At 40.0% G+C, this 279,505-nt stretch overlaps 24 protein-coding genes and 1 non-coding gene across 43 annotated transcripts; 14 read left to right on the top strand and 11 right to left on the bottom strand.

Annotated features, from left to right (window-relative positions):
• Positions 1-11,156: 11,156 nt before the first annotated feature.
• On the bottom strand, positions 11,157-25,806 carry LOC119722500 (dynein intermediate chain 3, axonemal-like). 2 transcript variants are annotated; one of them, XM_038192655.1, is made up of 22 exons: positions 25,511-25,806; positions 24,902-24,967; positions 24,594-24,769; positions 24,056-24,160; positions 23,692-23,868; positions 23,289-23,488; positions 23,000-23,116; positions 22,230-22,341; positions 21,752-21,955; positions 20,383-20,562; positions 19,233-19,256; positions 17,751-17,873; positions 16,765-16,838; positions 16,339-16,474; positions 15,208-15,292; positions 14,411-14,547; positions 14,134-14,197; positions 13,903-14,033; positions 13,492-13,696; positions 12,443-12,534; positions 11,994-12,113; positions 11,157-11,444 (listed from the first exon to the last, which is right to left on the bottom strand). In XM_038192655.1, the coding sequence occupies exons 1-22, from the start codon at positions 25,743-25,745 to the stop codon at positions 11,301-11,303; spliced, it is 2,907 nt and encodes a 968-aa protein (XP_038048583.1). In that variant the 5' UTR covers positions 25,746-25,806; the 3' UTR covers positions 11,157-11,300. The 2 variants fall into 2 exon arrangements, with proteins under 2 accessions (XP_038048583.1, XP_038048584.1); XM_038192656.1 differs by lacking the exon at positions 19,233-19,256 and having other exon boundaries at positions 25,511-25,805.
• A 1,454-nt stretch (positions 25,807-27,260) lies between these two features.
• Positions 27,261-27,332, top strand: Trnac-gca. Its single transcript has one exon. It is a non-coding gene; the product is annotated as a tRNA-Cys (tRNA).
• Positions 27,333-28,242: 910 nt separating this feature from the next.
• On the bottom strand, positions 28,243-31,858 carry LOC119722497 (histone chaperone asf1b-B-like). The gene is made up of 4 exons (XM_038192651.1): positions 31,623-31,858; positions 30,704-30,819; positions 29,817-29,993; positions 28,243-29,475 (listed from the first exon to the last, which is right to left on the bottom strand). Exons 1-4 carry the CDS (start codon positions 31,729-31,731, stop codon positions 29,236-29,238), a joined length of 642 nt encoding a protein of 213 aa, XP_038048579.1. The 5' UTR covers positions 31,732-31,858; the 3' UTR covers positions 28,243-29,235.
• A 248-nt stretch (positions 31,859-32,106) lies between these two features.
• Positions 32,107-39,025, top strand: LOC119722495 (phospholipase A-2-activating protein-like). Its single transcript, XM_038192648.1, has 11 exons — positions 32,107-32,277; positions 33,021-33,208; positions 33,451-33,672; positions 34,139-34,442; positions 35,153-35,322; positions 35,453-35,613; positions 36,104-36,326; positions 36,576-36,674; positions 36,803-36,949; positions 37,442-37,600; positions 37,752-39,025. Exons 1-11 carry the CDS (start codon positions 32,123-32,125, stop codon positions 38,318-38,320), a joined length of 2,397 nt encoding a protein of 798 aa, XP_038048576.1. The 5' UTR covers positions 32,107-32,122; the 3' UTR covers positions 38,321-39,025.
• Positions 39,026-40,335: 1,310 nt separating this feature from the next.
• On the top strand, positions 40,336-44,744 carry LOC119722499 (transcription elongation factor 1 homolog). Its single transcript, XM_038192654.1, has 4 exons — positions 40,336-40,438; positions 41,260-41,417; positions 42,013-42,083; positions 42,570-44,744. The coding sequence occupies exons 2-4, from the start codon at positions 41,302-41,304 to the stop codon at positions 42,632-42,634; spliced, it is 252 nt and encodes an 83-aa protein (XP_038048582.1). The 5' UTR covers positions 40,336-40,438; positions 41,260-41,301; the 3' UTR covers positions 42,635-44,744.
• Positions 44,745-45,874: 1,130 nt separating this feature from the next.
• On the bottom strand, positions 45,875-51,711 carry LOC119722496 (AP-1 complex subunit mu-1). Its single transcript, XM_038192650.1, has 10 exons — positions 51,517-51,711; positions 50,709-50,865; positions 49,561-49,628; positions 48,599-48,729; positions 48,229-48,373; positions 47,966-48,092; positions 47,642-47,787; positions 46,820-47,050; positions 46,602-46,727; positions 45,875-46,375 (listed from the first exon to the last, which is right to left on the bottom strand). Exons 1-10 carry the CDS (start codon positions 51,556-51,558, stop codon positions 46,280-46,282), a joined length of 1,269 nt encoding a protein of 422 aa, XP_038048578.1. The 5' UTR covers positions 51,559-51,711; the 3' UTR covers positions 45,875-46,279.
• Positions 51,712-51,749: 38 nt separating this feature from the next.
• Positions 51,750-56,530, top strand: LOC119722498. 2 transcript variants are annotated; one of them, XM_038192653.1, is made up of 4 exons: positions 51,750-51,875; positions 52,355-52,710; positions 55,368-55,562; positions 56,095-56,530. In XM_038192653.1, exons 2-4 carry the CDS (start codon positions 52,500-52,502, stop codon positions 56,214-56,216), a joined length of 528 nt encoding a protein of 175 aa, XP_038048581.1. In that variant the 5' UTR covers positions 51,750-51,875; positions 52,355-52,499; the 3' UTR covers positions 56,217-56,530. The 2 variants fall into 2 exon arrangements, with proteins under 2 accessions (XP_038048581.1, XP_038048580.1); XM_038192652.1 differs by having other exon boundaries at positions 51,763-51,875; positions 52,454-52,710; positions 56,095-56,228.
• Positions 56,531-58,509: 1,979 nt separating this feature from the next.
• LOC119722494 (protein FAM32A-like) lies at positions 58,510-62,073 on the bottom strand. The gene is made up of 4 exons (XM_038192647.1): positions 61,925-62,073; positions 60,345-60,495; positions 59,791-59,844; positions 58,510-59,627 (listed from the first exon to the last, which is right to left on the bottom strand). Exons 1-4 carry the CDS (start codon positions 61,993-61,995, stop codon positions 59,559-59,561), a joined length of 345 nt encoding a protein of 114 aa, XP_038048575.1. The 5' UTR covers positions 61,996-62,073; the 3' UTR covers positions 58,510-59,558.
• Positions 62,074-65,753: 3,680 nt separating this feature from the next.
• LOC119722493 (afadin- and alpha-actinin-binding protein B-like) lies at positions 65,754-80,889 on the bottom strand. 2 transcript variants are annotated; one of them, XM_038192645.1, is made up of 12 exons: positions 80,739-80,889; positions 75,163-75,599; positions 72,336-72,487; positions 71,511-71,679; positions 70,772-70,910; positions 70,075-70,150; positions 69,289-69,439; positions 68,258-68,638; positions 67,442-67,615; positions 66,807-66,927; positions 66,341-66,491; positions 65,754-66,145 (listed from the first exon to the last, which is right to left on the bottom strand). In XM_038192645.1, the coding sequence occupies exons 2-12, from the start codon at positions 75,589-75,591 to the stop codon at positions 65,884-65,886; spliced, it is 2,205 nt and encodes a 734-aa protein (XP_038048573.1). In that variant the 5' UTR covers positions 75,592-75,599; positions 80,739-80,889; the 3' UTR covers positions 65,754-65,883. The 2 variants fall into 2 exon arrangements, with proteins under 2 accessions (XP_038048573.1, XP_038048574.1); XM_038192646.1 differs by having other exon boundaries at positions 65,755-66,145; positions 68,267-68,638.
• Positions 80,890-81,670: 781 nt separating this feature from the next.
• Positions 81,671-87,721, top strand: LOC119722491 (dnaJ homolog subfamily B member 4-like). Of its 2 annotated transcripts, none has more exons than XM_038192643.1 (3): positions 81,671-81,772; positions 83,153-84,052; positions 84,473-87,721. In XM_038192643.1, the coding sequence occupies exons 2-3, from the start codon at positions 83,237-83,239 to the stop codon at positions 84,698-84,700; spliced, it is 1,044 nt and encodes a 347-aa protein (XP_038048571.1). In that variant the 5' UTR covers positions 81,671-81,772; positions 83,153-83,236; the 3' UTR covers positions 84,701-87,721. The 2 variants fall into 2 exon arrangements, with proteins under 2 accessions (XP_038048571.1, XP_038048570.1); XM_038192642.1 differs by having other exon boundaries at positions 81,691-82,062.
• Positions 87,722-87,865: 144 nt separating this feature from the next.
• Positions 87,866-95,104, bottom strand: LOC119722492 (probable very-long-chain enoyl-CoA reductase art-1). The gene is made up of 11 exons (XM_038192644.1): positions 94,984-95,104; positions 94,124-94,174; positions 93,938-93,989; positions 93,690-93,734; positions 93,384-93,487; positions 92,586-92,698; positions 91,902-92,007; positions 91,293-91,365; positions 91,009-91,052; positions 90,228-90,420; positions 87,866-89,238 (listed from the first exon to the last, which is right to left on the bottom strand). Exons 1-11 carry the CDS (start codon positions 94,987-94,989, stop codon positions 89,111-89,113), a joined length of 915 nt encoding a protein of 304 aa, XP_038048572.1. The 5' UTR covers positions 94,990-95,104; the 3' UTR covers positions 87,866-89,110.
• Positions 95,105-100,796: 5,692 nt separating this feature from the next.
• LOC119722490 (serine/threonine-protein kinase PLK1-like) lies at positions 100,797-121,828 on the bottom strand. Of its 2 annotated transcripts, XM_038192639.1 has the most exons (14): positions 121,405-121,828; positions 120,665-120,933; positions 111,725-111,832; positions 108,266-108,382; positions 107,088-107,305; positions 106,103-106,198; positions 105,192-105,621; positions 104,901-105,021; positions 104,112-104,195; positions 103,514-103,682; positions 103,041-103,170; positions 102,112-102,162; positions 101,678-101,845; positions 100,797-101,060 (listed from the first exon to the last, which is right to left on the bottom strand). In XM_038192639.1, exons 2-14 carry the CDS (start codon positions 120,908-120,910, stop codon positions 100,812-100,814), a joined length of 2,187 nt encoding a protein of 728 aa, XP_038048567.1. In that variant the 5' UTR covers positions 120,911-120,933; positions 121,405-121,828; the 3' UTR covers positions 100,797-100,811. The 2 variants fall into 2 exon arrangements, with proteins under 2 accessions (XP_038048567.1, XP_038048568.1); XM_038192640.1 differs by lacking the exon at positions 102,112-102,162.
• Positions 121,829-124,653: 2,825 nt separating this feature from the next.
• LOC119722488 (tctex1 domain-containing protein 1-B-like) lies at positions 124,654-134,317 on the bottom strand. 3 transcript variants are annotated; one of them, XM_038192638.1, is made up of 2 exons: positions 134,156-134,317; positions 124,654-125,672 (listed from the first exon to the last, which is right to left on the bottom strand). In XM_038192638.1, exon 2 carries the CDS (start codon positions 125,580-125,582, stop codon positions 124,971-124,973), a length of 612 nt encoding a protein of 203 aa, XP_038048566.1. In that variant the 5' UTR covers positions 125,583-125,672; positions 134,156-134,317; the 3' UTR covers positions 124,654-124,970. The 3 variants fall into 3 exon arrangements, with proteins under 3 accessions (XP_038048566.1, XP_038048564.1, XP_038048565.1); XM_038192636.1 differs by having other exon boundaries at positions 124,654-125,669; XM_038192637.1 differs by lacking the exon at positions 134,156-134,317 and adding an exon at positions 131,565-131,919 and having other exon boundaries at positions 124,654-125,669.
• LOC119722274 (somatostatin receptor type 1-like) lies at positions 129,767-131,004 on the top strand. Its single transcript, XM_038192317.1, has one exon. The coding sequence runs from the start codon at positions 129,767-129,769 to the stop codon at positions 130,796-130,798; it is 1,032 nt and encodes a 343-aa protein (XP_038048245.1). The 3' UTR covers positions 130,799-131,004.
• A 2,870-nt stretch (positions 134,318-137,187) lies between the features above and the next one.
• Positions 137,188-141,649, bottom strand: LOC119722487 (BTB/POZ domain-containing protein 19-like). The gene is made up of 6 exons (XM_038192635.1): positions 141,447-141,649; positions 140,564-140,774; positions 139,518-139,700; positions 138,714-138,845; positions 137,949-138,074; positions 137,188-137,476 (listed from the first exon to the last, which is right to left on the bottom strand). The coding sequence occupies exons 1-6, from the start codon at positions 141,527-141,529 to the stop codon at positions 137,345-137,347; spliced, it is 867 nt and encodes a 288-aa protein (XP_038048563.1). The 5' UTR covers positions 141,530-141,649; the 3' UTR covers positions 137,188-137,344.
• A 3,928-nt stretch (positions 141,650-145,577) lies between these two features.
• On the top strand, positions 145,578-171,884 carry LOC119722486 (histone-lysine N-methyltransferase, H3 lysine-79 specific-like). 3 transcript variants are annotated; one of them, XM_038192634.1, is made up of 25 exons: positions 145,578-145,824; positions 147,034-147,074; positions 148,936-149,010; positions 150,398-150,461; positions 153,688-153,828; positions 157,287-157,377; positions 157,851-157,945; positions 158,509-158,627; positions 160,336-160,384; positions 160,628-160,727; positions 160,833-160,939; positions 161,676-161,717; positions 161,857-162,054; positions 162,334-162,402; positions 162,550-162,700; positions 162,855-162,989; positions 163,607-163,698; positions 164,061-164,162; positions 164,590-164,727; positions 165,183-165,308; positions 165,504-165,600; positions 165,721-167,035; positions 167,317-167,414; positions 167,857-170,354; positions 170,738-171,884. In XM_038192634.1, exons 1-24 carry the CDS (start codon positions 145,723-145,725, stop codon positions 170,343-170,345), a joined length of 6,036 nt encoding a protein of 2,011 aa, XP_038048562.1. In that variant the 5' UTR covers positions 145,578-145,722; the 3' UTR covers positions 170,346-170,354; positions 170,738-171,884. The 3 variants fall into 3 exon arrangements, with proteins under 3 accessions (XP_038048562.1, XP_038048561.1, XP_038048560.1); XM_038192633.1 differs by having other exon boundaries at positions 163,607-163,707; positions 167,863-170,354; XM_038192632.1 differs by having other exon boundaries at positions 163,607-163,707.
• Positions 171,885-177,493: 5,609 nt separating this feature from the next.
• Positions 177,494-183,191, top strand: LOC119722485 (calcyphosin-like protein). Of its 4 annotated transcripts, none has more exons than XM_038192628.1 (5): positions 177,494-177,631; positions 178,386-178,777; positions 179,374-179,551; positions 179,649-179,861; positions 180,271-180,372. In XM_038192628.1, exons 2-5 carry the CDS (start codon positions 178,641-178,643, stop codon positions 180,370-180,372), a joined length of 630 nt encoding a protein of 209 aa, XP_038048556.1. In that variant the 5' UTR covers positions 177,494-177,631; positions 178,386-178,640. The 4 variants fall into 4 exon arrangements, with proteins under 4 accessions (XP_038048556.1, XP_038048559.1, XP_038048558.1 ...); XM_038192631.1 differs by having other exon boundaries at positions 177,529-177,631; positions 178,389-178,777; XM_038192630.1 differs by having other exon boundaries at positions 177,531-177,677.
• A 1,361-nt stretch (positions 183,192-184,552) lies between these two features.
• On the top strand, positions 184,553-188,569 carry LOC119722484 (calcyphosin-like protein). 2 transcript variants are annotated; one of them, XM_038192626.1, is made up of 5 exons: positions 184,553-184,760; positions 186,634-186,727; positions 187,238-187,415; positions 187,534-187,746; positions 188,001-188,569. In XM_038192626.1, exons 2-5 carry the CDS (start codon positions 186,666-186,668, stop codon positions 188,100-188,102), a joined length of 555 nt encoding a protein of 184 aa, XP_038048554.1. In that variant the 5' UTR covers positions 184,553-184,760; positions 186,634-186,665; the 3' UTR covers positions 188,103-188,569. The 2 variants fall into 2 exon arrangements, with proteins under 2 accessions (XP_038048554.1, XP_038048553.1); XM_038192625.1 differs by having other exon boundaries at positions 184,555-184,766.
• A 2,643-nt stretch (positions 188,570-191,212) lies between these two features.
• LOC119722483 (calcyphosin-like) lies at positions 191,213-194,742 on the top strand. Of its 2 annotated transcripts, none has more exons than XM_038192623.1 (5): positions 191,213-191,317; positions 192,996-193,096; positions 193,452-193,629; positions 193,886-194,098; positions 194,564-194,742. In XM_038192623.1, the coding sequence occupies exons 2-5, from the start codon at positions 193,035-193,037 to the stop codon at positions 194,663-194,665; spliced, it is 555 nt and encodes a 184-aa protein (XP_038048551.1). In that variant the 5' UTR covers positions 191,213-191,317; positions 192,996-193,034; the 3' UTR covers positions 194,666-194,742. The 2 variants fall into 2 exon arrangements, with proteins under 2 accessions (XP_038048551.1, XP_038048552.1); XM_038192624.1 differs by lacking the exon at positions 191,213-191,317 and adding an exon at positions 191,393-191,418.
• Positions 194,743-196,829: 2,087 nt separating this feature from the next.
• LOC119722481 (calcyphosin-like) lies at positions 196,830-202,083 on the top strand. Its single transcript, XM_038192621.1, has 5 exons — positions 196,830-196,992; positions 198,716-198,803; positions 199,567-199,738; positions 200,606-200,815; positions 201,221-202,083. Exons 2-5 carry the CDS (start codon positions 198,742-198,744, stop codon positions 201,320-201,322), a joined length of 546 nt encoding a protein of 181 aa, XP_038048549.1. The 5' UTR covers positions 196,830-196,992; positions 198,716-198,741; the 3' UTR covers positions 201,323-202,083.
• An 859-nt stretch (positions 202,084-202,942) lies between these two features.
• On the top strand, positions 202,943-205,683 carry LOC119722480 (calcyphosin-like). Of its 2 annotated transcripts, none has more exons than XM_038192619.1 (5): positions 202,943-203,164; positions 203,528-203,628; positions 203,986-204,172; positions 204,870-205,082; positions 205,371-205,683. In XM_038192619.1, the coding sequence occupies exons 2-5, from the start codon at positions 203,567-203,569 to the stop codon at positions 205,473-205,475; spliced, it is 567 nt and encodes a 188-aa protein (XP_038048547.1). In that variant the 5' UTR covers positions 202,943-203,164; positions 203,528-203,566; the 3' UTR covers positions 205,476-205,683. The 2 variants fall into 2 exon arrangements, with proteins under 2 accessions (XP_038048547.1, XP_038048548.1); XM_038192620.1 differs by lacking the exon at positions 202,943-203,164 and adding an exon at positions 203,198-203,215.
• Positions 205,684-205,826: 143 nt separating this feature from the next.
• On the top strand, positions 205,827-211,494 carry LOC119722482 (calcyphosin-like protein). Its single transcript, XM_038192622.1, has 5 exons — positions 205,827-205,992; positions 208,045-208,156; positions 208,982-209,159; positions 209,395-209,589; positions 210,022-211,494. The coding sequence occupies exons 2-5, from the start codon at positions 208,095-208,097 to the stop codon at positions 210,115-210,117; spliced, it is 531 nt and encodes a 176-aa protein (XP_038048550.1). The 5' UTR covers positions 205,827-205,992; positions 208,045-208,094; the 3' UTR covers positions 210,118-211,494.
• A 1,717-nt stretch (positions 211,495-213,211) lies between these two features.
• LOC119722478 (FAS-associated factor 1-like) lies at positions 213,212-226,573 on the bottom strand. Its single transcript, XM_038192613.1, has 16 exons — positions 226,473-226,573; positions 223,864-224,018; positions 223,591-223,760; positions 222,346-222,443; positions 221,805-221,902; positions 221,074-221,266; positions 220,576-220,659; positions 219,448-219,568; positions 218,739-218,884; positions 218,145-218,299; positions 217,340-217,476; positions 216,987-217,075; positions 216,372-216,452; positions 215,892-215,981; positions 215,194-215,409; positions 213,212-214,381 (listed from the first exon to the last, which is right to left on the bottom strand). Exons 1-16 carry the CDS (start codon positions 226,509-226,511, stop codon positions 214,301-214,303), a joined length of 1,953 nt encoding a protein of 650 aa, XP_038048541.1. The 5' UTR covers positions 226,512-226,573; the 3' UTR covers positions 213,212-214,300.
• A 19-nt stretch (positions 226,574-226,592) lies between these two features.
• LOC119722479 (cyclin-dependent kinase 4 inhibitor D-like) lies at positions 226,593-245,877 on the top strand. 4 transcript variants are annotated; one of them, XM_038192616.1, is made up of 6 exons: positions 226,593-227,157; positions 236,841-236,914; positions 241,328-241,500; positions 242,056-242,286; positions 243,780-243,903; positions 245,025-245,877. In XM_038192616.1, the coding sequence occupies exons 1-6, from the start codon at positions 227,153-227,155 to the stop codon at positions 245,168-245,170; spliced, it is 753 nt and encodes a 250-aa protein (XP_038048544.1). In that variant the 5' UTR covers positions 226,593-227,152; the 3' UTR covers positions 245,171-245,877. The 4 variants fall into 4 exon arrangements, with proteins under 4 accessions (XP_038048544.1, XP_038048545.1, XP_038048543.1 ...); XM_038192617.1 differs by lacking the exon at positions 236,841-236,914; XM_038192615.1 differs by lacking the exon at positions 226,593-227,157 and having other exon boundaries at positions 236,640-236,914.
• A 4,177-nt stretch (positions 245,878-250,054) lies between these two features.
• LOC119722273 (receptor-type tyrosine-protein phosphatase mu-like) lies at positions 250,055-277,369 on the bottom strand. Its single transcript, XM_038192316.1, has 32 exons — positions 277,297-277,369; positions 276,434-276,559; positions 266,093-266,221; positions 265,386-265,616; positions 264,674-264,994; positions 264,057-264,317; positions 263,699-263,839; positions 263,254-263,406; positions 262,791-262,925; positions 261,575-261,880; positions 261,189-261,406; positions 260,687-260,753; positions 260,399-260,505; positions 259,914-260,115; positions 257,865-257,964; positions 257,645-257,727; positions 257,026-257,255; positions 256,624-256,711; positions 256,433-256,509; positions 256,230-256,266; positions 255,840-255,937; positions 255,468-255,587; positions 255,218-255,369; positions 254,756-254,891; positions 254,197-254,346; positions 253,843-253,942; positions 253,132-253,208; positions 252,748-252,882; positions 252,513-252,641; positions 252,010-252,158; positions 251,661-251,796; positions 250,055-250,308 (listed from the first exon to the last, which is right to left on the bottom strand). The coding sequence occupies exons 1-32, from the start codon at positions 277,367-277,369 to the stop codon at positions 250,237-250,239; spliced, it is 4,539 nt and encodes a 1,512-aa protein (XP_038048244.1). The 3' UTR covers positions 250,055-250,236.
• Positions 277,370-279,505: the final 2,136 nt, after the last annotated feature.

Below are 279,505 nucleotides of genomic sequence, written 5' to 3'. Positions count from 1 at the left end.
ATATTATGTCAAACCACCACATATGTTATTTCAGTTCGATATATCGTGAATTTCTAGAGTACCTCTAGGGGCGACCGCGAATGATCGCCCGTAGAGGTAACCGTACCTCTAGGGGCGACTATTAATGGTTGCCCCTAGAGGTACATACCCTAGAGGTAAAAATTCGGTTTTATTTACATGTAGTTCCTCCACCAAAAATGCATGATATTTGCCTAGATCTGCCAAAATGTGGGTCTTTGAATATTGATTCATGCTCCACTCGTCTCCAGAGGAATTTCTGCGTTGTTTTGAGAAAAGTAAATTTTTGGCCAAATTTGGTTCAAAATGTAAGGCTCACCCCTTGGTTTTTTTTTCAATTTTGGCCAAAAAATGAAATTCCTTGAAACTTGCAGGAAAGATGCCTAAGATAACCCTGAACACATTCCAATTCGATTTGGGAACAGATGTGCCAATACAAAGAAAATTTGGCCGAAAATTTGGGGCAAAAACAGTCAAAATTCGGTTTTATTTACATGTATTTCCTCCCCCCAAAATGGATGATATTTGCCCAGATCTGCCAAAATGTGGGTGTTTGAATATTGATTCATGCTCCACTCGTCTCCAGAGGTTTTTCTGCGTTGTTTGGAGAAAATTCAATTTTTGGCCAAATTTGGTTTAAAATGTAAGGCTAACCCCTTGTTTTTTTTGTCAATTTTGGCCAAAAAATGACATTCCTTGAAACTTGCAGGAAAGATGCCTAATGTAGCCCTGAACACATTCCAATCCGATTTGGGAACAGATGTGCCTTTGAAAAGAAAATTTGGCCGAAAATTTAGGGTAAAAACAGTCAAAATTCGGTTTTATTTACATGTATTTCCTCCCTTCAAAATGGATGATATTTGCTTAGATCTGCCGAAATGTGGGTGTCTGAATATTGATTCATGCTCCACTCCTCTCCAGAGGAATTTCTGCGTTGTTTTGAGAAAAGTCATTTTTTGGCCAATTTTGATGAAAAATGTAAGGCTAACCCCTTGTTTTTTTTTCAATTTTGGCCAAAAAATGAAATTCCTTGAAACTTGCAGGAAAGATGCCTAAGATAACCCTGAACTCATTCCAATTCGATTTGGGAACAGATGTGCCTTTGAAAAGAAAATTTGGCCGAAAATTTGGGGCAAAAACAGTCAAAATTCGGTTTTTTTTACATGTATTTCCTCCCTCCAAAATGGATGATATTTGCCCAGATCTGCCAAAATGTGGGTGTTTGAATATTGATTCATGCTCCACTCGTCTCCAGAGGTTTTTCTGCGTTGTTTGGAGAAAATTCAATTTTTGGCCAAATTTGGTTAAAAATGTAAGGCTAACCCCTTGTTTTTTTTGTCAATTTTGGCCAAAAAATGACATTCCTTGAAACTTGCAGGAAAGATGCCTAATGTAGCCCTGAACACATTCCAATCCGATTTGGGAACAGATGTGCCTTTGAAAAGAAAATTTGGCCGAAAATTTGGGGTAAAAACAGTCAAAATTCGGTTTTATTTACATGTATTTCCTCCCTTCAAAATGGATGATATTTGCTTAGATCTGCCGAAATGTGGGTGTCTAAATATTGATTCATGCTCCACTCGTCTCCAGAGGAATTTCTGCGTTGTTTTGAGAAAAGTCATTTTTTGGCCAATTTTGATGAAAAATGTAAGGCTAACCCCTTGTTTTTTTTTCAATTTTGGCCAAAAAATGAAATTCCTTGAAACTTGCAGGAAAGATGCCTAAGATAACCCTGAACACATTCCAATTCGATTTGGGAACAGATGTGCCAATACAAAGAAAATTTGGCCGAAAATTTGGGGCAAAAACAGTCAAAATTCGGTTTTATTTCATGTATTTCCTCCCCCAAAAATGGATGATATTTGCCCAGATCTGCCAAAATGTGGGTGTTTGAATATTGATTCATGCATGCTCCACTCGTCTCCAGAGGTTTTTCTGCGTTGTTTGGAGAAAATTCAATTTTTGGCCAAATTTGGTTAAAAATGTAAGGCTAACCCCTTGTTTTTTTTTCAATTTTGGCCAAAAAATGACATTCCTTGAAACTTTCAGGAAAGATGCCTAATGTAGCCCTGAACACATTCCAATCCGATTTGGGAACAGATGTGCCTTTGAAAAGAAAATTTGGCTGAAAATTTGGGGTAAAAACAGTCAAAATTCGGTTTTATTTACATGTATTTCCTCCCTTCAAAATGGATGATATTTGCTTAGATCTGCCGAAATGTGGGTGTCTGAATATTGATTCATGCTCCACTCGTCTCCAGAGGTTTTTCTGCGTTGTTTGGAGAAAATTCAATTTTTGGCCAAATTTGGTTAAAAATGTAAGGCTAACCCCTTGTTTTTTTTTGTCAATTTTGGCCAAAAAATGACATTCCTTGAAACTTGCAGGAAAGATGCCTAATGTAGCCCTGAACACATTCCAATCCGATTTGGGAACAGATGTGCCTTGGAAAAGAAAATTTGGCCGAAAATTTGGGGTAAAAACAGTCAAAATTCGGTTTTATTTACATGTATTTCCTCCCTTCAAAATGGATGATATTTGCTTAGATCTGCCGAAATGTGGGTGTCTGAATATTGATTCATGCTCCACTCGTCTCCAGAGGAATTTCTGCGTTGTTTTGAGAAAAGTAAATTTTTGGCCAAATTTGGTTCAAAATGTAAGGCTCACCCCTTGTTTTTTTTTCAATTTTGGCCAAAAAATGAAATTCCTTGAAACTTGCAGGAAAGATGCCTAAGATAACCCTGAACACATTCCAATTCGATTTGGGAACAGATGTGCCAATACAAAGAAAATTTGGCCGAAAATTTGGGGCAAAAACAGTCAAAATTCGGTTTTATTTACATGTATTTCCTCCCCCAAAATGGATGATATTTGCCCAGATCTGCCAAAATGTGGGTGTTTGAATATTGATTCATGCTCCACTCGTCTCCAGAGGTTTTTCTGCGTTGTTTGGAGAAAATTCAATTTTTGGCCAAATTTGGTTTAAAATGTAAGGCTAACCCCTTGTTTTTTTTGTCAATTTTGGCCAAAAAATGACATTCCTTGAAACTTGCAGGAAAGATGCCTAATGTAGCCCTGAACACATTCCAATCCGATTTGGGAACAGATGTGCCTTTGAAAAGAAAATTTGGCCGAAAATTTAGGGTAAAAACAGTCAAAATTCGGTTTTATTTACATGTATTTCCTCCCTTCAAAATGGATGATATTTGCTTAGATCTGCCGAAATGTGGGTGTCTGAATATTGATTCATGCTCCACTCCTCTCCAGAGGAATTTCTGCGTTGTTTTGAGAAAAGTCATTTTTTGGCCAATTTTGATGAAAAATGTAAGGCTAACCCCTTGTTTTTTTTTCAATTTTGGCCAAAAAATGAAATTCCTTGAAACTTGCAGGAAAGATGCCTAAGATAACCCTGAACACATTCCAATTCGATTTGGGAACAGATGTGCCTTTGAAAAGAAAATTTGGCCGAAAATTTGGGGCAAAAACAGTCAAAATTCGGTTTTTTTTACATGTATTTCCTCCCTCCAAAATGGATGATATTTGCCCAGATCTGCCAAAATGTGGGTGTTTGAATATTGATTCATGCTCCACTCGTCTCCAGAGGTTTTTCTGCGTTGTTTGGAGAAAATTCAATTTTTGGCCAAATTTGGTTAAAAATGTAAGGCTAACCCCTTGTTTTTTTTGTCAATTTTGGCCAAAAAATGACATTCCTTGAAACTTGCAGGAAAGATGCCTAATGTAGCCCTGAACACATTCCAATCCGATTTGGGAACAGATGTGCCTTTGAAAAGAAAATTTGGCCGAAAATTTGGGGTAAAAACAGTCAAAATTCGGTTTTATTTACATGTATTTCCTCCCTTCAAAATGGATGATATTTGCTTAGATCTGCCGAAATGTGGGTGTCTAAATATTGATTCATGCTCCACTCGTCTCCAGAGGAATTTCTGCGTTGTTTTGAGAAAAGTCATTTTTTGGCCAATTTTGATGAAAAATGTAAGGCTAACCCCTTGTTTTTTTTTCAATTTTGGCCAAAAAATGAAATTCCTTGAAACTTGCAGGAAAGATGCCTAAGATAACCCTGAACACATTCCAATTCGATTTGGGAACAGATGTGCCAATACAAAGAAAATTTGGCCGAAAATTTGGGGCAAAAACAGTCAAAATTCGGTTTTATTTCATGTATTTCCTCCCCCAAAAATGGATGATATTTGCCCAGATCTGCCAAAATGTGGGTGTTTGAATATTGATTCATGCATGCTCCACTCGTCTCCAGAGGTTTTTCTGCGTTGTTTGGAGAAAATTCAATTTTTGGCCAAATTTGGTTAAAAATGTAAGGCTAACCCCTTGTTTTTTTTTCAATTTTGGCCAAAAAATGACATTCCTTGAAACTTTCAGGAAAGATGCCTAATGTAGCCCTGAACACATTCCAATCCGATTTGGGAACAGATGTGCCTTTGAAAAGAAAATTTGGCTGAAAATTTGGGGTAAAAACAGTCAAAATTCGGTTTTATTTACATGTATTTCCTCCCTTCAAAATGGATGATATTTGCTTAGATCTGCCGAAATGTGGGTGTCTGAATATTGATTCATGCTCCACTCGTCTCCAGAGGTTTTTCTGCGTTGTTTGGAGAAAATTCAATTTTTGGCCAAATTTGGTTAAAAATGTAAGGCTAACCCTTGTTTTTTTTGTCAATTTTGGCCAAAAAATGACATTCCTTGAAACTTGCAGGAAAGATGCCTAATGTAGCCCTGAACACATTCCAATCCGATTTGGGAACAGATGTGCCTTGGAAAAGAAAATTTGGCCGAAAATTTGGGGTAAAAACAGTCAAAATTCGGTTTTATTTACATGTATTTCCTCCCTTCAAAATGGATGATATTTGCTTAGATCTGCCGAAATGTGGGTGTCTGAATATTGATTCATGCTCCACTCGTCTCCAGAGGAATTTCTGCGTTGTTTTGAGAAAAGTCATTTTTTGGCCAATTTTGATGAAAAATGTAAGGCTAACCCCTTTTTTTTTTTCAATTTTGGCCAAAAAATGAAATTCCTTGAAACTTGCAGGAAAGATGCCTAAGATAACCCTGAACACATTCCAATTCGATTTGGGAACAGATGTGCCAATACAACGAAAATTTGGCCGAAAATTTGGGGTAAAAACAGTCAAAATTCGGTTTTATTTACATGTATTTCCTCCCCCAAAATGGATGATATTTGCCCAGATCTGCCAAAATGTGGGTGTTTGAATATTGATTCATGCTCCACTCGTCTCCAGAGGTTTTTCTGCGTTGTTTGGAGAAAATTCAATTTTTGGCCAAATTTGGTTAAAAATGTAAGGCTAACCCCTTGTTTTTTTTTGTCAATTTTGGCCAAAAAATGACATTCCTTGAAACTTGCAGGAAAGATGCCTAATGTAGCCCTGAACACATTCCAATCCGATTTGGGAACAGATGTGCCTTTGAAAAGAAAATTTGGCCGAAAATTTAGGGTAAAAACAGTCAAAATTCGGTTTTATTTACATGTATTTCCTCCCTTCAAAATGGATGATATTTGCTTAGATCTGCCGAAATGTGGGTGTCTGAATATTGATTCATGCTCCACTCCTCTCCAGAGGAATTTCTGCGTTGTTTTGAGAAAAGTCATTTTTTGGCCAATTTTGATGAAAAATGTAAGGCTAACCCCTTGTTTTTTTTTCAATTTTGGCCAAAAAATGAAATTCCTTGAAACTTGCAGGAAAGATGCCTAAGATAACCCTGAACTCATTCCAATTTCGATTTGGGAACAGATGTGCCTTTGAAAAGAAAATTTGGCCGAAAATTTGGGGTAAAACAGTCAAAATTTTGTTTTATTTACATGTATTTCCTCCCCCAAAAATGGATGATATTTGCCCAGATCTGCCAAAATGTGGGTGTTTGAATATTGATTCATGCTCCACTCTTCTCCAGAGGTTTTTCTGCGTTGTTTGGAGAAAATTCAATTTTTGGCCAAATTTGGTTTAAAATGTAAGGCTAACCCCTTGTTTTTTTTGTCAATTTTGGCCAAAAAATGACATTCCTTGAAACTTGCAGGAAAGATGCCTAATGTAGCCCTGAACACATTCCAATCCGATTTGGGAACAGATGTGCCTTTGAAAAGAAAATTTGGCCGAAAATTTAGGGTAAAAACAGTCAAAATTCGGTTTTATTTACATGTATTTCCTCCCTTCAAAATGGATGATATTTGCTTAGATCTGCCGAAATGTGGGTGTCTGAATATTGATTCATGCTCCACTCGTCTCCAGAGGAATTTCTGGTTGTTTTGAGAAAAGTCATTTTTTGGCCAAATTTGGTTAAAAATGTAAGGCTAACCCCTTGTTTTTTTTGTCAATTTTGGCCAAAAAATGACATTCCTTGAAACTTCAGGAAAGATGCCTAATGTAGCCCTGAACACATTCCAATTCGATTTGGGAACAGATGTGCCAATACAAAGAAAATTTGGCCGAAAATTTGGGGCAAAAACAGTCAAAATTCGGTTTTATTTACATGTATTTCCTCCCCCAAAAATGGATGATATTTGCCCAGATCTGCCAAAATGTGGGTGTTTGAATATTGATTCATGCTCCACTCGTCTCCAGAGGTTTTTCTGCGTTGTTTGGAGAAAATTCAATTTTTGGCCAAATTTGATAAAAAATGTAAGGCTAACCCCTTGTTTTTTTTGTCAATTTTGGCCAAAAAATGACATTCCTTGAAACTTGGAGGAAAGATGCCTAATGTAGCCCTGAACACATTCCAATCCGATTTGGGAACAGATGTGCCTTTGAAAAGAAAATTTGGCCGAAAATTTAGGGTAAAAACAGTCAAAATTCGGTTTTATTTACATGTATTTCCTCCCTTCAAAATGGATGATATTTGCTTAGATCTGCCGAAATGTGGGTGTCTGAATATTGATTCATGCTCCACTCGTCTCCAGAGGAATTTCTGCGTTGTTTTGAGAAAAGTCATTTTTTGGCAAATTTTGATGAAAAATGTAAGGCTAACCCCCTGTTTTTTTTTTCAATTTTGGCCAAAAAATGAAATTCCTTGAAACTTGCAGGAAAGATGCCTAAGATAACCCTGAACACATTCCAATTCGATTTGGGAACAGATGTGCCAATACAAAGAAAATTTGGCCGAAAATTTGGGGCAAAAACAGTCAAAATTCGGTTTTATTTACATGTATTTCCTCCCCCAAAAATGGATGATATTTGCCCAGATCTGCCAAAATGTGGGTGTTTGAATATTGATTCATGCTCCACTCGTCTCCAGAGGTTTTTCTGCGTTGTTTGGAGAAAATTCAATTTTTGGCCAAATTTGGTTAAAAATGTAAGGCTAACCCCTTGTTTTTTTTGTCAATTTTGGCCAAAAAATGACATTCCTTGAAACTTGCAGGAAAGATGCCTAATGTAGCCCTGAACACATTCCAATCCGATTTGGGAACAGATGTGCCTTTGAAAAGAAAATTTGGCCGAAAATTTAGGGTAAAAACAGTCAAAATTCGGTTTTATTTACATGTATTTCCTCCCTTCAAAATGGATGATATTTGCTTAGATCTGCCGAAATGTGGGTGTCTGAATATTGATTCATGCTCCACTCGTCTCCAGAGGAATTTCTGCGTTGTTTTGAGAAAAGTCATTTTTTGGCCAATTTTGATGAAAAATGTAAGGCTAACCCCCTGTTTTTTTTTCAATTTTGGCCAAAAAATGAAATTCCTTGAAACTTGCAGGAAAGATGCCTAAGATAATCCTGAACACATTCCAATTCGATTTGGGAACAGATGTGCCAATACAAAGAAAATTTGGCCGAAAATTTGGGGCAAAAACAGTCAAAATTCGGTTTTATTTACATGTATTTCCTCCCCCAAAAATGGATGATATTTGCCCAGATCTGCCAAAATGTGGGTGTTTGAATATTGATTCATGCTCCACTCGTCTCCAGAGGTTTTTCTGCGTTGTTTGGAGAAAATTCAATTTTTGGCCATATTTGGTTAAAAATGTAAGGCTAACCCCTTGTTTTTTTTGTCAATTTTGGCCAAAAAATGACATTCCTTGAAACTTGCAGGAAAGATGCCTAATGTAGCCCTGAACACATTCCAATCCGATTTGGGAACAGATGTGCCTTTGAAAAGAAAATTTGGCCGAAAATTTAGGGTAAAAACAGTCAAAATTCGGTTTTATTTACATGTATTTCCTCCCTTCAAAATGGATGATATTTGCTTAGATCTGCCGAAATGTGGGTGTCTGAATATTGATTCATGCTCCACTCGTCTGCAGAGGAATTTCTGCGTTGTTTTGAGAAAAGTCATTTTTTGGCCAATTTTGATGAAAAATGTAAGGCTAACCCCTTGTTTTTTTTTCAATTTTGGCCAAAAAATGAAATTCCTTGAAACTTGCAGGAAAGATGCCTAAGATAACTCTGAACACATTCCAATTCGATTTGGGAACAGATGTGCCAATACAAAGAAAATTTGGCCGAAAATTTGGGGTAAAAACAGTCAAAATTCGGTTTTATTTACATGTATTTCCTCCCCCAAAAATGGATGATATTTGCCCAGATCTGCCAAAATGTGGGTGTTTGAATATTGATTCATGCTCCACTCGTCTCCAGAGGTTTTTCTGCGTTGTTTGGAGAAAATTCAATTTTTGGCCAAATTTGGTTAAAAATGTAAGGCTAACCCCTTGTTTTTTTTGTCAATTTTGGCCAAAAAATGACATTCCTTGAAACTTGCAGGAAAGATGCCTAATGTAGCCCTGAACACATTCCAATCCGATTTGGGAACAGATGTGCCTTTGAAAAGAAAATTTGGCCGAAAATTTAGGGTAAAAACAGTCAAAATTCGGTTTTATTTACATGTATTTCCTCCCTTCAAAATGGATGATATTTGCCAGATCTGCCGAAATGTGGGTGTCTGAATATTGATTCATGCTCCACTCGTCTCCAGAGGTTTTTCTGCGTTGTTTTGAGAAAAGTCATTTTTTGGCCAATTTTGATGAAAAATGTAAGGCTAACCCCTTGTTTTTTTTTCAATTTTGGCCAAAAAATGAAATCCTTGAAACTTGCAGGAAAGATGCCTAAGATAACCCTGAACACATTCCAATTCGATTTGGGAACAGATGTGCCAATACAACGAAAATTTGGCCGAAAATTTGGGGTAAAAACAGTCAAAATTCGGTTTTATTTACATGTATTTCCTCCCCAAAAATGGATGATATTTGCCCAGATCTGCCAAAATGTGGGTGTTTGAATATTGATTCATGCTCCACTCGTCTCCAGAGGTTTTTCTGCGTTGTTTGGAGAAAATTCAAGTTTTGGCCAAATTTGGTTAAAAATGTAAGGCTAACCCCTTGTTTTTTTTGTCAATTTTGGCCAAAAAATGACAATCCTTGAAACTTGCAGTAAAGATGCCTAAGATAACCCTGAACATATTCTAATTCGATTCGGGGACAGATGTGCCTTTGAAAAGAAAATGTGGCCGAAAATTTGGGGTAAAAACAGTCAAAATTCTGTTTTATTTTGATGTATTTCCTCCCCAAAAATGTAAGATTTTTGCTTAGATCTGCCAAAATGTGGGTGTTTGAATATTGATTCATGCTCCACCCGTCACCTTAGGTATTTCTGCGTGTTTGGAGAAAATTCAATTTTTGGCCAAATTTGGTTAAAAATGCAAGGCTAACCCCTTGGTTTTTTTTTTCAATTTTGTTTTTCTTTACATGTATTTCCTCCCCCTAAAATAGATGATTTTTGCCAGATCTGCGAAAAATGTTGTTTGGAGAATAGTCAATTTTTGGCCAAATTTGGTTAAAGGCTTTGAATTATCAAATTTAAATTAAACAAGTAGGGTTAACGCCTTTTCGTTTCATCAATTTTGATGAAATTTAGACATTTTAAATTATCACATGTTAATTTTTGATCAAAAATCAGGAAATAAGATTTTTCTTCAAAAACAGGAAACGATTAATTTAAGTTCCTAGGCCCACTAAAGAAAAATATATCACAAAATAATAGTGACAAAAAAACGGGGATTTCTGGAGAAAGGCAAACACTCTCATATTTAACTTCATATGCAAGGTTAATCCCTTACAATTTTATTGATTTTTTTTAAATGATCAAACTTAATGGAAATATGGTGCTATTATTTAACAGCTCATTTGACATTTATAACAAAAATTTGAGGTTTCAAATCACAGGAGCATCTTCAGGGTGAGTAAAAAAAAAAAAAAACCAAATGTCAGGGCTATAGCTTTAGTGAATCTGCATGTAGCACTTTCAAAATCTAGGATATGAAAGCCCAATTCATAAGCTTTCTTTTAGTACAAGAATCATTCAAATCACTCATACTTTTCAAGTTACGGAATTTTAAACACAAACACCGTTTTAAGTTCCGTCCACAGATCACAACAAAAAGGTGTGCGTTCTTTCAGCAAAACGAAAACAATTCACACACACTATGTGATTTGTTTTCGTTTTGCTGAGAGAACACTTACCTTTTTGTGATCCGTGGACAGAACTTTAATAAAGTGGTGTGTTTAAAATTCCCTAACTTGAAAATTTACTTTTTTGCTCACCCTTTAGTTGGACGGAACTTCTTTTTGTCCTGTTATCAAACACTTTATGTGTCCAAACACAAAATATATTTACATTTATGGTATAAAACTGAAATAAACGTAAGGACTTCTATTTATAAATGGACGGAAACTCCAGAAATTTTTAAAATCTAGATAATACAACTTACAAAAATGAATACATACACCCAGAGTTTTTCAAAATTATTTTCAATATTCAATTAACTCTAGAAGTTTCTTTGAGGTTATGAGAAACATTTTGTAGGCACAATTTAAGTAAGTAAGTAAGTAAAGTCTGTCACAAGCCAATGTGGACAATCAGGCCGGCGTTTATTGCCAGTTTCAGTGGCATGTTACGACTGAGAATATTTCTATTCCCCCTGGACGGGATGCTAGTCCATCGCAGGTTACTCCCAGCTAATGCCGGTACCCATTTATACTCCTGGGTGGAGAGAGGCAAGTGGGGGTGAAGTGGCTGACCCAAGGGCACAACATATGACCAGCAGCTGGCTTCGAACCCCCGACCGTCTGATCAGGAGTCACGAATCCTAACCACTAGGCCACACTCCCCCCCCCCCCCCCCCCCCCCAGTGTAACGCATGTGTAACAGTATCTTAAAATCAGGCACACTTTGGAAATACATCAAAAATTGAGTTCTGGAAGAAAAAAAATTGTGGTGAATTTTTAGTGGATTAAAGTTTTGTTTTTGACTACACCTCCGGCAGTGGTTCCTCTGGCTCCACCGACAATCCTAACGCCGCCAAGAACTTCTTCTCTTCTTCGACGTAGTCAAGGTAACCGACTCGCATCTTGCTCTCGACTTCCTCCGTGCTCGGTTCGGGAGGCTGAACCATCTGTGGAGAGGAGACGGAGGAGAGGTGAACTTTGACACAAGGTCAAAAGGTCAAGTTAATTTAAATATTTACACAACTCGGCACTGCGGTCTGCTTGCTTTCTTGAGATGAATTTGGCAGATAATAATAATGTGTCTTTATACAGTGCAGGTATGATCTGTCTCTCTGTTGGTTAGTAACAAACTTCAGCATATGCCTTGCTTGGCAATCAATCACCTTGTCCCTTAGGCCCTCGCAACAACACATGCCTCAGATCTCCACTGACCAGCTACTAATTTATTTCAGACATGGACAATTGGGTCACGAGGTCACTTTCGCATTGGGGCTAGCACAGCACTGCACACAAATTGGTGTTCCACATGCTATAAAACGCTCCATGCACCAACTGACGTTCAACAAACTAATGGGAATCCTTTTCAATTGACAGTCACGACCACGTGAGTAGTTGTGCATTATAAGAACAGACTTTCACATCATGTACATGACTTATAGGCTACAGCTGGTCTACAGTTTGACCGCATCTTCCAAGATCATTTTGAGCTTGGTTACCTTCTTTTCCGCCTCTTCGGCCTCCATCTTGCGTTTGTTCTGGACGTGGAAGTCCTGCCGTTTGTCGATGTACTCCAAGCGCTTGACCTCGCGCTCGATGTAACTGGTCATGCTGGACAACTGATGATGGAAACAGAAAGCCATTAGATGCAATCGAAATCCTATCAAATTCAAATAACTGCAATCAAATGCAACCAAATTCAATTGGATCCCATCAAAAGCTATCAAATGCAATCAATGCCAACATACTCCAAAAGAAAAGTTGTATTCACTCAGATTTCATCCTCCCAACTTTTGGTTTCAACTTTTTTTTCCTCAAAAATATTTTTACACCATTTCAGATTAGATGGTAAAAATGAACATGGGTGGAGAAAATACAAGATTTTGCGTTATTTATGACAACTAGCTGCTATGAAAAAGATTAGAAATGAATAATGACAAGAGCTAACCTCTCCAACGGTAGCATGACGCAGTGACCAGGGCACTTCTAAGATGTGTAAAGTCCCAACACTGTCAGAGACCGCCAAAAGCTGCTGCTTGCCTGCAGATAACAAAAATAATCATTCGGATACATCCTCTCAGCTAGAGTGTTCCTCATCCAACCTGGTGGTTGCCCCAAGATGAGAGAAATCACATTGTCCAGCGTTGTAGTCGAGTCCATCACAACTCCAAAACAAGTCCAATCAAATGTAAATCACAAGTCCATTCACAAGTAACAGGGTGAACAATGACAAAGGAATGCCTTTGTAGTTCATTTGAATAGCTAGAGACTTGACTTGAGACTGAAGGACTTGTGATGACTTGTGATGGACTTGTGATGGACTTGTGATGGACTTGTGATGGACTTGTGATGGACTTGCAGGGACTTGTGATGGACTTGTGATGGACTTGTGATGGACTTGCGATGGACTTGTGATGGACTTGCGATGGACTTGCGATGGACTTGCGATGGACTTGTGATGGACTTGTGATGGACTTGTGATGGACTTGTGATGCACTTGTGATGCACTTGTGATGGACTTGTGATGGACTTGTGATGGACTTGTGATGGACTTGTGATGGACTTGTGATGGACTTGTGATGGACTTGTGATGGACTTGTGATGGACTTGTGATGGACTTGTGATGGACTTGTGATGGACTTGTAATGGACTTGTGATGGACTTGTGATGGACTTGTGATGACTTGTGATTGACTTGTGGGGACTTTTGAGGACTTAGGACTTTTGAGGACTTTTTCGGACTTGTGATAGACTTGTGAGGATTTGTGAGGACTTGTGATGGACTTGTGGGGAACTGTGATGACATCTGAGGACTGTTTAGAGCTTGTGATGGACTTGTAAGGATTTGTGAGGATTTGTGGGGACTTGTGAAAACTTGTGACAGACTTGATCACAGAAATGCATCACAGTCATCCGAATATTCAGGCTTCCTGTTATATACTGTCACCAGATTGGTGCATATATGAAACACCTGGAAGTCTGTATGGTGCTGACTTACTGTTAACAACCCATGGATAGATCTGGGTGATGGTCGAAGCGGACACGTTCTGTGACAGGGACGGCTCATGGGTCTTATCCAGAAGGTCCCAGATATCGATGTTGCCATCGCTACGTCCAATGAAGAAGACAGCCGGTCGGCTGGGCGACCAGTAGCCTGCCGTCAGTTTCTTGGGAGCTGTGGCTGAGTGGATGATAGGGCCACCCTAAGAGAAGGCAAAAGTGAAATCAAAGCCAGGATTTCATGAAAGGCGTTTTTGAAACTATTGCTTCACTACAGTTTCGGTTTCATCACCGGCTCCAGAATCATATTCGCCTTTAATATCCTCAAAAAAGGAAATGGAACCCACTAGAAGGTCACAGGTGCGAGTACCGCCCTCTTTCCCAGATTGGCCACGCCCCTTTTCCTCACCTCAATGCCTTCTTTCCACAGAGTGAAGTTCCAGCCACCCACGGCCAGAATGAGATCCTTGTAGAACGGCGATCGCTGGAGTGTGTTGATGCCCCAGTCATGGTAGGACTTGGCAAACTGGGGCCGCGGAGCTATATATCAAGAGAAGAAATGTAACCAAATATCAATTTGTTTTGGGGGTTACTCCATTTTTGAAAAGGTGATTGAAGAGAAAACTGAAGTAAGACTCACGTTGGATCTTGCCGGAGTCGGTGTCCTTCTCAAGTTTCCAGTCAGCGTACACAAACTCACCAGCCTGTGAAACAATAAGTAAGAAGTAAGTACGTAGTGCCCAATATCCTCAACTTTAAATTTGCCGTTAAAAAGGATTCTACTACAATCAAAGCGACAGGCCCTCTAGTTAAAAAAGTTGGGTTTCTTTAGCATAAACTTATCAGTTACAAGCAGCTGTTTGATGTTATGATATCACTGCTGGGGTTTGGGAAAATGGATGTAAACTATGACGTACCTCCGTCCCAACAAAGAATTTGGAGGTGACGCCCTCCAAAGGTTTCTTGTCTTTGGCCGAGCCGGTCCTCAAGGAACCACCCATGCCCATGCTGCCACTCATACTGATGTCTGAGGCTTTACTCCCTTGCTTCTCAGCTGGAAGAAGAAGAACAGAGTTACGGACTTGTGATTGACTTGTGATTGACTTGTGACTGACCTGTGATGGACTTGTGACTGACTTGTGATGACTTGTAATGGACTTGTGATTGGCTTGTGATGGACTTGAGATTTACTTGTGACTGACTTGTGACTGACTTGTGATTGACTGGTGATGGACTTGTGATGGACTTGTGACTGGCTTGCGATTGACTTGTGAATGGCTTGTAATTGACTTGTGATTGAATTGTGATTGGCTTTTGATTGGCTTGTGATTTACTTGTAATTGACGTGTGATTGGCTTGCCATTGACTTGTGACTGACTTGTGATTGACTGGTGATGGACTTGTGATGGACTTATGATTGGCTTGTGATTGACTTGTGATTGGCTTGTGATTGACTTGTGATTACCTTGTGATTGACTTGTCATGCTGGTGATTGACTTGTGATTGTCTTGTGGTTGACTTGTGATTGACCTATGATTGGCCTGCGATTGACTTATGATTGACTTGTGATTGCATCATTAGGACGTCACTACAAGTCTGATTACAGCTGCTTGTGTCTCCCAGTTCACTTGATGACAATCAACCAACCACCACCCTCCCCTTTCTGCAATTGCCCCGCCCATATTTCAGGTTACTCCTCCTTCCCTCTACTTACCGACACTTCTGTCTCCCTGTCGTTCCTGTATACTGATCCTTGTCACTCCGTATTCCCCGTTGCCTTCAATCTTGCTCACTGGAAACTGCCGAGCCAAACAAATTCAAAGACCACTTTGGTAGTTTAACATTAAATTTAAAGGTATAGTCCATCATTTGCAGCCATCCGAAAAGTAACTGGCATAATTATTGTTGAAAAACAAACTTGGTTGGAAGATAGTAAGGGGACTAAACTCCCTGTGAAATTATTCTTTCTGGCAAGCTGTCATTTTGAAGTAATCAACGAAAGAAGGCATTTCCAACGGTGATTCTTAAGAAGCACCGTAGGAAAATTTAAAGTAAATTTAAAGAAAATTTTAGTAGTTCGTTTTGTTATTCAGCGCAGCGCGCACAAGTATTGGAACGACGCACACGCGCGCGCGGTTGTTATAATTCGTCGGATCAGTGCGCGACGTCGCGTATAGCTGCAATTCAAAACAATTCAAAACATGATTCAGTAACTTTGGATTTGAAATTGAGATCTTAGAATGCTGTTTTTCTCGGAATGTACAGCTGAAGCTTAGCTGAAACTTCATCAGGTTAGTTGCTCAGTATCCTTCATTAGATTTTGAACTCTTTTGTTGCTTCAAACGAACAAAATGCACAAATTACAAATGATGGACTGTAGCTTTAAGGCCATGTCCAAAACTAAACTGGTTCCCAGAGCTTTGGTTACATCTATCGTCAGCTTGTTCATCTATCGTCAGTTGTAATGGCAAAGACCTAGACAACAGCCCTAGACTAGAGACGCGACTTAATATACAATTGTCAGTGCTCCATGGAGAAAGTATCAAGCAAGAGCCAAATTTAAGCCTGCAACCTTAGAACAATCACCACTACACAGGAACAATTTTTTGTACGCAGGCACGTAGCCAGGATATCGTTTGCCCGTTACAAAATAGAATTTTTCGTCCTGTTCATCCATTTGCACATTCCCGATTTTACTTATATCAGCGTCCCGATTTTGCTTTTAAAATCTCCGTCCCGTTTGAATCTGCCACTCTGCTACCCCTAATGCAGTTGTTTAAGCAGCATTCTACTCTTGCCCCTACTTCTGTTTTAAATATGGAATATTCTGCGTAGTAGTACAAACCTTGAGCGTTGGTTTCCAGGTCAGGTCTAGATGCTTGAAGGTGGTAGCGATGGCTAGTGGGTTATCTCTCTGTTTAGCGTCGTCTACGGACGGCGTGTGGCCCTTGGGTGGTTTGGTATCCCAGATAGCTATATAGCTGATAGGGGAAAAACAAATCAAAGAATGAATAACTAAAGTTGGCCGACCAATATTCAGAGGATGAACGAATATTCGGATGTTCAATATAATCGGCACGGCCCTAGCGGACTTGTCAAGAGCAATGCTAAATATTCTGATTTTTTTAAAGTTGGTTCATTCTGTAATCATTCTATAATCATTCTATACACTTCAAATGTTTATGGCTATGACTATTCACTGTAGCGTGTCAATGTCTAAAAGTGAAGACACAGCCGGTAAACAGCCATTTTTGGATGTGGCTATACTCACCCATCCGTTGATGCAGTAAGAATCTGGTTGCAGGTTCCTGTCTTGTTCTCAACAACAATTCCCATGCGGGTGATCTAGATAATAGAGAACCATACAAGAAAATGGTATTAGGATGAACTTAAACACCGATTTCCCCCACCCGAGTGATTTTTTTCTGACTATCACTCAGAACAACACTGAGGATACAGTGTTTATAAAAATCCGTCGCTGCAGGGCAAAACCTAATATTAAATTACATCACCCCGACGTAAATTTCATCTTATGAATAGCTTGGTTGCGGTACCCACTGCTATATCAGATTAGAACCAGCCGGCCAACCACGGGTAGCTCGGTGGTCGAGTGGTAAGAGGTCTTTACTAGTGAGCACTGTTTGTGTTGTGTTGTTGCTTTGTTTGTTTGCTCTTTACTTTGTTGTTGTTTAACTCTATATGATCTGGCACCCATTACAGCTCGAAAATATCCGTTTTGTGATTATGTTCAATCCCGGAGACAGCACAGTAGTATGCGTTTGTTGTTGTTTTGTGTGTGCTTATTATTGTTTGTTGTTGTTATTTGTTGTTTACCTCCATATGAGCTGGCACCCACTGCAGCTCAGAGATAGCCGTTTTGTGACAATGTTCAATCCCGGAGACAGCACACTGTGTTTGTTGTTGTTTTGTGTGTGTTTTGTTGTTGTTTGTTGTTCATTTGTTGTTGTTTACTTCCATGTGATCTGGCACCCACTGCAGCTCAGAGATAGCCGTTTTGTGACTATGTTCAATCCCGGAGACAGCACAGTAGTTTGCGTTTGTTGTTGTTTTGTGTGTGATTATTATTGTTTGTTGTTGTTGTTATTTGTTGTTGTTTACCTCCATATGAGCTGGCACCCACTGCATCTCAGAGATAGCCGTTTTGTGACAATGTTCAATCCCGAGACAGCACATTGTGTTTGTTGTTGTTTTGTGTGATTTTTTGTTGTTGTTTGTTGTTTATTTGTTGTTGTTTACCTCCATATGATCCGGCACCCACTGCAACTCAGAGATAGCCGTTTTGTGGCTGTGTTCGATCCCGGAGACAGCACAGTAGCGTATGATAGGCATCTGATCTGTGTTCTCATCCTCAAAGCCAGGCTGCCGGGGAAAAATCAATAAAAGATCATCAACATCTTCAAACTCAAGTGTGAGATTAAAAACATGGCTCAAAACTAAATTGAACTTTGGCTCAACAAAGAGAATACAATATAAAACAACAAAACGAAGACTAAGCATATAGACAAATCCAGTCATGTAATCACTGTACCTTCACATGGCCCCCCTCAATGGCCAAATCATTGTGCTAGCTATTGTGCAAAGCTTGATGGGTTATCTGAACAATAGCTAACATAATGCTTTCGCCATTGAAGGGGGCCTTCGTGATAGAATTGACAGCGTGACTCAATTGGCTGATGGAGACAGAAAATGAACATAAAACCCCAAATGAAGATATAATACAAACCTGAATGCACTTCCAAATCAGAACAATTTAAAAAACTATACTTTAACAACAATATTTTAACAACAACACTTATGGTATATAATTATTTAACGCTTGAAAAACAATACAATGCATTCAAATATGAGGTCATAGGAACAAGAGACATAACTTAAGCACTGATTAAAATGTTAGATTTTGTGAATTCAATAAATGTCAATATTAGAAGTTAGCGTGATTAAACTCATGTAAACAAAGCACATTAGCAAAAGTGGATGAACACAAAAATGCAAAGTGAACAAACACGTCAATATCTCTATGAACAAATGTTGACTGGAGCTGGGTTTGAACCTGCAACCACCGGATTGCCGTTCCGGTGCTCTACCAACTGAGCTATCCAGCCCTATGTTGGCAGTTCCCCAATACGTCAATCTCTTTGTTCAAGGGGCACAAGTCCGAAGCCCAAAAAACCGTATATGTAGCCAGGGATCACGTCCAAAGTCATGATGCTATCAACATTAGCAATGCGGCAGAACTTAGAAAAGCCAGCTGTTTAAAGCTGATGATGTTCAAATGATGCTTACTAAAGACAAGTACATCTTGCACAATTTAAACAAATCAATGTACCTCTCCAAGTGATATTTAAAAAAGTTTTAAAACATCTTGTTTAGTACAAAAAGGTGTGGCAAATGAACTGGACTTTCAATTCCGCTAGTGGTGAGTATATTTGCAACGACGAATGAAAATGAGCAAACAAAATAGAGGGTTCACATTTTTGACTTGAGATAATGTAAGTATGTGACTGACTTGTGATGACTGGTGATGACTTATGATCGACTCATAACTAACTTGTGATGTCTTACGACTGATTTGTGATTGCCTTGTGATGACATGTGAGAACCTTGTTACATCTCTGCAATCCCATTGAATTTGAATGCAAACCCTCTGTTAGAACTTGTGAAAAAAAGTTTAATTTGTTACAACTTTCGTGATTATTGTGAATGATTTGTCGCTATTACCTGGTCCCTGCCTCTACCATAGTGCTGCATGGGAAAGCAAGAAAAGAGCATTGCATGGCAAGGCAGCGTGAGAAGAAGAAAAATCGAAATAAGATGAGAAAGAAAGAGAAGAAAGCATCGGTTAAGCAACCTTTTACACCACAAAAGGGACAAATAAAATATTCCAAATCACCTCAAATACACCACAGGAGAAATGAAAGTTTCCCATTAAATTCAATCCTCTCCAACCGAAACAGGAATGTTGTGTTCAGCACAGCCAATGACAAAGTATTGTTGATGTACCCTAACGTTGCGAGGCCCCTAATGTGGCACACTTTGATTCTTCATCTCTAGCGCCTAGCTAGACCAAAAGTTTTACCTGAAATTTCACAAATTTCATCAAGCTTGAAATATTCCAGCTCATAACTCGTGAATTTATCTACCTGTTACAAAGTTGGCAGAGAAATTTACTTCGGCGTGATTTTCCGATTTTATTTCGAAGTGCACAGTGAACCCTTTGAAAATGCACCCAAAAATAAGAGAATAATTTTCTGACAAACTTCTAGTTGGGGTATGTAAGTAGAGATAATAATGGTTTATCAGAACTTATCAACTTCAGAAATACTTAAATGTTAACTTTGGATTTTCCGAAATTTGTTCAAGTGCACCATGTTAAGGAACACTCGGCTGATTTTGTTCCCAATTTCTGGACGCCACCGTTTTTTTTAATTGCGGACTTAATTTCATGACACTAAAATTGTTCACAAAGGTTCAACAGCAAGCATTATTTACGTAAAAGTACCAGTATTTAACTGAATGAATTTGAAGTTTGTCAACAAAGAAGTTTAGAAACATGCATGAGGAAAGTCAGGGTAAATGTCGAAGTGCGCCTCGTTAGGAAACACCACTGTTGGTTGTAGAAATAGTGGACAAAATCTGTCGCTGAGCATGGTTGAGGAAATGCTGAAGAACGGTTTCTCAAACAAAATAGTGCTCAATGTTTGTAAAAACGAGGACAGTTATGAAGCCACTTTTTTTAAATAGACCCACTACCTAATTAAAAAATCAAAAAATCTGTGCGCTAAAGAAAAACAAAATGAGTGCATATTTTAATGCGATTTTTGTTTTAAAAAAGAAGAAGACATTTTTCAATTTGTTTCCAACAACTTACGAGTTTCATCATGGAGTTCTTCTTGGTCTGTTTGCCGCGCTGGTTGCTACGGAGACGGTCGGCATGCTTACTGATGTCCCACATGACCACCTGGCCGTTGATGCAGCCCCCAGCGATGATGTTGGGATCGGACGGGCAGAACTTGAAGCTGAAGATGTCGTCCGGGGCTTCTAACAAGATCTTCAAAAAATAAAATAATAATAACAAAACTTGTAAATAATAAAAAATAGAATAAATGTTCATTCAAACTTCACAGTGTTTTATTGCAAATACTGTTACACTGACCTGTTTAAAGTTTTGAGTTCAAAGATGCTACAAAAAAAACAAGAAAATAATGCTGTTCTTGCAATCTGGTTCCCTGACCCTACTTCTGACAAAACGGACCAATTTATAGCCGTCGTGGATTGTCAGGACTGGGAACCAGACTAGCTGGCCTGCACCCGTTTACGGATGTAAAACTAAATTTTGGTAAGTTGGGGGCAGTATTTGAAAGAAGTCAGTTTTTTCCAACGATGGTCGGCCAACCATCATTGGAAATTGATACAAAAATTCCACTTTTCTTAGAAATGACAGCACATCAGGTGCCATGACTTCACAGGATGCTTGAGACTATCATTTACCTACAGTCAAGTAAGGTATCTCATAATAATTTGGTAGTTTTATTTTTCGATGTTTGCAACTGTTGTATATTTTACCTTTAAAGGGAATATACAACATTTGCAAACATCGAAAAAAAAAACTACCAAGTTTTTGCGAAATACCTTAATAGGATGTTGGTAAATGACAGCCTGAAGCATCCTGTAAAATTATGGCACCTGGTATACTGTCATTTTCAAGAAAAGTGGTATTTTTGTATCAATTTCCAACGCTGATCGGCCGATCAGCGTTGGAAACAACTGGCTTTTTTTCAAATACTGGCCCCAATTGACCATTGCACTTGTTTGCAATCGATTACAAACCTATGAACGGGTACGAGCCAGCTAGACTGGTTCCCTGACCTTACAATTCCCCAATGTATGTAAACTGCTCTGTTTCTTCTTATATGGAGTCAGGGAACCAGACTACAGGATAATGATCGTTTTTCTTGGTTTTTATAGCATTTTCGAACCCAAAACCTCCAAAAAGTCAGTGCAACTATATTTGCTTTATATTTCCAACCCCCCAATTCCATCCATTTCTGAAAATTACAGCAAAAGCAAATGATGTATATTCCCTTTAAAACAAAACACACAAATTATAAATTCATGATAACAAAAACAAAAAGTTATTGAAGAGGACAGGGTAAGAATTTTAAAATGAACAGAACTCCGGCATAAAAAATTCCAAAAAGATAATTTGTCACAAATTTGAAACAGCTACTCTTATTCACCTGTGGGTGGATGGGATCCGTGAAGCTCCAGAGTAGAATGAGGGAAGGGTTCATGATGATCTTAGAACCGTGATCCACCCGATCATCGAAGGACATTCGCTCGGCGCAGGACACGGCAATAATGCCTTTGACGGTTGGGTGCCATTCTATGCAGGTGATGGCCTTGTCTTTGCTGAACTGGAGGTCCGTGAAGGACTGGTACTCCTAGGAAACCAGGACGGGGGAGAAGAGAAGCAATTACAGCAAAGTATCTTGCTTAGGGACACAAGAACCGAGGAAATAGGGCAAGCTAGTAAGCTTGTCCCAGGGCACACAAAATTCTATTCAATTGATTCAGAATGTCTATTCCTGCATCTGGTTTATACAATGGGACGGATAAAGCCCATTACTGGGTATTCCTATACAAGAGCACTGCCCGGTTCTCTTTACCAGCCAACAACCAGGCGAATTCACAAGAGAATGTATGTTTTTATCGTACCTTGAGGTGACTGTCCGACTTGCTTCCAAACGTGCTGTCTTGCTCAGCCAGGGCGAACCAGTCGTCAAAGAACACGTTCATGATCTCGTTCTGCTGTAAGGCCAACTCAAATCTGAATCACAAATAGAGAGAAAAAAAAGAAAACAGTGAGAACAAATGAACAAGTCAGATGCCATCTTGTCATTCGTTAGTAAATCACAAGTCAATCACAAAGTAATCACAAACTTTTCACAAGCTAATCACATGTCAAATTCCCAGTCAATCATAAATAAATCATAAGCTAATCATAAGTAAATCACAAGCTAATCATAAGTAATCACAAACTTTTCACAAGCTAATCACAAGTCAAATTCCCAGTCAATCATAAATAAATCACAAGCTAATCATAAGTAAATCACAAGTCAATCACAAAGTAATCACAAACTTTTCTCAAACTAATCACAAGTCAAATTCCCAGTCAATCATAAATAAATCACAAGCTAATCATAAGTAAATCACAAGCTTATCATAAGTAATCACAAACTTTTCACAAGCTAATCACAGTCAAATTCCCAGTCAATCATAAATAAATCACAAACTAATCATAAGTAAATCACAAGCTAATCATAAGTAAATCACAAGCTAATCATAAGTAATCACAAGCTAATCAGAAGTCAAATCACAAGAAAGATCACACAACTGGGGATGAACAATGACTTGAATCACACAGTTCACTTGAAAAATAATGACTTATAATATAAATCTAATTTTCACACGGACACCACACTGACCTGGGTGTGACATGGTTGAGAAAGTTTAGAATGTCTTCCGACTCCATCAGTTTATTTTTCTCCTCTTTATCGAATTCCCGTGGGAAGTACTGAGTAGTCTGGTTCCGAGGATGCTTCCTGCAAACAACAAACCAAAAAAATATTTTTTTTATTTCAGTTTTAGGATCACTAGTGATAGCTCTTGTTATGAATGAGGCAACCCAGTTGATGTAAATGCGATGACATCAACATAAATATCTTTAAAGATAAGAATTTTGGGGAAACAAAATGAAATTTGGAATGGTTCTACCAGTCAGTCTGTGTTCCGTTTTCAGTGTACGTAGGCACGGCCTGCACGCCATAATCCATCTCCACTTTCTTCACGTTGAAGCTCTTGTCCTCGTACGACGCGCATTCGATGTAGCCATCCTTGACGTCGTCTGCGTTGCGGTCCGTGAATGTGATGGGTGTGCCAAACTCGCGCCGCACTCTCTGAATCGTCATTTTGATCTGCCAGCCGATAACAAAACAGGAAGAAATGCTGAACAAAGCGTCCCGGTATTGAATATTTCGTTTTGGAGACTCAATCATTTCAGTGAAACAATTTTTTTCAATTTTCCGTTGCAGGTTTCAAGTATAAAAATATATTTTAAAAACAACATCCAAAGACAATTTTGGTTAAAATGTTTTCGTTTCCAAAATTGCTTATTCACCTTCGGTCTGCTTTCGGAGACAATTTCATCTTCAATGTCCATCTCGCTGCCTAGCGACACCCATTCCTTGGGTTCCGGAGGAATGTAACGATACACCACGACTTCTTCTTCTTGTCCTTCCCCGCCCCCTTCACCATCAGCTTGCTCCGCCCCTTCCTCTCCCTCCTCAGACGGTGGCTGCACATGAAAGAAAGAAAAAATGACAATGTGATAAAGGGAGTGTTTGGGATGTGTATCTGAGTTGACTACAAGACAATCATAAGTTTAATGTCACATGTCAATCACAAGTCAATTGTGAACTACATAGCACCCTCTACTGTTTATGCACAGACCCGATACAACTGCATAAACTTGATCAACTCACATTGAGGATGCGCTGTTTGGTCTCCTCAGTTAGAGCGATGTAGAAATTCTGTCCCATCTTGAAATCTGGATCAAACACGACCAATACTTCATCAGCTGGGTAGTCCTGCGCCAAAGACAGAGTAGGGAAAATAATTAACAGGCCATGTTGCGATTTACTACAAGTGTCTGATGATTTTTTTTTCTCATGATGCAAACAGGATTTGCACCATCAGTGACAATTACTCTGTAAACGAAACATGCATTGTCCTTGGACAATGTTTGTAACCCTTCTTCAGTTTGTCAAGTAACAGGCGTGCAACTGGGAATTTAGAAAAAACGAGGAAACTCCAAATGACACAAGACTTTGTACAGTATTTTTCAATTTGTAATGGCATTCATGAGAGGTACAAAACGAGGAAATCAGCGGATCTGAGGAAAAGTTGCATGTCTGCAAGTAAACACTTAGTTTTTGAAACAGGCAATACAAATTTTCAAAACTGATGAGAACTCAATTTGTCTTGTTCGATCAAATAAATTATAAGGTTGAGAAATTTTACCAGCATTTTCTGCTTGACTGGAAAGAAGTCGCACACAGCCGCCCTGGTCCTCAGGTCTTGCAAGATGCCCTCCTTAGGGATGAGTTTGCAAGGGTTCTCCTCGGTCACGTCAACATCGGCAACGCACCCAAACAGCTCCTGGGTCTTGGAGGCCAGAAAAAGGGGCATGATGCCATCTGCAGAGGGTGTTCAAGTCAACAAAACTTTCCATACATTACAATTTTAAGGTGCTTTTAAGAAATCCTTCGTCACATTACCAAAAATACATAATCAATATTATAATAACACAAGTTTTTACCATACTTTACCTTTGTCATTGCCAGACGGTTTTTCCTCGACTTCGTCTTTCTTTGGCTTGGAGGCTTTTCCACCTGCTAATGAAGAACAAAGAAGAAATAAAGATACAAAAAAAGTTAACTTCTAAAACTTTTTGACAGTGCCATGAAATCTGGTTGGAAGGGCATTGTTTATTGGTCCAGTTCAGAAAGAATGTAGTATCCTGATGCCACTTTGGTGGGTAGTTGTGTAAGGAGAGTTATTAAAATGATTCTTAATTATCTAATACCAAGTTTAGGTTTCTATTAATATTTTCAATCATTTTTATGTCGGTGAAGGGCAAAACCTAATTTGATTTACATCACCCCGACGCAAAATTCCATCTTGTGAATAGTTAATGCAGTACCCGCTGCTATATGTACATCAGATTCGAAACAGCCAACCGATCCCGTTAGCTCGGTGGTCGAGTGGTAAGACATCTGTACTAAAAAGCAGGAGTCCCAGCCGAGTGATTTTTCCAACTTTCACTCGGGAGGTAACACACTGAGTATACAGTATTTATACGTCGGTGAAGGGCAAAACCTAATTTGATTTTTAATCATGTTGAAGAGAAAAAAAAGTTGTGTGAGATTCATCTATACCTGGTTTGCCAGCTTTTCCGCCTTTTGCCCCGCCTTTCTCAGCGGGCTTAGCCTTAGCTGCCGGGGTCTTTGCTGGTGAAGCACTCCTCCTGCTGGATGCCGATGGGGAACGAGACTTGGACGTCCCCCCACTGCCCGGCTTAAGCCCCTCCCCCTCCTTGGCCGTGTCCTCCTCCTTCTCGTCCAGCTTGGCCGTCTCCACCTCTTTCTCAGAAATGGGGCTTTCGTCCGCCATGTCTAATTTTTCCTTCTTATTTGTGCTACGACTTAAAAAGTCCGGTTATCTGCAAGAAGAGAATACACAAAATTCTTAATTTTTTCCTAATTTTGGTTTTACCAATACAATTACCAGTGAAGCATGCTTAGCACTAGCACTATAGCAGTCACCTTAGTTGGAGGGCATCTTATGCTATTTTCAATTTAGTAACAATGAGTGCACACAAGGTATCTAGCAGAAAAAAAAACAAAGGCATTGCACTAAGAATAGTACGCATAACTCCATAATAACTTGGTAATCCTTACCTTTAGGACCCCATTCTATAAGGTTAAAAGACTCACCAAAACAGCTGACTAAATGACACTCAAAAGTGACATTCTGATATAATGACACATTTGAACAGTTGGCAATGACACCTTCTTGAATATCAGCAGGGTTAATTTTGTAGAAAGAGGGCAGGGCTTTGATTTATGACCGGTTAAAGATGACGATGAAAAACAGGAAAAAAAAGCAAGATGGCGAACTGCAAAAAAGGTAGGAAAGTCACATTTTCTTTTTTCTTTCAAAATTACAACTAACAATTAACATGAGTTTATCTAAAGAAAAAAGACTACGTTAGCCTGCAAAGTCACTTTGGTACTGGACAGTCATCTGCAAAAGTCAGTTTTGAACAGAACTCGTTAAAATAGAGGTGTCCTAAAGATAAGGATTAGGCCTACCAATAACTTAAATAAGGTGTTTCACGGCATTAATATGCACCATCTTGTTCATGCTACGGGGCAAAAAGAACACCCGTTGCTAGCATTTTGGAATGTACGCAAGCCATGATGACTTGGTTGGAACAATCAATGGAAGCGCAAAAGTTTTCTATTGACGATTCGTACACAGCAACGCGTGTAAATTTGCCACGTCTGCAAGATGGCGCATATTAGTTCCGTGAAACACCTTATTATTAGTACACACGGCACGGACGGCCTGCCAGACGGCGTCAACATGATGGTCAAGCCGCGGGCGCGGCGGGGCCCGGGCGGGACCGGCCGCGCCGGCCGGTCTTGCGAAAAAAAAAAGACGTGCTGAGTATTTCGTGGTGTACTCGTTTTTCCTAATATGGGAGGCTAAATTACATGACTTTACACAATATCGAATGTTATTTAAAATGTGGTAATCAAATAAAAGCGAAAAACCTTTGAAAAATCTTACTTTTTTCACATTTTGTTTTTCTTTTCCAGCGGTGAAGTTTCACATTGTCAGATCGTTGACATCGTTACCAACTGAATGACCTTTGACCGGCACTGTTGATTGATTGATAATAATTTATTTACTCCACAAAGCAAACTGGGCAAACTCCATTATTTCACGAGTTACTTAAATGAAATGATAATTAAAGACAATTATCGTATGTTCGTGTATATGGGAATTATTTTTACCTTAAAAATAAGCAACAATATATTTTTTTTTTAAATAAAATTTTATATTGGCTGTTGAATTTGTCCACACTATATGTAGGTGTAAATTCCACTTTCCATTCATGAAGGGGGTATAGCTCAGTGGTAGAGCATTCGACTGCAGATCGAGAGGTCCCCGGTTCAAATCCGGGTGCCCCCTAGATATACTTTTTATTCTTTCTTTGCGTCTTTTATGGCTTCAACAAATGCAAAGTATTTGTTTTTTTTATACCAGCCATGGCACTTCGTGTTTTCTTTACACGTAAAATTATCTTAAAAACCCAACCCTGAAACAAAATAATGTTGCACACTGCTTTATTTTTTTCATTTGGGGGGGGGGGGGGGGGTACAGCATGTACTGGAATATGAAAGTATAAAATTTGATATATTTTGATGACATAAAAGAAAAGATCATCCGATTATAAATTCACATGAAAAAGTCAAGCAACAAATAAACAACTAAATACAGGTTTCTTGTGTTTTTTTAAATATTTTTATTTCATTATTTTAGCTAGATTAAAACATAACATTTAAAATTTATTTCACATCGTCATCGCATTTTGGCAAATGAAAATGCAAACCAATTTCTGCCAGCGTTTCCAGGGTTCATCTTTCCTCAATGTTTATTTTGTCCAGAAAGTGATGGGTCAAATACTGACTGGTACATAAAAGAACTCTAAACCTTGATTCGATACATGTACAATGTAGTTGGAATTTTGACACTTACAATGTAACTGGCCAAACAATTTGAATGCACGACATTAAATTTGATTAACTGGCAGGCCTGATATTTTTTTTGGGGGGGGGGGGGTTGGTTGGGGGACAAGATTGAAGACACAAACAACCAACCCCGACACAAGTAAATGCCAAGCACAACCCCCCCCCCCCCCCCAAAAAAAATAATAATAAAGTGTATGATACAACATGTGTAAGTTCCAAAAATGGGGTCTTTGAGACCATTGTTTTACACTGGAAAAATTCTTTTCACACAATTTAGAAAAAACATGTTTTTCCTGGGGGAGGAGACATCTTTTACTTCCATAGCACAATTTGAAGATAACTGAGATAAAACATCAAGTTCCAACTTAATTGTTTAAGTTTCAACTGTACATGTGAGTTTAGTATTTCTTTGAAAAAGAGGAACTTGACATCAATAATGAAAACATGATTTTTTCTAATGTATCTTGCCGGATACGTCAAACAATATGTTACATCACCCTAACAGCATCATACGATAACTAAATACAGGTTTTATATGTTCACAACATGCACAAAAATCCACTTAATGAGAGAAACAAGAATTCACAAATTTTATTTCTTTATCCATTTGATGCAAATGTTTGCCATTTTCCATCCATGGCAACTGTAAAACCAGGGATATAAAAAAAGGCACACATGCATCAGATGAAGATCTTAGGGCAATTTTCATCACAAATAAAACAAATTTGGCACTTCCATCGACGTCCTTGCTTGTGTTTACTTATAAGTCTAGGGTGTGAGTGACCACTGATAAAAAAATAGCTGAAAACAGCTGAAAAAGGTGTCAAAAAGCTGAACTTTGGAAATCTCCTTTACTTTTGTACACAGCAAGTGAGGGAAAAAAGCTGAAATCCAAACCAAAAAAAGCTGAAATCAGCTTTAAAGCCGAGATTTCACACCCCTGAGAAGTATACTTTATGGTAACAAAGGATCATGTTCACTTCGAAAGTTTGTAGGAAAATACCAATTCGTCCATTTGGAATTTTTGCAAGCTTTATTTCCATTTAAAGGTTGAAATTTTCCATGCAAATTTCATTGTATTGCTCTCACTTGTGAATTCTGCAGCTAGTCGTCCACATCTAGTAAACCAAACAAGGTTCACAACACCATCAATGACAATAAATGAAAACTTTGAAATCGGGAATAAAAATATCCCCCCCCCCCTCAGAAAAATAACAACCTAACATACATGCACATGGATTTTGATGTAATTTCTATCTTATTTTATCTTTATTTAGAAAAACTATTACATGTATTTACAGCACATAGAAAAAAATGTACATTAAAAAAAAACCAATAAATATCTAGTGCTCCATCACCGATACATATTCGGGCAAACTGCTGTTACTGTCTGTGTTGAGTGGCGCGGCGAGGTCGTTTGATGTGAGTTTGTCCAAAGGGGAGGGGCAGGGCATAGCGCCGGGGACGGAGGGCGGGGCGATGACGTTTTGTTGGGGCGGGATGTTCTCATTGTTCATGCTGTCCTCCCAATCGATCTTGAAGCGTGTGATGCGAGGATCCGTGTGAAGAATGTTACGCACAACCTGTGGAAAACGAGCAATAATTTTAATAGTTTTATTTAATTAAAAATGTCTGTGATCCTGTCAGTCAGTTGAATGTCCGCCTGTCTGTACAGCTGCCTACAGCCCTTCTTAATCTTTATACCTTATCTCTGTTGTTGACGTTCTGTGTTTATGTACTGTTTGAATTCATGAATGTTAATGAGTTTTTTTTTCAGAAAACTCATTGACTGGGCTTTCATATGCCAAATTTTGAAAGTGCTACAGGCAAAACTTCATTCCAAAATTGGTCCTGCCATTTGGGATTCATTTTTTTTTTACCCACCCTGTACATTGGCAAGTGCTACAAATCTTTCGTTCCTTACCTTGTCAAAGTGAGGTTTGGAGGGAGGGTTTTCCCTCATCTCTGGATCTGAATATTCATTGTTAACGTAGTAGCCGACGCGTACAAACTCCTGGCTTCGGAAGGAACACGTGATGAGTGCCACCGTTACCCCTAAGGCGTCAGATTCCGGGATGAGTGATGTGTCTGGACAGTTTGCCTGATGGAAAAAAGAAAAAACAATCAAGCAATGAAAAGCAACATGATTTCTAGAAAACAAGTTAGACTTTAGGCCCAAAACAGTTCTACTTCCGATTACATGGCATTTATAAATAGGGTAGGTAGGTAGGGAAATTTTGTTTTTTGGGGGTTAATTTTTTTGTGTACGATCATATGGAGGCGTCTGCGTGCAGTCAAGGGTAAAAGGTGTTAATTGATGGTTTTGGGTATTTTTTCTCATTCCCCCCCCCACAAAAAAATTAGGGTAGGGGCTGTCAGAATAGTTTAGGTAGGGAAACCGGAAGCAGAACTATTTTTTTTTGCCTTAATGTGAGCAGAGTCTTGACCAAAGTTAACAAGTAAGATTTCCAAGAGCAATATTTGCAAATCCAATCAGGGGCCTTTTTCATACACCGTTCGTATTTTATGTGGTAATCTTTGGGGTATTTCACTGAAGAAATAAAACACGTTAATACGCATTTTCAATGAAATGCCCCCAAAGATTACCAAGTGATCAGAAGATGGGGGTATCCATCAAACAAAGCACTGAAATTTGCTAATTTGGAAATAATTGCTTAGCAACATAAAGTTACCAGCCAAAATCTGATGCAATACACACTGCTTGTGACTGGGTTCCGGTTCTCGTCTGATTTGTGCTTACCACCTAAATTTGCTGAGAAACATTTTCTACTTAAAGATTTAGAGACTCACCTGGAAAACGAACCGGTGGTGTCCAGCGGGGACTGGACCCACGAGGACAGAGTCTAACGTCTGGTCATGTTCCTCTGATTCAGCTGACCCTACGTAAATGATCTTCCATTCCAAATCTGGAGAATAGGATGACAACAAGTATTATTTCTGTAATATGACCATTGATTATAACTAGTTTAACTTTTTAAAATAGCAATGAATTTGGAACAAAAGTCTATGACTGAACCATTAATAATTTGACATCTGTTGCTGATATTATGAGACTTCATTTATTATTCATCAGCAGTGACAGCACTTCATAAGACCATTGACATTGTCTAATTTTTTTTTAAATTATTGATAACAAAATAATGTAAATTCAGTGAAAATGCAGCGAATCATTCACGAAGCAAAGGATCAACTTGAAACAGAACAAATCCAAGTAAAATATGAATAAAAATGATGACTTCGGCGGCTGTGAGCCTGTGTTGAGGCAAAATTTCACGGCCTCCGCCATTTTCGATCTGCTTATTCTGTGCTATGTATTATTTTTAGTTTTGTTTCCCGCGTTAAATCAAAATGTTGAATTCCCAATGAGCATTGGCATGATTGGAGCTGGAGTTTTTGAAGCTGCTCGCGTGCATTTTCGTCATGTTCGTTAGGAAAAAATGAAATAAAATTTTTAAAAACATGTTGAAAATAAAAAGGAATCCAAAATTATCATTTTGTCTGTTAATAATTGTACAACAATAACGTTTCTATAGTTTACAACTCTTCAGGCAATGCATGTAAAGCAGTGTCTGCCTCCTGTGCCCCCACCCCCCAAATTCGTTAGCTCCACCCACCAGCCAAATACCCGCTAATTCGCCCCATGGCAGAACAAGCTAGTGTGGGGCGAAAAATGTGCAGGTTTTTTTTCGCGCAACACGACAACACTCACCTTCAGACAAATCCTCTGCACACTCGAATGTTATCTCGAACTGGAAAGGGTTCAAGTAGGAAGTCGGATTATCCAAGACTTCGACATTCTCGATCTGTACCTTTGCCATTTTTCTGTACTCGTATTGTCGTAAGGGAACGTGCAGCGTGTTTAATTTGAAAGAATGTCAGACGAAGATTTCGCGGCGTTTGCAAGTGGCGCAAAAATGACGAACAAGAGATTTTCTAATGAGCTCTCTGAATGGTCAGATGGTATAAATATTCATAAGTGTTCATACGCGCACGCTGGTTGGTCAATGTTTTGTGACCTTCTTCGAGATTAAATAAAGTGTGACAATTGTTATCATAATAATTTGTACAATATTCGTAATTATAATTTTTACTAGGGCATACAATTATCTTAAACTTTTTTTGACTTTATTGTGATTGTTTTACGATATATGAATATTTCAAGGTTCGATTTATATTTTAGTGATTGTAAACGAGGCTGATTAAAACAAAATGGCAGCCACCATGACCAACGAAATTTTCAAGTTTTCGTGTACTTTACAGGGCCATGAAATGGATGTTCGGGCCGTTACCGCGGCATACTATCCAGATAGCTCCATTATAACGGCATCTAGGGATCGTACTGCTCGAATCTGGATTCCTACAGGGTACGGATCTAATTTTTTTTCCCTGGTTTTGGTCATCTCTTGTTTTGTGCAGTAAGCGAAGGGCAGTGCAATTGCTTGAACCAGTAGAGGGCGCTATTCAACTACTAATTAGTACTCATTGACACTATTACACTTTGTAGTAGTGTAGTGTGCTGATTTGCTAGCCAACATGCATGACATGAGTCTTGACATGCACATGGCCATCATGCAACCTTGAACATGTTGAAAGATATTTCATGGCATTGGATTTTCCTTAAGTTAAGTTATTTAAAGTTTAAGTTTAATTTTTTTCCATTTTTAATTGGGCAGTGGATATTTATTTGGCCGGCGTCGGTTTTCCTTAGTTTTAGTGTACAATATTAAGCCGGAACGGCACTGAACATGCGCGAAGTGACTGCGTTTTGGGACTTGGACATTTTAACTGTGATCTTAGTCTGGAGAGAAGTAAGGCACTGTACCATCTGCATCTGCTGGCCTAATATCATTTAGTAAAAGAAAGCTTGCGCCAGCAAAATATCCACTATCTTTTAGTAACGAAAAATAAAACTGCCAATATTGGCTCTGTGGACTTTCTGAGAAAACTTTGCAAAAAGAAATTTGTGATGCAAAATTTTGATGTGATGTCGTTGAATCCTTCAAGTGCAAACTTGAAAGTGTTCTGATGTGTGATGGTTGGAGTTTACTCCAACTTGCTTGAGTTGCCATTCTCATCCTATAATTTATAAATGTTTTTTTGATTGCAGAAGTGGCTACGAAGAACAGCATTGCATGCGAGGGCATGAGAACTTCATCGCAGCGGTCTGTGTCCTGCCTCCCAGTGACAAATACCCAAAGGGCCTGATAGCCACCGGAGGAAATGACCATAAGATCAATGTGTACCAGCCAGATAGTCCGGTACCGGAGTACACCTTGACTGGCCATGCTAATACAGGCGAGTGGGCTGGACTGAAAGTTCAGGAATTTCAATAGGGTTTGACGTCAAATCCAAACTGAGCTTCATTGTCGACAATCGAGGGCCTTTTATGTCCCACGCTAGTGTGCATCAATTTCAGAATGCAAGAAATCCAACCAGAAATCGTTTTTGTTTCACTTTGAAAAATTTGATCTTGTAACTCTTTCTTTTCCCTTTTAGCCAATTTTTCCACTCACATTCTATGTTTATTCTTGTTTCAGTCTGCGCCCTGGCTGCAGGAAAGTTTGGCACCCTACTCAGTGGCTCTTGGGATACAACAGCCAAGGTGTGGCTCAACCAACGCAATGTGATGACCCTGAAAGGTCACGACGCCGCGGTCTGGGCCGTGGCCCTCATGCCCGGCCAGGGGTTAATGCTGACCGGCTCGGCCGATAAGACCATCAAGATGTGGCGGGCTGGAAAGTCTGAACGCACTTTTGTTGGTGAGTTTGTTTCCCAGGAAGGTCACCCTAACTCCCTGGACCTTTATTTGCAATGCATCTTCCTGAATCTTCCAAAAGCCAACAGATACTTGCCTTGCAAAAATTCACAAATTTTCATATTTTGGTTAAGTGAAACAGAGCAGAGCAGTGGGAAAAATCTTCTCTTTAATGTCTTAGGAAGACAAAATGAAAACGTAATAAGAAATCACATATTTGTGAATCAAAGTTCAGAGGAGGCAAAGTAGACTACTCAATATAACCAATTGTGGTTGAGGATTGGAGTGAGCCAAGAGTTCTCTGCAAAGGTGCATTTCTCAACCAAATTCCCAAATTGGGCTCAAATTCTATAACTTACTGAAGCACCTCCAACATTCTTAGATTATGGCTGAGGATTGGAGCTACATGTAGAGCAGCAACCTCTGCTAGGGTATCCCTAACTTAATGCCGGTATCTGGTTTGTCTACAGGTCACAGCGACTGCGTGCGAGCCCTGGCTATCCTGTCGGAGTTAGAGTTCCTCTCCGCGGCCAACGACAACACCATCCGGCGCTGGACGACCAGCGGGGACTGCACGCAGCAGCTGCAGGCCCACACCAGCTTTGTCTACAGCATCGCCCTGCTGCCCAACGGCTCGGACTTTGTCACGTCCGGGGAGGATCGGACAGTCCGAGTCTGGCGCCAGGGAGATTGTAGCCAGACCATCACCCTCCCGGCCCAGTCGGTCTGGTGTGTGGCCGCGCTGCCGAACGGCGACATTGTCGCAGGCTCCAGGTACAGTGTAAAGAAAACACAGTCATATAGCAAGGAGGTGCACACTTTGTGTACAAAGTCTCTTTTAAAGGGAATATACAACATTTGCAAACATCCAAAAATAAAACTACCATGTTTTTGCGAAATACCTTAATAGGATGTTGGTAAATGACAGTCTAAAGCATCCTGTAAAATTATGGCACCTGGTATACTGTCATTTTCAAGAAAAGTGGTATTTTTGTATCAATTTCCAACGCTGATCGGCCGATCAGCGTTGGAAACAACTGGCTTTTTTCAAATACTGGCCCCAATTGACCATTGCACTTGTTTGCAATCGATTACAAACCTATGAACGGGTACGAGCCAGCTAGACTGGTTCCCTGACCTTACAATTCCCCAATGTATGTAAACTGCTCTGTTTCTTCTTATATGGAGTCGGGGAACCAGACTACAGGAAAATGATCGTTTTTCTTGGTTTTTATAGCATTTTCGAACCCAAAACCTCCAAAAAGTCAGTGTAACTATATTTGCTTTATATTTCCAACCCCCCAATTCCATCCATTTCTGAAAATTACAGCAAAAGCAAATGATGTATATTCCCTTTAACCCTAACCATCCTAAATCAGCTAACATTATGAAGTTTAACTTTTTATTAATGAAGTCCGAGTCCAGGGTCCTAAGTCAAGTCCACATTTTCTTGGCTGAATGACACTCGTACTTTTTACCAACAGTGACGGCGTGGCTCGAGTGTTCAGCACAAACCCTGAAAGAATCGCCAGTGCGGAGGCCCAGGACCTGTACAATCAGCAGGTGGCGGCGTTCAGCATGCCCGCCAAAGCCCAGGCCTTCGGCGGGATCAAGATGGAGGACTTACCAGGGAAAGAAGATCTGTCCAAACCAGGTAAAGAGATATAGTCCATATTTTGCTGTAAATTTTAGGGTAAAAACACTAGCAAATTCTGTTAATTGCGGCAGTTTAGTATTTTTTTACTAATTTTACTACTTTTTTTTTAACTCTATTTTCCGAGTAGGCAAGAAGGAAGGGCAGACGAAACTGGTACGCGTCGGTGACACAGTGGAAGCGTACTCGTGGAGCGTCGCGGACAGCAACTGGAACAAGATTGGTGATGTCGTAGGTACGGAAGGGGACGACACGCAACCTAGCAGCAGTAAGGTCATGTATGAAGGCACGGTAAGGACAAACTTTGCATACGAGTGGGGAAAAAAGTATGAACTGTTTACAGTAATACTATGGAGTAATACTTCTTTTAACTTAACATTTCACTCAGTATTCTCAGTATTCCTGAAGATGATCAAAGCACAGTGATTCAAACGTCAACTGGAATTATAAATGATAAATGATAAATGGGAAACAGAAAAAATGGCCCTACAATTTAGAGTATTGAAAGTTATCTGTTGACAGGCATGCAACTTTTCCTCAGATCCGCTTATTTCCTCGTTTTTTTTTAACTTCTCATGAATGCCATTACAAATTGAAAAATACTCTACAAGGTCTCGAGTGGTTTGGAGTTTCCTCGTTTTTCTAATTTCCCAGTTCAGTGCCTGTGTTGGACAGTATAGAAATTTTACAGTATCCTTAATCTAAGCCAAGAAATAGTCATCATCAAAAACTCAAAGATAAGTTGTCTTGTTTTCTTGTACCTTGTTCCTCATCCCTCAAGGAATACGACTACGTCTTCAACGTGGATCTGGAGGAAGGCAAGCCGGCGTTGAAGCTGCCGTACAACATCTCAGAAGATCCCTGGCTGACGGCCCAACGCTTCATCCACTCCAACGACCTGAGCCAACAGTTCCTGGAAGAGATTGCCAACTTCATCATTAAAAACACCAAGGGTGTGACCCTGGGCGGGGCAGCCCCGCCCTCAGGGGGCGATCCCTTTACGGGTAGGTTGGAGTAGCGTTGACCCTGAGTCACTGGTTTAAACAAACTTGTCCAACTAGAATTCAAGAAATTAGGGTTTACTGTCAATCTTGGATGTGGTAAGATTTTCTTAATACTGTTAACTTCCTTTGTAATATTTTGTGAAAAAGCACTCTTTGATATCTCTCTTAGGTAGCAAGATGGGCACCGGTAGAGCGGTTTTTCTGTTATTGCATTATATGAACATTATTCTCTGTTACCTCTCTCATAAGGCGGTTCCCGCTACATCCCCGGTTCCGAGCCCCCTCCTGGCGTTCCTAGAGCAGGCGGAGACCCCACTACTCCGAGATCAGGAACAGATCCCTTCACAGGTAATTCAACCACCACTGATATTCCACTGGAACAGTTTGGGAACTAGACTTTAATTTATAACACAACTTGTTTACTGTCATCTTGCAAAACTTAATAAAAAATCAAATATGATATGTTTTGTTTTCAGGGGCCGGTCGTTATGTTCCTACCTATGGTGCGTCAAGTCAACCAAACCAGATTCCATCTGCCGCACCTCAGACCAAACAGCCCAACCCCTACTTTCCAAAGCTGACGTTTGTGACCTTTGACACAGCTAATGCCCAGGCCATATTAGGTAAATTTCAAATGTTTTCCACGACTATTTCACCCATATCTGTGACCTGTAGTCCATAAATACAGTTTCCTTAAAAAAAAATAGAAAGTTCAAGTGTCATAACCAATACAGTAATTTTCTTACAAATTTAAACGTTTCTGAAGTTCAATATCGGGTTTTGCCCTTCACCGACGTATTTTTATAAACACTGTATACTCAGTGTTGTCCCAAGTGATTGTGAGAAAAAATTCACAACCTACTTGGGTGGGACTCAAACCAGGACCTGCTTACTAGTGCAGACATCTGCAGGAGGTTCAGGGTTCGAGTCCAACCCGAGTAGTGAATTTTTTTCTAACAATCACTCGCCACAACACTGGTTCAGTGTTTATGAAAATACATCGGTGAAGGACAAAACCCAATATTGAATGTACATGCACTTATCAATAATTTCTGAAGGTACCGTTTAGCAAAGACATTTTGATTTGAAACTCACATTTTTTTACTCAATCGTAGCAAAACTGAAAGATTTTAACTCGGCGTTGGATGAGTCCGGTCAGTTGGATGAGGTCGCCTTCGGTCAGCTGGAGCAACTTCTGCTAAACGCGGGTAATTCCGCCAGCCCTACAGCTGAGCAACTCGGTACCTTATGGAGAGCCCTGCAGTGGCCCATGGGTAAGAAAAGTTCAGAAAAATGATTTAGAAACCAAACGTAAACCATGGAAGAAAGTTTTGAACCTGCTGAACGGAACGTCAACTTGAAGATTGACTGGCAGTATAACTTCTACCTGTAGTAATTTTGTGCACTGTTTTTTTCTTTTCATAGACAAGGTATTCCCAGCCATTGACATCCTTCGGCTGGTAATCCGCCACCCAGCCATCAACCAGCACTTCTGCAATCAGACCGACGGGAACCAGTTCCTGTCCCGCCTCCTTCTCCTAGCCTCGGAGAGCTCCACCCCTGCCAGTCGCATGCTTGCCATGAGGACGCTCTCCAACGCTTTCAGCCAACCCCACGGCGCTGAGCTGTTGGCGGCCAATCGCGACACGGTCATCACCTCGGCACTGCAGTGCCAGGGGGTCGCCAACAAAAACCTCCACGTTGCCATGACGACGGTGCTTTTGAATTTCGCAGTCGTCTTGCAGAGCGGGAGTGACATTGAAGCCCGCTCGCATTGCCTGTCGGCCGCGTCGACGATCCTGGACAACGAAAGTGATCCAGAGGCACTCTTCCGACTCCTTGTTGCTATAGGAACGCTCATGAGCGTGGACGACAATGCGCTGGCGATCGGAAAATCACTTGACATTCTCCCAGTGGTCAGGAAACATTGCGCTGTGAAGGAACCCGCCAAAGTCGGAGAATGCGCACAGAAAGTGGCCGCTTTGTTACTATGAGGACGAGTCCTTGTCAAGTTGAACTAAACTGTTGTCTCCTTCAGAGATGCTAGATTTTATAATTTATGCCTTCAATTTAAAAAAAAAATGAAACATTTCCTTAATGAAACACAGCAAACAATGTGTCATTATTTCCAATGCAATGTGAATTGTGGACTATAACTTTGCACTATACTTGGACGAGCAACTTTTGTTAAAAGAAGACCGTGCTGTTCCAATTCCGGGGGGAAATCAAGTTAACTGTGATTACTTCTTGTATTGAGAGTTTATTGATCCGATATCTCTGGGTATTTCGACATATCCTATTATGTCACACTTTTCAAATAACTTTACACGTCTCATTTACCCTTATTCAGATAGTTTCCACTGTAAAACCGGCATATTTTGAAAGTTCGTGACATAAACGTAACTCCAAACTAACAGCCTGCTTCGAAGCTGATTTCACTAAATCTCCGCGCACACTGAGCACACCGTGATAAAATAATGAGTTTGACAATGAAAATTATGTATGTATCCATCGAGAAAAGCACCCAAAATGTTGTTAGCAAGTAGAAAACAACAAATATAACAGCACATTACATGTAAGTGTAGGAAAAGAATGACTAAGAGCAAAACGATTATGCAAAATTAAAAAAAAAAAAAAGTGATGGGGGCTTCAAACTCAAAAAGCTGAGAAACATTAGTTATGAAATAAAGTACTTGCGCCAAAAAAAATCCAATAACTTTTTTGAATTGAATTCGATAGCGACATTACAGCTACACAACGCACACAACGCTAGCACATTACATCAGGTCATGTGACCTGGGAATGAGTTACCTGCCTGGCCAGGGTCAGGCTATTTATAGAAAAAATACAAGTTGGGGGAGGGGACGAATGTTTGAGTCTATTTAAAAAAAAAAAAGGACAAGTTGTCGAGTTAAAACTCAGGCTGTTCCGCACAAAGTCGCAATCAATATGTAGTGCGTGTTATTTACTAAAAAAGGCACACTAGTTACTACTTCTTTATCCTTGAAACTTAATTTAGGTTCATAAAAGTTGACACAAGACAGGGTACCATACTTGTTAGCATAATGTCCAAATTTGTTAGATTTCAAAATTGTAAAATTTGTTAAAGGGACATTTAAGGGAAATAGTGTTTGTTAAAAAAAATAATGATTAAGCCCCAAAACGATGTTGGGAAAGTTCTTTGAGAAACATAATAAAGTAATATAGTTGCCATAAACTTCATAGATTCCATATGTTTATACATTATTTGTATTACAGACAATTAGACAATGTGACTTTATTAAACCATTGTTGTCGCACAATATCTATGCATAAAATTGTGTCAGTTATAAATGGGGGTGGTTATGCCTTAAATGTTGTGGTTATGTTGCAACCAGACACTGCTTTTTTCTTCATATATCATCTCAATGAAGGTCAGTCATTGCAAATATGATGAGATATGAATCTGGGACTGAGAAACATGTCCAAATTTGTTAGGAAATGCTAAGTCTTTTTCTTGACTCTCAAAACCGCTGAAGTGGCGTCAGGTTGCAACATTATTTCCACATTAAATATGGTAATCCTTACTTTTAGGACCCCGTTCCTATATAGGAAGGGAAAGACTCACCAAAACAGTTGACTAAATGACACTCGAAATTGACATTCTGATACTTCTTGGCACATCTGAACAATTGGCAATGACGCCTTCTTGACTTCTAAAGACTGCTTTAGCCTGCAAAAGTCACTTTGGTACTCACAGACATCTGCAAAAGTCGGTTTTGAACAGAACTCGTAAAAAATAGAGGTGTCCTAAAAGTAAGGATTACCTTAAATATAGTAGAATGTCATTTGTTACAAAAGGGGAAAATACAGCACAAATGTTAAGAAAGGTTTTGCACAACGGTACATACCTGCAGCTTAGTTTTTGTTTTACGCCTGATGCCCCCACCGAAGAAATTCTAAGCTCCACCCATCCGTTGGAGCATGAAACGACCTTGCCCCCAAACATCAAGGCGACTTGTACGCACTCGACTCTAACATACACACTGTTGTGGTTGTCCTGAGAACAAGGTTGATCGCAGCACATGTTGATGTGTTGAATACGTGAGCAAAACGAGAGATTTCATCATACGGTAAGAGAAAATGTCCAAAAATTTACGGAAGGTTGTATTATATTGATTCAAAGTTAAATAATTAACAGAAGCACAATAATTATCACATAACGTAGTTGCAATCACAGGCGAGAACTCGGCGAAAATGCACCGACGACGAGGCGAGTGCCGCAGTGCATTATGATCCACACGCGTAGGCCGTAGCACTTGCCCCATTACAAGTATTGTACAATCATGACAATTGGGGGCGATGTGGTACCGCTAAACAGTATGACTGAGCTGAGTCATCAGAACGAAAATCCACGGGTTTTTTTTGCATGTGATCAAAATAGCTTGTGATGATATTCTGTTAGGTAAATTGAATTTTGTGTCAGCATGGCAGGATTGGTTTGTTTTTCTATTTGAATTTTGTTTGTTTGTTTGTTTATTTCTTTGATTTTAAGGGTTCTTTTTGGTTCTTCAAGTTCAAGTTCAACAAGTCAACTTTTTTTTGTTTTGTTGGGGGTGTTTTTTTTGGGAGGGGGAATTAAATGAATTTTTGCGTTTTTGTTTTAATAATGTTTTGTGTTTTTTGGTCATTGTCAAATATGACATTGACAAAGCAATAATTGTGACTGACGAATTTGTTTTGTTTGTTATTTCGCTCTTTTGTTTTGTTTTTGGTTAGTTTTATGTTTTTCTTTTTTTGGTACGCATGGGTCTTGGAGCCAGCATGTGAAGGAAATTGGGGGAGGGGATGAAATAGGCAAAGCTGTGGTGACAGGTGTTCTCTTGTTGACAAGCCCAGCGGAAGCATTCAACTGCTTCTTCATGTTCTTACGATAATTACATTTCCTGTGCAGGACATTTTGGAGTACTCCAGAGAAGAACTCACAAATCACAAGATGGGTCGTCGCCGCTCAAAGAGGAAGCCTCCTCCTAAGAAGAAACTAGTAGGAACGCTGGACACTCAGTTCACGTGTCCCTTCTGCAACCACGAAAAAGCCTGCGAAGTCAAAATGTAAGTTTACTTCCAAATGAAAATGAATAAAACAAAACTGCTACAAAGTGCTTACTGACTGAATTGACCTGAAATAAAAATAGATCGGGGCAAAGTGACATCATTCAATGAAAACATCTGTTCGTTTGCACACCAGTTTTCATTGGTTGCTATGTGTTACCACTCAGTACTGCAAACTCGAGAACCATTGAGTTTCAAGAACATAGGTCTGGGAGCTAGATAAGCAAATGTTTCGATTCTCGCATGATTTTTGCCAAAGGCAAAGACACATGTAATGACAATTTGCAGTTGTGACTTTGAACTGTGACACTGAGGATTCCTGAACAAATTTAAGTAATAAAATTTGACAGATTTTGCAGTTGGTTAGGAAATTGTTTTCAACACATTTGCGATGACTGACCATCGTTGAGATTGCGAAAATTAAAAATGTGACATCAGTATACTGAATGTTGCTTCAGTTTTTACTGAGCGAGTTTTTTTCTTCTGTGACTGGTCAGTGTCAGTCCGCAGCAGATCAGTAAAATCAAACCTTGCTTTTCAAAACTGTAACTATCTTTTAATTTTCATGCATGTCATTTTATTGTTACCGTTCCAGGGATCGGACCAGACAGATTGGAGTCATATCCTGTAGAGTTTGCTTGGAGGATTTCCAGACCAGTATCAATTGTATCCTTCATATCAATTAGAAACACAATTTTTGACCTAAAACAAAGTAAATAGGTCCAGTAAGTTACCATAACAGTGGCAGGTTTCATGACCACAGCTCATTTAGGTTTTTTTTTCCATTACATGTACTTTAAAAACCATTAACCAGTATGCATAAATGAAACACTTGTGTTTTACAGGCCTTTTCACTATGTTTGCAACAATCTTTTAGTTCTTGCTCAAAATTCTCCACAATTTTTGAGGATTTCTTTTAAGAGGTGAAAACATCTTTCTAACCTGAAATTGTGGGTAAAAACTTGTAGGCATCAGTTTTTGTGTTTTATTCTCCAAAATTGGTCAGTGACGGTGCTGTTTTAGAAGTCACTTAAAACTTTGTGTGTAAATGTGTCTTTGACTGTGCTGAATATTTATTATAAAAAAGGATACTACAACATAACCTGGCTAATATAATTTTTAGTAAACATCCTTAACTTGTTTTGACATCAGACTTGACAGAGCCAGTGGACGTGTACAGCGATTGGATTGATGCTTGCGAGTCAGCCAATGGGTAGCGAACGGGGACCCCCGTTAGGGGGAGCGGGCTGTCGATACCTGCTGGATCATAAAAGCATGGATTATTTTGCTGCATGTATATACGCACAAAGTGCGTGTAGTACTTTCGTTGAATGTAAAGCCCATTTTTCTTTTGTGAAAATTTAGATCCCCCCCAAAAAAATCTACTTAAGTGGATGCATGTGTTTCAGAAATAAGAGATGGGGTCCTAACATTTTCCAAACAAAAGGCCAGAATTCCAGAAATCTACCGACCTCTTTTTGAATATTCTTCATTTGTAAATTATTAAATTTAGGTTAAGAATTGTTTGTTAGAACTGGAATTCCCATTTATTTCCATTCAAAAATACCCGAGACAGTTTACTCATTCCTATTGGTCGAGAGCCCGTCTCGTGGGTGGTTTTTAACCGAAACCACTGAAAAAACACCGCTGTGTTCTGCTCCACATCGCATTACGCGCCATGCGCGCCAATCTCCATATAAGGAGATTCATAGCACTACGTGCCTGAGGGACGTACCATGGACAGAGGGGTGTTTCACAAAACAAGAAGGAAAATTGTTGAACAAAATCGTTCCAGTTTGGGCAGTTTTTGTGTGTGTGCTTATTGTGACTTTTTAACCAAAAAGGTATTTGTGAATGGGAATAAATATGCGTTTGGCCGCTTTTAACCAAGTACATTAACTACTTATTTAAAACCAGTTAGGGTCCTGGTTGCCGATAATGGCCTGACCTGAAAGCGCTAAGCACATATTTATTCCCTTAAGAATAACAATCAAGAAAAAATTTTAACACATGAAATAAACTGCTTTTTTTTCCAAATGAACTTAAGGAACCAAAGAAATTCCAAAGAACTAAGTAAAATTGGGATCTTTTTCGGCTATTAATTGCATTTCGCAGGTAGCATACACCAGATGTAGACACTGTAAATTAAATTATGGCGGTCACGGTTTGTGGGAAATTCCGAGCAATAAAATGCCGATTTGGAAACGCAGTTCATTATGACGGAGCATTTGTGACCAAAAGTTTAGAAATATTAAAGCTCATGTAAATGGTTGTTATATTTTAATGTTTATTTTACAAGCAAAAAAATATTAGTAACTGAAAAGTTTGGAATTTTAACGATTTTGCTTTTGGCTTTTATGGTGGGGGGTTCTGTCACGCCTGAACTTAAGACAAATATACAAAGGCTAAAGCTAGGAAACTGGCAGTCGATGCCCCCGTTACATTCTTGGCCTTACGGGGTTGAAATTACAAACTTTGCAAATTGAAGGATAAATACATATTTAAGATTTGTGTTCAAGTTATAGAAATTCTGTCCTCAATTTTAATGTTATATTGTTTGTTTTTCAAGCGGCATTGTTTAATTTCTTGACATTAAAATAAAAGCCAAGACGGAACGTATTCAAAACAGATGGTGGTTTCACACCACCAGCAACACTTGTATTTTGTAATTTTCGCTGGTAGAACAAACAGAAAACTTGACCAAGCATGTAACATTACTAATTGGATTTATTGATCCAGTGTTGGTCTGGTTGACAGAATAAAACCAAAATAGTTGTATCACTTGAGATATATTGCGGATATACATTAATAACTTTCAGGCATATCTGAAGGAAATTGTGAAATCATTCATCAATCAAAACCCAGACATATTTTCTGTGCATAAAAATAACTTCCAAAACTGCTTGTATCAAGCCTCACCTTGTCTAACTGATTATTCATTTACAAGATTGATTTTTGAAGTTGTACAGTTGTAAAACTCAAAGTTACACCTAAATACAAAATTGTTAATCACAATATTTGTCATTTTTCAATTTCAATTTGAGCTGTTGACAGCTAATTCCGTATTTTTTTTCTTGGAACGCTTACAGTAGTATTAATCCTGTAAGGAAAGTGCTGTCAGTAATCTTACAATTAAACATATAAACAACTACCAAAAAGGGCAACTAATTTGTCAAATTTTAATTTACTAATGTAATTGACTGCTGGTATCAATTGCAGATATATGTATAAAGTCTTCAAATCGCAAAAAAATTGATATGATTTGAAGATTAAATAATGTTATGGACATTTTGTTTTAATGAAAAAAAAATAGCACAATTTAAGATTCTCAGTTGAATAATAAAGAAAAAAATCTTCATTGAGACTGTGAAGACGAGACAAAATACTGAATACAAAAATTATTTCTTAAAAGGAATTTTAAGTGCATGTATTGATAACTTTGTAGGAGGAAAAAAAATACTTACCCATTAAATGTACCTTAAGGAGACATTTGCGTCATAAGTTATACCTTGGCAACAAACCGGACATTAGGGAGACTTGATTTTACGGAGACTTTTCCCTGATGTCACAACTCTTATTAGAGGCACACATTACTGTCGCAAATAGGCTAGATTGATTGCTCGTGGTCCAAAACATCAATATATCAAAACTTGTGGGGGTAGGATAAGAGAAACTTGGGGCAAGGGGTCATTGAAGTTTGAAAAAAATGGGATTGTCTCCAAGGCCAAAAAAAAAAGTCTCCGGTTTCTGGTATGCGCGCGCGTCGCCGTAGCCATGCGCGTCGGCAAAATGAAAAGGTTTTTTTTTTCAATAAAAGATGATGTCTCAAAACCACCAAACTCACTGGTTTGACTGGAATCCTGCTGCTGCACAATTTTAACGTGTTTTTAGATGGGGTTATGATCGAGAATAAGTTTTATGTGGCCTCTCCGGACTCCCATACATTTGCACCAAGTTTAGTCGGGCACCATTTGCAGTCATCAGCCGACATTTGAAGCAAAAAAGAAAGGTAAAAAAAAAAAAAAAAGCCGCGTCACCGCACCACTTTTGGGGCAAGCTCCATACCAGAAACCGGAGACTTTTTTTTTTTGGCCTAAGAAACCGTTTCCTGTAATTACTTTACTTATATTTAAAGCATAGTTGCTTGCAAGAAAAGTGCCCCTATTCATTGCCCGAAACAAATGCGTGTAAATTCATCAAAAAAATGTTGCAACTTGAATTCAGAATTTACTCGAGTTGCATCAAAAGTCTATTTGTACCAGAATACTTTCTAAGGCATTTTTTTCTCACACGCAGATGTGAGCTTATCCGGAAATTGGAAAATGAACAACTTCCCCCAGCCTGATCAAAATCCACTCCTCCTGTGATACGACCTTGCCTCACAGCCGGCTCATATCGTGTTTTTTTTTTCTCTTCTTTACGTTGGGGATGATAAAAGTTACCCCCCCCCCAAAAGCAAATACACACACAAAAAAACAAGAACACTATTATTGGTTTCCTGCACAGAGCTTGATTTTGGAGATTTCAGGGAAAGTTCCAAAAGGGTTGATAATGAGTAACAAGCGTGAAGTATTCAGAAAAAACCCGACGTGCAATAATAGGGTACTGTCCGTTGCAAAACTTCACTTTGGAACGCTGTGCAATATCGAAGGTGTAAATTCAAAAGTAAATTCTACCGCATTTGAATTGCTATATAAATTTAAATAAGGATTAAGTTGTACACATAATATGTACTGGTTACTTTTTAACAGTTCTTATATACATGATCATTTGGTTTTTGTGGGTAAACATCTCTTCGTACCCGGTTCCTGTAGTACAATTTATTCGGGAATTTTTTTTAACTTTATTTTTCACTGGTTCCACTATACTCTGACTTGGTAGTCGCCGTTCTGTGTGATGTACCGTACCCATGGCAACGCCTGGTATCCACTCTTCTCAATGATCTTCAAGTAACGAACCTGTTAAAAAAATGAAAATAAGGATCAGTCTATGGGACGGGGGCACTTGTCCAAAAAGCCATCCCCTCCCCCCTCTCAAAGTCCCTTACCCCTCAGTATCCCCAGCCCCCCCCCCCCCCTCCACTGGCTATGCAGCTAAATAGAGTTAGAGAGTTAAAACAATCTTTTGATCGATCGTGATTTTGACAAAAACCCAAAGATCATAATTTTTTTATAGCCTACATACCTGGATACCAGATGTGGTGAAATATGGAATTTCAAACTTGACGCTGATTGGTGGTCGACCTTCTGCTTCCTCGGCCTCCACGCTGGGGAGATTGAAGTGCGCCCTCATGAGGTACTCCTTGCCACCCTGCGTGGAGGACAGAAAATGTACAGTGTTGACAGAAGGAATTAAATTCACAACCAAAGTGCTAAATAAGAATGGATAAATAAAATAAATACCGGGAATGATTTGATGTGCCAGACCACAGCGCTGCTCTCCGGCAGATACTTGGCGTAGCCGACGGTGGTCTTGAATTTAGGCGAGTCGGCATCGTTGGGCACGGGGATAATAATATCGACGTTGTTGGCCGTGGAACGACGTTTGAACTGGCTCTTGGCCTTGATCATGTACTCTACGCGAGAGTGGGAATGCCGCTCAATGACCGACTCGATCCAGATCAGGGGCTTGACCTGAAAAGAAAGAAATATCCATATTTAATGATGGACTTGTTTGTGGAGTCCAGTGCAAGTTACACCAAGCTACTGCCAGAACCCATTTACACTCCTGGGTAGAGAGAGGCAAGTTAGGGTAAAGTGGCTTGCCCAAGAACAAAACAAATGGCCACCAGCTGGATTTGAATCCCCCCAGCCTCTGATCAGAGTTACAAACCACTAACTGCTTGCTAGTACCCGTCTACATTTATACTCCTAAGTAGAGAGAGGCAAGTTAGGGTAAAGTGGCATGCCTAAGAACACAACATGGCCACCAGCTTGATTTGAACCCCCTCCCCCTAGCCTCTGATCTGTTACAAACCACTTAACACTAGCCAGTACCCATTTACATTTATACTCCTAAGTAGAGAGAGGCAGGTTAGGCTAAAGTGGCTTGCCAAGGGACACGACATATGGCCATCAGCTGGATTCGAACCCCTGACCCTCTTATCAAGAGCCACAAACCCTAACTACTAGACCACACTTCCTACCAAGCCTACAGTGCCAGTACACTATGAAATTCCACAGAACTGAAAAAAAAAAAAAAATGGGAATGATTTTTCTACTCACGTGAGTATTAAGCCGATAGGACATGAGTTCGAACTCCCCATCAGGGGGAATGAATGAGATGGTTCGGTCGTTCTCAAAGCGAGACAACCGGACGCACTGATGAAATTTTACGTCCTCCAGCTCCACGGATTTACTTTTGCCGCCCCCTAGAGTTGGCAGGGAGATAAGACAAACAGTTGATCTTTTCCGTAATGTTTTAACTTATGATAAAATCATGCTAAGGAACTTGTCACCTCCTCTAATAATAGAAAACAAGTTGAAAATAAAATGAAATGAACTTGTAAGCAATCTACAAATTTTCATCCCTGAGGGCGCCACACTTACTGCCTGTGTTTTCAAATAGCACTTTGTCGTTCAGTCCTAGTCGCAACTCTGGCATACCGCTCAGGAACACTCGCATCTTGACCGCGCCAACAATCTCACTCCGCAGGACGTTACCATTAGAATTCACCTGCGAAGACAGAAAACAGGGTAACAAAGAATTTAATCTTTCCATTTTGTATTTGCTCTCCAACAAAACAACTGAATCTAAATTTTACACCTAACAAAAGCTTTATGGATTGACAGAATTGGTGGCATTGATTTACCAGAAGATTAACAGATTCGATGACGTCGAGGAAAACCTCATTCTTGCGATATCGGACCCCTTCACTCCTCCACGACACGGCGTTGGTGATGGCTGGCGGGGGTTTGGGGGCAATCTCCAGCTTCTGTCCGACTTGGGTAATATACCTGCCAAAATAATCAAGTTATACAGGGAGAGTTATGTTGGTGCAGTGGTTCTTCTCTTGCCTTCCTCCTCTGTGGCCAAGGTTCAATTCCCACCCTGCCCTTCGTTTTTTCCTCACATCTCTAAAACTAAACATTGCTTTGATTGTCAAAAAAGAAAAAGAAAAAAAGAAAAGTTTTTTGGGAAGGAGTTCACAGGAAGAATTTTTGGGCCTTTTCTTGACTTACTCTTGTAAGATCTTGCTGTCTGTTGTCTGAGGGTAGCCAAAATCAATCAACTCGTCCAGAAGTTCGTAGATCAAGACAAAGTTATCTCTGATGCTTTCCTCTTCTAATTCCTTGAAGTACTCGGTCAGAACCTGGATCCAGACAAAAAAAAATCACAATCGGAGCAATAAGAGGCAGTATTGACGTGGAGTCAATCACAAGTCCATCACAAGTCCTCCAGTCCCAATTCAAGTCACAAGCTATTCAAATGAACTATGACATTGACATTTCTCTGTTACTGTTCATCCAATGTCTTGTGACTGAATAGGCTGGTTAAAGTGAAAGAGGTTTATTTCGATAGCAGCTAAATGTCTGGCTCTGTTCAAAATTAACTTAACCCTAACTCCCTAGCATAATTTACTAGGAACCATACCCATCCTGGCAAATTCCAACACCCACATGGGAAATTGTACACACACACACAATGTTGGACTTAGTTTATGGAGGTATGCCAAACCCAATGTAAAATACCATCAGTTTAGGGGTACTGTACCTATCCTAACAAACAAAACCTGCTGTTGGGCTTTGATGGGTTGAGTTTGGTTAGGGTTAATGGTTGTTTTTTTTATTGGAACCTTTCTGTATCCTCCAAAGTCCTCCAGTGATATATTCTTTGAACTGAAACTTCAAATGGGCATCAATTTCCATAAAATACCAGTGGCTGGGCTCTCCTACCTCAATCCTACAAAATCCAATGGCATACTCTTAGTACCTACCAAATTTCAAGGAGTATCAAGCCCCATAGAAAGTAACATGGCTGGGCTGAGTGGACTCTACCTTCCTCAATCCTACAAAATCCTCCAAAAACCTCCCTGTGGATTTTTATGGATCTTGGATGGTTAGGGTTGACATCAAAAAGCAATGAAAGATGAGAGAACCAAACTCTATGTCATGTTTCCTTCTGGTAAATGTTAGTCACCTACCTCAACGATTTTGTGGAGCATCGTGAAGACGAGCGCTACATTTGCATTCTTCTTGGAACAGGCCACCACTGGGATTTCAGAGTTAAGCAATTTTTTTAGTCTCGAAACAAAAAACCAATAGGCTCATTCACAATTTTATGAAAAAACACTTTATCTGAAAACTTGCCCATTTCCAAGATTTTACATAAATGGCCAATTTACCTCGGTTTGTTAGATTTGGTTTTTCAGTGTATTTTTGAAATTTGAGTTGAAAAAGGTGTTTAATCTAAAAGTAGAAGTTATGTAATAAACAAGAACAATTCATTTCTTGAGATGTTTAATGGGAAACAAAAGTATAATGACAAATTAACACAGACTCATAAAGATGAACATTTGACTTTTCTTTGAAAAGAAAACTTGATGTTAAATTACAATGTTCAGGATGTCATGGGTCCGAGTCCCACCCTAGTAGGCTTGTGACTTTTTGTTGCAAGTCCTCGGACACTACAATGTTTATGAAATTACATCAGTGAAGGGCAAAACCCAATATTAAATGCTCAGTTTTTGTAAAATTCCCTAGACCACAGGTCTCGTTATGTCACAGAAAGCACTAGTCTGAAATTTTGGGACTCTCAATACTGTGCTTGAGAGTCCCAAAACTTAAGATATTGAAAACATGCAAAACAAGAAAATAGACTGGCACATGAAACAACCAGTCCAACATCCCTTTAGTACTGCATCAATCAACTGTGTCGAAAGAAACATCTGGTACCGGTCTCTATTTCTATACATCTTTCCATGGTCTGCCACCAGACCACTGAAGGGTCAATCTTCTCAAAAATGTTGGACATGTACCAGTCTAGTCTTAGGCTTCATATTCAAATCACTTTGAATCACTCTCAGGTGCAAAATGTTGAAGAAAAGTCTCCTCTTAACACTGAATTGAGAACTCAAACTCGGCTGGTGAAATACTGAGGACCTTGTCTTTGCCTAGCCTCATAAAAATTTGGGAGAATTTTGTCAGCTAAAGAGGGACTAAAGTTGGCCTGATTTTGTTTTGCATGTTTTCTGCACTCAAGGTCCCAGTCTGAGAAGGCACTAGATCAGCCGACAAATCGTTGGACTCCATTCAGCAGTCCTGTTGATAGTCCAAGCCCTGATAAGGATACAGTAGAGATTGTTGTACTTGATGTACATGAACGTGACGGCCCCATGTGTTATGATGGGCGAGACTTGACCTTCCTCTTCTGTGTCCAGAATCAGCATCATGAACTTATCCACGGAGGACATGTCCACATCTCCACGGTAGTTTCGGGAAATTAGCACCTAGGGAAAAATTAAGGACAAAAGATAATGATAAATAGGCCTAATACTAGTAATAACAAGTGATAGGCATATTGTTTTGTAATGAACAAACATAATTATTGTGCTTTAAAACAATTTTTTCTTAAATAAGGCTCATGACCCACATCTAACATTTCAAATGTAGCCTAGCACTTAGCAGTTAAAAAAAATGCATAACAAACATTTAATATCTTGAAACTACATTTCATAATAGGGGGCCTATCATGCCTATCACAACATCAGGAAGTCGCTCATAAAATAGCCAATTTATAGGTAGGTATAGTCAGTTATTGCAGACAAACTAAAACAAGCCTAGCAAGAGGGCGGCTATTTAAAAAATTAGTTTTACTTTTAGGATGAAAAATATTAATCTTGCCGTCTTGGAAAATATTTACGTCTCAAAATAATTTAAATAACGGAGGAAATAAGGAATTTCTTTCCACTTAGCCTTAGCTTAGGCCCTAAATAATTCCAAAAAAGTTCATACCGGAAAACTTTATTTAAATTAAAGCTGTATATTCATTTTTTGTCCGGAAATTGGACCACTTCAACATGCACAACCTATTGGCAACCAACGCAATGCATGCAATGCAAAATGTTGCCCATGCGGACACACCTCCAACGTTAATTTACCTTTCCCTTCACATCCAGGAAGAAAACCGCCGACAAAGACATGATGGCAGACTTTAAGCGTCACCTTTCAACTGTCCAAACCGATCATTGGGGATTTAAATTTGACAATTACAAGGGTTTTAGCCCGGAAATTACGGGCCGTAAAACCAAAGCTCTGATGTGGCTGGCCGCAAGTGAGGAATCCCATCATGCACAGCGCGCGCCAGTTCCAGACTTGACCTCAAATGACCTCATTAATATGCATACGTCATGAACGTAAATAAAATGTTCAAACTGCGATCACACAACACGTTTGAAAACTGCTGCGAAAGTTGGCGCCTACAACCTGCCGTACAGGTTTTCAACAATTTTGTCCGAAGGTAACAATTGAAAGATTAGTCTTTGTAGTACATTGTTCTTGGAAATTTGTGTGCAGATTTCGATCATGTAACTCGTGGAATTCAATTTTTAATCATGTTAATTTTGGCTTTGCATTTGACATGTTTGAAACGTGACGAAAAACACTTGAAAAGGAAGTGAATTAAAATTAAATGGGCGGTTCTATCGTGGTTGGGGGGGGGGGGTTGATAAAAGACCATTATCGAGATGATTGTTCATATTTGGTTTCATCTGTTCGTGTTGGTGTTGTGCACATGCCCACATTGTTATCGCCAAACGCATTTCAAACATTTAATATAGGCATGATAGGGCCTTTTAGTTTTAGGGGTCTAATATTTATTTTTAATTTTATTGAATATTATTATTTTATATTAAGCAAAAAAAGTAATGTCGTTATGAAATTATACTAGTCGGTATTTAATAATGATAATACAGTTTTTTTTAAATTCTTATTTTCCAGAAATCATGTACTACATGTAGTTATGGACAAACTTGATCAGCAAGTTTAGATTAAACTGCAAACCCCTCTCGCTCAACCACTTCATATTCCTCCAATCAGGCGTCGTGTGATTTGTCAACGTCTACGGTAAAGACTCTCTACAACCATGCAAGTTCCAGGAAATCCATTCCACACAGCGCAGTTCGACATGAGCATGGTAACCGGTGGGCACGTCAACAGCCACCAGCACAATGGGGCGAACGGTGCCCTCAACGGTGGCTACTGCTTTGGCCAGAAAAGGAAGAGGGTGGAAGTAGAGACGATGGAAGAGCCCAGGCACAAGCGATGCAACCATTTCGAGCCGTCCCTTTTCAGAGGTACATTGAGTCAATTTTGCCAGAGTTGTAATTATTGTACCCTAACTAGGCCATCCGTCCCAACTTAAGCTGGGATAGTCCCTACCAAATTTGGGATTGATGATCAAGTTTCGGGCGTAACATAATCGAACCAATCACAGGTCAATGCACTAGTCAGATCACAAGTTAGTAACAGCGAGGAACAATGACAATGAAATGCCTTGTCACAGATGGTTTGAATAGCTTGTGACTGGACTTAAGACTAGTGATGTACTTGTGATTGACTTGTGATGGATTTGTGATTGGTGTGTGATTGGCTTGTGATTGACTTGTGTGTGATTGACTACTTGTGATTGACTTGTGAATGACTTGTGATTGACTTGTAATGGACTTGTGATTGACTTGTAATGGACTTGTGATTGGCTTGTGATTGGCTTGTGATTGACTTGTGGTGGTTTACATTTGATTGAATTCTCAATTTGGTGCTTACTTTATTAAAACTCAGAACATTTTCTTGTTCAGATGTTTGAGTAGTTTTGATAAGCCACTTTCACATATACATGTAGTTCTGGATGAATTTTCCATGGGCTGTTTTCCGATATTGTTGAATATTTTGTGGTGTGCAATTAGTGCAGCATACTAGTTGGTATAGGGCTGTAGAATATGTAGGAACCAACAAAGTACCTACTCCAATACACTAGTGGTGGGATTTAGATCAGTTTTTTTTTAATTTCAGTTACGATTTTGGAAACGGGATATTTGAAACCAAATTTAGAAAATAAATAAGTCTTCCATTCTTGTGTGACACAGGCTAAAGAAAACAACCAAAACATCCCCTAATTTGCTCCATGGTCTCTGATTGTACATGTATGTAACTACATTTACTTGCTAGTGGTCTTCTTGGTATATGAATAGCCTGCCCATTCAACTTATTAGAGAGTGTCTACCATTGCATGTGGCACCTCACTCCTCACTTTTTGTTGGCATGACTGACTGTTAGCTGAATAGGAACTTCCGGTGAAAAAAAATGAGGATAACCAGATTTTGAAATCTTGTATTTCTCCCACCACTACAATACACCTATGGCAGAGATAATTTAAGCCCCTTTTGCAATGATCCAGTAAGTCAAGAAAATAGAACACTACATGTAGTTGGTGTTGGACTGTACGATGTGTAGCGCTAAATATCACCCAACATCATGATGGGCCAGCAAAGCAATCAGGTCTATCAGTTGGTGTGGGATTGTAAGAGATGTAGAAAACCACGAAGCACATAACCACAACATAATGATCTAGCTTTGTAATTTGCACAAGATACTAGCTGGTGTAGTACTTTGAGATACACTCAACCAAAAAAAAGAAAGTCCCCCCTTAATACTTTTTGTCTAACTCAAAAATTACTGAGCACATCTTGCTCAAATAACGACTGATCAGTACAGAAATTCCTTAGCAATCCAGCCATACTCTTTGTTTGACCTAAAACAGTGATAATGTGTACAAAATTATCCAATTTATGACAAGTGGTACCGAAAAAAAGTTGCACTTTTGTATGCGTGCAAGGTGAGTGTGAACCACAACTTTCACGTATCACACAAAAGTGCAACTGTTTTCAGTATCATTTGTCATAAATTGCATAAATTCGAAGGGGGGGGGGGACTTTCTTTTTTGGTTGAGTGTACGTAGCAACTACACGATACACATTCACTGCTCAAGGCATTTAAGCCAGCTGTGCAGTCAATATAGCTGAACACTGAGGAATAAGAATCTGAATTGTGTAGCTCTAAAAAGCATTTACAACCGTAGTACCAACACATTCCCTCTGGAAAATAAACCAGCACCAATTATAGTTTTTATACATTGAACAATGGATTTACGATTCAACAGTTTTTGGCTGACCTCCGAGAGGTCAACCTACATGTACCTGACACTGATAACAAGGCCACAGTTTGTTTACAGACGACAGTCAGGAAATGCTAGCAACTAAGCCATGAACTTTGTAACAGAGGACTTGGCTTATTTACAGAGAGAGGTTGGCCAAACAATTTTTAAAACTTGTTTGCTACACAAAATATGACCTCAATAGTACATGTTTACATGTACAATTAATTTCTTTAACTGTTCTAGTTTCTTGCTTAGTATATTTTTTCGAAAACATTTATGTGCCCTGACACGATAAGTGAATGAGAAAAGTTAAAGATGTTTGAAAGTGTGTAACATCAGCAGTGATGGTAACAAGTTTTTTTTTGGTTAGCAGTTCCAAAGTTTGTATATTAACATAATATTCAATAACAATTCTCTGGTAAACCCAGTTTGTGTACAGTACACGTATTGTTAGTATGGTGTGATGCACTTGACTGTTCAAGGCTGACTTTTCACAAATTCAGTGTCAAGTGCCAGTAATGTGCCAGCCATGCTGATTTAGTCATGTCAACAGACAAGAGAAACTTGTGCATGACAACTGTGCACTGTGACAATCATTTTGGTCTAAAATGCTTGCAAGCTACATGCATGCATGCATGAAGTTGGAAAATCTTTGCACTGTGTACAGAACTAATTCACTGTAGTTTTGAAATATTTCCGACGAAGACAAAAATTGACTGGTTCCCACCATGTACATGTACGAGCAAAGCAGCATGGAACCAATGATTGAAGACAATTTGACCTTCTCCCCGACCTCAGGTCGCAACTTCCTGCCGGTCAAGGGCTCGGCCAGCGTCTTCCAGTCGGAGGTAGTCAAGCCGAAAGGGGAGACCATGTACCGACCGCTAATGGACGACGTTCTGATCAACATGCGGCATATTGAACAGGTCAGCTTTGAGTCCGGGATGCACTTCATCGGAGACCATCGGGGGAACTACGTTCGCTCCGACCAAGGCAAGTTTAAAGTTCTTTCTTTTCTTGCCCGCAAAATCATGATTATTCATTTATTGGGTCGTTTTACTAGTTATTTGAGACGTAAGATGACTCTGGCAAACAGTCAGAATCTGAACTTTGAACCCCATCATCAGCCAATCAGATTTATGCATGAGGTTTGCTGACGCACTGAATATTCATGAGTCTGAAACTTGAGGGCCAACTTTCTGAGAAATTGCAAAGGATGCTGGGAGATTGATAACCAATAGGAGAGCATGTTACATGTACCCTTGGGTGTAATTTTTTGAAATTATGTCAATCCATATTTGGAAGTGTGCATGAATAATTAATGATATGCAGTCAACACTAAAAATTCGGACTCAGTTAGCTAGGGTAGTCTTACAAAAAGCATGAATAAGTCTACCCTGCGTAGCAAGGATGAAAAACTCAAAAGCCCAATACGTAATAAGGGCAAAACCTAATTTGATTCAATACGTAATAGTTCTCTGTGCTAAGAACATTTTTGTTCTCATTTTCTGCCTCCTTTTTGCAGGTCATGTGATCAACATGTGGCGCTTTGACACAAACCAACAGCGTTTATTTGTCTCCAGGTCGCTACTTTTCACCGACCCCATGACATTCAACGAGCTGCGTTGTATATTACAGACCATGTAGACCAAACGCTGGTCTGGGAACACTATATAACCCAGCAGAAAAGTACTGTAAATAGACCAGCACTGTCCGAGCACACTCCCACCCCTTCAATGGCGTTAGCATTGTGCTAGCTATTGTTCAGATAATCTGTCAAGGGGCCGTTACTTTGTACAATAGCTAGCACAATGGTTTCTCCATTGTTGGGGGCCTCATGAGTGTACAGTTATATCCCTTGGATTTGTATAAGCCCTTTTCACACTAGACAAATCTCGGGGTTGACACAGGGTTGACCGAGGGTTGAAAACATGCATCGTTTCACACTTGAAGAATTTCAACCCTGCGTCAACCCTGAGATTGATTTCGCCCTGGTTTGAACTCAACCCTGCTCCAGACCAGGGTTGAGATTTTCAACCTGGGTGATATTCTTGCCAGGGTTCAAAATAGTAGTAACTGAGCATGATAAGCTTGATTTGCATAAAACAAGTGTGAAACGATGCGGGGTTGAACGCGGGGTTGAAAATCTAAAACTCAACCCGGGGCGGCACTGGGTTGGCCCAGGGTTGAGTTTTACCCGGGTTGAGTTTTACCCTGGTTGAGAGGCTCTAGTGTGAAATGGGCTTATGGAATAGTCCATGTTAACAAACCATTATTGCCATATTGTGACACGCACATATGAGTTTATTGTGCATAATCAGTACCTAAGCAATTTTCTTAACCGTAATTTTAATATTTTGCAAAACAAAATTACACAGACTATCATCATAATAATTTGTTTTTGTAGAAAAAAAAGAAAAATGTATGTGAGTTACTTATACACAAAATTGTAAAACTGATGATGCTTGTTTTGCATTATGGCAATTGTTGTTATAGGTGGCCGCGGACATCCGTTTTTTGGTTTTTTTTACATTTGCTTATCTAGCTCCCAGACTTATGATCTTGAAACTCAATGGTTCTTGAGTCTGGAGTGCTGAATGGTAACACATAGCAACCGATGAAAACTGGTGAGCAAATGAATAGATGTTTCCCGTGGATGACGTCAGTCTGCCGGCACTATAATGAACGATTCAATAAGATCTGTTTATCTGAAGGGGAAAAAAACTGTGTAGGGAAGGCTTCTATCAAAATGACCTACATGTATGGAGTTAGGGTGTTTAGAAGTTCTCAATATAAACTGATGACAACTCAATTATTTGTTGGTAACATTTGTTCATGTATAAAAGGCTGAATATTGTACATACATTTCAGAAATTGATTAAAATATATCCGTAGTTTGAGTAAATTGCAAAAACACATATGTTAGTTTTTGCTGGAAAGTTTGTTGGGCTAATTTAGTTAGGTTTGGCAAAAAAAAATTGGGAAATTTTTTTTCACACAAATCTATGGTCTGCAAGTGCCGTTTAATTTCTAGTCTGGAATTTTTTATCAGTAGAATGTTTATTTCATGTAATGGTATAGGAGGCTCATTCCACTAAGTGATTTTCTATGCCCGCTGCACAGCTTTTATGGAAATTTATAATTAAAGTTTTATGTTATCTACTCAATTAAAATTGTATCCAACGTCAGGTGTTTTTCATCAATTGAAGATTTGAGACTTCAGCTGAAACTTCTGAAAGTTTCCAAATCCTACAAAAACTTTAAAATAAAAAAGACTTCAAAGTTCCAAGTTTAATGTAATAGTCACAATTAAAGGGAAAATACAACATTTGCAAACATCAAAAAAATAAAACTACCAAATCATTTTGAAATACCTTGCTGGACTGTTAGTGAATGACAGTGTAAAGCATCCTGTAAAATCATGGCACCTGGTATACTGTCATTTTCAAGAAAAGTGGTATTTTTGTATCAATATTCAACGCTGGTCAGCCGACCAGCGTTGGAAAAAACTGGCTTTTTTTTCAAATACTGGCCCCAATTGACCATCGCACTTGTTTGCAATCGATTATACACCTATGAACGGGTACAAGCCAGCTGGACTGGTTCCCTGACCTTACGATTCCCCAATGTATGTAAACTGCTCTGTTTCTTCTTATATGGAGTCAGGGAACCAGACTACAGGAAAATGATTGTTTTTCTTGGTTTTATAGCATTTTCGAACCCAAAAGCTCAAAAAAGTCAGTGTAACTATATTTGCTATATATTTCCAACCCCCCAATTCCATCCATTTCTGAAAATTACAGCAAAAGCAAATGATGTATATTCCCTTTAACTACGAAAACCCAGTAACTTTGTAGAAGTTAAAAACAAATCATTAGAGACCAAAGATTTTTTTGTAAGAAAAAGTAAAATAAAAAAAAATATTAAGTTAGACAAGAAATTCAATATCCAAATGTTTCAAAAATTCTTAAACTTTATTATGTTGTGGCTTTTTCCTCAATTACCTATCTCTATACTTTGCTTTTCCATTTCTCTTTTTTCAATTTTAAAACTGGAATTTAAAAATTGCAAGTGCAAATAATGGTGTTAAAGACCAAAATGTGAATTAATTTAACTGAAGCACTTAAAACAAGTTACAAAAAAATGGGTACCTCAAAATGAGCAAATTTAGATTTGCAAGTACAATTTCACAGAATATGTAGAGTTAACCACTTGTACTAAAGTTTAAAAGAAAGTTTAAATTAATCACGACATTATCTGAAATAAAATAAAATAAAAGTGCCACTTTTGTACAATGGTTGTTTGCTGCTGTATTTTCTTAACCCTTCCAGTGCTGCAACATAGAATGTCGTCACGAATTAATGTCATTTGAAGTTTGAAGGAACCGCCACGATGTTTATTTCTGGTATGTTGCCGCTGACGAAACCAGCCATATCAGGTCACATGATCACATTTCCTCGAGGACAATGGAGGGCGCTAGACAATTCAGTCAAACCTGGGAGGGTTTTCCGACCAATGCAGTTCCACTAACGGATTTTCGTCGACAGCAGGTAAAGTTGGATTTATGACTAGAATAATTATTAACCAGTTCGCGCCCGGATTATTTTGACATTCACCAGACCCAGGTGCGGGATTTTTTTCACGAACCTCGATGCCAGACGGGTTTAGGCCGTCATCTGCGGGTAGCACACCCTGATATTTCCGGCCTCACTTGTTTCGTGTGTATAAGTCATCTGTTCCGAATACCGCAAAACCTTTTTATGTACACGTTATCCGACGTTAAGTGGTTAAGTAAAGTATCGACACCTATCCTGCAATTTTGTGACCGCTGTCGTGAAGTGCAAACACACAAAAATCGGCATCCGATCCGAATGAAGAAACACTGCTTTGAAGCTGACAGAAAGATAGTCCTGAATCTGCTGTAACCATGGCAATGCTGTAACCACGCCAATCGTTCGTTTTACCTGTTGGAGATTGTAATAAGCCTTCTCACTTGGTCCAACTGACTTTAGGGATGTCAAAGTGTTCTGTCAGGGTGTCCAGCTTGCTGTTGAATTCCTGCATGAAAAAACAAAAGCCATTATTAATAAAACTTTTTAAAATTATTTTAATTCATCATTCAAATACAGCTTAAATTGCATCAAATAAGCACAATTCAACCAACAACCAGTCAAAACACAATTTAGCCAACACAAGTCCATCAAAATGTGACGATACTTACATTGACTCTGTCTTTGTGTTTCTTCTGGGCTTTCTCCAAAATGCGCTCTGTTTGCTGTAAAATGAAAATAAAAATGTTCAAAATTATTCCCTGCTGAAACGGAAAGTATAAGGGTCTGCTCATACATATCAGGGAGCAACAAAGGACCTTGTGTTGTTTATGCTCGGCCGAGCACAAATGTAGGCCTGTGTTATACTTAAAGTCCTCCACACTGCTCCAGGATGTCCCTGGCTCTGCTTCAACATATTGACAGTGATTGCCGGAGGATTTTGCAGGATTGAGGCAGTGGTCACCCCTCCAAGGACCCCATTCAAGAAAGATTGGAGGATTTTGCATGATTGAGGCTGTATGGTAGTTTTACATGGAGGCAGTTGGAGGATTTTGCAGGATTGAGGCAGTGGTCACCCCTCCAAGGACCCCATTCAAGAAAGATTGGAGGATTTTGCAGGATTGAGGCTGTATGGTATTTTTACATGGAGGCAGTTGGAGGATTTTGCAGGATTGAGGTTACATCCTAGCAAAAATGCCTGGAACACTGATCCTCGATTGCCTACCCTCCTTTCCTGGATCTTAGCGAAGGCTTTCTCGGCCGGCGTTCTCCTGTCAATCTTGGGTTTCGTTTCTCCTTGGCCTTCATCGTCGGCCCCTACTGTTGTCGAGAGCTGCTCCTTGATCTGTTCCAAAGCCTTCTTCTTTTTCTTCTTCCTAAATCATCAGAAAGAAAAATAATTTCTTTATTAAAATGCCTTTTTTATTACTCAATTACTTTATACTGTTTCTGAATTTACATTTACAATCATAGAAATGACCAAACTAGGCTACAACACCAGAAACATAATTTAGGATCCATTTACTTTTCATATTTCATTGCAAGATCAGTCTTTGTTGACAATTGAGTTTGAAGATATTGGCATTGCCATGATTCACAGGAACATAGGCCTAAATGAATAGGCAGGTTCCACACTAAGATTGTCGTTGTGACTGCGTATTCACGAGATGGGAATCAGACCTAATGGAATTTCGGACTTTATTTCCCTTTAACAAAAAAATCCTCCAGAGCCAATATCAGATTCAGAAAAAGATGAAATGTTCTGCAAATTTAATGTAGGATTCAATTAAAAACAATAAAACTTAGTTTAATTCACAAAAAAAATTTAAAGGCAGAAAAAACGTTAGAATTAGTCCGAGCAACTTCATGAACTTGGACCCTACTTCTATCGCATTTTTGTTAAACATTTGGACATGGTCTGGTGATAGTAATAGTAGGGAATTTAATAAGGGAATAAATGTGTGCTCCGGAGGTTTTTATCACTCGTTTAATACCGCTTAGAGTCTGGGTGCTGATAATTACCCGAGCCGGAGGCGAGGGTAATTATCAGCACCCAGACTCTAAGCGGTATTAAACAGAGTGATAAATACCGACCGAGCACATATTTATTCCCATTCATAAATACCTTATCCGTAAAAAAATATCAAATAATTCGTTCAAAAAATCCCGATTTTGTTCAACAAGTTCACTTTATGCTTTTTGAAACATCCCTCTAGCAAAATAATGGAGTGTTCAGCTGGCGAGTAAGATGTAAACAACCCTTTTATGGAGATTGACGCGCGCGTAACATGTTCTGCGCGATGTCACGCAGAACGCACCTGGGGCGTTGCGTTTTGAATTTAGAACTATAAAATTCTGCCTCGCTTGTAGTGTTGCGCATGCCTACGTGAGGATTGTGAACGTTCAACCAATGAAACGGTAAGAGGCACTGGATTTTTAGGAGTCCACATTTTATTGTAACACTGGAAAAGTGTTTAAGACCAGCTAGCCATGTCTTTATCATCCGTTTAAGACCGGCCACGTGACGGGCTCTCGACCAATAGGAATAGCTAAACTGTCTGAGGTATTTATGAATAAATAATAATGTGTTGTATGGTGGTGCAGGCCTACTTGTAATTGTGCGCAGGAGGGCGCTATACGACGCAATGTGCATTCCGACTTAACATGCAGTCTAGAACGAAAAAAATGATTAGGCGTAATGAAGAAACTACTTTTTTGTCAATAAAAAAGGGACCTAACTGATCAAAAAACGGCATGAATGATTCACAATCATATCTACTATTCATGAATAACTCAACTACTCACTTTTTGCTCGATAAGTCACCAATTCCCTTCAGTTTCAAGGTTCCGCCTGCGGTCTGATACGGAGACGCCATTTCAATCGACTCAAAACAATGTCATCTCTTAAATCCATCTGACAAAAAGAGGTTTTTCTTGCCTCCAAGAATTAGCCTACGTCTCGAGCCGCTTCCATTTTCTGCTGTTTTATCTCTTTGATTATGAGCTCTAAACTGACTTAAAACATCCCATAAATTGTGCAAAAAGATAAATGTTGGATATTGCTTTCAAATGAGGGACTCAGCTATGAAAAATCTTAAGCTCCTCCATGCATAGACATAGTTCCGCAGAAAATATGCGAGTACCGAAATACTTCTACAACCGGATCTTCTCCAAGCGCATGTAGTCTACGTCTAGCAAATATGTTATTTTTTTAACAACCAAGCTTGCCGAGTGGTGGCGCTATTTATACAGAATGGAGATAAAAGCTTTCGGGGATGGATGGGGGCGGGGACAAACTGCAACTTTGTGGGAGTATTTGTTCCAATTTTGTCAGCCTTTGTTGCCGAAGAAATGTTTGGCACACTACAAATTGATGCCCATCCACCTCGGCTGCCCCCTAATTTTGACCCTACAACTCCCCACCTCCCCCCTCCCCCCAAAAATTGTCATGTCATGTAGTTGGGGGGGGGTGTCACGTGTTAATTTTCAGTTTATTAATAAAACTAACCATCACAACAAACAGCAAAAAAAATCTACAAACACAAAATATAGTGCAAGCCACATTGCGCGGCATATTATCTTGTTAATGGCCTTTTTTCTTTCAATATTCCAATATCTTTTCAATGTTCCAATAACCTCCTCTCGTACACACTCGGTAAATATTTCAATAAGTCCACCACTCCTTTTCATAAATATTTACACAATATAGATACATATTCCATCGGGAGTTGACATTTTTATAAAGTATGCAAAAATCTAAGTCATAGTGTTCCCCTAAAGTCCCTCCATCAGTAATTCCAACTTCAACTTATTATATGGGAGCAAAAACCAGTCTATGCAGAAAATATCATACAACACATTTGTTGCCAATCAAAATCCAGCCTAGACGGAACCAGTTAAAAACAATACATATTATATGGCATTTTATGGCTGGTAGCCAATCATCTCTAAGCAATACTTTTCATTGTTAAGTGCATTTACTCAGAAATTGGTCTTTGGGCAAAATAATGTGTTAAAAGTTAGGAGGCCCAACAGTTTGAGTCAAAGAAAAATATAACAAATTCTAAATCAATTTAATCATGTAATATTCTTGTGTGGTGCCCAACCCCACCCATACCTTCTGCATCCCTCCCCCGGTTTCATCTCGACACCATACCATTTATTCGTCCAATCTGCAAGCAGTTATTTTCTACATTAAATACAATTGTATTTACATTTCTTTCATTTCTACATTTAGAATTGCACTGAGAAATACGCGAAATGTGCGCTTTTCTGAGCTAATTTAATACGAGCGGTTTGGCGTAGCTCCTGCGAATATAATAATGCTGTATACAGATATGCATTTACAATACAATTGCAATAAAGTCTATTTTTAACATTCCCCACCAGAAGATAAATTGATACAAGTTATACTTCTGTTGTAATTGTGTTGTAATTTTAACAAACATGTTTTTTTTCTAACAGGCTTGTCTATATAAGTTTTGTTGTCATTTCAAAATACGATGACAAAACGGTTTATATAAGGTTTTGGCATCAAAAATGCAGGACGATTCAATAAATTAACAATAGTTTCAATTTATCAAATTAGTTTTTTCTTTATCGGCAAACATTGACCAACATTGACCAATGTTTCAAATTTTGATTCAAAATATTTTTCAAAAAATTTGGGCAGTTGCATATCATTGCTGATTTTTTTTTCTTCAAATATTCTTGTTAAATATGTAAAGCACAACTTTGCTTAATATCATTGGTATCAAGGATAGATTAAAAATCTTCAAAACTATGCGCAGCTTTCTAAATTGAAGCATGGCATACAATATATGGGTGCCCAGCACACAACTTACAGATTATGAATAAGCAAAATATACACAAAACAACTTATTTCCTCAAAAGGCAAAACAAAAAACCCATAAATTTACAAACTGTCCAAAAATAATAAAACGAAAGCAATGTTAGAAACCGAAAAATCATATGCCACATATGCGCAGCTACAGGAATGACGCAACATTTGGAGCAAAATTTTAAGCAATTATCTGAAAAGTCTGAAACTGTTTTTTATGATTAGAAAAATGTAACAAAATTAAGGCATCTGTGTGGTAAGGTATTTGTCTCTTTACAACAATCGGAAGACCCACGTCCGATACACACAATGAATGAATAGAAAACAGAATACAAAAATAATTCAAATTTTTAAAATATTTTTTTTTTTAACCACACACCATGTCAAGGAATCGTTGCAATTCAAACAAAAGACAGTTCAGGAAAATCCACTTCACCAAAAAAAAAAAAAAAATTGGATTTTTTTCGGTAACTACCCACATGTGCAAGACCAGCCAAATCACTGTCACTAATTAATTGTTGGTCCCAAAACACGGACTAGTCTAGCCACGGACCCCTTTCCCGATAGCAAATTTATAATGTTTTTCATTTTTCATTCTTTGTCGATGAGTTGACATATTAAATTAAAACAATGTGCATCAGACATACGCACAGCATAATAAATTTCGTCAACAAAGGCCACTTATTAAACAGGCAGATTTAATCGATGCAAACATTTAATTAGGCTCACCAAATTTCCTCTTTGAATGTTGGAAAAATCATCTCAAAACCTTCAACACCATATCTGAATGCTTTTATTATTGCTTTTTTTTTTGCTGCAAGTAGTCTTAAACTGGCACCTTGGATAACAATGAAATTGCTTTGAAGCATTTTTTTGTCCATGACAACGGACATTTACAGACAACAAACAGTTACAAAACGCTTTGCTGTTGTTTTAATTCCTCACTTGTCCCTTTTTCTATCTCTCTCTCTATCTATCGACAAAAACCCAACTCACTCCAGAAGTTGGTTCAGCCTCTCGAAGCCCCATAGCTTCACCGTTTACACACCTCTTCAAAAGTGGTCAATTTTTAATATAATTAACTTTTGATTTGATAAATAAGTATTTTGCCTGGACAATAATTAGGGTACGATATTCAATCATTTAGTGGTTTGCAACTGATGGTGAATTCTGGCAAAAACAACACATCAGTTTCAAACATATTTCTTTTGGAGAACAACTGTTTTACAAGGTTGTTCATAACTGGCCACTTTCTGAATAAACACACACATTTATCAGATGTGAAATTCCAATTTATAGAGTTGTAATCGCGTCAATCGCAAGGCAATCACGAGTGAATCGCACACCATACATTCTCAAGTCTGTGATTAATTCCCCGTTGATTGTGACTTGACCTGTGATCAGCTTGTGATTGACTTATGATTAGATCCTGACTGATCTGTGATGGACTTTGTAACTGACTTGTGATTGACTACTTATTGGCTTGTGATTGACTCGTGACTGACTGGTGATTGACTTGAGATCGTCTTACGATTGACTTGTGATTCACTTATGATTGACTTGTGATTGACTACATGTTGGCTTGTGATTGACTTGTGACTGACTGGTGATTGACTCAAGATTGACTTGTGATTGACTTGAGATAGACTAATGACCGATTTGAGATTGACTTGTGATTGATCTGAGATTAGCTTGTGATTGACTTATGATTGCCTTGTGATAGACTTACGATTGCCTTGTGATTGACTTATGATTACCTTGTGATTGACTTACGATTGCCTTGTGATTGACTAAGGACTGATCTGAGATTGACTTGTGATTGATCTGAGATTAGCTTATGATAGATCTGAGATTGCCTTGTGATTGCCTTATGATTGCCTTGTGATTGACTACATCACAACTTTGCTAATTTCCTTCCCGTGTCTCACTTTCTCTTGCCAAGCCCCTCCCCTTTCTTACTCCGATGGGAGTGGTGAGGCGAACTCCTCAGACTCTGTTTCTGCTCCACTGACCGACCGCCTCCTCTTTGGCTACTACCCGTCTGATTGGACGTCCGTCGACTGCTACTAACACCGCTACTCTGACTGCACATTGATCGTGGAGTGGCCGCTCCAGAACGTGGCGTGCTGGCGCCCGACCGGTCGGTGTCCGAGTAGTAACTCGGTGCGTGCAGGCTCTCTCTGGATCTGAAACAATTGTACAAAAATGCGTCACAAATTATCATCTGATTTTTGCTTAGCACCAACAATTTGGTAAGCAGGCTCAAAACAAAGAAAGGTGATCAGATGCTCTATTGGCTAAGCAGGAAATGAGTTGTCGGAAACAAAACTGGAAGATAAGCGATTTCTGGACTTGAGGAAAGGGGGGGGGTTCGAACTTACGAGTTTAGACATTCCCCTCTGTCAGGGATGAGCTTCAAGGCGCGGTACAGCTCCACCGTTGTTGGGGTGTTGATGATGGTTCGTTGTCCTACTGGAGTCCTCTCGTTGGGAGGCGTCGAAGGTGCGTGCTCGGCTGCAAAGCCACTAGGACCTAAACAAAAAAAGAAATTCACAATCTTACTTGGGTGGAACTCGAACCCACGACCTCCTGCTTACTAGTGCAGAGGTGTTACCACTCGACCACCGGGCTTGCTGGGTTGTGAATACCCCAACCCATCCACCTCCAACCTAACCCCTAAACCTTTAAAGGTAAACCTCTACAGCGGCTTTAGCCAGGTCTAAATTACATGGCTACGGCTTGTCATTACACGTGCGCCTATGGAAGCGGCTGAAGCCACTTCCCATAGACCCGTGTGTTACAGCTAGCCGTAGTCATTTAATTCAGACGCGTACACAATGTACTTACTACTAGAGGTGTTGATGGACTTGGGCGGTCGGAGAGGTGGCGTGGAGCCCTGCATGCCAGTGGGGCTCAGCATCAACTGCTGCTGGAGGAAACTACCCCGCTCCTCCTCAAACTTCTTACGCTGATGGAGAAAGACAAAAAATACTGCGTGTCAAACTTGCATAATCCTCCTGACATCCTGGCAGTTTGTATACATGTACATGTACAGGCAGTTGGTAAGGACAATTTTCAGTGACGGCCTTGATTGTCCACCCGGCAGGTACCAGTTCTCAGTTGAATAGGGAGTTTGGGTTGAATGGAGAGTTTTGGGTGAGACACCGGACTAACACGTGTTACAGTCATTAGTAATACTGAGCTGAGCTCTCCAGAGACCTCGTAAATGTCCATATTGGAAAGGACCACCTGTCAAGTTTGGTTGAGATTGATGAATGAACTTACAGTGAACTGGAAGACACACACACGGGAACGGACACAGAGACATTGAAGGAATACACGATTGCAATATCCCCCTGCCTGGCTTAAAAGCAAGGGGGATTCCAAAAAAAAAAAAGACTAGAAATTCTCATTCACTGGTCTTTGGAACAAAACATTTGTCAAGAATATTTTTTAGAAAAATGAGCAAACGCTGGCTTTACCTCGTGACCAAGCCTGATGGCCGCGTCGGTGAAATTCCTCCGCTCTTTCTCAAACGCCGCCTTCTGCTGATAGAAAAGCTTCTTCTCCTCCGCGATACATTCTTTCTCCTCAAGAAACTGCGAGTCTTTCAGCAGAGCCATCAGCCCCTCGTCCATACTGCTATCCTGCACGGTCTGAAAGCCAAGACAGATAGACTATTTCTCAAACCATGGGTTCATTTGTAGCTTCGTCTTCAACTCTTAAAATCAAAGCTCAATTTCATAGGGCTGAAACAGTAAGCAGAAAAGTTGTGCTTACTATAGCAGGAAATTGTGCTAACCTTAAGCACTATTTCATGGTGTGGATGTGCTAACGGTTACCATGCATGGAAAGTTTTGTTACATTCCTAATTTAAGCAATTTTTTCCTCGTTTAAAGGTAAGCGTGCCTTTAGCTGTACCTAACTGCTTACAGTCTCCATGAAATAGACGGAATCTCTGTAAGCAGTAAGTTAGGTGCTTAGCAGCGCCATAAAATTGGACCCAGGAGGTTAGATCCTGTAGCCAAAGCCAGAAATGAAAGCAAAGTTTGGGAAATGGCTTTAAAACAAAATCCAGACAAATGAGCAGGCCACAGGACTTGTCTCTACTGGTATCCTGTACAGACTCAAAATGTACAAAACATGATCTGGGACCAGTGAAAATCATTCGTTTGGGTAGCCACTACTTTGAGTGTAGAAAATTGCACAAGAAAACTGTCAATTAACAATGATAAATTTCATTCAGATTTCATTTTTTGTATATATTATTTTTAATTTTAGGGGGGCGAACCACAGACCTGTAATACCTGCTCTTGCTGTTGGATGATATCGTGATACACCTTGACTTTATCTTTCAATCGTGTGATCTCTTCCTCCAAGAGCTCAGTGGACGGACCGTTGTTATTTCCCGGCACATTGGGGTTTGCGGCGTTCTCCTTATTCTCACCCCCTCCGACCCCGACTCCGCCCATCCCCCCGGCCATCTGTTGTTGTTCTTTCTCCATGCGCTGGATGCGTTCCCGTAATTTCTGCCATTTGCTTCTTAGGCTGGTTTCGATGCCTTCCCGGACCATCTCGAAGGGCATCTGGAAGTGGCCGTGGCTGAGCTCGTCCACGGAGGAATCGTCCACTGACGTCGTGTCATCCTCGTGGTCACTGTTGTCACCAAGACTGGATAGCTGCATTTAGACAGGTCAATGACAAAAAACTTAAAGTCTAGGACACCAATGGCAGTTGACATCAATGATAAGGATTGCAATAAAACTGAAAACACTGCAATGACAATGACAAAAATTGTGACATTAATGACAATAATTGCAGTGAAATTGACCAATTCTTTGCAATGAAAATGATAACGATTGCAATAACACTGAAAACACTGCATTGACAATGACAAAAATTGTGATTATGACAAAAATTGCAGTGAAATTGACCAATACAATGAAAATGACATAAATTGCAATGATAAAGAAAATGGGAAAAAATAGTTAATGACAAAAAATTGCAATGAGAAAAATTACCATACAAAATCAGTGATGACTATAACAGTGGAAATATTGAGAATTATAATGACAAACAAAAATAACAAAAAATAACCAATGAAAAGCTTACTTGGGTGGGACTCGAACCCACGACCTCCTGCTTACTAGTGCCGACATTTTACCACTCAACCACAAGAAGTTACTAATGAAAGTTCCCCCTTCAAATTTCAAAAGCAGATTCGAACCAACCAGCTGACCCCATCAAGCTCGGTGTTCGATTGGTAAGACGTCTGCGCTTGTAAGCAGGAGGTCGTGGGTTCGAGTCCCACTTGATGCAGGATTCTCACCAGTCCCTTGTCTCCTTGTCGATTGAGGAGATCCACCAGCTCCTTCTGCATGTTGCTTAAAGACTCTCTCAGGACCTGGTTCTCCAACATCATCTCCTTTTGTCTCTCCTCGTAATTTGTGATGATCAATCGATACATCTCCTCCTCATGCCTTGAGAAAAAAACCCCCAGAAATTTCATGAAAAATGTTACCTTGGTGTCGTTTGAGGTTCTGCACAAAAAATCTCTTCAGGGGTGAGATTGGGCGATAATGACAAATCCACAAAATAATTGGCAGAGGGACTGGGAGTCGCCGATGGCCCCAGAGTAACGTAGGGTCTATGGCATGTGTTTGTATAAGTTTGCCTAAAGGCACTCCTAAAACACCTAATTTTTCTTTTCTATATAACTTTTATAAAAAGAAAAACCTCAGTGGTGATAACTCGGGGAATTCCAGATTTCACAAGGGATTCTTTAAAAAATCCTAAAGTTAGGAAACATCAGAACAAAAAATCCTAAAATCTGGAAAAAATCCCGACAAATCTCACCCCTGCACACGTTTACACAGGTGGGACTCGAACCCATGACCTCCTGCTTAATAGTGCAGGGCAAAACCTGATATTAAATTAACATCTCCCAACGTAAAATCCCCCATACTATTATTGAATAAAGAAATTCAACATTTATTGAATAAAGAAATTCAACATTTATTGAATAAAGAAATTCAACATTTATTGAATAAAGAAATTCAACATTTATTCGACAAAGAAATTGACGGGTAGAAGTTTATAGCCATACTTCACTTACTTTGTACCCGTTTTGCCAGTTTTCCATGTTGCTCTCTTACCGTCGGCCCGCTGCAGTGAGTTCAATATGTCCATTCCTGCAACAGACAAAACATCATAATCAACTTTCAAGATTATACAAATCAGAAATTAACTTTACCCCACCTTGGAAAATTGTGCACCACTCCAAAAAACTTTGGGCCACTTTGAAAATAATGACCCCTTAGGTTTCCCCAACTTCAACCCTAACCCCTTAAGCAATTTTACTAGAAAATATCCTGAATCCGCCGGAATCCATAAATTTTGTCATGTAAAAAATGTTGGTGTCCTGAGTCCATCAGAATCCACCAATGAGTCCATCAGAATCCACCAGTGTAGTACATATACATCATACACACCAAACTTACAGCCAACATGGCCAAGGAGTTAAACTGGTGAGATCCTAAATCCATCAAAGTCCCCAACTGCTCAATATGGAGGTATCCTGAATCCATCAAAATCCTGCAGTCTTGCGAGGCTTACTGTCCTGAATCCATCAAAATCCGCCAACATTTTCAATATGGAGGTATCCTGAATCCGCCGAAATCCTCTAAAACAGGGGTGTGGATTTTGATGGATTCAGGTACGTTAGGGTAAAAGAAAATTTCTATACACATGCCTTTGTCTAAAAACCACTACTTAAAAAAAAAAAACCAAATTGGTGAGACAGCTAATCTTACCTATTCTTCTTTCTTGATTCTTGTCTGTCAGCAGTTGATGTATCCTCTCCTTCATCTTATTGATTTCTCGTTCTTTCTTCTTCAGGTCGTGCTTGAACTGCGTGTCGCGGTGCTTGACAATACTCTCAAGCTTCTTCATCTGAAAAAAAACAAAAGATGACGTGATTTTATGCAAATTTGTGAAAGCATTACGGGGCGACATCGCGGCCAAGCTCCCTACGTCCCGTGCATTGGTAGGTTCGATTGTAGATTTATTGAGCAGTATTTTGGAAAAAAATAGTTCACTTTTCTAAACACAGCAGTTTTTCGCTCTACACGTGAAGCATTAATTGTTCTACTGAAATTTCTGATTTTATTGAAATATCAGTGATGGAAACCAGCACTCAAATTTTTATTCCCGTAAGGAATTCCGGGGAAATTGGACGTGTGGGGGAGTTGGCTAAGTGGTTAGGGTTCTTGACTTGTGATCAGAGGGTTAGAGGTTCGAATCCAGCTGCTGGCCCTGTGTTGTGTCTTTGGGCAAGCCGCTTCACCCCAACGTGCCTCTCTCCACCCAGGAGTATAAATGGGTACCGGCATTAGCTGGGGAGTAACCTGCGATGGACTGGCATCCCATCAAGAAGAAGACAAAATTTCCACTCCATTCATGGCCAAAAAACTGGAGATAAACGCAGGCCTGATGGGCCATACTGGCTCGTGACAGACTTGACTTTACTTGGTGGTTACGTGTGAAACAAACCTCTTCTCTAGTATTCTTGAGTTTTGCAGCAATGGATTTGTTCTGGTTAAGATGCTGTCGGTCTTTCTCCGTCAGCGCTACGTTGTCTCGTTCAACCTGTTCTAGTCGTTCCTTTAGCCGGCCGTGGCTGGACTGTAGATGCTCCAGGTCAGAGTCGCATCGCATCTGTCTGCAAAGAAATCAATGTAAACCCAATTTCAATATCAAAACAATTACAACTGGCAAAGTACAGTATGTTTCAACAACATACTTTTCCTTATGAGTTTAACTTTATTTACCATAATCTAATAATTTGTAATGTGTGCAGGGCTCCAATGGAAACAAGTTTGGAATGGAATAAACACATAAATGAATAACTACCGGTAGTATAGACTCACTGCTTACTTGTGAGAAAAGTTGCAATTCAATCAATCACAAGTCAATCACAACTCAGGTCACAAGTCAGTCACAACTCAATCACAAGTCAATCACACGTCAATCACAAGTCAATTTCAAATCAATCACAAGTCAATCACAAGTCAATCACAAGTCAATCACAAGCCAATCACAAGTCAATCACAAGTCAATTTCAAATCAATCACAAGTCAATCACAAGTCAATCACAAGTCAATCACAAGCCAATCACAAGTCAATCACAAGCCAATCACACGCCAATCAAAAGTCAATCACAAGCCAATCACACGCCAATCACAAGTCAATCACAAGCCAATCACAAGTCAATCACAAGTCAATCACAAGTCAGTTCACAAGAGGGGTGAGCAAAGACAAAGGAATTCTCCCCCCCCCCCCTATAAATAGAGCTCCGCCCTTCCCCAAGTGACTTACTTTGTCTCCATTTCTTCTCGTTTATTGAGGTGTTGCTGGTGTCTTTGCATGAGTTCATAGCAGCAGTTGACTAATTGCACGATATCAAACGGCCCAGACTGGTTCCGGTCCGAGGCGGCATATAGACTCGGGAAACCAAGGACCGTCATCTCCTGCATAATCAACAACAAATAGTCAACTCAAATTAATCAATAACCGATCAAATATCTTTATCACAATGGATGACACACTGCATATTTTGCATATTTGTTTGGTGCAGTACAGTACACACAATGTCTACACAGTCACAGGCTAGCACATTTTTTTCTCCTAAAACTCTTTTTTAAGTGTGAATTTTGGGCAATTCTGTAAACATCGGACATACAGTCGGACACTTTTAGTAATGAGCTGCTGTTGGAAAAGTGAATGTGATACATCACTAATATGTGACGTCTAATGAGCAGAAAACAATTACAGACCAAACTAAGGTACCACCACCTTAACGACCTTGTACATCATGTGGTCGGACATAAGCAGAGAATTTGATTTTACGAAATGCACTTTTGTCTTTTGGGAGGAAAATAGCAAACTCACACTTGTATTATCTAAATTGTGTAATTTTATGCTAATATCAGGCAAAATACCATCAGATTAGAATGTGTGTAGTGTATGTACATGTGTGTGTTTCCATATTGTGAACTGTTCATAGCAGTTATTTTGCCTTTTGGCATTTGCGATGTTTGCTCCAGACAGATGTCATTTCTCAACACGCCAGTAATTGAGGCCTAGTTGCTAAACAAGTGCGCAGTGTCTGTTGAACACCGAAGGCCAATTTCTGAGCCGAGGTGAAACGTGAGCAAATCAGTATCACAGTTGGTAACATTTGTCAGAAATTGGATAATATGTAAAGTGAGACACCAGGAAAAGAGAAAACAAATGTGGGGAAATGTGAGTAATTTTTTTGGGGGGGGGGGGGGATGGGGGGTGTGCAGACAGAAATTGTTTTCCTTGTAATGTTTGCAAGTGACATAAGAAAACAACACATTTCTTGCGTGAGTATGGTCACTAAGTTTCCTTTAATTAAAGTTTGCAATAAACTAGTCGAAAGACAATCAAACAAAATGCTCAGGAAAATGAAAATTTCTATAACAATGATCCAGAAATCATCAACCTTTCCTAAATTTGCCAAAAAATTGATACTTTGAAGTAATTCTTTGTACTTTAAAGACAACTGGAAAAAGATTTGTTCTAGATTTCTGTCAGTCTGCAGGACATGAATAATGTTTGATACATGTATGTGTGCATATTCATAAAGTTTATACATCATGTGTGTCAATTTCTGGTAATTCACATCATCATGACAAACTGTTTTAAGCTCATAGTGGCAACCACCGCAGAGGAAATAAGTGGGGGAGGCTTGTCAACGTAAACACAGCAACCGACTGCACCGATAAACGTGGGATGCCAGCCAAAGGAAACATCCATCAGGGGATCGGTGAAGGAAATGATTACGAACGAGAGGATGTGACCAGCGTCTGTGTCATTCAACCAAGGGAAGAGCTTCTGCATTACACACGAGTGTGGAATTCATACACTCTGACTTAGCAAGTTTTGGGCAAGCCGTGCATGACCCGGCCCAATTTCAATGGGACAAAATGCTTAGAGAATGTATGCACAAAGCGAAAATCCGCGGAGGACCAGTCATCAGTAATTAGTTTAGCATGGTATTCTGGCTGGTGACCTGTTTTTGCTAAGCAGATATTTTCTGTGCTTAGCAGTCTTATGGAATTGGCTCCTGGTCTAAATTGATGAGGCTATGGCTGTGTCCGAATTACTTGGCTTAACAAATTTATACGCTAAGCAAAAATCCGCAGAGGACCAGTCATCAGTAATTAGTTTAGCATGGTATTCTGGCTGGTGACCTGTTTTTGCTAAGCAGATATTATCTGTGCTTAGCAGTCTTATGGAATTGCCTCTTGGTCTTAATTGATGAGGCTTTGGCTGTGTCCGACTTACATGGCTACGGCTTAAATTACACACGCGCCTATGGAAGCCGCTGTAGCCACTTCACATAGACACGTACAGGGTGTAGTCAAGTAATTTGGACACGGCTCTGCATTGAACAGAAATTTTCTAAGCAGAGAAACTATTCGCTTAACAGGAACCGGTTACCGACCAAAACATCATGAAATGTATTGCTAATGACCGGTTCTCAGCTGAGGTTGGCTAAGCACATATAATTTAATTACATTTTCTGTAAATATATCCCTCCTGCTCGACCTGCTGTATGAACAGTCACAGAAAGTCAAAAAATCAATCCTTAACCTCTGCCATGCCTTTTACACAGGCTAGTCACCAACAGTCAAATCATATTTCAAGCAAGCACTGTGAGTAGTCAAATTCAGTCAACAGACAAAAGTAGGCAAGTGGTAAGCACAGCTGGCTTATCAATCTGCTACAGTCAAAGCAAAGCTGCATCAAGTTACATAAACAGTCACAGCCAGTCAATCCTGCTTTCTGAGGGCTGGGAGCTCTTAACTGTTGAAAACAGTCACTTGATTAAATATGACTGAAAGGACAACTTTGCACTGAATGCATGTTTGCATAGGAGGGTTACAGTTACCCTAAACATCTTCATAAATTTGGGTCTATCCTCAATTGTCCCAAAAACCTTCAAACCCTCAGAGTTCAGAAAAAACTATTATCCACTCTCCAGAAGATAAGTTTTTTTTGTCTGACAACAGAAGAATGCCTTTAAGTCACAACTGGCTTAAATTTGAGTTTTTAGAAAAATGGCAAGAGAGTTCTTCCGTGCTCATAAAGAACTAAGGTTGATTTGCATACAAACCTGGTCCAGATATGACACACACTGTTCCAAATTGTCCTTATTGCAAAACGAGGGTCCGAATGTTTGGGACACCCTTCGGCCAGAGCGAGGCGACGTGAACAGCAGGCCCGAGCGCCAACTGTGGTGCATTGTGTGGTGCAAACTGTCGTCCGAGTTGGTGTTTGCCTGGAGGGTGTGGCTCCGCAGGTACTTGGAGACAAAGTCCTCATGGGCAGGGTTGTGGCTGACGGGGGCGTGGCCGGAAGGGGCGTGGCTTGTAGGGACATGGCTTGAAGACGTTTGGGTGTGGCTTGCTGGGGCGCGGCCTGAAGGGGGGAGGCTTGCAGGGGCATGGCTGGAAGGGGCGTGGCTCCGACTCCATGGGTAAAATGCGGACGAGTTCTGGGTGTCCCAGCCTGCCATGGTGGACTGGCTCTCTACGGAGAGCATTTAGTCAACTGGTGGAAAGAGTAACCAAAGACAAAAATAAGAAACTGCCATATGGACAATAATGCTCTGACCAAGGTGAACCAGACTACATCCGGTACCAGAAAGTCAGCGTCGCCATTGTAGTAGGCAAAGATGGTATGCCGCGTGCAGGGAGTAGGCAACCTTCAAAGCTGTGATGGATGGTGAAAACTGTGAGAAAAACGTGGAGCCAACACCCAGTGCTGACTTGGCACGATAATGACAACAGTACACGGCACAGGTAGTGAGCATTACCCTGTTCGACAAAGAATTCAAGGTTATTTTACATAAATATAAGCCTACGTCTAGTTTACCATGCACGACATGGTTGCTAATGAAATGCTTGCCTACTGCAATGGTGGCTGATCATCACAGTGAAACTGGATGGTCACATGGTACATTTTGTACTTTGACATCCTACGTGTGGGCACGTGTGGTCTAGCGGTGGAGCACAGGATTCATGATCGTGAGGTTGTGGGTTCGAGCCCCACCGCGGCCATGCGTGTTGTGCCCTTGAGTAAGGCGCTTTACCTCAATTACTCCTCTCAACCCAGGTGTTAAATGGGTACCGGCATTATTCAATGCTGGGAAGGTAACAGACTCGCTGTGGAGGAGGTGTGGCGATCCCCCCACAGCAGCATATGAGTCTGGCCCAATCGCTAATGAAAGAGAGATGGGCACTCCGTTCCTGTTAACACAGGTTCGTCCCCTTAACCTTTACCTTTTTATATCCTATGATCAGAACGATTACCATATGTACGTGCAACAGCACAGCTGTTACTTCAAATCCTGTCACAAAAATAAAGCATGCATTTCCCCAAAAAATAAAGAGCAGTTTTTAAAATACAGTTGAGAAATTGATTCAGAATAAGATGAATATCCCTACCCTGCTCAAACACAATAACAACTGTAGAACTTTAAGATTAACAAAAGCAGAACAAAATGCATCTGATGTACTGTACTGTCCATACATTCCTTTGCAGAAACGCTGTGTAGTTTACCAGCGATTTACCGGCCGTCACAAACCTTTTAAAAGTCCATCGAAGTCCGTCTGTGATAAATGATTCACAGGAAATTGGCAACTAATTGAATGTGACACCTCCAACACAATGCCTAATGGCCAATGCGCCGACTGTGTCGTTTACACGTTTACACAATAACGTCATATCTCCTGTGCAGTGCAGGGGCGGAGAGCGTTGAACGTTGCCCCTACTTGACTCCGAAACAAAAAACACTGCATGCCAATCATCAGTTGGTAATGTCACAGTGGGTCGACACGTTGTAAATTGTCATGACTTCCGTGAAGGCAGTAAATATCAGTTTACCAATCAAATGGGACTCCTGTTCAAGCTCAAACATGTTCATGTACATCTTCAAATCTGTGAACATTTTTGTACTTTGTCAAATTAAGGGTTTTTTCCGCTGGTGCCAGAGAGCTGGTCTAGTATCCTCTTCGCACCTATCTCACTGACTGACTGACTAACTGTCGGGCAGTGCTATCTTATAGGATTACTCAGCCAATGAATGGGCTAAATCCAATGATATGGGCTAAAACTGTGAAGACCAGATGCATGAAAAGACTTCAGTGAACAGCCATTCCGACACAATAATTGAATAAAATTTGTACGCACTTTGCCCAGCTTTTAATGCTTGCCAAGTCACATCTGTCCAGCAGCTGATGACAACTATGGTTTTAAAATTGACAAGCAAGCCCATTTCATCAATCACCACATTCATGTTGGCCCTGAGGGGGTATCAGTCTTGGGCAAGAACCCAAATTCCAGCCTGGGTGGAGATCTTTCAAGCGAACACCCCCCAAAAATTGTGTCAAAAGTCTGACGATTTATGAAGTTGTCGTGTGACCTAGGGAACCTATGTTCCAGCTGCTACAGACAAACACAGGTTGGTCTGGGCCGTGTATGTTTATTTATGTTCGTTGCTTTCAACATGCCTGCCCGGCCCCTGTATTGGAATAAGCCCTCAGGAATTCAATTAAAATGTTGTTTCGTTGCCGATGGCAACCTAAAATATGGCCACAACAGCCTGGAAAAATATGTAGTGAAATGTCAGCATAAAATTCCATGCTCGTCTTGAAGTCTTTTCCAAAAAATAAAAAAATAAAAAAAATTCTGTCCCATCCTTGAAATCTATGCCAATTTGCATAGCTTTTCATTGTATCCAGTCAGTGTGAAGAGCCGTTGTAATTATTCTCTACACGTATTTGTGAAGTACTGTTAGCCTTTGTTGTCATGACAACAATCCAGGCATGTCCATATTTTATTCTTTTATTTTGCACCTGTTTCACCTTCCAATTATAATACAGAATTAGCATTTGGAATACCGTCATCAGCAGCAGGCATTTAGTGGATCGATAAAAAATGGATTTTTTCTCATTGAAATTTTAATAGGATTCTTCAATAACGACGACAAAATCAACAAAATGCACGGTGATGGTTGATTTGTTTTTACATATGTTGGCACTCTACAAGAATGCTACATACATGTACATACACATGTACAGTGTACGTATGAGCTGGGCAATGCAGTTTTTAAGATACAATTTTTGTTTTCAAATGCATTCTCAAGTTTGTTTTCAAAACACAAATTTCCATGATGGTGAATCTCTCAACAATACATGTTCTTTTTCCCTTGTACAATTACAGTACAATGCAAAGGAGAGACACAGTTTTTATTTTCCTGTTTTATTTTATCTACTTATAATAAATTTGAATATTTGAAAAAGAATTCCGTTCAAATTATCTATGCATGTCAGATGTATATCTGAAATATTACAGAAATTATATTAAAAGTACATTTTAGACACATGTACTGGTACATGTATGTAAGTCAATTTTGACCTTTTTTGACAACGATCTAACTTACATTGTAACTTGAAATCAACAGGTTGACGATAAATAACAGACATGTCACTGGCAAAAGTAAGGAAATTTCAAGCTTTTCAAAACATTCATGGGTGTTTTTTAATTTTCAAGGGCACACAGATCTGAGGAAAAACTTCATGTCTGAAATAAATGTAACATGCAATTTTATCCCCCGAACTATGAATAAAATTCACCATTTCAAATGGTGCTCAACCTAAAATCAGTTTGCGTACTTAGGTTTAGCTGTTTTATGTAAAATGGGGCAGGGTGGCCAGATATGCAAAAAAAACGGCGACCACAAGTTCAGGAATTTGCTCCCCTACAGGGCTCTTTAATCCACCCCCATTATATTACACAAGCTTTGCCTCTTTGGCAGACAAAAATATGTAGTGTCCGTCGCCGCTACCCATTACAAAAGAAGCCTTTGATCAAATGAAAGTTCAATGACATTTCTGGTAAATGCTTGCAACGGGCATCGACAATAACGCTTATTGTTGCGTCTGTTTACTTTACCAAACTTCCCCGTTCAATTCATTCAGGCTTTAATAAATTGGTACGTATTTGCAACTTTGGGCAAGTTTGTATGGTTAGGCTGGTTTTCGAATACGAAAACAAGAAGGTGTGTACATTTCTATGAAAGCCCATCTATGCTCCATGTTTATTTCTATTGAATCTGGATACATACATTGTACAATGTGTATGATGTTCTACATGCAATTTTACATGTACATTTGTAGAACTATTCATTGTGCTAAAATTGTTCACAAGAATGCACTTCAAAACTGTGCATTATTTACTTTAACGTACAGTTATGTACATCATTTTTTGAATTTTGCCAGGCCTCAAAGTCTATATATACAGGCAATCTTTAAACAAAATTTCATTTTATTATTGTGACAATAAAACAACTCTGTTTTAGTGATACTACTCTAATACTCGACTTTGTTTTGCAGTTATCCCTGCATTTTCCTGCATTTTTAGCATTTTAATGTATTTATGACAAATATGCTAATTGTGAGTGCCCATGCGTATTACTGCAATTCATTTCTGCAGGTAGGCTCTTGTGTGTATTTATTCCAATCCATTTCGTTTACTTGACAGACAATGTATGGCCCCATATAAACGGCATGCATAAATTTATTGCAAAGATCTGAGAAGCGACACTCAAAACATGTCTGTAGTTGTGCCTGGTTGCAACCTGTTTTCATTTAGCATACATGTACCTTCTGAATCTACATGCTTAATTTGGTTATTTTATTATTTATTAATAAAATTTATTATTATTTAAAATTTATTATTTATTATTAAGCCCAATTTTATGAATGTCCAAATTTTGTTCAGTTTTTGTTGTCGATACATTTACTAACTACAATTTTGTAGGACTAGTGTGTTCACATAAATACATGTATGATGTATGCATCACGGCAAAATTACAATACATGAAATATTTATGTGAATTCAATTCAATTGAATTAAAAACTCACATGTATTTCCATACCAAATGAGAAATATAAGCAGAGAATACACGAATAAGTAAAAGAATAAGTAAATAGAATTGTCAGAAAGGTGTAGGAGGCAATAATATAAATTATAGGTATGGAAGCATCCTCTAGAACTAACCTAGGCCATGTAGGCTGAGTTGTGGCAAGATGCCTTGGACCGACTATACACAAAACTAAAACGGTAAAACAACTTGAAGTACATACGGAGAGTTGGACAAAGACTGAACCGGCCCGTCCTAAGCATGAAAACTCACATTGTATGAGAAGTGGATTTGGTTTGAATTGGGAAGTAGGCCTAACGTTATATGTAGACCTACAACAATGATTTTTAAGATTTAAACTATTGCTAAAAAATTTGATCCAACATTCATGTCGTCTGATCTAACTCTAAGCACTCAGTCTAAAACAGAGAGTTAAAACACTGGACTGTTGACGGAGTTTATACGAAAATTGCAGGAAAAAACATTATTTATATTCAAGTGATGAAAGTAACTTGGAATGTTTAGTCAATAATTACAACTCAAAACCATGGTTAATATGTAAAACATTATAACATATTTCACTCGAGCGCGTGGCAAAAATGTAATCAAAAGTGATTTTGCTATACACATTAAACAGCGCCATCTAACGTCGAGTTCCCAATTTTAATACGGAGACGGAGTGCGAGTACGACCTTCCGAACACATCCAAAACTCGTTGAATTTTAGGCCATTTAAACAACGACCGATACCAGGATGCTACCTACCTGTGAACTATTTATGCTGATCCATAACTCTTCAATTTTAAGTCCAAACCACCCTGATGTCCATTCCAAAGAACTTGAAAATCGTCGACCTACCTCCCACTTCGGAGTTGTACGGAAGTGATACCTGCATATGATGCTAGCGAAAAAATATATTGCAACGTGTAGTTGGTGTCACTTACAAATACTTTTTTTCATCTACCTAATTTAATTATCCTCCCGAAAAAAACTGGTTTATGGCTGTTTGAAACTTAATATTCTCAGTTTTGTCTTTTTATAGAACTCATTGATCAAAATTCACGCCAAAATTCCGTACAGGGGGGACCAATTTGCCATCAGTGCGCATGCGTATAATTTAATCTTCCCGGCAACTTTTGATTGGTTAACACACCGGCCAATGGAAGAACAGTACAGAAAAAGTTTACCGATTTGGGGCGTCTGCAACCCTCTAAAAATAACCCGCCGTAGTGGATATTTTTTTGTTCGGTGTCTCATCATTCAAAATTGAATAAATTTAATAAATATATTGCAAGGAAAATGTCTATGGTGTGGGTACTATTATTTTTGTGATCGTGTAAACTCATAGAGCTGTATACTACATGCGTAAACAGCGCTCCAAGCGTCCAACATATGATTTTTAAACGCAGCAGCGCCCCCCCCCCCCCCTCGCCCCACCCACTTCTATTAATGGTTTGAATGGATCCCAGGCCCAAGTAATACTGATGCTTTGTGTGTAATGGCTTCAAAAGAAAATTATCTAATTTTCTAATTACCTACCGTTTCCGAAAATCGGATATAACTGCATATGACATCGACACCATAATGTCACGCGCGAGAAACGACGGACGAGCAAGTCTATTTGTAAGGCATTCCAATGACGTCATCCCAAATCTAGAAAGTTCCATTTCGCTGGTGCCGATGGATCCCGCATTCGCTCACCACACAAGCAATCAGCAGGCAGTACCAGGGAAATAATTGTAAACACGGACATTGGACCGACGTACGTAGACTAAATCTAGGCGGCTCCAGATATTGCGGTAAATCTCTAGAAATTTCGAATTTTGATTATATAAATGCGGGAAAGGTGATTCAGTGTTATTTTGTCAGATTGCTTGCCAGTGGAGTATATTTAAGTCAAGTGCATCAAGGCTGCAGTTAACGTATTCTCCTAAAATTCTATTCACTAACTTCTGGATTCGTTGAGCTGTTGAGTGAGTGACAAATCTGTGCCTGTGGCTGTGGCAGTAGTGCGCTGTATTAAAACCCGCTGCATGCTGTATGATGATGTGGTGAAATTGTGTTTTGGGGATTTTTTCCACCGAAATTGGTAAGGCTTAACTCAGTTTTACTTCTGTTTAAAATGTAAATAATGATAATTTCCTTCGACATCTTTTGGACATGTTGCCTTGTTGGATAGTGTGGTTTTAAGAAAATATGTTTATTCATTATGAATCGTTAATTATGCCTTAAGTTAAGTTTAACTTAGTTCGATCGAGTTTAAAATGAATTGCAATTTTGAAATCAATTTCAAAATTATATAACAATTTTTAAAATTTTATTATCATAATTTATGTGCTTTACCCGATATAAATGGAAAGAACGTTGCAATCTGACGCCACTTTTTTCTTCATATATCATCTCAGTGAAGGTCAGTCATTGCAAAAATGATTATAAGACATGAATCTTGGACTGAGAAACATTTCCAATTTTGTTAGGAAATACTCAGAAAATTTTCTTGACTCTCCATAGATTATGTACACAACCGCTGAAGTGGCGTCAGGTTGCAACATTCCTCATAAATAAGTAAATTAAATTTGATTTTCCATTCCTGACTGCTGGCCCAATCGGTATGTTACTCATGCCTGTGTGATTCCCAATACTCGGCTCTCATGACTCAAACTTCTAAAGGAAATTCAATCTGTTTAAAATTGGCCGTTGCAATTACTCTTGCAGTCTGTGCACGCACGCGTACATGTGTCAACTGTGTACTGTGTAATAACAAAAGCTATCAGAGTTAATGTGATCTAATTCAACAAATCCTGTTTGCTAATAATGGAGTTAATAAAACTATGTAAACTTTGTAATTGATTCATTGGTGCTTGAAGTCTGTAGATTCATAGCGCTTGTGTAGGGAAGAGGTTTTGATGAGCAAGGCAGTAGAATCATACGCAATACATGGATCTTTCATGTCCGCATGTAGTTAGCATCCATACACTGTCCAAAGAATTTAACCGGCTTGGCAGAGTAGGCAACTTCTGCTTCTGAAATTGTAAGCAAAGTAAGAAGCAGTGCTTCTTTATGAATTAAAAGGTTAGAGAAAAAAGGGATAAAGGAGAAAAATATGTTAATCAATAATGGACTGAATCTTTTGGAATTTGTAATTTACCCTTTTCACCCTTTTTTGATATTTTGCGCAGGTTGTTTAGTAGCCTCATCAGTCAGTCTCTTCAAATTGAATTGGAAACTTGTCGAGGGAGACCCTTTGCCCTCAGCCGGCGACAATGGGTAAGGATTACTACAAGGTCCTGGGCATCGGCCGCAAAGCTACGGAGGAAGAAATCAAGAAGGCCTACCGCAAGATGGCCCTTAAGTACCACCCAGACAAGAACAAAGCCAAAGGCGCCGAGGAGAGGTTCAAGGAGATCTCGGAGGCGTACGAGGTCCTGAGCGACAAGGAGAAGCGGACCATCTTTGATAAGTACGGCGAGGAGGGTTTGAAGGGGAACGCTGGTCCCGCGCCCGGATCCGGCAACTTCAAATCCTGGTCCTACCACGGGGACCCCAACGCGACCTTCCAGAGCTTCTTTGGTGGACAGGACCCTTTCAAGGTATTCATGAACTTCGGCGGGCAAGGTGGCAGCGGTGGCCACCGCACCGTGTTCTCATCAACCGGCGGGGATCCCATGGAAATAGATGACGATTTTGGTTTTTCCGGCTTTGGGATGCCCGGGATGTCTGGCATGCCCGGAATGTCGGGGATGCAGGGTAGAGCCCCCAAACGCCAGGACCCTTCAGTGCACCACGATCTCAGGGTATCGCTAGAGGACATTAACACGGGCTGCACCAAGAAGATGAAAATCTCGCGGCGGGTGCTGAACTCAGACGGCCGCACCACAAAATCAGAAGACAAAGTACTGGAAATCAACGTCAAGCCAGGCTGGAAGGCCGGCACCAAAATCACATTTCCCAAAGAAGGGGACCAGTATCGGGACCGAATACCGGCAGACATTGTGTTCACATTAAAGGACAAACCTCACCACCATTTTAAGAGGGACGGGAGTAACTTACACTACAAAGCCAAGATTTCACTCAAAGAGGTGAGTTAACCTTGAAAACTTCTGGGGCATTTTTGCCAAATCCTCCCGATTCCACCTTTGACGGAACTTAATTGTAATATTCTTTGTACTTAATCTGTCTAGGGGGGACAAAAGCACGGAACTTTCCTCAGTCCTGCATAATCTTCAAAAAAAACTTTCATGTTTGAACAGAGCCTTTGCCATCAAAAATTTTCTATATTCCTGTCAGTATTCTCTCCAATATTTTGAAAATTGTGAAAAACGTGTTTGTGGTGAAAAAGTTTTTTGTATCGTCAAAAATGATAACAAATATGCGCAGAGCTTAAATTTTAGGGGGTTGGGAGGATGCCAAAATGAAACCTGTTTTCCCCCCCCCCTTCCTTTTTTAAAGTTCCGTGTCATTCATACCAATTGATTACAATTTTATCCATGTTTCCACAGGCTCTAGTCGGCACAACCTTGCGAGTGCCGTCGATCAAAGGCGGCACCATATCAGTGCCGTGCAGAGAGATCATCAAGCCCAGCTCGGTCAAACGGGTGAGTGGGGAAGGACTACCCTACCCCAAGCAGCCCTCGCGGAGAGGCGACATGCAGATCAGCTTCGACATCGGCTTCCCCGAGTACCTCAACAGCTCCACCAAGGAGGTGCTATCTGACTGTCTCCCATGAGGAGCCAACGCTGCAGAGCCATCGGAGCAAAGGCTGCGTTCGCACTGCATTTTTAAAAATTGTTTGGAAAGTTTTTGTAATTGTGCCAGTAGGCAAATCTGTCATGGGAAACAGAGGCCGCGTTGTTTTAAAATTAGATGCTTTTTTTGGAGAAATTTGTTTTTACAAATCATGCGCTGTTCGCACTGGACTTTTCTGATTTGGTCAAAAAATTAAAAATAGCCTGTGAATTTGTCTTGCAGAAATTGATCTTTTACACCAAGGAACGCATGTCCTAGGCTGTACACATTGGACACGAAGTTGGCAACGTTGCCAGATTTTTTTATTCCCTTTGCCCAAAAGTCCAGTGACAACGCAATGTAGAAAGTTACTATGCAAGGCAACAGCTTTCTGTAGTACTTACATATTTTCCAAATTTGATGACTGCATACAATGTACTGCTCATTAGAAAAATCCAGTCGTTATAATTTCTATGATGTTTATACATTAAGGGGTCTAGTATGTTCGCATTTTTCAGATTTGGCCGTTATACTATATCACTTGCCAGTTTTGTTCACTGCCATTTTAACTAGTTCACGTCGGATGACGTGTATACACGCAAAGGTTTTGCGGTATTGGGAACGGGTGACAGATAAACACGAAACGAGCGAGGCCGGAAATATCTGTCTACGACCCATTGCAGCAAGCGAGGCCGCAAATGTCAGGATGTGCTACCCGCAGATGGTGGCCTGAACCCGTCTGGCATCGAGGTTCGTGAAAAACAATCCTGTGCCTGGGTCCATTCAATGTCAAAATTATCTCGGCGTGAACTCACTTTTCCAAAACACAACTAAAACTTCTTTTTGTGTGTTTTTGAAATTTTGTATAAAAGAAAGATTTCTTTTCAGGCTTTCTGGTATAAGTCAAAGAAAAGTTTCATTTTAAATGAACTGGAAAATATTTATGGCAGTACACATCCAAAAACGTCATAAGTGTTAAAAAGTAGCATTACATCTGCTTTGATTTTGACTTGATTATATTGAGTACTCTCTTGGCTAAGTAATGTCATTCTGTGTAAAACGGAGACTTTGGGGACATTGAGAAAGCCTTCTTTTGTTTTCGTTACAACTTGGAGGAATTTGAGGTTTCAGAAACGCAAATCATGGTTGGTTTGGAAATGGGAAGCACTTTTCATAAGCGATGGAACATGGGTATTTCTAGTTTCATGGTGAACTGAGTATTAGCAGTTCTAGTATGAAAGGTGTGAAATTCATGTACGTCACAGAGCAAATTTGATATCTAATTAATGATTCAGAGAAATGATCCAAAACTCCTAGTCTGTAATCTCCTTGACCATTATTAGATTTTCATCTTTTTAGTCTCCGTAACTATCTCCAAAAGTCTTCTTTTTGATGGTACTGAACAAAAGATGAGGAGTTTGTTAGCCGTCATAATTTATATTATTTATAAATTCTGAAATCTGATTAAAAATAGGAAACAAAAGAACAATTGTATTAAGCCAAATACAAATTAACTGTGGCATATTGCCGAAAAAAATGTATATTACTATGTACATGTATATTTTGTTTTATAGAGATTTACTAAATTTAAATTAGAAAACTGCTAAATTGCTGCAGCAATATTTTAGGGATTGTTCACATTTAAGAAAAAATGTAAAGAAATATTCAAAGGTTTTTTTCGGCGTTAACAGTACGACTTGTTTAACTGTAAACTACCTGTAACCTTTCGTATCGTGGGTGGATTAAAAATATAAGTAACAATAAAATAAATGAACATTTTTATTTTCAGCTGAAAAATGCAAAGTTTTTGTCTACAGAGCCTTTAGTAGAAGTATTTGTGAAAAAGAAATATATTTAGTTGATGAGGGATTTCCTGTTTCCTTTGCGGTTTAGCAATGCACAAAACAAGTGCGCTTAAAAAAGCTTAAAAGTTTTTGTAGACTCTGGAGATGAGCCAATGAATGAGGATGATTCACGCTGGTACCATCCTGTGCTGTGGTTGACATAGTTATTTAATTATAGCATGTAATGGTCAGTCTCATCTGTATCAAGAAGAGTGCACAAATCGTCGGTAGCACCAACGAAGTGACGTATCATGTGCACAAAGTCCATAGACGATACGTCACTTCGTGGTGCGACCGACGAACTAAGGCACTTCTCGTGTGCATAATGTACGTATAGATTGTTTGCGCGGCGGCCATGTTTGGGGTGTGCGCTTTTGTTCAACAGGGATATGTATGAGTGGACTTCTTATTACTGAATTCCTTGTTATTGAATTGACACAAAATGCTTCATAGATGAATGCATTTCAACTTTTCATCCTTTCATCCTGTCACTGTGGGGTTCAACATTTTGGATATATCATTGTGAGAACATTACTTGGATTTGCTTTTTGCACATGTGATGAATTTTTGGTTACAAAAAAAAAAGTACAAATAAGAAAAGATATTGAAAGAGAACACAGTTAAAATGATGTGATATATAAAAAAAAAGCAGTCTGTGTGTATCCTCCTGGCTTTCTTTGATCTTTGAAAACTCTACGAAAATTTCATTCAAAATCTTGACCACCCTTTCAAATTTCAACTCTATACTGCTGTTTTGTTAGCCTTTACTCCGAAACAAGTAAACAAGTCTGGATGGAATTTTATGTTGCTTGTGAAAAATGAATATTTAATTTTGACTGAAATAACGAAGAAAACCAGCCAATAAGTCCAAGTTTCTTTCCTTAGCACAGGATTTTTTCTTGTTATTATAGTAAATGTTGTGCGACTTGTGCTTGATTTATGACGTCACATTTGGTGCTGAAAATGCATGACAATTTACTAACATTGAGAGCAAATAGAGTCTAAATGAGTCTATGTGGCATTGTGTCAGTTTCACTTATTTTAGTTTTCTCATTTAGTTTATCTGTAACTGAAAAATAAAAACCCAATATTTTGTATGTATTTATTTGATGTTTAATCTATGTGTATCATATAGCAGGATTGTTGAATTTAATAAAACTTATTTTTTTGGTACAAATTTTGAATTTCTTTTCTTTTTTCTTGTGTTCTCTTGTATTTGTGCTCAAGTACGAAAAATGGTTTTCAACAAGTAATGGGATGACTAATAAGTCTGAAACTGTCATTTGGGAAAATAAATATTTTTTTTTGAAGAGGACGAGTGCTACAACAAAAACATCACTTCAATTTTTGTCGCCATCCCTATCTCTATCAGAAAATTGCAAAAACACAACACATACACTCTTTAATGAACAACGGGAAATTTAATTCAATTCATCCTAATCCATGTAGAAACAGGACGATTTGGTCAATATTTTGAAGACGATTTGCAAGAATTAAAAAAAAAACAGCAAAAACGAATTTTTTTTCACAAACTTTGATTATAATTAGCAAAAAGTAGACTAATTAGTAAATTCCGACATTATACTTAACAGCTGCTTTTTACATCACACCAAGTAATATTCAATCAACCGGATTTCCTTTTACTTAAGGAAAAACACCTTGGTTAATTTGTGGAATTAACCAAAATAAGGCTTATGTGGGTGGGGCTTTCATTATAAAGGCCTTGGGAACCTAATTTGGTTGGCAACAAAACTGGCCATTGGCCAACTTTCATTGCTCTGGCTACTTTCCAAAGGTTCTCTTACCAAAAATAAAAAAAACATTTGAGAAACATTCCTTCTTTTGCAGCTCTTACAAATTTTGGCAACGGAGTTGATGTTTGAATTTTTTTCTTGAAAATTATCTCAATGTTACATAAATGCATAAAGACAATGAGGTACATTGCAGTATCGTTAAATTTTAAAAATGGATTTTAGCAAAAAATCAAAATAACATGGCAGCTGAACATTGCGCTGATTATTTTGTTGTTATTTTTTTTTAAGTTATGATTTCAAAAAAGTTTCTAGTGGGTTGCCAAGCTCGAAATTCTACCCTAGAGACGTTCTATTAAAGGGTCTTCTACTGATGATGTAACTTATACTTCAAGTCAGTACTGCGTTCATCGGAATTTCCAAATGATAACATTTCCCCTTGAATTCACACATTTTACAATTCAATCCATTAAAATATCAAAAAATGCGTTTCAATTCCTTAAATTGGAGTCGTCACTGTCTTTTACGTTAAAAAGCCTCGCATGAATTTAACATCATTTTTAGAATGTTAAATCGAAAAAAAATTTACAATATAGAAAACGCTCAATACAATCCAGATCGTACCATTCAAAATGTTCCAAACATTCACACATCAAAAATGATTACATTCAAATCACAAAATTGTGATTTTTTTCATATTTTTTTTTTAAACAAAAGACAGCCGATTCACAGACTTACTCTTGCGGGGGCGCTACGATCGGTTTCCATTTCTGAAAACCACATTCTGCTCCACTCGTCCAATCAGAAGGTCGAGGGTTAGAGGAGGAACGGAACGATTGACTTGCGACTTCGCGGGTAGTTGGAGAACTCTTTCTTGTAGTTGCGGTGCTTGCCCAGAGCCCAGATGGCCATCTGGACAAAGCCGGCCGTGGTGAAAAGGAGAGCTGAAGATGCAGAAGGGGGGGGGGGGGGGGTTGGGAGGAGGGAGAATCCAACCATACAAAAATTAACGTTTATTTATCATAATTTTCTTATCCCTCTAAGCGGGAAGTCAATACTCACAGTTATATGCAAAACCCTTGAAAACCTTACAGGCCAGTTTCAGGTGAAGGGATATGAAGTGTTCAAGTAACTGTGTCACACAGAGAGTCACTGCACAATAAACAGCACTGTGGAGAGCAGTGAAGCGTGACTGAATCTGCCCGCTTGCCCTGAGCTTAACCACATAAAAGAATTGTGCAGGGATTTGAAGTGTTATCCATATTTCACAGAAGATTACCTCCAAAGAATTTGAAATGCGGCTGCTAAATCTATGGGAAAAGTGGTTTTGCAAAACTTGAAGGGTTGTAGCGTGCAGAAGACTAGGTCACAATTTCATGGCGCTGCTTAACAGTTAGCAGAAAAGTTGTGCTTAGCACAGCAGACAAATTTGCTAACCTGTGGCACTATTTCATGGCGTGGATGTGCTAACGGTCGCGCATGCATGGAGATTTCTATTGTAACGTCACTGGTTTAAGCAGCTTTTTCCACTGAGGTAAGCGTGCCTTTTGATGTGCTTATGCTTACGGTCTCCATGAAATAGACGGAGGCTTTGTTAGCAGAAAATTGTGTGCTTAGCAGCGCCGTGAAATTCAGCCTAGGTGGGTTAATCTCTTTAGCAACTCTTAAGGACTGTAAGCAGGAACAGTTTGATAGATCTGCAAACCACAGAATTCTCTGCTTACAAGCATCGTTCTCTATCAACAGCGCTAGCACAGAAATTCTGTGCTAAGCCTGTAAGCATAGAATCCTTAGCTACGGGATGTATGCAGGTGCACAAGTCACAATTCCTAGCTAACCCATGAAATGTGCTAACCATAAGTGCTAAATGTTCTGCTTACGGACAGCAGAGCCATGGATTGGGCCGGGTCATATCATTAGAACCTACTCTTACCAGGCAGACACTGAGTCATAACACTGAACGCGATCCAGGCGCCGGCTTCGTAGGTGTAGTTGGGACAGCTAACCATGCTGAAGAGGAACGTCATGGGGTTGGCCGTGGGCTGGGGGATGCGACGTTCTTTGGTGCCGGGCGGGCGCAGGTTGCGGAAGGCGACGTGGATGCTGAAGTTACCAAGCTCGCAAAACTGTCAGATAGAGACATTAAAGAATTATCAGGCATGCAACTTGGAAGTAACAAAAAAGGAAACTCCTAACTTTACAAGACTTTGTACAGTGTTTTTCAATTTTTAATGGCATCAGTGTGAAGTGAAAAACGAGGAAATCAGCTGATCCGAGGAAAATGTGCATGCCTGAATTATCAAAGCTTGTGCATAAAGTCAACAGTCAGTGAGACTAAAAGATCTGGCAACATAGGTGTTATGATATTGTATTGAATTCAGGGCACCAGACCAGGAGTGAGATTTGGGAAAAAATGAAAAATCCATGAAATACTTAGCAGATGGTTTGAGGGTCGCTGAGCGCATCAGAGCAACGTAGGGTCTATGGTATGTTTGCATTAGCCTAAAGGCACCCCCTTAAAATACCCATTGCCTTTATGATAAATCTCTGGAATTCCAGATTTTAAAAGGGATTCTTACAAAAATCCTGAAATAAGTCAAGGAAAATCCTGACAGAAAATCCTAAAATCAGGAAAAAATCCTGACAAATCTCAACCCTGCCACACAAATAAAAAAGACATTTAAAAATCCTTGAAAAAACCTATTGTCACTTACCAGGAAGAATGCAAGCCCACCGTAGATTTGAATATCGCCACCAGCTGAAAGACACAGAGGCAAGATTCAGGGTAAAATGAAACAAAAAATGGGAAAAATGTGACCAGATTCCACAAAATGAGTCTAATGGACACATTTCACTTTTATATTTTCCATAAGTGTGCATTAGAAAGAGCATTTCAATAAACTCTTCATTTTGATATATATCACATCTTTTAAACTCTGTGCCGAAACTGAGGTTACATCTTTTTCGAATTCATCAGAATCTGAGTGAAGGATTTTACCTGGTGGCGTGTACAGCGGATGGTTGACAAAGTACGCCACGAAGGCAGCAAACCCCCAGTAGTAGGAAGAATTCTGCAATGGAAAAAAAAGAAGAAATTTAGAAGAAAAAATTTATGATAAAAAAACCTTTACAGAACTGCATCAATTATGGGATGGTATGGATTCTGTGCACATACAGTTGATGGTGTTCTGTGACCATGTATGAGAGCTAAATACGAAGAGACACATTACGCACGCGCACCGTTTAACACGCGTTTAGCACCCACGACTCACTTTAATCTGAACGCGTACAAGCTCATACGAGTCCCATGATAGAAATGAATTCGAATTCCCCCTCAACACCCGTTCATACTTCACGAATGCGGATGCAAAGTGAACATGATGTCAGGAAACATTCGCTGTGAAATTTGCCAGAGTTGGAATGTGTTCAACAGTTGCGAATTTTCAGCGCGAATACTTGCCATGACGACACAGATTCTATTCACGTTCACTTTCAAGCCAGGTATGAACCGTGTCTTAACTCCCCCTATCTCTCTCTGTTACCTGGTTAAGGGGGTACTTGTTAACGGAGTCCGTAGCGATAAAAAAATTCCTCATTATTTTCGTACCTTGAAGATGTTTAAGATGGGCATCGTGGCATGGGAGAAGCGATGCACAAAGACCGTCTCAAAGAGCCTCTTGGCATAATGGAATGTCCAACACACGGCTGCAAGTCTGTTGAAAGGCGTCAACATGCATGAATCTTTTTGAAAACATTATTTTGGGGGCGATTATAGGTTGTGGGTTCATGTCCAGCTTGGGGGCTGCATTGCATGTGTCCCTGGGCAATACACTTTGTCACAATATTGCTTCTCCCCTCCAAGCATGCCAAGGGGCAACTTTGTACCTGTGAGGGTAGAGATAGTTTTGTTTGAGCTCTGCCTTTTGTTGCAAAATGACAGCATCAAGCTGTATACTCCCCAGGGAGCCAAGATGGTCTTCGGACTGCTTCATGAGTTGATTTAGGCTCAACAGGACAGCATTTATCTCAAGTTTTCTTGGCATAAACTTAGAATATTTTCTACCCTCAGATGGATGCCAGTCCATCACAGGTTACTCCCTAGCTATTTTTGGTAACCAGTTAAACTCCTGGATCAAGTGAGACAAGTTGAGGTAAAGTGGCTTGCCTAAGGACATAACAAACAGCCACTGGCAGTAACTGGATTCGAACCCCTGACCCTCTGAACACTCCCATACTTGACTTTGATGCGCAAGGGTAATAATAGTACTTCATCAATCTTAACAATACTTACTGCACCACCGGTTGCCTCACGGCATTGACGTTTGCAGCTCCGTAGATGAGCGCAGGACGCATGTAGAAGAGCAGGTAGATAAATAAGGGACCAGCGTACTCAGTCATAAACACCTGGGAAAGAAATCTTTTCTGTTAACCGTCTATTTCAATTAAACAAAACATTTCACAAAAAAAGAACGGCAAATTGGCAATTCGACAATCCAGAGGGTGCAGGTTCAAACTCTACGCCAGTCAATTTCTTCATTCAACTACCCAAAAAAGAACAACAAAAGACTGTGCTGTGGCCTCGTGGTCTGGGGCATTGAACTCGTGGTCTGTGGGTAATTCTGCAGGTTGTGGGTTCGAGCCCAGCCTGGGGTTATGGTGCGAATGCCCTTGGGCAAGGCACTTTGTCACTCATTGCTTCTCTCCACCCAGGAGTAAATGGGTACCTGTGAGGGCAGAGATGGTTATTGTGATTGATTCTAGCTGCCTTGCGCCGAAATGGCAGCATCGAGCTGTATACTCCCCAGGGAGCTGAGATGGTATTTGGAATGTTTCATTGGCCCAATGATCAGGGGTAATAATAAAATAAAGCGCTTTGATCTTAAACACGCTATATAAGAACTTGTTACTATTATTATTATTAGTATTGTTATAATTGCTTACTTTCTTGGACTTTTTAAAGGGTCTTCGTCACATTGACCATTACTCCCTTGGCATTTTTGCTAAGAACCCTTTGCCAGATTCTTCCGACTTTCTCCGCTGTGCAGTAAATGAACGCCTCATTCTTCAGACTGAGTTTTGCTCAACTTACGGTAGTCCAGCCCACTTGTGGGCCCAGGTCTTTGAAGTAGAGCTTGCCACTACGGCCTAGGTCTAGAGACTCCAGTGTGCAGTCATCCTTCAGGGACTTTCCCTCTGAAAACAGCAAAGAAATCGACATTAATCTCTTCTTTTTTTTTACAAACTCTCCAGAAAATTTTGATATATGCCAAAAGACTGGCAAAACAAATTGTTTTTGGCAATGGTTATAACAGAAATATGATTTTTTTTTTAATGTAACAATGGAGTTTCATTTTATTTGCAAAATGAGATGTGACAAAAAGTTGTGAGTACTAACTTGAGGAAGTACGGAAGGACTGCCGATCCGCGTACAGATTTCTCTCTGGAACAAAAAGACAAGAACAAAATCAAATACTCTCAATGTAGTCTTGAACATCAAATCTTCACAAATCTCAGTACTGCCAATTTATTTGTTCACTTCAGAAACAGTTACTCACTAAATATTGCATATTGTGAATTTTGTGCTGACTGCTTTTATATAGTGAATTTTTTAAGTAATAAGATGTTTATTTCTCATGTGCTTACTTTTGAGGTGGACCTGTGTCTTGACATCAGCGATAGTTGTGGCCTTGCCAAGCTGCAAACAATCACATAAACAAATCATAAAAATAACCGACGTCTTTCTTACAATAAACCATTATTGCGGATGCGAAGATTCCCTTTTATAAGCAAAATTTGGTTTGACATCATGAGAAACATCAGAATACTTACGCCCGTTAATGTAAGAAGTTCCTTACTGCTCCTTGCATCCAATATTTTGATCTGCAAAATATGAGAACAAGAAAAACTGGCGTTTGTTTTTAAAATTTCATTTCAGAGTTGATATAGCTGATTATAGGCCTAATAAAAAATACAAGAACATTGCTTCACTTTATGTCTTTAGTGTCCTCATTGTCCTCCCTATATCCTTGAGTCACCATAATCGGCGCAGGTAACGCTTGCAACGCGCGTGCGTTGTCCAACGCAAATTGAATGGGAGTGCGTCGAAATAGATCCTCGTTGTTTTAGGTGGACTGACGATATACAAAATGTGGGGTCACTTTTAAGTTTTAAGGAAAACGATACCTGATGTCTGATGATATGGATGAGTCAATCATTATTCAGAAATAATTTAACAATGTGAACAGGGTCAATGACGTTTTACTTTTAGAAATTAGACGTTAGGCCCTAAATGTAGTCAGAATTCTCAACCTTTTCTTTCAGTTTCAGGCAATAGTTTCATATAAAACTAAGGGCTTTTAGGAGCAAATAATTCATCAGTGCAAATATTTTATTTTCCAGTTGCCAAACCCCAAGGAGTGGCATTTCGGTCGCTTGCCCCCCCCCCCCCCCCCCCCCCCCCCCCCCCCCCCCCCCCCCCCCAATACCCCCACCCTACCCCGCCCTTCGGACATTTGTCGGACACATGTCGGATGATGGAGAAAGAAATTAAATGCATGATAAATCATTCCCTTTACTGTCCTAGGTTAGGGTTATGTTGCTGCTAATTAGCTCAACTAAAGAGTGTCAAGTGTGTACAATACACTTTGCATTTCTAACATATCTTAATATAATAATATCTCCGTACTCACGTCCATTTTGGGGTGTTTTTGGCCTCACGAAACAGCACAAAATCTCAGGTTTACACTGAACCGAACGAAATCACGCCATGCGACACCTTGAACAGCGCCCTCATTCAAGGTAAATCCTTCCAGTTTGGTTTCCCACTCAGCAAACGGCATGTCCAAAATGCCACGACGGTACGTAGGAAACCGACAAATATTTTTCCCCAGGGTAAAACAAAAAGGTGATTAATTTAGTGATGTAACAAACATGTTAAGGATTTTTGAGGCTAAAGTCCAATTAATTCGAGAAGCAGCTTAAAAACTGGATCAGATAGATGGGACTTATAATTATTAACTCAAGTTTGGTCGGAGATGGGCGTGGCTTCACATGGGTGTGAGAGTGGGGGAGGGGGCGCATGAGCAAAATCGATCCAAGTGGCCTAAAAAGGACCTAATTTGAAAGAACCGTGAGCTCATTTTCTGGTGGGGCACTCAGTTGGTTTCAAACAAAGCAAAACGTCACTGTTTTGCATCCCAACAAGGGGGGGGGGGAGGCTTCGATTGGGGGCATGCAACAACATGTACCAGAAATGCACTACACAGGGCGAGCCAAAAAACAAACGAAACCCAAATGGCAGGACCATTTCTTTGAATGAAGTTTTGCCCGTAGCACTTTCAAAATCTAGGATATGAAAGCCCAATTAATGAGCTTTCTTTAAGTACAAAAATCATTCAAATCACTAATGTACTTTTCAAGTTACGGAATTTTGAACACAAACACCGTTTTAAAGTTCTGTCCACGGATCACAAAAATGTAAGTGTGGCAGAACATTAAAACGGTGTTTGTGTTCGAAATTCCGTTACTTGAAAAGTTCATGAGTGATTTGAATGATTCGTGTACTAAAAGAAAGTTTAATAACTGGGCTTTCATATCCTAGATTTTGAAAGTGCTACTGTCAAAAGTTCATTTAAAAACTGGTCCTGCCATTTGGTTTCGTTTTTTTTACTCACCCTGTACATGGAAAAATTCACTACCCAAAAAATGCAATTTTGTTCCATTTCATATTTTATTTCCAAAGCTCATTCAATTTGGATTGCCTTCGCAACTTTAATTTATATTTATTACAAACCTTCGTCCGGTTAACTTCCCCATGTCATTTTACTTTCCACGTCCCATTCTACGATTTCACGGACAGGCCATCTATGGGTGTGTTCATTTCATTAGCATAAACAACTGCTGGACTATCTTTCAAAAATTCATTGATGATTGACTTAAAATATACAGAGTTTACTGTTTACATTCGATGTTGGAGTGAAGGTGCTTACTATGTATAATACAAAGGACGATTTTCGTTGATTCTGCTGCATTTGGTGAACACTAACATTCAGTTATTACAAAAATTACTGTTAACTCAAAAGTTAATTACATTACAACTACTTTTGACTTAATCCATGAAAGTGGTATTAAATAACAAGCCCCGTCTTTTGACAACTTGATTTGCAAACAAAGCATAAAAAATGAGGATTTAATTGGCCTTAAAAAAAATCAAAGTCAACTGAGCCTTGAGAAATTTGGTAAAATTTATTTTAACTTTCTTCTTCTCTTACTTTTCTGACAATTTACTGAAGGCAATGTCACTAAAGTAATTTTGGGTCGAGAAAAACATGCAACAACAAAATACTCGCGTGGTAACAAAGGTGGTTTTTTTTTGATAAATTGTTTAAATAAACAATATTTTAGCAACCCAGTTCAGCCGTACAACCAAGCAAAACAATCACTATTGGGCCTTGTTTATCATCAAAGTGACACCAAAACTAACTTTTTTGAGCCTCAAATACTCGTGCTATATTTTTCTTTCAAAAACCAGTTTTTCCTAACAAAATGTACCCCGACCAGCTGTGTACAATCCACAGGGTCAAAGTCACAAACACTTTCAACAATACAGTTTGAGACAATAACTACAGAACGGACCACATTGTGTATCAAACACGTATATTTGGGGCAAATTTGTGATGGGAAAAATATGCATTTGTTCGAAAGTCCTAACTACAATAATGAATGTGATATTTTGAAGCTGAGTGAACAACAAAAGTTCTTAACTACTAATCCTTAACTGTGACTTTTTAAGCCAACAAAATGTTATCAAATAATATACACTTCTGTACAAAAATTAAAAAAAAAAACTTGGTGTGACTGGCAATGACTTTAAAAAGGGCAAGTTTGTTTTAATAAAAGATTTTGTCAAACTAGAAAAACATTTACAAAAAAAAAGGTTTTTGTTTTAAGGTGGTAATTTCCAGAAAAACTTCAAAAGCCAAAAAAAGGAAGAAATATCAATACATATATGCAGCCATAATGCCCAAAGTTCATTTGTTCGAGTTGGCAATTTTTTTTTTTTTTGCTGAATTAATTTTTGAAATTATAATTCATCATTCACCAAAAATGCATAAATGTTACTTCTTTTATAAGAAAAAAATGGCACCAAAAAGCTTCTGCCAATCACAAAAACGATAAGTAACATGTCTATCGCATATGTTTAATTTTTTTTCCGTTTTCCTTTTTGGGGCCAGTAAAACGTTGGATACTTTTAACACAGTGTTAATGGCTGTGGTAAAAAAAATAAAAAATAAAAATAATAATAAAAATAAACTCACTTAAGCTTGAAACAAAATTTGAAACATAGATGTCACCACAAAAAATTTACACTAAGTACAAAACGGGATTTTCTTTTTTTAGCAGAGAAACATTAACTTGATGAGTTGGATAATCACCAACACACTTAGAAACTCAGGTAGAATGTGTACGGTGAGGAAAATGGAAGACTTAACGAATGTTAATTAAAGACGGAACGCAAATATATCATTTAACAACGTCTTGTAAAAGGTAAAAAGGAAAATGCCCTGTTTACTCAAATGAGTTGTATATAACAATGTCGCAATCTATTTTGCATACTGCACGGCCATATGACTAAGGTCTTGGAAAAACAAACTTCGCTAATTTTAAGTATTTTGGAATATGCAAAATTGCAGAAAAAAATATGCAGGGAAGCATATTTGAATCAGCCTACATGTATATTACAATGGAGTCACAAAAAAGTAACGCATAAATTACCAGAAATGGTAATTGAATTTTTTTAAAACGTTTGAGATAAAGAAAAAATGATTTATATTACATAGATAACTCGCTTTCTGAAATGGAGTTAAAACTACAGAATGTCTGAATTAGAAAATGGCTGAAATTTTACTTTTACAATGTTTGCAAACATTTTTGCAGCAAAACTCTAGAAAATAGGCAAGAAATATCAAGCAATGGTACCAGGGCGCTAATTTGGATATGGAAGTTGTACCAAAAAAAAAAAAAATGGCTCATTGCCAACATTATACAACTTGATTTATTTAAACAACAAACCTTTTGTTTTGGCCTCAAAAAAGCTTTTAACAGAAAACTCAAGACCATAGGCCTACTTGCTTCGTCACCTACAATTCAACACAAAAAAAATTCTTTTTTAGAAAATATCACTTAAAAACATACATAAGCACCAGGAATTAGCGCTCTCTAAACAATATAATAAATAAAAATATCCTCTTCTCTCAATTTACAATTTCTTCCGTAAAATCTGTACAACAAAAAACAAACACAAACTTGAATACAAATATTTTTTTTTCAATCGTGCATATTGGCATCGCTACATGATGCATCCCTGAATATCTAAAATAAATCCTTAATACTTTACAAAAAAGTTGACATAACAGACAAACTTGCTGTTTCATGAAGTAAGAACGTTCGCTTAAGGTTAATGGACAACATCTTCAAACATTCAAAAATGAAATTGCCAACATATTGTGAATGATATAACTGGCATACAGATCCTTGTCATTTGATTGGTGGAACTCACATCACGTGACATTCATTATTGCTCCCGTTCATGCCGGGCTCAAAAAGTTCCATTCGTCCATGGGGAATGGGATTTACTATTCAACAGTTAGGATCATCCTTGTTCCATGGTGCGGTATTTGTGTGCAAATGCATGCTGGTGTGCGTGTTGAGCGTTGCGCGATGCATGTAAGCCACGTATTGTTCCCAAGAGCCAGTAGCTACAGAGTCGAGTTCAGACATTTCGTGAAGGGGTGGTTTGGAAGTGAGAAATACATTTCCCACCAATTTTGTATTAGAATAGAAGTTCATTTTAACTGTATATCAAATGACAAGGATCTATTTGTCAGTTATATAACACACATATTGAGTGACTTTAAATTGTGAAATGGGAGGAATATTATCGCTCGGTAAAATCTGGACTTTTCCATTTCACTCGGCTTGATTGTACATGTAAGTTAATAAAAGGGTCATGCATCCTGTGAAAACATTGCGCCTAGTATGCTGTCATTTTCAAGAAAAGAGGAATAACCATAATTTCCTCATGATGGTTTGGACCGATATTTATTTTATACAAATATGTGTTTCTTTCAATAGGAATGGATTCTCATTGTGAACACGCTTACCCGTTTATTACAAGCACAGAGAATTGTACACAGCATATCTTGGTGCATGAATTTCAATTTTGAGATTTTGCCCTCAGAATCTACTACTGAGTATATTTTGCATAAGGTAGATCCAAAAGTCTGTAATACTGCTTCTTTTAGGTGAAACCACCGTATACTACAAGTGAAATATCTTCATCACTGTTTTTTTCCCCTGTTTTTTAATTTACAGGTTTTAAAATTATGCTGAGGATTTTACATTCATGCACAAATGGGCCAATGTGACTAAATAGATTTGGACTGATATACGTCTGCTTTTTACTTTGCATAACGCTGTCTGTGTGTTGAAGATTCTTTTTGAATTTGTAGACTTTGCACTAACAATGGGGATAAATTCATGAATTACATTTACCATTAAATGTATATATGATATTTGATTTTTTTTCTCTCCCAATATTGCACAAAAATTACACAGTGGAGTAGAGAGAACCGAATTAAGTTCATACATTCCAAATTCTGACATTTCATGAAAAAGTATTTACACTAAATCCTGCATTTTTATCTTCTGTACATAAAAACGAGTAAGTCCAGGCAATTTCATTTCAACCAAGTTCATTTGCATCTTGGTACCAGACAATACAGGTTGACCATCCGGTTTCAAAATAACACATGCCAATTTTCTAATTTCTATATATGTCATATTATAATTTGTGCACGGACAGCTCATTTATCAATATTGAAGACAGGGGTACATGCACCGAAATACAATCTCTGCGCTCTTCGAAAAGGACTTCCTAAACCTCCCTCCATCAATTCATAGCTCCGCCCACCACGGTCAATTCCTTCACTTAGAGGTATAATCTAACTTTTTCTCAACCTCCCAAAATAACTGGCCACACCCACTTTTCCCCTGCCTCTTCTTATTCATTCCGACTCTGCCCACTATCCCCGCCCATGATGCCCCGCCCCCAAACCCCTTCCTTACAAATATATATTTTCTCCATGCATTACTGGCCACACCCACTTTTTCTGACCCCCCTCTTATTCATCATGACTCCACCCATCATCTGAGCCCATGTCCCACCCCAAAGTCCTCTCCCTACAGATGTGAATTTCCCGATGCATTATTGGCCACGCCCACTTTTTCTATTGTTATCGCCCTCTTATTCTTTCTGACTCCGCCCACCCTTAAAATAATCCCCACCCACCCCATAGTCCGCCCACTATGCCCCACCCCAAAGCCCTTTCCTACAAATCTGAATTTCCTCTTGCATAACTGGCCACACCCACTATTTCTGTCACTGACCCACTCATTAATTCTGACCCCGCCCACCATCCACGCCCACCAGCCCCAGCCCCGCCCCCACGCCCATCCCCTATAAATCGGTACTTTCCTCCTCATCTTCCTCCTCCTCCTCCGATGCCTCGTCAGCCCCGCCCATCATCTCCCGCATCCTCTCCCGTGCCAGGTGGAGTCGTTTGGCGATGGCCGTGGAGCAACCGTGATGAGTGACTTGGATGAGGCGGTAGGTGCTCGCGACTCGTTCCTCGTTGATGTAGGTGATCAGATGCTCGCTCTCGTTGTGGTTCAGAACCAGCTTGGTGTGATCATCAAATAAATTCATCTGATAGCAGGAGAGAGAATTTTAAGATCAATCAATCAATTAAAAATGAGTTTAGGTTATCTGGTGGGTGATGCTTACAAGAATTCATCTGGGGTCTATTTCATGAAAATCCTGAGCAAGAAAATGGAGATGCCAAATTTTTTTCTCAAAATTTGTGATCCTTAATATGTCTAAAATACACCTGGCTGTCCTCCGTGGTCATATATGGGTCATATGGCTGGATGCCAAAGGCGCCCAAACATCTCTGTGGCTTCCTTCGCAATTCAGCTTCTCAGCTGCGAGTAAGGATGATCCTCCCAAATTATTATAAAAGTTTCAGACCTAGATTTTGCCTCAAAAGGCGCTATTTTAGTTGATGGTTTTAATGTGTATCAGTACAAGAAAGACATAAACAAAAAATTAACAAGATTTGTTAACAACTTTGTGACAGCACAGAATTAAAATGGGCATCATTATGCCAAAGTCAGTTTGTTTTAAAAAAATGAGAGCATCATTTTAAGGAATATGATCTATATTTTGACAGTATTTAAAAAAAACACCTACTTTCAACAAGCTACCTAAAGAAGGATGTTCTTGAGAAATTTTTTTTTACCAAACTTTTTTGAATTGACGCTTACCTGGAATGTTCCGTTACTGAGATACATAGCGATGGCCTTCGGGGTGCGATTCCATTGCACTAGGTACGGGCACGGCTGAAACCAGGCCCCGCCCCCAGCCTGTGATTGGTCCGTTCCTTTCCTCTTGGGCGACGGAGAACGGATGGCGTATTCGCTGGGTTCACTAGCCTGAAGGGAAATTTGTAATTAATTTTGTAATTTTTTTTTTTTAAACCAAGATAACTAACTACATGTATCGAAAAATGTGAGGTGAAAAAAGTGGTTAGCAGTGCCTAAACGTGAACTTGCAACTACAGATTTTAAAAAAACTGGCAAATTAAGGTGCATTTTAAATAAAGCAACATTTTTTTTGCCAAAAATAAGCAGAAGTTAAGAACTTTTTCTTTTTTTGGGGGGGGGGAAGTGATGTTTGCAGGGCGGCTTTTTATGCTAACCTTCAAGTCTCCAATGGGTGACGTAGGGCTCGCAAGATCTGACGATGGCCCCTTCAAAAGGAAATATCGAGAGAAAGTCTTTAATTCCAAAAACAATTTGATTATCATCCATTTTGTTGAAATCCATTCATTGAACGGCACTGATAAAAAACTGCTTTATCAAGACATTATCCGGCAAACATTTTGAAGGTGAGTGGTCGAGTCTTAAGATTTGGGCACAAGCTTAAACCATCTTCCTGAATCCTCCAAACTCCACCACTGTAAAGGAGCCCAGTGGCACTTTCTTGGCAAATAAGGTATCGAGACTTGTAACTTTCACCTAAAATATCGGTTGCAAATTAATTTGTCAAATTCTGTAAAATTCTCCAAACCTCCAGGTGGATTCAGAGATTAGGTGCGAGGGTTAGGGTTAAAGATAATAAAGGATGCGGTTCGATTCCCGGCTTGGGACAACTCATCTTCGCTTTCTCAGCCTTTTCTTTGTGAGCAATGAAACTTGGGAGTTTTAGACTTTGGACTTTTCTCAAGAGCGTCAAGATAACTTCAACTGCACCTAAACTCAGGTGATATTACATTTAGAGTCTATTCGGAGTAAAATCTTGCAGGAGCCAATATGGCCCATCAGGCTGGTGTTTATCTCTGGTTCCTTGGCATGAAACGACTGAGAATATTTCTATTCCACCTGGACGGGATGCCAGTCCATCGCAGGTTACTCCCCAGCTAATGCCGGTACTCATTTATACTCCTGGGTTGAGAGAGGCAGATTGGGGTGAAGTGGCTTGCCCAAGAACACAACATATAGCCAACGACTGGATTAGAACCCCTAACCACATGGCCCTACTCCCCAAGGGTCAGTTAGAAGGAAAAAACCTTAATTGACAATTTTTCATCAAAACTGTTTCTCATGTTCAGAATGAGTGGCAACGTACCTTTATCAGGTGTTCGTCCATGTAAGTGGAGAAGTAGTCTAGCAGGGTGACTTTCTTTGAGAGTCGCGACGGAACGGAGGAGAGGCTGAACGAATGGGCCTTGTCGTCCGTCGATAAATATTGCACTGAACTGGAACGATGGTAAAGAAAAATAAACACAAATAATTAAATTAATAAGTGATGCTTGTAGGAGTGATGCTTGAAATTATTGGAAAAGCATGAAGCTAGTTACAATGAAGGTTCAATCAATTTGAAATTGAAATTTAATAGAACTAGAAATTGACTACAGTGGTGACCTCCGAAATACCGCAATTTGTATCCTACTCCAAGGGACAAGAAGCCACTATATCCTTGACCTTTGGCCTCAACAAAATGCGCTCTCTGGTGGTCTCCAAAGTCCATCAAGGCAAATCGACGTGCACCCCTTTAAACTAAGACTCATTTCCCCTAAAATTCCAGAGGTGATATTTTACCTCCGATCCGGAGAGAAGGAAATCCGTGATTTGTCGTTGAACATGACGCCGACGGTCCGGTCCGAGAGCTGGTAGCCGAAGCCATACTTGTTGGAATAATCCACCCACTTAGTGACCCATAATACCTCGTTGGGCTGGGGTTTGTATCTGGAGCTACCCTGGCGTTCACCTGATTAAGGGGGGAGGGGAAGTAAAATTTAAATTTTGTCAAGTGTCTCTTTGTTAAAATTTTGTATTGGGTAATGTCAATTTTAACCCAAATTCCCTTGACATTCTTAATTCTTCAAAACTGAAATGCGGGCTAGAAACCACAAGTTTTCAAGCAGCATGAAACTCACGTCAAGAACTAGGGGCTAGTTTGTACCTACCAAAATGCTATCAAAACCTCCAAAAACTCCTGGTGTTTTTTTCCAAAAATCTGGGAGGGTTGCGGAAAATATTTTGCATGTAAGCACGTACAGCCCAAACGGTCACTGTGGTGAATATTTCCAGAGACTGGTTCTGAACGCATCTTTTGTTTTGCACTTAAATTCCCAGGTTTAACAAATTTAAGCTGGAACCTTTCCTACTTTTGGAAGCGGTCTGGATTGCAACCTACCTTTTGGCAAGTGTTCTAGGCAAGTTTGCAGCATCTCGGCAACTGTCTCTATGGCAACGGGACTGCACGGTTTGCTCACTACGACTGTAATGAACAATGGGATTAAACGAAGCAATTTAATTACCGAACTCAAATCAACTTATTTCAGAACATTGATTAGAAAAATGTCATCAAAGCTCAAGCACAGTTGAAGCTATGTCCTTCATTTTAAAGGAGCGCGATCGCACAGGTGCTCCTACTGCACTCCTCGAATGTCTCGAAGGAGCGCAAAAAAATAGCGCTCCTCAAAAATCCCAAATGAGGGCTCATCAAACACGGGCAGTTTAAAAATAAAAGTGATAAAAACGTCAAGGATTTGAAGTCTTTAGCTACATGAATTATTCGTTTCTATTAATGCCCAAACACACATTTATTCCGCCACAGCGTGTTTTCACTGCTGTTTATCCATGGATTTTAAGGAGAGCGATTTGCTCTCCTCCTAGGCTTAAGGAGAGCGATTTCTAGCTCTTCTGGATTTTCTTTAAATGAAGGACTGTTAAGTGATTGTGCACAGTTACGTCTAATGCTGCATTCGAATCTGTCCTCCAAAGCTAATCTCTAGCTTTTTGCCTATTGTAACTACATGGGAAGAAGCTGACAACAGACATAGCCATAGCTCAGAAAGCCTGTTTTCGACATGGCCTTTCTTACTAAAAAGTAAACAATGTCCTCATATATTTTTTAAATCGATAACTACAAAATGAAGTTCTGGTTAATATGGGAGAGAACTGGTTTAATCCATTAACTTGCCTCTCTTCTCTGCTACTGTCGACATGACATTTTTCAGAGCTGCCGTTACCGGGGTCTTGGGCCTTGACCCATGGGTGTGCTTTGTCCGTAGCTTTGGTGTGCTTGCCTGCTTGGCACCCGCCTAGAAGAGGAACAAAATTTGGTCGAAGTTTGTGATTGTGAATTACTTCATAACTTTTTCTTTTTATTGCCTTACTCTAAAATTGTTGGAAATTTCACAGCATTTAAAGTTATCTCTATAAACACTTTTAGTTTATAATTTAAAAAGTTTTGTAGATTTTTTGGACTCACTCCACCAGAGGGAGACTTTGGTTTTGTGTTGGGGACGTTTCCGCCAGAATACATCTTGAGCTGGGCGAGGGGCGCCGTCATGTCGCGCCGCTGCAGCGTGCTCTCCCGTTTCAGCCGACAGAAGTCGTTGGTGACGATCTCCCCCGAGCTGTCGCTGATCAAGACCTTGGTGATCGGGAACGTCGGCGCGGTGGTTACGGAGCTGGTGGGTAGGGAATCGGGGATGAAGCCCTCCGTGAAGAAGGGATGGTCTAGGATGGCTTCTAGAGGAGGCCGCTCGTCGGGATCGGAGGACAGGAGAGCGGTGATGATGGATTTGGCTCCGGGGGAGAGGTATTCTGGAATGATGTACTTGTTGTGCTTGATGCGAGAGTAGGTTTCCTTGAGGGACGTGGTCTCAAAGGGGGGCTTACCGACGAGCATTGTGAATCTGAAGAGGGAAAGATCACAACAGAAGTCATAAATTTTTTATTTTCAACTGTTTGAGTCAGTAAAGACGCGTAAACCCTCCCTCTCTGGCTGGCAATTTCAACAAGGTCAGCCCAGCTGTCAAAATCAATCCAGTGACTGTTTTGAACAGTTGAGTGCTCCCTGCCTTCATAAAGCAGGATTGACTGGCTGTGATTGTTATGAAACCTGATATAGCTTTGCTTTGACTGTAGGAGATTGATAAGCCAGCTGTGCCTACCAGTCACCTGCTTTTGTCTGTTGATGGAATTTGGTTGTCACAGTGCCTACAAGAAATATGATCTGACTGTTGGTGACTAGCCTGTGTAAAAGGCATGGCCAGGGAACAGCATAAAATTTTTGACTGTCTGTGACTGATCAAACAAAAGGAGAGTTAATGGAAGTGAATAAAAGCCCATCATGGCATTTGAACCAAACAAAAATTTAAAATTTAAAATACTCACAGTATGCATCCAAGAGCCCAGACATCTGCTTCGAAACTGTGGCCGATCTTGCCCAAGACCTCTGGGGCAATGTAGTTGGGAGTCCCACACATGGTCCTGAAAAAAAGGCACAAAGTATAATCAGCATTACTTATCACAGTACCGCATCGTCCGTACTTTGCGCAATATGCGTTCAAACCTGTGTGCACACGGTGTGAGAGCTGTCGAAGCGCCCTCTACTGTCCATGTATGGAGTCCAAAGCAAACAGGTTACACACGCATGTGTACCTGGGCCCAAATTCACAGCACTGCTAATAAGCACATGATTTTCTGCTTACAGAGCCTCTGTCAAATTTATGGAGTCAGTAAGCAGTAAGCACACAAAAGCACGCTTACCTCAAAGGAAAAAGCTGCTTAAATTAGTGATGTAACAACAGAAATCTTGAAGCGCCACAACTGTTGTGTTGACTGTTAGCGCACTTTTGTGCTATACTTAGCAAAACTTTTCTGCTAACTGTTAAGCAGTGCCATGAAATTGGGCCCAGGATTAATATATATTTTTTTTTAGCCCTAACCGCCCTGAATCCTTCAAAATCCTCTTTGCCAAAGTGGAGGAATGTGGAGGACTGAGGTTGCATGGCAAAAGTGCGTTATTGATTTCGTAGGATGCACTTTGTCAAGGTCTTGGGTCGGACCTTGTGTTGTTTTTGCTCAGCCATGCATAAATATAGGCCTGGATTATACTTGAAATCCTCTGTACTGCTCCAGGATGTCACTGGCCAAGCCTCAACATATTGACAGTCACTGCTGCAGGATTTTGCAGGATTCAAACAGTGGTCACCCCTCCACGGACCATATTCAAGAAATAATGGAGGAATTTGCAGGATTGAGGCTATATGCTATTTTTCCATGAGGCCAATTGGAGGATTTTGCAGGACTGACGCTACATGTATATCCTAGCAAAAGGGCCTAGGGAGTTAGGGTTGATACAAAATTATCCGCCTACCTTTTGCGATCGCCCTGGAACTCCAGCTTGGCGGCCAGCCCAAAGTCGCCGATCTTGACCCCCATGTCATCGGTCAGGAACATGTTGCCCAGCTTGAGATCTCGATGGAGCACGCAGTGGCTGTGCAGGTACCGGACCCCCTCGATGATCTGCTTCATGAAGTATCGCACCTCGGGCTCCGTGAAGGTCTTGCGTAACTTCAACATTTGGACCAAAGACTGAAGGAAAAGAGAAAACCGAAGTAAGCTTTTTTATAAACTCCATGCCAACGGGCCACATTGTACTCTTTTATTGCAGAAACATTCAAATTGTGAAATGAAATTTTCAAATTTAATCAATTTTGTTGTTGTTTATGATTATGAAACAAGACCATGCAAGGCTTGTAGAGCTGGTCTCAGAGTGCACAAATTTCTCGTCAATTGATTCAGAATGGCTAGTCACAGGAACTGCGCTTAATCAATTTGCGTCGGGGGCTGTGATAACACGCAGTGGCTGTTTTTGTGCACAGGCACGGCTGACGGGTTGAGACGTCAAGATTGCCTCGACTCGCCTCCGGGTGACGTCTAAATACATTAATCCCTCGTGCCTTTTGTACACAAAGTCCATGTCCAATGTAGTCTGTGGAGGCAGACCGTGTGCTGAGCAATGTGTGGGCCGTTGTGCACGGCCTATTGCTGTACAATTTATGCTCCAGTGCACACCCTGGAGTATTGAAACATTTGAGGTTTCGGCAAGAGATATCGTACAAATATTATTGAAATCACCCTTGCGAATCAGTACTTGTGGCGTTTGGCTGCATATCAGAAGTTGGCTTGGAAATTTTGCCTTTTGAAAATTTCCAAATTTTTGGCAAAAATAAACCTGGCGGAAAGTGGTTAAGGCTTCAAAATTAACTGAAAAACTTGTGTAAAGTGTAATTACATAGTACATGTTACCCATACACCCTCACAAGACAAATTTTTTATATTATCTTTCTCAATCTTTTGAGCTATACGTACACGTATACATGTACAAGTAAGTACGACATATGTGTAAAAAAAAACAAGTCGCTTTAAATTATTGTTAACATACTCCGCAAACATGGAATAAAATTGGCAATGTGTAAAAGCACCTCAAGTGAGAACACATCATTTGTAAATTTACATTTGGCGGGATGCGGCAATATTCATGGCACCAACCTTTCTGCTGCATAGTTCTAAGATGATGTAGATGTTATCATCGTCGTCAAAGTGCCGGTGAAAGCCCACGACGTGGGGGTGTTTGAGGAGGGAGTGGACGTGAATCTCGCGCTGCATCTGTGAAAAGAAAATGAAGACAGAGTGGGGAATGGATAAGATCTATGTGAGAAGAGGAAAGGACATGAATGATCTAACCAATGGGTCTTAAGGTGTCAGTGATAATTTTGAGATAAATGTATAAGCCCTTTTTATAAGCCCTTTTAATGGCTAAACACATTTATCTCAAAAGAGCTGGGGGGGGGGGCTTATTCACAACCTTATCTTACATCAGAGAATAGGACTGTCAATGTTTTCACTCACATAATGTCCATATGGGTCATTCTATAACTCTAAGGTCCAAAGTTTGACATTTTTCCTGAACCTGTTACCGTGGTAATTTGTAATTTTCCATTCAAGTATCATTAAGAATGACTTCAAATGGGAGATGGTTTGCCATTCATAATCTCTCTTGGAGGACGACTGCATTAAGGAGTGCATCAGAATTATAAAATCACAGATGTCAGATGTAACAGGGACAGGGAAAAAGTGGACCCTTAATTTGTGAGGAATTCCTCGCAAAATGAGATGGAAATCAAATGGGCACAGGCCGTAGTGAAGAAAAAAACAAAAACTGACTGGGACTGATTTTTTCCCGATTTATTGATTTTTCTGATTTTTGATGTCTACTAGTACACATACATGTATGCATGTATTTGAACAAAAAAATTTGTTGAATAAAAGTGTTTTTAAGGAAAAACAATCGGCATCTTTCCTTTTTACGACTACAAAACTCGAACCTTTAAAGGCTTTTTTCTCAGTATTTTACATTGTTGACATGTTGGTAAATGCAAACTTTAAACAGCCATAACCTGTCAACAGAAAACATCCGATTTAAGTTCAAGAAACAGTATTGTAAGGAGAATTTTATTCTCTTTCCTAATACTCGCAAACCTTTATTTCGACCTCTGCCCGAAAGTTCTGTCTTATTTCACCTGAACGCCTCACATAAGAATGACCTATACATTCATGTGTCTCTCATTTTTCTATTTCAATTAAAAAGTGATAGTTGATACTACAAAAGTACAAACCAATTCTTTTACAGCATATATGAAAATAAACATTGTAACCTACATGTAAACCACACACTAGTATATGATAATGGGCCTTTTCACTTTCGCTGCAAAGCACTGATGACAATTAGCATGTATTCAATATACCCAGAGTGTCGGTAATTTTGTCCATTATCATGCAGACGTCCTTCATCGGTAATTCAATTTGCTACGCTCGGGCGAAGTCAGTGAGCGTTCTTCCATTACACGTGTACGGGAATTGCTAACCTTTACATGCGCATAGGTTAAATTATACGTAGAAATATTCCGGGGACAGCAAATGACTTGACTTTTGATGTAAAAGGTTGAATTGTTTCTTGTGAATATTTTCTGTTGTGAAGTTCTGGATGTCATAGATGCACGCAGTGCATATTTTCGTTCCCTAACATGCATTTAATGAATGTTTGTACATTTAGTATTTTAAGAAAAATATGCAAGCCTCATGTACGTAAGTTTACAAACTTGTATTTTCATTTTTGTCCTTTACACACACGTTTGTTTATGGTGTAAATCGAGGAGTTTCATTTGTTCCTCTTCCCTTTTCCTTTGTTTGTCCTTCGTTGGTTTTGTACACGTTTTCCAACCGAGGAGTCCTCGATTCGGTTTCTGTCCTCGATTCATCGATGATGTTGCACGTGTGGGTCCTCGATTTACGCCATAAACACGCGCATGTTCGTTATACATTTGTATCAAACTGCATGTAGCACGCAAATAAATATGTACCCGGTATGTATACTTCTGCTTCATGACACAAGACTGATTTTTTTTGCATCAGGATTTCAAATTTGCTGAAATTCATAAATTAATCTTTATTCCAACCTATCTTGTCCAATGCCTTCGGAACGTGTGCTTTTAACACAATTTAAGTCTTAAATACTTTCTTAATTAGTGTGGGGTCTTGTAACTGTAGATTTTATGTACTACAATAAAATACTTTTAACCGTGACTATAATGGTAATACTGACAATGAGATTTCGGTACATTAAGTAGTTTTTCAAATTCATCCTATAATCATAAATCTCTCAGTTGACTTCTGAGAAAAATACCCACAATGTATAAAAAAACCATGAATAAATCTCGAATAAAGTCTAATTTTGTTCCCAATAAATGCACAACTAGCATTTTAATACAGTGCTGTTTACGGTCAGCACAATGCAATATCCCGCACTGCGACTTCGTTCTTGTCCTTACACATATTAACACGACATCACAGCGAATGCCCACGTCTTGGAAGTTGGACTGACATTTAAAATTTTACAGCCTGCCTCGCTGCGGGCCGAATATAATCCTTCTTGAGTGTCCAAGATGATGCCCTGTTCTGCGTTTTCCCCCCTGCTTGCTCGCTGTGCGTGTAACGAGCGGTCGCAATCCGGTCAACGTTTTAATGAACAAGCCGTGCGGGACTGCCTGAGGGAGGTTTGCCTCTCTGCCGAACAATATATTTTGTCAGGTGCTCTCCCGATAGATGTTCAGCTCATTCTCTAGTTTTTTTCCTTTTCTTTTTTTTTGCTTCTCCTTTGAGAAGACGACAGAACTGGGCTAGCAATAATAAGAGTAGGGACCTTGTGGAAACATCAGTGACAAGGAGGAGATGGCTTTAATAGAAGTGGGAGAGAATCACAGAATGCAGCACAGAAAGAAACGAAACCAAATCACAGAATGGACTGGCAAATAAATTGACGAATAAATTATGAGGCCTTCACTGACACATTAAGACAACCGGGACGTTTTCTGTAGACACATACAATTTACAAAATTAACTAGATATTTCTGAAATGCCTACTACCCCACCCCAAAATACATATTATTAGCACACGCAGATGGTGGATTTCAAGTGAAGATAAACAAAATTTCTTACTTGCGCCCATCCACAGAAAAAGACCCCCCCCCAAAAAAAAAAAACCCACTTATAAAAATCCGAGGCTGAATTGACACAAAAACTGGTCAGACAAAATGAACAAGTGAAAAAAAAATTTGCGCTGTCCCCTGCAATGTACCAAATTTGACAGAGCACACCTGGAGTTTTTTCCAGAAAAAAATATGGTCAATGTTCAATTTCCAACCTTATTTTAACCCCTGCATGTTACGAAAGTATGCAAATGTGGATATGAATTTCACTTCTTAATCCTAATGCCTTTTTCTGACTGTTAAAACACAGCTGTGTGGAGATTTTTTGGAATGCATTTTTTTTCACCCTGTACAACTGCTCTGGTCTCATTAAAATTTCCCACAATAAAAAATTCCAATAAAAAACCAAAACCAGTGCGTCCCGTTTCTGGCCCCACGAGTGTCTAGCCGCAATGACACATACCTTCTCCATCTGAATCGGCTTGGCAATGCGGGCCTTGGGCACGATCTTCCCCGCATAAATTTGTCGCGTCTCCAAGTCGATGAGCTCATAGCATCTGGCAAAACCGCCCTGTAGCGGGGAAAGAAAAAGAGGGGGGAAATTTTAAAGACGGAATTGAGACGAAGTGAATTGGACGGAAATGTAACAAGTTTAATATCCTGAGTGCATTACAGTTGGAGGCTGCGGTTAGGTACAGGACAATCTATAAATTCAAGGTCCAAAAGTGTGACCTTTTTCCTGTCCCTGTTACCTTGGTACTTTGTAATTTGCCTAGTATCTTTAAGAATTACCTCAAAAATTGTTTGATTTGTTGAGCAGGTAGTTTGCTATTCATAATCACTCTTCAAGAACGACTGCATTAAGGAGTGCATCAGAATTATAAAATCATAGATGTCAGATGAAACAGGGACAGGAAAAAAGTGACCCCAAATTTAGAGAACAAAATATAGTGTGTGATGAAAAAAAAAATTTTGACGAAACTCTCAACACTTAAAAAAGTGAGAAAGACATGAGATACAGAAAAAAAAGGATTATAAACAAACACGAAGTTGTTAAATGGGAGTTGAACATTTTACAGCACTAAAAAAACCGACAACATATGGGACACACACATGTACAATGTATTGTACCAAAATGTACTTCTGACCTTTCTGTACCCTTTATTCCCCCCCCCCCCCATAAAAAGGAGAAAGTTTACAGCATTCTGTATTTGGGTATGTGTCCATCCTCCCCCCCCCCCACCCACTCACAGCCCCTCCTTCCCCCCCCCCCCAAAAAAAAAAATGCTCTCAAACTTAGGCATTCAGACCTAATTGCATGAAATGCTTAAAAATGGACTCAATATGAACTCTCATCAAACGTATACTCTCAGCAATTGAAAATGCAAAACATTATTGTTATACACAAACACTCTACAGTCCCATAAGTGGCCTGGGCCCATGCTCAAACACATTCCTCCCATGCATAGGCGAGCTTGTGTTTCCTTAGCATTTACTGATCTTTCAATCCAAGGGACATGTAACGCACAGGTGTATTGTACCGGCCCGTAACGCATTCTATAAGTCATAATGCATTATGTTTCTGGTACAGTGCTCGTGCAGACATACATAGGAATGATATGCCATTTCCTCGAGCAGCTCGAGCATTGAATTACATTCTCGTACGCTGTTGGGTCAAGACTATTTTTTTTACTGCGTGCATTTCCAAATGGAATCAGAGTCACCTTTTATGCATTATGAGGGGTGGGATGAAATTGCATCTTCCGTCTGTGTTTTCCACAATCGATTAAAGAATACAAATGAGTGTGTACATTGTACGTGTACATGGGTCATTTTTCTATAAATTTGGGTCCACTTTTTTTCCCAATCCCTGTTACATCTGACATCTATGATTTTATAACTCTGACGCACTTCTTAGTGCAGTTATCCTCCAAGAGTGATATAAATAGGTAGCAAACTAATTACCCAACAAAAATTTAAAACATTTTGAAGTCATTCTTAATAAGGCCAAAAAAATAATTCTGCTTCCGATTGTAAACATGGCATTTGAAAATAGGGTAGGTAGGTAGAGATTTTTTTTTTGGGGGGGGAGCAATTTTTGTGTGTATGATCATGTGGAGGCATGGATGTAGTCAAGGGTAAAAAGTAGTAATTGATGGTTTTGGGTTTTTTTTTTTAAATTTTTCCCATAAAAAAAATTAGGGTAGGGGCTGTCGGAATAGGGCAGGTAGAGAAACTGGAAGAATACTTGAATGACAAATTACCAAGTAGCAAGGTACTTTTTGTTTGTGATATCTTTTTAAGATAAATTATTAATTTTTTTTTTGGGGGGGGGGTAACTTTTGTTTAGTATTTTCAGCCTAATGAATATATCTGAAAATGAACAAGTGGCACAATCAGATATATTTGCATGTTGAAAGGATACGAACAAATGTAAACGTTTATTTCAAGAAGTAGTGTACCTGATACTAGGCATCTTGTACACATATTATTTCTGTGTAGCTCAATTCTCAACGACCAGCTTAAGTGTGCATTATTAGCGATTACTTCATGCGGGTCCTCAGAAATCTATTTTGCATCGGCCAAGAATCACAACGGTGACCCTTGCTCTTTCCAGACTGCCATACAAGTGTTTTCACACCATGGGGGGGGGGGGGGGGGGGGGGGCAAGTGCTCCTCACATGTTCCGATGACGAATAAGTGGCACATAATGCCGTACACGCAGCGAATGAGTCACTTTTTTTTAGGGACCAAAATCAATCATCGCTGTACTGCTGTATGTATGTTGTGCGTGGGTGTTCAGGTAGTGAAAGTAAGGTACCGGTATGCATTGATCATGTAATATCCACAAGCTGAAGAAAGCAATCTCAAAACTCTTTAAAAAATATATCAATAGGCCTATACTTTAATATGCAATGCTTGAGTGGAAACACATAGGCCTACATGTATAGAATCTTCTGGCTGCTCGTACACGTTTACGTGTACAAGTCTGCAGTTTTTATTCGTTATTACCAAAACAAATTCTGGTGATAAGGCAAGATTTTTACACCAAATGACACCACAGCACACAGGCCCGTGAAGACGAAATGACAAAATCCTTCGACAGTGACAACATTCTTCAAGATTGACAAAATGCAAAAGCTGAGTAAATGTTCGACACCAGTGCATACAAGACTAGACTTGCATAGTCCAGCAGGACCTGAAAATCTCAGTTTTACGACATTATTTATACTCAATGCCTCCGTCAGTCAGTCAAGTGGGGGAGTTAGTCTGTCTGTCAGTCAGTCTGTGACACAGTCAGTCTGTCTGTCTGTCAGTCAGTCAAGTGACACAGTCAGTCTGTCTGTCAGTCAGTCAAGTGACACAGTCAGTCTGTCAGTCAGTCAAGTGACACAGTCAGTCTGTCTGTCAGTCAGTCAAGTGACACAGTCAGTCTGTCTGTCAGTCAGTCAAGTGACACAGTCAGTCTGTCTGTCAGTCAGTCAAGTGACACAGTCAGTCTGTCTGTCAGTCAGTCAAGTGACACAGTCAGTCTGTCTGTCAGTCACTCAAGTGACACAGTCAGTCAAGTGACACAGTTAGTCTGTCTGTCAGTCAAGTGACACAGTCATTCTGTCTGGGGCAATTCCACACCAAAGTGGACATGACACCAAAAAATTCAAATACATGTGACTTAAACAAATTTGGCATCAAATGAAAGCTAAAAGTCTATATTTTCAAGATTTGAAGTCGGAATTTAATTTTTTATACATTTCGGTACCAAAAAATAAGATTATGTAATAATCCTGTTTTAATCCTAAAAATGTGATTAATAGTGATATGAAAGTATTCTACCAATAGACACACAAAAATATGTACTAATGCCATCAATTTCTGTCATGAGAAAGTATTGGTCTTGAAAACCAACTAAAACTTGTTTTTAACATTTTGCGTAATTTGTTTCGCTTCAGTGACTTCTAATATTTCAGCCTTCGAAAATGTCCTTCCGTTACCGAAAAAATACATATTTTTAATTTATTTTTAAAACTTGCAGTATGAATGCATTGAAAGTTATTGTGCAAAGCAAGTTTAGGTAGGCCTTCAATATGACATTATAACTGACACTGCTGTACTTCTCTATTTTTAATTACAATTAATTAAATCACGTCCTTCCGTTACCAAATTGGTAACGGAAGGACGGTAACGAAAGGACAAATCGTATTTTTATCAAATGTTACGACATTTGCGCTCATGTTTGAAAAATGAAAATCACTGCAAATACATGCATGTATAATGAGCATTGAAAGGACATTCATGTGATCCACCTTCACAAAAGCGGGATAAGCAGGGCAAGGTGTTTATTACAAAGGAAGGCACAGGCATGTACAACATGTACAATGTACATGTACGTATATGCCGATGTACCAGTACTTGTACATGTATGGAGTTGTTGCAGAAAATCAAATCATAAAGTTGCTAACATCAGCATTCATGGACAATAGAGATAGATACGAATTCTGTGAAGCCATTCCAGAAGCAAATTAAGTCAAAAATGAGATGGCAGAAAGTACTGGTACTTTGGGGCACTTTCATTCAATTTACATGTGTAAGACATGTGAGGTGCAATCTTTGACAAATTATGCCCAAGTTAACTATTTCAGTTTGGATGTTTATAAATTAATTGTTACTACTCTAAATCATTGTAATTTGATTGCAAACATTGATTTTAGAGTTCAATTAAAAGCAACACCTAACTGAAGCCATCAGTTCTACCGGTAGATGTTTTTACCTTAAATGTACATGTAGGCTAGTGGGCCCCCCCCCCCCCACCCTTTAGGTAAACCTTTGAACCTACCGGTATTATTATTAAAAGTTGTTGGTGAACATGTAACCAATATACTCAAGAGTTCAAATACTGTGTATTTAAACTTTTAAGGATTGAGGTGATGGGTTTGAAGTCTATTTCTGTAGTAGTCCTGTGTTCGTGAATTATGTGTTTTGGGTTGTTTTCATTTTTCTTTTGTTATCATTAATTAGCAGGCTTCTATCTTTATCTCAATAGTTTCTTGGGTACAATTATTTATGCCAGGTCTGCATATTGTTGATTTCACATTCAGTTACACATTTCAGCAATTTGTTTCACTTGTATAATTAGTGTAAATTCACATTTTGTTCATGCTATAATTGAGTAAACCTTTTGTCCTTCCGTTACCGTCCTTCCGTTACCAAATTATAATCTGCTTAAAACGTTGTAATTATATTACCGAAACACTTAAAGTCAAATGAAAGGCGGTATAGTATAGATAAAGCTTCAGGGATTCCATTTCCTACCTTTAAAATATAATTGCCCCATAAAATTCACAGAGTTTACGCAAAACGCGAGTAAGTTGGAAAACCCTTGTCCGTTTTACTGTCCTTCCGTTACCGACCTCATTAATATTCATAATTCATAAACGGGAGGCATTCATGCCCCCCAAAAGTGTGGAAAATGAAAGTAGCATTATAGCAATACAATTGTGACATTTGTTTGCTGTAACTATGAACAGTGTCTGTGATACACACATTTGAAATTTTGTTTAATGAGTGAAAACGTCCTTCCGTTACCGTGGAATTGCCCTCTGTCAGTCAGTCAAGTGACACAGTTAGCTCTAAAATCCCATTAATAACAGCAATAAAAATGGAGGCACTGCAAACACTGTCACAAATGTTTCCTGACATTTTCATTTAGTGGAATGATTGACTTCACCGATCGTTCTCACTGATACATGACGGAGGGTCCCCAGCCAGCGAGAGTGAGAGTGACGGACACAGGAAGACAATGATTGCTTATTCATTTCCTTGTGACTTCCGGGATCAAGGCTGCTAGTGCTAGCACCAACTGCAAGGTATTGCCTCAGTCGTCAACTACGTAGTGAGAAAAATCCATCTTGGGCAAATGTTGGAGTTTGTCCAACGCTGGCTAATATTTTATGCTCAGCAATGTAGCGTATTGATTATTGCATGCACGATGCTCATGGTACAGGTGTTTATTGAGCATAATGCACTGCATTACACAAAAGCCATTTCTGCTTTTTGTAACTAAATTAAATTACATTGAACGTCACTGATTTTGTAATTGTCAAGGTATATTTTAAAACTATGAATTTTTTTTGATAACCAAGTTACAAGTTCTTGCTCTTCAAATGTAAAACAAGGAAAACTGACTAAGTCTTAGTTGAGATGTGTACCAATTTCTTCCGGTTTTTTTTTGTAAAGAGCGATTGCTTTCAACTTTAGAGTATGACTAGAGGTTTTTCCTTTGGGGGGAGGGTTTTGCAGACAGTATTAAGTTGACATCAAATCGATCAAAACTGAAACCAAATGTATGACGTAGTATGTTTTAACAACACTATTAATATCATTTTTAACTTCCCCTACTGCAATTTTGACTCCACACTTTCAATTTCAAGTGTACAACTCTGTAGTTCTTAAGGCTATTGTAAACACAATATGTCTGCAAGTTGAAAAGTTCATTTGATGAGGGCAAGCTACATTGTATGTATGTTTTCACTACAGAAACCTGAATGGCAACAATGCCTTCTACAATACCTTGAACACTACACCCTGCGGGTGACTGGTTTCTGGGGCATTAGATGTCGCAGTTAATCAAACTGCTGTGAATAGTCCAAGGCCTGCTGATCATAATACTTCCCGCCAGGAACTTGTAAACGAGTGCACTGTAAATGTACAGTATGGTACATGTATGTAGGTGTACTGTAAATTGCACATGGTTTAACACCTGTTTTCATCAAACAGTTTTTCTTGGGGGTAGGGGAGGGCTAAGCTTTGAAGATTAACTACCTAGAACTGTTCTGAAAACTACATTTTGAAAATGAGGGAATTTTTCAGAAGAAAACTTCCTTTAAAAAAAACATTTTCACAAGTGTGGAGCGGGACAAATTTATGGAAAATTTTACCCCTTTGAAAAGAAGCACTGACAATTTAAATAACCCAAAACTCAGCCATTTTAGAGATCAAGTTATTTGACTTAAGAAATTTACACTGTCAGATGTTTTCAAATATGAACAGTACTCTGTGGACAGAAGGGATAGTATATATATTTTTAAGGAACATTAATATTATCTGTATTAAGTTAAAAAAAAGCTAGACAGAGAAGCACATTGTTCAAAAGGATACATTACAGAAACTTAACCCATAGACAAAGCATTGTACAATGTATGTTCATTACAAATACCCGTACACGCAGGTTTGTTTATGGTGTAAATCGAGGATTTTCTACTGTTCCTCTTCCTTTTTCCTTTGTTTATACTCTGTAAATACTTTGTTTATAACTTTTTTGCAACAGCTCTCATTGGTTTTGTACACGTTTTCTAAACGAGGTCGTCCTCGATCTGGTTCCTGTCCTCGATTCATCGATGATGCTGTACGTGTGTGTCCTCGATTTACACCATACACACGCACTTTAGTTCACACAGGCCAAAAACTACAAACCATGTACGCCACAGTGACCAGACACAGACTAGGATCCAGGAAAAGATTAATTGACAAATGTCCAGCAAAGCATTGTTTTAAAATCAATTTGAAGCTGGAAATTACACATCACTTCTAGGCTACCGGTAACGGATGAACACTTTCTGCAAAGAACACTGAAGAAGTGTGGATTTCAAACCACTTTCATTTAAATGCAATACAGGGTGACGAAAACACGGTCTTTCAAAACAATTGTAAACCAGTTGCTGATCCTAAAGTTATAGTTTAGAACGAAAAGAAAATGCAACTCGAATTGAGAACTACCGGTACTAGTGAATGGTAGTTCAGACAAACAATAGGTGCTTGCTACATTATGTATACAGTTACTGTCCAGACAACGTCATATAAGAAGTATTTATTTCCATTCTTTTATAAAATTCCAAGAATATTTTCCGTCGACTGCAACTTATCTACAATGCAAGTTATTCACACCACGCTTGGTGCCCATAAAGCGTAACCATTCACGAATCTCTCACTGAGAATAAAAGATCACTTTCTGTGGTGCTCTCTGCGTCACAATAGAACCGGAAGTCGGACATTTTATCACCGCTGGCTTGTTGCACAGCCAAAAGAGAAGTATAGTGTTACAAGTACATGGGGAAATGCCATGATTCATCAACTTAAGACAGATTGACACAGTGTGTTCTTAATCATGACTTCCTAATCTTTTAAATGCTAGCCTTGGCAAATGTTACTGGGGGGGGGGGGGGTCGGTGACGATGCGAAAAGGTACATGTACATGTAGGCCTACATGTACGGAAATGTAAGGTATACGCGTAACAGTCAAACCACACAACAACCAGAATGCCAAATATGAGTCACTCAACCTACAAGAAACAACCCACTTCGTGAACTTCATCCGTTAGGCATTGTTTGGGAAAATAACCTACATTTTGGTACGTTACATACATGAATAGTGTCCGTTGATGTTTTAGGCCCCACTAGATAATCGACCCAAGTTTACTTTGGCCAGTTAAGTTGGATGGTCTCAACTAAAGTGTTCAAACTAGAAACACGTAAGTTGGGATGATCCAAGCTTAAGTTGAGACAGATTGCTGGGATTGGGGTGTGAGTGTGACAATGTGGCCCAACAAGTAGAGGTTTTAGGAATTACAAGTTTTAAACTGACGGCACAAAATCGCATGGTAAATCGTTCTTTCCTTTCCTGGTTCAAAGTTAAAAAATACAAAATTGCACTTGTGGCCCACTGCAGATCTCAAAATAGTAATATATATTGAAACTAGAAAGCACTCAGAGAGCACAAACCTCCACCAAGGCTTAACAATTCCCCGCCATATTGTCAGTACACCCAAAAGAAATACTTGCATAAATGGTGAAGAATCCTTTAAAAAAATCCTGGATCCAGACCCAGATTCGGATCACTTCCAAAATCTAATCATTTTGTACTTGTACCAAGGACCACCCCTAAAAAAAAAGTCATGCAGATCCGTCCATAACTTTTTGAGTTATCTTGTTAACAGACAAAGCAACCAACAAACTAACCAAATCTGATGAAAACATAACCTCCTTGGCAGAGGTAATTATGTTGTCAAGAGTTGAACAAAGAAATTGAATGGAGCAGGGCTTGAACCTACGTCCTCCCGAGCGCCATTCTGGTGCTCTACCAACTGAGCTATCCAGCCCTAGGTTGGCGGTTCCCCAAATGACTTTGTTCAAGGGGTGCTAGTCAGAAGCCATAAACCCTATTATGCCATGTAGCCAGGGATCATGCCCAAAGTCACGGTGCGAGCAACCTTAGCAATGCTTCAAACCTTGGAAATAATTCCAACCCGACTCCGGTAAATTTCTTTGTTCATCGGACAAAATCGCCCCTTTCACAATTCCGCAACACCACAATTTTTGCGATTTCGGATCCTTCTTTTATATAACTCACCTTCCCCAGCAGTCGACCGCGCTGGTAAGACTTCCCGGTTTTTGGATCCTTGATAACCGCCGGTAACTCCAAATGGAAGTGGTGTTTGCTTGTTTCGGATGTCGGGGAACCGTTGTGTTTTCCTTTCCCCGGGGAGGGGTTGTGGCCCCCCTTGCCACCCACCTCTCCCTCCCTGATGGGGGGCGGGGGTGGTGGGGGCAGGGCGGGCGCCTGTGGGGATGCATTCTCTGGGACAACTGGTAGCATTGACGAGGCTAGACTATGGTGCACTGCAGTCAGATGGAAAGACAGGTGAAAGTTACATTTATTTTTTATCAGTTTTCAATCATTTTTTTCCCCATCAAGGAGGTGGTTTGAACAAATAAACAGGGATTTATTAAATGATTCAACATATAACATGGGTAACTGCATTTTGTCAAGTACCATGTTTTCAATACCTTAAGTTTTGGGACTCTCATGCAAAATAGTCGTATGTAATATTGAGAGTCCCACATTTCGAACTACCTGTAGCCCTACTCTTAAAATTCCTCAAAAAGCATGCATGCATTTGTTAACACTTAGCACAAAACTTAATTTTAACTTTAAGTTTAAGACAGATAACCAAAATCTAAAATATAAAAAAAAACATAAATCATGAAGCAAGGTAAATTTACACGCCTACCGTACGGTCTGACGCCGACGGTAGCAGGCCTGCAACAAATATTAAATTTCAATTGACGGCAAAGAAATTCTCAACTCACCAATGATTTTTCCTCGAGCGTGGCTTGCAGCAAGTATTCCTTGCCTAGGCCAACAAGAATTTCGATCGGGAAACGGTATTTAATCTGGGAAATTAATTCAACAGCTAGTCATGTCGAGCGAGCAGTCAGCATATTCCACACTAAACACGTCAGTTGAAGTCGTCTGCAGGCTCGGCGCTAAAAACTTAAGTTCAGACGAGCGCAAAGCCAAAGACCGGGTGTAAAACTTCCCACTCTCACACGTTCACCTGACTCACGCGTTTGTATACAAACTATTCCAGAAATTCGTCATATGTCCACTCTTTGGAAGTCATAAATCTCGGTGTTTACTGTTGTCCTGTAAACAGTAAACAGTACGCAGACGAAATCACTTTACAACTTACCGTCACGATGTGTACCGAGTAAATAAATAAACTGAATTGAATGAATTTTTTACATGCCTTACTCTGGTTTCCGACCTTGAGTTGCGCGGAACCAGACTAAGTTGAAGGTACGCACAACGCCCTCTTTAGTTTAGACAAGTTTCTCTGAATTGAACATAGGCTGCATCCGAATCTGTTGTCTAGAGCTAGGTCTAGGTCTTCGCTCCATTAGAAATACGCGGAGACGTGCTGACAATAGACGTAGCCGTAGCTCTGGAAGCCCGTTTCGGACACGGCCTTAGTCACTTTCCCCCAACTTTTTCCAAAACTTAGTTAATTGACCCTCAAATAACTCACACATTTTCAGGAGGGTATTTACACCCAAATCGGGCACAATTTTGATACGTAAACTATAGCCTACCAAATGGATGGTAAAAATTAACCAAAAACTCAGCGAAATCCCCCCCCCCCGCCCCCAGCCAGCAGAAAACAAAGAACGCCCTGTATTTTTTTTTGTGGTAATAATGCTTATGTTTTAGAAACTGTTCGGGAACACACAAACATTTGAAACTGATGGAAGGTGGGTTCGCAACCGTTTTCGAAACTATTACTGTGTATTGCCTCCATGAATGCGTTTCGATACATTGTAACTTTATATTTCGAATCGCCGTTAATCATAAATAGCGCCCTCATTCTGTTAATTTGTCTCAGTGCAGTGTGCGCGCATGTCCCCCTTTAGTTTGCACACCAGTAAATAAACTGCCATAGACCCCTATGATAAATGCCCCCACTTCAAAAATTCAGGAAAAATACTCACAACTCTCCAAGGTATTCAAGACACACATCAAATTAAAGCTAATTTCATCATCTTTCATTTTCTTTTCGATTTTCGGGGGTTAACAGATGACTTTTAGGAGAAATTTCCATCCGAAGATGACCACCGTTTTAAATGGTCCTGAAGCCCATCGCCATTTTGAAAAACGACGCCTACACTCCATGCAAAATAGAGCGCTTTTAGGACTCCAATTTTATCCAAATTGCACAGAACTGTCCTGTGCACGGCTTCCACCCATATTTTTTACAAACCCTCAAGTTCATGGCCCACAATGTGCTCAAATAACGAAGAATTTGAGGGCATGCAAATCGTCATTTACCGTCCACACCAACGTGGGCGATTTCGGACTGATTTACTGGCCTACTATCCTCAGAATACTTCGTACATCGACACACGAATAATAACACGTAGTTGGGCTTTCGAAGGGGACCAGGGAGGGAGTGGGGAAGGGGCTTGTAACAGACACCATGTCCGTCATGTTGTTTTTATTGGCAGAACTATATGAAACATATATATGTCCAACCACTCATCTCAAGCGATGAAGTAAACTTTATTTGACCGAATGATATATAACCAATCAATCTTTATCAATATATGTCTCAGACATAGAATTATGACAAAATCTAATGCTATACATTGTGCATAAACCACAGGCTTGGAGTATTTTAAGTTTGAACATACCATAGTAAAATTTGTTAATGCATTTAGTTTTGCATAGTCAAAAATTATTCATTTTATAAAAAAAAAAATATTATACAAACTTGCGTGCGAATTACGTGCGTAGCTTTGTTTTCAGACGTGCCTCGTGACTGTCAAATTATTTTGTCATATCAATGAAATTAAGTTCGGTATTTAACTGCGCATGCCTGAGCACATCAAGATATTCACTTGGTGGCGATATGATTTTGTAGTTGCGTTGCTGAGTTCAAAAAGAATTCGAAGTTACCTTCGTAATGGACCGATCCAGTAAGCACCGCCCTATGGTATTCTGACCAATCACATCCGTGATTTATGTCCGACATGCGTGCACAAAAGTCCGACATGCGTGCACGCGCGTATGATGCGCGCGGCAGGAAAATGCAGTGTGGCATTGGAGAGGAGCACGTGTTAATTTGTCCACGTGCGCAGTGGGAGGGCTTAATGGATCGGTCCATTAAAGATGGTACTTTTGTTCATTTGCTGTCTTCAATTTGCAGTGAAAATCGTCAACCATGCAAATCATCAAAATAGTGGAGCAGATAGGGGAAATATTTGGGGGAACTTGCCTTTGACGATACAAGCATAGCATTTGGCACACAGTCAGAGCAGTATGTCTCAAGAAAGATATTTGGCCATAGGGCTTTCGCAGATTTGTCCTATAAAAATATAATTGAATAACAAGCAGTTTTAAAAAATTTCAAAATCATGGCACAATCAGTTATCAAAATCCAGTGGCTGGCATTGCTTGTCATTCTAACTATAATTATGTTTCAAAGGACAAATCTGCGATGTCCCTATAGCCAAATATCTTTCTCATGACACACTAAGTTACTGCCAAATGCCATGCTTGTATCATCAAAGGCACAATCCCTATCTGCCGTAAGCATCACCTATATCTGCCGTAAGCTGTACTAAATGTAAACCTACCGCAAAATGTTTTAGTTGCAATACGAAGGGGATATAGAAACAAGTTTAAACTTGCGAATTTCAATTGTCCAGGAAACGTGGAGCAACCTTGCAAAGCAAATTTTTTTTCAAAGGTGTGCAGATTTTTAAAAACTTTCCTCGTGATATTGTTGCATGTTACTTGCTGCAAGCATAATAGTTAATACATGTACTGCAATGCAGGACATAATACGAGTTAGAAGAAAAAGCGGACGGATCGACTATTGCGGTCTTGTGAGGCGGTTCGCCTAAATAGACAGCTTATCATTTCAGACTAGCTGATCCACCGACTTTTGTCAGCAATTTCAGACATAATAAAAGCCCATTAATTAATATTTCCCCATTAACACCTATCGAACCTCAATATTCGAACTGGCAACTATATAAACTGGGCCCAGGTTTTTTTTCAGTCCGGGTAATGTATTTTATTCTAATGATAATACAACACCCATGGTTTCTCACATCATTCTCAGTGTTTTGAGGTCTGTGTTGAATGTTGGGACAACACTGTCCTACACTCTAAAAAGTTACTTATACAGCCTCTAACATTGTTTTGTTTTGAAATTGGCGCCAATCAAACATTAAAGATGATATCCTCGTCAACATGTAAAGAGAATTAACATAGAGCGCCGTTCTGTATGGAGGACCAGTGGTTCCTCGAAAACTGTACAGGACGAGACAGCACCTTTAAGCAAGATGAGTGATATGAAGAATGGTATAGTTTGTCACTCATAGTAAGTGCAATGGACCAGCGCTACGGCGTAGAGCGAGTTGTTCTGGTACGTGCAAGTAGCGAAGTTATCGGTGTCGGTGTTCCAGACGGCACGGCTGACCATCTGTTGACACTGACCGCTCACGGACCCCATGAAGACCTGGCACGTGATCTTATAGCGAGGGATCTTGAGCTCCTTGACCCTCATCTTAATCTCCTCGGCGATCCGCTGGGTGAAGATGGAGCACGTACGAGGCTCGTAGCGCGTCTTCTCAGTCAAGTTGGCCTCCAAGACCTGCCGGGCGATCTTCTCCACCTCCCCTGGCACGAACCGGGTGCCGGGATCCGGAGTCATCTTGAAGGTGTTCTCGAAGCGGACCAAGGGCTTGCTAGCCGCCGCTGGCGTGTCGGTGGAGCGCACGGTGGCCACGCGGAAGTTGGGATTACCGATGGAGGTGGAGTAGGCACGGGACAGGCGCCGCCAGCGGGTGCTGGCCGCCCCGTCCCCCGTGGTGGAGTGGCTGATGGAGCTCTTGCGGGACACGATGGAGTAGCGACGGGAGGACTTGACGCTGCCATCCTGGCGGTTCAACTTCTCCAAGTTCTGGGCGTTCAGGGCCGCCATCGTCAGACACAACTCTCGTAGACCAGTGAAAGTCAATCAACGGGTGGTCCACAGAATGTTACAACCGTACTAACTACAGATGAAGATCTGCTGGCGAAAACGGAAACAAAAATTTCAGATGATAAAATTTTGGAATTCAAACTTTCAACCCCTATTCTCAGTTCGTTCCACAAACTGAGCAGCAAAGCCGTCCCTTTTGATCAATAAAATATCAGCTCTACTCCGTAGGTTGGAGGTCTCCCTCTCTTCTAAAAACCGAACAATGCGATTGGTTTTATTTCATGGCCAAATAATAAAAAACGAAAACCTTTATACCCTATACACCTCCTACCACGAATAGTAGTTATGGCAAACAAGGCGAGGTCAAACGAACTTTCGTAGGGTGTATATACCCGTGTCACCAACCCTGAGAAATATGAATGAGCATTCAAAATATTATATCATGCAAGGAAAATAGCAGCGATGCAAACTGAAATCCGGACAATGCTTCATAATATAGGTGGAAGGTTATATAAGTACGTACTCACAAAAGCCATCTTTGCAAGTGGGCAGTGTTTTGTTCAGCTAGGACAGGCGTAAGCAAACCTTTTGCTTTCGTCGGATTGAAATAAGAAAAGTTCCGTGTGGAATTGTAACGTCACTCTTTTGGTGACTGCAACAGTTATTGTTTTATTTCTTTTCCAGGTTAAAATAGATTTCTCTGTCCAAAAATGTGACATTTTGGACAATATATACCACTGCCTTATCGGCCTATGAGCACGAAAAACAGTTTCAAGGAATTGTCACGTTCCGTTTACAGGTTATGAGAAGATCACAACCAATAATCGATTACTAGGGTTTACTTGAGACCACTCGCCACTTTTCCAGAATCGATCGACCAGCATCGATTCGCTCTCAACACAATGGTTTGGCCTTAGTGTCAACGATCCCTTAGTATTCGACAAAGGATGCGAAACGGAACAACAAGTCTGCCGTGATTATATATAATAAATGGGACTCCCGATCTTTACAAACTTGTAAAGGCTAACGCCAATATGGTGAACCTTCGATGAAATTGCGTCAGCTTTGTATAGCTTCGTCCATATAGTAACACATTTGCCAACCTTACATACTCCATTGTAACTGTGCTTTATAGGCCTCCATGTCCAAATTATTTAGGACTATAACGAACTGTGTTGCTGTAGAAAAGACTGTGTTAAATAAAGAATAAACTCACATGTTCTTAAGAAAAAAAGTTGGATTTTTGGTGTAACCACAACTTCAGGTGAAACAAAGTTTTGAACAACATGATTCTTTAAAAATAGATCTACACGACCAAGCCTGCATAACACATTTGTGTAACAAAATGTAAGAATGTTTTCCCACAGCCAGGATTTTCCAATCACCCTAGCGCAGCACGCAACACATCTGGATCGCAGTAGGAACTCAAGCCCGAAGACTGACTCTATAAACAACCTCGCAAGGCTAGAATGTATTCCCAGACATTTCATGTTCCGTCGAGGTGCCAACATTATGAAATGAAAAGGCAATGAGTTTGAACCCCCACGTCGACAAGGTATCGTCTCCATAGCAACGGTTTCTACCTTTAATTCCGGTGAAATGATAAGCTTAACCCCGGACTGTGACACCGAAGCGAGGCAGTATAACCGCTTTGCAGATAATTTCTTTTACGTCTGAGATGTGGTTTCTTAATCATATCAGATGAATGTTCCTTATTCATGAGTTGGCCATTTTTGTCGAGTTCTCTGAAAGTGTTTCATTAATTGCTTATACTGTTAAATGGGATGGCGCCAGACTATTTTATGCAGGCATAATGCAGCCTTATTTTAATGTCATTTTTAAAAAGTTTGGCTTTAAACATTAGGGAACATTTAATTACAAATTTTAAATTATTTATTGAATCAGACTGGAATTAATGAGTAATTAACTTGCTTTCATTTTTCTACACAAGTTCCAAAATTCAAGATTTTTCCTCACTCTCAATCCAATATGGCCGACTCGTGAATAAGGCCCACTTAGTAAAGTGATTAATTGTTGATACCTCTTGCCGATTTCAAACCGAGCAAAATCTTCGTGTCCAGATAAGTAGCGCCAACGTATGACATGCCTCATTTACCTACCTTCACTCACCAATCAAGAATGGCGCTAAAAAGGAAGTCAACAGCACGTCTGCTATCTGTGTCGCTATGGCAACGAAACCAACCTTTCAAGAAAATGTACTAACAACGCAAAAGCGTGAAGCTGTTTACGACGAGTCCACAGCCAGAAAGGTGGTGCGTGCTCAGAATTTGATCACAAGTACTCGTGATAGTGAAACTAGCGTATTTACATAATGCCCGTTGGTACTATGTTTACACTTGATAACCTATGACTCGTATCCTATAAAACAGTAACACAGCAGAGTGCCGAATGGTTCCAAATGTCTATACTATGAACTCAACGATTGGAGAACTAGTGTATTGTACAGCGATTTGCAAGATAAAAACAACACGATCGCATAAAGCACCCGAGATCCGTTAACAAAAAATTAATTTGCAAACATCCGCGGAACACCTTTACGTATAATGGCAGTCACGGTCAAATTTCCCGAACAGAAACCCCATTAAAAACCTTATCAGGGAAAACGTTGAAGATTTCCAAGCCTTTTCCACTTCTCCTTTTTAGGTTTTAGGTAAAAACAGTTAAGGTTCTCTCTGCATGGTTCGCTGTCTAATTTTTCTTGGACTGTAGTTCTCGTCCTGTTTTCGATGTCCAAATCATCAAGACTTGTAAGTCTCGACTCCAACACTGGCTAACTCCTCAAGGCACCTTAAGTCTGAAAATCAGTTGCGATCTTAGTTCTTGTTAGTCTTGATGCTCTCAGATCTGACTGTAACTTCACTAGAAACACAAACATGACTATCATTTCTTGATCGAAAATATGCTTTAAAGCTGGACGATAATTATATTTGCCACCATGGCTTCTTGACACATACGTAGACCTGGCATCGTATTTAGGATGAATCTCCTTTAAAAACAAAAGTACACACACCCCTACAAACTTTAAGTAAGACGTGTATTTTGGACAAACAACTAGCGTACTGGAGAGTCATAACTTATTGTATCTTCCCGATGCGCGCATGTAAATTCTTCTTCAGACAACTGCCTTGAGAGAGGCTCGATCGAAAACGATGTGGCAGACACCTTGCGTGGATCTTGGACACATTTCCCAATTAAACTCAATTATACAACTCTCTCTTTCAGACCCTAACAGCTCGGACATTTTTAACATACGAGTGCAACTATAGTTACAATGGCCTACAACGGGACTCGTTTGGGATTCAGGGCACGCACCAAACCTCTCCCATCTCCGCTACCCATCTTGATTAAAAGCAAGATATCAGACAAAAGAAGCGGGTGAAATTTACTCTTTCAAGAATTATCTTCATGTTTTGACAGCACATTAAACACAGCGCGTTGATGGCAATCTTCATTGCAAGGGCAGCCCTCGAACATCTTTCTCTTGTTTTATCATCGCGTCATCACCTCTGTTTAGACAAGGGGAAATCATTAACTTCAGCATCTTCCAGTGACGATGGAGAAGTGCGTACAGGGTACTTACGATTGCATCGAGTCGAGATGCAACGACTGAAACACTAACCTCCTCATTGTTATCAGCAAGAACTTGGAGACAGAAATAAGTCAACGACAGGTCTTGGGCACAACTGCTTAAACGGGATAAACTGGCAAGTAACAGTTCGCAACGTCTGATCAATATGACATGACGGATATTTTGCCACCTTTTGAGGAAAGTCGACTATTTTCGAGCGTGTCTCCGAGACGCCACATCTTTGGAAATTAAGTTACGAATCAGCACATCTGGTAACCACGGCATCCGTGAATAACCCTCGAGCGCACTAGCCACGGTTCGATCCATCAAGCACACACGCCCAATTGCAACGACAGATAGCGAGCGAAATGACAGACAGAAGTTGCGATGTTGTCAGCATAATGGCATGATGGTCAGGCCTGGCTGTCGTTTTTAAATAACGTTTATAACGAGTTCGCTTGCAAAGGAGGACCCCTGCATCCAACTGCCAGTGACTTCATCTCAAGAGCATTGCGTTAGTTCTAGAACAATAATAGCTATACCTACTGACACTTGATTTTAAACTGATGTTTTAGATCACACACAAAAAGCCACAATGTCGACGAAAAATGCGACTTCATTGATAAGTCTTGAAGAGGCGCAAACAAATGCTTGGGTGTGTCAGATCATTGCGGCGGCAGGAGTCCTGGGTTTCCTGGGAAACCTCTTGGTATGCTTCGTCATCCTTCGCGTCAGGTTTCTCCACAACATGACGAACTACCTGCTGGTGAATCTAGCTGTGGCCGACATGCTGATATGTCTCAGTGCCTTTTTCCATTACATTTCTGCCTCGGGCAGGTGTACGATCATAAACTTCGTTCCAGCGAGCACCCTTGGAAGGGAGCTATTCTGCCGGCTTGTGACGTCCCAGTCTCTCATCTGGGCGTTTTCCAACGCAGGCGCTAACAACCTCTGCGTGGTGACGCTGGAAAGATACATAGCTATCGTACATCCACTGCAATATGCCAGAAGAGTCACAGCAACAAAGATGAAGACGCTCGTCGCTCTGCTCTGGATGCTTTCTGTCCTGTTGTCTCTACCGTTTATATTCACAATCAGCGCCAGTGATGATCCAGACAAAGCCTGTTCTGACATCACGTACCCTCATCCAGCATTCCCCGTGTTGCTTGGTGTTGTGATGGTTTCATTCACCTACATACTGCCCGTCATATTGATGAGTTTGGCCTACTACAAAATACAAGTTACCCTCAAAAGGCAAGCGAAAGCCCTGAACTTACAACGCGCAAAGGCAGCAGCTTATGACCTCGTGATTGCTAGACAGCATGTCATCAGCATGCTTACGATTGTCCTGGGAACTCTCATAATCTTCTGGACACCGGATAGCATCTGTGTCATTTTGTGCTTGCACCCAACAAGCGATAGCACACTCGATTTCTGTGATACAGAGAGTTTCAAGTACATCAGTGGCATAACCAGTTTCCTGCTATACCTAAACTCGGTGGTTAACCCCATCATCTACGAGCTGAAGTACAAGAAATTCCGGAAGGGTTTGAGGGCGGTTTTCTGCACTTGTTTGGACGAGCACGGCGGTAGCAACGCCGTGGATGCCGAGATGGCTCGACGTTGATGAGTTGTCACTGAGTGGTGTTTTCATTTAGGACCTGCTATAGAGTGGAAGTCACGGTGTTTGCAGTTTATACACACGAAGTGTACACATTATATCTGAGGAGTTTATTCGTGTGCTTCTTAACAACTGGTCGACGTTTCGAACGGTGTGCTTCGTCCATCTTCAGGAGACTGTCGGACTATGGCAATGCAGGGCTTACGGAGGATGCATAAAGATGCTCACTGATTTTCAAAAAGAACACCACACTTTGGTGTAAATGGATTTTTAAGAAACAAGTGGGAACACGATGCGAACAAATATCGTAACATCGAGTTTTGATCTTGATAATCTGTACTTTCCGAGGAAAACATTACAGTTATCCGAGCAGTAGGGGTACAATGGTAGGCTAGCTGGTGTATTCACCGCAACACTAAAAAGACACCAGCGCCCAAGGAAAGCTGTACCAGAAAATCGGACAAGATATAAATATTGAACACCGCATGATTCATGTGTCAGGGGTAGTCTAGCAAGAAATTGGTGCATTTGTGTAATTATTTTCAAATCACTAACACAATTTATAAGAGGGCAGTGCCGTGGTAACAGCTAACAAAAGCGCGACAAGTACAGATATCTGATATAGTAGGTCGACCCTTCAGCTGGTCGTACTTTAATTAGTTTAGAAATGATGACAAGTATATTATTATGAGTATTGTGTAAAAGGAACTTGCTATTACACTCTCGAATAGGCCCTTCGGTCACCTTAACAAAAAACGAGTGGTGCACGTACCTCAAACTCGTAGTAGAAAGTACAACAGCACAGTGTGTCAAGCGAGCTACAAGTGGCCTACACGAGATCGGCCATGGCCCATGATGACTGCTTCCAAAGTAGAGTCAAAACTTGTTTTATTTTGGTCCCACGCCGTTAGTGTTGATGCACGATGGAGGTCTTTGAAGTCACACTCATTCCTCCTTTTCCAGTTTCACACAAAGCAAATACGGCCCACATCAGAACATCTATAGTCACTCTAGTTTATTGACACTTTCAAAGTGTTTTTTCACTCCTTTTGAGGCTCACAATCGCTCTGGACCCAGGGCCAATTGGCACCGAATATAATTGGGCGTCCACGTAATGGCACATTTTGTTCCGTTTTACATTCAACTGTGAATTGCGCGTTGTGTCTTTTTCATCGCTGAGGTGAAGTCGTGGCCCTCAAACACAGCGTTGGTCGTTACCACGGAAACAGTGATTTATAGCAAACAATATTTTTTCATCGGCACTGCGATGAATTCAACTTAACTCATGGGCTCGGTATTAGATCCTTACAGAATGTAAAATTGACAAAAGCAAGGTCTCTCGCAGACAAAATGTATAACGGAAACATGAGTGATTCGGAAGGATATTTAAGTGACAGATATTACCATGGAGAAATAAACAAGGCAATTCGCACTTTTGGGGCATATAGGCCTACGTACATGTACTTGTGATTACTATACTTCCGCCAATGAGGTTCATCGAATTTTGTTGGTTGTTGATTGGTTGGTTGGTTGGTTGACACTTAACAAGATAACTCAAAAAGTTATAGACGGATTTGCATGAAATTTATTTTAGGAGTGGTCACTTGGTACAAGTACAAATTAGATTTTGGAAGTGATCCGGATTTGGGTCTGGATCCAGGATTTTTTTAAAGGATTCCTCACAATTTATGTGAATATGTCTTTGGGTGTACTGACAATATGGCGGGGAATTGTTAAGCCCGTTGGCGGAGGTTTGCGCTCTTTGAGTGCCTTCTAGTTTGTCATTGTGTGAACGGATCTGTATAGTTTGTATAGAGGTGATATATTTGTTTGGGGTTATGACAATCTCCCGAGGGAAGGGGGGGGGGGGGACTGTAGTGTATAGGGTTATATTTTAACACCGCGGTATATTAAAAGCTCCTTTCCCGGCCGGCCCACCCACACGCAGCCGAGCTGTTGGGAGAACTCAAAACAATAGGTCGGAAGTGATGTTTTCGAAGAGACGGTTATTACCAATAAATATGAAGGCAAATTTCTTACAAGCCACATGTTTGAATATATCTTCGCAAAATATTCGCCTGGTTTAAAAATAAAAACTTAAAAGTTCAACTGAATTTTGGCTAATGGAAAGAAACACATCAAATCTCCTTTAATCTCCCTAAAATTTCTAAGTGCCTCTGGAAATGGGATCAGCAGATACAGCAAGTTCATTTATTAAAACAAAAATGTATTTGTTGTTACTTTTCAAAACTCATCGGGAGCTCTGATAAACAGTTTGTGTAGCCAATTGGGTTTTGCCTTCATTGACGTATTTTATAAACACTCATGCATATACTCAGTATTGTCCCAAGTGATCGTGAGTAAAAAAAAAATATCACAAACTATTTGGTCTAAAAAATACGTCGGTGAAGCCTTGGCAAAACCAAACATTGAATTTCTCCTCGATCCGACGCAAATTCACGGGCGTTGCACGCTAGACCATTTTGAATGGGGTTGCCATCGTGAAATTTGCCGACGGACCGTCACGCAAAATGAAATTAGGCCTAATTGATAATTTCCGCCTATAATGATCCTTTAACTCCATTTCTTATTTCCTCCACATGTTGATCATACTTTGAATGGATTTAATTTTCAGTGGGATAAGTTCAACATTACCATTTGCTCGTCGCAAAACTGCGTGTACACGTTCAGTACTACGAGCGCGCATAGCTTGTTCAGGCCCGTTCTCTGATCCCAGTGGGGGAGGGGGGGGGGGTATATGCGCGAAGCCGCTCCTCGATATTCTGAAGGCGTGGGGTCCGGGGCCCGCCTTAAATACAAAAAAGAAGACAACCTCTGGGGGAGGGCTCAAGCCCCCCGAGGCTCCCCCGGCCCCTTGGGTGCGCCACTGCCATGGGTTGCAGAACGGGATGTTAGCTTCGCGGGACATTGGGCAGTGTTAATTATTAACATTCTCCATCTTTCGTCTTCCCTCTTAATTTCCCCTTCCTTCTCCATTCTTCATTGGGGGACCCCCCCCCCCCGTAGCGATGCTTTGGTTGCGGTACTCGCTGCCATTCGAACCAGCTAGCCGACCCAGGCTGGTCAAGTGGTAAGACATCTGCACATCAAGTAAGAGGACGGAAGGCCATGGGTTCGAGTCCCACCGAGTAGTTTGTGAATTGCTCCTCACAGTCACTCGGGACAACACCAAGTATATTAAAGTGTTTATAAACGCCGGTGAAGGAAAAAAACAATATTGAATGTACCGTATATCACCCAGACTCAAATTCCATCTTATGAATATAGTTCGTGTACGTAGTACGTTTATATTAGTTGCCATGCATGATGCGCTTCAAGCACTAGTTAATCTGGAACACTCACCTCTCAGTGGACTGTATTTCTAGGTTTATCTCCAACAATGAAACTCTGCACAGTTGATTCTGGTTGACTCGATTAATGGCCAAATCGCAAGGACAGACTAGTCGATTTAATCAGCCTGGCATTATACGATCCGCCGCCATAAAGTTATAAAAACCGAAGTGTTGGCAAAATTATGACACCGCTAAGTAGGCAAGTGATCATGTGGTCTCGTTACCAAGCAGGCTGGCTTATGGTTCACTGCCGCCACATAATCAAGTCAGTTGATTCATTGGTGTCATCTGTGAATTGACGGCAAAGCGGATCATCAGTACATCATATCGATCCGCGCCAGCTGTCTTGTCTGTTGATACGGCCTGACGATTTCCAAACGCTGCTGCTAGGCCAACTCGCAAGAAAAGGCTTTTGTCACAGGGCCGACAATAGTCAATATACAAGCGACAACAATGACGAAAGTTTATCTGGCTAGTGAATCAATCCACTTTTTACGAAGTCGTGAGTACGTGTTTTGGCCAACAACAAGTTTGACACCATGCGCAGTGGTAAAGTCTGGCAAAATGCCACGAACTTATTACCGGTATAGCGCTACAGACCTTCCTTGCTCTATGAATGAACTTGGCTTTATGTCATTGCGGAAATAAATAATGCCTATGTATATCAATGCTCACTATGTGGTCTTTATTTAGAAGTCACTGGCAATCTGCCATAGCCTATTTGTATCGTTGCCAGGACGACCGGAGAACGGACACAAAAGCAACATGGCTAGTGGCCCATGCGACGGTTCCAAGAGATCTAACAAAAAGTTCAACAAACTAGTTGCATTCATTCACTCACAACGATAATTCGAACAATTGACAATGACGAATCATGAGGCCATTTTTCCACAAACTTTCCAAGTTAAATTTAGAGAAAAAAACTAATACCAACATTTCCATAATATTCCTTCACCAGATGTAGTTTCATCATCTCTTCAAGTTCCCTTGCCATAAAAAGGGAAATGTACTTTTAATTAATTTGGTTAATAGTGTCCTGCCTACCAATAACGACACTGGATTAATGTACAAAACATAATACAGCAAGCTTTCTCGTGACATAAACTTAAAGCCAAGTTTATATTTGCTGGTACAACCATTAACAGAACATGAACTTAATGTTATCAGTATCCTTGCTTTGTGTCCGCGTACCTCCATTTCCGATCGATAAACATAATCCTATGCCAATGACCTGTGTGGTTTGTTATATTCCAAATAGAAACCCGATAATTGTGTCTCGATGAAAGAACCTCTTCCAAGAACTCTCCAAGTGGGAGAAGTTGGAATAATATCGGTTTTCTTCTCCAGTGACAAGGCCAGGAAAGACCGGATCAGTGCTGCACGGTTTCTGTGAAGTGGAGGACAACTACTAATGGTTCATTAGCCTCGTATTGTCTGCTTCACTGTAACAGAGACCATTTTGTGCTCACATATATACAAGCTGATTGACAGTGCACTGAACTTAGAAAAGAGTTTGGACAACTGTTTTGGCGGTGTGAAACACGGCGAGGGGTCGAGCTGCTTATGTTGGTTGGTTGGTGGGTTGCAAGACGGACGGGTTGGTCGGTGGACAATTTACTCGGCCTCATATTGTATTCATACAACTCCAGTAAATTGCGGAGCCAAGTGTCCGGACAAAAAAAACATGTCTACATTTCAGCAAAGATTTGAAATCCCCCCCACAAAAATTCCTGGATCCGCCCCTGGGCTGGTAGATCACAAGGCAACATGATAATTCGAACAATGGTTTAAAAAAAGAAATCAGCAACAAACATCTCATATTTTGACCGGTTTTTTTTACTTTTTACTTTTTAGAATTTATAGAAGCACACGTTTTAAGGCACATATTTCATGAATACATCAGTAAATATCTTTGGTGCATACATATCAAACATCAAAAATACATACAAAAATATACAATTCACGTTTATAAAAAGGTAAATATATAAAAAGTCATGATACATAACACGCTCGGTCACACACGTTCCACATAATTATTTTGAGTACACACCAACACTGTCAATATTAGCTCTGCTCCAGGACCTGGACAGCATTTGACACCTGGGGGCGCTGTTCAAACTGCAAAGGCTCATCAACACTTGAGGCCTCAGAGTTCCTGGTGCTTGAGGATGTGTACTCAATATAAGACGAGTCTCAACCCCAAACTACTGTGGAAGCTTCCCACATAATGGAATACCCCCTCTCTTGCCCGTTACTGCCAGAGCCAGGCTGTCTACGTGATCTGGAAGTTTTAATATGTGGGCCAGAGCCTGTTTTAAGCAGTGGCTGAGTACATGTCAAGTGGACAGATACAACCACCACCGACCCAACTATATGTGAAGTACATAGTGCTGGTAGATCTATCCTTTTCACACTAGACAAATCTTTGGGTTGACCCGGGGTTGACGCAGGGTTGAACACACGCAGCATTTCACGCTTGAACAATTTCAACCCTGCGTTAACCCTGAGATTGATTTCGCCCTGGTATGAACTCAACCCTGCTCTAAACCAGGGTTGAGATTTTCAACCCGGGTTTAAACTCTGATAACCCTGAAGTTCCTTAGAAGTACAAAACAAACATTTAGCAAGAGTGGCATCACGACAGAGAAAAACATTTGTGCATTTGTTCTTGAGAACATTTCAACTTTCGGTACGGACTATGGAAAAACTGCAAGGCACACTTCAGAAAGTACAATGAAATAAACGGTACTGCAGAGAAGTAGTCAGTGACAGAGTAATCACAAGAGAATCACAAGTCATTCAGTCTCAGTTCAAAGCACAAGCTATTCAAATGAACTGTGCAAAGGTATTTTTTTTGTCATGGGTCATTGGATGAACTTGTCATTTAATATGACAGACTTGTGATAGACTTGTGATGGACTTTTGATGGACCTCTGATAGACTTGTGATGGACTTGTGATTTGACTTGTGATTTGACTTGTGATGGACTTGTGATGGACTTGTGATGGACTTGTGATGAACTTGTGATGGACTTGTGATCTGACTTGTGATAGACTTGTGATGGACTTGTGATGAACTTGTGATGGACTTGTGATGAACTTGTGATGGACTTGTGATCTGACTTGTGATAGACTTGTGCTAGACTTGTGATTTGACTTGTGACGGTAATGACTAGAGCTCTGCAGATCAAGCTTGGTGTTCACTTGTCCCATGGAACCAACCCTTGGTGGGAGGGTCTAGACGAAGTCCCTCGCCGGAGCTGGGTCTGGGGATTACCAAGCTCAGATTCGTGAAGAGCGTGGAACTTCCAGGCAGCAGCGATAGCGTTGATCTGCAGGGATGAAGAAAACAGGCTTGTTTCATGAGACAAATGTCCATTTTTCTTACCGTTGATAAAACGTTTAAAAAAATGTCCATTTTCTGCACATCCAATTCAACACCCACTGGACTTCTTCCACTACATACTTGCTGGGAATTCATCTATCAAAGTCCCAAAATGTGTCGGAGAGGGGCGAATCCAGCTTTGGCTTGGGGGGAGGGGTGTTTTAGCTATCAAGGAAAGGGGGGTTAGCACGATTTTCCTATTTTTTGCCGCCCAAAAGGGGGTTGGGGTTGTTAGCTTTAACCCCTGCCCCTGCCCCTGCCAGGGATGGGTAAGGGGTTGAGTGGGTAGAAATAAAGCCACGAAACTGTTTTGGTTAAGGGTGGAAGTAGAGACAGGCTTGACAAATACCAACAGGCAAGCAGAGAGACGGACAGACAAACAGAATTATAGACCCTCCCAGAGAACAGAAATGACTTACAGGAATGATTTGCTGCGCTTCGTTCTCCCTCTCCAGTTGCTTCAACTCGTTTGGAGCCAGGAGGGCCAGCCGTATGTGCCTGACCACTGACTGGATGACCTTCTGAACAGGCTGGTGTGTGACTGCCTGCAAATCGGACAAAAATACACTCGACATCTTCAAAGGGACGCAAAATATGGTGTAGGATGCAAGACTCATTTTAAGGGCTTGATTTTTTTGTATTTGATTCGAGGCTCAATGCAATGGAAGAAAGTTTTGGCAAGTTTTCCCAGAGAGTTCATGTTGATACTGACAACACCTTTCCAGATATCCTTACCCCTCCACACTTTGTTTGAGATTAACCTTCCCAGAACCGTCTAAGTCTACCAGCTTTTTAAAGGATTCGGCAGGATTGCAGGAGGTAGAGCCTAGTCACTATATTTTCACATAGGGTTTGATAGCCCTAGAAAGTTTAATTTTGAAGAATGGACCATGGACATCCTTCAGAGTGAAGGATGTTTGGCAAGTAAGAAAAATCCCTAGCAAAACTGCATGAGGTCTAAGAGTGAGCTGGCTTTCCCAGATGAGTATCTGAACGCAGTCTGGAATAGTGGTACAGGAGTAGTAAGGCTTCATCAGTCCCACAGTTTTTGTGCAGCCCTCCCCAACAACTTAAATTCTGACCAGAAAACTGGTTGATGGATTCACAAACTTTATAACTTCTGAATTGGTTTTTAAACCCCTACTGGATTGGTTTAGAATATTGAGGGGATGAGCTTCACTTACTGAGTTGGCTGCTGCCCACTCTCTCACGGCCCTTATGATGTCCAGTTCATCCGCCGTCAGCTTGGAGCTCTGCAGGATGCAGCACACTGCTTCAGGGGATAACTCTAGGAAACCCCTGGTCTTGAGAACATTCTGCGTTACAATCGGACGATGACAAGATGTCAATTCGATAAGAGCGATTCGTCCTTTTTATAAAGGAGCTGTTAACACAGGTGTCCCAAGACAATGTTAAATGGGGGGGGGGGGGGGGGGGGGGGAAGGGGTTTGCCAGCATCTGACAAAAAGGGGTGCTGTTCAAAGCAGACAGGACTGTCAGTGGAGTGTCATGGCCTAGCGGTTAAGAGCACCGGACTCATGCTCTGGTGTTTCAGAGGCAACAGTGGCGTAAGTCCGAGCCCAGGTGGACACTTGTGTCCTTAAGCAAGGCACTTAACCATTATTGCTTCGTCTTTCAGATGAGACGTAGAGCCGTAGGTCCCGTGTGTTGTGTAATACAATGCATGTGAAGAACCCAGTGACACTAATCGTTAAGAGAAGGGGTTTGCCCCAGTGTTTCTGGCCTCCTGTTAAACTCCCACACCGAGTATTTAGGAGAAGAACCAACCAAGAACCAACCAGGAACAAAGACTGGGCATTATCCGACTGAAATTATCTGGTGGTGCTTTTCATGCTGGCAGACACATAACTTGCAGACATACACAATTTTGAAAACAAAAAATTGTATAGCGTGAGAGGGGGTTGACACCCCCATCCAACCCCAATCCAAGTAGATTGGGGTAAGATTGAAGGGGAAAGACCACCAACCTGAGTGTTCTTATCGATGAAGCTCAGCGCTTTGGTCTTTAAGTCTTCCTGTCCGTATGAGACGGCCGCCTGCACGGCCTCGCAGCAGGAGTTGACCGACAAGTTGTCAATCAGGAATCCCACGCACACCTTCCGCAAATCATCCAGGCCGTACTCAATAGAACAACTCAGAACCTCAAACGCCTGCATTGTATAACAAAGACAGAGAACGGACAGGTCAAAGAAATGCCGTTATTTCAGAATTACGGTCACTTTTCTTGGAAACCACAAAGTGATGCGCCCTTCACAAGAACTGAAAGTATCTTTTTGGTCATTCCAAACTAAAAAATGCTGAAATTTTTGAAAAGTTGTCACCAACTCAGATTTTGATGTAACTTTTTAAAACATAGGTCTCGGACTAGAGCTATGTGCATTGGCATGCCCTAGTCCGAAAATTTGGGACTATCAATACTGTGTATGAGAGTCCCAAAACTTAAGATATTGAAAACATGCAATACAAGAAAATAGACTGGCACATGAAACAACCAGTCCAACACCCCTTTAGTACTGCATCAGCCAACTGTGTCAAAAGAAACATCTGGTACCGGTCTCTATTTCTTCACATTCTCATAGTCATGCCACCAGACTACTGAAGGGTCAATCTTTTCAAAAAGTTGGGCATGTACCAGTCTAGTCTTAGGCCTCAAATTCAAACTACTTGGCTTCCCTCTCAGGTGCAAAATGTTGAAGAAAAGTCTCCTTAAAAACTGAATTGAGACCTCAAACTTGGCTGGTGAAATATACTGAGGACCTTGTCTTTGCCTCATTAAAATTTTGGAGAATTTTGTTGGCTAAAGAGTAGGTAAAGTTGGCCTGATTTTGTTTTGCATGTTTTTCTGCACTCAAGCGCCCAGTCTGGGTATACCCTTAGGTAAGCACTGCGTCTACAAATTTCACACAATTTTTTTTGCACAGAATGCTGATCATGTGCGCAGAATTTTATAATCAGCAGGGCCATGAAATAGGGTCCCAGACTCCTGGTCAAAAAATATTTTGGAAAAGTTTACATTTTTGACATTCAGCGTGACGCAGTTGGTGTAGATGAACTCCAAGACAGTCAGGAAGACGTCCGGGTCCACATCGGACATGACGTAGGGGGTTTCCTCCTTGTTGTTCCGGTCGGCAAACATCGCGCGGAAGACCTCACAACGGGACGCCAGGATGCAGCGATGGGCGCGGACCTGCTTGCGGGAATCCCCGACGATGAACTTGATGTCGCTGTGGGTGAAAAAAGGCCAAAAAGGTCAAATATGATTATATATAACGACAGCATGATAGTAATAAATATGTAACAGTATAAAATATGATGTACTTCTTAATGAGGCATGGCAATCAGAGAACATAGTGGCTATTTGTTACGGCAGCTTAACGCATGTTTCATCTGCTATTGTTACGGCATTGCAAAGACACCATTGGAAATCTATAATTATTACTGCTCTACCAATCAGTGTACTTGGGTAGCTTGATTGGTTCAATTCTTAACTACAGTACCATGCCGAAGGAACCGGGATCAAATGTGTGCTTGCCTTTTTTTCCCCTTTTATTATTGTAAAGGGCCTAGTCATTTACCTTTGTTTTGTTTTTTTCTTGAAGTAGATTTCACTTTCTTCTTCGTAATCCCTGGGTTTGGAGGATTTATTTCGAGGATTTTTTTTTAAAGGGAAATAAACTCCGAGATCCGTTCAGATGACAGTCCGGTTCTAAGAGCCAAAGATTCTGACATTGAACACTATTAGGTCAGGGAGCCTGACGGTCGACTGCCGTAACTATAGCCACTAAGATCAGAGAAAGCACCGGGCAAATATCCACTGCCACTGTACTGCCGTGCAACCAATTGACTCGAGCTCGACACAAAAACTGACAGTGACACAGTGACACAAAATGTCCTACCTGAAGTCTTTACTGTTGATTAATTTCTTCATCTGTTTGGCGAACGGCATAGCATCACCTTTCAGGTATCTTTCCTTTGCCATTTTTAATTTAAATCTATAAAAAAAACCCGCAACTTAGTTAAATTCCTGGCCCTTGCGGTGCCTCAGTCGTGTTTCGTTAACTTTCGTAGTTTCGTTGCCACGCCAGTCTGGTTCCTTTGTTTTCCTGACGCAATGATTACGAGTGCATGTTACGGCGTCTCGGTACCAGACAATAATTGAGACACTATAGAGGGCGCTTTTCCCATCCACTGGTAGCTAGCTGGCCAGCTAGCAAGCACCCCCCCCCATCACAATCCCTTTTAATTCAGTTTTAATGTTATTTAAATGATTATTTTACACGTTACCTGCCTTAATACAATTGAAAAAAAAACCCCTTTACCCTGTGGTCTTAAAATCAAGCATTTGAAGTTGGCGACTTTCGTTGTTTTTTTAAAGGGCCGGGGCAGTTAGTTTGGTACAATTATCATGTTAATGGTTACTTTAACGAAATACCCAGACGCGCACGAATGGGCGTTAATCGGTGGGGAATTTGGGGAATATTTTTTTCGGCCCCCCCCCCCCACTTTTTAAGTCCCCGAATAACAATTGTAGCCTACATGATTCTGTAGCCCTGAAAATAGCTGATTTAATGACTCAAAACTCGCAAATGATGTTTAATGAGGATCTTTTGCTAAAAAAAATTGGTTAAAGTATGGTCAGAACTTGCCTTAGATCGCACCACATCACAGAGCGTCTAAAATCCAAAATTTATCGGGTCCCCTTTAAATTAGTAGTAGTCTGAGTATCACCCGTTAATTCACGGAACTCAGTCTCCTATATAACGGGTAGGACACGTGACGCACAGAAGATGCCGGCACGTAAAAAGACTAGCACGAGCGGCGGTACGTGCGCGTATCGCGTATCATACAGCGCGTGACCACTGCCTTTGTGTGATTAGGGTATTTTTGTATCCATGTCTATGACGCGACAACGGTGAATGACCGAAGACTTGATATATGGAAAGCGCCCGGCTGATTGGTCAAAATGTAGAGGTCAAGATAGACAGTTACTCTCTTATTACTCATTGAACAAGTTTTAATTCTCCCGAAGAAGCAAACAACAGGTCAGACTTAAAGCTTAAAGAGCGATTCGGTTGTCTTGCATAAGTTAATCAGCGAATCTGCTCAAATGTATTATATTATAGACCATGGTTCATAGACTAATAAATTAGCGGGCCCCGGAGGCCCGAATCCCTCGCCATCAAGTTAGGGCTAGGCGCTTCGCGCGCTCGCATTAGTTCTGATCCAAAGGTGCATATGCCCCCCTTCCCCACTCTTGTTAAGCGCGCGATTGACGGCATTGCCATGACGATTGTTTATTATGGAGAAGTTTTGAAGTTTTGCAAACGATTCAGCTGCAGCTAGGTAATCAACAATTACTGACATATTATAATTACTGATGGAAAACAAATTGGGGGTGAAAACTTAAGGGAAAGAAACCACAAGACGTTTTCTCGTAAATTGTAGATGGCCAGCTTCGTGCTTAATAAATTGATGCTTAATTCAAAAACAATCCCCTTTGCATGCGGTGGATGGGAATATCTTACCACAAAAATACCAAGGCTCCCCCAATTTAATTTTGGCAGGGGGCTTCACGCGCTCGTAAAATCCCATTCAACCCAATTCGTAACGGACAAAAAAACCCCAACTCTTTTGCTTTGCTTTTCAATAATCACACAGAATATTCCAATTTTCCCATGAATAGTTAGTAAATTCCCCAGTCTATTTGAATCGTTAAAATTATTATAAGTGTCTTCCCTGATTGTATGCGCTCTTCTTTAGTACAGTACAAGTAGTCAGCCTACCAATCTGTATGATGAGCATGGCTGCGTTTTGTAATGATAATAATTAACATAAAATCTGACGTCGACCCGCGCGCTAATTAATTATTCATTTTCACAAGACCCGTATAATATTTCAATTTCTCTCTTTCGCTTCTCCAACGTAGGACAGGTTGGGGTTTTTCCCAACGGCAACTGTACACGATGAACGGTTGTCTATCTCAAGCGCGTAATTCTATCCGCGCGCTTTCCGCCAACGTCATCCAGTGTACACATCCCCGAGGTGTGATTGGTCGATGCGACAGGCAGCACGTGCTGACGTCAACCGCGCGAGTGAGAGATAGGTGTCGATATATGGTCATCGCGGAAATCTTTTACGGATCAAATGCTCATCTCTTCGTGACGAAAGCATGACGAAACGAATTTTAGGGAAAATGAATTACACAGTAAGATTTGCGGGTATTAACAAGGATCCAGCTAGGCGTTTTTCAAAAAGGAACTTTCCATTTGATAATATTTGCCGCGATAAAGTTGAGTACATGTAGTATTTTCCCATTTGCCTGCGAAAGCTGGCAATCAATCACGGCAGCACGCTGCTTTTTTTTTTAATTTTTTTTTAAAGCCTTTAACGTTATTAGTTAACATTTTATGCACGCATGCGCATAAACAGGATGGCAATGCGGACGTAAAAGAGATCCGACGTCACTTTAGATCCGGTGTCATATGAAAATCGGACTCGTATGAAAATCGGACCTTTCCCTTTTATTGGTTAAACCCTCTCACGTGATCGGTCCCTCTCCTAATTATCTATACATGAGCATGCGCAATATACCACCAATGAGTCCGTATTACATAAAACTTAAATCCATGCTACACCGGATCCCGTATCAGAATGAACATTATTAATTGAGATAGGGGCGATGATCGCTAGTTTAACGACTTTACTGAGTTATCAAGATAATCTGTGAATAGCCCCACTCCACACCTCGTCACATCCGGATGTAAAGTATAACAAAAGAACAGAACAATCGCGATATCTTGAACAAAAACCCGGATTTTGCTTGATACAATCGCGGATTTTACGAAAACTGTTTTTATTCCCTACGCGCGGCTCGTACTTGTTCCTACTTCCCTAGCCTTCTTCTTCACTTCCGTGAGGTGCGTGCCGCTCATTATGTTTCCCCTCTGACTTTTCCCCTATATAATGAAACATAAATAGACAGAATTTCACGGGACCGATATTTGCCTTTACTGGGGAATATTTTGTCAGGATGATGTTGTTGGAAAAGAAAAATGTTTACGTTTGTGTGACGCCTATGGTCAAAATGACTCACGACAAAAGGGTTTCCCCAACTGCTAGCCCACACGTCTGTAGTGTGGTTTTTTGCTTGGCACCGTCCCAAGCATAGACTTTGCTCAAGTCTGGTCCCGTGCTTTGCCAGCCCAGTATGCGTTGAATGCCCATCAGTCCATCGTGCATCCAAGTCAAATCCAACTCGACTCAAGTCTATCAGAAACATAGTACGCGCAGCACGTGCTGTGATTGCACGGGACTTTTTGAGCGGGAACTTATGTCTTTGCCAAGATTCAAGAAACAAAAAGTTGAGGGAAAGGAGAAATGGACATTACAAAAATAGGGGGGCTTCCCATACGTCCCGTGGTTTGTATATCGATAGTTATGTTCAATACGGTATATTTGTATGTTTTTAAAAAGATTTAAGCAAACAACATAACTTCCCGTTTTGCTATGAGACATAATCAACATATAGATGTGACGTGAGCGCCAAACTACTTTCTGGTGACTAAAATGATCATAAGTTTCTCATTGCGAATGAGAATGACAACTTCATTTATTGAAGTATTAAAGTATTTCCCCCAATTCTAAATCCCTTTTTAAAAAGTTTGGCATGTAGCCATACCATGGAGAAATACTTTTTTATTCCTCCATGGTCATCATACCACCAACTTAAAAAAATAATATTATATCACAATTTTATGGGATCCGGTGCGTTCTGCCCCAGTTAAATGAACTACGTGCTGTTTTCCACGAATGAAACTAGAAAACTCTAGTCTGAGAATATCATGAATGATAAGCGACAATCACTTGATATTTAATACTTTAGAATCATATTTCAATCAGTCGTTGGTTGTATAAAAGCAATGATTATGCATGCACGTGCGACGTATTTGATGAGCTATGACGTAAAACGCACACCCCTTTCCTACCAATGAGATGTCCCTTTCAGGTAGTAGCCAATCAAACCAGGACCTCGGGACCACGTGACACGTCGACGGGGTGGGTTTTCTTTGTACGTGCATGCATAGGGAATGAAGCACAGCCGAAAGAAGTATATTTCATGGGGAAAATGCTACTATAACGACCAGTTTTTTGACAGTGAATCGCGCCGGAAGGATGGACGACGAGCATGGGGAACCGAAAAGACCGTTGGAACTTAGATTACACAGCCCAGCTGGAGCAGATCCGGCGATCTATACCTGGCCACTCCAACACACGGTGAGTTATGTGCAAATCTAACGTGTGTAAAGATGTAGGCCTACGTGTACAATGTAAATTGTGGTTTGTATACAAAACAAATCATCATTCATTCAATCCCCAATGCAAACTTCCTTGGTCATTAAATCGGCACCGTCGCCTGTTTTAACCATAGATCATGGAAACTATATGGATTAACTTATGTTTTAATCAGTATTGTTTCGTGGAACATCAATTAAATCTTTACATTGCGAGAAAGCCGTGTTTTATTTTGGTAAATCCTAGCTTGGCCTTGACCATTGACCTTGCCATGCTTTTGATAAGCAAACAATCCATTTGTTTTGATATCACTTTTCTGTTTTTTTTTTCTTAACGTCTTAAGTATATTGTGGGAAAGAATTTTGCATCGTGACGCCACTTTTTTTTCATCACATATTATTATTACACCATGTACATCAATGAAGGTCAGTCATTGAAAAATGTTGAAAAAAGACATGAATCTGGGACTGAGAAACATTTCCAATTTTGTTAGAAATTAAGAAAATACTTCGAAAATGCACTTGACTCTGACTCCATAGACTATGTACACAACCAAAGAAGTGGCGTCTGGATACTACATTCTGAGAACCTAAGTGTCTTGCAGTGATGACACGGGTTCTCAATCTCAGAGCACACTCATGGCAAATTAGCGTTAGGAAGTGTCAGTGCCGGCAAAAAATCAAATGCCTTTATTGTGCGCATGTTCTGTGCATCACATTATCTTTTGTGAATAATGACATGAATGAGCCCCATAAATTGTGTCTCAAAATACTGGACTTACTCCATAAATGTGAGAAACCCAATGATGCGTGCTAAATTTCCTGAAAATATATATGTTCTCCGAATTTGAAATCTACACTGTTTTTCCAACTAGAAATTCACCAATCTACTTACTTGGTTAAAAAGCAGGAAAAACATCCTGGTATCTACTTTAGATGTCAAGTTTCAAATTAGGAGAACGCAGCTTTCTAGACAATTTAGCTAGGAAGTCCAGTATTTGTGACATAAATATGGGACTATCCAATAATGTTATCGAATACAGAGCACTATAATATTACATTCACATTATATATGGTTATTACATTTGTACCATTTTGTGTGTGTGTGTGTCATTTATTGTGTATCCTCGTGTAATTTTAATAATTGTAATTTTATGTTATTTGTAGTATTTTGATGGTTTTTTTTGTACAGGACAAAAGCGATGGGGCAAATGAGATCGTTGACACAATCAAGTAAGTGCATTGTTAAAACATAATTTTTCTACATTTCAACAGCCATTGGGAATTTTGAAACAGGCCTGTTGAATTGACTTTGTGTGGTAGTTCCTTATGGTACATTAGTCTATTAATAGGTACATGTATGTCTGTATTAAAGAGATACATGAACATGTTTTAACTTACCCATGGCCCCAGGCAAAATATATATTCATGTTCTCAGTTTCTATTTCCTCATAAAACCCCCTTTTTTATTTACCAGTAATACTATACATGATGAATGTTCCTGTTCGCCATGCAATCTTACAGCGAGTGATTATAACTTTAAAATACTGTTAACTCTCTGGTTTGATTGTATAAAATCTGAAATTGTTATTTCGGCCATAAAATGATTGTGTAATGTGTATCACTGTTTGCATGTCACACGTACATCAGGCTTAGCTGCATTACTGAAAAAGGACTGAACATTATATCGGCAGCACGTACACTGTATTTCCTATGTTCCCTTGAAGTGCACACACACAATAGGGGTTGGCTTCCAAAGGTCAATTTGTTAAAAAAAAAGAATTTTTTTTCTATTATTTCCGTCTATTTTGGCATTCTGGGTTGAAAATATCGGCCTTGAATGTTGTATTATAAAGCCATTTTTCGTAAGGGGGGGGGGGGGGGGATTGAGGGGGTGCAGAAGGGAATTGACTGGAACATTTGTTAGTTGTATGAGTTTTATTGTGATCTGCTGTGGAAGCTGTGACAACAGCACTGTTGTCATTTTTCATGCCAACAAAGGAATTTATTTACCCCAGATCCCCAGGTAAATCTAGGAACTTTCCCGGGTTTTCCCAAATCCACCAATCGACAGATTCTTTATACAAAATATTTTAAGCCAGCCATCGATAAACACCCTAATGTACCATTGGCAATATATGTGTAGTAGAGTCTTAAACATACATGTATTACTACTACTAATAATAATGAGTGTCGCTAATATAGCGCTTTCCACCAAAGCTAGATCTCAAAGCGTTTCACAGTTTATTACCCCTGTTCATCAGGCCATGAGACAATTTTTTTCTGCAGGCGAGAGACTAAACGTAATCTGGTCTGTACCCTCGAAGGTACCCATTTATACTCCTGGGTGGATAGAGGCAATTGTAGTAAAGTGTCTTGCCCAAGAACACAAGCATCAATGCAATCTGGCCTCTGCCCTCACATGTACTCATTTATACTCCTGGGTGGAGAGAGGCAATTGTAGTAAAGTGTCTTGCCCAAGAACACAAGCATCAGTGCAATCTGGCCTCTGCCCTCACATGTACTCATTTATACTCCTGGGTGGAGAGAGGCAATTGTAGTAAAGTGCCTAGCCCAAGAACACAAGCATCAGCGCAATCTGGTCTCTACCCTCACATGTACCCATTTATACTCCTGGGTGGAGAGAGGCAATTGTAGTAAAGTGTCTTGCCCAAGAACACATGCATCAGTGCAATCTGGCCTCTACCCTCACATGTACTCATTTATACTCCTGGGTGGAGAGAAGCAATTGTAGTAAAGTGTCTTGCCCAAGAACACAAGCATCAGCGCAATCTGGCCTCTACCCTCACAGGTGCCCATTTATACTCCTGGGTGGAGAGAGGCAATTGTAGTAAAGTGTCTTGCCCAAGAACACAAGCATCAGTGCAATCGGTCCTCGACCCTCACAGGTACCCATTTATACTCCTGGGTGGAGAGGCAATTGTAGTAAAGTGTCTTGCCCAAGAACACAAGCATCGTGTTCCCCCGTCACGGTTCAAACCCATGTACCATGGCACATGGGTCGAACACCCTAACCACTGGACCACAGCGCTGCACAGTTAACATTGTTTTCCCTTAAATTCTTTCCCTGTAGATGGGTTTGCGATGATATTCCTGAAATGATGGTTGCCATGCAGAAAAATGTACTCAATGACTTTGACACAAAAAGGTAAACTATTCTTTAATTTTTTAAAATTATTTTGTATATTATATTGTACTCCGCTCTTGAATATTCCAGAATACATGATGTACAACATGGTAGTTTCTAATTTATACTGGAATGGTACAGACATTGGTGAATTCTTGACCGCTTGACCCCTCAAACCCTCATCAACACCTGGTATAGCCATCGAGTAATGCCCCGCGTAGCCTCTTAAAGACTTGATTAAGATTGTCGGACAGGTGAACTTAACGCCGCACATAACGGTCATTTATTGAAAACATCCTAATGACAAAAAGAGCAGCATCCTGAAGACTCATGGTCGCCTGTCCGTTGCCCTTCCTGTCGCATCACCCCCACGTGCCCACCTGGCTCTCTCTTAGCTTGCCCGCTTCCGATCATTCTTGGAAAATTCAAAATTTTATTGGGACCCTTTCCCCACGTCCAAACACTTGAGCATTTGCGTAGTCTTAGGCGACGTCTGAAGTCTTCATTTCCTGTTCATTAATATCGCGTACTTCATCTTTACTTCAACTTGACTTTCAGATAATGTTGTTTTAAAAAAAAAGGAGTTGAAATTGAAGCTCACGGTTATTTCATGAAAGATAAGGTCATTCCTCTGAAGTAAGGCTTATTCCATGGAAATTTATGTGCAGTTTTCCTGGTGCTTTCCCTCTAAATCCGAGAGCGTTTTGTTTTTCTAGCAACCATCCTGATTACCTTGAAATCCAGCTCTGTGTAGTAGACTAATAGACCTTTATCATGCTGTCACCATTTTAGTCATGTTCCCTGTATCCAATAACAGTAGTGAGGGAAAGCATTTCGCACCTTCGGATGCTCGTGTTTGAATGCTGTACGTTGTGCTGTGTGTTGATTCGGTGAATGAGTAGTTGAACTAGCAGATGAGCGGATGGACAGCGGGTCTAATCTGTTCTTAGTCACCCTCCATTATCAGTATCCTGTTCCGTGGGAAACTGACGGTACTTTGTTTTCCTCCTATTTCTAAAAACGTACCCCTGTCCGCAGCGCGCTCACGGGACGTTGTTGGTGAGTTTGCGCGGAAGAGTTGCGTTAAAATTGCGGAGGGATTCAGACATAACAGGAGACAGAATCAGACGAGTGGGATATGTGAGGGGGGGGGGGGGGGTGAGTTGGGAGTTGGGGGGTGACTAGTTAAGAGTCACAATCTTTTGTAAATTGTCCATAGTAAAGTTAGCAAAATGTTCACAATACTAGGTACAATAAGATATGTTAGATATGTAAAGATTCTTTATTCTTGACTTTAAGATTAGCAATGAGACGGGGATTCATTGATGTCAAAATCAAAATTGTAACATTAAAATCGATTCATTGCTGATTTGTACTCATGTTGTGTACATTTTTGTTCCTGTTGCAGTTTTGAGAGCATGCACACACTATGCGAGAAGTACAACAGAGCCATTGATGCAGTCAGACAGCTGGTGAGTTTTTCAATAAGTAATCATAATGGGGGAATTCCCAGACAATGTTGCTGTGCATGGTCTGCCCGCCCTGAATGTCAGCCTCTATTGTCACCATGTGCACCTGTCTTAGGAGAGAAAACCAGAAATCCAAAAATAATTTTTGTATTGCAGGCATATCTCGAGTTATTTTTGTTTAGCTTGCATAGCTTAACCCTAACGCCCTCGGTTTTGTGAAAAAAAAAAATCTAGGAAAATTGGAGGATTGAAGCCCGGATTTTGTGGAGTTGCTAAGCAGCGTAATAAAATTTGACTTAGCACATTTAGGAAACGGCTGAGTACCAGTTACAAGCAATTTGCATGACAGTTTGGCAGGGAACCTGTTTTTACTAAGCTACTAATTTCTGTATTTTAAAGGTTGGGTACAATGTAGATCATTTGCAGCTAAGTATCCAAAAAGTTTAGTGACAAAATAACTGTTAAAAAGCTTACTTGGTTTAAAGATTGTAATGGTACTGAACTCCCTGTAAAATTGTTCTTTCTGGCAAGCTGTCAAGTGACACATTTTTGGAAATTTCGTTAGTAGTTGGTTTGTAATTCGGGGAATCCGTGAATGGGTGCGCGCAAGCGTTGACACGACGCACAGATATTCGCGGTTGCAATTATTCGTCGGTTCAGTGTGTGACGTGGTGTAGCTGCAATCGGCTGAATGAGAACGTGTCCCGGATGCTGATGTCGGCACAATTCAAAGCAGGACTTTGCAACTTTTGAATGAGAATCAAGATCCTGGAATATTGTTTTCTCGGAATATACAGCATTCACCGAGCTAAAAGTTCATCGGGTTAGTTGTTAAGCACCTGTCTTTAGATTTTGAGCACTTTTGTTGCTTCAAACGAAAAAAAATGCACAAATGACAAATGATCTACTCTACAGTGTACCTTTAAACTCCAGGAAATTGGCTTTAAAAATTTAGTAATGAATGAACTTTCATTATTCTATCAAACACCATTCACTATTTGTAATACCATGGATTTTAGATTGGTTGTGCACTTGTTATAATAAACAAAATTGATTATAAAACTAGAATTCATTTTGTAGTTTGCAGTTTAGACTGATAAGTTTGCTATGTCCCTTAACAGTGTTTACATACATACATGTACTGCGTAGTGTTCAGTTCAACAACTAAAAACAGTTCAAGAACCACCAGTAGAAAACCACATTGCGAAATTTTAAGACTTACGAATGGTTTGGAAATCATGTACAATGCATAAATTTGTGACCTCATTCGTTTTGATAAATTTGTTAATGTAATCTTGTTTTGTTGTCAGATGATGACATCAAGACATCTTGTTTGTGCTTTGGAATAAGAAAACACCTCTTTGTTAGGTACAGAACAGTTTGTTGCTTACAACTGAATATTGTGAATGTGGCATAAGTGGAACATAAAATTAACGTCAGCGCATTTTACAATAGCGCATCTAGTCCCCTCCCCCCCATCATTGAGCTGAGTGCCTTTTGTGTAATCCAAGTTCAAGATGAAATGAAAATAGTCACCCTCAGTAGTCTCACGTTGCAAAAGGAGGGGGGGGGTGCGTTTTTTTCTATCCTTCACAGTCGGGGCTGGTTCTAAAATTACCCTTTTCCCCAGAGAGAGTAGCGGAGTCGAGCGCTGTGCGTCCTGTTCATAGCCCCGGCCTGAATGAATGAATGGAGATGATGATATGGGGGTTTATTTTTAGCTGGAGGCCCCAGACGAAGCAGGGGAAAATCGTGCGGGAATAGATTGTCAAAGGAAGAAAAGGCTCAAGCGTTTGTTGCCGCTGCGTTCAGAGATTGAGATCAGGTCTGCATAAGTCATGATGCTTGCCGTCATTCACAGCTCATTTATAGATGCACGACCTTTTTATGGGTATATATGTAAATTGTGCCTTTATATAGTGAGTGATGCTATATTTAGCATACGCGTCTATAGGCATGCACAAAGATAGCGTTTCGCCCGCAAGGGGCTAAGTTTAGTTTAATGGATGCAGTTTCTACAGAAATCATGCGCATGTGGATTATTTCCCGTTTGAGTTTCCTTTTTCATGAGAAATGTAAACATGCGACGATGTGTACGTGGAATCATCTAACACGTGCAGTTTCTATTTCAATGAAAAGATCGTTTGGCTGAAAGCGAAACCAACTGAATTATCATATTTATTTTTCCGGTTAGGTATTTTTTTTCCAATAATGTGAAATGTTATGAGAAACCTACTGAAACAGCGAAGAGAAATAAACGTCGATGAATGCTGCTCTGTAATACAGAAATAGAGGATTGTACATGTATTGCAATCTTTATGTTTTCATTACATGAGGATACAACTCATTTTAAAGGTGACCGGTGTATTATTTTTATTAGCCACAATACAGTGGACAACCGTACCAGGGCCCAATTCATTGGCTTTGCTTACTGTTAAGGAGAAATCCCTGCTTACTGGAGCAGAAAATTCTGTGCTTACAGTAAGCGTATTTCACCAGATAGTGAGGATTTTGGGCTAATGTGCGGGGGGGGGGGGGGGGGGGGGGGGGGGGGGGGGGTAGCGCCACCAATGTTGGTTCGTATAGACTCCCTTCGTGGACGGAAGCGTGCACACATCGCGGGTGAGCAAACCCAATGTATTGTACACAACGCTGTCTACACCCCGATGTACACAATACTTACACAGAGCTACAGTGTGATGATCTATCAACAGTTGACCACAAACAGATCCCCAGACACTGTGACCATGCTGCACTATGCCCGTCGTGTTCCTAGTTACGAACAACGTTATAGCCCACTCGTTGAGCCAGGCACCCGACTGTGCTACTCTGAAAATGCTCTCGCCCCCCCCTACCCCATCTGTGCCCTTCCCCCCATCTGTTCCCCCCCCCCCCCCCCCCCCCCCCCCCCCCGGCTTATGCACATGCATACATCGCATAAAGCCTGGTTCATACTTCACGCGAAAACAAGTGCGAAGCGAAATTCATGTCGTCAGCAATGGTGGACGCGCTTCGAACGTATTGTTGACATCACAAATTTCGCTTCGCTTGCGCTTTCGCGTGAAGTATGAACCGGGCTTTACTAAGGATTCTCTGCGTACACAGTCAGCACAAGTCAGCGATAGTGTTAGTGCAGAATGCTGATCATAAGCGCGGAAAACTGTAGTTAGCAGAGCGGTGAATTTGGGCCCTGTAGGATATTTATTTTAATATTTTTAATTTTTAACAGTGGCAAGGGACAACATGCATCGAGCGGCCGGTCAAAGCATGGACGACCCGGGGTCATCTCAAACACATCATGCAACAGGTCTACAGCCACGCTATCGACGATCCTGACAGGCTGAATGCGTACGAACCATTCTCACCAGAGGTAAGCTTTTTCTTGGGGAAACTGTACACGAAGGAATAAAAGGGTATATGTGACGTCCTGTAATAGAGATTTTGAATTATTGTGAAAAAAATACAAATGTTTTTTTTTTTTTTTTTTTTTTTTACACAAATTTTATGTCCGATAGTAGAACTACAAATTCCTTAAGAGTCATTTCTTTAACATTCTGTCCTACTTACCAGCGATGGTATCGGGACAATTCGATTTGCACGCTCAGTCGCTACTCATGCTATTTGACATGGGCTTCTATTAAATTACTACGCATTTATTACTAGAGCAGAAGAGTGCACCTTGGAAATTCAACATGGTTTAACATGTATGCACATTTGAGGGAACTGAATTAGTATTCCGAGGGCAATACTGTATGATTTCATCAAACTGGGGGGGAGGGGGGGGGGGGGGGTGGACATTGGAGTCGACTGCAAAGGTCATTCGTGGATTAGAGATCAATTTTGTCTGCAAAAGTAATGTCGTAAATTCAAAGTGTTTCTGTGAAAAGCTGTTTAGTAATCCTCTTTTTATCCATGAGAATAATCTTTCAGGTTCTTTGAGATTAGGGAAATCATTAATTTCAGTAAAAACGGCCGTTATCACAGTGATTTCACTTGATACGTACCTATCATGGTTTGCAATGGTTAAGATATGAGCAGTGCAAGGCCATTACCTAATTCCAGCCTTAATTGAGACAAATGAGAAATGGTTGCAAAACACCGGCAATGGGACTAAAGTACGCGTAGATAATGCCAAACTTGTTTCCACAATAAACGTGTCGGCGATTATCATTTAAATATTAAAAAAAATTGCTAAAGTACATTGATATGTTTTCAAAAACAACTGGTTTTCAAGTGACAAATTTGATTTAAATAAATTCATTTGAAAATGACTTATACTGCTGCAAACTGCTTGCCGATTGGATTGACCTGAAAAATACAAACCAACAAAATTAGATGGCCTAACGTTTCGATCTTAGTGGGATTTTTTGACAGCTAGAATTATTTAATTTATACTATAATGTCCGAAATACTACAAGTACGGTACAAGCTAGCTAGGCAATAATTTCCGTAACAAACTATACAAATTGCCTAATAACTTCTCAGACAATTTAAAAAGAAAGAAATTGAGTGCCGTTTGTGGGAAATTTTCTAAAATGTAAACCAGTTTACATGGAAAACCAAAACAGATTTCATTTTTGTGTCTGTGTGCATTTTAACGCGCGACAGATGAAAAAGAAAGGTTTTGAATGAAATTTGTGGGGAATTTTCCAGGCTACGTGGAAAACCAGACTACATGGAAAACCAAAACAGATACATGTTTTGATTCCAAAACTGGCAAAAGTTGCATCTTTACACCGTAAAGCTACGAAGCCCTTCAGACAAATGCCGGGATTTGAATTTTGAGGTGGGGTTTCTTGTACGTGTACCCGGGTACACGTGTTTTACTGACAATAGGGTACCCGACTCCTGTACGACCCGTAAAAGCACACCACTTACCATTTCTTTTGTATTGGTTTGGTCTGGTCTCCCATCTGTTTATGTATGCACCTGTATCACACATGCACATGTATACGTGTACATCATCCATTCTTGAAGAATATACGGAGAAGGACCCCTGATTTGCATAATCAGATGATTTTGATCGCAGCTGGCACAGACTGAGGCAATGTACCGTGCACTGATCATGTCAAGTGCCTATCACTTAATACACATGTACGTATAATGTACATGTACTACATGTATGTAGATGTAAATAAAGCATGAGTGAATGTCATGTTCATGTGTGTACAAAGGATGTGCATACACACATACATGTACATGTGTGAATATGTTCATGTGTGTACAAAGGATGTGCATACGCACATACATGTACATGTACATGTGTGAATGTGTTCATGTATGTACAAAGGATGTGCATACACACATACATGTGTGAATGTACATGTACTTTGTATGTTCAGTAACTGTATTGTCATAATACTGTATTACCACACATGTACATGTACATGTATCACTATCATTTACAAATAACAATACAAGTAACCAGTGCTTTGTATACGTGTACATATGTACCATGCATTCATACATTATAATGCTTTATACATGTACATGTACATCATGATCCACATGATATGTGCATGCATCATTAATGTTTAATTTGATGACAGACGCATGATTACACACACAAACAACATATTGCATTCCATTGTCACCATGCCCTAACTGTTTCATCAGCAGGCCTGCCTCCTAATTATCTGTACACAGACTTTCAAGGTCTTTCCGTGCATACTACGTGTAGACTATGCACATAATGGCTCTACCTTTAATAACTAACATAACACATGCTGTACATACATGTACATTTGTATTAAGTATTATTTGTATTTGCAATGACGCCTTTAATTTTTGGAAACCCTTGTCAGACCCCTTATGTACATGTATGAATATCTTTGCAGTATAGATGTAATAAATTTAATCTAATGAATGACGTGCCCCTTTAAAAAAACTGTTTCTGCATAAGGTCTTGTATGGAATACATGGATATACCAAATATACATGTACATTGCAAAAGAAAACCTGTCTTAAAATTTCCTTTAAAAACCTCCATGTTTTCATGTTTTCTAACCACCCCTTAACCCCAACCCTGCTAAATGCAACAGAAAGGAACAAAGGTCAAAAGTTGTTGCATACTGTTGCATTTTTTATAGCAGGCAACTCAAGTCCCCGTGCTTTGTTGCATCTTGTTGCATTTAGCAGGGTAACTGCCCATAGTGCCAAGGCAGTACAATAGTATGCGCTAGCTGTTGCAGTTTGTTGCATTTAGCAGGGTAACTGCTCATAGGTCCAAGGCAGTACAACAGAATCCACTGTTTTAGTTTGTTGCATTTAGCAGGGTAACTGCTTGGTGCCAAGGCTGGTATGCACTGGGCTCACTGCACAATGCAACAGAATCCACTGTTGCAGTTTGTTGCATTTAGCAGGGTCACTGCTTGCCAAGGCTGGTATGCACTGGCTTCACTGCACAATGCAACAGAATCCACTGTTGCAGTTTGTTGCATTTAGCAGGGTTCTCATTTGAGTTAAATTGGATATTGTTAAATAATGAAAGGTTTGCGGAAACACGATGTGCAAATAACTTCTCAACTAAGAGAATGGTTCTGAAAAGAACCAGAGGTATAAGCTCGACGTTCCGGTCAGTATGCTCTGACCGTCTTCAGGATATTGTTGCATTTAGCAGGGTACCTGAAGAATACCTGATAAGGGTATAGGGCATTGAATGTGTGATATTGAATGAACTTAATCTTTTCTGCCCAGCATGCCCAGAGCCTTAAAAATAAGTCATGTAACAAAATACCTGATACTTTCCAAGTATTTGTTCAGCGCATTAAAAAAATGAGCTGTTGGTGCTAGACGTTTATGTTTGTTTGATTTCCTGCTTATGTTCAGGTCTATGGGGAGACGTCCTTTGATCTTGTGGCACAGATGCTGGAACACGTTCAGATATCAACTGATGACTTGTTCATCGACCTTGGAAGTGGTGGGTTTGCTTCTCATTATAGATCTCAATCCCTTCCCCTAACTAGCGCATAGCACCCAAACCGAAGCCGAGGTGCTACGCGCCCCTCTGGTGTCTTGAAGTCTTTGTATTTTGATGTAAAAATCATGAAAACAAACGGCAATGAACACAGCAATCATGACAATCGAACGTCAACTCACATGCATGTTGCGTGCTCGAAACAGCTGACCGTCTGCTAGTTCACTGCTCCCACTCATGTGTAAAAACATGGTCAAAATAGCGTGGGTACCAACGATACAAGCGTTTCACACTGTACGTACAAAGTCATAGCACTCCGTGTGGGATGTCCCGTACGTGATATCCCACAGGGAGTGTGCCATGACTTTTTATAAACTTAACACGTGATCGTTCTAGGCAAATGAAAATACAGTACTCAAGACGGAGGTATAAACAGGAGATATATTGACTGTCATATGTGTGTTTTTGTTGTACAGGTGTCGGTCAGGTGGTCTTACAAGTAGCGGCGTCGGTGAAGTGCAAAGTAACCTATGGCATAGAGAAGGCAGACGTCCCTGCTGCATATGGCAAGGTACCGGTTAAGCACCTACACACCTATTACTCCCCTAACACCCCTTGAGCCTTCCAAATCCAATTTCATGAACACATGGGGCATTCTATAAATTCAGGGTCCAAAGTGTGACATTTTTTTCTGACCCTCTTACTTGGTACTTTGTAATTTTCTGTTTGAGTATCATTAAGAATGACTTCAAACAGTTTTTCATTTGCTTGGCAGTAGTTTGCTATTTATAATCACTCTTGGAGGACGACTGCATTAAAGAGGGCATCACAAGATGTCAGGAATAGGAAAAAAAGTGGGCCCTAAATTTATAGAATGACCGGAAAGAATTCCATACTGGGCCACCACTTAGCCCTCCTGCACTAAGTCTATGGGCCATGACAGAAAAAGTCAAAGTATTTTAAGAATTTTTGCACTCCTTAAATAGTGTTTCTTCATCAGATTTACAACTTTTGGTACTTTTCAGGTCATATTAGGGAATATGAGTGGTGGCCCAGTATGGAACTCTTTCCGAATGACCCGTACATGTTGTGCATTGATAAGAATCTGTACTTGTTGCATTTACTGTTCCGCAGGTCATGATGAGAGAATTTGAGCGTTGGATGAAGTGGTACGGCAAGGAGTACAGTCCTTTTGAGCTCCACAAAGGCGACTTCCTATCAGGAGAGATGAAGGAAAAGATCTCAGTTGCAAAGTAAGCCGGCTTAGATTTAGTTTTCCAAACAAATTCCTTTATTTACAGTAGGAAATTTTCAATATGTAGCACAGTCAAACCCTGATAAGAAGAGCACTGTTAATACAACATCCTGCTTATAACAAGCAAAATGTTTAGGTCCCAAGTCTTTGGTTTTTTTTCTTTGTTTTTCCATTACTGTTAATACAAGTTACCTGTTATAACAAGGTAATTCGTAAATTCCCAAGGACTTTGTTATAAAGGTTTCACACCCCCCCCCAAAAAGAGAAAAATTGCAAAGGTATTTTTTTGCCATGAATTCCTGACAATGATCAAAATTCTTGTAACAATGATTTTTTTCAACAGCTGTGACACCCGCCATAGACTAACACCAAAAGTGTGCAAAATCCTGCTTTTATCCATCTATCCGAAACTCAAAACTTTTATATTTTGCGACTGTACAAATAATGGTCCCAAACTATAAAAGCAGACCACATTTTGTCAAGAACTACTTATGGGGTTAGGTTTAATGTATATTGACTGCATGTTTGTATGCCAGTGTTTTCCAGTGGGTAGAAATGCGTTGTTAAAGTTCCGGTTTTAAAATAAAAGTGGCTGGATGAATGAGCTGTAAAGGTTTATTGAATTTCCGAGATTGTTTTATGGCAAAGTCTTGAAATGTCACTGTTCACGGAAAGGTCGTGTAATTGGAAAGGGCTACAAGTTTTTGTGTGGGTGGTGAGAAGTTAACAAGGGAATAACCGCAGCTTGTGCGATTCTTCGTAAATCAGGTTTTCTTCTCGCCAGGGGGTCGGTTGGGTTTGACTGTTCAAACATTTCTCCGTCTCGCTTGCTTTTCAAGAAAATATTTGCCTGTGGAAATGTCAGCTGGTTTGATTCAAAGAAAGATAACTGCCTCGCAGACACTTTGCTAGATTGTTCTGTCTCGACAGATGCTGCTAAGTTGGTCAGATAAGACGCCAGCCCCTGGAGAAAAGGCAGTGAGATATTTTGACCCGTACTGCTGGGGATTTTCATGAATTGCAAAAACGTCAGTTTGACGTCACTCGCTCGCTTCTGGCATTTGCCGATGTGCAAATTGTACATATATCCCTCTGCAAATCAAAACTTGAATTAACCCGATCCTCGTGGAAAACGCAGACTTGATTAGTCTGGGTCCTTTGAGGTTTGAAGCCAATTTTGAAGTGAGAAAGTCATCAATATTCTGATTTTCTGCCTATATTTACTCAGAACTTGTGTGAATACTAACCATTGTGATTCTTTCTTAGGTTTAAGTTCTTGTGTAATTTTTCTCCAATACCATTTTCAAAGAAGCCGCTTAACAAATTTTTTTACTGAGAAGACGGTATTTTCCCATCTTTTTTTTTCTGTCCAGACTTTATTGTCCTGCCCACTTGTGGTTTGTGGTCTGTATTTGATCTACCCTGAATGGGCTTTTTGGAATTCTAAATTACCAAATTACACAATCAATACACTTTAATACATGTATTCATATTTTAAAGTTGCAAATTGTTTGACTAGACGTAATACGCGTCGGCCATCTTAGAGTGTATCTTTTGTTATGTTAATTCAGTAACAGTGAAAGTACAAAAGATTGACTCATGCATATCCCAACAAAACAAAGGCATTGCCCTCTGAGATGGCAGCTACGCAAAAGGTCTATTAAATGATGAAATGCATGTGTTTATTTGTGCCCTTTTCTTTCCAGCATTATCTTTGTAAACAACTTCGCGTTCGGCCCAACTGTCGACCACAAGGTAAAAAAAAAAATGGATTTTATTTTTTTGAAACTTTGTAAGGGCTTAAAAAAAAAAGGTGTATAATACTTGATGTTTAACAAAAATTATGTGGATAAAACTAAAATCAAATGTTTACTGTGAGGTCATACTGCCATCAAATTAATGTGGAAAAACACCTTAAATGCCAGAACATTTGAAAGAAAAATGCCATTTAGGTATGTTTTACCATCCCATTGATATTGTAAGATATTTTTTTTGCAGTTGAAGGAGCGTTTTGCCAACATGAAGGAAGGAGCCAAGATCGTCTCATCCAAAGCGTTCTGTCCCCTCAATTTTAGGATCACGGATAGAAATTTAAGTGGTAAGTATCCATCAGTTGCTGTCATGTACCGTTCCATAATGTGTCCCAAGAACCTGTGCAGTGTTGATGAAGAATTCTATTCAATTTGACTTGTTTATTTTTCAGATATCGGGAGCATCATGCACGTGGTGGAGCTGTCGCCTCTAAGAGGTTCGGTATCCTGGACCGGCAAACCTGTATCCTACTACCTCCATACCATAGATAGAACCTTGGTGAGTAGGACTAGAATGTAACCATTAGCATCTGTACTTCATTGTACATGTATTACCTTGTATTACATTGTATTACACTGTATTACATTGTATTACACTGTATTACATTGTATTACATTGTATTACATTGTATTACACTTTAGTACACTTTGTTACATTGTATTACATTTTATTACATTGTATTACACTTTATTACACTGTATTACACTGTATTACACTGTATTACACTGTATTACACTGTATTACATTGTATTACACTGTATTACATTGTATTACACTGTATTACATTGTATTACACTGTATTACTTTGCATTACATTGTACTACATTGTATTATATTGTATTACACTGTATTGCATTGTACTACATTGTATTAAATTGTATTACATTGTATTACACTGTATTACATGGTATTCCATTGTATTACACTGTATTACATTGTATTACACTGTATTACATTGTATTCACTGTATTACATTGTATTACACTGTATTACATTGTATTCACTGTATTACATTGTATTACATTGTATTACATTGTATTACATTGTATTACATTGTATTACATTGTATTGCATTGTATTACATTGTATTACATTGTATTACATTGTATTACACTGTATTACATTGTATTTCATTGTATTAAATTACCATGTAGTTGTTGTGAAGTTATCATACCAGTGTTTCAAGACAACTGCTTGTTAAATTCTTGTTTTTGATCTTACTTTTTTTTTGCAGCTCGAGAAGTATTTCCAGCGGTTAAAAGATCCTAAACTCAGGGTGAGTGAAATTTTTGTCCATTGTCCGAGTAACTATGCCTCAGTTTGGGCTCCCAGAAGCTCTTGACATTATAAAATAGATCGTAAATCTGCAAAAGTGTTTGGTGTGGACCTTATTGTCAAATTTTGGTGTCTTATAGGAAGAAGAATATCAAAACTGGAAGAACAGAAACCGGCGAGGCGTTGAGTACAGCGCCATCAAGAATCTGGACTTCAGTCGGAACTCCAGCGATAGTGAGTCAGTGGTGGTGGTCGGTCCCACGACCAGACGCAAATGGACCGAGTGGATCGCCAAGGACAACAGCAAGGAAAACATGGATAAGAACTCGGACGATAAGGTAGGGACAAGAAGGGTGGCTGGGTGTAAAATTTTAAAGTAATCATAGTCGAGAACAAAATTGGGATTTCAGATCTTGCCTTACTTTTTACTGTTGACCCCAATGTCTTGACATGTTTGGCTTAATCTTTGTCCACATCCGAACTACTTGGCTTCGGCTGAAATGTTGCACACGTGCCTAACTTTACACTGATTATCAGTGACATGGTATTTGTGGCCAACCTTTGACATTTTAAATCTGTAACTCCTCTTACAAGTTGTTTCTGATTTCTTCCATCAGGCCTCAGAGAGCTCAGAGCCAGGAAAACGGAGACGGAAATTGAAAAGGACACAGAGTCGGGAAGTGGAGGTATTTATGGAAGTTCTGGAACAACTTTATGAAATAAAAACATTTTACAGGGATCCTAATTTTCACGGAAAGTGCACCCAATAATTTTCCAGCTTTATCTCTTAAACATTGTAAATCTTAAATCTGCTGATCATGGGTTGTTTTCAGGAGAAGACCAAACGCAAAAGAGGGCGCCCTCCCAAGTCGGTCAAGAGCCAGGACGAGAACAACGTCACCAAGAAGCAGTCGGCAGTCTTGGGTCTTGAAGCCCTCCACCAACACACCGTGTCGCTGAGCCAGTCACCGCCTGACAAGAAAGGTTGGTAGCCAATGACCCCTCACCCCCCTGCCCCTGCCCCCTCCCCAGCAGCCATCCTTCTTGTTCCACCTTACAGATGGCCCGTGGATGTTGAACCCCTTCCAGATGCACCCTCCCTGAAATTACAGCGTTAATCTCCCTCTCTTGTTTTCAGATTCGAGACAGATCCACAACGCGCAGTTCAACCTTCCCAGCATGGTCACGTCCAAGAAAAAGTTGAAGACGAGTCCCACAACACTGAGCACCAAACAGCAACACAACGTGGAGAAATCGCTGGACAGACTACTAGGTGAGTTATGCTGTAAAAAAACCCCTGCAAGATCACAATTCAAAACCAGACCCCAAATTACTCGGATGCTAAGCACTAAAATGCTAAGTGCTGAAATGCGCTTAGCAGAAGCATGTTGATTCTTATTTCTTCTTAGGCAAGTTTTGTTGCTTAGCGCATAAAAACAGGTTGTATTAACCCTAAACTCCAGGGTATTTTGGCTAGAAACCCTGCTGAATGCAGCAACATGCAGCACTTGTCAAAATGACAAGCCTGCCCAGTGTAGCAAAATCCATCAGGCCCAAAGTCTCAAGGCCAAACTGCCTCAGAGTCTGTGGTCACCGAATGCAGCAGGATACAACTGTGGCATTGTTCAATGGGACTAGCTCTCATTGTTTCAGAATTGGCCGTTGATGCACTGGCGTTGACGGCTCAGTGGAGCAAGGTCCCACAGACTTTTACACGTGATGCTCTGTGTTGCGTCTGGCAGGGTTAGGGTTAATGATCAGGCAACCCCAAATAATCATTAAATAAACAAAATTGTTTCTGTTATAGACTTTGTACTTGCTGTTTTCTTGTGTCTGCTCACACCACTCTTCTCCGGAAATTCATTAATTCCATTTATTTCTTGATTTCAGAGTCCTACAAGCAACAGATGTTGGACTTCGTCACCTACATGAGAAGTCCCGACTACCTGCATTTGCTGCACGTGCAACTGGATCAAGAAAGGGTACGTCAGGTAAAACATCACAAGGTCAAAGAACAGGGGTGATTGTTCAAGGATCAGGTTGCGAAATACTTGTTAGTAACACCATAACTTTCAAGAATGGGTTTTTAAATTTTTTTCTAAATCTTGTGCTTTCTAAAGTTCCACCAGTGACATTGCACGCTGAAGAAAGCAAGAATTTTTAGTTGATAGACTTGGATGGAGCCTCTGTTGACCAGAGACGCGTTCTTTAAACTGTCTTGAAGGAGATGCAGGCCTCTTAAAATGGCCGAGATCACTGTAGATATGCCCGCGACAAAATGGCGGAGATTGCAGTGTGAGATTATTTTGCGATTGCAGTAGTTTGAATTTTTTTTTCTTTCCAGATGCGAAAGGACCAGCTCGACGCCAGACAAGAACAGCTGGAAAAGCAGATTGAACATTTGCGTTACGACAGCATGAAAATGCTGAATGTTCGACTGGACGAGGTACGTATTATGCCGTAGTCACGCTTCACATTTTTAGCCTTCCAAGGCCCAGTATCATTGCTGCCAAATTGACTGCTACCCATTCGCTGTCAACATGTTTTATCCAATGACGCTTGCTTGCTCGCTTGCATGCTGCAGCATGTACAGAAACCAGACATGCTTACATCACGCACACATGCAAATGCACACACAGAAATACAAAATTCCCAAGACAACCTTTGTGGACAGTTGGCGTGTGTGTTAAGGGTACCCGCTTTAGTGAATCGCTGTGGGCCTTGAATCATCGCACCGCCCATGACGTCTTGGAACCAAGACTGCCTAAATCCAAGTGTTCCTCAAATCTAACATGATAACACCATTGTAATAGCTTTTAATTGTGGCTGCTGGACTTACGAGGTCCTTTGTTTCTTATCTTCTTTCTTAACAGCTTGGAATCGAAGCTAAGACCCCATCGGAGCTGGTGGAGAAGTCGAAGGAGATCGTTGGCAAGCATCGAGAGCTGCAGCTGCAGTGTGAGGCACTGCAACACCAGATCCAGTCAATAGAGGACGCTAATGACAAAGTGGTGAGTCCTTAGAATTGGCCCTAACTGACCCCCAAATCCTCCAAACTGGTATGGATGGTTGCAGTTGTGGCCATAAGACACTCCCACCTTTGGTTTGCCACCATTTCTAACAGCGCATGGTACCATGTCAGGTGACCATGTCAGGTGACCATGTCAGGTGACCATGTCAGGTGGTTAAGTCGGGCTGCCAGTGTCACCTGACCAAAAGTTGTGTCCAGTAGACTAAATCGACATCTCATGTGTGTAATGAATTGTAGGACACAATATTGGGCAAACAAACCCAAGCAATGCTGTTAACTTCCCATCTATTGGACCAGGACCACTCGACATGTTTTGTTTATCCAAAAAAATTGCATTGTTCATGAGGATTTGGACATGCCCGAGTGAAATGTTGACTTGGCTTATTGGTTAGTGCGTCTCGCCTACCCTCATGACCATGTCTGTTTGTCTATCAGGTACGCGAGAGCCAGCAGGACGTCTTGAGTCACTCCAACCCGACGTCGCTCATCACGGAGCAGATCATCCAGGAGTACAATCAACAGAAGCATCTACGCAAGGAGCTGGAGAAGCTAGAGTCTGAGGTACGGCCCACAGTTTCCAACCAAGTAAATTATCACAAAAAGGCAAAACATTCAAAATGTAACCCAAATTTTCTTAAAATCCCATTTTTCGAGTTAGGCTGTTTAGGGCCAACCCAATCGTGAACATTTCATTCTTACATGTATGGGCTACATAGACTGATGCACGTTGTCAATTATGTGTTCTTTTTTTTAAAGGTCCATAAATTGGAGAAAATGTCATCAACTCAAGGTGATGACCATCTTGCCAATCAGGGGAGACGTTCTGCCAAGCGTACTTCCGGAAGCCCAGTGGGTAGGTTTGAGACTTGTGTGACGCAGAACTTTCAACTATTATTATGCTTATCACAGTGTTGACTTATAAGTTGGTGGGATTTATTTTAACAAAGAAATTTGTGTGATTATCATCCAACAGGCCTTGCCAATGGAAGCTTAGAGCACCGTCGTAATAATTCTCTGAGTCCTGCCCGCTCCAAGGGGATCAGTTCCAACAGCCCGTCCCCAACAGCTCTGGTCACCAAAGTGTTGCCTCCTAATCTCTCGCCCCGGTCTGCTGCCCTCGCTGCCGGCATGCACGACTACACGCACCTGTCGCCAGGGAAAGCTGCGCTTCATCGGAGACTCTCTGGCTACGACAACAAAGACATGGCCGGGAAGCCCGTTGCGACCCAAGGCGCGACCGACAAAGAATCTATGCTGAACGGTGAAGCGAAGGAAAAGAGCAAAAGTGGGAAGGAGAGAGTTCAAGGAGGCTTTGCAATCTTGGCTGGGCTCCAGGCACAGCCATCCTCTGCGCTAGTGGGCTCGGCACAGATACCGACGTCAAGAACAACCAGCGGTTTGGAAACGGCGAAAGATGGTAACCTGATAAACAAAGGCTTGGTGAATCCGAACATTGTGCTGAAAGGGTCCAAAAAGCCATTTGACGTCCCCCATCAGGACATGACCCAGATCATACCCCCTCTGTCTGCTGCCCAACCCCTGGTCACCTCCGTCATCACCTCTGTTGGGTTGGTGGGAGCCCTCCCCCAGGCCCCAATAACTGTCCAAACCCCACTTACAACCCAGACTACGCCCCAGATGACCCTCATCAGCCCCCTGGACATCAAACACCGCGGCATCTTCAACATGCTTGCCGCTCACCCGGTCAGCAAAGTCAAGGAGGCCAGTGTGGCCTCGCTAGATGCCCCTCTAAGCCCCCAAAATGTCACCCTGTACCCTAGCGAACCTGCTAGCACGCCCACCCCCATGAGCAGTACTGTAACCGTTACTACCTCACAGAGCAATGCAACCGTGTCTACAAAGGCCAAGTCCAATCCAGCCCCCCTCTCCAACTTCTTGCCGGAAGCTGCTGCGGAGAAACCAAAGCCACCCTCTGCGACATCAGATCCATCCGCAAGCCTGCCAGCAGCTGTGAAAGCCTTACCAGTTGTAACAATGGCAGCCACGATCCTGTCCCAGCCTCCGCCAATCAGGTCCAAGAAGGGTCGAAAGCGGTCGGCAACGACGGCAGCAGACGCCCATCTGCCGGCTAAGATGGCTTCGGTGGTCCGACAGGGGAGCCTGGAGTCGCAGGATAGCATCCTGACCATGCTGACAAACGTGAACCAGCCGCTGCGCATCAGTGCCATTCCCTCCCCAGAGGGTAAGATGTCCTCCTTGGACCGTTCCACAGGGAGGGAATCACAGAGGGGAAGAGCCAAGTCTACAGCCAGGTCTGCTCTTAAGAAGTAAGTCGACTCGGTCCGTACGTGGACCAAACCTCGAAGATTGATTCAGATGTTGCCAGAGCCGCTTTTGAGAAATACTAACAGTCAATGTTTTTACGTATGGGCCTTGCACTCATTTTCTGCGTCCAGTCTTATTTGGATCTTTTATACTGTGCGAAACAGTTCTTTTGTACTTTCCAAATCCAAAATCCGTTAAAATGCATGAGGTTGGAATGAATGCCAGGTTCAGTTTAGGAGTTGCTTTGTAAATGTTAAAGACGATTTTCCTCTTCCTCCTGCAGCAAATTGTGCAAGGCAACTGCTGCTGAGCCTAAAGTTACGTCAGTTGCTGTCAGGGCTGTGTGTAAAACTCCGGACCCAACAAAGGAACAGAGCAATGGTATGACACTGAAGAAACAGACTTGTAATGGTCCACGGGATCATGTACAATGACTATCGTTTTATATTTGGAAGAAAGCTTTACTTGTTAAAGACTTGATTGGTATAAAGCACTCTGTGATAATGTTCAATCTGGCATGTTGCCATGAAGAAGGAAACAAGTGGTTACTTTCCAAAGGTGCCTGATGTTACATCATCTTTTGAAAGATATGTGCCAGCCGGCAAACTCGACCTGCACCCAGATTCATTCTCAGTGCAGATTGACGAAGCCTAGTTCAGTGGTTTCAAGAATGAATTGGTTTTCAACAAGTTTTCAGAACAGGATGGGCTTCCATTGAATTCAATTAATTCATGTGATGTGCAGATCTTTGTCTAAACTTCAATATTGCAGGAAAAAAGTAGAAATCAATGTTTATTTTGAAACCGTTTGGTCTTTTTGACAGAAACAGACAGACTGCCTTCGCCTGTTTCACCTGAGCCAGCCAGGCCAAAGGTCAAGGAGTCCCCCAACACCAAGAAGCTTCAGGCCAAGATCAGCAGTGGCTTTGATGCCTTGGCAGCCTTCGCCTCAACTGAGCTGGATCGCAGCAAGCAGATCCGCCGTCAGAGCGCCGGCAACAGCCCCGAGAACCAAGGCCGTCGGGATGCCTCCAAGAGTCCCATAGGTGCCGGGGGTCGCTCTCCTCATGTGCCCCAGGTGGCTAGTCCCGAAGGCACTCTGGAGGGCTACAAGACCCCTAAGAAGAGTTCAGCTGTTTCGTTTGACACCCAGAAGAAAGGGTCTACCCCGATGATCGCCGTGACCTCACCGGTTGGGGCAATAGGCAGCGGCAGCACGCCGCAACAGAATAATGCTGCATCCAACACAGATCAAAGTGCCAATATGCAATCTCTACCACATGCTGCAGATGGTGTGCGGTTCGGCGAGACTGAGCACCATCTTATATCGGAGGATGAGGACGATGTCCACATCGACGTAGAGGAGACGGACTCTGTCCATGAGCTACTGAAGCCACGCACTCCTGGATGGAGACGGATGGCGGACGAAGAGGCTCTCCGATACGTAGACGATGAGAAGGAGGAGGAGCCTCCCCGCCAACCGGACAAACCCAGCAATCCCTCCAACAAGGCTGGCACAAACACAAACCCTCAGCCAGCATCGGTTACTCCATCAGCACCACCAAAGACCCAGCAAGGCTTTGTCGCGAGTGTTGCATCCACTCAGGCCCAAGTGCCTTCGCAGGCATCAACAACAAACCATGGGGTGAGCAACCCTGCCCCCAGTCAAGCTCCTAGCTACAACCAGAACAGAGCGTATGTTGTGCCAACAGTCTCCCAGCCCCAGGCAGGGGGGTTGATTGGATCTGTGTCCGGTCAAGGTGTACCTCCCATTAACCAGGTCCAGAGTACAGGATCTAAATACCAAGGAACAAGGAATGGTGTACCTGTCACAACACCACAGCAGGGCCTGAGCCAGGTGACCACTATTCCTCCAAAGCCTGCCCCGACAACCAAGCCCAGTGCCACTTTGCCCCTTATTAGCCGTTCACTGGCCACAATCACGACTGTCGCCGATCCATTAAGCATATCCAACTCGATCGCAAACAGTACCATGGAGGTTGCACCTGCGGACCAGTTCCACAAGAAGTTCTCCCGGAAGGAAGGCCGGAAGTTCGGGAAGCTGTGGCTGCAGCATCAGCTAAACCCCACCAACGACCCGAAGATAAACACCTCAGGTCCGGCCCAGGGAAAAACAGCAGACAATTTTGTGGCTGGAGTAGGCGACTACCAGCAGATGGAGGACAAGTGGCGGAAACTGCACCATCCCAACTCTTACAATTTGCAATCAAACATGAACCCGAGGTCATCTGCTGGCCTTCTGAACCAGGCGCCTACCTTGTCACACTACACGCCTGTCTCCAACTCCTCCAAGCTGTCGCCCTATTCTGTGCCAAGCCAGCAACCTGGATACACCAACATGTCTGCCTCCAACCAGAAGCTCTCCCATCCCCGGCTGGTAGGGGATGGCCAGGGGAGCAACAAGCAGTACTCCAACTGGGACGGACGCTCCACCACAGACACAAGCAGCATCTCCCCAACCGGTGCCTCCTGCCAACGCAGCAGGCAAGACACCAGGAGTGGATACCCTACCGGGATCACCACCAACACCCCTTACATTGAACTCAAATCACAGCATCAGCGAAACGGACCCTCTCAGGGACCTGCTGGACCCTTTAAAGGTGCTGGAGATGCAAACGCTGCACCCAAATCCAAACATATGGGTGTGTACAAGCCCAAAGATGCAGGCACCTCAGCGAAATCCTGCAATCAGGCCAACGCGACCGCCAGTTACCTCAACAATGCCTCGCTTTTTTCCAACGCCCCCCACTACAGTAACTCACTGCCAAAAACTGGGCACGCGGTCCCTCACAGTGCCCAGGCGGCCCCGTATAACCATTCCCAAAGTCTTCCAAATCGGGGCGTTGGGGTACCTCTACAATCGCCGCGGTCCAGTTACAACCACCACACTCCTTCCCCGACCTCTCCGAACCGTTTTCGTCCCCCGTATCCAAGCCCCACGCACCAGAACAGAGTGATGTCGCAGGGGACAACGCCCCCCTTGGCCTCACCCACAGAACAGCCGCCTCCTCCCCCGCCTCCGCCCCCTAGGGGTGAAGACCTTGAGCCCCCTCCCCCACCCCCCGGCAGGCCATTGCCGCCTAGGATTAACACTATGCGTCCAGGCATGGCCATGTCACCAGGCTTTCCCATGCTGGCACCTTACGGCATCCCAGCCAGGCCCGAGATGGCAATGCCCGCGTATCTCCACTCCTCCTATCCTCATCCACACCCACAGGCCAATCTGTCGGGATTCACCACACCCAATGCCACGCCCGGTTACATCATGCAGTATGGCACCACGCCCAGATAAATGAACCAGGTCAGTATGTGGTCACGTCTGAAACTGCTGTAGAATTCACCCAATGTAAATACTATCATCAATGACTCCAGCCTCATTTCTAGATTTGCACAACAGCCAATTATCAGTGTTTTTTTTTGGCAATCTTCATCACTGGTACGTGATGAAGAAAAAACTTGCTCTTTGAAAAAAAAAAAACGGTCCCACTGGGCTGCATGCTTCAAGCAACGGTCCATATATTATGGCTTGAGCACACAATTGCTTGGGAAGGCAGAAACGAAAGTGTTAAGGATCATTGCAAATAACAACGTAGATTTTAGCCAGTGTCTGCTTCTTTTGCCTCACTTTACAGTTGGCGAATATAGATACTCAATATTTACTTTGTTCTCTTTTTGCCATTTCAGGTCAGTCCATAAGCAAGTACAGAATATGACAAAAAAACGACGTAAAGACACCAACACTTCAAGCCAGTCAACAGAGCCAGCTTCGAACCCTGCGCAGGGAGTGAGGTACAGTTTTGATTGGCTCACAATATACAGCCTCAAATCTGATTGGTCAGTCAACTATCTCCTAATTAACATATTATTATGCACTGTCTATTGGTTGCAATTGACGACCATTATACCCAACTACACTCAATTTTTGATATAATGTGTGTTTAAACAAAAAAATGCATATATGCGCATAATATCCTTCCACAGTTTTTATAAACCTGGATGTTTACATTTAGGTATGCATAATTAAAGTAAATACAAATAATATTACAAAAAAACTACTGCCAAATAGTATACCACTATTTTACTGATGCGAAGTGTTGCCAGAGATGATACGATGTATAGAAGTAGATGAAAATTATAGAGTAGAGAGTTAGGGTATATTTTTCTGTCGTGTTGATGTCTTGGAAATGGATCTATCACTACATGTAGCATAGATTCCTATTTTGCGCAGTGTGATGTGTTCTGGGTACTGTTGGAATCGTTGAATATTTCTCCTAAGTCTTCCTTAAAAAAAAGGCGCTCCGTGCGCAAAAGAGAGAGGGCGCTCTATTTACCACATTCGCGAGCACTGTGGACGTGACACACCGCGTGCGAGTACTAGTTCGCCATTTCGGTATCTTGTTGAAGTATTCCGGGTCAAAGGTCATTCAGGATAAAATCGCTGACGTGATGTTGTGCAAACATCCAGTCGGCTAGTTCATTTGTAATTAACGAGCGCGCGACCGTCTCCTTGCGCGTTAGGTTATCCTGAGTGACATTTGTGCACATGCGCAGTTGAAATACCGAACTGGTTTATTGCATATGCAGCGCACCCAGAACCGCCACACTGCAAAACCATATAGTTTAGAAGATTGCTCTATTCTTTTCACATAGCCTCATGCACTTGGCATGTTATCAACTGAAAAAAAATATCACTGCCAACAGACATTTCTAGCAAACACTTAGTTCAGGGGCTTCACAGAGAGAACTTCTAATTAAAGTAAATATCAAAAAAATATTTTTGTGAACAGAATTAAAAAGAAAGAATATATAGGAATGTAGATTAATTCTATAAATTAATTCTGAAAAACACCTTGAAATTGAGAATGACTGATTTCAGCAATTCCGAGCTCAATACGGAACAATGAAGTCATGAATTCAGATGCAAAGACGGTGTTGCAGTATACAGTGTAGAGATTGACTATTTTTTCTTGAATCGATGTGAAAGTTAGTGACTAGAGATTCTTAAATTTTACAGTGAAGCAGAAATTATAAAATGTGCGTTTATTTTTTCAAGTAGAGATAATGGCTGCAAGTCGTCCACTTCGAACGGTTGGAATCGAGTCGATCGCAATTCAATCACGAGTCGGTCACAAGTTAGGTGTCAAGTAAAGGGATGAACGTTAACAAAGGAAAGCCGTCGTCACAGTTCATTTGAATAGCTTGAGACCTGGATGATTTGTGATTGACTTTTGACGACTTATCATCATGACTTGATCTTGAAAACCTCTGACTTTGAAAAAAAACTTAATTGTGAAGTAGTCTTTTTTTAGGCCAAAAAAAAAGTCTGGTTTCTGGTATGCGCGCGTGTCCCCGTAGCCATGCGCGTCGGCAAAATTTAAAAAAAAATGTTTTTTCAATGTAAGATGATGTCTCAAAACCGCCAAACTCACTGGTTTGACTGGAATCCTGCTGCTGCACAATTTTAACGTGTCTTTAGATGGGGTTACGATCGAGTGTAAGCCTTATGTGGCCTCTCTGGGCTCCCATATATTTTGCACTAAATTTAGTCGGGCACCATTTGCAGACGGTGGTGTAATTTTGTAATTGTGCGTCTGGAAGCCAGACTGACGGAGCGATGGTCGTGTATCTGGAACCTGTAAACGCTTTTTAATTAGTTCAATATACCTCTCAAGCCTTACGGCCTTACTGAGGTCACCTCAAGCTGCACTCTGAAGGATATTTTGAGAGTTTTAAGGGGATCGAAGCGTCATCTGCAACATCAGCTGACATTTAAAGAAAGAAAGAAGTTGGGTAAAAAAAAAACACCTGCGTCACCGCACCACTTTTGGGGCAAGCTCCATACCAGAAACCGAAGACTCTTTTGTTTGGCCTTAAGTAGCGTCTCCTACATCTGTCTATCACACTAGTGAATGATAGTTTTCATCTGTTGGGTACATTACCCCGTTATCTTAGAATGCAACAGACTTCAGCAACTTCTCGGACACAGATCTTTAATGTCACTTTGCTGCACTTCTTTTCATGCATGTTTCCCGTCTTTACCTTTAATGAGGTACCTTGTTGGCTTTGACTTTCTGTGTGCATTTCTATTGGTAGTTGCTCTCGGAACCGAACTAAACTGTTTAAAATGTAGTGGTTTTTACTAGTTTTTTTGTAGTTGTTCTATCGAGCACATGCTGCACATTTACAACGCTGTCACTCTTACAAAGTGCAGCAGTGGAAAACGCACTACTTAGCTTGCCTGGCGTAATGCAATTTTGTGTATTGATAACAATAATGTTTAAAGGGGACCAAATCTTAGTTCGGATGTAACGTTTATGGACGAGGATTGTATTACATTGAAATGTATTTATTGATATTGTATCCTAGTTTGACGGATTGATGCTATTTTTTGTATAACTGGAAAAAAAAAGTGAACGGTGTGTAGGGCTGACATGGTAGGTCAGCCTTGGTGTTTGTTTTTATTAAGGTGATTGTGTGCAGTGCACGTGATAAATTCCCTTTCCTTTTCTTCTTTTTCATATTTAAAAAGTTTTTTTTCTCTTGATTATGTTTGATTTTGTAGTAAACCAGTTGCCAATTTTTCAAGTTTGAAATCGAATTTTCTTCGTTGTATGCTGCATTTTGTAAAAATTTCTTCAATATTTAACCTTCCTCTATTCATTACGTAGGAGTGAAACGTGAAAATGTTGGTTAGAATGAGTAATTTTTTTCAGGCTTTAAAAAGAAATTTGAATTGAGTGGTGCATCTGTATTAGGTATGTTTTACTGCAAAAAGATTGTTACGGTAAAGTCTTATTCCTAAGCCTTCCAAATTCTTCAAAAGCCAGCAGGAGTGTTTGGAGGATTTTGTAGGGTTAACGAAGGTTCAGACCAACCACTATGAATGTATGTGGGCTTGAGGCATTTGGAAAGTTAAATCACCGTACATAAGACAGTGCTCATGGTTTTTCTAGATTCCGAACCTTGCGAGTTAGGATCTATGATCAAACAAATGAAATTACTATTTGTGAACATTGTAGAAGCCTATTTTTCCCGGTTGTTTTATTCAGTACTAGAGACTCTAAAATTTTCGTGTGATTACACACTGATGGCTTGTTTGAATACTAATTACTAGATGGAGTTCAAAGGTCGTACATGTAGCTCAGCTTTCTTGCATGAGGAAAAAAAAAAGAATCGTTGAAATGAAAAAGTTGTTTGGAAAGTTCATGTTAATTGTTATGGAAGGTGTTTCAACCGTGTCCTGAAGTTTTCTTAGGTAGTTCATCAGCAAAGTGAAAGATTTTCGTGTGGTTAGTTAACACCATGTGATCAGTACAATTGGAATTGATAGAATCGTGTGCGGTATTGGGGTTCTTGAGCTGGCTAGCCAGAGTTTAATGTTGTGATGTTTACTGGGCGTGCTGGTTGTCATTATAACAGTTTTCTGTTTTTACTTCTTTTTTGGGGGTAACTATTTGCAATTGTAGGCATGCATCCATTTTCAGAAATCGTTTCAGATATTTGGCAGTTTCATCATATCTGATTTTATCAATGCATTTGTAATTAACAGTGACTCATTTCATTTTGGTTTGGTGTGTATTTTTTCTATAATAATAGAGTGGCGTAACTAAAATGTGTCAAAAAGGTTCCGTGAAACATTTCTGAGTTGTGCCAAAGTTAATCACTTGCAAAATGTTGGATTCCAACGTCAGCAGTTACACCCCATTTGATTGGACCAGCATTAGCCAGTCATGCCCAATCAAATCGCTTGTTACTGCCCATTTTGGTATTGCTCAAACCTGATTTGTCAATCGCTCCTGGTGGCATTTTCAATGGAAGAAATTGAACAATTCAGGATAAAAAAGAAATCAGCCAAAAAATCCTCAAATATTGAATCAAAAAAAAAAATCCTTAAATGCATTTTTTTTTAATTTTAGCCAATCACAAATATTGATTTGAAACATTCGGGTTCATCCTGCTGCCGTTTATCGACCTTTGACCTCTAGACGGACGCTACATAACCATTTTTTTTTTGGCAACTTTAGTGAGACCGCTCAATAAAATCTGTAGGCTTTTTTCAGTAGATAATTGAACATCACTAACAGTAGGAGTTTTAAAATGGAAACATTTCCGATATTGTCTCGAAATGCTGCATTTGTAATGCCTAATTTGCAATGGTACTGTGTGGTGCTATTTGTTTATATACGAGTGAAATATTCTAATGCCATTACGAAAAACATTAATTACCAAATGTGTTGGCCTTCGAGGCTGTGCATTGGAACAATTATCCCCATTAATTTCTTGGCCAAAATATGTGAACCTGTATTTTAATACTATTGCTTCAGAAACTAGACTTTATAGGCTGACTGTGTTGTGTACAAAAAGTTGTTGCCCGTTCAAGTAGCCATTGTGTATATGACTAATTAAAAATATGTTTTGTACAACATTGTGTCCAGCACATTAACTAACGTGTTTTTGTTACCTAACCTTACCTAGTAATTTAAACCAGTTAACAATGACTTAAACAGTAATAAGTTGAAAGGGAAATTAACTAGAACTACCACTGGTTGGTTCAATCAGTGACATGAATCATGGTTTAGGACTGACAAACTTGGACCCAGAAATTGTTTTTAAAAAATGACGAAAACGACAGAATGATACTACGATAATTTTACTCACAAGTCGTGCGTACAGCATATCATGGTCGTGGGCAGTTTGCGCCGTACACGTCCGAAGCACGTATGAGCGACTCACTCCATAGCAGAATTCGTCTCATGCATTATGTTCAAGCGGCCAGTCAGTCCTATTCAAGGATTTATGTGATAACTTGATTGTTTTTAAGCTTCCAAAATATAGAACATTCATCGGGACCAGTTTTGCCATTTTTTTAGAGAATTTTTATGGCTACATTTTGATACATTAGGTCTTCAAACTTAACAAGAAAGAAAATTGCAAAATCCTGCAGGACGTGAAAAACCAAAATTCCTCTTAAAGGGAAGGAAATTTGCAAAAAAATATATTTCAGGGATTTCGTTTGATCTCGTTTTCAGTAGAAGATTGCATCATTAGAGAAAATAGAATCTCCGATATTTTTTTTCTGGTTTAGAAAACTATCAATTCCCGTGTGAAGTCGAAATGGGATCGTTACAAGCGATCCGGCCAACAATGATTACATTTAATTGAGCGACAGAAAAGGGTTGCTGACGAGAAAAAAAAAATGATAAAACGGGTAGGCAGCAAAAATGTGTTTCGATGCTAATGCCTGTATTCGCTTGTCCGTATATTGCAACTAATCTTGTGCCCCAGCACAGTGGTACTCATTGTTCCCCGAATTTTGTTTTTTATTTGTGACGGCATTTTGAATCGATGATAATACGTGAATATAATATACTGGGATTTTTTTTAGTGCTGCTTCGTAGAACAATCTAACTTCGCAAAAATGAAGCGAAAGCAGTCAGAAATGCGGTACGAAACTGGCTGGTAGTCTTTTGCTGACTTTTTGCGCTCAACACTTTTGAAACTTGGGCGAGACATTAGAATGAATATTTAAGTTGGTCTTGTTTATTTTTTTGAAGCACAGTTGCAGTGCTGTGTTTTTTCTCTGTACATTATTATTATTTTTCGCAACGGCAGTTGCATTCTGTAGTAATAATTGTGAAATATTGTTACATAGAATGAATTGTTTATTATCTCTTGGAAATTCGGGTCAATAAACTAATTAATTGTAGAAATGTAGCCAGGTTTGTGCTTGTGGTTCATTTTTTTTTTTTTTACCAGAAGTACCCTTTTTACCATGACCTTCTCTAACTGTGAAACCCAAGTTGACCAAAATAAACCAAATTTCCCGATCTCTAGGATCTAGGAGCGTCCCTGAGAGCAAATTACAAATGTATTTACAATTAATAAATATCTTGTAGCGTTGCGGCCGAAGAATTATGCGTGTCCCTAAAAACGTCCCTAAAAAGGGCCGGGTTATTTTGACGACTCTCCCCCTAAAATCTCGGCCATTGAGTCACGAAACATTATGAAACTCGGTACACGCATAGAACAACTAATCATGAACGTACCCAAGAAATTGTATGACTATAGGTCAAAAGGTTTTGGAATTATGGCTAATTAATTATTCATATGCACGAATGGTAATTCTACTTAGTTTGTGTACCTACGTATATGGGGAAATTCAGTTTTCACGGCGCATAGCACTGGACTTTTTTTGGGGGGGGGGCGTTATAAATCTTCCACAAACCCTCTAAAATAGAACGAATTCCGCCTAAAATGGAAAACCTGCCTGCTCCTTACCCAAATCACCTCTTTTAGTCCATTTTGATCACTTATTCCGATTTCTGTTCCCCCCCCCCACATCGCAATGCTAGTCCCGCCTCCTCCACAATCAATTAACCCAAGTCTGGTTCCTCGGCACAACTGGCTTTTCCCTTTTAAAAAGTGCAATGACGTCTAAGAACCAGTCCTGCCGTAGAGGGCGGTTATTTCCATAGCTTCATAACACTCTGACGTCACTTCTTCTACATGCTTTTCTGTGCACAGAAACACGGTTGAGTGTGGCAACGAATTCCGCCAAAAATTGTAGTTTTAAGCTGGGTGAGTCTGTATAAAAGTATTTATTAATGCACCGAATAAGGCTAAGGTACGCAGTAATGGATTTATTCTTAACTTCCTAAACATAACGTTACTCGTTAGGCAACAAGACTCAACTTGGAACGGAATTTGTGCAGATTGTTTTTTTACGTGTTTAAACGTAGGCTAATTCCGCTATCTATTGTCACCAACTAATTCGGTAGATCAAATAATTTAAAGGTGGATTTTGATGCCTTATAGTTATAGGAACCAGGCCATAGATACACGATTGCCAGATTTTTTTTCTAGAAAATGCAATTTTCTTATGCATTTTCAGGCACAGCCAATGCCATGTCGTGTGCATCAACATTTCAATTCATGTATTGTTGGGGGGTCATTGTTGGGCATTCAAAAAGTCATACTCATGGTGCATTGCCCATCACGGCGATTGCCATCTTTATTTTCATCTTGGAAAAGGGACCTTCTCTGTAAAATAGATGGAGGTTCGTGTAACAGGAAATGATGTGCTCACTGCAATAGCAGTTCAATCGGGGTCTACCCGATGTTCCCCAATACCTATGTTCCCCAATACCGATGTTCCTCGAAATCCTTAGGATCAGGGTTAGGGCTAGGTTTAGGGTTATAGGGTAAGGATTTCGGGGAACATCGGTATTGGGGAACATAGGTATGCACCCGTTCAATCAGTGGTCTATGGAATTTGGCCAAGTTCAGCTTGACTGAAAAATCTGACTGACAATATTTTATCTTTGGTTTGCAGAAGCTTTTCTTCTGTGTCCTCTGAAGTGTTTCCACACCCTCTGCCACACCCAGTAGTGCCACACCCAGTAGAACCACACCCAGGAGTACCACACCCAGTAAAACCACACCCATTGCCACACCAACTACTATATTACCAGTTGGCCTTTCTAGATCCTGTGCACTACCACAGAAAAACACCAACAATTCTAGGGGCGATCGTCACTGCTGAGCTGTTTTAAATATCAACTGGAAGTTGGTGGAAAACAAAGCTAAGATGGCGGGCACGGCAAGACACGACCACGAGATGAAAATGAACGCTCGGAAGAAATTGCAGACCACAAAAGACCCAATTGAGAAACTGAGGTTGAGGTGTTTGGAACGAGGATCTGCTGGTATCAAGGGAATCGGCCGGTATGAAAAAAAAATACCCCCTCCACCCCTCCTCCCCACTGAAACACATGTACAGATAGCCCCACTACTGTGGCTCGGATATTGTTGCGCTGTGTCCTAGAGTCACACATCCCAGTGCGTCGCCTGAAATTGAGCTGAAATTGTCAACTTTGCAGGCGCACGAAACTGAGTTGCAAGTATTGGATGCATTCTATGATCTCTCAGCATTTGCGCACTGGGTTCATTAAGTAATCTTGCCTCCAATTTTGCGAGAAATTTAGGCATCTGTCTGGATTTGATATGCATGTGTACAATGGTTGCTGATGGCAGCAATGTTGAATGCGAGAACTCGATGACCCCAAAGCTGTGTCGTCTTGTTATTCAAAACGATCTCGTTGCTCCGGCTTTAAGAGTTGCGATGCGACGGCTGTTTCTTGTATAATCTCTGCGCACTGTTTGTGGTTTAGATTACATTTGAGATTATACAAGAAACGGCAGTCGCATTGCACCGTGTTATGCAAATCAATCTTGCCGCTTGGCTTCATGAGTATGCGACCATAATTCAGCATCACGTGATCAACCAATTTTTCCAATTGTTTATTTTTTTCTGCCAACAGCGTCTTCAGAATTATGGACGATGACGGTAATCGGACGCTGGACTACGGTGAGTTCAAGAAGGGCATCCACGACTATGGGTTTAGTTTTGATGACAAGGCCATCAAGGAAATGTTTGCCGCATTCGACAGGGACGGAAGTGGAAAGATCGACTTTGATGAATTCCTGTTATCACTAAGGGTAAGTTTGTCCTAGCGGTTTTTTGTTTCAAATTTTTACCCTAAAGACATTGACCAATGATTAACCAATTATCGGATTTTTTCTTTCTCTAACTAAGCCGAAGATGTCCAACACGAGGATAGACATTATCTGCGAGGCCTTCAAGAAAATGGACAAAACCGGCGACGGGGTGATAACCATCGAGGACATGAAGGGCGTGTACAACGTCAAGAAGCACCCCAAGTACCTCAACGGGGAGAAAACAGAGGACGAACTCTTCAGGATGTTTCTGGATACCTTTGAGCCGGACAAATCAAAAGCCGATGGCAAGGTATGAGGGTTTTGTTTCATAAAAACCATCCTGGTTGAACAGTCTGGATGAAGCTTCACATATTTCTGACGTGTCCTGTCGAAACCAAACATCTCTTGGCAGGAGTTGAAATGGAGATACGACAAACGTATACGATGTGGGATATGGTTTTCTTTGCAAATTGGTGATATTTATTACGCCTAAAATAGACTCTGACTTGTTCAAACCTTTTTTCAAGAAATTTATAGCAGTTTACAAATGAATGCAGAATAACTCGATTATGTCGAGGAAAGTCCATTTAAAATTTTTAAAAAGCTGTCATGAAGAAGATTTAACCAGTTTTCAGTCAACTACATAGAAGAGTCTGTTTTTGGGAATCGCTTGGTATTGAGTAATTTTTCTCAGTTTTACACGACTTGTTTTTTCTCAGATCACACGAGAGGAGTTTCAGAACTATTACGCCGGTGTCAGTGCATCGATTGACCAAGACAGCTACTTCATATTAATGATGAAAAACGCTTATAAGATTTAGGTAAGTCTGTTCTGATAATGCAAATAGTATGTGGGTCATTCTATAAACGTAGTGTCCAAGGTGTGACCTTTTTTTCCTGTCCCTGTCGCCTTGGTACTTTGTGATTTGTCATTCAAGTATCATTAAGAATGACTTCAAATTATTCTTTAATTTGTTGGGTAGGTAGTTTGCTCTTCATAATCACTCTTGGAGGACGATTGCATTAAGGAGTGCATCAGAATTATAAATTATAAAATCATAGATGTCAGATGTAACAGGGACTGGGAAAAAGTGGGCCCCAAATTTATTGAATGATCCATGTCCGATGTTGGTTTGAAGTTATTTTTATCGTTTCAGATACATGTATTTTGGCTGGTGGTATTAAATGTTGCACTATGGCAAATTAACCCTAACTCCCAAGGCATTTTTGCTGAGATGCAAAACCTCAATGCTGCGAAATCCTCCAACTGCCTCCATGTTTTTTTTCTGGAATGTGGTCCCTGGAGGGGTGACCATTGCCTCAATACTGCAAAATTCTCCAGCAATCACTGTCAGTATGTTGAGGCAGAGCCAGTGAAATCCTGGAGCAGTGCGGGGGATTTCAAGTATAATCTATGCCTAAATGTATGCACGGCTGAGCATAAACAACACAAGGCCTGGCCCAAGACCTTGATACAGGGCATCCTTCAAAATCAGCCAAACATTTTTCCATATAACCTCAATCCTGCAAAATGCTCCATTTGGAAAGAGGATTTTGGAGGATTTGGGAAGGTCAGCGTTAAAGATGTTTCTATATTGTGACTACACATGCATGTTCCTAATTTGTGGAGTTCTCTTTTACTCACAGATGAAATTCAGAATGACAGCATCAGTACTTAAAACAGTTACGCATGACCGCTCCAACCCCGTTGGCTACAGCCTCCCAACAAGTTGAGAATATTTTGTTGCAAAGTTTGCCGGAAATGCTTGTACTGTGAGACTTATTTATTCACCGTTTGTGCCAAGTCGTTGAACTAGACAATTACAAGCTATCGACTGAGTAGTCATCAAGGTACGTGTTTACTGTACACAAACAGCACGCAGTAATGGAGACAATATTATGTACACAAAATTCACAGTTATCAACAACGTGAAAAGAAAAACTATCGTCAGTGACTTTGATCCTAACTCCTTTTGGTTTTATGCATTGAACTTGCCTAAATCGGAAGATCTTCACATCAGATCCTCACTTCACAGAATTCCAGTGTTAAGCATCAGCAGGCTTGACTCTAAAAAGCTTGACCAATCAAAATCAGGCAAAACTCAGCCGTTCGATTTTGGCGGTAATCTGAAAATTTGCGAACGAGAACTAACATTCCAAATTTTTTAACGTAATTTTTAAAAAATTCACAAAACTTTTTAAAGTTTGTTAGGGATTTGAAGCCACCTCTCTTTGTTTATTGATTTGTAGAGATGTGAGATTTGAAAGGCTACTGACGATGGCTGATTTTGTTTTAAATGTAGAAATTTGCTGTAAAATTACGATTGTTTTTTATAGATTTTTTTTTTTTTTTTTAATTGAATTCCGAATAAAATTTTTTTTTACTCAACACCTTGATTTTTAAAATTAATTGAATAGAGCTTGGGTTATTTGAAATGTTTTTAAAACTCAGTATTTTTGTGTGAAATTTTAATCATGGAAAGGTAAAGTGTACTTAATGTATGTTTGAAATGTATTTGATCGTGCTTCAGTTTGTTTTAAATTGTACTTAATATATCACCTGCCCAAATTGAAAAAAAACAAACTGAGGAAGTTCTTCAAATTATGAGCCATTGTTTATGCTTTATAAAACATTGAATATCCAAAAGGATTCGGCTAAACAACAATATGTTTTGGGGACTTATAAACAAATAGTCTTAACATGCTGCTGCAGTTATATGTGTATTTTTTATCCTAACTATGAATTCAAAAAACAAAATCAAATTGAAAACCTTGAGAACTGTTTTAAATCCAGGAGCAAAAATATGTGTAAGTAAGTTTTGATGCTGTTCTGATCATGTTTTGTGTAATTTGTATTCTGTGCGTTGTAAATATTCATTAATGGTATACTGAATATTCATATTATTAGCTTTTGCTCTTTGACACATTGACCAATTGCTTGAGGTTAATTGCCTTCGCATAGTGCTTAGCTCCAGGCATTTCTTAAACTATTTTCCAAAGCAGTTTTAAAAGAATCCTCAGTAGAAAAAAAATAAAATAAAAACAGCATTCTCTGCAAGCGAGTTGCGTTAAATTGGGCAACAGTTATTGGCAAAATCGAATGTTTAAAGGGCGAAAATGCAATCTGGCATCATACATATTCTTGACCTAGCTTAATCTGATTGGCCATGTCGTGATGATGCATGCTGGGATACTTTTTATTTTTTAGCTCTCGGCCTGTTCTGAATTTCCCACAAAAAAGTGGCATGGTAGTACACATCCTGTGTACGGCAAACCTAGTGTTGATCATGTATTCAATGGGGATGCTATTTTTGTAAAGCTAAATTAATTATTATGTAAATATCCCTCAGAATCAAGATGGAAACATCATTTTAACATACCTTGTGTGTTTTTTTGTCCCAGTTTTTATGTATTCGAGTTGCGTTCCAATACATTTTACATTCGATTTGTATCCGTGTAAATTTTAATGTAATTCAAAATTTGATGCCAGAAATAAATCTTCAGACTCGATTTCCAGTATCTTTTCCTTTTTTGTGGGAGACAAATTTAATAAAAGAGTAAAGGTTAAGGGAGTGAACGAAAATCAAATCTTGTTGCTATTCCTGTCTTTACTTTAGAAATAAAAAAAAAATAATCTGAATTTGTCTTACTTCGCTCATTTTGTTCATAATGGATTTTAGGATTTAATTGTTATAAACGTGAGTAGGGGATTAATATTATATACAAGTGAATTATCTTACATGTAACAAAAATATACATGTACCATGCACGTTTGACCTCGTTGTGTAGGCCCCCTATAGCGACCATCTGTTACATACATATACACAATAATACACCCCCCCCCCAGAAGAGGACAATAAATACTAAAATTCCATTACATCAGCGTGAAAGACGGCGAATTATAATTTTCAATAAAGGTGGTGTGTGTAATAAAACAGACATTGCTTACGGCGACTCATCCTAGCGTTGCCATAGATATTGTTTTCATGGCAACGAGGTTAGGCGTGAAATCGACAGGTAGGCCTATACCATAGAGCTATATTAAATTTAATATAGCTCTATGGCCTATACTGAACTGGCGTTACCATTCACTTGGGTGCCGCAAAACGGGGATAAAAAGGCTTTTAAGAATAAACGAGTTTTGTCCTTTATTAAAACCTCAATTTTTGCTGGTGCTTGTTACTCAGATCCATGATTGTTTATGTTTCATAATTAAATATGCAATTTTGATAAATAATGCAAAGGGTAATTCAAAAATACAAGGCATATTCGCACTGTACCGCGCCCTCTACAGGTGAAGTTACTGGGTTTTGGATTGGTCAGTTGAAAGTTGTCTTTTTCGATGACGTGTAATCGGACGATGAACTCTAGCTCTCTAAATACATGTAGATGATAACGCAACCTTGTCCCCAGTGCTTACTTTATTTCCAACCTCGTTTCCAATAGTAAGCCCTGAATAGGAAACTTTCTTCCTGTATCCTGATTCGATACCGCAATTTGCTAGTAATGGATTTATATCGTGTAGTTGGTGTTGTTATTTCCAACGTGCATTACGTGTTTTCACGTGTCAATTGTTATTTTAACGTCCACGCCTTCTCAAAAATACTCCTTTCTTTTCCAGTTTGCTCATATTAATATGAAATGTGATACTGCATATTGGCGAGCCAGATTGTAACATTTGAATGAAATAAATCGTGTTTTCATAACTCACGGCGCCACTAATAATGCTGTTTTTACCCCAGACACCGCATAGAAAACAAACGCTATAATGTAACGCATAGGCAGGCACCAGATTATTCCTCATTTGCATTGTTCAAAAATCTTGCACATGCAAATGATCCAATACCAGGGTGAGAGAGCAGGTAGTGGTGGGCTCGTACAGCTCGACATCCTGGGGACGAGGTTGATGATAACGGTTACCCTGAAATTCGCTTTGCATAAAAATAATAAGTCTGTCTGGATTAGAAATACCGCGCCAGTGAGGGGTCTTTTCGCTCATTCAAAGCCAGCCATCCGTAGTAAATAATGGTAAAGCTATAACACAATTGAATCGTGTGAGTTGTATGAGCAGTTCTCTGCCCCTTCCGAACAGGCACATTTTCAATGGGCCCAGCACTAGTTATGATAAAAGTAGAGAGCACACAGTGAATCCACTTTGTACGACGGCAAATCGCTATTCTGAAAGCCACGCCTTTTTGCGTCGCTTGCTGTAAGTGTAAGTATATTTCCGTTAAACTATACTTCGTAGCGACGCCAATACTGAGAAAAGATATTCTTTGGTGCTATAATATAACCTAATAATAATTGTAGTTACTGATTAGAGAATAGTGGTGTGGAAAAAAGGTAAAGTTGGGGGGAAAATGTTGCAACCTGACGCCACTTTTTTCTTCATATATCATCTCAATGAAGGTCAGCCAGAGTTGTAATGACTCGAGTCAATGACTCGACTCGAGTCCGACTCGAGTCACATTTTTTGGCGACTCGACTCGACTCGAGTCCTGACGGGTAAATGACTCGACTCGACTCGAGTCACTGCGAGCAAATGACTCGACTCGACTCGAGTCCCTCATCAGAATGACTCGACTCGACTCGAGGAAGGCTAATAAGACTCGAGTCCCAAAATAAAAGCAAAACTTACTTGCGAAAAATATTTGCAACGACTTACGCTGCGCCGTTCGCGTTGCCAGTTTTTGTTCACGTCACGTTAATGTTCGCGAATAATGTACGTTTATATACAGCGGCAGTCTGTTTCCTTCCTCCATAATGAAACAACAAACATACACCGTGTCGCGGACTCCCACCTTGTGGTTCTATAGCATGTAATGCTAAACCCGGAACCAGACTTAAAACGCATTTCTCAATCCGTGGTTTCATCATTGGTTTCGGGCGATTTTGAAGTCCTTGGTGGAACGCTGGCTAAATTCATGTCCCGATTTCACACAAAAAAATGGATACGGACGGGCCCACCTTTAAATAATCAGAACAGTTTTGTATAATGCAATTAGGTTTTAACGTTGTCAGCGATCAGCGAACAACAAAATCTAGACCCGAAGCCAAACCAGTTATAAGACCGAAGTTTCACATCTTCTTATCTGTGACGTGAGCTAGCAATGGAAACTGTTGGTTGGGTACCATACAGCATACTTCATGTCTTTGGATTTCCGTAATAGACTGGTGCCTTGTATTCTTTCTCTCTTGTGTTTGTTGCTTTTTATTGTAATTTAGTGTTCAAATATTTGTGACTCGAATTGACTCGAGCTAAGTACTTGACTCGACTCGACTCGACTCGACCACATTCTGTGACTCGACTCGACTCGACTCGACCTTGTTGACCTAATGACTCGACTCGACTCGAGTCACTTCTTTAAAATGACTCGACTCGACTCGAGTCACAAAAATCAGTGACTCGTTACAACTCTGAGGTCAGCCATTGCAAAAATGATAAGACATGAATCTAGGACTGAGAAACATTTCCAATTTTGTTAGGAAATACTTTTTTTTGTTTCCCATCGTGGAAAGAATGTAGTATCCAGACGCTACTTTAGCGGTTGGGTACACAGTCTATGGAGAGTCAAGAACATTTTCAAAGTATTTCCTTAACAAAATCGGAAATGTTTCTCAGCCCCAGATTCGTGTCTGTTCAACATTTTTGCAATGACTGACCTTCTTTGAGATGATTATGATGAAAAAAAGTGGCGTTAGGCTGCAACATTCTTTCCATAAACGTTTCTGGACATTGTGCTGAGAAAACTCAACTATATGCGTTATCCATCGGAGGCAAGCCTGGTTTCTACCTATACCACGACAAAATGATTAATTTTGTTGGCTATTTGGAGTGATTAAAATTTCAAGAGGATAGCAGTTGCGGAATTATGGATTTATCCTGTCATTTTGTTCATCGATGGGCCACCGTAAAACTATCATCAGACGTTTTTCGATGTACCTGTGTGTAGGAATAATCCGAAATCATTCACCCCGTAACAGGCCTAGACTTTGTACGAGAACAAAGTTTAACACGGCCTTGCGCAGCCCTTAATTTGATCATAATAAAGTTGTATCGATTTTACATCCACAATTTGCAGAATACACGGCGCCTTGAGACTATTCCAGCAAAATGGAGCAACTAAGACAGAAACTTCTGGAAAGGAACGTGAACAGCTTCAAGCGGTTAGGGAGGTATGAAGGCCCAATTGATTCTCCACACAACATTCCGAAGTATTCACTGCAAAATTTAATATGGGCGTGGCTAAGGGTTAGAGACATCACGTGTTAAAATAAGTTGCAAATTAGTATAATGTCAGACCTAATAGGTAACATAGTTTCATCTTAAAGGAATAAAAACCTCTTTTCTAAAGAGGCATCCATGCAACAATGACTATAATCCGCGCCAAGTGGGGAACTTGCATGTGCCCGGTTCGTTAGTTTAATGTCGGTTCAGTTTAAACCACGCCCACTTGCGATTAAGAACCGGAAGCTAAAGCAACGTGAGTGTTTATCCAATGGGCGCTAGTAATCCGTGGCGCGCGCGTGTATGACGTTTTTGCTAACGAACCGGATAATGTTCCAGCCGCGCGCGTCATACGCGCGCGTTTGTGCACACGCCAGAGAATAACCAATGCTCTGACTGCTCAAAGCGTCATGGGGCGGGACTTAATGAATCATTGACATTGTATTGTACATGTACAGAAAGTTTCGTATCATGGACGACGACCGGAGCGGCTCATTGAATCAGGAGGAGTTCGTGAAAGGTGTTCGCGATATGGGCGTGGATATGTCACAGGATGAAATCAAAAACATCTTCGGTACACTGGACAAAGACGGCTCAGGAACCCTGAGTATTGACGAGTTCCTGGAGACTCTTGCGGTAAGGAGGCTAAATTACACAGTGACATTTTTTTTTAGTGATTCAAAATAAACAAAAAAACAATTCAGAATCGATTAATCAGAAATGACTTTGCATCTGCTCTTTCTGAAATTTTCAGCCTCCCTTGAACGCGACCAGAAAGGACATCATCAAGCAGGCCTTTGCAAAGTTCGATAAGACGGGAGATGAGATTGTGACAGTGGCCGACTTGAAGGGAATCTACAACGTCAGATGCCACCCGGACTTCACCAGCGGTGCGAAGACTGAAGAGCAACTGATGACGGAGTTTCTGAACAGCTTCGAACCGGATGAAGCCAGTCGGGATGGAAAGGTACGAGAACATGCCTGCTTGAAACAAGACTACACTGGCTGGGCTGATGATATAAAATTCATACCTGCCAGATGTGAAATCGAGGCTATCAGGGCTTGTTTTTTTGTTTATCAATAAGCTGACTTGAACATGTTTATATTATTCTCCCATTCGTACACAATGAACCGTTAATGCATGAAAGTGCATTGGTCGTCGACGTCTCGTGCAAAAAGATACTGAGGCCTAATATTGACTATATTTTGGTTTCTTTTCAGGTGACGCTGGCTGAGTTTGAGAAGTACTATGCCGGAGTAAGCAGTGGCTACGATTCAGACGAGCATTTCAGCCTGATGATGAGAAACAGTTATAAATTGTAATTTCGAATCACAGTTAAGGCTTGATAAAGTATGTCCTTAAAAGAAAAAAATCCACAATTTACAACAGTTGTTTTGCGTCACGGTTCACCTCTTCTCAAACAATTTTTTTTTCCAGATTGGAGCGTGTTATTCTCCGAATAAAGCATGTACTTTTCTCTGCCAGGTGAAATCCTGCATAAATTATCCTTTTAAATTTACCTAGAGTATCTTTTAGGAAATAAATTTACTGCAGTGTTGTCGATCCGGGGAATATATTGTTATCACAATCCGATCATGGAGGAAATAAAATAGACATCATGTCGGCAATTTGATCGATTGAATACGAGATCTGAGGTAAGTTGCAACAATCAATTGAAATTTAAACCAATATTATTTCTGGTGACAATATGTAATTGTAATTTGAAGTCAAGCTTAATGGTCTTGACTTGGGCCAGTCTTTGAAATAAAGTGATCCGAAGTAGTGACAACTATGTCTTCGCGCGTTCGTTTTGTTCGTTAAAGACCCGTCAGCGGTGTATTTATTTGCAGCACGCGTCGTCAATGGATCATGATTATTCAGCTAGTTCGATGTTCATAAGAAAATAACAATGACGTCACACTATTGCTATCACTCAGACATGCATGTACATTAAAGCATTTCAAAGATCGGCTTTCGTCGAGCTGGCCTAGTGGATAGTGGAATGAATCGCAAGATATGTGGTTCGAAACATCTGTCCACTTTTTATGGAATATTTGTGTTGGTTGGGATAAGTTTAATTGAAGGGAAAACGCTGCGAGAACGTAAGTGTCTTCCATCCACACAGCGTGATAAATATTCATGTTATAGGGTGCGTGATTGGTTAAAATACGACGCATGCTGCCCCCCCCAAAAAAAACCCCACCTCGTCACCTTCAATTCAATTCAAAACTCGTAGTTCATATTTTGTGAATTTATAGCTGGGATTGTAACGTCACTCATCCGGATGGCGGAATATTAGTTTAAGTCGGGTTTATAATTGGGAAAACACAGCCACTAATTCCTGGCACAATAAAGTCTGTGTCGTCATGGCAACCGGATAGCTTATAAACTGCAATAAAAAGTGGGTCAGATAAGTGAAATATTTGGAGGAGTTGTACCTTTCCTGACACAAGCTTGGCATTGCGCGCATGGTTTCATGAGAAAGATAATTTGGCTATACATTGTATGTCAGTCCAGCTCTGATGAAGGCCCCGTCAGGCGGAATATTTAGCCAGAATAATTCCCGGTGAGCACTGCTAATTACTTATACTTTTCTTCAGTGCTACGCAGTTAATCCACTTCATTTTATATGAAAAAATATACGTATATAGTAATAAAGAGTAATTGTCGATATTTTCAAAATGGCTGCCATTGCTTGTTATTCTACCTATATATTTTTTTCAAAGGACAAATCTGCGATGTCCCAATAGCGAAAAATCTTTCTCATGACATACTCGGGCCGTGTGCCAAAATCCATGCTTGTATCTATACAGTCAAACACTGTTAATATACGAGCTCCAGCAGACTATAAAAAAAGCCTCGTATTATCCGGTTCCTCCATTAAGCATCACAAATAATGACATGCCCATTCATCCATAGCCTTTCGCCAAGGCCACCGTGGCTTGAGGCGGCGAAGCTGCGAAATCACGAAGCGATTGGAGGGGAGGGCAGGGGGAGTTCTCGAGTGGCGAAGCCGCTTTGTCTAATGCCGGCAAGTTAAGTCACGATGGCCTTGGCGAAAGGCTAGCACGTCGCAGCTTCGCCGCTCCCTCTAATAATGCCGGTTAAAGCCACGATGGCCTTGGCGAAAGGCTAATTCATCCATGACGCTCCAACTGGGCGCCATGCACGTGTGTGTGTGTGTGTTTTTTTTTTACATGTACGTAACGAATGTGTGCACAAAATGGGTGCCTTAACATTTATGTTGCACATGGTATCATCTGAGACACAACCATCACATTATCTGATATATCACGGGATTTACGTCGGGACTATAATTGCTAGAAACGCAGCCAGTAAGTCATGATGGCATAATGAAAGTCTGTGTCGTCATGGCAACCGGATAGCTTATATACTACAAGCTGATTTACCCGATCATAGATCGGGTAGGGCGTAGTGTTGGGGATGCAAATTTGGGGAGTTAAATGTAAATGGGGATATAGTTAAGGAGACATGCAGTTATAGAAAAGCAATTTCTGTGGTGTGATCTGAGGCAATTTCTGACCACTAAAACCAATTTCAGCAAATGATCATCTTTTAAAGTTTTGAGTTTGGAGTAATTGAATCAGCTACATGTATTCTGAGTAATAGAATCATTGTTGAAGGCTAACATTTTTACTCGGGGAAGAAAAAGTGGGCGGGGGGGGGGGCATTGTAAACTTACAACGTATTGACACCATCGCAAGGAAACCATCATGGTATTAAGGCAAGGCCCTCAAAATAATGACCATTTGTTACATGCATGCACAAGTCCAATACAAGAAGCCCTGAAAAAATTACTAAAATTCGAACAGACGATGAATGGTTTAGCCTATATTTTAATAAGGTATGCCCAGTGTGTAGAATAAAAATTGCCATTGAAGCTTGTTTATGGGCAACAGTGCAGCGTTGCCAGAGATATTGCTTCCATGGCAACGAGGTTAGTCAAGCGCAGCGACTGCCCCCATCCATGCATGATGTATGTACAGCGTAAAGCCCCCAAAAAGTCTCCGGTTTCTGGTATGCGCGTGCGTTGCCGTAGCCATGCGCGTCGGCAAAATGAAACAGTTCTTTTTTTCAATGAAAGATGATGTCTCAAAACCGCCAAACTCACTGGAATCCTGCTGCTGCACAATTTTAACGTGTTTTTAGATTAGGTTATTGTCGAGAATAAGGTTTATGTGGCCTCTCTGGACTCCCATATATTTGCACTAAGTTTAGTCGGGCACCATTTGCAGTCATCAGCCGACATTTGAAGCAAAAAATCAGGTAAAAAAAAAAAAGCAGCGTCACTGCACCACTTTTTGGGCAAGCTCCATACCAGAAACCGGAGACTTTTTTTTTTGGCCTTAGCGCTCATTCAAAGCTATATAGCGAACCATACTCGACTTTTTTTTTTTTTTTTTTTATAACACGACGATTGCATGTGTGCATGTTCATAAAATCCGGAGAGTGCACAGTGAATCGACTATTAACGACGGCTGAGATCGACAAGCCACACCTTATAGCACAGCTTGATGTAAGTACATGTATTAAACTTCACTTCGTAGCTCCGCCACTCTTGAGTCTTGAGTTTTGGCCAAAGTATACAATTATTGATCGTGTTTTTGTGCGAGGATGGTATGTTTGTAAAGCAAAATTAATCAAAGTCGGTGAATACGTGCTTTTATTTTGGGTGTGGCACCTTGCAAAATAAAGTTTTCAAACTGAATTGATAATTTTCTAGCGTAACATATAATATAGTTAAGAGCTTTCGAAAAAAATCGGCCCACGACAAGTAATCAATTAATTAAGTTCAACTCTTGAATTAAGAGCGGGACGCTCCTAATTCGTTCTGATTACAGTGTGCACAATTTGTGAACTGGATTGCGCCATTAAAAAACACTTTTTAAAACCGTATAAAGGCCTACAAAACAAACAAGCATATTTATTTGATACAAGACATTATTCCTTTAAATTTCGTTAGGAAAAGAAAATCGACATTTTGAAAAAGCACGTGTATACCAACTTTAATATGTAGATATCCTTCGAAGTTAAGATGGAACCATCATTTTAATAATATTACAGCTTTTTTTTTAATTTGTGACAGTCTCAGTTTGGATGTATTTGAGTTGTGTTCCAATAAATCTTGCATTCGATTTTAATCTGCGTACATTTTTTAAGGGCCCACGAAGTGCATATTTCTAGGGAACATTATCTTGTGCTACTTGCATGTAACAAAAGTACCAATTTCGCCACTCGGTGGTTATGTAGGCCCCAAAATAACGATCGTCTGTTATATACATGCACAAGACCATTAAAAGAAAGCCCTGAAAAAAAAAAAACAAGCTCGAAATGATCTCGAAAGTTGCAGGCCAACGAGTTTGCCATGTTCATGCATGCGTGATGTGATTGTGCCTTGTCATTTTTGGTGCAGGGGGTTACTATATTCTCAGTACAAACATGCAGGTTTGTGACCATCGACCGTGACACCATTTTTGCGGGACTATCCATAGAGTTAGGTGATGCGCAGGTATACGGTGCGGGTGTCAGCCACTGATCTCTGTTATACTGGAGATCAGTGGTGTCAGCGTAACAGACGGTGAATGGTATAATTATTTGAATGAAGGCCGTGTGGAGAATACATATTGCCATTGAAGCTTGTTTATGGTAAACAGCCCAGCGATGCCATAGATATTGCTTCCATGGCAACGAGGTTAGTCAGGCGTATGCAGGTGTTCGTCTATTGTCCTATTTAAAGAAAATGTTGTGTGAAATATTAACCGACGCATGCAGGGCAGACAATTATATAAAATCATGGAAGAATGCTGCATCCTGACCTCACTGTTTTCATCCTATTATTAATTATCTCAATGAATGTCGGTCATTGCGAACATGATCTGGGACTGAGAAACATTTCCAGTTTTGTTAGCTTATGCTGAAAATGCACTGGTCTCTTCATAAAATTTGTACACAAACAAAGATACAACAGTCTTTCTGAACATTTAAATATTTCTGGACATTGTGCTGTGAAAACTCAATTCCCATGTGCCATCCATTTTAGGCACTGTAATTTTTTCATCAATGGATCAACTGACGACCTGCATGTATATGTACGTGTATTCACACCGCGTAGACTTCATACTAGGAGTCAACTACCTTACGCGGCCCTCACTTCGATCATGATAACGTCATAGTTGGGATTTTAACATCCACAGCGTACAGAATAAACGACGTCTTGAGACCAGACCACCAAGATGGAGAAACTGAGGCAGCAACTTCTGGCAAAGAACGTGAACAGCCTGAAGCAGCTCACGAGGTATGATATTGTAATCGCATTCTCCACAAACCTTTTGAGGTATTCAATGCAAAATGGCTTATTTGAAGTCAAACTGCATTCAATGGGCGTGGCGAAGTATCAATGACAAGTCTTGCTACCATAAGTTGCAAATTAGTAAAATCAGACCATCTAACTTGCAGGAATAAAAGCATCCTTTTTAAAAAGGTTTTTTTTCTGTACTTTCTTCGTCCGTATCAGAATCGGGAACATCCTTCCGCGCGCATGCGCGCGCGTGCACGCACGCATGTAGGATATTAACCAATGCTGTGACAGGTCAAAGTGTCATGGGGCGGGGCTTAATGTATCATTTCTTTTTTAATTGTGCTTTGTACAGGAAGTTCAGCCAGATGGACAAGGACCTGAGTGGCTCTTTGGATACGTATGAGTTCGCGGCGGGAGTCCGCGACATTGGCGTGGATATGCCTCTCAATGATATCGTGGACCTCTTCAAGACGCTGGACAAGGACGGCTCAGGAAAACTGAGTATTGATGAGCTAATGGAGGCTCTTACGGTAGGCTTCGTCTTAAAAGTCACATTCAGTAACTAGTCTGTGCAGCGTGATCCATGCATAGATGGTTCATTAGCCTGTATCCCTGGCCTAGGCCCTGCGCAGCTTGTCCACATAGGTCTGATACTTGTGCTCTATGCCTCTTTGGGTTGACCAAGCTTGCAAGGCGTATTAGTCAGTGACATTTTTTGAAATAAAATGACTACCAATTCGAGAATCGATTGATCAGAAATGACTCTGCTCTTTCTGACATTTTCAGCCTCCCTTGAACGCGGCCAGAAAGGACATCATCAAGCAGGCCTTTGCACAGCTCGATAAGACTGGGGACCAGAAAGTGACGGTGGCCGACTTGAAAGGAGTTTACGACGTCAAGTCCGAAGCGGACTTCATCAGCGGAAAAAAGACTGAAGAGCAACTGATGACGGAGTTTCTGAACAACTTCGAACCGGATGAAGCAAGTCGGGATGGAGAGGTACAGAGAACATGCCTGCTTGAAACAAGACTATACAACTGGCTGGGATGATAATATAAATGCTCTGCCCGGCAGAAATGAAATCGAGGCTATCAGTGCCTGCTTTATTTTCTTTATCACATATGGATGAGTGAATTGTTTTCGATTTGGTGAAAGAACGCACACCTTTTTTGTCATCCGTGGACAGAACTTCAAAACGGTGGTTGTGTTTAAAATTCCGTAACTTGAAAAGTACATGAGTGATTTGAATGATTCTTGTACTAAAATAAAGCTTGTGAATTGGGCTTTCATATCCTAGATTTTGAAAGTGCTATATGCAGAACTTCACTAAAACAGTAGTCCCGACATTTGGGTTTCGTTGGTTTTTTGTTACTTACCCGATATTGCAGCAAAGTGATTGGTCGTCCTATGCATGCACAAACCGTTCTTTATAACACTGATGACATTTTTTGTGCTTCTTTTCAGGTGACGCTGGCTGAGTTTGAGAAGTACTATGCCGGAGTGAGCAACAATATCGATTCAGACGACTTTTTCATCATGATAATAAAAGCAAGATATAAATTGTAAACTTCACATAACAAACACAAAGTATGGCCCTTTAGAGAAAGAAAAATTCAAACGTTTATAGGGATATAAAAGGCGAGTAAAAAAAAAGGAAACCCAAATGGCAGGACCAATTTGAATGAAGTTCTGCATGTAGCTATACACTTCAAAAATCTAGGATGTGAAAGCCCAATTAATAAGCTTTCTTTGAGTATAAGAATCATTAATATCACTCATGTTCTTTTCAAGTTACAGAATTTTAAACACAACCATCGTTTTAAAGTTTTGTCCACGGATCACAAAAAAGGTAATGATTCTTCCAGCAAAACGAATGCATGAGTATTGTTTTCGTTTTGCTGAAAGAATACTTACCTTTTTGTGATCCATTGACAAAACTCGTGTAATTTGAAAAGTACATGAGTGATTTGAATGATTCTTGTACTAAAGGAAAGTTTATTAATTGGGCTTTCATATCCTAGATTTTGGAAGTGCTGTAGGTATCATGCAGAACTTCATCAAAAAAATGGTCCTGCCATTTGAGTTTCCTTCTTTTTTTACTCGCCCTGTACAGCAGTTGTTTTACGTTACAGTTCATTCTCAAAGAATTTTTTCAAGTTCAGTGCGTCTTATCCTTGGAAAGCGTACTTTTCTTTGTTAATTGGAAAACCTACAAAACCTGTCTTTTTAATTTTACATAAAGAACATTTTATGAAATAAATTACTACAGTGTTGTCGATCCGGGGAATATATCGTTATCACAATCCAATCATGGAGGAAATAGAATATACATCATGTCGGCATTTTGACTTAATAAGAGCGGTAAAGTTGCACCCGTACCATAAATGGCAATTGAAATTTCAACCGATATTATTTCCGACGGCATTGGTAATTGTAATTAAGCCAAGCTTAGTGGACTCGGGTCAGTGTTTGAAATAAAGTGATCCGAAGTAGTGACAAGGGATGCCTTCTGCGTCCATTTTGTTCATCACAGACCCGTCAACTTGGTTTTGTGGAATTTATAGGCAAAATTACGGAAGTGTCTTGGGATGTAACGTCGGAGTGTTTCAAAAAAAAAAAAAATCTGGATGGAAGTCGGACGGGGATATTGGTTTTTGTCGGGATTTTATTTGTGAAAACCCGGCCATTATTGATGACCCAATAGGGGCTAATGTCTGTGTTGTCATGACAACCGGGTACGTACTGTGGCTTATAAACTGCGATCAATAGGAGGGCAGATAGGTGAAATATTTGGGGGAATTGATGCCTTTGATGATACAAGCATATGAAATTTCGCACACAGAATATGCCATATTTCATGATATTTGGCCTTAGGGCCATCGCATATTTGTCCTTTGAAACAAGCAATTTTCAAAATTTTCAAAATGGCTGCCAGCGCTTGTTATTTAACCTATATTTTCTCAAAGGACAAATCGGCGATGTGTGCTCTGGCTGACATGTGCCAATACATTTGTACTGCCAAATTCTATGCTTTTAATGAATAATCCCATCACGTATCTGCCCCATTCATGGCACAATAATAAAGTTTGTATGGCGCACCCTCGGGCTCGACCTGGGGGGGGGGGGGCGGAGGGGGGGTGCAAATTATCAATCGCTCCAGTCTCGAGGCCACGGAGCAACGGTGAAGTAGTATGGCGTGATAATAGCAATTCACATGCAAATTATATTGCTCGGCCACCATGCATGCGCGGATGAACGCCTATTATGTCTGTTTTATTTAAAGGGTTTCGTAGTATATCGCCGAAACTTTTACGTTTAAGATTGTTCACTGCAAATGTCGCAATGTTCATAAAAAAGATGAACAAATGGGAAAAACCGGTTGTTTAAGCCTATACTTAATTTTGACGCGGGGGGGGGGGGGCGCCGTAGTTCTCTTGGACCATGCGTGGACGACGAATGCATATTCCTTCCTCCATATGGTACGGTACCATGTGTGTGGATGTACCCTGATTACCAACACACAATTTACACGCATAGTATATATTTTGAAATAAAAGTGCGACTGGAATATTCACGACCAGCACCCGGCGAAACAGCTCGATTTTTGAAAGAATATTGCACAAAACGGCCAAAATAATTTTGAAGTATGGTTGTGTGGACGTTTATATTCTACTTTAAAATACTCTTTCCGATTTCTATCATTTCGTCAGAAACGCGTTTTAAAGCCCAATTGGGCGCTTTCCAGGACGGAGTATCTCTTTAATAATAGACGTCTAGACGGACACGTGTAGTTCCCCCTTTCGGCTCACGGTCTGGTCACCAACAGACCACCCCCTACTCTCGGCGCACGCACGTCTACAACCACTGCAACCACACCCATTTTTTAAATTGAGGTAAGTCTCCCGCTCTCTCTGTTTCAATCAGTAATACACATGAGGATCGCCTCGAGTCATTTTTTGTTCATTTGAGAATTTGAAGTAGACTGTAGTAGCATTTGTGTGTGTAGCAGCGTTTGTGCGGGTTGCAGATTAACATGCACTTGTGCATAAATGGCGGATTTGACATGTTGGAACGCTTGATTCAGTTATTGCAGCTGCGGGCACGTCAGTGATTATTGACACTTCCCGTAGTGCGTGTGGCTATGGTGACCTTGATTTTTTGTGTGCTACCTCGACCAAAAACAGAAAGTCCCCCCTTCCAATACTTTTTGTCTAACTCAAAAACTACTGAGCACCTCTCGCTCAAATAACGACTAATCAGTACAGAAATTCCTTAGCAATCCAGCCATACTCTCTAGTTGGCCCAAAAACTGTGATAATCGTGTACCGATACGAATTTATGCAGTTGATGACAAATGATACCCAAAACAGTTGCACTTTTGTATACGTGCAAGTTGGACAACACATTTGCCAACAAACAATCCGTACGTACGTATCTGTACATGTTGGTGGTGTACGTGGGGTGGGTGGTGGGTGGGGGGGGGGGGGGGGGGGACGAGGGGGGGGAGGGGGGGGGGGGGGGGGGCTGTTCAAAGCAGAGGATCACTTGCACTATCGGACAACAGGTGGCGCTCTTCATCCCAGCATAAAATTATTTGCAGGAGGAAGATTTTGCCGACAAAAAGTATGATGTAGTATCCAGACTCTGTCACTGAGTTCTTTGGTTGCGTACAAAGTCTATGGAGAGTCGAGTGCATTTTCAACGTATTTTGTAACAAAATTAGGAATGTTTCTCAGTCCCAGATTCATGTCTTTTCCACATTTTTGCAATGACTGACCTTCATTGAGATGACATATGATGAACAAGTAGCGTCAAGATGCAACATCCAATCCTTTTCACAAGTATTAAGAAGCCCGGGGGGGGGTGGTTGTTATACACCCCCGCTTTAGTGATCCATGCGCTCCTAGGGACCCTTATTGTTCCCTTCTTTTGTTCCTAAGTTGTTTGGACTGTATATATTTTTTTACGTGTCCCATAAGGTTTGTACGTACAAAAACTTCCCGATGACTTGGCTCAGGTCCTCAGAGTTATTGTTATCACAGGAAACACATTGTCCCAAGTCCTCAGATGCAAAGTGATAACAAGGATCACGTAAATTCAGCACACCATACACACACACAAGACTGTTTAAACCCCCTCAATCGTGGACCCTATTGTCCCTTATCCTCATTCCTTTGTTTGTACTTTTTTTAATTTTTTTTTTATAGCAACAGCTCTCAATGGCTTGTACATGAATCTCAATCGTGGACCTTCGGTCAATCGTGGACCTTCGGTCAATCGTGGACCCTACTGTCCTCTATTGTTCAATGTCCACGATTTGAATGTCAGCGCACCAACCATACATTCCCACAACATAAGCCGATTACAACAAAGTATTGACCCATACATGGCCGCGTTACCCATTCATGACAACAAAATGAGAGAAAATATTTGTATTTAAACAAAAAAAAATAACTTTCGGCATGCTCTTTGAAATTCCATACACCTGTTAAGAATGTGGTTATGTTTCAGTAATTTTTGGCAATACTGAAACGTGCTAAAATCAGTTGAACAACATTTTTTTATTAATTTGATCACAAATTTTTAATTAATATTGGTGATTTTGTTTATGTCCAGACGAGACGTCTTGCTACCAGACCAAGATGGACAAGATCAACGACGCGCTGAAGGACATGGACGTCACAACCAAAATCCGAGTGTACAAGTAAGTTGAGGCAGATTGACCTATGACCTTATTTCGAATCTTCTGAAATCAAACAGAGCATTTTGAACACTGGGCCCCACAGAACATTACCACTTTCCATGGTAGTTGATGGTCCAATTTTTAAAATTAAAATTCAAAGACATTTACCACAAAAGCATAATGCCAAACTTTAAACATTTCTTGATTTTTCCCGGGACATTGATCAAGTCTCTCGGCATTCTTATAATCCAAACTCTGCCCCGTCCAGTTCTTTCAAAATCCACCAGGTTTTGGTTGGGTTCCGCAGGATCGAGGAAGGTAGCCCGTTCACTATTGCTTGACTTTGTCCTCAACGCCTGTCGAACGTTTAATTTCAAAGAATTTTGCGTTTGGTTCATGTACAGTGGTGGATTTTTGGGAGTGAGAAAACTTCGGTTTGGCCAAAAATGTCTAGAGTTAGGATTTTGTTTTAAGGATGTTTTTAAAAATGCTCATGAAATATGCATACTTTGGTCTAATTTTCTCAAGTTTAACTTGGTCTGTGGACTTCAAACGTGCTGTAGAATGTATTATCTAGCTCTTTATTCACGCAAAAATATTGGTAAATTTCTATTGTAAAAAAAATGCAGGAAATGCGAGACTTAGCAAGTCACTGTGATGGCTGACCAAGGCCAGTCCGACAGGCAGTCGAATGGAAACTGTGTACAGAAAAATAACGGTCAAACGCGGACGTGTATTATGTCTAATTTTATCAAGTTATGAATTACGATCCATTTCACCGTAGGAAGTTCAAGGCCTTGGACACGGACGCGAGCGGGAACTTGGATCTGGCGGAATTTACGAAGGGGTTCGAGAGCGTCGGGCTGTCGGATGCCGAGATGAAAGCCGCCTTCGACTCGCTAGACAAGGACAAGAACAGAACTCTCAAGAAGAGCGAATTCATGGACATCCTCCTGGTACGATGCACAACGCGTCTCCACACACACAAATGTAGCAGTCAAACAAATACAATTCTGAGGAAACTAAATCGTTTTTTTTTAAAAACATTTATCATGGAATGTGTTTCTTTACCCTTGTTCTGTGTAATTTGGACATTTTGTTGCGGTAAAGCTTGTAAAGACTGTCAAAATCTGTTTGGGCCATTTTTCAGATTATCTTTTTGTATCTAATACAAGGCATTCACACACCTTGGTATGTAAATACCTTTCATTACATACCAGAAAATCTCAAAAGTGGCCCAACTTGGAATTCAAGTCATTTCATTTAATTAGCTGTATCTCTGGACTGGGGTGTCCAAATGAGATGGGATAAAGACCATTGTGTAGAGTATTTACTACACCTTCAGATGCTATTAGTTTTGCAAAAAGAGAGTGCTATATAATGTTTTTAATATTTATGGATTGACTGCTCCATTTTTAAATTTTTTTTATTTCCGAGGATTATACCGTCAGGTCGTCCTTATTTTTACGATCTGTTGATTTATGTCTGTTTCTGTCGGCATTTTATTCCTTGTATAAGGTACATGTCGTTGATTCTTGCTATTTCTTTTTTAGCTTTTCAAATTATCTGCAAATTATACTCCGATGTTACCCAAACTAATAGTGTCAATGCGCACGGATTAAATCTTGTTTGTTAAGGTAAATTATTTTGTAGATCTAAAGACACTTTACATTCGGTTTGATTCATTTGCCGCTCATTGTTGTAAGCCCACTTCCCGGACACAACTCGTGTATGCGGCAAATTTTGGTGACAACTGTACGATCGAAACAATCTTGATATATTTAACTGGGCATTCCACCAACCATATTTTTGTCCAATCGCAGCCATCCATGTCTGACGCCCGCAAAGCAAAACTCAAGGAAGTCTTCCAGAGTGCAGACAAGACCGGGGATGGAGTGATCTCCACGGCCGACCTGTCTAAGGCCTTCGCCGCCAACGACCCGGGCGTCAAGGCCGGCTCCAAGACTTTGGAAGACGTGCAGAACGAGTTTCTTAACACTTTCGAGCCCGAAGGAGCAGGCAAAGACGGGAAGGTATTATCTCTGTTTATTTAAAACTTGGGGATAAGACGACTTAGGGTGCTTCAGCTAGTCAATTTTACTGGAGTGATTTTTAAAAGGGTGATTTTCAGTCCGAAATATAGGAGCGATTTCCACTCAAAATCTAGTACAAAGTTTCACTTGCTAAAAATAGAGATTTGAGTAAACATGTCCTCTGATATTTTGTCTGTAGAGTAGTGGTGCGCTCCATCAACTGAGTTGAGTACTTTATTGTGCCCTATTGATGAAATACTCGGGACGATCCCGATTAGGTCCTCCACGCAAAGTAATAGCATCGGAAGTCAAATAGTGGTGAACGGATATACATAATAATAGCGATCACACACTTAACGTTGTTTGTCATCATTTTTTTTTATTATCTTGTTTCACTGTTTATAGGTAACTTTTGAGGAGTTTGAGAAATACTATACCCCCGTCAGCCAGCGTTTTGCCAGCGATGACGAGTTCATCAACATGGTCAAGGCTTCCTGGGGATTGTAAGCGCACCGCGTGAACCAGAAACGACTATGGCTATATCGACCCAAGTCATCATCATTTGAAAATGAAAGAAGCGTTTCTGTCATTCCGGGGGTTGCCGTTTTAAGACTCTTAAATGTGTGTCTTTCTAGATTCCTCGTGGCCTTAGTATTGTTTAAAGATAACTTTTTATACTTTTTCTTAATTATTTGTGTTTTCCTAAGTTTGTGCAAGTCTGAAATAACACACTAACAGTTTAGAGTTTCAGAATTTACCCAACGTCAATTCAAATGCCGAGGTGTAAAGTGGGCCTTTAATAAAAAAGATTTAGTGAAAATTGGTCCAATATTCCCTTTACGTTAGGTTTGACTTGGCCTCGAAGATGTGCTAACCATTTATAAAAACCACACAGCTAGAGGCCTAAGCAGATTCGCGGACAATCCACTTGACAGACACAAAACAAACTCAAAATGCAGACACGGACAAACAGACTGAAAAAATGCAAGTTTAGCTACAATAATTCATCTCAACCTCCAATTTAAAACGGAGAAAGGTCTAAACAACTGAGTGAGTTCAGCGCTGTGAATGTTTCTCGCGAAAGGTTTCTGTTCAAAATTGATAACCATTTTTGCTTTCTTTAGAGATTATCTTTATGTTATTTTGAGAACAATTTTAAAATTGCGCATTTCATACTCGGGCACTGTCCGATGAAACTACGCCGTATTAAAGAGTTTAGTTTATTCAATAAATTGGTGGAGTCACCCTAAATACAACGCAAAAGAAAATGTTTGTATTGGCTGTCTTAAACCTGCAAACTGGTGTTTCACTTGAAAAAAAAAGAAAGAATTATTTGTGGGTGCAGGCCAGTAAATGGGTCCGAAATTGCCTACGCCGGCCAAATCACGATTTGCATGCCCTCACATTCTTCAGTATTGGGGCATTTTGAAGGCCGTGAACTTGATGATTTGCAAAAATGACGGTTGGAAGCAGTGCAGAGGACTGCGAGCTCGTACTGCTGTGAAATTTGGATGAAATTGGAGCCCTAAAATATCTCTATATTGCAATGGCGCGTAGGCGTCCATTTTCAAAATGGCGATGGCTTCAGGACTCCTTTAAGGGGTGATCATCTTTGGATGTAGTTTCCCCCCCCCCCCAAAAAAAATCAGTTAACCCCCAAAAATTTGACAGAAAATGAAAGATGATGAAATACGCTTTAATTTAATGCGTGTCTTGGACACCTTAGAGAGTTGTGAGTATTTTAAAATAATTTTGGGAAGTGCGCGAAAGCCTATGGCTGTCTGTTTACTGGTCTGGACCCTTGTATTCAAAAGGGCGGATCCAGTGGGTGCTATTGGGGCCATGCCCACCCCCCTCCCCAATGGAACCCATTTCTTTTTTAAAGTGACGTCACAATAAATGAAGGCACTGCGTACACCAATTTTCCTTTAAAAAATTGGTTACATTGGTCAAAAATTGCCTCATATCGCCTCATACGTTTGTAGCGTCCGTGCTGCTGAAAGATGAACAGGATATTTTTCATCGGCGTTCGTAAAATCGAAAAGGGGGAGGGGAGGGTTGATGGGGGGGGGGGGGGGACACGACTTTTTAGGGAACATCCCCCCCGGCTACCCCACTGCCGAAATTTCAGTGGCCCTTGCATATAGCATGCAGCGCACCCTGTTCCATAGGCCGACACGTTTCATGTCATGAATTATTGAAATACAAGCATCGATCCGTATTATTGTACTGCTGGCTTGTGTGGATAGTTCGCTTTTTTGCCCTTTAAGAAAAGCTTCTCAACACATGCAATGCTTAAGCTTCAATAGAAAGCCAGCAGAACTCGCATTGAGCTGGATTCCCATTGAGGTGAGTTGCAAATGGTCATAATTCATCTGAACTTACCGTGCTATAAATAATGTGAATAGTTTTGCAAATATCTAACTAGTAACGGCTTGTTATTATTAAACAAACAACCCCCAAGAATTTCATTGTCGATTCTTAGGCCTATACAAGAGATCGTATTTTTTCAACCTCCGTATAGCGGCTGTCAGTCTGTCTTAAATTTTGTTACCAATATAAATTGTACATGTAAATGGCTGATTTCTCGTGGTCATGTAAAAACCAAGAGTGCTTCTAGTAATGCCGAGGAAGAAGCCGCAAAACATGTAAAAGTGTAATATTTTATGCTGTTTATATAGATTTATTAAAAACAAATATTTTCATCCAAAGGTAACACTATAGATCCGGAGGACTATTCGAGATAATAAGATGGAGAAGCTGAGGCAGAAATTACTCGAAAACAACCTGAACGACTACATCAAAGTTTCAAGGTAATGACAGTTGTCCCACATGGACTCGGTAAAAGATAAAGCTTGGTGTTCCTTGCCTCCTTAAGCCCAATATTTCTGTAGCATCTGTGCTGAAGTGTGTGAAATATTTTTCGGACGAAATTGAATGTTACAGTTGGTGAATTTGAATGGAAAATGTTTTAAAATAGCCGGGAAAGCCTATATAAAAAGGGGGGGGGGGTGCGCCCCACGTTGCAGAGAGCTTATCTGCATTATGGTTCAACACTCTCACTTGGAATTGGGAAGTCCCTCCTTTTTTTAGTGTTATTGTTTTTGTTGCGAATTTCAAGTTTTGTTCAAAACGCACACTGATTGTATACTCCACTGCTTAAAACACAGAAAGTTTAAGGACATGGATGAGAACCGAAGCGGAATTCTGGATTTGGGTGAGCTGAAGAAAGGATTGCGCGCCCTCGGTCTGTCTGAAGACGCCATGTCGGATGAGGAACTCAAGGATGTCTTTAAGACACTGGACAAGGATGGGTCCGGAAATCTCAATCTTGTAGAATTCATGGATGCATTAACGGTAGGAGTTTGTTTGTTTGTTTGTTTGTTTTATTTCCATTCATACTTCAAACATACAATGAATAAAGATTAATGATCAAAACAAAGTGTATCAAAATAGAAAAAGCAGAACAATACAGCATGAATGGGGGTGGCATCCAGAGAAGGACTGGCCTTCTGTAGTGGAGCACCCGAGACTGCGGTCAAAGTAAACTACATGTATTTGGAATAATGCAAACAATGAGATCCCAGGTAGAGTTTATAAATGTAGTAAGTTCGAACATAAAGTGAGCACATAAAAAAACATAAAAGTCGTATACATAAAGGAGAAAAAAAATAGGGAAAAAAGGAATTAACGTCTTGCTGAATATGCATGTGCGTTGCCACAAATCAGTTAAGATTTCTCCGGCAAATCATTTGTCAGCTCACGTTCACCGCAGTCCGATTTTTGGACAGATACAGTCATTCTTTACACATTATTCCTAAATTCTTGTCAAAAATAATCACTAAACTGCCTATAAGTTGTTAGGGTTGGCGATTTTGTTTATGAGGAAAGTGTGGAATATAATACGGCCCGTTCAGAAGTATTTCAAGCAAAAAATAAAATAGCATAACTTTGCCGGCAATCCAACCGAACAGCCTTTGTGTTCGTTGAGATTATTTGTCCTTCTTTTTCCTTTTTCTTAAATGTGATTTGCTATGTTTATGCTCCATTTCAGCCTCCTTTGTCGCCGGAAAGAAAAGGAATACTGGTCCAAATCTTCTTTAAGGTGGAGAAGACCGGAGATGGAGCGATAAGTCCGGCCGATCTGACGCGGTTCTACATCGCCAAGTATCACCCCGCCGTCTTGGCCGGAGACAAGACCGAAGACGACATCAAGACGGAGTTCCTCAACAATTTCGAGATCGATAAAGATAACAGAGATGGGAAGGTAGGAGGAATCATTGACAATTTCCATTTAAATATATTTCCACTTTCAAATTGATCTTCTGAGCTACATGAGTGACGCGGATAAGGGTGGTGTGTTTTTATATAAATAAAATAACAACGATGGTTGTGCGCATGCGGACTAATAAAGTTTTGGCCGCCATTTTGTATTTTTACTACTTCACGCTTTGGCTTCGACTCAATGGGCAAAATGTAGTTTGACTGCAAAGCAACTACTAAACTAATTTTAAAACCAAAAATTAATGGAGCTTTTACCCTTCTTGTTCTACAGGTGACACTTGAGGAATTCGTGAAATACTACGCGGGAATCAGCCAGAAATGCGATTCGGATGAGGAGTTTGCAGAAATGGTCAAGAACACGTGGGACTTGTATTAAATTATGGCTAGAAGATTGTGGAGAAGAGGGACATTTTGCCCACCTTCCGGTCAAGTGAAAGTTAAGCATACATTTTCTGGTGACCGCGCGCGATTTTGTTCAGTTTTCGAATACTAAATTCAGAGTAATTTTTCTCTGCTGCAAGTTTCACTCTTTTGGAAATAAGAGAGTTTTTCCACGTAAATCACCCGGATTAAGATAGGCCTATTGTGAAGTTGATTCGGTCGGCCATTGTGTAAACGTCACGATAAAACTTCTCATACAAAATATTCACAGGGCCCACTCCACTGAATTCAATACACCAGTGTGTTTAATGGGTCAGGGTAGGCACGAAATAAAAAAGAGTCTTTTATTTGATGTCGTTGAAGCGTTTACTCGAAAATCCCACTGCCCTTGTTGTGTAGGCCTAAATGTACAGAATACAGCAGTGCGTTGTGGCTCTGTGTTAGAAGCTGGCATACTGCAGGACACACCTTTTTTAAACCAGCAGATATCCTACAAGTTGGCTTCGTTTCATGTGAGTACATGTATAGCATTAAGTGACACCAAATGCCAACTTTACAGGCCTACATGTCTGTATCAGTGGTGTTCATTTTTATTATCTGTCACTTATGCAATTTTACGAGCTGATAATATTGTTAGATGACTGGTTCCCCTAGGCAATAATCATAGTGTTGTATGTCGATAAATCATGATTGCCCATGTGTACGAGTTCAGAATGATGATGTGTAATTCCAAACATAGTCTCACAATTGTATTTTCCCCTGAAAATTATTTCTTGCAATTGTTGAAATTGTATGGCCCTCGGTTACCTTACCTTATGTGACATGATTCACACTATACATTGTAAAGATTTAAACTAACAGTAAACAAACTTGTTTTTAGTGACATTTTTCATGGGCCTATATTACATTTTTTTTTATAGCTATTAACTAATTGCATTTTCTATTAATCTGTTTCCCTGTACATGTACATGTTTTTCTTTGATGTCGCTCAGTAGACATGCTTTCATTTTGGGATGTGGTTGAATAGAAATAAATGTTGCATTGAAATAAAAAAAAAACACTCCCCGAATCTTCATATGTTTTATCGACAGAGCCAAAAACAACATTCTAACTCCAATCACCAAGTGTAGATTAGTGTTTTTGTAGGTTTGGCAAGTCTGTGACCTGTGACCTGTCATGATGAGCTTGAACTCGGACTTTTTAAGAAAAAGATATCTGCAGATTTGGCAGAAACAAGAACATTCCAATGGTACTGAGTTTCATTCACGGAAACGTTTAGCCCCATTAATGTGGCCTATTTACTGGACTGCCTCCGTAAACATAGGCCACACATCCACATGTACAAAAACGTGTCGCACTTTGCCAAATTTTGATTTTCACATTTAGGCTTAGTTTGTAGGATTTTTTTGCTTTAGAAGCATACTCACCCTCTTTATAGGCTAGTCAAAAAGTGCTGCCTTTTTCATATGTCTAATTTTTGTGAAATTTCATGTTGAAATTTTGATACGCAAACGTGTAAAAATGAATCTGGAAATTTCACGAAAAATATACATCTGAAAAAGGCAGCACTGTCTGATTAGCCTATAAAGAGGGTGAGTATGCTTCTAAAGCAAAAAAACCTACAAACTAAGCCTAAATACGAATATCAAAATTTGGCAAAGTGCGACGCGTTTTTGTACATGTGGATGTGTGGCCTATGTTTACGGAGGCAGTCCAGTAAATAGGTCACATTTATGGGGCTAGGAAACGTTCAGACCACCCGGCAACGTACTTGAAGTTATACAACTCATTCTTGAGAAAGTGGCATTTAAAAATCCTGCAGTTGTGCTACGGTGAATGAACAGTTAACTTATAGGCCTAATTGACGGGATGAAATAGTTTTAAAGATTTATGACAGAACGACAAAATGTAGAAAGGTAAAATAGGACTTACAGATAAATTCACATGGCCTTGGAAACAAATAAAATCAAACACCCTTTCAAATTTGGGCTTTTCCCCACTGTAATGCAATATGGCAATATCCAACTTTAAGCTTGTTTCGTGATGACAGGTCACATGCGCAAGGAATTAATTGGAAGACGCCAAATACTTCGAATTGTAGCGTGTTCGTTCAAAAGTAATTGTGCCCACTCATTGATATGTATTTATTCAATACTTGGTACAGGTGTAGGTGAATCTAGGACTCTATGAAATACGGACTCATTGGTAGTATTGCGCATGCCTAAGTATGCTAATTAGGAGAGTGATCGGTCACGTGAGAGGGTTTAACCAATAATAGGGTAAATGAGTCAGATTTTCATAGGAGTCCGATTTCCATATGACATCGGTATTCCTCATTTATAATGATTTATATTTTTATATGATTTTTAGATGAGTGAATAACTGAAAGAGGTTGATATTTTGTGTAAACACAAATGGGAAGGAAGCTGGATGATGATGCAATTCTCTTTGCTTTCCCAGTATTTGTTTGTCTAAAATAGACAACACAGCTGCAAATACCATCTCGTGCCAAAGTTCACTGAATTCAATCTAATTATATTTCGTCAAAATATATTTTATTGTAGAACTCTGGTAATTACTGGTAATAATTTCAAGGCGGGACCGGAACCGTGTCATGGAAAAGCTACGCTCCAAACTGCTGGAAAATGACGTGGATAACATCAAGAAATTGGGAGAGTAAGTGGAACGTTACAATGCAGAATCGGACAAAATTAAATAATCTAGAGCTGATCTGAAACAGAAAGATGGACCCTCCACTCATTGACGTACTTGAATTTGACAAAGACAGCTAGAAATGGCAATCCTGACGAGTCCGAAACGTGTACACATCACTGCCACAACATGTGGCAGGATACACTGTCAACTGAGTGTAGAACTTAATAGCTCGTCCAATAAAATTGGGTATGCATTCCTTCAATTTGCATGTATTTCAAAAGAGATGAAAAACCCAGAACCAAATCCATCACCAAACTGTAATAAAAAGTTTGTGGTTTATATTCATATTTTCTCAGACTAACATTATTTCACCCTTACATTAACAAGAATATGTCTTTACTCTTCAACAATATAGTGCCTTCAATGACAAAAACAAAAGTGAAAAGTATTTCCTAACACATCTCAATTCAATGGCATTTCATAATAAAAACAAGCTCACGACAAAGTGTACAATATTACTTTTTATTGGACTGGTAAATATGGGACACGTATACATCTGTTAATATTCCCTTATATTGGACTGGTAAATAAGGGACACTTGTACACCTCTTAATATTATATTGGACTAGTAAAAAGACACTTATACGCCTGTTAATATTCCCTTATATTGGACTGGTAAATAAGAGACACTTATACTCCTGTTAATATTCCCTTATATTTGACTGGTAAATAAGAGACATTCCCTTATATTTGACTGGTAAATAAGAGACACTTATACACCTGTTAATATGCATGCCTTTTATGGACTGGCAGATAACAGACACTTATACACCTATTCTCTTGCAGTGTCCTTCGTGACATGGACCGTAACAACGACAGTGTCTTGTCTCCCAGCGAGCTGGCAGATGGCATCAAGAATCTGGGACTTGAGATGACGGAGGAGGAGGTCATGGAGATCTTTACTGAGCTGGATAAGGACGAGTCCAAGACGTTGGACTTGCAGGAGTTCTTCGTGGCTGTCAGGGTGGGTTTCGGTACTTGGCGGAGGGGTGGGGTGGGATGGGGATGCGGGGTCGCAGCAGGGGGGGGGGGGGTTGTTCCTGAGGGTGGGGGGAAACAGAAGCCATGACCCCCATTTTCCCCCTCCCCTCCACTCCCCCCCCCCCCCCGGAAAAAGTGGTTCAGGATCCACCAGTGCTATTTGTATCCGTAGATGAAACTTTCACGTTTTCCCAAAGAGATAATACTTATCCACACAGGGCTGCTTGTCTGAGGCGAAACTAGATGTCTGCATGAAAGCATACAAGAAGCTGGACAAGGACGACAGCGGGGTGATCGACATCAACGACTTGAAAGACGGCTACGACTTCAAAGGGGCTGCGCGTAGCGTCATGACGCACGAGGAGGCTGCCCAGCGATTTCTGTTGATGTTCGACAGCAATAAAGATGGAAAGGTATAGCGTCACGCGGTAATGCACGGAGTATGGATCGGTCCATTAATTAAGCACCGCCTAATGGTCGGTTTGACCAATCACGGCTGTTACTAATTGTCCGACGTGCGCGTACGCCTGTGTTTGACCAATCATAGCTGTGACTCATTGTCCGACGTGCGTGTACGCGCGTATAACACGCACGACCTGAACGTGCAGTGGGCGGGGCTTAGTGAAATCGGAGAAGAAAAACGTTCATAAAACGCATCTTGTGAAATCCGTACTACTCCTGCCCAAAATGGTTAAATTTTTCCCATTTCTCCAGATTTGAATCTAATTGATTTTTCGGATTCTTGAAGAGTTTCTTTTTACATTAGAAGTTTTAAACCAATGTTAATAGGGAAGTATATTTCTTTTTCAATCGCTGATATTCCCTCTTCAAAATTCCTCTTTCAGGTCACGAAGGAGGAGTTTTTGAATTACTACGCGGGGAGGTCTCGCATGTCAGATGACAAGTTTGTCAAGTTCGTGTCAGCGACGTGGAAGCTGTAATGAAGACCATGTTTTTTTTTAATGGACGCACCAGACATGCCCTGTGCAAACTTTTTTATCGTAGTACGCCAAGACTTTAATGAATCTTATTGAATTAAATATTAAAACCCGTATATTTTTTTTATTGGGAAATTATGAAGTATTTCATTTGCATGTTTGTCAAGTACATAGGGTGTGATGGCGAGAATTTTATGGACGTATACTTGCCCCTCTTTTATCACTCTTGGTTTTTTTATCGTAGGACCCTATCCCTCATGAAATCTCATTCAATTAAATTTTAAGACCTATACTCGTTAATTGGAAATTAGAGGGATTTATTTTTAAAGCATAAACCTATGCAATTATACGCAAACCCAGCATTGTTCCACAGCATTTTGCACTGCATGGGAAATCGTCCTCATAAACGAGATGTACTTTGGGTGACCAATCAGCCAGAACGACGAATAGTATTATTGATCAGAAAAAAAGTTGCCGATGATGAAAGAAAGTTACCGATTGTGACGAAGGAAAATGGGAGCATTGTGTAGATTATACACAACGTTCGTTGCACCCAAACGTCCTTGAATGATTTATCGTGCATTATTGTACACAAATACGTTATATTTCTGTGTGTCAAATATGATCCTCGTCAACAAGGACAAAGATCACACAATGGTATCTGCACGTCTCACTTTGAAACAACGAAGATATTTTTCTTCTTGTGGAAATTACTTCATGTTTATCCTTCATTTTTATAACCTACTTATTGACGAATGAAATCACATATAGATTGTGTTCTGTTTCATAATTCCCTGGTATTTTAACTGTATTTATTGATTAAGTTACCCTTTTCGGTTTATTAAGCAGCATATTTATTTCAATAATTTAAACATTTTTAACATATCTACTTCTGGTTTGTTCATGTACTTCTTTTTGATACAAACGGGTGTTGGTGACATAAAATTTGACGGCACGTACGAATTCGAAATTTCCAACGGTTTTTTTTTTAAGTCCACTATTTTTGTACTAGAGGGATGCCGTGCTCTGCGCGGCACCCGCTCGCTGGTGGAGTCATTAATGTTTACTTTGACCTTAATTTGCATGTTGACCCCAAGTGGGCGTGGTAAAGCTCGGTGAAGCAATTTTGCCACATTTGTCATCATCAACGTTGTGTTTTGCGTAATAGCGATACGTTTGGAGTGTTTTTGTAATGTAGGCCTAATATGTAAATATTCAAAGTCTCAACAAAACACATTTGCCAAAGAGGCAAAATAAACAAAATACATCATGTTTGTTCACGTGCCAACCATGACGTCAGAGGACAGTGAGATCGAAGCTTAGGACCTGCATGTACCTTTCCATTAACCCTTGGATTTTCCGCACAGGCCTTGGGTTTTTGAAATTTTTTTTAAACGTTACACGCAGACATCAGAGTAAGATCTTTTAATAAAGTAGATATGTAAATAAATACCAGTAACTGTTGAATAAGATTTATTGACTGAAAGATAAACTATTGATGTATTGGGGATGGGATTATTGACATAAATAACGAGGTACATGTAAACCGGATGGAATTTTTCACATTGTCTACGACGACATTTATTAGTGCTCTTCTGACGAGAAAACTGCCAAAGTTATCTTTAAAAAAAACTTGCTTGTTGCCATTTCTATAGTTTAAGGATATCGATAATTTTGAATGCCCATCTTGTTGAAATGCTTGGTGTAATAGAGACTTTAGGTTGTTGTTTTTTTATCACAATCTGAAAATGGGGAGAAATGTAAATGAGGCCGGATAAAGAGAAGTATTTGAGGGTGCTGGAAAAGGGGAAAAGTGTACTTTAGGACCCTTCTCATGTAAGAAAACTAAATCCACTTCAAACATAATGTAGCGCGATATGACAGAGGGAACCCCTTTTGTGTTGGTCATTGTGTTACCAGAATCTCAGGAATTCTTTTGAGAATATCTAGGGTGATGTGTTGGGTAACAAATAGTCTAGAGTGTATAGGGTATAGGGAGATTGGAGGGGGGGGGTACCCCTGTCACATATCGTGCTTGCTATTCACTTTGTTATTGGAAACGCCAAAATAACTGGCAATGTTGAAAAGCAACAAGAATGTCATGAAAGAGAGCAGTGTTATGGATTTCGAGGGAAATTATGAGGTAAAAACGATGAGAATGACGACAAAACACAACACGAAATTGAAGATGAAGAATGTGCCATTTCATGTGTGATGCTAAGTGAATGCAAAAAACTGTGTTGATTCCAATGGCATCAACTTGAAAAACGGATAATGAAGTCATGTTTTTTTTGACAACTAGGGGACAGGGAGATCACTGGAGTTTGTTGACATCATTTTGGAGCGCTAAGAAGATTTAGAACTAAAGAAATAGAGGGGTCGTAGAGTACACGTTTTATCACAGATAGATCTAGAGAGATAAGAGCTCACTTGGACTAACTCTTCCTTGCCTGATTATGGATTATGGCCTGATTATGGAGCTGTGAATTTAACCAACCAAAATATCGGATTAAGTAAATGTCTTTGGGTGAATGTTTGCTCGAGTCGTACACAAATTGCATGTTATTCAAATTATTTAAAGGGAAAATACAACATTTGCAAACATCAAAAAATAAAACTACCAAATCATTTTGAAATACCTTGCTGGACTGTTAGTGAATGACAGTGTAAAGCATCCTGTAAAATCATGGCACCTGGTATACTGTCATTTTCAAGAAAAGTGGTATTTTTGTATCAATTTCCAACGCTGATCGGCCGATCAGCGTTGGAAACAACTGGCTTTTTTTCAAATACTGGCCCCAATTGACCATCGCACTTGTTTGCAATCGATTACAAACCTATGAACGGGTACGAGCCAGCTAGACTGTTCCCTGACGTTACAATTCCCCAATGTATGTAAACTGCTCTGTTTCTTCTTATATGGAGTCAGGGAACCAGACTACAGGAAAATGATCGTTTTTCTTGGTTTTTATAGCATTTTCGAACCCAAAACCTCAAAAAACTCAGTGTAACTATATTTGCTATATATTTTTAACCCCCCAATTCCATCCATTTCTGAAAATTACAGCAAAAGCAAATGATGTATATTCCCTTTAAACAAAATAACTGAATGCCCGTTCTTTTTCTAAAACTTGATACATTTATCGTGACAAAACAACTCGGTTTCGATTTGAGTTCTTTTTAAATCGTTCTGAATGCTTGAATGATGTAACAGTTAAACTCAAATTTTAAGAGTTTATCAGATTGCCTATATTACGGGAACAATAAGTTACTGCAACATATTTATAAACCATTTTTTCTTGGAATTTTGTTTCTGAACATTAAAATACATTAAACTACATCCCCTCTTAACAAATAAAAAAAAGTGTAAAATGGGTTCAAAACGTTAATTTTGGTACTTCAGTTTCCAGAAAGGTTTTAAAAATGTATATTTGCGTTGGGATATAGGTGAGGTATTAGATTGTACTCTCAGCTCATGAATATTCAACAATACATATTCATGAGGTAGCAATGAGTTCCCATTGGTTAAACATGGTATGGTTTTGCAGGCTGGGGTGCAAGTGAGATTAGAATCAGTTGGCACTTCAGCTCATACATATTCATGATCATGCATATTCATGGCACAGAAGTGCACTCCCATTGGTCATACATAGTATGGTTCTATCTCAAGCCTTTTAATCAAGACATATAATCTCTCGTAGGGCTGTCCATTTCCAAAGATTTAGTCGAAACTGTGTTTTTTACAGAATATTCGAAACTGCCAGCTGAAACTGATGCTGCGCGCTGGTCAAAAGTTGCACGCAGAGCGCGCCAATTAAAATCTGTGAGAGTTTCATTAGAGTGGTTTGCAGTAAGTACATGCACCATTTGAATCTGTGCAGAGTGAAGAACTCAAAGTAGCATTTTGTCCAGAAACAAAATTACTAACTTCTAAGAGCGGACACAAAAATTCTTCTACATATTTGTAACTTAAGGCCAAAAGTAATACCTTTTACATGCCAGGCTGAATTCTGATTGGACAATTATGCATGTCTGGTACCCTGCCTCTCCTGGGTGGATAAACCAACAGTATGGACTTAGACAGGTTCCTACTTAGTTTTTATGGGCGGGCGTTGATTGGTTGAGGTAATTTAGGGTAGCTTGTTTCAGGGCGAGCACATGCGATGGGTGCAGATGGCATTTGCTGCTAGCGTTCCTCTATAAACAGAGTTTGTTGCGGACAGAGACCAAGTTGCTTGAAGGATTGCGAAGGGTCTAGAGATGTCAACTGTGAAAAAAAAGAAGAAAACTTGGTGTAAAATTTTAATCAATGTAATTGAGTGAATCACATGTCAATCATTAGCATCTGTCAAGGCAATCATGAATTTGGAATTCAAAACTGAGTGGCAAAGCCAAGATGTGATTTCAGCTGACCCGCGAATACACAGTGCAGGCTAAGTGACTTGTCACCACGGCCTTTCGCAATTGGTCTACTGAAGACTGCACTGTTGAATTATTCATAAATTGCCACGACAGCTGTGCTTCAGAACCGGGTACCCGAGTACCCGACCACTGATGTCAGGAACCGGTTCCAAATTATGGAATCAAGTACCTGTAACCAACTTTACATCTTACTTAGTAACTTCTCAGACAACGAAAAAGAAAGGTTTTGAATGTCATTTGCGGAGAATTTTGTAAATGTAAACAAGGCTAAACGGAGAACAAAACAGATTCACGTTTATGTCGCGATTGCAAAAATGCAATTTACATCTTAAAGCTACATGTTTTGAGCTCACTAATCACACTTGTATCTTGCTGTCTTTTAAGTGCCGATGTGGTAGTATTATCGTCTGATGTGATAGTATTATTGTGTTATTTCTTTAACGGGTATTTTTTTTTTTTTAATCGGGCACCAGATTCCTGTACCCAAATGTGATGAATAATTAACTTATTGTTCAAATGAGAAGCCAGCTTGCATGCTGAAACTGACATTTGTTGCATTAATTGTTACTGATTTAAATAACAAAAAAACCTTCAAAGATGGCCACTTAACGGGAAAGGTCAATAGGGAGCGTGTACCAGCTAAACCGGTCTACTCACGTCTTTCTTTGGGAAGGTGGTCAGCACTTTGAAGTCTTCGGCGTGGTAGCCCTTGGTACCCAAGTAAACCATGACCATCCTGATCGGCTGCTCGGCCAGGAATCGTCTCGTCAGCACGTCCCCGCCAGGGACGCGCATTCTTAGCGTCGTGGTGGGCTCGAGGCAACTCTCGCTGGGCTCGTCCGGGAGTTGTTGCTCCAGAGATTGTAGCAATGCCTGAAAAAAGCAGAAGAAAATATAGACTGGATATGTAGCCTCACGCTTATGTACGTGTGAGGACAGAGAATGCCATCAGTTTCCAAGATTTTAGTTGTTCAACAGATGACTAACAGTTTCTTTGAATTTTTAATAATGTTTGCATTTCAGTAGAGTCAATAACCATCTCTGCCATCACGGGTACCCATGTAATCCTGGGTGGGGACAAGCAATGATTGACAAAGTGACTTGCCCAAGGGCACACACACCATAACCTCAGGCTGGACTCGAACCAACAACCTGCAGAATTACCCGCAGACCCTGATTTCAATGCTCCAGACCCTGAGGCCATGACACCTTCACAATTATGTGGCCAGCACTCGCCAAAACACATCTTCAAGGTGTAAGCGTTTAACTTTAGCAAAAGCGAATAATCCGTACAACTTGAAGACAACAATGTCTTTTCCAGCGCAGTGAATCGCTAAGATCCGATGATCGCTCACCTTTTGTTCGGCTTCTCTTTCTCTGATTTCTAGCTCTTCTTGTTCCCGTTGTCTCTGTTCCTCTCGTTCCTGTTTTAGCCTCTCTTGTTCCTGTTGTAAATAAATAATTAAGTAATTAAGTACATAAACATATTAAAAACAGAAAAATACAAGTGTAGTAGAACAGTATTACGCCCTTTAACAAGCATAGAATGAAATTTGCATTAGGGAGTTGTACATTTTTATCTGAACCAGCCAGCCGACCCCGACAAGCTCGATAGTCAAGTGGTAAGACGTCTGCACTAGTAAACAGGAGGTCATGGGTTCGAGTCTCACCCGAGTCAGCTTGTAAATATTTTTCTTGCAAGCCCTCGGCCAATACTGAGTAAACAGTGCTTATAATATTGATGAAAGGTAAAAGCCCATAAATAACAAAAACCATGCAGCTAAGCCAAACTGTCAGCCGTGTAAACGCAGGGGGAGGGGCACCAGTGGACCAACCTTTGCTCTATCAGCCATCAGCGATGCCTGGTACGCTGCATCCTGCTCTTGCTTCAGCTGCTCAGCCTCCCTCCGGTCATTCTGAAACAAAAAACAAAAACGTCAAATAATTTCATCTTCAAAAAAGACAATCAACAAGTGGCCATTATCTTGGTTGGTTCATCTCCTAAATACTCCACGTGGGAGTTTATACAGGAGGCCAGAAACACCGGGGCAAACCCCTTCTCTTAGCGATAAGTGTCACTGGGTTCTTTCACATGCAGTGCATAACACAACACACGGGACCTACGGCTTTATACGTCCCATCCGAAGGATGAAGCAATAATGGTTAAGTGCCTTGCTCAAGGGCACAAGTGTCCACCCGGGCTCGAACCCACGCCACTGTTGCCTCTGAAACACCAGAGTCCGGTGCTCTTAACCGCTAGGCCATGACACTCCCATTATATTTGCCAGTATAAAAGTGTCAATTATGGCCAGCTTGTATATTTGAAAAGTAGACGGGAATGTTGAAAACATTTCAATTAAGTAAATTGTGCAATATATAACTTAATTTTATTTCATTAAAGACAATTAATTGTCTAATCGAAGAGTTCAACTGGGATGACTGCTACTGACCTCTTGTTCAATCTCGGATTTCTGTTGCTCTGTGAACATGTCAACAGCGTGGATCAAACTCGTCATCATCTCATCCAAACTTGTATTGCCTTTAAGATGACAACAAAAGATCAAAACAGAAATGTAAACGTTTTAATGTACATGTAGATGTTTTTGTATCAAATACTTATGTGCTGCTCTCAAATTAGCAAAAACAACGAAGTGTTGCGAAATAATTCTGTGACAGGCACTGGCTGGGGTAACGGAACATCTAAATGCGCGCATGTTGCTCCAACTGTCTTCGAAATACGGTGCGGCACAACGGAAGCGGGTCACAAAAATGCCAAGTTATTTGGACGCGGTCTACGGCTCACCTTGTAGTATGGAGAAGACCTCAGTGTTTGACCGTATTCTCATGACTATCAACAGCAAGGGGAATTTATCTTGATTTACGTTGCGGACCGTCGCCGTGGTGACGCTGCCAAACATCTTTGTACAAGTGCTTAGAAGTCTGCAAGAGAGACATGAAAATAAATACCAGAATTTTTGATAAATACGAGTGGTTCTTAAAGCGTTAGTCAATGTAGCCCGAAACCGTCCAAGCTCTCTATGGTTTTATTGATTTTTCAGTGAATAAATACAATGTAATACAATGTAATATAATGTAATACAATGTAATACAATGTAGTACAATGTAATACAATGTACATGTAGTACAGGTGCTAATGGGTTAAATAATAAAAAATGTCTGAAAAAAATATCCCAGTGCATCTCAGAGAGGCAAATACATTGGGACATGAGAACTTACCGATCATTTGTCCACGTTTGTCGGAACGAGTTGCATTCTTCGTGCATGTGATAGCACATTAATTGTTTGTTTGTCATTTTTTGCCGGAGAGGTTTATGTGTCTAATTCCACCCCAGGATTTTTGGATAATAACTCTGCTGTTGTCACCTGTCTTTGTTCCTGTCTACCTACCTTTCTTTGTTCTTGTCCGCTGTGACGTCCCACGCCCACATAACGAAGTTCTGCGTCAGGAAATTAACATCTGTCTTTGTTCCTGTCTACCTACCTTTCTTTGTTCTCGTCTGCTGTGACTTCCGCCGTGACGTCCCACGCCCACATAACAAAGTTCTGCGTAAGGAAATTAACATCCGCCTTTGTCCCTATCTACCTACCTTTCTTTGTTTTCTTCCGCCGTGACGTCCCACGCCCACGTGACAAAGTTCTGCGTCAGGAAATTGACGATGCTCTCCGAACACAGCAGCTGGCTGCAGAAGACGTTGCTTTGGACACTCTTGTCGCTGTGGATGTAGATCGCTAGTAGTTTCCTCTGTTGAAATAAGAGCGATGAATTGGTGATTACAAACTGATAGGAAGGGATCAGGGAGTCAGGTTGCCGCAGCGGTACTTTCCTCGCCTTCCACCTCTATGGCCCGGGTTCGATTCCTGCCCTGGCCACATGTGGATTGGGTTTTCAGTCCCTACCTGATTCCTTTGGTTTTCCCCAGAATATTCTTCTGGGGTTTTCCTTCCACCTCTAACACTGTAATTCCCTCTCATTGTCTTCTCTCTACAGGTTTCTTCAGGCTTGCAAGCTACAGTACCTAAGGTTCTTTTGAGGAATCCTTGGTTTCATGACCAGAAATAAAATAATAATCAAATCTAATTTACAAAATATAACGAACGAAAGAATATAGAAAAACTTAAATTCAATTATCGTAGCAAATCAAACATTCGTGCGAATTTATTTCTGAGCCAGGGGTGCTCACCTCAACTGCCAAGCCACCGAATGCTTCCTTCACAGCATCCTCTAAAGGACCCATGTAAAATTGAGGGTGGGTCTCCCCGTATCGGGAGCTGAACTCATGACAGAACTGAATGAGGCCGTCTGTTTCGTTTTCTATATCGGCTGGTACTGTAAACAATCAAAGATACATGTAAACAATCTTCGGGTAACTCTTTAAACTAAACAACAGAATTTCTAGGTGAGTTCCTATATTTTGTCAACAGTCAGAGCTGTTATCAAGTTACCATAAGTCAATCACACGTCCATCACAAGACCATCACAAGTCAATCACAAGTCAGTCACAAGTCCATCACAAGTCATCACAAGTCATCAAAAGTCAATCACAAGTCATCATAAGTCAATCACAAGTCAATCACAAGTCCATCACAAGTCATAACAAGTCAATCACAAGTCATCAGGGATCACAAGTCAATCAAAAGTCATCATAAGTCAATCACAAGTCATCATTAGTCATCACAAGTCATCACAAGTCCACCACAAGTCCATCACAAGTCCATCACAAGTCATCAAACGTCAATCACAAGTAAATCAAAATGCAAGCAGAAGTCATCACAAGTCAATCACAAGTGATCACAAGTGATTTTTTTTTCAATCTCAGTCTACGGCAGGCATGACCAATAGGTACATTGTCACGAACAACATTGTGACACACCTGAATGGCAGATACTCACATAACGGTTCAAACTTTCTCGTCTGGCTCTCGTTACTGAAGATCGTGCAATCGTCAATGTCCATGTCCGCCACCTCATCCTCGCTGTCGCTGATGTTGATGGGGTCGCGCGACGCAGAGGGCTGACGTAAAAAAACAAACATAAGTTCAACAAAATAATTTCACACTGTTGTATTTTGTTGTGTAGAGCAGGGTTTATAGCAGAAATACTGTAGGGATTTAGTCAAGTAGTCATTTTTTATTGAATGCAGGGCCCCAATGGAAACCAGTTTTGAACTGTTTGGGCATACCCTGGGTAAAGAAATGTAATAAATAAATAAATAAATATCTTTAGCTAATTCTTTCGAAATGTACTAAGCCTGAAAAAAAAAACAATAAAGGAATAAATGTGTGCTTTGGAGGTTTCAAACACTCTGTTTAAGACCAGTTGGAGGCTGGATGCTGATAATTACCTGAGCCGAAGGTCCAAAAATATAAACTTTTCGGTCCAAAAGGCAAAACAAGTCCAAAATTGTATATTTTTAACCATTTCGGTAAACAAAATACCCCTCTAGCTGTACATGGTAAGGCCCTCTCGTAAGCAACTCCTTATATGGAGATTGACGCGTGCGTTGCGCGTACTGCGTGATGTGGTGCGCAACGCAGATGTACCGGTGTAGTGTTAATTTAGGACTATGAAATACTGACCCACTTGTAGTATTGCACATGCCTACGTGAGGATTGTGAATGTTCAACCAATAAAACGGTGCTGGCACTGGATTTTACAGGAGTCCAAATTTTATGTGACACTGGAAAAGTGTTTAAGACCAGCCAGCCATGCCATGTCAGCCTCACATTGAGTACCTAATTGTTGGTAGATATGTGTGATATATAAAACTCCGGTATTATTATTATTATTCATCAACTGTTTAAAACTGGCCACATGACAGGCTCTCATCCAATAGGAATGGGTAAACTGTCTTAGGTATTTATGAATAAACAATAATACCTTACAGTGGACAATATTAACTAACTTTTAGCAACATAACAAGTGGTCAAGCAAGAATTGTTTAAAGACAATCGTATAAAATCAAAGAAGTAAACTTAGCTAAACGCAATAAATAAAACGATAACGGTTGTACATGCTCACCTGGTCTGTTTTGTTGTGGTTCGGTACCCTAGAAAAAGTGAACTTGTGACTGGGAAAGTCTATTCCTGAGGCTGCTAATGTTAGCTGCAGAGTTGATACCGAACGGAATAAGGAAAAAAAAAACGGACATTAAATTTGACGTTATGCAGAGGCAGTTGTAAAGTCAAACAAGGTCTTTGAAATATGTTTTTTTGGCAACACCATGGGTAGTCTGCGTATCGGATATTCACATGGGAAGAGCCAAGGTGCGAACGTCTAATAAATTTTATGCGATCCTGCGTACCAGCCAATTGGAGTCGACTTTAGAATCAGAAATGTGGACTAAGCTGTTGATTGGTCAATTTGGATGCCATTTTTTTGGTAATACAACGGGTTGCACAAGACCCGATAGAAGGCCCGCTGAATGGTCAGAATCTCGAGGTCAAGACGCAGTCTTGTTTTGCATAATTAATCACTAAATCTGCTTGCATATATGGCTGTTGATTTTCAAGGCCTTACCGAATCATCGCTCTCGTCGGGCCACCCTATCCATCGTTGGTGTCGGACCTCGACGTTGGTTAGCGCGTTCATACCCTGCTTGACGCTAAGGATGGTCTTACAACCCTCGTAGCGTAGTCTGTACTCCTGGTTCATGTCGGTGTCGTTGATAATGAGCTCGAAAGACCGCGTCAACTTGTCTGTGTAACTCGTCCTGCGACAGATGAAAGAATATTAAAAGAAAGATAAAGTACTTTAACTTGAAACTTGATTTTTCTCAGTATTTAATTTTTTTTTTACATGTTGATCAATGCGAACCTTTAACTTGTCAATGGAATGTCTGATTGAAGTGCAAAAAACATAATAGTGAGGAGAATTTTATTCTCTTTCCTAATACCTGCAAACCCTCATTTCAACTTCTGCCCACTTCTGTCTCGTTTTGCCAGAAAACATGTGAGGCACATGTTTTCTTTGTGTATTCTAACCAGTGGCCTAAAGGGGATGGGGCAATGGATGGGGGTTATTGGGGGGGGGGGGGGGGGGGGGGGTTAATGGGTGGGGGGAGGGGGCAATGGGTGGGGGAAGGTATGTTGACCTCTCCCCACTCAGAATTTCATTGCAAATTTGAAGTAAAACGTCCATACTATACATGTAATAAACTTAAGTAAACAGCTCAAGCACAACTGCTAGCAGGGAATTTCTTTTGAGCTAAGTTGCTTAGCTGGTAAACAAAACTTTAAGAAAGGACTAACTCTTCTCCATTGGGCTGCTCGGCACTGGTCGTGGGTAAGCCGGGCGTGAGAACGTACAGTCTGTTCTTGAGAGGTAAATGTAGCGTCGACAACACATCCTGCAAACGTGGTTAAAAAAAAAAATGATCTCACAGTTGTAAAATAAAATTCAAGATGTCCAGCATGATTCAAGATGTCCAACTGCATCATTGTTCATACACCCTTGTCAATCTTGGACACTTTACAGTCTTTGGTAGCAAACTGGATATCAAAATGTAGCTAACAAAATTCCCCAAAGGTCTATATAAATGACGTCATCATAAGACGATCAGATTCAAAATAATGACCCCTCCAATGAGTGTGGACTTTCTTTGTTTGCGTGGTTTTCATAGCTTTGTCTGTGAGAGTAGAGCTTGTATTGGAATGATCACAAACCACTTACAATTAATTCATAGCCTGAAGAACATAAACAATAATTGTAAAGCGCTTTGAGGAAGTTGTATAAAGCACTTCAAAACCGCCACACTATTTTATTAAAAAATTGACATGGATTTTTTTGTACCGAGTCATCGGGTGCTGGTCTGGCATGCGCCCATCCTCCTACAAGCAACTTCTCTGGTGGGACATTGAGCTGAGCTGACAACAGCTCCTTGACCGTACCTGGAAAAAAACAGGGGAAAAAGTAAAGTTTATAGATTTTACCACTTAGGGGTACAGGGAGTAATAGGCAGGACAGTTTGGGGCAGTACAGGGAGTAACAGGCAGGGTGGTTTGGGGTGGTACAGGGAGTAACTGGCAGGGTGGTTTGGGGCGGTACAGGGAGTAACAGGCAGGGTGGTTTGGGGCAGTACAGGGAGTAACAGGCAGGACAGTTTGGGGCAGTACAGGGAGTAACAGGCAGGGTGGTTTGGGGTGGTACAGGGAGTAACTGGCAGGGTGGTTTGGGGCAGTACAGGGAGTAACAGGCAGGACAGTTTGGGGCAGTACAGGGAGTAACAGGTAGGACAGTTTGGGGCAGTACCAAGAGTAACAGGCAGGATGGTTTGGGGCAGTACAGGGAGTAACAGGCAGGGTGGTTTGGGGCAGTACAGGGAGTAACAGGCAGGGCAGTTTGGGGCAGTACAGGGAGTAACAGGCAGGGCAGTTTGGGGCAGTACAGGGAGTAACAGGCAGGGCAGTTTGGGGCAGTACAGGGAGTAACAGGCAGGGCAGTTTGGGGTGGTACAGGGAGTAACTGGCAGGGTGGTTTGGGGCAGTACATGGAAGTTAAAGGCAGGGCAGTTTGGGGCAGTACAGGGAGTAACAGGCAGGGCAGTTTGGGGCAGTACAGGGAGTAACAGGCAGGGCAGTTTGGGGCAGTACAGGGAGTAACAGGCAGGGCAGTTTGGGGTGGTACAGGGAGTAACTGGCAGGGTGGTTTGGGGCAGTACATGGAAGTTAAAGGCAGGGCAGTTTGGGGCAGTACAGGGAGTAACAGGCAGAGCTGTTTAGGGCAGTACAGGGAGTAACAGGCAGAGCTGTTTGGGGCAGTACAGGGAGTAACAGGCGGGGTGGTTTGGGGCAGTACAGGGAGTAACAGGCAGGGTGGTTTGGGGCAGTACAGGGAGTAACAGGCACGGCAGTTTAGGGCAGTACAGGGAGTAACAGGCAGGGTGGTTTTGGGCAGTACAGGGAGTAACAGGCAGGGTGGTTTGGGGCTGTACAGGAAGTAACAGGGTGGTTTGGGGCAGTACAAGGAGTAACAGGCAGGGCAGTTTGAGGCAGTACAGGGATTACTTTTTTTCAAGCATATTTATTGGTTACGTACGAACTGTTCTGCTGTCTTCCACGACCAGCTCTGTGTTTGTGTCGTTGTAGGATATATCAAACTCCAGCATGCGGACTCTGTTTGGCGGAGGACTGTGGGATCGGTGAGACTCAAACGCTCTGGGGACGGACGCACACGGTGCGGATCCACTGAACTGTACAACTCCCGGCCTACATTTCAAAACAGAATCGGATAAGTTTGATTGATACTGGGTTTTTTTCTTCAATAAATGTAGGACCAAGGCAAACATTCTCTCTAAGACATCCTACTTACAAGGTGGGTGGTAGGGGTGCCTCCTCAGGGGCCGAGTCAGGGACCGTTACACCCTCCTGTGCCCCCATGACGGACACCACCGCTCGCTGTAAATCCCATTCATTCTGCTCCAAATGGGCCAAAGACTCCTCAAAATTCTCAATTCCAGTACAGGCCTGGAAAACAAATTGAGACGAAACAATGTCACTTCGATCTTTTAATTTTAGCATGCACCACTCTAAATTGTGGTTTATTTGTAGCAAAGACATACATTTAAACAGGTTGAACACTAAATGAGCATAATGAGGTGGATGCAAGGAGATACACCAATGATTCAAATTTCCAAACAAGCTAAGGCCCCCCAAAAAAGTCTCCGGTTTCTGGTATGGAGCTTGCCTCTAAAAGTGGCGCGGCGACGCGGCTTTTTTTTTTTTTTACCTGATTTTTTTGCTTCAAATGTCGGCTGATGACTGCAAATGGTGCCTGACTAAACTTAGTGCAAATATATGGGAGTCCAGAGAGGTCACATAAAGCTTATTCTCGACCATAACCCAATCTAAAAACACGTTAAAATTGTGCAGCAGCAGGATTCCAGTCAAACCAGTGAGTTTGGCGGTTTTGAGACATCATCTTTCATTGAAAAAACAACCTTTTTCATTTTGCCGACGCGCATGGCTACGGCGACGCGCGCGCATACCAGAAACCGGAGACTTTTTTTTTTGGCCTAATGGATAACTTGTGAAGGCCAATTCCAGCATTTTTGTAAAGTTCATCCGTGACAGAGCGAGCTAAGTGAATAAATTTGAAAAATATTTTTTATATACATGTATTTTCAATGTATCATATACATCTAGCCACCATCTAGTAATGGTCAAGGAGATTACAGACTAGGAGTTTTGGATCATTTCTCTGCGTTATTAATTATATATCATGATTATCTGGCTCCGTCAGGGACAATAAGTCCTTTCATAACGTTGGAATGGCCCTCAATAGAAATGAGAGGCCATTTGCAATTTTGCATTGGCAGACATAGTCTAGTGAATTAAAGGGGCAGCACAGCCTAAAAAATTCATGTTTGGATTGTTTACTTGTTCTCTTTCAAAGGTCTGGTTGAAAGGAAACTAACCCAATGTCTTACCGACGTTACTGTTCCCGAGAAAATATGGAGAAAAAAAACCTGTTTACATCGGACCCGGCGGACATTTTGTGGCGTATGCATACGTATTTCACGCCATCTCTATAAATATACATGTACCGTACACATTGTGTGTGGTCACATAATGCATGGTTCTCGCAAACAATAACACAAAAACGCCCAGTTTTTAAAGGACAGTTGTGTGGACGTTTATATCTTACTTTTAAATGCTGTTTCCAATGAATATAATTTTGTTTAAAATGTGTTTTGTAGCCCAATTGGGTGCCTTCCAGGCTGTATTGCCCCTTTAATCCATTAATACTTGTACATGTTCTATGTTGCATTACATTGCGTTTATTAACTAAAGAATCACAAAACTATAGGGGTTTTTAAAATTTTGGTGAGTAATAGATAATGACGGTTTCGGGTGCTGCAGTGACTAAAGGTTTAATTGCACAATCACACAGATTGCGGGATTTCCCTTAACAATGGCCATACTACTTCCACATCTATACATAAACAGGAAGTAGGGTCTACATAACAAAAGGCATGGTAAACAACAAGCATGCAGTAACCATGCGTGAACACTGCTGATACAATTATGTGCTACAAGTCTCGTGAAATCCATACAAATCTCACAAAGGAAGTTAGGTCTGTCGTTTACACGTACATACGCGCCTCAGTTCTCAAGAACAAGCCTTCTTTTGAGTTGACTCGACACCCATGGTAAGCGTCGTTTATTTTTAAAACTTGGTGTCAATCCAAAGTAACTTTTATGAACTTGCTTCTACCGATGTCAAACGGTCAGAAATATTCACCACTTTTTATTGATGTTACCAAATAAAAGATAAAGCCATGTAGACAGGGGGCAGGGTTTTTATTTTTTAAGGGAAATTTTGGGATGAAGACGACAAAAGGCAACACGAAAATAAAGATGGTGATTGCCGTGATGCTCAGTGAATCAATGTTCAGTGAACACGCAAAAGTTAAACGGCGTTGATTGGCAGGGCAACAACTGCAAAACATGTAAGAAAATCGCATTTTCTATCGCAAGAACATTATTTATAAGCTGCATAAGAAACTGTTCAAAATTACAAAAAAATGATGTCATTATTAAAAGAAATTAAAAACATGATGTAGGCTACGGGAAGTCTGCTTCAGGTTGAAAACAAGTCATTTTAAAATGATAAAAAACACACTTGACTCTAATTTGATCAAACCTAAAGAGGGATCCTTAACTACACAATCGCCTTTTTTTTGGGGGGGGGGGGGTAACGCCTCTGACTGACTGTACATTGTTATGTGATTGTGAATCATAGAATTGGAATCAGCTGTGTCATTGACAGTCCGATCGAAACTACATTTTATCTAGTAAGAAAGGGACCAGAAATCTTGATTTGGCCAGATCGGTGGAGGTTTGGACCCCGATGACCCAATTTACGTCATGATATCAAAATTCCCCCACAAACATTTCAGAAATCCGAGAGTTTCTCACCTGAAAATCTGCCAGTATTTCTTCTCTGTTGGCCGCCATTGTTGTGTTCTCTCGTCACTCACCGCACATGCGCAGACGTCGTGTTTACTTATTATTTACTCTCGGCTGGAGAGGGCGCTGTGTCGAGTAACAAAAGGGTGTGACATCACACATGTCTAGACGTGTTGCGCTGATGCGATGTTGTTGATCATTGGAACTTGGCTACTGGCATTATCTGACTTCCAAACAGATCAAAAATCCACCGTTACGAAGTAGAGGTCCAAGCAAGTATTTGTTTTTATTTTAAAAACCACAGATCCATGTGTGTGTCAACGTTCGAAAGTTTGTAAGAATGAACAATTAGGCCTACCTATGATGCAGGAACTTTTCCGCTCTACGAAAAAAAAAAAAATTTCCCACGTGACGTGGAGACAAAGACCTTTAATTTCTTTTCGCGGTCCAGAAATAACAACAGACCTTGTCATGTCCCAACTTGTCTATTGCCCAGGGGCTCCACTCCAAACAACGACTATAGAAAACAAACATTGCTGACATTTGTAATTTACAAATCACGGGAATGCCCCGGATTTTGTATTGTTGTTAGCAAATTTTGACACATCCTGTGACGTCGGTTGAAATCCACACCGAGAAAAAACTTAATCCCGCGCTCAAGCCTGGTTGGACGATCCGTGGACATTTAAATGTGGTAAGTGAACACATTTTTAACGTTTTCTGTGGAATACAGCTAAATTATTATAGACAAACGCAGCTTGGACGTGAAGTTTATCCGCGATATGTGTAATTTTTGTATAATCAGTTTAGGATATTATGTAGACTCGTCGTGCGTATAAACGAAGGCGCGGTATGTGCCATTCTGTACACGTTGGATGCTTATAGCGGATACTTAAAAGAAGACAATAAACCTCGCCGTGTTTAGGATGGCATCATGACTAGGCCAGGGCTGATTGATATACGGGTTGAAAATAAATTTAGGTAGAAGAGGCTTGTTGATCGTGGAAACGTTTCCAAAGACTCGTTTGATCTGCTAGGCCGGGCTTTGCCAGTTGTTTTGTCGATCGTCAGTTTTATTTTTTTTTCCTGACGACGGTCGAGCATCATCATGACTGAAATGTCGAGCTTTACATCTGGTTCTTTGGGCACCTACTAGCCTCTGTTTGTTTTTCCGTTTAATCCGAAATGACTTTTCCAAAAGCTCTTTATTTTCAACTTGGGCCTTAGTTTATTCTGGCATGTGCGGATGTGCTGTGCCGTGCTGGGTTTGGATTTATGATCTTATAACATACGTTAGACTGTAGTAGTGCTGTGCCCCCTCAGAATGTGCAGTTTCCATTAATACGTCGTTCCATGTGCTTCGACCCTCAATTTGACATAATGATGCTACCGTTCCACGTTCTCTGTTTTGATTGACATTTGCTTAGAAATGATTGAAATTTCTTAGTGAACCCTGTAGCAGCTACTTATCATGGACTGAATGCATCTGATACACGCGATTTCTAATAGTTTCCTCCATCATGAATAGAGCCAGTAATTTTGGACTGATTTTCTAGCAACGTCCATGTTGACCCCAATATTTGCCAGAAAGTCCGGTTGGCTGCCTTCTTGTCTGTTGTGGATGGGTGGCCGTGGGACGGTACGTACCGTTGCTCACCCCCCCCCCGTTCCCCTGCCCCAGCCCTATATGATTAAAACTTATTCCCAATCATCAAAGCTGCATATGAACTTATCACTCAAGACATAATTGTTCTGCGGTCTTTTGACGCCACGATTTCTCACATCATCAGTCGCATGATCAGAGGACGGTCACCACTGAGGCCGAAGCATTGTAATGGGCGCTGTATACAGCATTCAGGTCGACATTTCTCTTTCATATTTCTCTTGACTAAACGAATCGTTGCCAGTGTACGGGAAACTAGTTATTTGTGAATGTGCCATGGTACATAATTGTTAGTGGTCAGAAATTGCCTCAGATCGCACCACAGAAATTGCTTTTCTATAACTGCATGTCTTCTCAACTAAATCCCCCAGTTACATTCATCTTCCCACATTTTCATCCCCAACTCTACGCCCTACCCGATCTATGATCGGGTAAATCAACGAGGGATCGATGCATTGCTTCAAATATTGTGATCTTTGAACTATGTTGGGTTGGAATAACGAAGAGTGCATAAATAATAATATAGGCGGTTGTTGGCTGTTTGGCCTTGCTTATATTATGGTTGAACCATGCCAACTTGAATAAAATAATTAAATCGACTTTTTCCTCGTAGGTCTCGCAAATTGTAAGAAGTTCAAGTTTACGTTTGTTGAAGAGTCCAATACTGTACCTTCATAATGACCTTCCTCCATGATTCAGACTATTTAATTTTATGGTAACACACTCAACATTTTTATTGCAAATGCCACCTTCACGTTTTATTCCATTATGATTTATTGTCAAAGCAGTACAATCAGCCTTCGCCTGTGTACTATACGGTAAGTCTTTCAACTCAGTTTTCCCACATTAACAAACGCGACTGCCTCACAAAATGCAATTTAACAGACCAACGGGAAAATTTACAGACAGTTATACATGCCATGGTACATAATTATCATGGGCGCGGCGTCAATCGGTGGGGGACGGGGGACCCCCACCCCAACATTTTAAAGCGGGCAATATCGTTTGGTTCCCTACCCCCACTTTTTCTTCCCCGAATAAAAATTGTAGCCTACTATAATATTCTTTTGCTCAGAACAGCTGATTCAATGACTCCAAACTCGAAAATGATGTTTAAAAGATGATCTTTTGTTTTACTATCGTACGTGGTCAGAAATTGCCTCAGATCGCGTCACCGTAAATTGCTTTTCTATAGCTACATGTCTTCTCAACTAAATCCCCCATTTACATTTAACTCCCCACACTTTCAACCCCAACACAAATACGCCCTACCCGATCTATGATCGGGTAAATCAGCTTGTTTGTGAATAAGACTTGTTCAAGCGTTAAAACCACTGAGCCGTTCAACGTCAGTGTAGGAATGTGCATGGCCATTGTGTTGTTTACCAGGATTGCAGCATACACAATAATATTATGGAGACTTAAACTGCTCGTCCAGCGTCAACGAGAATGCGAAGGCCATTTTATTAATGCGTTGACGATGTGTACAAAGGCCTCTTCACGTTCATGGTTTTTTTCTTGTTCCTAAATAACCGTGTTGCTTTACAAATGGAATCAAAACATTTTCAGATCATAAGGCATGACAAATGGAGCGAGTTCCATCACTTTTGACTTGGCGTCCTGCAATATCGATACAGCGTTGGAGACGGTGGCGGAAGGCGCGTGCTGCGGCCGAAAGCTTCTGAAAGAATGCAGGATCACCCCTGATGTCATTGCACACCTTCTTGATCGTGTGTTGCGCCAAACGATCGAGGAGGCGTGCAATGATATCAGGGGTGATCCTGCATTCCTTCAGAAGCTTTTGACCACAGCACGCGCCTTCTTCCACCGTCTTCAGCGCTGTATCGACAACTTTTTTTTCGTACGTGACATTAAAATCTTGCCATCTTGCACAAAGCCGATGAAACTTGCTCCATAAAATTTGTCATATCTTTTCACATTATCTGAAATTTTGGCTTAATTCTATTGGTAAACAATATAGTTATTTAGGATCAGAAGTAGGACATTTTTGACACGTCTTGCGTACAATTATTGCGTGGCGGCATTCCTTTAAAGAATTTCTTTAAAATTCCTTTGAACCCCAACAAATCACCCCCCCCCCACAATGTACACAAAACCTTTGGAAAAAGTTACATCGTAGGCCTTTACGAGCCTACCGTGAACAACGTATTTAGGCCTCAGGGCATATCCGAGTTCAGCTAGCAAATTGTGCTGTAATAGCGCGAACAATGTGTACGCGCCAATGATCCAAACAGACCGTGACGCGTCGGTATCCTCCCGCACGCAAGTTTTGCCAGTGAAGATCCTCAAACGGCCCAGTTTCATAGAGCTGCTTAAGCAGAAAATTTGCTTAAGCACGAAAAAACATTGCTTAGTAAAATTAGGTTACCGGCCAAAACTCCATGTGATGTACATTGCTTGTGACTGGTATTTAGCTGTTGTTTACTTAGCATAACAATCGCATGGAGTTTTGGCCGGTAACCTGATTTTATTAAGCAAGACGTTTTTGTGCTTAAGCAAATTTTGTGCTTAAGCAGCTCTATGAAATTGGCCCAGTCGTTGTGCAAAGCATAGAACAATGCACAGATAAGCATTACAAAGCATGTGGTTTGTGTAGGCCCTATTTTCAACAAGTTGGGACGGGAAAAAGCGATGGATCTCGGGAATAAACACTTGTTATTTTGCTATTCTAAGGAATTGCAATGGACGGACATATACCAGTACGGCAGATGGGATTGTGCCTTTGACAATGCAAGCATGACATTGGCATACAGTCACTATATAAGGTATGTCATGAGAAAGATATTTGGGTATGGGGCCATCCGGCGCAGATTTGTCCTTTGAAAAATATAGAATAACAAGCAATGGCAGCCATGTGAAAAGATTTGTTTTTCCTTTAAATGTCGGCTGATGAATGCATATAGGCCTGTGGTGCCCGACTAAATTTAGTGCAACATATATGGGAGCCAAGAGAGGCCACATAAAGCCGTATACTTGATTGTAACCCCCTCTAAAAACACGTTCAAATTGTGCAGCAGCAGGATTCCAGTCTAACCAGTGAGTTTGGCGGTTTTGAGGCATAATCTTAGGCCTACATTGAAAAAAAAATTCAATTTTGCCGACGCGCATGGCTACCACCAATTTTTTTTCATAGCTAGACAAGTCTGCGATGGCTTTTAGAACCAAATATCTTTCTGACTTTGTGCCAAATGCCATGCTTATTAAATCGTCAAAGGCACAATTTTCTCCACTAATATCTCTCCTATCTGGCCCACCATACCACCCTCCTACAACGGAACTGACGCAACAATTTCCATACACAAAAGCGGCGGAATGCACTCCGTTCATGAGTTGTACAATTCTGACTGGACGAAATCTCTGATAAAGTATCCATTTTGACTGTTGACCCAAATATTTGCCACAAAGTCAAGGTTGATTGTCGACGGAGGCCTATAGTTGTTTGAAGAATGTTCCGGTTGAGCAGTGGCGCACCAAGGATTAGGGGGGGGGGGGTGACACACTGTTTCCCCCCATTTTTTTTAGAAGTAAAATTGTGGTGGGAATAGCTGAGTATAATGTGTTTATACTCTTCACGCCATTTTAATTATTGCCTAGATATCCTGTCACAAAGGCTGGTGATTTCACATTATGTCAGTTAACAGTGCTTTGGCGCATGGGCTGGCCTTGTCATTGTTAACGCAGTTTACAGGTTGACAATTGTATTGGATAAGTTTACACGCATTACAAGGGAAATTGGTTCTTGTGGGTTTCGACGGTTGCCAGGGACACAATGGAAAGTTGGCAGTAATACTCCCACCCAAATATATTTACGCGGCAGCATGTGCCTGGTTGGTGGACAGCAAGCACATAAGTTCAAGAAGAGGCCAAATTGGTGCAGTTTATGCTTTAGATTTGTATATTTCAGTCACTAGTAAGCAGTTTGCAGCAGTCTTTAAAGTTCATGTGTCTACTTCCCTGTTGCAGTATCCATTCGTTATGATCTTCCTTCCTAATTGTAAGTATTATTTTGTCTATGTCATGGCCAAGCGTACGTATTAAGCGCATCGACTCAAGCTCTGGTGTTTCTGATCAGCAGAGTGTGGGTTCAAGTCCCGGTCTTGACACTTGTGTCCTTAAGCAAGACACTTAATCATTATTGCTTCGTCCTTCGGATGGGACGTAAAGCAGTGCGTTGTGCATGTTAAAGAACCCAGTAACACTTCTCCCTAAGAAAAGGGGTGTGCCGCGGTGTCAGTTTTGTCAGTGGCTGCTTATAATGCGCCGCAGCACCGTTGTAAGGTGCTACATAAAATGGGTCCCATATTTCAGATAATAAGTTCATATCAAGTAGCGCCTTGAGTACCTACTTGTTGGTGGATACGTGCGCTATAAAAGACTCTAGTATTGGGCGTGCGGTATATATATTATTATTAGTATTTTTCGTTTTTAGTGTTGTATAATACCCTCCCAGTCCGTGCAGTCCCTACATGTTTGTTTCTTTTGCTGCCGTCATTTTGCCTCTGAAGAAGAACTTGCCAGTTCACAAAGTCAGGCCACATTTATTTCTGAGATCTTGAAATTGTTCACTTTTGAATGAAACGTCAACGTCCTCCTTTTCAGAGGGTTGCCGAAAACGCCCAAGATCGGGAGTAGTTTTTTGTGTGTGGTTTAAACAAAACAAAGGAATTAAAATTTGTTTGAACATTTTTTTTGGGAGACAGCATGGGGTACGAATAGAAAAATGTACATGTATTTGATTGTTGAAAGTTGAAGATTAAACAAAATCTACAAGTCACGTTTTGCAACATTGTATATTCATTCGTTGGTTTTCTGTTCACGGGCAATTTCAAAGTCAACCGGAATGGGGTCGTGATGGCTACATACTTTGAACAAAAAAGTCACCAAAAGCACAATAAAGCCTACCGTGGGAAAAATACTTACATGTACATAGTCGGCCGATCCGAGTTCAACCTGTATAGCGGCTTTCTGCTATAGCCTAACTGATGCGGTATAGACGGCTTGGCGCGAACAGTGATAATGCGCCAACGAATGAAAACCACAGACTATACGATAAAATGGAATATGAATTTCTCCCGCAATGTTTGCTGAAAGTGAGTGGCTGTATCCAATAGCATTCGTAGAACAGGAAAACAGATAAGGAACACTCTCTTGAATCTTCAAATACAGGGCGAGCAAAAAAAAAGAACACCCCGAAAGGCCAAAACCAAATTGGCAGGACCAATTTTAGAGTGAAGTTTTGCCTGTAGCACTTTTTAAAATCTAGGATATGATCCCCGTCATTAAAGCGTTCTTTTGGTGCAAAATCATTCAAATAACCACTCGAGTATTTGTCAAGTTACGGAATTGTGAACACAAACACCGTTTTAAACTTCTGTCCGCGGATCACAAAAAAAGCAACTGTACTTTCCGCAAAACGAAATGAATTCACATGCATCCCTATGTCCATTTTTTTTTTACTCAGCCTGTACTGAGGATGTGCTTGGTTTCAACTTGATTATTCTTGATTCGAAAGAAGACAAATTGGGGCAGGGAAATATTGGCCTAGAACCGTGAAGAAGCAATTTTATTTTGCTCACTCAGGATCTGTGATGGACCCATCCCATACCCTGCCTGTGGCTTCCATACAGCCTTCATCAATAGTGCCTGTGAACTTTACCCTCAAAATATTATTGTCCTATATACAGTCATGACACAGACCCAATTCTCATGACAGTCGCTTGTGTTTGTTTTGATTAGAGAATGTTCACAGGACGAGGCGTGGGTGTTGACGAGGAGTTAAGTTGTAGAATAATAATTGTACAACTCTTTATTGACTCGATACGAAAATGGGGTAAACAGGAAACTATATGTTCCCGTTGGTTTTAGTTTCGACTTCATGGTGTATTGTTAAAAGCGGAAGCAACAAATTACAAAAGTAGCACATCAACATCCTTTTAAATATTTTGTGTGCACATTGGCGGTGGAGTGTCGATCGATCATCAAGTGACATAGGGGCGTAGCAAGGTCATTTTTTTTTTGGGGGGGGGGTTGTTAAACAGTTTGTGAAAAAAGGGCACTCTCTAAAAAATTTGGAAGCAGACGCTGGTGAAAAAAGGAACTTGAATAGAAAAGGCAAGTCTTTAATACAATATATTGGGCCGGTGGGGGGGGGGGGGGGGGGGGGTACACACCTTACCCCCCCCCCGATGGCCACGTCACTGTTGTGATAGGTATCACGCGTACGACTGTTTAGAGTATCACGTCCAATGACATTATTATTGTGTGGCATTTCTGAAAGTTGGGCTTTTAGTTCGGCTATATCTTCTCTGGTCCTGAATGATTGATGGGACTTTATTCTTTTTAAGTTTTAGACCAAAGTGGAAACTCGGACCGCCTTGTACCATAAAAATCGATCGGGGTAAAAACATGGGAGTCGCGGGGGGGGGGGGGGGCCAAGGGGGGCACGTGCCCTGCCCTTGAAAAAGGGGGGGGGGGGAAGGGGGAAAAAGGAAAAAGAGGTGCGAAGCCATATTGCTGTGAATTTGATGGGGGGGGGGTAGGACAAATGTTTCCCTGCCCACGCTCAGAAAATGATGAATTGAGAATATGTTGAAAAAGTTAAGAAATTTTTGGGAAAAATGTGCTTCCCCCCCCTCCCGGAAAAATGCTGGCGACTCCCATTGTGTACAAATGAAGTCGAAATCTCCAAAGTTGGGGCCCCAAACCGCGACAAAACGCCGGAAGCGAAATCGAGGTTTGACTCATGGCCCTCAGTGACAACTTGCAACTGCATTCCAAACCAAGACATTGCACTTCAACGCCTGAAAACGGTAGTCTTATTTCTTGTCTGAAAAACTGAGCATTTTATGCGTCTAGCCGACATGTCAATGACCATCAGACCATGCACACTCGTGGCATATCAAAATGTGTACTTTTCCTGTCCAATATCACACCACCTGGTATTCGGTCATGCTGAACCTATTTGTTCAATGAAATAGCACGCACGCTACGCTGTAAAAAATAGAATGACATTGAATGACGTTATAAAGGGTGGTGCAAAAAGAAGGAAACCCAATTTTGACATGAATTTTAACCTACTTACTTAACTTTTTGAACTAATTTTTTTTATAATGTAGTGAAGTGTAGTTCTTCGACCATGCGTGGTTAAAAAAAAATCTTTACAAAACCACAAACATAGTGTGTTATGCTAATTTGAATACGAAAGTCACCAAAATCACTGTTGTTCACGTGTAGTGTTTTGTCTTCAAATCAAGCTCCGGAGCTCAGTCAATGAATAAAGCCGTCTGTGGACAAACAGGTCGGCCACATGAACTATTTAAACTACCTTATCTCAGAGACAAAATATGCATTCGCAATCTTTTTTTTTCGTCACTTAAGTTTAAAGATCAATACTTTAATATCATTAAATTGAATATGCAAAATAAAATTACATTTACAGAGGCTTTCGGATGCCCAAGATTGGAATGAAGTATTGTTTTTTTCGTTAAAACAACTGAACATACAAATTAAAATTTGTTAGAAATTTTTGTTGGAAAGCACCTTTATGCCAAACCAGACAAAAAGTCCTGTATTTTCTAAATACAAATGTAATATGAAGAGTAAGCCAGCATCAACACACGTTTTGCGCCGTTGTTTATTAATTCTTTGGTTTTCTGTTCAAGCGCAATTTCAGAGTCAACCTGTCGCCAACGAAAAGAAAAACCTAGTGGGCGCGAGTGGCACATTAAAAAGTTACAAGCTCTGGGCACGGATACTGAGTAGACAACGAGGCTGCATAACTTGAAAAAAAATCACAAAAAGTGCAAGCCATAGAGCATGAAGAACAAGTAACGCACTTATTCACGCAAAATGGGACTTCAATCCGAGATCAGACTTCAGTGGCTTTGTGCTACAGCTGGGTGGTTCACAAAAACCCCGAACCTTTAAAGTCCTCTTTTTTGACAGCTTAAAAAACACATCGCAATAATGTCAATACGCATTGACACAGAGTATATTTCTTCAGCTTTTCAAAACCGAAACGATTTTTCCAGTCGGGTAAATATATATTGAGTTATGGCCAATTCAATTCAAGACGCAAAAGCGGTACTTGTATTCAATTGGCCATATCGCAATAAATATTAACCCGACTGGAAAGAATTTTTTTTGGTGTTAAAAAGGTGACCAAATATTGTACTCACTAAAATAATGTGTATCGATATTTGCGATGTTTTTTTGTAAAGCTGTGAAAAAGAGAGAGCTTTGATAGTTCGTTTTTGTGTGTGTGACACACCACGTATTTCAATGGATGACTGTGTTTTTGGCGGGTAAGCCACAGACGATATCCGATCAAAGGGAATGAATATTCATATCCTCCCACGCAAATTTGGGGATAGTGCAACGTCCTTGCGCGAAGCATGGAACAAGAAACAGAAAAGCAATGCAACATGTACTCACTTGAATCTTCATGATATTGGTTTCAACTTGCCTTTTCTTGATTCGAAAGAAGACAAGTTAGGGCAGGAAATATAGGCCTAGAACCAGGAAGAAATGATGTTTATTTCGCTCACTCAAAGCTAAAGATCGGTGGTGGACGGACCTACGGTCCCAGTAAAAACTTCATTTCTACTTTGATGAAAGTCCAATTAAATTTGGCTCAACTTCTTCTACGTCATCATGAATTATTCTGGTGCCTTTTCGGTTTTTGGATGTTTAAGGAATTTGGCGGTTAATGGGAACGGCGTGCGGAATAATCAAAAGTCAAGTTCAACCGAGTGGGAACGGGAATTAGGTAAGTTCTGATGAAGAGTTCAACACTTTGCGATTTACAAAGTATTTTGCAAGTTGGCGTATTACTAACATTGTAAGCTGTTTAAAAGCACTGATGCTTGCTGGAGTATATATCTCGCAAACTTTAATTCAAGCGATACACCGTTTTGTTATTGTTCGTTTTGAGAACTGGAGACAATGAGATAATATTTAAAGGGCAACCACAGCTTCGATCAATGCACTCATGTCCCAGTGAGCTAAATTTAACACATGACGTCACTTTGCTCGTCAGCTATTGGGTCACGTTGAAGTTCTAATCATCCCAGTGACTGGCTGTGATATGTTTGTTTGCTTTCTTTATTTGTCCAAGATTATCTGGGATGTCTGTACGTGCTGTTTATGGGTCCTAGGAAAAACCCTTCGTAAATCACACATTGTTATAGGTTCTTCATTTTTGGGCCGTCCCTGGTAACAGTAGGTTGTATTTATAAGCACATTACGTCAATAGCCTCGCGTGCTATTGGATCGGGGATCCTCCAATCGTAGGCCTTGTTTGATCTGTTTCTAGTCTGGTGCGTTTTATTTCGCCGGCACGGTCCCCAATAAAAAGTTAACTGGCACTGTTATGTTATGTAGTACAAGAAAAAGAAACTATGACAACATTCTTTGTTTAGATCATGACATCACTTACCTGTCGTCCCATTGGATAATTCCGCAAGGCCCACAATCTGTAAGAACCGACCGCAGAACCGCGGTTTTTGCCTTTACACCGTTTTGTTATGGGAAACTAACCATGCGTTTTGTCAACAAAACTATGCATTGTATAATACATACACAATATTCCAAATGCCCAGGTCTCTGGCATAATGTCATTCCCGAAATTAGAAAATTACAAAGTCGGAAAACAAATGGAGTGGGCGATTTTGATGGGTACAATCCCGCATGGCTATAACCCCAGCTATGAAAAGTTCCCTTTAAAAGTCCGTGCTGCATGCTTCTCCCGCGTAAATTTTGTCGGCGGCGGACGCACGGAGGTTGGCGGACGTGCTTGATTCTGTTGTCAGCTTTTTGGCGGTCTTTTACCCCTCTAAGGACCAGCTCACCGAGTCCTATAGGAATGATTTCCACTGAATCCAGACGCCTTGAGCTTCCAAGTGTTTTCGAGAGCTATTTCATAGGTAGGGTGATACGATAATAAGTGTAATATTATAAGTATAAGTCTCAGAGTGCAAGTGACTGTTGTGGAGATGATGCATTTTCATTGTAATGACGTTTCTGTCCGCTCGAGCCATAAGTGTTTTTTTCTTCTCGATTTCACTCACTTAGGAGATAATAACTGAAACAATTTAGGCGACTTATAAGCGAGTTCGGTATCCAACTGCGCATGTCCACATCAAGATTTGCCGATTTTTCTTTCGGGATAGACATTTCATCGTATGCGTGCAAAAGCATAGCGGGTACCAGCAAAACTGAAGAGACCATCCTGTTCTGAAGTATAACAGCGGGCCCCGAACCCCACGCCGTAATTTTTTTGACCCACTTTTTTGGGGGACCAAATTTTTTTGGGCCCCCCCAAAAAAAATTGTGTTCTGGATCCGCCCTTGACTCACATACGAAATGAATGATATATTATCGAATTATTACATGACTTTTTGCAACGAACAGATTTCCCGCCATCTGGTTCATGATATCACTTTTTGAGATTAATATTTTCAAGTCGAGGGCAACATGTTATTCCGGACATTGACCTCAGAAAGACAGTTAAAAATTGCTCCCATTAGCCTTCTTTTCCAAACGAATCTTAAGCTATACTTATTCAAATTTGGACGTTTTCAGCCCTTTGAAAATGGGTGTATTATTGAGTGTGCTTTTGCATGCCCGTATCATTACTGGAAAGTAAACACTTTTTCGAAATTCTGATTTTGTTTTGTTCCACGGTAGACTTTATTTGACAATATAAGGCCTATGCACTTTTAACTCTTTTGAATCTTATAGCATGTTTTTCTTTGCTGAAATAATCGCAATGAAGAGGATACTTTCCGGGCTTGCAGCAGGGGCGGAGCTAGCCGTCAGGAAGGGGTGGGGGTGATTTTTGAATAAATTTGAATGAACATTTTGAAATTTACGATGCTCTCTCTGCATTCTCAGGCAATTCGAGAATGAACTGCGAGTCAAACTTTTCAAACCTATTGTTGTTGTTGGCCCCATTTTACTAGTATCATAACATTAGCGGCTGTAACGCCCCCGGGTCGTCCACTCTCTATAATTAGTTTAAAAAACAACCTTGAAATGGTGATTCAGAATGCTTTAATCTTCTCAGTCACTTCGCGGAGGCTATAATCGAAAGCTGAGTGTTTATAATCAACACCCACGCTTTCATACACGTGGAAAGTTGAGTGTTTGTAAATCAACACCCGCGCTTTCAAACACGTGGATGATACTGGCGTGGTATACATTATGAATCATAAAATTATACAGGCGAATACAGTCACTGTGAACGCGTTCAATGTCGTACCCATCGTCGGGCAGAAATTTTGACAGTGGGCCAGAAAATATCTTCCAATCTATTTTTTGGACTGGGGGTGGGCTACTGGATCATCCCCACACTTTTTTTCGCCAGGAGAAACCAAAAAAAATGCGGATATTGAGGTATTTTTTTCGAACTTTACAACAACCAAATGTATTTAACACCACTTAACACGAAGAAAAAATGTACAAAAGCTATATAAGTGTGCCGTTTTTGATGCATTAAGGAACATAAGCGCGCAAGTATGCGTAAGATGTACATCTGCATCACGCCATGAAGAACGTCCCCAATAGTGTAATGTGGTATTCCCCTCCTCCTCCCCCACTTTTCGGAATGCCACGGCCGGGCAATTTATTTTGGTCATCCACGATTCCCCTCCATCAGTGGCGTACGCAGGATTTTTTCAAGGGGGGTGTTTCAAAATTGGATGTCATCATTTATGACGCTAGAAATGAAGATGGTAAATTGTGTTGGCGCCAGAAATAAAAGATAGTATCAGTACAGTGGGCTAAACTTAACGCTAAAATAAAAGTCGGGAGTTTGTGTTGGCGCCAGAAATAAAAGAGGGTATATTTGGACGGGTTAAACTCGAAGGGCCGGGAACCCACGACCATCAGTTATCTTTTTGAGCTAAAGCATAGTAAATTGAAAAAAAACATGTTCTGTTTCTTCAGAGTATGTGATGAACATATGAGTAAAGGGGTCAATGTGGGCAGTCCCCTCCCCCAACAGCATTTAAACAAAAAAAAAGAAGAAATTCAAGAAAAAAAGTGTCACGGGCTGCGGAAGTGCTAGGATCTGTTCTTGTAATTGGCTAAAATTACTCAGCTTCGTCCCCTGAATCTCATGATTCTCAACTGTTGGGAATCTTTGTGTAAACTGCCCCCACCCCTAAGGCCAAACTCCAGATACAGGCTACATAATATGCGCTCTGGTCACAGGAGCGGATTAAGACTGCCATTTGCCGGGGGGCTAGAATTGTTATGAAAGGTCCAGGACCTGCGAGCGCGCAGCGCGAAGTCCTTACGGCGTGGGGTCCGGGGCCCGCTTATAGGGCCCCGGAAAAAAAATGGATTTTAGATGCTCTGTGGTGCAATCTGAGGCGATTCCTGGCCACTTCCACCGTTTAGAAAACGTTTTAAACATCGAAAATTCCATTTCAATTGTTATTTATTTTTGTTCTTTATAAAGTTTGAGTTATGTACTCAAAGTTGAGAACCATGTTCCATCTCCGTATTTTTTCACAATTTTCTATTTTGGAAAATTTTTGATCGTAGATGCTCTGTGGTGCAATCTGAGGCGTTTCCTGGCCACTTTTCCCTGATTTTTTTAGCAGAAGTTTTTAAAATTATGAGGGGATATTTTGTTTCATTTGTTTCAAATACATATAGGCCTATATACTCTTGCTCTTAAAAAGTGTCTTCTGTATTCAAAGCTTAAAGTTGAGAACATGCACATAATTTGTTATTGTTCCGCGCTCGGTCACATAACTCTCTTTTCCCTCCATATTTTTACATGGCAAAGGGGGTGTTTAACAGCCAAAACACCCCCCCCCCCCCCTGCGTACGCGCCTGCCCTCCATGATCCACTCGCCGGCACATTAATACATGTACATGTGTTTTTACGTCATTGGCCGTTACCGCTGGACCATGGCAATGACATTCTAAACATATATAGCTTCGGGTATTTTTTTCTCTTCCCCGAATCATGTGACTGGATTATTATACAAGCGCATGCACAAAAATAATCGTGTCCATTCAAGCGGCTGAAACTGCACACCGAAATACTTCCTTCTCAGGAAGATCATCTGGCGTCATTTACTAATGAAAGACGAAAACATACTTTCCTGAGATTATCTTAGTGTATTTCCTTGAAATAATCCAAGAGCAATTGTCTTGTACATCCCAGATGTGGCGATCATGGCTGCCAACGCCAACCACCAGCAGCCTGCAGCAGTTAACCCACAGGACGAGTTTACGCGGGCCGCAGCGAACGGGGACATGAATCGACTGCGAGAGTTGAGCGGGCAGGTCGGCGTGGACGTGGACGGGCGCAATAAGTACGGCCGCACCGCTATACAGGTGAGATTTTTGTTTTAAATTCAGGATGACACGAGAAATCCTGCCATCAAATCAAGCTTATTTCAATTAACAATGTTACATTATGTTGTTGTCCTTCCCATATTCGTGAAATTCGAAAGTCTTGTTGGGGCACATGCGAGAAAATTGCTACGCTAACCGCTTTCATTAACGACGGCTTTATTTCGTCTCCCTTCTTGCCCGATCTAAAATGAAATTTTCTTTGAAAAGAAAACAAGAATTCTTAAGCGCTGTTCCAGACTATTTTGAAGCCTCTTTCAAACTGACTTAATATGCTTTAAGGCCCTCTAGGAGAAGTCAGAGAGTACGATTTGGCTCGGCCCTGTCTCCCTTACTAACTCAAGCCAAATGCCCCTATAATCCATGAACGAATTCCGCTGGCCTATCAGCAAAATTTTGATGCGTCTACGATAAAGGGTACAAATTGTAAGCATGTGCCTTTATTCCCACCATGCCATTGTCTAACGCTGTCTTAATTATGTCTCTTTAACAAATAAAGGGACTCTGGTAACAAATGTTTCTGCCTTTCCTACGTAGGTCATGACGATGGCCACCCCCATGGTTGCCCAGTTCTTGCTGGAGAAAGGTGCCGATCCGAACGTGCCGGACCCCGACGTGGGGCGGACTCCCCTGCACGACGCCGCCGAGCACGGCCACGAGGACACGGTACGGTGGCTGCTGGCGCACGGTGCGGACCCCACAGCGAGGGAGTGGAGAAGGGGTAACACACCGGCACACCTGGCCGCGGAGGAGGGCCGTCCCGTTGGGGTAAGGGTGCTACCCTTTATTTTTGTTTCTCAATAATACAAAAACACTATTCAAGTGATTTATTTTGCATCGATTGAAGCCAGGAAATATACGATTTAGAGTAAAATTCAGTCAATCATTCAAATAGGTCATGTTTTTGAACTCGACCGGAGTTATTCATTTTCAAAATATTTCAGTGTTTATTTAAGAGTTTTTTGTTAATTATTAAATTATTTTTTATCGCTATTATACGTGTAGAGGTACCACTAAGGAGACACGTTATCGTAATTTCTTTGCACGATGGGAGACATGGGTCATTTTTAGGGAGACATTTTCATGTCTCCCTAATGTCACAGCCCCCCTTTAGAGGCAAAATTTTGGTGTCTCCCAAATTTCCAATCCAGGGTAATTATTATACTTATTATTATTATTATTATTTTTACTTTAAATCACCTGGTCCCTATTCTTTTGAAGTAAGATTGTTTTATTATTGTATAAAATACGTTTTTTGGGTGGTTAATCCCGGTGTTTTGTATTAGGGAAACCGAGAATGTTTCTTACAAAAATCGTGCTTTTTGTTGTCTTTTCCATGAAAGCAGAAAAGAGTTCAATAAGTCAACGAAAAGGCATTTTGTTTTGGTTAACCTTGAACTCAACAATATGTAAATTATTTTTACAAAGTCATGTGTCACGCCACTCACAGGTCTGGCCATACAAAAGAACCAAACCCATAAAGCCTTAAAGTTAAATTAAAAAAAAATGTTATTCAGACGAGGAAGTGCACATTTTTTTTTTGTGTTCTGGGTCAATGAGGCTAAAGTTGATGAATTTGTAATATGTAAATTTTTTCCTTTTTTTTTTTTACAAAGTCATGTGTCACGCCACTCACAGGTGGCCATACAAAAGAACTAAACCCATAAAGCCTGAAAGTTAAATTTAAAAAAAATATAATTCAGACGAGGTAGTGCCCTTTTTTTGTGTTCTGGGTCAATGAGGCTAAAGTTGATGCAGTAATACCTAGTATTTTATTTTGAAGCTGCTGCGTGAGTCGCTTGAGTAAGGTTGCGGTAAATTGTGCCTGTTATGCGGATTTCCCATACATTTTTATGTAACAAATTTGTAACTCAATTTTGTATCAAAAATTAGATTATATATTAATATATATATTAAATGACCCACACATCAATAACCGTCACAACTAAAAATAAATCATGTCAAAAAATTCAGTTTCTCTAAGAGATAAGTTTTGCACTTGTATTGTTTATTAAATGAACTGTAATTTTTTCACAGAAAATAGAAAAAACCTCAAGGGACATTTCATAATATTCATTTTTTTCCAGTGATTTATACACAATTGTAGTTTTCTCTTTTTTATTTTGTTTTGTGTGTAGGGCTAAAGCCGATACCATTCAGCAACTATCACGAGATGTAATTTTATATTCTTTAGCCCTTACTGTTTTGTTTTTGCCAAAAAGCATAAAGTGCTTTCATTGTTTTTGGAAATTTTTGTGCAGATTTTAAGTTTATTATCAAGAGGTTGTTCGTTCTGGGAGACGAATAACGCCGGACAAACTCCTTTGGACGGAGCAATTGCGAATAACAGGCAAGCGACAGTGCAGTGGATTACAGATTATCACAGTAAGTACTAAAAAAAAATTTAAAAAAATTGGGGTCCCAATTCATCTCACACTTTTGCCGTTTTCACGAACGTCAGTGACGCTGCATGATTATTGTCCAGTTGAAAGTTATATACACATCAACTTTTATATTAAAGTAGAATAAAGCAGTTCAGGGCCATTTTGCCGAAGAAACTTGTTGATTTGTTTTTCCCTATAAAATGCCGTTTCTAAGCACATAAAAACTATCCTTCTGCCGTGCAACTGTCATGTTTTCCAACTCTATCTATTAAAGTACACATCGTCAGAGCTTTTGTCGTGGATGTGGGCAAACTTACACTCCAGACAATATGCAGTTTAAAATAGTCTTGTTTCCGGGAAAAAGTGCCCCACCCGGTATAACTATCAACCGCAAGGTCAATGATTAAATGCACAGTATATATCATGGGGAATGCAGAAAAAAAATAAAGCTATACCTGACGAACTAGAATTGAGGCTACAAAACAAAAACAATTGAGAGTGTTTACTCAGTCTCTGACTCCGCACTTTAATATTTATTATTTTTTTTCTGATTTCTCCTTATAATTGATTGCATTATGTCGGATTTATTGTGTAACGATAAACAAAAACAATTTTATACTCTGCGCTCCCTTTTGTTCTTCCAAAAACAATTTCCATTTTTGCACGAGTCAGAAGCTTTATTATCTAACTCCAAATTTTTAATTTGTTTAACCAGGGATGAGAATGTGAATTAAAAAAAGTCTTCAAATTGATGAAATGTCTGAAAGATGCCTTTCTTTTTGTACTAAAAATTACTGTCAGGTTCAAAAAAATCTGGAAACTATCATGCCTGTTAATCGCCATACTCCGACTTTTTGGTTGCAAATTTACTCTCAAATTAAAACTTGTATAATTAACTTCAAATCGACTTCCATTATAAAACAGTTTTCTCTCATTGGAAAGTTCACAACTTAGTCCTACCGAATTATCGTTATGAAAATCATAATTGATATGAACGGGTAACACCAGAAATTCTCAGACGTCAAAAAGTGAAACACTATTTTGCCCATCAGGTAAACAAATTTCTTTTCAAAACCGAAACTAACTGCTCTTGCGATGGAATTTTTCACCGGTGTTTTTCAGGTTCAGGCGAGGGTAGGACGTTGAAGCATCTATGTCGTCTGACCATTCATCGGGCTCTGGGCACACAGCGCATGCGCCGAGTAGGTGAACTTACCAGTTTCCCTCTACCGGAGACACTAGTCGACTATTTAAAAATGACCAGGTGAAACTGAAATAACGTTTCTTGTATGTAAATTAGAAAAAAATAATGAAAGGCAGTGCTTTTTGGCATAATGTAAGCATGATTTTATCATGAATGAATGTACAGTTTAGAGGCTGAATTTTAATGTTAATAATGTTGAATTTGAGAATAAAATGACAGATGTTAGGTTTTAACAGATGTTAAAAGGACAAAATAGTCTGGTGCCTGTTACACACGTGGTAAGGCTGAAAGATTATTTGCCCTCAGATGCCTGCAGAAAGAGCCAGGTATTAAGACCAAGACACGCAAATTATTAAGATTGTAGTATTTTAAAAAAAAATGAACTCAGTTCTGGACAAGTAATAAATTCATTATGATATAAACTTTACTAAAATAGTTGTCGCGAAAAGCCATTAGATTGTATATTTGGAGATGGGATAGTCGGAGTGTTTAATCGTTACTGTGCAATGAAATAATTATATTATATACCTTTTTATTAAGAAGGTTTCATCTGTAAAAATATGCACGGATTATTTTGTTAATAAATGAGCAATATTTTACTAAGAACTTCAAGATTGACAAATATTTAATATCTTGAAAATATTATTTCTATTTTAATGGGACGCAATTTCATCATTAAAAATGGTGATGCTTTAGATACTGGTGTGTAATGGCTGAATGTAGTACTTGTTACTTTAAAAATTGTATTCAAATATATATCCCTAAACTAAACAAAACGACTGCAGAATGTGTTTTTATTATTCTATTTTTGCGTGTCATCAACAGTTCATTGATATATTAATTCATTTTTAAAAAAAGGGCTGGAAGCATTTCAATACATCATTTTTTCTCATTGTCTTTGGGAGCCGATTAAGTTGGGTGGCCTCCCTTCACATGTAAAGGGTTACGGAAACAGACTAAATTAAAAGTCGATAAACGAAATTCTCTGCATGCGTAAAACACATCTTTAATGCAAACTGTCATTAGCGTAAAGCAAGCTGCGTATACATATTCTGCGCCAGTGATTCTGTGTACAAAATGTATAAATCTTATCAAGCGAAAAGATGGTTTCATATTAGAAAACCTTTAATCATTAAGTATACCGCCGGGTTGCAACATTTACGATGAGTGTATAATTCTATTGTTTTAAAAGCATGAAATATCAGTCCTAGTGAAGAAAGTCTACACCTTATGACACTTAATTCAACTATTAAATCGTACCTTACAGCATTATCTACAAAATCATAGGAACCTAGATGTTTCACGATTTTAAAACAGACTCAACAACGAAATCATTGTAGTTTTAATTGACATAAACATTGCAGAATATACGCTGTACTAAAACATTGCCACTATTTTTCCTAAACCAGAAAAAGAGAGGCAATCTGTTCTTTTTTTAAAGTAAACTTAACAGTCTTTGTCTGCGTAAATACTGCGTTTACTTTTACACTAAGTCTTGATTACTTGTTCTTACATATAATCGAAATAATACAATGTGAATTAAATCAATAAATCGTGTTACTAAAAAGTTAATTGAATCTATGCCATAAAAACCCCAACTACATTTGTGTTTGCATACCAGAACCAACCTGTTCTGCTGTATAAAGTATAAAAGTTAATGGAGGGACTTGGAGCCAGTCTAAAAAATAACGGCAACAAATCAAGTGAGGGCGGTGTGTATGTTTGACAGTCCACCACAAGTGCACAATTTTACATGTACATGCAGTGTATGCGCGCTGGCAAGTAAAAGTACTAGTCAGGCCGACCTCGGTGCCTTGTTTCGTCAGTGATGTTTTTGAAAGGTATCGTGCCGGTATTAATCTCGCACACTTCTAAAGCAAGTTCTCATTAGATAGTTGCCACCTCGTACCTGGAAAGGAAATAAATCGGAGAGGGAACCTCGTAGCTCTGCCACTTCCGATCAGCTCAAGGAGGTTTTCGCTTTTAGTTTGTCACTTGATGAGAGTTTCAGTTTTCGAATGCCAGTGTACAGGCCCGCTTCTTCTACGAGCTCGGACCACACGCATTCTTGGAATGACTGTTTCAATCCAGATTCCAAGCCCGCATTAACATTCTAGAGACCGCCACGGAGCAATTAACAAGGTAAGTTATACTTTTCCAGGTGAACAAAAAATTGGACTAACCTTGCAATTTAAAGGGAATGCACAACATTTGCTTTTGCATTAATTTGCAAAAATAAATGGATTTGGAGGATTAGTATATTATATCGGGTATTGTTAATTGACTTGTTTTACGTTGTGGGCTAGAAGCTAGATACTGGAAAACCAAGAAAACCAATCATGTTCTTGTAGTCTGGTTCCCCGACCCCACTTAAGATGAAACGGATCAATTTATAGACTTTCAGGGGGAATTGTAAAGTCAGCAGTGGCGCACCCAGAATTTGTTTTTTTTTTTGGGGGGGGGCTAAAATTTGTTTTTATAGAAGTTAATTTGTTTTCCAAAAAATTTTGCCCAAAATTTTTGGCCGCCAAAAAAAATGGGGTGTTTTTTTGGCGGGGAAGGACTATTTTGACGTTGGTGGCGCCACTTACACCCCTATTATACTACTCGAAAATAGGACACACACGTATCACCAAGGTCAAATCATGGAACCCCCCCCCCAAAAAAAAATCCCCCCAAAATGACAACCTCCTTGGGGGGGGGGGGGGGGGGGGGGCTTGGTGCGCCACTGAAGGTTAGAGAATCAATAGCAGGCTTGTACCCCTTCACAAGTGTGTACTCAATTGCAAAGAAATTGCGGAATAACTAAATATGCAAATTGTGGAAAATTTTTGAAAACAAAGCCAATTTGCGTTGCAAAAATACAATTTTTCTTGAAAATGTCAGCACACCAGGAGCCACGATTTTACAGGATGCTTGAGACTGTCAGTGTCATTCTTTAACAATCAAGTAAGGTATTTCGTGATAGTTTGATCATTTCGTTTTTGGATGTTTGCAAATAGTGTATTTTCCCTTTAAAATATAAGCACTGGAGATCAGTGTTTTTAATACTACTCCATGTGTAGTAGGCGTACGTGGTTTAAGTTAAAATGACGAGACGGACACACGCACAGTACGCTCTTAGTCAATCAGCGTCGTTTACGTGTTCGCACAGCCAGGGGTTTGTGAAGGAACGCGCACGCAGCCCATGGAGTCGGGACGCGGTGAAACGTTCCCAAGTTCTGTGGAAAAATCTCAGTGCGCACGCTGTTGTATGCACGTTCCATGCATGCATGTGAAGAACATGTGCCTTACACGTGATCCACGCGTGCTTTCTGTGGCATGTCGCGCATGCATACGCGCGCGCGCAAACCACGTCGCAGTTTTCAGTAGCATGTATGCGCTGCAGACACAATCACATGAGCTTGTCTGAATGACTTGACTGCAAGCAATGGCGCCTTGACTGGGTACCATAGAAACATTTGTCATGTTACGAAGGATATACGGGATTATCTGGACACTGGAAATACTGTAAAATTCGGAGGAATACGGACCAAATGTCGGGCCCACTGGCGTGCGGAACAAACGTGAGTAGGCAATTGCAAATCTATTTTGCCACCATGTGTTTATAAGCAAGGTTTCCATTGCATTGTGACTGACATCCAGGGTATAAATTGTACCACCATAGCGAAAAAAAATACAACCCATTTTTTCCCATTTTTACCTGACGGAGGAAGCTGAAATTTCGCTTACATATTCCTTGTGTTTAGAATTGTGCATGCCCTTGGTTTTAAAAAGGCAAATATGTCCGCGGGCGGCGCGTTTACCGAAAATAAACCGCAAGTTGTACGCTTTCGTCGAAAACATTTTCAGTACGACTACGAACTCCCAGCGTGAAGACGTACACGCGCGTGCCGTTTGCAGCCGCTTGCTAGCTGCCGTGGCTGCAGCGTGCCTGTGTGCAATGCACGTAATCTTCACACGGGGAGTTCGTACTGAAAATGTTTTCAACGAAAGCGTGGGATTGCGGTTTATTTTCGGTAAACACGCCGCCCGCGGACATATTTGCCTTTTCTAAACCCAGCGCAGGCACACTTCTGGACACAAGGAATATGTAAACGAAATTTCAGCTTCCTCCGTCAGGTAAAAATATGCAAAAAAATGTGTTATAATTTTTTTCGCTATGGCAGGAGAGATTCATACCTTTGACTCCGTTGCTTTTACACAACGGAGTCCAACCTGGGCTAGCACGGTGCTATTGTTAGGCATGGTTTGAAATGATTTTATTCGGGGCCTAGGCATACTATGCCAAGTAAAACCTGTGCGGTAATTCTGAGTATTGTTGTCAAGTTTATCATTTGTCATGGCTTAAAATTTACAAGTATTGAAGGCCAGCTAACTATTTTTCCTACGCAAATATACCTATTATACAGGTACCCCCGACTCAACCTAGAAAATTATGCAGAACCAAAATTGAGTTCGGTTTGTAAAATTTCATTCGGTTTTGGAAAATGCATTCGGGTGGTAAAAATACAAGTTAAACGTTTTGAAATACATTCTGTTTTAAAATGCGTTAGATTGAAACACAAGTAGGCCTACGTTTGATTTTCAAAAATACATTCCACTGTTCAGCAAGATATGTTCCAATCTTTTTTACTCTAATTCAGCTTCATATTAATAAACAGCGCAGATGGAATGAATAGTTGATTCACATGTTAACTTTGAAGAATGCATGTCAAAACAACATGTAAAAAAATTTGAATGCACGCAAAAAAATTACAACAATTAGTCCACCACCACCCCACTCTATTTTATTTGGCTACGAAAAACGAGGCCCACCCCCCAAAAAATAAAAAGCAGAAAAAAAACCACACACACACACACACAAAATGATTCAACCCACCCATTTTTTTCAATGTATTACAAAGAAAACACATTTTTTCTTGTCCTTACCAGTAATTTAACTATGTAATAAACCAAATTGGGAGTAGGCCTGAAGTAGGGCTATTAAACTATGGAAGCAACATTAATTAAGTTCCTTACAAGTTACAGCTATCTTAATTCACAGCTTAGCGTTACTTGGCAGAAATTGGCAAATTAAGTTTTTTAGAATATCTTGATGAAGTGTATTACCACTGGGAGAATCTGTGTCTAGAGATTCTCGTAGACAGTGGACGAGTCCAAGTTGGCCTGGAACACATCGTAGCACGTCGCATAGTGGTCCTGTCAAATGGAGAATGCAAATCATGTGTCAATCGACCAGCTGTTACAATGTATCAGTTGAAGTGCTCGATCGATAATTAACGAAGTCAATCAAAATAATTTGTTTTGTGCATTAAGTGCGCCTAAAGTTTTGGCCGACTGAAACACGAACAATGAGGTGTGTTTCAATAGAGTTTGGAAAACCGGTCAGAGTATTAAATAGACACTTGCAGGTGGTATGAGCGAAGTAAAATAGTTTTGAAGAACCGGTGGAATGGCAACAATTGCAAAGCAATTGGTTAAATTTATTGAAAAGTGCACACACACATTTACACATTTAATATTTTTCATGTTTTTGCGAACATTATGTCATTTCAGGAAGACACTGTTCAGTTAAGGGGTAAATTTGTCATTGCAAAAACAAAAAAAAAATGTGAGAAAAGTTTGCTGATAGGCTTACTGCCAGTAATGACATACAAAGAATCACCAAAGAAAACAATTTAGTGACAGCAAAATATCCATAATTCTGCCTGGAGTGAAATTATATCTCACATTAGCATAAAATCCAATCAAAAAAGTAGCAAAATAACCTTGAAAATGGCAAAATAAGGTTGAATGAGACAAAAATATGTGTTTTCAAATATAGCATTTAACTATTTTTATGCATGCCCTTTAATATATTGGCAAAAACGAAAATTGAAAATAAGGTTGAATGAGACAATAATGTGTATTTTCAAACATAGCTTTGAACTATTTCATGCATGCCCTTTAATATCGTGCGGAAGTTGATTTATTTTTAGAATTCAAAGCACGCACTTCAAAGCAATCAAGAATAACTATCCCCACCCTACCCCCCCCCCCCCCCCCCCCCCCCAAAAAAAGATAGTATAAATGTATGTTCATCAAAACAAGGAAACTAATAAAGTCTACCTTGGGTTTTGTGCATCATTGTACATTTGTATCAAATCATTAGGCCGAATAAAAAAAAACATGTTTCTCGTCCGGGATTTTGAAAAAGAGGAGGAAGCAGGGCTTTTTATTTTTTAATTTTTTTATTTATTTCAAGATGGCCGCCATTTTAAAATGTCCTGCAACTGTTGGTGTTTCCACTGTTCAAAGACACTTTTAAAATGAAAGACAAGTTGGACAAGAGAACTGAACATATTTACAGTGTCATTAAGAGTTGTATTGGCATTTGTATTTATTTTCCGATGAATTTGTGGACTTTTCCTGTGTTTTTTACTGCATTATTACAAAAATAAAAAATAATAAAAATATCCAGGCGGTCTCCAAAAAGGAAGCGGGCGGGGACAAGAAACATATATATTTTTTTACTTAGCCTTAAGTATTAAGTGAATAAGTAAAACACTCACCACAGAGTACATCATGCTGCCGTTAACTGCTCGGAGGCGAAGAACGGCTTGAAACACGTCCGCAACATTCTCCTCTTGCAACTGTTCCATCACCGACATCAGGGTGCAGTACACGGCAGAGCGACCAAATCCATTCCTTGATTAAACATTTATGAAAACAGACTCTTTAGGAGATATTTCCAAGTCACTTCATGCTAACATTAAGATTTAAAATTTCAATATTCAGTGACAAGTACTTATATTACAAAATGTAACTGAAGTTGAGAGATGAATCCCTAACAAAATGGGCCCTGGTGAACAGTGACTATTTGAAAAAGCAGTATTATCGTGTATTTTGATTGCAACTTACATGCAGTGAACCACGATGGGTGGTCTTTCCTCGTGCCATTTTTGAGTCACCTCCATGAGAGTGAGTAATCCTTGTCGAGATCTGGGCACCGGCTGATCCGACGGCCAGTCTTGGACATGGAACTGGCAGACAGTTCGTATGGGCTCAGACTAAAGCAAGATTGCAAAAGTATAGAGTGGAAACTAATTTATTGTATTGCATCTTTTCGAGCTTGAATACATTTGTTTTAAATTGAAAATGAAATGGTTAATCAAGTGCATGGTTATGGCTTGTCTTTGTAGAGATTAACGATATAAAATATGTAGATCTGCTGCGGTATTCAATCTAAAACTATTCAACTCGTATCTATTGCATATCCTTTCTCAAGTTAAGTGCAGTCGAATATGTTAGATCCACAGCAGTCTCCTTCAAACACCCTTTGCACATGGCAGAACTTGTTATTTAAATTACTTGTCAAAAGTACTTTTCATTTGTTTAGTAATAGTTACAAAAATAGAATTTACTTTGGCTTTGTTGTTGCGTAGAGAAAACGTGCGCCCAGTAACACCCTTGTACTGTGTAGTCTGTAACAGCTTCACTAGCAGCGAGCCAAATTCGATTGGTCCCTCTTCTGGCCAGTAACGACTCATTGTCTATTCAGAGAAATAATTAATGAAACCATTATTATTTCTTAAATAAGCAGTAAATTCATGGTATACATATTTCTTTTGCATTTTTAAGCAACTTTTTAGGACTTACTTTGTCGTTCTCATCCAAAGGGTTCAGCATGACGATACAAGTCGCTTTGTGGTCGTACACCAGACGCCAAATGTCGGCAGTGGTGTTGGGCATCGGCATCTGGGTCGCGATGTACCTGTCCTTCTTGCGATAGCCCTACAGGGTGAGTGCAAACTTGTTACAAGTAGATTATCAAAATCAAGCATCTAGCCTAAACACCGAGCAAATTGAACGGGATTTGAACCCCTGAGCTGTACTTTAACTTGTAATTTTACGTAAGCAAGTACAGGCAAAAGTTGTAAAGGCTGTGGCCAGATAACTACCGGTAAAATTTACAGATTTTTTTTTAGGATTCTTGAATCGTTATGACAGTGAAGGGAAATTTAGACAAAGTCGCTATATTACCGGGAGGAAGCTTGCGTTGATGTAATTGGTATCATCTTCGCTTACGTCGGTCATCAAGAATGGTCTGGATCGATCAGCTGCAGCGATTATGCCATATTACAAGAAAGAAATACCACTGTTAGGTCTGTAAATAACAAAATGTTGCTTGAGGGATGTAACATCTAACAACATCACAATCTGATGTTGATTCTTTCAAGCAATCTCAAAACATACATCTTAATTCAGGCTTATCATCAGACCCCAACACGGTGAATAGGGTTTGTATCTAGACACCAGCGCTTTACAAGTTATCATTATTAGGTCTGTTATTTGCATTGATTTGGCGTGGTTTGTAACAAATAATTATGTGCTCGAATGTAATCTAAATTACAGAATGATTGTAGTTTTTTTTTCAGTTAATTGCCTTCCGTCACATTGTGTTCTTGACATTCAGAGGATTATGTATTAATCCCGTGGCTATGTTTATATAGTGCAGTAATATCATGTGACATGTTAGCATGATATTACTTTGTGTTTTCTTACACATCACGTAGCTATCTTGATATTGTAATTATAAATCAAATGCAGTCTCCCCCCTAAATATCAATTAGGTTGATACTATGGAGGCATGAATCCTCAGATAAAAATGTAAAATCTTCGAACCTTTTTTCAGGTTGTTTTCTAAATAAATTAACTAATGGAATGAATTGCACTTCAAATCGTGGCACTCACTTGGAATAAAATCTGGAAATCTGTTCTTGGATGCATTCTCTGGTAGCTGTGCTGATCTGCTGCGGTTATTGCGACGACTCAGTTGCACTTCACCCAACGTCTAAAATAAAACGTTAACTTCCTTAGATTAAGGAGTCTCTCTCAGCTGTCCTAAGCAAATTCAGATTAATTCAGTTTTATCAATCAAAAGGGCGTAAAAAAAATACTGTGAGCAATTTTTTCTTGGTCATGTAGTGGAAGGCAAGCTATTTGTAAATGTTTAAATTCATTGTCGCTGAATGAACTAAGCTTCATTTATTGTCCTTTTCCAAGGAAATATTTTTCAAGAAAATATTTTCCCCACTTGTCCTCTACCTTGTACTGTTTCTCTATGCCTGTTTTCTTGGAACCAGTTTCGGTCTTCTTCAGAGTAGTCAGCTGTCGACGGAAGTTTGTCATATCGTAGGTAGTCTCGCCAGTCATAGAGGCCGCAAGGAGGGCGTCGAAGAGAAATTTGTATTGCTCCTGAAAAAAATTATTCAGATCAAGTCTTGATTTCTTGACCAATTCGAAAATGATGCCTTTAAGTCAATTAACAATTTTTTAAGTCAATTTAAGTTTTCTCTTAGATGGTGTTTGTTTTGTATTTTGAATTAAAGCTGTGATGGTGCATCAGAGTTTCTCATCATGTTGAACACGTGAGTTCAGAGCTTGTTTTGGTGAAGAGAAGGTCACTGTTTGTGTGATAGAATATTCCGTCGTAGAAACGTAGGTTTGAGCTACACTGACGTAATTTTATACAGTGTCAGATACACTCATCAGTCTATGGCTCTCCGATAATTCTTTCGCTTCAGTAATATATGACCATGTTACATATCATGTTTCACATGTTTTCTGTCAAATGTTTTTTTTTTGCGTAACTGGACTACCTTACCGGAGTCTGTACCATCTTGATCCGTTTTTGTCTCATGCGATGGATGAAGGCAAGAACATTGACTTGTCCCTCCTGTTTCATCTGTTCAAGCATTGACTCAAGGCAAATGTAGGTCCCTGTGCGACCAACGCCGGCACTGAAGTGGACAAAAAACAAACAAACAAAAAACCCCACAACATTTTGAAAAGAACAGTCTGTTAAATGAATGACACTGTAATATGTTTTCTCTTTGAAACGGCTGTTTCTTTCTTGTGTGTGTGTGCATAATCCATAGTGCTTATGGAAACTATAAGTTTGAAGCTGGTATTCATTTTCTTCCTCACTGTCGTTTAGATTAGCATGTTTAGACCATTTTGGAAATGTTTGGTAAGCTTTCATTTTGAAACCTTTTTTAAAAGAAGATGTAATCGAGCTTTAAGGACAAGGTTTTGTCTGATGACCAATTTCAGGAAATGGTCTTACCTGCAGTGTATAATGGTTCGTCCTTCGTTGTGTTCAGCGTTCACCACTCGCATGAAGTTGAGCAATGGAGCGGGATATTCAGGTGGTTTCATGTCTGGCCAGGTGTTGTAGTGAAACTGCTTCAAAAAGCGACAATCGTCTTCATTGTCGATCTAAGTTGACAGAAAGTAAAGTTGTTTCGAAGCTAAATGAAATGCACTATGCAATGTCATAGTTTGAAATAAAGGTAAAAAGCGGTATGAAAATTTACCTGAATGACTTTGAAAAGCCGAACAGTGTGATCCAGGAAAACTCGTTCGTCGACAATCGCTACAGATATATCCGAATAAGTTGACGTTCCCGTAGTTGGCCAATACTGCAAACACTTTGCCTAAGTTTACGACAAATTGATTTTAAAAGTTTGTAAAGTTAGTCTTAACCAATACAACATGTGTTTCTTAGCTTGAAGTGGCATTGCCAAAATGTTGGAATATATTTATTGTAATCATGAATTATTTTTTTGGGTACAACCTCACATTGGAAAATTGGCAGTCCTCACAATGTCTTCTCACGATGTTCGTGTTTAGACCAATCGGAAAAAAAATATTCATAATTTTTTGATATCAGTCCTGAAATACATCACCTTTCCATTTTCCACCGGATTCGTCAGCATGACAATCTTATCCACGTTCATCTGCCACACCATCCGCCACATGTCATTGAGAGATGCGTTGTTAGGTCCTAATGAGATTACATAACATTCAATGTGCTTTAATATTTCCTGTGTATAGTAGAGGGAATATGATTTATACATACTCATATGAAAACAAACGGTACATTAGGGAGATCATTTCTAGTAACTTATTTTACAGTAGTGAGACATTAGTAATAAGGGAGACATTTGAGTGTATCTCGTATGTTTAACTAGAACCAATTTTACCGTCGCAAGTTGCTTAAAACGATTCCTTAACTCGAAAATAGTATAATTAAATTTTCGGTAATTATTATAAAATAATATATTAACAAATGTTACCTTGGCTGGCGATGTACTTGTCCGTCTCTTTGTATCCCTGCAGTCAAAAACGCAAAACTGTATCAACTTGCAGAAATTATATTGGATGCCCCCTGTAATATGACTTACTGATAAAAAAGCCTCAAGTATTGCAAGCTTGCTGTTATACTTATTACTCATGGAGTCATTCCAGAATCCAACTCACTGTTATTTAGTTAACTTACATCTATGTAGCAGGCATTAATGTAGTCCGAATGAGGGTCCTCCTCTAAACGCGTCAAGACAATGCGAGAATGATCATCTGTGTTGGGAAGATCGGTGTATAGTTAGAAACATGAAACGAAAACCTCTTAAATTAATTGAAGAACTGTGATATGATTTGGTTTTTGAAAAACTTCTCAAAGATTGAACATACAGGCGATGACGTTGGCAAATCGGTTCTTCTGCCTGTTTTCTGGCTTCTTTGCCACTGTCCACGGGTGTAACGGACCGTCTGAAAGGGTCTAAAAAATAAAATGACAAACTGGATTGAGAACCACGAATTTTGATTTGAATATTTTTGACCTGTAAATCCTAAGAATTGAAATCGCTCTCTCTCTATGTGTTTTTCCCAGTAAACCGTACATAATTGATTATATAATACTCTTGACAATTCACTTCAAAAATATATCACCGCGGAATATTCAATATACCATCGTCAAGTTTTACCAACTCTTTAAAATTTGTAAAAACATGCCCAGATTATGTTTATCCAAAAACACAATAAATACGGTACCCAAATCTCTACCAATCGAAACAATCCAAACGAAAACTGTACCTTGTAGTCTGCCTCAAATCCCCTTTCCCCTGCAAGTTCCTTCGTTTTTATGTAGTCAGCTAGCTTATCAATGCGAACGGGTGCTGGATTCTTGAAAGGCTTCTGCCTCGGCTCGGGCACAGGTGTAGTTGGTTCCGCAGGTGTAATTGGTTCCGCAGGTGTAGTTGGTTCCGCAGGTGTAGATTGACCCCACACTTCATCACACTCATTGTATGCGTTAGGTTGAGTTACTGCAAAAACATAAAGTAAACATCGGTTTACCTCAGTAACCGTGAAGGGGGAACCGCATTCGGATCAATCACCAATTAGATTGTGAGATTGACTTCTTGAAAGACAGCAAACTCTTAACGGGAAGAAGTCTTGAGTTTTTTTTTGAACTTCAGACTCAGTACAACACAATTTGTCTTGAAAGATTTTGAGAGAAGAATGCGAGAACAATGACAACACGAAGAATCTGGCGAAAGAGAGACAGATTGTAGTTTAGGCTACTTTGTTTTACAATGTGCGATTGTTATGACATCATTCGTCGAGCCTAGACATCAACAAATAGTGTTTGACCTCCAAAAATATTTGGATATATAGTGTTAAAATGAAAAACAAAGTCACAAATCAAATATACCTGCCACGTCATCATTTCTCTGTTCCAGTGACAGCATCAATGATCCCCTACCCTCAGATATGTCTTTAGCTTGAGTGGTTCTCCTGTTAATTAATTCAATTTCAAAAAAATAAATTGGGTGAAGTTTTCAACTTGGCACCGTTACTTTCCCTTTTCTATATATATGGCCGCTGATATTTAACATAAATGGTCGAAGATATTTTTATTGTTTTGTTTTTACCTTTTGTAAACAAAGATGGCGGCTATAATAATTATCACCAGTGCCAACACCAAAAACACCATTCCTACAGCAAGTCCTGTGGAATCATTCGGCCGTGATACTATTACTGTAAAGAAGATTCAAAACACGAAATTTACCTTCCATTACAATCTTCGTAACTGAACATTAACAGAAAATTATTTTTTACATTACTTAAAATCCTGAATAACCAAAAGTGGCCTTGAGCGGAGAGGTGCGAAACAAATGCTGTTGGTTAAAGTCAAGTCGTATCTGATTATGTTTGAGATATTTATAAATATATTACATAATGTTGCTGGTTCTCTCATGGTACCCAGTTAAATACTTTATGAACATAGCGCTTTTTATATTGAGAATACCTGTCACGGTCAAGGGTAGAGAAAACTTCACCGTTGCTTCCTAAAGTAAACCAAAACGAAGAAGTGAAAAAAATAAAACGTTGAAAATCAGTTTTTAGTACATAACTCCACAACATTAGATAACAAATAACATTTTTTTCAGTTATTGCAAACTTTCTCTCTGCATTCATTATTCAAATCAGTTTCAATGCACTCTATTCATGTTGACCAGTTTGTCATCAGACCCGAAGTTTAACAAAGTGCTTCCACACTTTATTTTACATCTCGTGTCTTGCTTCTTTCTAAAACTCAGATTCATGCCAAGAGTTTAAAAGCATCCGTCTTTAGATTTTGAGCACTATCAAGAAATGATGAATGTCGTGCTTACCGTTTCGTTTCCCTTGCTGACGGAACCAACCCGAATTTCATAGACACTGTTTGTCTGAAGTGGTGCATTGGTATAGTCTCCATAAATCTTGGAGTCTCCGACGACAAATTTGTTTGGAACTTCGTTTTTGTTGAATTCAGCAGCTATGTAGTTATCTGCGGAATCGCTGAAGTGTTGAGAGATCGAAGCTTCCCTTCGAGCCACATCAGAGGACTTGACCTTTTTCACTTGTACGATGAATGATCTACGAAAGGGAAGGAAAATATATATTCTGACGCCAATAAGCATGACACTTTTAATTCATCATGAAACATCGCTGTCAATGGGAATGTATTGTTTTGGCAACTTGACAGCAAGAAGATCCTAGTCGGTCATCTTAAGATTATAGGAAACCCATGTTAAAGCAAAAAAAGTCTCCGGTTTCTGGTATGGAGCTTGCCCTAAATGTGGTGCGTCGACGCGGGTTTTTCCCCTCTACTTTTTTTTCAAAAGTCGGCTGGTGTTGCAGATTAGGCTTCGATCCTCTTTAAACCATTTTCAAAATCCTAATTGTATGTTTATCCACAAAGGTTTAGTAATTTAAATCCTTCTATAAGAAGATTGAAAAATTATCTAAAACTTACTCTATGTACTTTCCACCAGAGATCAGGGCTGTTAGACCAATTGTTACGGTAGTGTCGGTCGTCGCGCCTTCGAATACCTTCGGTTTAGATGGTGCTGGTATGTCTGTTTAAGAGTCACAAGGTTTTGTCATTCATGATGTAGGCCTATGTGTTCAAGAAGAGCGAGTGCACTGTTTCTTTATTTAATGCGTACTTTGAATTATGGTAAAAATGCAGAGTTTAGTTTAGTTTGGTATCTTTTGATTAAACACGGAGAAGATTTTATTTAATAGGAAAGTGGCCAACATGATTTTTATCCCCTGGCCGTATGCTCAGAAACTTCTAATTTGGTTTGTGAGTTGCACTTAGTAGTCTTATCAAGCCTATTGATTTCGGGGATGACAGGTCAAAGGTCAAGGTCACTATTGCTTTAACAATAGAAATCTTCCATTTTGGTTTGATGTTTGAAGGCTGCCCATACCACTTGTGGTATTGCAACTGTTTTAATTTCTTGGTGGTAGTATCTAAATTTACTATTTCTGTTACTTTGCTTCCCAGGATTGATATGGCTATAGTGCTATCCACTATAGCCACAGCAATCCTATGCATAAGATCTATATACGCTATACTAACAAGACATTAAGGAGAATTGGGATTAGTTACAAAAGCACTCTTCCATAAAGTAAGGAAAAATGACTCTTACCTTTCGATGGTTTAGTGTAAACTTGCAAGAGTTGTGACTCGCCCATATACCACATGTTTTTAGCTGAAACGATGAATTCATATTGTGTACTTGGTTCGAGATTGTCCTGTACAAATGGAGCGCTGGCCGTTTCATTTTTGATGAAAGTATCCGTTGGAGTGAAATCTGGTTGATAAGGTCTTTCTATTGCCCTGTATTGTACCTAGTCAAGAAAATTAAGGATTTTGATGTTAACTCATGGCAGTATTTATGGTAAGTTATTGTAGCACTATTAAAATATCTAAAACAGTTTTTTATACCACGCATGATCTTCAAATGATGCAGTATATGATTGCTGGTAGATAACGAGATAATTCAACAGTGAACTTGTCAAAAAATTCAATAATCTTTTTACTGTCCTCCTGAGAGATTGCTTTGCATAAGAAAACAACTTTAAACTACTTTTGGTTTTGCTGTGCTTTACTTATTTTTTTTTTTTAACTTACAACATAACCACTTATTGGTCCCTTAGGGGCTAGCGGCGGATCCCAATCCAAAGTAACCCGCTCATCAGTTCGATTTGTCCAGTGAAGATTTTGTAATGGTCCTGGTACTGTAAAAGGAAGGAAAACCAATTAAATTTAACACAAAAAACGAGACTGAACAAATTGTCGTTTGGCAGTTTTCAGTAAAAGTCATTCAAGAACGTATGACATTCAAAGGACAACATATTTATAGCTAAGATTTCAGTGAAGTCCTTGTCAAGAAGAAAAACAAGCAAAGAGATTTTTTACCTCCTACCACTGTCGCATTGATTACTTCGCTCCACGGACCATCCCCTATTACAGTCTTTGCTCGCACCTGGATTTTAATAATAAATGATATTGGGCAAATGGTGTACTGTATACATTTCATGTGTTTGTTGTAGTTCAGTGAAATCTTAATGTCCTTCAATGAATTTCAGATCAGAGCAAGAACCTTGTACCCGAGTTTGATCAACATGTCAACATGCCAATACAATGCGTAGTTAATCCTGTACTCCAATGCCAAGTATTACCTCGGTATGATTAAAGTGTACAGAAAAAAAAATTTATCGAAGGGCCCTGAATTGTCTTGCATCTAAGTTCAGTTACACGGTGTTTTTGTGTGTGTGTAGATAATTGGAAGTCAAGCATACTCGGTATCACACTAGCGGAGGCAGTGATGCCTCTAGGTGTGCATCGCATTGCATCAAGTCCACTCAGTTCTATCTCTCGTTACTTATTTGTAAATACGCGAAAAAAGAGAAGAATTTACCTCAACATTATAAGTATTATCTACTCGAAGGCCATCGATCCTGTACGCCACGGTGATGCCCACAGCTGTCTCCTGACGTGTGTCATGATCATCTCCCAATGTCCAGGCGACGTCGTATGCTGTAATATTCCCTTGCGGGGGGTCGGGTTTCATCCAAGTAACCGTGATGGAATCTTCACTGACATTCGTGATGTTGACATTCAAAGGGACTGTTGGTTCTGGAAAAGCGAAGGATATTGGTATTGATGCAGGTGTCATTTGAAACTCGGGCTCCTATGGAATCTGGTCTTTTATCCTTAAATGGACTTTAACTCTCACACGTGACATGTCACTGTCCTAAATTTGCCTTCACTTTGGCTTCCCTAAACGCATTTGCCGAAACTTACTTGCTTCTGCTGTCCTTACATCCATACTGTTACTGTACGTTCCCGTCCCTTCACTGGTGACAACTGCAACTTGGAAACTGTATTCAACATACGGTATCAGCTCATCTAATAAAACTGATGTGTCAGTAGTAGAATCGGATGCAAGCGGTATTTGCTGTTCGGAAACCGTATCAGTCAGTTTGTATTGGTATCCGGTGATGGGTGGACCTGGCTGACCTCCACATGTTGTTGGCACACTCCACGAGAAACCAAGGCTGCGTTTCTTGATGGACGTAGATTTCACTTCTCCTGTGAAAGGTTCCGTATCTGAAATGAAGTCCCCCCAAAAGGGAATCATGTCCCAAGTTAGAACTTTGCTGTGGTACCCTGTGATAAATGTGTCTTTTCATCTGAAAATTGGGCTGAGGCGTAATGGATTCGAATGGAGTCCATGTACAAAAAGATTGGTTGTGACTTGTCTTACCAAACATTAAATGGATTTGTAAATCTATTTCGACGTTTGGCAATGAAACATTCCCGAAGCCAATCATTTCCGACAATGGCTTTTGTTTTCGCATTAATAATGTGGATACAAAAAAAGCTTGATTTATTTCCCCGGTTTTATTACTTAACCCTGAAAGGGCCAAGGCGGATTCCACCCCCTCAACTATTTCCGCGATACCCTTGCAATTTTTTTTCCGACCCAAGCTGTCCTGACTTAGTCTCGAGTCTTGCGCATCTGAAATTTTCCATAATCCTATGTAGTGTCTTCTTCTTCCAAGTTCTGCTCCAACTTCATAATGTTGAAGACTTAGGCACATTGTTGGGTTCGCAACTTGCGGATGGAGTGCGTAACAAGAACGTAGTATGTACAACAAGCAGAATTACCATTTGCGCATATGAATAATTAATTAGCCATCATTCCAAAACTCTTCACCCTAATGTCATGAAATTTCTTTTAGTTCTATTAAGTTGGTGTATACATGTACCGAGTTTCATAGTTTTTCGTCACTCGATGGCCGAGATATGAGGGGGAGGCAGAATCCGCCCCCCCCCCCCCCCCCGGGCTGTGAGCTGGTGAGAAAAGTGTTTTGATTATTCAAACCAGATAGTAGACAAGAACGCTCATATTTTACATCGGACAACCGTTTTTGGATATTCTGCACCACTTTTGATTCAATAACTGTATCATTAATTTTTTAGTATAAGGCGAAATTCAATCTTGCATTTATCTTACTTGAGCATTGACAATTGATTCCGAAGTATGACGAGTCACAACCACCGTTGGTGCATTCTCCTGTATCCTTACTGCAGGTACCTGCACAGTGACATGTTTGCTTACAGTCAGCTCCATACTTCCCCTCGGCACATTCTAATAAAGGAAGAGAAATCAGTTACATTTTTCATTTATCGATATGCGTAAAGTTCATAGAAATTTCCCTAAGGTAACAACGAGGTATAATGATGTTGACTTATACTGACATGCCTTAACTGTGTAGACATATAGTATTTAAATAGGTTATACTTCCAGCCCTCAATTGTAGTGGCTGTAACAGGTTGCCATTTAGGTCATTTGTAAGAAAACAAGTATTATATATTACCAACATTAGCTGACTTGCAGACATTAAAGCAATCGTTAACATTCTCTGGATTTCACTTAAGGCGGTACTGGGCCTTTTCCCTGCGATATTCCCCCTCACCTTGCGTGCATTCTAGTCCTGTGAATCCTGCAGCACATGAGCATCCGTAAGGATCAGGAAGACAAAACAAACGACCCCGGCAAGCATAATCGTGATCATCGCCAGCAGAACAGTTATGAACACCATTTTTACCGAAGACATTGCGGCCGCGTACTGTATGCAAATTATATAAGTACAATGTTGTAAAAAATAAACAGAAATGGTGATCTTTATGTATTTTTCGGCCTCAAAGCAAAAGCACAAACCTCCATGCGTGACAATATGCCTGATAACAAACCTAATTTTATCAAAACTACCAAGTGCTTTGTTGAATTAGGCAATATTGAAAAGTCATGCATGTTAATTAATCACGCTAACAGATTAAGAGCGTATATTTCCATCCTACTTGCTAAGATTCACTTTTCGGATCCAATTTGATTAAATGTATTGCGCCATTGATACTTACCTTGTTGACATTGTTCTCCACTGAAACCCGGAGCACATATACAGGATCCAGTCTTGGCATCACAAACGCCTCCGTTGTAGCATCGACGACAGACATTGAGACAGTGAGATGATGCTGATCCCCACTTTCCCGAAGAACAACCTGTCAAGAGAAGTTGACAAAATTAAGAAAAACATTGATTGAGAAGAAAGTGACCTTTCTGGGGTCCTTTGATGGTTTGGGGTGTCTCACTCCTCAGTCAAAAGTTGCTTGTATTTGGCAAATATTTCATCGTTCTGCATTATTGCGAATGCTCTTCTTTTCAGACATTCACATTATTTGAGCCATTATTTTAACAGCTAATTTAAATAGACATAACCTCGCACAATAAGCCTCATGGTGCCACGCAGTTGTTGATCCTCCTGGTCAGATACGAAGCAGCTGTAGACTCCTCCATCACTCACAGCAACATCATCAATAGACACACTGAGCTGGTCATTCCAAGATGTGACATCACTTCCATTATGCCGCCATCTGTAGTTGGTGTTCGGTGCATGTTCATTTTGCATCTCTAGTCGAACTGAGTCCCAGACACTAGCTACCTGCGTTCTCTTTGCTGGACGGATATGGACGTTGGTTTCTAAAATGGCACAAACCATGAGAGGCACATATGTTAAGAGGATTTTGTTTGGGTAGAGGCCGTGAGTATCAAGATGTGCAGTTACGCGCTGGGAGTTAACGATGGGTATAATGACGACGACGCACATATTTTAGTGTTTATCCATAAACAACTTCACGCTATCACTGCGCTTTCAAGGAGGCCCCTTTCAATGGCGAAATCATTATGTGAGGTATTGTACAAAGAAACGAATTACCTAAACAATATCAATGGTACAATGCATTCACCATTGAAGGGGGCCTCCTTGATTGTACACTAATAATGTGTTTGAAATGATCTAATGACTAATAAGGCGTACAAAGTTTAAACATGATTACCATCTTTAGGCAAGATTACGGTCAGTATCTTCGTGTTCGTCCTGCCAGCTCTACTCGCCTCACAGTAGAAGACACCCGTTCTGTCGATCCCATCCTCTTCGGGTAGGTTGAGCTGTCTGACCTGACATCCTAGGAGTGGATCTTGTAGCTGATTGGACCCTGACGGAAGGTCATTACTCCCTCCTGTTGTCACTTGACGACCGAATGAGACATCAGCGGAGATATCGTTGGGACCTTTGTAAGCTGCAATTATGGCATTGGCGTCTCCAGTTTGACCAAGTAGAGCAGGATTGGTGACAAGAGTAAACTCCACATCCCCATCTGTTTTGATTATGAAAACGAGTTATCGGCGATGGCTTATCCAAACCATAGCTATAGTCGGCATTTCTGATTCTTGATTATGCGTATATATGTACATGCATGTGCAAGCAAACGGTACTTTCGGTTTTTAGGTGGTATCAAAATATAAGCAATGTTTACAACTGTAACGACGAAATCTTTTGATATCATGTGACAACGAAATACATTACGATTTACGTAGCCATCTTTAAACCAGGTTTGGATACTTACAGGATAGTCAATAGTGTTTTGGGAGAAATTCGGGAGAGGATTAAGGTTGGTTCATAGAAGTAAATGGTAACATAACAATGAAAGTGCCTCGACTGGTTCATATCATTGTACGTGACTGACATACTTCCATTCCAACACTCACCCCCTCCTTCATCCAAGTATTCTCCAACCTCGACCTCACGCATGTGAAGGATTTCATTTGTACCCGGGATATCCACGCTGACGAAATGGGCGGTGACCACCGGGTTCGCTATTATCTCAATCGGTTGCGTTCTATCGATGGCTTGCTCTTCAGTGACTGTTCCTATCGCTCTGTTTGATAGGTGATCTTGATTCAACCCTGCTCGTATTATAGCACCTATTAAACGGCGAGCTGTAATGTAAGAAGCACATGGAAGCGAAGAGTTTGAATTGAGTTCATTTTAAACTGAAATGTATTTAGTCTGAGCAATTTCCAATTTGAAGGCGGGGGGGGGGGTTGTACCCACATAGACCTTTAACAATTAAAGTCGTTTGACCTTGTATTGCTCCTTAAGTTGAAACAAAATGAAAAAAAATTCTTTGACATTAATGCTTAACACTCAGTATTTTCATGTAAAACAAACGTTGGGGATATAACAGATATACTCATTGAAAATGGAACTCTCTGCTAGTGGAAGCTCTGATTTCGAGTAAACGTGATAGGAATAGAAGTGAGCCGCTATGACACAAAGGAGTACCCTGGTAATCAGGTCCAGAGAAGTTCAGCTACTGCATTTGGCTTGGAAACCTTTAAAACAATCCTTTAACAAAGTTATATTCAAGTTTGAGAGCTCAACTAACAGCACATACACTTTACAGCAATATTACCACAATCGGGCGCGGGGTTCCCGCATTCGTAGTCTTGTCTATTATATATGGTGATAGTTCTCAAGCAGTAGATAGCTCCCAAGTCCAATCTCCACCATGGATTTGTCTTTAGTCCCGCTGGATTATAACCTGTGGATAAATCAGAATATAAGACGCCACTAAAGAGGGTTCTAAATTCGCACCGGCATGCCGGTGTTATATGAAAATCTTACTCCTATGAAAATCGGACTTTCCCCCTATTATTGGTTAGATTTTAATCCCTCGCATATGACAGGTCATTCTCCTATAAATAGGCATATTTATAGGCTATTATCATGCTTTCACATTCGCAATACTACCAACGAGTCCATATTTCATGAAGTCGGATATTCACATTACACCGGCATTACCCCTATGACTTCACATGTTAGGTAATTACTTGGTGTTTGTCACACATGTCGCATGCATACATGTACGACATGTACATGACTGTTAACTTTAACTAGCGGCCTGGTGCCTACATGTCTACGTTCATAGATTTCATATTCCGCTGATGTACATTCATATTCAACGAGAAGTTCATCTCGAAGTAATCTGTATCAAATCCATAATCGAACCACTTTGTGTAAAAATGAAACATTACAACACGGCATCAAATGCTATTCCTCAGTTACAGATAGCATATCGGGGTCCCTAAATGTGTTCACAAAGAAACTCAAAACCAAGCTTACGTCAACCATTGTATAAATCTTTTTTTGTTATGGTCTTATCTCCTGTTTTTTTTATTGTATTGTGTTGTTAATTGTACTCTTGTAATAAGTCACTTGTCCTTGTATTTTTATGTTTAACAAAGTTAATGTTATAATGTAACTATAATACGCGTGATATAGGAAATGGGATAGGCGGAGGAATAAAAGCTCTTGGCTTCTCCTGATCCCCTATGCTGACGCTTCTGTGTATCCATTTTTTCTGTTTTAGCCTCTGAAGAAGAACTTGCTATGTTCGCAACGTCAGGCCACATTAATTTTAAGATTTATATATTTCAGGTCCATCCAGTCAGTAAGCAGTTTGCAGCAGTTTTACTTTTTTTCATTTTAAAATAAGTTAAATCCAAATTTAATGTATGACTTGTTTTTACTTGCACATTAATTTTACTACTTATAATGTATACATCCAATGTTAATGTCGGCATGACTAAAAACAGTTGAAACAGTGAAAAAAAGAAGAAAAGAAACTTAAAATGAGAACGCCATATTATGTTAAGCTACTTACGAGCATCAGGGACAACCATAGGCCTATGCAAGGCAGTATGTAACTTTCAAAGAGGTGCCATGTTTACAGTGTTTGGCACTGTGCCATGCTTCCAAAAAAAACAAACCTCTGCGACGTTTTGAGTCCGGTCAAGTTACGATTTGACCTATAGGACTTATTGCAGTAAAATCATTCAAGCGTCGAACAACTCCAAACAAAACTAGACATATGTTTGTGGACAAACATAGGGCTGTTTCGGCATTATGTTACAGACTGATAGGTAATGCGGGTGTAGTAAAAAGAAAATGCAAATGTAGATTTATAGGTTGTAGAAAATGCAGCTTTAATGTGAGTGAGATGTCATGTCAAGACGTCATCATGACGTCAGTTGGATTTATGTATACAACTTGGCGGCTTAGGTTCATACCAAGCTACAACCAAATTGGATAGTATTGTGCTGCAGACAAACCATATAATAGAATAATGGCCACTTAATGTTACGTAAAACTCCAATTGTAGCAGGTCTTCATTCAAGGTTTTCCCCCAGTTATAAATTGTAAAGAGTTTCCTTGTAGTGATTTATTTTATTCATTACCCCTCGAAGCTGGCGATGCGGGCTTAGTTCGTATTAATGTGCTCAATTATAAGTGTATAGGGGTGTTTACAAAATAAAGGAAACTGAGAGCAATCTAAGATGGCATTGGCGGAAGTCAACAAAAGGCGAAATGCCAAAGATCAGTATTTAAAACCAATGCAATCACATGTGTCTGAAGCATGCACTGGAAGGGGATGTTTTGGCAGTATTACCCACCGTATTTGGAAAAAATTTAATTTTCTGCACATGTCACACGCTTGTGGTATATTGCTAAGCTTTTTTTCGGGTTTTTTTTCTTCAATTTTTGCAGTCAAACTTACATGCAGTCGTTGCGTCATTTGAATTTGTCATAAAGCTTTGACCTTAAATCCGATTAATATAATTAAGACAATTTACTTTAGCATAAATTAGGTGATGACGTCATCATGACGTCATAGTCTTGGCATAATTTTTGTATGAGTGTCTTCCTTGGCTGTAACATTGATGACGATTCCAGATCGCCAAGTTATAGAAATGGTGGCTTGAAAACGTGTACAAAGTCAATGGGCTAACACGTGTACAAAGTTAACGGGCTAAAAAAAATCCCACTGCAGAAAAATTGCACCTTTAAATTTGTAATTTGCCTTGAACTGAAACATTTTTATGAAATATTACTTGATATTCTGACCCTTAGGAATATGTTCAATCGAATAACAGCGCGAAAAAAAATACGATTTCTCTTTCCTTCTCATAGTAATTCTCGGCTGAAGTTAAGAACTACTCAGTAAGATATCAGTGTTGTATAGGAAAAGAATTGTGGAAAATCCCACTGCAGAAAAAGTGCACCTTTAAATACGTAACATAGGGCTTTTCGGCATTATGATTTTGTATTATACGTCCCTGACTATGCGCATGCATGAACATAAAATCTGTCAAAGTTAGCCGAAAATCGGCTAAAACAGTCACTGTGATGTGGACAGGATTTGACCTCGGCAACACGTGCTCTGCAGGCTGTTAACGTACGTGTATGTACATATACAAATGTAGACGTTCTGTGCATGTTTCAGAGCAGAGGTATTGTCAACCTGAAGTTTTAAGCGTGCGAAGGGCATGTCCGAGTTCGCTTACTGCCTCGAAGCATTGAAATGTTTTAGACCTACCCTTAAATCGACAATTAAAGTAAAAACTAACATATTAAAACACTGCCATGGTTGATTTTTCGGGAATTTTCAAAAGAAAAAGGATCTTTTTATTATAACTTCCGGTCTGATGACGTCATTCGCCTTAAACTTCGCACACGTCTTAAGTGGGTCAAGTTCATCATATACACCAATATTTAGGCGATTCCGACAAACTTCGCCACAGACATCTATTCAAAATAACTTTCTTTTTGCAAATTTTCAACCTGTCGCTAGAGGGCGCTCGATGATTGCATGACGTCATTGGTTGATGATTTGAAGAATACTTTTAGCCAAGAGACTAACACCGTTAACATAAAATCTGTCAAAGTAAGCCGAAAATCGGCTAAAACGGTCACTGTGATGTGGAAAGGATTTGACCTCGGCAACACGTGCTCTGCAGGCTGCAGCTGACTGACATACGATGTATGTGCGTAACGTACGTGTATGTACATAGACGTTCTGTGCATGTTTTAGAGCAGAGGTATTGTCAACCTGAAGTTTTTAAGCGTGCGCAGGGCATGTCCAAGTTCGCTTACTGCCTCGAAGCTTTGAAATGTTTTAGACCTACCCCTAAATCGACAATTAAAGTAAAACTAACATAAAAACTGCCATGGTTGATTTTTCAGGAATTTTCAAATGAAAAAAGGTCTTTTGATTATAACTTCCGGTCTGATGACGTAATTCGTCTAAAGCTTCGCACACGTCTTAAGTGGGTCAAGGTCATCAAATACACCAATATTTAGGCGATTCCAACAAATTTGCCACAGACATCTATTCAAAATACATTTTTGCAAATTTTCAACCTGTCGCTAGAGGGCGCTCGAAGATTGCATGACGTCATTGGTAGATGATTTGAAGAATATTTTTAGCCAAGAGACTAACACCATTAAAAGCAAGTTCATATCTATTACCATTTTCAAATAATAAGCCACTTCCGGTTTTGGCCTTTTTCGACCGGAAGCAAGGGTCACGTGATTTCACGCACACTGAATGAAATAAAGACCTCAACCTACTCTACCACTTGCCGATAACAGAATGCTGCGGACGCATACGGTTGATTTCTTATGCATTTTTAAATATTAAAATTGTCACAATGTAATTGCCTATAAATACACACCGGATGACGTCATCATGACGTTATCATTACACAATGTTGTTTGAATTAGGGTCTTTGCTTGGACAAAGATCGGTGCAAATGAATTACTGGCAAAGAGTAAAAAATGCCCTTTGAAAATCGACAATTGTTTTGATTTCTGTGTACAAAGTCTATGGGAAAAATTAAATATTCAAAATTCTATAATAGATTAGTCGATGACGTCACCATGACGTCAATGTTCGGCCCACAACTTCAGATGCTGGTCTAAGTGTGTGCCAAGTATAAAGTCAATCGGATTGATTTTAGTGCCCAAAGTGCCTTCCACTGTGAAAACGTGTACAAATGCTATGGGCGATGGCTGAAAAAGAAGGGGGAAAAAAAAAAAAAAAAACTCTAACGAAAACAAAGGCTGTTTCGGCAAAAGTGCCGAAACAGCCAAAAATAAAAATCTTAACGAAAACAAAGGCTGTTTCGGCAAAAGTGCCGTAACAGCCAATAAACATAGAACATGTGAAAAATCTCCTATTTTTCTCTCCAGTGGAAGTATGTTGATGATCTCAGTGTAGTTGAGATTGTTCCCAGAGGTGAACAGTCAAATTTGCAATCTGATGTTAACACACTTGTGGACTGGTGTAATGTAAACGATATGAAATAAAATCCTTTGAAATGCAAGGCTATGCAGATTTCTTTTCTTCGTAATCAGGTTTTTCCCAGTCAATTGCAAGTTAATGATGATGATGACCGGCAAGTTCAACAGAGTGTCAGTATGGCTTCACGTCGACTTTACATCCTCAGTAAATTAAAAAAAAAAATCAATTTGAAGTTCTTGATCTTATTGTAATATAGGTTTTCCCGGCTATTTTATACGTTTATAATTCGAATTCATCGTTTCTAATATTCTAATTCGTCTATCAACATCGATTTAGTGCACTTCCAATTTTTAATTTCGTCTTTGTCGGTAAAATTTAAATTCGGATGAAGCAAATTCAAACAACGAGCACACGTTTTCATCGCGGAGTATTCGATTTCGTCTCGTCCACGCCAAATCTTGTTATTCGTTCAATACTGGAATCTGCAGTGGTTGTGTGGTCATCGGGAATTACGGAAATCCAAGCTCCAAGAAAAAAAAAAGAAGAATTGGCGTTTAATTATTTAATTGAATACTGTCTTGTCCTATCACGATCTCATGGAATTTGTTTAATATTTAGTCATTATTCCAAATATGCGAACAACTGGTTCTGAAATTTGCGAAGTCCTTTCCTATTTCCAATAGAAATAAGAAGCACACAAAATTTAATAAAATCTACGAATAAGAATTCAAAAATACAAAGACTCACCGGTACCATCCATGGTACAGATGCTGAATTCAGCATTCTCAAACTCATTAGGTTAACTGCAAATTCCAATCCATCATTTTATTGCCGCTCTTGTCATATGCCCTTAATTCTATGTCCATTTTTGCACTTGTCATTTTTGTTCTGTTTTAATACACGGGGACGAACGCCAATTGTTAACATTGTTTTCTTCTTGCTGTTTTAAGTTTTAATTTATTGAATAATCTTTAATTTGAATTTAATTTCAATTTTAGAATGATTACGTTAAAGCTTGGTATGGGCAATTCTTTGGTAACGGAATTACGGAATTTTGTCACTTTGTCAAGGATTATTCTTTCCCAAGAAAATATGTTCTATGCTAGGCAACTAATCTAAACATGGAAAGGGAGCCAAGACCCAGTAGAATTGATTGACCACTAAAAAAAAAAAATCCCACAAGATTACCCTTTAAGGGGCGGAGCTTAATATCGGTAACGGAATTACGGACAGAGGACAAGCATATTTGAGTTCTCGCGTAAATTAATAAAACTCTCTGAAGTTTTGAAATTTTAAAATTGGACACTACCTGTTATTTGTAGAGTTCAGGGGTGTTGTTAACTACAATGCAGAACAATGTTGAAAAAATAATCACTCTTTTCATAATTTGCATTTTAATCACGGTAACGGAATTACGCCTGGGCGGTAACGGAATTACGCCATAGGTTTACATGTAATAGGTAAATGCAATACTTTTACATTGAATTCAACATAAACTCATCACAATACAAATTTTAGAAGTTTATAAAATGCCACAAGGAGAAAGCTAAGTGAAAAATCGGCAGATCAAAATGTAAATGTAGGCCTAAACATGTCTGGGCTTCATTTTTTAGGTCAAAGGTCAAGGTCAAATGAAAGCAATGTATATATGTATATTTCTTTTTACCGAAAATCGAATTTTACTATGAACAATTGTATTATCGTATTTCACTAGTTTATCGTGGAAAATACAATAAAACTGCACTAGTTGGCATTTCTGAGCAAGGGAAGATGTTAAGTTATGCCAAGTAGAAGTACAAATACAGTCTGGTACTCAACTTTCATATACTTGTTGTGGAATATATTTTCTGTGGGTACCAGACAACGGCTTTGGCAACACATGTATTTCAAGGGAATGTACATCATTGGCTTTTGCTGTAATTTCAAGAAATGAACTATTTGAGGGGTTAGTATAATAGATCAAATATTTGTTACACTGACATGTTTGAAGTTTTGCGTTCGAAAATGCTGGAAAAACCAAGAAAAACAAAACTGTTCAAGTAGTCTGGTTCCTTGACTCCACTAAAGGTAAAATGGATCAATTTATAGATGCCGGAAAATTGGAGGGTAAGGGAACCAGACTAGCTGGCCTGCACCCGTTCATGAACATGTAACAAATAGCAAACAAAATTTGGACTGGAAAGAGTTTTTGTAAAGTTGGAGCAGTAGTTGAAAAATAGTTAGGTTTTTCCAACGGTGGTCGGCCGACCACCGTTGGAAATGTATACAAAAATATAATTTTCTTGAAAATTACTTCACACCAGGTGCCATAAGTTTACAGGATGCTTTAGACTGTCATTTACCAACATCCTAGCAAGGTATTTCGTAAAAACTTGGTAGTTTTATTTTCTGATGTTTGAAAATGTTGTATATTCCCTTTAAGCATCCAAACAACTATTAGCATTTTTTAAATAGTAAAAAAGAAAAACTAAAAGTAAAAAATATCAATGGAACACCTGATTATTTACAAATTAAAGAGGGAAATGATTTAACAAGTAATTTAGTATTTAAAGTTATTGTCCAAGGTTACATGCAAATCTCCTATTTAATATGTCATGTACATAATTTGGAGAAAATGTGCATACTTTGTGCATGCGTAATTCCGTTACCGTAATTCCGTTACCATTTCGTAATTCCGTTACCACTTGGAAAAATGCCAAGAAATTACTATTTTAAATTTTTTATTTTTCATTTATGTTTACATACATGATTTGAAGAAAAAAAACAAGAAAATTTGTGAAATAGGTAACTTTTGCCATTTTTTCGGTAACGGAATTATGTGCTAATTTTGACATTTTTAAATGAAGGCCTACACTATATATATATATATATTTATTTTTTTAGATTTTTTTTTAATGACCCTGAGTAATGTTAGTAACTTGTAACATCATAAAATAAATCAAATCTTTTCCCTATAACTCAGAAAGTAATACATACACAAAATTTTATTTTTTTACCAAATCTGAACGTTTTTAATCACAAATTGCAAAAATCACTGTTTTTACCAGAAATATGTATTTTTTTTCAATTTCGTTTTTTGAACTGAATTCCCCATTTAATTGAGGTCTGGGAAAAGTACAAAAAAGGTTTAATATGTAAATATTTATTTTTGACATTTTTTGCTCTCCCATGGAGAATTGCCCGTATACATTCGTAAATTTTATCGTAATCTTGCAAAACTGAATTATTTAAGTCTTTGACTTTTTATGTATAAGTGGTATTTTTATCAAATGAAAACCAAAATGTATTTAAACTGTAAAGGTGTTTTTCCAAGCACCTTTGAAGATAAAAATGTAGGCCTTTTGTACCTGAACAATGGAGAGCGCACTTTCTTGATTAGTCTGGTTACATGTTTCGATTTACATGCACTATGAAGGCTAATGTTTAGGATCAATGACCCACATGCGATTAACTGCAGCATCGACGACTGTCTGTCGGAAACAATATTCTTAAGGGGCCATTAAAAATTTTCAATATTTTTTAATTTAGATTTTTTTTCAAATTGTGGGTGGGTGGGTCAAGGTAAGTCTATGACAATGACCTTTGCAAATTAAGTAGCGCCCGCTAGCGCATCATGAACAAGTATGAATGCGGCACTTCCACGATGCTAAAAAAGTGGCCGCCATCATGGATTTTTGCGATATGCCGGCAGTTTTCGCAGTTTGGACAGAACAAAAGCTGATCATGAAAAATCCATGGTTGTCGTTAGAACATTTTGTTCATTCGTCCTGTTTGCCGTCCAAAAGTCCCAAAGAAACAGCTTTTGACACTTAGCGGCAATGAAAACTTTTCCAAAAACGACATGCCTGCCGTGCAGGAACGCCAGTGGGATGTAATGACGAGTTAGGCCTTTCGCGTATGCAGCTTTTTGCGTCGTTATTTTTGTTACGGTCCTCGCTCTTTAGTTTGGGTCACATCTTTTCTTCCATGACCAAAATGAAATATTTCTTTATCATTCTAAAATTAAATTTGGAAGACTTTTGGAATCGTGGAACACTTTTCTTCTGGGGTGAAAGTGTACTACAATACGGACTCCTACTTAGTCCAGTTTTGCAAATGAGGTTCATAAGAAATGAATTCCGAATTCCTAAACAGACTTCTGTATTGAGATTACGTTTTAAAATAATTGTGGGCAAAACATGTTGAAACCTGACGCCACTTTTTTTTTATTCATAATCATCTCAGTGTAGGTCAGTCTTTGCCAAAAAATGACAAGACATGAATCTGGGACTGAGATATATTTCCAATTTTTTTTTAGGAAATACTTTGAAAGTTGTCTTGACTCTCCATATCTTTTGTACTCAACCGCTGATGAAGTGGCGTCAGGTTGCAACATTTTTCCCAAGTGGGATCAGTTAGTTCTATGAAGAAAATGGAATGCTCTCACAAGTTATTTTTGTGTATTTATTTATTTTTTTGCAGAGAGGCCTAGGCTAAAACTTTAAAGACGTACGAGTAACAACAGATATTTGTGTTTCCTTAACGGAACGGGGCCCGAAACTACACCGTTTTACTATCTTTTGGTATTAGGCCTGGAAATATTTTTCTAAAGATTTGTTAAGGTTTTTTTTTTTTAGGGTTTACACCGTCCAAAATTCTTGTACTTAATGTCACCTTTTCCCAATAATTATTTTTTTTTGTTATTTGTATTTGTATCTAATTGTATTATAAAAAAAATAAAATAAATTAATATGTATGTTAACGTCATGAAGCCATGAGGCAGATCTAGCCTATTATTACTTTAAGCAAATGAACTCACTGGCATGCGGGCAGGGAGGTTCGATTGAGAACCCCCCCCCCCCACCCAGCGTAAGGGATTGGCACGTTTTATGATTTGTTTACAATTGTCATATTGCCTAATTTCTTTCATGTAATGCTTTCACTTCGGCTAAATTTTAACTTCTAGAAATTCCATTCTATTTTTTTTCGCTTATGTTTTTTGAGGATAAATTTAAGAACATTTTGAAATTGAACAACTTTTACCAGAGACATAAATTTCTAAATAAACAAACTCATGAATCCGGGATGTCTTATAATATCCCTAAAACTTAAAGTAAAGCTCGCCTCATGCCTATGTGCGTGTGATGAAAAACTGAATAAAAGCTTGCACTGGTTGGATGAAATCAGATTGTTAGTATGTTAAACAATATAACTTCCTGGGCCTGACAGTGATTAAATAAATTCTGTTGCAATTAGTTCTAGGTCAGGCCCTATTTTGTAAAGTGATGGGACTATTTCGCTTGTATTGCATAAATATAAGGAACGGTGGTGAATGTTTATAATAAAAATATAGGTTCCTCTCACCGTACAGTATTTATATCGCCAAACCAAGGAAATTGTTGTGATAGAAAAGAATCATACATTTGGAGCTACTTCACAAATGTATTTCAGTTTTTCCATTATGCTAAACAATATAAGTTAGGGCCTATACGAGTAACAGAACGATTCAGACAGTGAGTCGTCGCGTAAACTTCTGAACTTCCTCGGATCGTTGAGGTCACCGTTATCATCTCCATTCTTATTCAGTTTGTAAAGAAATGGTCGTACCAATCAAATTGCAAAAGCGGGTATCTCGTATCAAAATGAATAAATATATTGGTTCGATACATCTACGTCCAGTAATTAACTTACCCGTATGCGAAAGTGTGCTTAACTTATTTCCATCCACAGCGTTCCCTGCCACGAAGGTTTCGCCACTAACATCTGGAGCAGTTGAGCTCTGATTGGCCGGTTTCCCAACCACATTCAAGGATAGCACTATGAGTTCAAATATACGATAATAAGTGATTGAGCGAGTAAGTGGGTAAGTTGGTGACAGAGGGAGATTTCACCCCAACAAACTTCGTAAATACGTTTGGGTCTTTTTCCCCCTACATTGTCGGAGTTGGTCTATAGTATAACCTCTGAAACAGAGAGAGCGAAGAAATATGTGTCGCCGGATCCATTAGAAATGTTTGATTCGTGGCTTTAATGGGTATGATTTTGGCTTTGCTCATGTAGATGCTTTTTAAATTAATTATAGCAAATCTAAAACAAAGCATACATATATACATTACAAGCGTATAATATCAATGTCAGTTATAATGTCGACTCATTAAGTACAGTATGAACGAAAATTACAGTGACCCCTTAAAAAATCGTCTTGAACCAAATACATGTGTGTCATGATTATAGAGTCCGAGCGCACATAATTATACGCAGCAGAGAAAATTTTAAAAGCAGCCGATGCCGTTTGTGAAATTTCAGTGGGAAATTATCAAAGCATTCTGAACACTTGATCAGTGGTTCAAACTCTTAATGTAAAATTGGATTTGAAAGGGGCACCTTATGATCATAACATTATCGAGTGCATGACAGGTATTGTGCAAGAAAAATAGGAAAGAGAAAATACAATCTACGTTCACGTAGTCACAGATAACTATTGTATTTAAAACGATTGATTTTTAAAACAGAGAAATGATCTTAAAGAGAAAATCAACTTTTAGCTTGTTTACCTCCATTGAGAAGACAGGCGTCCATCAACAACAGCAGTACACCTAAACGATCCCAGCGTAAAACCGACGCCATTGTTAGGCCTACACATATAGGCCTACACGAAGTTCCGTTATTTCAACGTTCTACCACCGAGCCCGGTGAACAACCCCTGTTTCCCCTCAAGCGTGGCGTAGCTAATACTGTTTTCAAAGCCCTTTCAATTTTTTCTTTGTATGCAAGTTCACATCAAGGGGACCCTGGATCGTGCTGCTGCTGCTCATATACTGCTGCTCGATTAAAAGTGACTGTGTATTTATTGTGTGGAGTTCCATAGCACGGACAGCAAATAATGCCTCAATTACTTCCTGGTCGACCGAGCACAGTTAGTTCCTTCTATCGAAACATCTCATTAAAATACGAGAATCACCAAAACCATAAATTGTCAAAGAATGAATAAATGAGTGAAAAATTGACAGGAATCTAAATCACATGGTGCATATCTAGTTGCATAACAAACAATACAAGCACCTCACAGTCAACTCATTATTTTGTTTCAAACCCTTAGTTTTTAAGGCCTGAAAATCGCGTATGCCGATAGCAAGGAAGTCTCATTGTTGCGGGCTAACATTAAAATAAGAGCAAGGTGGAGTGAATATGTATTTTTTTTTTAATATAACCAAAAAATTGACCTTCCCAACATATAAATAATGTTTGTGCGTCATGTTTATACCTCCGTCTGCTTTTTAATATTTTAAATGTAACGCTGCCCACAATTCAGCCTTCTGGCTGCGATGGGAGATTGAAATAAGCCATTACATAAAAAATAATAATAATTATACGGAAGCAATGAGTCAAAACCTGGTGTATTTCTGAACCACTTTGGTCTTTGAAGAGCTTATTACACGTGTCCATGTATCATTATTAGGAAATTAAAAGTCACATATTGAATAACATTTTGCAATTTATCTGAAACTGAAATTGACAAAGTGGCATTAAAAGTGATGGACTTCATTAAATAGTGATCATAATTTCTTTTGACATTTTGCGACAGAGAGACATAAATGTTTCACTTTGAACTTTGTCCTGCACCGCCAACACCGGACTTTAAAAAAACCCACTCATGATCAATTAAATATTATCTATAACAATATACGTACATGTATCAAGGAAGGGGAGTTCACAGTTCGACCCACGTGTGTTATATCCATGTAGAGTTGGCTAACGTCATTATTTAATTACAAACCAAAACTAAAAGTGATCTTAACCCTGTACAAGTAAGCAAACGCCGAGTCATGTTTGTTTCTGCTCGGAAGTAAACCAAGTTGAGACAAGTCTTCAACATCCTTTTGGAATCATTCCAATTGTAAACGCAATGTTTTCCTCTCAGAATTTACCATTATTTTCCTTATTCTGTGGTTTTTTGGGTTAGTATTCGTTTTTTGATTCTTTGTTGTGTTCATATTCATGTACGAAACAAATTACTTTTTAACAATGGAAAAAACCGCAATGTATAGATTAACATTGCAAACTGTTTAAATAAAACTTGATTGGTATTTTCTATTAATTTAAGAAATAACATCATTGCAAGTGACAACGTATAATTTCAAGAACTCATAAATGGCCGGATGAAAACCTCTATTTTCGTATATTTATTTGGCACTATAGTCACAAACTGATGGCTTTTTTGTGTTATTGCCTTGTCACGATTCTTTTCTGGAATTCGGACTTTTTGTGCAAGGAAAACAAATATTGCGGTATTTTTAGGAGCACATTTTGCCGCACAAAGCTAAGAGAAGCAAGTTCGAGTTATTTCGAATAAGGAAATATGGCTGTATAGGCCTATTGTATATTTGACTGGGAAGTGCCGTTATTTTATCGTATATTTGTGTTATTTGATTTACTGACACCACATGTGTATCACAAAATAATGCACTTTTTGTGTGGGGTATTGCTGTATCATGATTCATTTTGCAATGAGGTTTTTTGGTCAAGAACAAGATGTTGCAATTATTTTTAAGACCATTTTCTTCACAAAGGGACGCATCGTTTTACATGGAATAAGGAAGTATGGCTGTTTATTTTATTTATCTTTTATCTGTTACTTAATTTATTGTGGTAAAGTTAATCTGGGTTGGTCAATGAACTTCAACGTAGTTAAAGACGACACGTCTCAACCTTGTCTTTAGATTACAATTTTCCTAATTTCTAGAATGAGTGATGTCCTTTTCG

The sequence above is a fragment of the Patiria miniata genome, unplaced genomic scaffold, assembly GCF_015706575.1.
Source record: "Patiria miniata isolate m_02_andy unplaced genomic scaffold, ASM1570657v1 HiC_scaffold_15, whole genome shotgun sequence".
Classification (NCBI taxonomy): domain Eukaryota; kingdom Metazoa; phylum Echinodermata; class Asteroidea; order Valvatida; family Asterinidae; genus Patiria; species Patiria miniata.
The sequence above is the reverse complement of the archived record's forward strand: the minus strand, read 5'-3'. Positions and strand labels throughout refer to the sequence as shown.

Coding starts and splice junctions, on each gene's coding strand:
- LOC119722483 (XM_038192623.1), top strand. CDS start 193,035: ATGGAGAAACTGAGGCAGCAACTTCTGGCAAAGAACGTGAACAGCCTG. Junction 193,097..193,451: donor AGCCTGAAGCAGCTCACGAG/GTATGATATTGT, acceptor TGCTTTGTACAG/GAAGTTCAGCCAGATGGACA. Junction 193,630..193,885: donor AGCTAATGGAGGCTCTTACG/GTAGGCTTCGTC, acceptor TGACATTTTCAG/CCTCCCTTGAACGCGGCCAG.
- LOC119722273 (XM_038192316.1), bottom strand. CDS start 277,369: ATGGCGTCGGTTTTACGCTGGGATCGTTTAGGTGTACTGCTGTTGTTG. Junction 266,222..276,433: donor AAGCACACTTTCGCATACGG/GTAAGTTAATTA, acceptor ATTTATCCACAG/GTTATAATCCAGCGGGACTA. Junction 253,209..253,842: donor ATTTCCAGATTTTATTCCAA/GTGAGTGCCACG, acceptor TAATCGCTGCAG/CTGATCGATCCAGACCATTC.
- LOC119722495 (XM_038192648.1), top strand. CDS start 32,123: ATGGCAGCCACCATGACCAACGAAATTTTCAAGTTTTCGTGTACTTTA. Junction 32,278..33,020: donor CGAATCTGGATTCCTACAGG/GTACGGATCTAA, acceptor TTTTGATTGCAG/AAGTGGCTACGAAGAACAGC. Junction 35,614..36,103: donor AGGTCATGTATGAAGGCACG/GTAAGGACAAAC, acceptor TCATCCCTCAAG/GAATACGACTACGTCTTCAA.
- LOC119722494 (XM_038192647.1), bottom strand. CDS start 61,995: ATGGCGTCTCCGTATCAGACCGCAGGCGGAACCTTGAAACTGAAGGGA. Junction 60,496..61,924: donor GGTGACTTATCGAGCAAAAA/GTGAGTAGTTGA, acceptor CTGATGATTTAG/GAAGAAGAAAAAGAAGAAGG. Junction 59,628..59,790: donor AACACAAAGACAGAGTCAAT/GTAAGTATCGTC, acceptor TTTTTCATGCAG/GAATTCAACAGCAAGCTGGA.
- LOC119722479 (XM_038192614.1), top strand. CDS start 237,884: ATGCTTCTCCCGCGTAAATTTTGTCGGCGGCGGACGCACGGAGGTTGG. Junction 238,071..241,327: donor TTTCGAGAGCTATTTCATAG/GTAGGGTGATAC, acceptor TGTACATCCCAG/ATGTGGCGATCATGGCTGCC. Junction 241,501..242,055: donor ACGGCCGCACCGCTATACAG/GTGAGATTTTTG, acceptor TTTCCTACGTAG/GTCATGACGATGGCCACCCC.
- LOC119722488 (XM_038192638.1), bottom strand. CDS start 125,582: ATGGCGGCCCTGAACGCCCAGAACTTGGAGAAGTTGAACCGCCAGGAT.
- LOC119722487 (XM_038192635.1), bottom strand. CDS start 141,529: ATGGCAAAGGAAAGATACCTGAAAGGTGATGCTATGCCGTTCGCCAAA. Junction 138,846..139,517: donor TCATCGATAAGAACACTCAG/GTTGGTGGTCTT, acceptor ATTGTAACGCAG/AATGTTCTCAAGACCAGGGG. Junction 138,075..138,713: donor AGTGGGCAGCAGCCAACTCA/GTAAGTGAAGCT, acceptor TCCGATTTGCAG/GCAGTCACACACCAGCCTGT.
- LOC119722481 (XM_038192621.1), top strand. CDS start 198,742: ATGGACAAGATCAACGACGCGCTGAAGGACATGGACGTCACAACCAAA. Junction 198,804..199,566: donor ACCAAAATCCGAGTGTACAA/GTAAGTTGAGGC, acceptor ATTTCACCGTAG/GAAGTTCAAGGCCTTGGACA. Junction 200,816..201,220: donor GAGCAGGCAAAGACGGGAAG/GTATTATCTCTG, acceptor CACTGTTTATAG/GTAACTTTTGAGGAGTTTGA.
- LOC119722485 (XM_038192629.1), top strand. CDS start 178,641: ATGGCGGGCACGGCAAGACACGACCACGAGATGAAAATGAACGCTCGG. Junction 179,552..179,648: donor AATTCCTGTTATCACTAAGG/GTAAGTTTGTCC, acceptor TCTCTAACTAAG/CCGAAGATGTCCAACACGAG. Junction 179,862..180,270: donor AATCAAAAGCCGATGGCAAG/GTATGAGGGTTT, acceptor GTTTTTTCTCAG/ATCACACGAGAGGAGTTTCA.
- LOC119722500 (XM_038192655.1), bottom strand. CDS start 25,745: ATGGCGGACGAAAGCCCCATTTCTGAGAAAGAGGTGGAGACGGCCAAG. Junction 16,475..16,764: donor CTTACTGCATCAACGGATGG/GTGAGTATAGCC, acceptor TTCCCCTATCAG/CTATATAGCTATCTGGGATA. Junction 14,548..15,207: donor ACAGGGAGACAGAAGTGTCG/GTAAGTAGAGGG, acceptor TTCTTCTTCCAG/CTGAGAAGCAAGGGAGTAAA.
- LOC119722496 (XM_038192650.1), bottom strand. CDS start 51,558: ATGTCTTTGTCGGCGGTTTTCTTCCTGGATGTGAAGGGAAAG. Junction 47,788..47,965: donor GCTATTTGAAAACACAGGCA/GTAAGTGTGGCG, acceptor TGCCAACTCTAG/GGGGCGGCAAAAGTAAATCC. Junction 47,051..47,641: donor CCTATCGGCTTAATACTCAC/GTGAGTAGAAAA, acceptor CTTTCTTTTCAG/GTCAAGCCCCTGATCTGGAT.
- LOC119722491 (XM_038192643.1), top strand. CDS start 83,237: ATGGGTAAGGATTACTACAAGGTCCTGGGCATCGGCCGCAAAGCTACG. Junction 84,053..84,472: donor CCAAGATTTCACTCAAAGAG/GTGAGTTAACCT, acceptor ATGTTTCCACAG/GCTCTAGTCGGCACAACCTT.
- LOC119722493 (XM_038192645.1), bottom strand. CDS start 75,591: ATGCTCTCCGTAGAGAGCCAGTCCACCATGGCAGGCTGGGACACCCAG. Junction 69,440..70,074: donor ACTGGCAAAACGGGTACAAA/GTAAGTGAAGTA, acceptor TTTTTTCTCAAG/GCATGAGGAGGAGATGTATC. Junction 66,928..67,441: donor CCATCAGGCTTGGTCACGAG/GTAAAGCCAGCG, acceptor TTTCTCCATCAG/CGTAAGAAGTTTGAGGAGGA.
- LOC119722478 (XM_038192613.1), bottom strand. CDS start 226,511: ATGGCGGCCAACAGAGAAGAAATACTGGCAGATTTTCAG. Junction 224,019..226,472: donor AAATACTGGCAGATTTTCAG/GTGAGAAACTCT, acceptor TTTGTTTTCCAG/GCCTGTACTGGAATTGAGAA. Junction 218,300..218,738: donor TCGGTGGCTTGGCAGTTGAG/GTGAGCACCCCT, acceptor TTATTTCAACAG/AGGAAACTACTAGCGATCTA.
- LOC119722274 (XM_038192317.1), top strand. CDS start 129,767: ATGTCGACGAAAAATGCGACTTCATTGATAAGTCTTGAAGAGGCGCAA.
- LOC119722492 (XM_038192644.1), bottom strand. Junction 93,735..93,937: donor GACACAGGTCCACCTCAAAA/GTAAGCACATGA, acceptor TTTTTGTTCCAG/AGAGAAATCTGTACGCGGAT. Junction 91,366..91,901: donor CCATCTTAAACATCTTCAAG/GTACGAAAATAA, acceptor TTTCCATTGCAG/AATTCTTCCTACTACTGGGG.
- LOC119722490 (XM_038192639.1), bottom strand. CDS start 120,910: ATGCTACCAGTTGTCCCAGAGAATGCATCCCCACAGGCGCCCGCCCTG. Junction 107,306..108,265: donor TAGAACTATGCAGCAGAAAG/GTTGGTGCCATG, acceptor CTTTTCCTTCAG/TCTTTGGTCCAAATGTTGAA. Junction 103,171..103,513: donor TCCTTCTCTCCGGATCGGAG/GTAAAATATCAC, acceptor CCATCGTTCCAG/TTCAGTGCAATATTTATCGA.
- LOC119722498 (XM_038192653.1), top strand. CDS start 52,500: ATGCAAGTTCCAGGAAATCCATTCCACACAGCGCAGTTCGACATGAGC. Junction 52,711..55,367: donor CGAGCCGTCCCTTTTCAGAG/GTACATTGAGTC, acceptor CCCCGACCTCAG/GTCGCAACTTCCTGCCGGTC. Junction 55,563..56,094: donor CTACGTTCGCTCCGACCAAG/GCAAGTTTAAAG, acceptor TCCTTTTTGCAG/GTCATGTGATCAACATGTGG.
- LOC119722480 (XM_038192619.1), top strand. CDS start 203,567: ATGGAGAAGCTGAGGCAGAAATTACTCGAAAACAACCTGAACGACTAC. Junction 203,629..203,985: donor GACTACATCAAAGTTTCAAG/GTAATGACAGTT, acceptor CTTAAAACACAG/AAAGTTTAAGGACATGGATG. Junction 204,173..204,869: donor AATTCATGGATGCATTAACG/GTAGGAGTTTGT, acceptor GCTCCATTTCAG/CCTCCTTTGTCGCCGGAAAG.
- LOC119722497 (XM_038192651.1), bottom strand. CDS start 31,731: ATGGCAAAGGTACAGATCGAGAATGTCGAAGTCTTGGATAATCCGACT. Junction 30,820..31,622: donor TGCAGAGGATTTGTCTGAAG/GTGAGTGTTGTC, acceptor CCTATTCTCCAG/ATTTGGAATGGAAGATCATT. Junction 29,476..29,816: donor CCAAACCTCACTTTGACAAG/GTAAGGAACGAA, acceptor CGTTTTCCACAG/GTTGTGCGTAACATTCTTCA.
- LOC119722482 (XM_038192622.1), top strand. CDS start 208,095: ATGGAAAAGCTACGCTCCAAACTGCTGGAAAATGACGTGGATAACATC. Junction 209,160..209,394: donor AGTTCTTCGTGGCTGTCAGG/GTGGGTTTCGGT, acceptor TTATCCACACAG/GGCTGCTTGTCTGAGGCGAA. Junction 209,590..210,021: donor ACAGCAATAAAGATGGAAAG/GTATAGCGTCAC, acceptor TTCCTCTTTCAG/GTCACGAAGGAGGAGTTTTT.
- LOC119722486 (XM_038192632.1), top strand. CDS start 145,723: ATGGACGACGAGCATGGGGAACCGAAAAGACCGTTGGAACTTAGATTA. Junction 149,011..150,397: donor AATGACTTTGACACAAAAAG/GTAAACTATTCT, acceptor TTCCTGTTGCAG/TTTTGAGAGCATGCACACAC. Junction 165,601..165,720: donor TACTTCCGGAAGCCCAGTGG/GTAGGTTTGAGA, acceptor ATCATCCAACAG/GCCTTGCCAATGGAAGCTTA.
- LOC119722484 (XM_038192626.1), top strand. CDS start 186,666: ATGGAGCAACTAAGACAGAAACTTCTGGAAAGGAACGTGAACAGCTTC. Junction 186,728..187,237: donor AGCTTCAAGCGGTTAGGGAG/GTATGAAGGCCC, acceptor GTACATGTACAG/AAAGTTTCGTATCATGGACG. Junction 187,416..187,533: donor AGTTCCTGGAGACTCTTGCG/GTAAGGAGGCTA, acceptor TGAAATTTTCAG/CCTCCCTTGAACGCGACCAG.
- LOC119722499 (XM_038192654.1), top strand. CDS start 41,302: ATGGGTCGTCGCCGCTCAAAGAGGAAGCCTCCTCCTAAGAAGAAACTA. Junction 41,418..42,012: donor AAAGCCTGCGAAGTCAAAAT/GTAAGTTTACTT, acceptor TTACCGTTCCAG/GGATCGGACCAGACAGATTG. Junction 42,084..42,569: donor TTTCCAGACCAGTATCAATT/GTATCCTTCATA, acceptor TTTTGACATCAG/ACTTGACAGAGCCAGTGGAC.